Source organism: Periplaneta americana, chromosome 1 (assembly GCF_040183065.1).
Source record: "Periplaneta americana isolate PAMFEO1 chromosome 1, P.americana_PAMFEO1_priV1, whole genome shotgun sequence".
Taxonomy (NCBI): Eukaryota; Metazoa; Arthropoda; class Insecta; order Blattodea; family Blattidae; genus Periplaneta; species Periplaneta americana.
Genome location: NC_091117.1, coordinates 167,763,174 through 168,051,531, shown reverse-complemented (window position 1 = coordinate 168,051,531; position 288,358 = coordinate 167,763,174). Strand labels below are relative to the sequence as shown.

The 288,358-nt window shown below is 34.9% G+C and overlaps 4 protein-coding genes across 15 annotated transcripts; 1 reads left to right on the top strand and 3 right to left on the bottom strand.

Annotated features, from left to right (window-relative positions):
- Positions 1-142,873: 142,873 nt before the first annotated feature.
- Positions 142,874-160,514, bottom strand: LOC138703766 (methyltransferase-like 26). Of its 5 annotated transcripts, XM_069831958.1 has the most exons (6): positions 160,296-160,410; positions 153,876-154,026; positions 151,379-151,442; positions 149,854-150,188; positions 146,681-147,004; positions 142,874-144,596 (listed from the first exon to the last, which is right to left on the bottom strand). In XM_069831958.1, exons 3-5 carry the CDS (start codon positions 151,402-151,404, stop codon positions 146,682-146,684), a joined length of 684 nt encoding a protein of 227 aa, XP_069688059.1. In that variant the 5' UTR covers positions 151,405-151,442; positions 153,876-154,026; positions 160,296-160,410; the 3' UTR covers positions 142,874-144,596; position 146,681. The 5 variants fall into 5 exon arrangements, with proteins under 5 accessions (XP_069688059.1, XP_069688068.1, XP_069688033.1 ...); XM_069831967.1 differs by lacking the exons at positions 153,876-154,026; positions 160,296-160,410 and adding an exon at positions 160,420-160,514; XM_069831932.1 differs by lacking the exon at positions 153,876-154,026 and having other exon boundaries at positions 160,296-160,422.
- On the bottom strand, positions 154,838-160,365 carry LOC138703762 (dnaJ homolog subfamily C member 21). Its single transcript, XM_069831919.1, has one exon. It carries the CDS (start codon positions 160,157-160,159, stop codon positions 158,366-158,368), a length of 1,794 nt encoding a protein of 597 aa, XP_069688020.1. The 5' UTR covers positions 160,160-160,365; the 3' UTR covers positions 154,838-158,365.
- A 5,118-nt stretch (positions 160,515-165,632) lies between the features above and the next one.
- On the bottom strand, positions 165,633-283,547 carry Rbcn-3B (WD repeat-containing protein Rbcn-3B). Of its 8 annotated transcripts, none has more exons than XM_069831838.1 (30): positions 283,118-283,547; positions 275,773-275,879; positions 273,805-273,883; positions 272,829-272,997; positions 270,788-270,978; positions 269,882-270,027; positions 251,762-251,788; positions 245,912-246,002; positions 245,544-245,715; positions 241,764-241,846; positions 240,131-240,290; positions 238,233-238,453; positions 235,878-236,073; positions 234,981-235,150; positions 234,024-234,183; positions 228,259-228,396; positions 224,217-224,285; positions 217,924-218,025; positions 195,652-195,846; positions 193,384-193,675; positions 191,628-191,847; positions 188,906-189,122; positions 188,725-188,817; positions 186,631-186,837; positions 182,161-182,347; positions 178,400-178,517; positions 175,106-175,258; positions 172,270-172,452; positions 170,524-170,649; positions 165,633-168,616 (listed from the first exon to the last, which is right to left on the bottom strand). In XM_069831838.1, exons 1-30 carry the CDS (start codon positions 283,280-283,282, stop codon positions 168,434-168,436), a joined length of 4,620 nt encoding a protein of 1,539 aa, XP_069687939.1. In that variant the 5' UTR covers positions 283,283-283,547; the 3' UTR covers positions 165,633-168,433. The 8 variants fall into 8 exon arrangements, with proteins under 8 accessions (XP_069687939.1, XP_069687953.1, XP_069687944.1 ...); XM_069831852.1 differs by having other exon boundaries at positions 170,524-170,628; XM_069831843.1 differs by having other exon boundaries at positions 245,912-245,999.
- Positions 204,148-213,362, top strand: LOC138703755 (cuticle protein 7-like). Its single transcript, XM_069831908.1, has 3 exons — positions 204,148-204,301; positions 208,354-208,599; positions 212,861-213,362. Exons 1-3 carry the CDS (start codon positions 204,290-204,292, stop codon positions 213,203-213,205), a joined length of 603 nt encoding a protein of 200 aa, XP_069688009.1. The 5' UTR covers positions 204,148-204,289; the 3' UTR covers positions 213,206-213,362.
- Positions 283,548-288,358: the final 4,811 nt, after the last annotated feature.

Here is a 288,358-nt window from a genome sequence, read left to right as displayed (position 1 = left end):
AGGATAAGAGTAGAGAGAACTATAGAAAAAAAAGTAGAGTGAAAATAAAAACATAAAGAAAATAAAAAGAGGAAAAAAAGAAAAGAATAAATTAGAAAGGGTTACAAAAAGAATTCAGAAAGGGGAAAATAAGAAAAGATAAAAGATTGGAAGAAAATGAGAATATAGAAACAAGACAAGAAGAAATAAAACACGAAATAAATAAATATTAAAAAAATAAAAACATATAGAAACGAAAAAGTAACGAGAACATGAAAAAGATGTAGAATATAGAGGTAAGACAAGAGATATAGAAAATGTGAGAAAGAGAAATAAGAGAAGAAAATAAAAAGACGACAATAAGAGGAGATGTGAAAAATAAATTTAAAACAAGAGGGAAGTAGCCTAAAACACACCTACAAAAAAAAGAAAGATAGTGAACAATAAAGAAAAGAAAAATCAACGTTCAGAATGAAACAGAAAGAGAAAATAAATGACGGAAATATGGACAAGAGATAGGAAGATGTATTACAGTAAAAGAGAGAAAATTTAAAAATGGACAACGAGCAAAGAAGGATTAAAAAGAAACATAGACGGAAACACGTATGAGTAGAAGTTGAAACTTAAGCGCCACCGTTACTAGTTTCAAAACAAAGTAGAGATTCACAAGGTGATACAGGCGGAAGAGACACCACTGTAAAGTAGGGTTGGATGCCGCCAAGCTATACTCCATACATACCCACAAATGTTACGGACTGCTTGGAGGCTCTACGTGTCCAAAAGTAGGACTCTGGTTATAAAACTCAAATTTGCAGATTTCAGATGTGTTTTGCATACTTCATTTCAAGTCATCCTTTTTTTCTGTTGTCACAAAAAAAAAAAACTCATTTACACAGGCTACAGTGAGAAAATTTGATCACATATAAACAACAATCAATGACTCTGGAACGAACCAAACGTTTACTATGATGATGGAGTTAGAGGTAGAGATAGAGATAGAGGTATACGCAGGGAAAAATATAGAGCATCCCTCAGCACTTAGCCTAAATAGGCTTTTTCTGCGCCTATAATAGAATAAGTTACGTGCCGATTTGGCGTCGCGAAAACACAAGAGGTAACCTATTTTTCGAGACAGAGATGATAATTAAATGGGAATTGTTGAGAGTGACAATAGTGGTGGTGGTGGTGGTGGTGGTGGTGGTGGTGGTGGTGGTGGTTCACTTTCTAATGATAGTGTAGTGCTGACGGAAATAATGAGAGAGATGTTTAGTGGTGGTGAGACTGAATGTGTTGGTGTTGGTGATTATAGTGGTGATGATGACAGTAATGATAATAATATTGGTAATGGTAGTGTTCGAATAATGATGATGGTGTTGGCAGTGATAGGTCTGTTGTTTATAATGATTATTATATCATGGTGATAGTAATTTTAAATAGAGTCAGTCAATCCAGTATAAGTTCTTTTCTCGTTGGGAAGTTTGTAAATTCAACCTGAAAGTAAGCTAAGTATATGGTATTTTTATATTTTTACCAAAATGTTCGGTGTTTACCAAGAACTATAGGTCATAAAATAATCTGGCGTTCCAATCTACGTACATACATCGAAGAAGCTGTAAGATCAGATTGTGTCCAACAGGAGAAAATAAAATATCGTTCTCTTAGAGATAAAATCATCCTCCTGAAATTAGATTTGTGTATTGCAGAGCGCATTCTCGCTATCGAATATAATAGCTCATTTAAGAACCGTCAAAGAGCTATTACTCAAACCTCCAGTAATGCTTGTTCCGAACACAGGAACATACACGCAATATCGTTCGGCATTTTAAAATTCCTTTACATGACCGAACATACTGTTTGATTTACATTAAGAAGCCATCACTGAGAAACTAATTGCTCTTAACTTCAAAATACTGATTAATTATAGTACTCTAAGGAGCAAGTGTTCAAGAAACAAGATGAATGATGCAATTTGAAAAGCAAATTTTAATTTCTATTCCTTGCATACATTACCAAATAGATACATTTACGAGAATTTGTAAGACAGATACATAGATCACATTCAATTAATTATTCTTTTCCGGGATGTTTTAGATTGGTTAGCAAACTATAGTATTAGCAAAATAAAGTAATTCTAAATTGATTCTCATGTTCATCCTCTTTATGAGAAACCTAATTATGGCTGGGAAACATCTAAACAAAACTTCTAACATAAAAGGCACTGTTATGATAGGGTTGCCATAATGAAGAGACATAATTAAAACTGATTTTAGTATTATAACACTACTTTTTTCGAAATAATATTTTAGAACAGAATTTGTCAGTATGTTATGACAAATTAGTGAAATTGTGTTATGCAACAGAAATTACTAAGACGTTCATTTGTCACCCATACATTGATCACTTGTCACTTTCAGTAAGCGAATAGGTTGAGACGAATTCGACAAGCTCCGAGCTACACGATAGACATCTGATATGTTTCGATTCTCCATCGCAACCTGGGGCTTCCAACCATCGCGTCCTTAGGCAGATTAAGTGGAGGGTGGAGCAAGGCGGATCGCAAGGGGAACCATGAGGCACGAAGTTGATCTTACACTTCTGTCTTCAGGATACTACGAGTGACGTCAGTGTAAATCTTTGTCAACACTTTACAATTTTTCTCTTTTGTATCCCGAACATAAAGGTTTCACTTTAAAATACTATTTGCTGTACAAATACATAATAAATTATTGTATAGCTGTTTTTGTTTAATATAGTACTAAAGGCCCATTCACAATGAAAATTAAACATAACGTAAGCGTTAACTTAAGAATGTAAACGTTACGGTAAAATCGCATCATTCATAATGAGGACATGAACATAACCGCAAAGATACTTGGTAACCATGGAAACATAGCGACGCCATTTCCTCATATTCTGTCGCATACTTCAGCGCTCCACGATTGTGTACTGTTCGCAAATTATGTAAGCATAAGCATGAAAGTTTGGAGTTCGCAAACTTTCGTGTTAACGTCTAACGGCAATGTTAATGTCAGTGTTTATGTGAATCATTGTGAATGATCCCATTTGATAACCTGGCCGCAAACTTCTGTGTTTATGTTACGGTTATGTTTAATTTTCATTGTGAATGGGCCTTAACAATGTCATCACTCACCAGAGTAGCCATAGAGATGCAACTGGCACGGTTATACTTAAATGAGTTTCCAAGAAGACGAAGAAAACTGAAACCAACAATACTACGGACACGTGTTGGTGCATGTCGATCATCAGGATCATAAGGACATGTTTTGGTAGCAGATATTTGAGACAAAGAGAGTTTATCAAATTTAAATTCAATTATTTGAGTTGTGCCCAAACTTTTGAGAAGCAGTGTATACTGTATATCCTATACTACATTATTCTATCGTGTCGTTCTCATCATCATCATCATCATCATCATCATCATCATCATCATCATCGTAGACCTATACATGTTTTGGTAGCAGATATTTGAGACAAAGACAGTTTATCAAATTTAAATTCAATTATTTGAGTTGTGCCCAAACTTTTGAGAAGCAGTGTATACTGTATATCCTATACTACATTATTCTATCGTGTCGTCGTCATCATTGAATTAAATTAGCTCATAAATTAAGTTACTACTTTACCTTATAGATTTATCTAAATTTAAATAAATGTGTAGTGAAGATTATTGCTGGAGAACCTTTTAAGTGTAGTGAAAATATTTGTAATTTAAATTTATGTATTGTATTGATTAAGGCTGGTTGAGTGGAAGAGAAGGCCTTATGGCCTTAACTCTGCCAGCGAAAATAAAACATTATTATTATTATTATTATTATTATTATTATTATACGTCTAGACTTGGCTCCTTAGGAGCGACCGATATTCACTCATTCGAGGATTTTATATCTACTAACAACAAGCACGTAGCAAGAGTCTCTGGCCATATGCTCAACATGACATAAGGCTATCACTGTAGATAACAGAGACTAAACATAAAACGTACTTCATACTCTGTCCTAATGGACTTCCTTCTGGGAAATCGATCCCAGACCCACTGTTTTTGTCACTAGGAAGACCATCTTCTGAGCAGAGGAAGACTATCGCAATATCTGTAAATTGATACTCACAAATTATATTGAGCACACGTACGTGCGTATTCCAGTTTGGTCTTGGCTGTAAGCTACAGAATCTAATAATGTTATTGAATGTAATCAATCACTGAATATAAGGAAAACAATTAGCAACTTGTTTGAAGACTGAACTGTTATTCTACATTATAAACGTGATGAGAATATCTAGCTACTTGACTCCACTTAAAAGTTAAAAAATTTGCTCAGAATCCAAATTAATTTACTTGCTTTAATCTCGCTGCAATCTCAAGAATAATAATGTTTACTTGTTAACATGCCATATCAAAGAATGACAGTTATTTTTGACAAGAATTTATGCAATTACAACATAGGGTTACGTAATAAAACCTAACTAATCGGCATAACAGAAAATATCTATAAAACGAGAGAAATACGACAGCGTCAAAAATAAAAATACTTCGCGGTTGTCATAGCGACCATGTCAGAACAAACATCAAACAACATGGCCGCCAAACTCGTCGTGCTTGCGTTTGCTCAGGATACTCCTCCATCGCATAAAGCTCAAGGGGTAGAAGAAGAAAGAGCGAAGCCACATCTTACCTTAGCTTACCGGCGTAAAAAGTATTTCAAATCAGTGCCGGACTGGCTAATGCTTAGAAAGCAATAGGTGTTTCTTTTTTAATAATTAGCCTATAATAACTTTACAGGTTATCGAGCTTAGAGATACAACTGAATTACAACGTCAAACGTCTTACAAAATGGATTTTTCTTAATACAATAATAAACCACAAGAAATTAAAGAAGCTGTTGAGAGGGTATGTTTGGACTCCTACCACAGAAACCAAAGCAACAGTACCAAACAGTCTATAACAGATTTCTTGAATAGTGCAAGATAAAAAATATAGAAAATTAATGCAGCGAAAATAATTCTGTGGTGCCGGGAAAAAGCAGTATTCCTATAAGCAAAAAAATTTGATAGACTGAGATATGTGTTCCTAGAGATGTAGAAGAGTATATAATATTTGTGGACCTAGAAAAGGAGTCTGACAGAGTGGATAGACACAAACTGATGGGGATCCTGAAGAAAATAGGTACGGATTGGAAAGAGAGGAGGATGTTCAGTAATCTTTATATCAAAAAATGAGCCAAAGTCAGAATAGAAGAAGAACTGTCAGAAGAAAGTAAAATTGGGAGGGGAATACGTTAAGGATGCTCTTTATCACCTACACTGTTCAACATCTACTTGGAGGATTTATTAAAGAACTGTTTTCAGAACATGGTAGGAGTGATAGTGGGAGGAAGAAGAATAAAGTGTGTAAGATTTGCTGATGATATGGCGTTGTTAGCAGAAGAGGAGCCGATACTAAGGGATATGCTACTGGAGCTAAATGATGGCTGTGAGCAGTATGGGATGAAGATAAATGCAAATAAGGCGAAGACCGTGGTTGTCGCAAGAAAAATAAAGGTAAACTTGCGACTTCTAAATGAGGCAGTAAAGCAAGTGGACAGCTTCAAATACTTGGGATGTAGGCTACTTCAAGCAGTAACATGAGCTGCTGCCAAGAAGTCAAAAGGAGGATAGCAATGGCAAAGGAAGCTTTTAATAGTAAAAAAAGCATCTTCTGCGGACTTCTGGAAAAATAACTAAGGAAGAGACTAGTGAAGTGCTTTGTGTAGAGTGTGGCAGAAACATGGAAATTACGACGAAGTGAAGAGAAACGACTAGAAACATTTGAAATTGGGATATAGAGAAGAATGGAATGTGTGAAATGAACACACAGAATAAGAAATGAAGTTATGTTGGAAACAGCGGGTGAAGAAAGAATGTTGCTGAAATTAATCAGGAAGAGAAAAAGAACTTGGTTGGGTCACTGGCTGAGAAGAGACAAAAGGAGGTCTAAATAGTATATTATGAACCAATCATGCAATGATAACTAGTAAGACATGAGTACGAAGTTACAACACGAGACTTGACGAATGTATTAATAGTCATAACTACGGAGATATTTATCGAAATGAAATAAGTACATTTTACAATGACAGTAGAACAAATCTTGATATATATATATATATATATATATATATATATATACATACATCCAACTATTCAATTCTACTTTTAAAATATATTTTTATACACCTGAGTCTATGCAGAGACAATGGATGAGACAGGACAGTTCCACTCTTTGTCCTGGTAGCCTGATAGCCTGAATAGCATTCGTGAATCCGACGCTCACCATCCAGCCTGAGCTTCTCTTAAAGCCACGAGTAGCCTGAAAGGCCGTAGGAGTCCGAAGTTCCAAGCCCTTCCTGAATCAGCACCGTGAATCCGATATCGACAGGTGAATCATCCTGCCTCAACCTCTGATAGAGTCAGGTCTCATCCGCAGGCAAGTAGTCTAATAAGCTCGGAGCCCCAAGTCCTTTCCATATTAACGTCCGAAACCCGTACTAACCTCAAGACTGGACTTTCCCCAGCCTATTTTCACTATTGCAGTTGATAAATTAAGTGAGAGGAGGTGGAGAGAATGATATAGAGAAACGGGAATACCCCGAGAAAACTCCTCTGCAACCAACATCTGCTTTTTCTACCACAATTTCCATCACGACCTTGCCGAGGATCGAACGCGGTCCGCCGGGATGAAAGACTAGAACGTTAGCACTCGAGTCACAGACGCGGCTATTTAAAAAGGAGGACAAGAGCTTAAGTGACGTCAAATGGAGGTGGTCAGCTAGATTACAACTTCATCTTTGTGTAACACTCACGACCAAGTGTCGATATATGTCGACGATCGACGTCAGTTGCGCGCAGTCGCTGGTATTCGAGTACACAGATAGTCTAAACTTAAGTCGTACAATTTATATTAATTGAAGTCAGGTATCTTTCAATACGTCACATGCCGTAGCACCGTGGTCTAAGGCATCATGCCTTTGTCTAGCGGTATGGAATGGGCATTGGTTCGAATCCTCATAGAAGAAGAAAAAAATTTTCTCACGAAATTTCGACCGGTGTATGGGACCGATGTCTATTCAGCATAGTGATTAATTTAGGGAGCTATAGTGTATAGTGAAAACTGGTTTCGTATGCCAGCAATAACGGCTGGGATGGGAGGATCATCGCGCAAACACAAGTTCCTCCACACTGATTGGATGATCGTTCACCTCTGCTGAGGTATGTTGACGTCAGGTCAGCAGTCGGCCGGAGACCTTGGCTCTCGACAGGCTGTCGCACTACGAACTACTACCGCTACTACTACTACTATTACTATTACTACTACTACTACCTTACACTATGCAAAATTTATTATTTAATTTCTGTTTACCTTATAGCCTAAATGATAGTTTTCAAAACTAAATCATTTATTATACTTAACTTTATTTCAATCGGTATTTATGTATGGAATTATAGGATGAGGTAGCTTATTTAAATCCAATTTAAATCCACTTTATTTATTACAGAAGAAAATAATTAAAACATGTCTTCATAAACCTATTGATTTTCCATCTCAAAAATTGTTTTTAGATTTTAACGTTCTTAAAAACAAGAAAAATTTATTATATTGTATTAATAAAATTCATACATAAAAAGCGAAATAATTTTGAGTTGTATTCGCATAGTTATGAAACAAAAGGTATGAATTCTTTAAGAACAAAAATGCAAAATTTATTATTTAATTTCTGTTTACCTTATAGCCTAAATGATAATTTTCAAAACTAAATCATTTATTACACTTAACTTTATTTCAATCTGTAATTATGTATGGAATTAGGTCTATAGGATGAGGTAGCTTATTTAAATCCGATTTTAATCCACTTTATTTATTACAGAAGAAAATAATTAAAATATGTCTTCATAAACCTATTGATTTTCCATCTCAAAAATTGTTTTTAGACTTTAATGTTCTTAAAATAAGACAAATTTATTATATTGTATTAATAAAATTCATACATAAAAATCGAAATAATTTTGAGGTGTATTCGCATAGTTATGAAACAAAAGGTATGAATTCTTTAAGATTGTTTGAACCAAAATCCAACACTGCTACAGTATTTAATCATAGTAGTAATTTAGGCTCAGGAATATATAACAAATTTATATTCAAATATCTTAATCTTGTCAATTCTAATAGTTCTATTATTAAATTTAAAAAGTTATGTATGGATTTTATAAAAATTGTAAATTTAAATTTATATATTCTTATTGCGTAGTAGACATAAGACAAATTGTATTACACACTTCTTAATTTCAATTCAGGAATCCGCCCCCCAGGCACGAGTTCTACTCTTTCAGGGGCGAGCTAAATTTTTTCTGTTTATTTATATTTTACGTTACAATTATTAGCAAATAAAATAAATAAACCTGTGAAATTATAAAGAACTAAATTGTTTCGAAATGCACAAAACATCTAATAAGGAAACGTGTATTACCCTCCTGAAGCCGATTTCTATAATCTGACTAGTTTTATAAATATGCTCGATATGAAAACAGTTAAAATTGACTTGTTGCTTTCTCTTGGAATTAAATTTAACTGCGTTTTTCTCAGTGTACAGGCAAAATTCCTGGAACACAACATCCTGTCGTCACCACAAAACTGCGACTAGTCCGACAGTGGAAGACTTTTTAACATGTTGTGTGAGCTATAAAAAGTAGCCCTAGTATCATGCCGGAAACATGTACGAAATAATGTGAAAGTTCCAACTTGTTACAAATAAATCAGTTAGGCCTACACTTCCTTGGTATTTCGAAAAAAAAAGAAAAGGAATTTATTTATATTTGCAGTAAAGGTAACCAAAATTTCCTATTGTTTTGAACCTCTTTTCAACATACCTTTCTTTGACTGACATAAAAAGCGACAATGGATGGGAGGGGGGGAAGTCATATTAGAAGAGCTCTGTGTTGTTTACATCAGCCAAGAAATGAAAACGTTTTCTCGAAAGGTTCTTTCAGTGGGTGGTCGTCGTAAATCTCTAGTGAGGATAAGCATAACACAGATAAATGACCCTTCCAGGCAGTATTCCAAACGCAGCCTCAATAGGTAAAGAAAATTGACAAAAGTTGGAATGTTGGTTATTAAAACTCGTGTCATTAACAGTTTGACTATAAAGCATGACAGAATTTATGAACTAGTCCTCTTAAATATGCAGCTATGTAATTTATAGATCTCTCCCAATTCCTAGTTGCCTACCTACATCGTACCGAAAGAAATTAATGAAATGCATACGTTTTTGTTCGTTCTTGAAATATCAAAACAATACTGTAATTATTACAAAATTTAACTATTCAAAATATTCACATAGTTTTTTTTCTTTTTTTTAGTTTTTCTCCGCATATCCTCTGTGTATAGCCCTTTCAAAGAAAATTGAGAGCAGTGGTACTGCATTTAACAACACTTTCAACTGCAGAGGTTAATCAGTGTCTAAATTCAAATGTGAACGGGTGCCGACAAATTTTCCTTCGGCCCCTTGATAAGAGACAACGTTATGTTACATATCGTCGTTGTTCCTGGAATAACTCCTATCTGACATATTTATCGATTTTCATATTTTTGCTCTATTAAATAGTTATATAGCAAATAATGAAATCTCCTATATGTAATTATATTTCTTTGTTTCGAAAATGTAAGAATTCACAGTCTCCTACGTACGGCTACCATGGGATGAATAAATATGTTTTTTCTTCCTACTGAAAAATTTTATATTTTGCACATAGCAATTATTGCAGGAACAACGACGATATGTAGGCCTACGTCTACATGGAGCCACAGCTTTACTTCCCACCAGGAAGAAGCTATGCTAAGAATATTATGGTCTTCCTCTACTAGGCGTGAACCCGCTAGCCATCGCACACGTCAAATTATACTAGACATTTTGTCTATATTTAACAATTTTATTATAAACAATTAATTTCGGATTATCATTTTCATAAGTTTTGAAGTTTATTTAAATTAGTAACACGTAATGATTTACTTTTACATTTTGTTTGTATTTTTATTAATGTTACGAACTTATAAATACAGTCTGATCCTTTCTGGAAGACAAAAAATGTATTCGCTATAAACATTATAGGCCATCAGGAGTGATTCGAAAGTCGTTTTTCCAATATGACATTAAAAATGTGGGAGTTTCATAACATTATACCATTTTCTACGACTCTTCTGGCTCCGCTTGCAAGATAGACGTTTAGTACATTCTCTTTGCCTGCTATATCGAATTATACATAATTCCACACCCAACTACCTTGCCTCTCACATCATAATCGTAATACACGTTCACAGCACAATCTGTTGTTATCAATACCACGTCATCAGACATCTCTGTACTCAAAATTCTTTCTCAATAACCATGGCTCGCTCCTGGAATTCTCTGCCGCTGGAAATCAGGGGTATAGTCTTAGTCCTCAGTCGTTTAAAATTAGGTTGTTTAGAAATATTTTAAATGCACAGAATTAGTTTTTTTAGATATAATTTTTATTTATTTATTATTATTATTATTATTATTATTATTATTATTATTATTATTACTACTACTACTACTACTACTACTACTAAAAGAAACCTATTTCACATTCGTTTTGTTCTATTACCTACTCAAACCACCCAGAATATTGTGCAAGCCAAAGTTCACATCCTTGGTGATAAGTATTAGCTGATTACGTTGTGGCTGGACCCTTAAACCGATATTTTCTGAATGGTTTCAAATTGGAAGCAATGATAAAGTTTTCCCTGATCTGTAGATAGAATCCTTAGAATTATAATTTTTCCTGTCTTTTCGAGACAATGCCCGAGATTCTCTTCGACTTACTATCACTAATAACAGTGACTTTGACTTTCAAAATGACATCGCGAAATCAAGGCACGGATGGCATCTTTGCTGGGAACAGATTGGCTTTACAAATCCGTGTTAAAATGGGACTATTGTGTCGCGGTTTACGGGGTTGAGGAAGGGGAGGGGAATAGAGGGCATAGCAGTTGTCGGCACTGTCACAGAGACACAGCAGGGGCTAGCTCAAGTGTCGCATCGCAGCGGGAGTCGAGGGTTACAGCCCCCAAGAAAATAGCGTGTCCCGAGAATGGTTCGTAATTCACCCAACTCTCGACACAGCTATAAAATGTGCATCTTACGTACCTTTACGTTTTCAGCGGACCTGTACGTATAACCCGTGAAAGGGGTTAAGTCTACCGTAGAGATAAAGTGGTAATACACGTGACTACCAAACTAAGCGTTCCGAGTACGAATTTTTCGGCACGAATAATGAAGATGCGTGTCGCGCGCGCCTGTTCGTGTGTGTGTGTGTGTGTGTGTGTGTGTGTGTGTGTGTGTGTGTGTTTTTATAGCCTGTACTCATTGAACTCTATGCTTCAACATAGAGTTCAATGCCTGTTACCGTGTTGTTAATGCTTCCACTGCAGACGTGCTCCTCCTATGGTTACACCACAGTCTACTATATACAGTCACGAAGCTTGAGTTTTGAGGGTGTTAGAAACAATAGACTGTGACGGTACTATTTTGCATTGCCTGTAATGAGGCGGTATTAGCGATCCTAGTGGTGAGCAACTATCCAATGTTTGCATATTTACTACGTATTGAGCTTCGCGACTGTATATACTAGACTGTGGTTACACTGTCTCGCATTTTCTTTTTTAGTTTTTGATGCCGATATAGCAGACCTGTAGAGAGATCTGAAAGGATCCACATTGACAATTTATTTGGTTCTCACTCTTGTAAGTTTCATGAACCAACATCAAATATCACAAGGGTGAATTTTCTGGCCATATTTCTATCCCTTCACACAACACAGGGCCAACACAAAGACAGCTTAGTTCCAATAAATAAAACTGATAAAGATGAATTCTCACTTTTATATCATGAATCAAACTCGGGATTCCTGGAAATGTTATCTAAATATGCTGTCAATAAATCCGTGGCGCGAACAGCCCATCAAGGACCAGCCGGACGCTGGCCTCACTTCCGCATGCCGCAGCAGAGGTGAACGATCATCCTAAAAGAACAGAGGATTTTGCTATCTAGTGTTGCTCCCCAAATTCATTACCATGCTTATTGTGCACTGGCCAAAATTTCATGAGAAATTTACTTCCCTTGATGACTCGATCCATCCGTAACGGGAGTCCTAGGCATGATACCTTCAACCAGCTGTTACCAATCTGTCGTCCGTGGACCCCTGAGCGAGTTAAAAGAGGTCCGAGGTAATAAGGTGTGTCTTCAAACAGTATTGTAACTAAGCTTCACTTTGTCACATTTTCTGATTTTTATCAGTTTACTGGAATATTTTTTTGTTTATTTCAGGCTTTTGACACACAGAGTTTAACGGGAATAAGTTTTCCTGAGGGGACTTTTCTTGGCTTTGCAAGTCTTATTTGATATTTTTAGTTTTATTAAATTCTGATCTTCAGTGTCCAACTTTAATAGTGTTCAAGTTGAGTTATTAATCGAGAATTCGATTCATTTCCCACACTCAGTGACTTTCTAGCATCACATGATGATGAACTCACGTCCGATATCCTATTTTGGAAGCATCAAAAGCCACCTTCATTAATTGACTTTAAAATTAAGGGAATATTATCCTTTCTACAATAAAAAAACTGTGTAAAAATGCCTCCATAGTGACAAATAATAGTATGTCCATCAAAAATAGAAGAGGGGCTGTTAGAAAAGTTAGAATTATCTTCTGATTCGAGTTTAAAAATCGTGTTTCCAACAACGCCCCTGTTGCATGCACTACCCATATATCCTGAATTAGAAAACAACACTTGATGCAATTTGTGTCAGCTTACTTGTGCGAGAGTATATTTTTCTGCACTGATCTTCTTCAAGAACGAAATAGAAGTACGCGCTAAACTTAATGTTGAGGCTGAATTGCTACTTAGAGTATCTACAATTGAGCACCCACGTGCAATAATAGGATAAGTAGATACGAAATACATTCATAGTTACTCCATCATTGCACGTGGATGCTCAATTTAGCCATACTTCGCAAAACAACATAAAGCATTCCACCCATAATCCTATGGAAGCCTAAGTAGCCTAAGTTGAAAAGACTGGTATATTTTTTTAACAGCAGAGACATCAATTACAACTACTGATAAACTTATGGTAAACCTAAAAGTCTGGCTTCATTTTTCACGGCAAAGATATGACATATCGTAAACATTTGTTCAAGCCTATTTTCAGATTGTATTCAGAAGTTGAAACTGAAATATATTATACTGTCAATTTATTATTTAATTCATTACATTAAGCAAATGATTAATGAATAAAACATAACTTCGGTATCCCAACTAAAACTCTATATGCATTTCTGGATTCGCCCATACGTGATACATGCCCTCCCTGCACATCTCAAACGTCTGAATTTAATGTTCCTAATTATGTCAGGTGAAGAATACAATGTGTACAGTTCTGCATTGTGTAACATTCTCCTGCAACTTCATCCCTCCTACTCAAACACCCTCAATAGAACATGATTACTAGCCTAAATTATACGAAAAATTTTGGGAGTCCGTCAAAGTGAAATATGAACTCCAAGGGTTCAAAAGTTTGAGAACTACTGCCTTAGACCACGGCGCTACAGCGAGGGACTTCAATATGTTGTCACTTCACAATAAAGAATACTGCTACTGCTGCTGCTACTACTGCTACTACTAATGCTAGTATTACTATTACCCCAGATCACATATAGATTGCTCATTCCTATGTTAAAATCGGTTGCACTTTGAAGAGAACAACCGCCAGGATCGTCACCCGTCCGCCGTAAACGAACACGAGATGGCAGTACAGTCGCTAATGAAATTCAAATGAGAGTTATGATGTGACTCCTTATGTAACAACTAGATGGCAGCATAGTAAACCTGACAAAAGTTGTTACCATCAAAGCCTATAACGCAGAGCAATCTGGGTACATATGATCTAGGCTACTACCATCACCCACTGTCCCCACTACCACTACCGTCACCATCACCCGACTCCACTACCACTATTATTATTATTATTATTATTATTATTATTATTATTATTATTATTATTATTATTATTGCCATTCCACTCATTTTATTCATAGAAGTAAAACTACACCTTTACTTGCAGAGTTTTTTGATAGAATCAAAAGAAATAGTTTCCATAGAGGACTTTCTTGAGTGTTACTTCCACGACTTCATCTGAAACCATTTTCCCACAGCATTCATACGATATTCCCGGAAGTAATCTAAGTATTATACCAATATGGAATAGAAATCTCGTGAACAAACGCTGCAAATGTTCATAGCAACTAACACATAAGCAACATTAACTCACGTAAATGTCTCAGAATATATCTAACCAATATGGATATAGGAATCTTAATTAAAAGTGAAATAGAGTTTTTAATTCCATTAACGGTGTACCTATTTTATTTTTTTTCCACAAGTACAATAACTACACACAATGAGCGCTTTTCAGAGCAAACAAATGGATTGCAACACAAAAATATGTAGGTGTCGACTTTTCAACTGAGCAGTACAGATATTCAGGCTGTGAACAAAAAAAAACAAAGCAATGGCCTCATTCATAATTTATCGCGTTCTTTCTTTTTTCTTATTTATATCATATTTATTTCCTTCTTGTCCATTTTTTCTTTCTTTCTTTTCTCTTCGTCCTTTCTTCCTCTGATTTTCTCCCTTTACTCCTTTCTTTCTCTCCTTTTCTCTTCCTTTACTTTCCTCTTATTACTTTCTCCTTTATTTACTTATTTTATTTTTCTTTATCGTCTCTCCTCTTTCTCTCCGTTCTCGTCTATTTGATTTATTATTTTATGTCATTTCTTTCCTTTCCATTTTCACACTTATTCTTCCATTCTTCTTTAATTTATTCACTTATTTACTTTTATTGTTTAGACTATATCTATCAGATCCTACTTCGGTTTATTTATTCTTCTTGGTTATTTGTTTATCTTCACAAACAAACACCACATAAAAGTTATATATATTTTTTTTCATAGTGTTCTGCCCAAGGCCAGGTATTTCACTGCAAACTCAGCATTCTCCAGTCTTTCTTATTTTCTGTCTTCCTATTTGTCTCCTCATACGATCCATATATCTTATTTTTAGTAGGTTATTTTACGACGTTGTATCAACATCTTGGGTTATTTAGCGTCTGAATGGGATGAAGGTAATAATGCCGGTGAAATGAATCCGGGATCCAGCATGGATAGTTACCCAGCATTTGCTCATATTGTGTTGAAGGGAAACCCCGGAAAAAACCTCAACCAGATAATTTGCCTGACCGGGATTAGAACCCGGGTCACCTGGTTTCGTGAACAGACGCGCTAACCGTTACTTCACAGGTGTGGACCATATATCTTAGTGTAGTCTATCATCTGATATCTTCTTCTGCTTCAAACTCTTCTCGCACTCACCAGTCGTTCCAGTGCATTCTTCAGAAGGCAGTTTCTTCTCAACCAGTGACTCAGCCAATTCCTTTTCCTCTTTCTGATCAGTTTCAGGATTAGGCTATTCTTTCTTCATCCACTCTTTCGAACACAGTTATGTTTCTTATTCTGTCCCTCCACTTCACACGTTCCATTCTTCTCCATATCCACATTTTAAATGCTTCTACAGTAGTCGCTTCTCGTCACTTCGTCGTAATATCCATGTGTCTGCCCCATACAATGCTACACTCCACACAAAGCACTTCACTAGTCTCCTCTTTAGTTCTTTCTCCAGAGGTCCGCAGAAGATGCTACATTTCTATTAAAAGCTTCCTTTGTCATTGCTATTCTCCTTTTAACTTCTTAGCAACAGCTCATGTTACTGCTTATAGTACACCCCAAGTATATGAAGCTGTCCACTTGCTCTACTGCCTCATTTAGAATTCGCAAGTTTACCTTCTTTACTTTTCTTCCTATTACCATGGTATTCGTCTTGTTGGCATTTATCTTCACTCCATACTGCTCACAGCCATCATTTAGCTCCAGTAGCATACCCCTTAGTACCATCTCCTCTTCTGCTAACAACGCCATATCATCAGCGAATCTTATGCACTTTATTCTTCTTCCTCCTAATATCATTCCTACCATGTTCTGAAAACAGTTCTTCACTAAATCCTCCAAGTAGATGTTGAACACGGTAGGTGATAAAGGGCATCTTTGTCGTACTCCTCTTCCTATTTCACTTTCTTCTGACATTTCTTCTCCTATCCTGACTTTGACTCGTTGTTTCATATAAAGGTTACTCCCTCCAATACACGCCAATTTTCTTTAGAGTCTTCATCAGTTTATTCCAATTCACTCTCTCAAACGCCTTTTCTAGGTCCACAAATACTATATAGCCTACACTCTTTATTCTTCTCGAGGTATCTATCGCCAATTGTTCGTACTGTACTGCCTACATGCAGTATATATGTATTTGTCGTCATCATGAACTTCTTCATTTTAGACTAAGTGAGCTGTAACAATAATCTAACAAAGATGGCCTTGATCCCTCCATCGATGTCTTTGTTTTCTTTGTTCTCTGTGTCCTCTTGGTCTATATACTGAGGCTAATCTTGGAAGTCTCTTCCTTTCCATTCTGTGTATATGGTATATATGCATTTATATACAATATAATTACAGAAATTAAATTTATTTACTTACATATTTATTTATTATTTACGAAACCTATTTACTTAGACTATGAGCATATATTTATTAAATATCATTTATATAACCTATTTTATTTATTTATTTATTTATTTATTTATTTATTTATTTATTTATTTATTTATTTATTTATTTATTTATTTATTTATTTAGTTATTTATTTATTTATTTATTTATTTATTTATTTATTTATTTATTTATTTATTTATTTATTAATTTTTGTTCCACATCATAGACCTTTATAGAACTTACAGAAGTACCCATGTATTGAGTTTGATTATGGAGTTACTAAATAGTAACTCTTCGTTAAAGTTACCTACCTCATTTTAATCTGCCATTATTTTACTTTGATTAGATATTTTACTCTAACATTGTATCCTTACATAAGTCCTCAAATAGTAACCATTATCATTTTAAAATTGTTAAGGATACCAAATTATAAGATATTTTATTGTATAAAACTTGCAGAAAACTCACGAAATTTTCCATTTATTATTAAAAGTAGAATACAAGCAGGACAATTTATCAACCAATTTCCTTCGCAGAAGAAATTTCGTTAAGAAAGCATAGCATAAAACGAATTAAATCAAATTCTTGTTATACCATACATAACAATTCGAGCATAAAATGGATACAAATATATCTTCTTTACAAGGTTATTTCATCCAGAAACTTTCAATCTCTGTAGGTTATGTATAGAAGCCTCTAAAGGTAGCCTACAGGAATTCGAAAACGTTGTTCCGTCATGTTGCAGAATCCCCTGCTTAGGATATATTTCACTTAAAATTGTTTTGGCTGACTTTTCTGGCTAACAATAACGTCAAATAAAGGTAAAATCACCGACACGAACAAGACCAAACTGATTGACTGCAACGTCTTTCATACTCAAATTGATGGACAGCGGTGGAAAGGAAACCAGACAATGTTGGGCCAACTTATGACAAAAGAACGTCCAAAAAGTTAACAAGGGTAAACATAATTCGGTTGCCATAGACACCAAAATCCTTTACAAAGCTAATACTGCGGCTTTGTATAAAAAAAAGTAAAATACGACAAAAAAGGACAACAGGGGAAAGAAAAACTGTTCAGACTTCACACAACACTCAGCAGGTAAACCATAGTTGCTTTAAAGGTTTTGTTAACTTTCCGCCTATTCTGACTGGAGGTAACAAGAGAGGTACATTGCGCGCAAAGAGGAGGAGTTGACTCAACAAATCATTTTGCTTACGTGAAGGAGACTTCTCTTATCTATAGCCCTTTCTGTTCTTTCTTCGGGGTGGGCCACACCAATTTCATAGCGCAATTATTTTTCTCACGAAAACACAATCGTTTAGAAAGCGAATCAAATCTTTGAGGACCAGTACAATGTACAAATCAGAGTTAACTCAACTGGAAGATATATCTTCAGACAATAATAAACTGTTTGTATAATAAAACTGTATGCGATTTGAGCAGTGCTTTCGCATTCTAAAGTTAGAATTAATAATAATAATAATAATAATACTAATAATAATAATAATAATAATAATAATAATATTATTATTATAAATAGTCTATTTTCCAAGATTGAATGGCTAGCTACAGCACAAGATCATCTCGTAAGACAACATAGGACAAGCACAAGAAGGGGAATGTACACAGTCCAATGGGAGGTAAATGTTAAACATATTTGCCGGAAAATGAATCCCGCTTCTCTAAATGTTTACTTAGAAACACTATTGCTTCATCCAGAAGCAATAAATTATTATTATTATTATTATTATTATTATTATTATTATTATTATTATTATTATTAATATTAATATTTCAGTACGTCTTTGGTGATATCAGGTATTAGTTGGCAACACTGAAGAGACACCCAAATTAGCCTTTCAGGAACTACTCTTACGTGATCCTCACTATAGCTAGGCGTAACAAATATAACAGTTTAGAAAATATAACAGTTTAGATTATCAGTCTAGGTCAGCGGTCGTCAGCGCAGAGCACCATGGGGCTAGCGTCTCTTACCAGCGGAAAACACAGTGCACCATGGTGCACTCGTAGCTGCTAGCGGGTATGCTCTTTACCTCTTCCTGCTGCACGACGGAGCACACGGGACGGCTCCGCTTACCCTTTCCACATTTCAGAGAGTGCTGACGACCACTGGTTTAGGTGTTCAGTGATACGATCTTGATGATAAAAACTTTACGTAGTTACGAAACGTCGAGGACTTGAAATCTTTAGACAAGATTGAAAAAAAAAAAAAAAAATTTCATCACTAGGCTTACTCGATCACCATGAAAGCCTGAAATCTCATCAATTGAAAGCACAACATATAGAAGTGAGGTTTTGCAATGTTGTTGTGACTTTTGAAGTTTAATCCTTATCTCATATCCGATAAACTCAACAATGTGAACGAGGGCATTCCTGCACATAGGGAATCCGCATATAGGCTACAGAGTGATTCAGGAGGAAAAATCCATACGAGTGGCGATAATATGGGCGATTCTAAAGGGAAAAAAAAACATTCTACAAACATATTATGTCTTATTTTCAAGGTTTCGGAAAAAAAACAACCGAAATCATGAGGAACCGTGACAGTGCAGGTGATGGTAAATTAAAGAATTGTTACCTGCATGTTGTGTTTAATTATCCATTTCTCTTTACATAACATATTTAAAAATGATACCGGCAATCTAGATTCACTTCGTAACTCGTGAATCCAGATGGCATGTTGCTAATTTGAACTGGTTCGAACATTCCTTAATGTGATCACAAGTATTTTAAATGGGGGAAAGCAAATGTTCCCTTGTTTCCATTTTGCGCTTGTAGACTTCGTTCTTTAGCAAACCCCAAAAACGACACAAATCTAACGTAAGGATGAGTGCCCTCATTGGCCAATAAATTACACCACCGCAACCAATCCGACGCCTAGGATAGATTCCATTGAGATGCTGATTACTGGCAGGCTGGAATGTATACGGGTCCCATCTTGTTAAACGTACAGTTTCCCTGAAAAAGGATGAGACGATTGAATATTCCTAAGTCTCAGATGTGAGACACTGCGCATGATCGGAGACCAGAGCACTGATACACAAGATACCGAATATTGAGTAAATTCAGACTATTTGGTTTGTTACTAGCATCGTTCCAAAATTCACTTCAAAAACTGCAAAAAATATGATAATATTACGTAAATGAAAGATAAATATATACATAAATCGTGTAGTTAAATCGACAATGGACCTTCATGACTAGATCGACACTCCACACAGAAAGGAAAGCTTTCATGTCGTTTCAATAGCTCAGACGGTAAGACTTCTGCGTGTTGTGTAGAAGAGTGCGAGTTCGATTCTTAGTCTATACAACGATTTTTTTTGTCTAAATAACGTTGAAATAGCTAAGTAACGTTGAAATAGAGTTTTACAAAGTCCTGAGATTAAGTGTTAATGATCGCAAACAATACAAAATTACAAGTTATAATATTATAAACGTTAATCTAATGAATGCATTTATACACACACATATACAATGTAAATGCAAATATATTAAAAACTAACAATTAAAATGAAATTATAAAAATATATATAATAATAGATAAACTTTTACAAAGGTTTAGAGTCCTTAGGCTATGTAATTTGTTGAGTAATTATTACAATATTTTATTAATAGCTTTCCCATATGTGTAAGAAATGCACTCGCACAAAACAATTTTTGTTAAAAGTATGGCTTTAGATTATTTCATTCTCACACCTTCAGTTAATTTTAACTATTTTATCTACGTGTTTGCAATAGTGTTTAATTTAGTATGCATTCAATTTTATTCATGTTATGATTGAATGGAAAAGCACTGTTGCAGTTATTGACTAATTACATATATTAATACTAATTATTAAATGCATCTGTTAAGTAACCAATTGCAGTATCTTTTGCAAAATCTTGAATGTTTAAGTTGTCAATAATATTTCTGTACTATATAGCCTACTGTAATACGTTAAAAGAATTTGCAATAGATTTGGGATTCTCTACTTTATAATCATTGGTTTTAGTGAAAAAATATTTTCTTTCTTAGGATATCTACAAGTTTAAATTTAATAATATTCCGAATAGATTTAATTGCATTATCTGAATTTTGTACTTTTCTATTCAAATATATTGTATTTCCCTCTTTCATAATTTTTTATAAATTACACTGTACTCCTTGCAGTATTTAAGAACATGAGGATCATTACATTGCAACTCATTACATATAGATTCTTCTTTTTAATACATGAGATTTTGAAGTCCCTGCGTTATCTACATGTTTTTACTTTTGAATTTTTTCACAAGATTGAGTGGAGAAAATCCACTGAAGTGATTATGAAATTAAGTGAAAAATGCAATACATTAACTCTTAATATCAGTAGTACCAGTATCATATACGTTTTTCCAAGATTCATTTTGTAGACATAAATGTAAATAATCATTAGATACAACATTTACGATCCTTTCTTAGTTTTTAAATTAATATTTTGAAATTGTTCAGTGACATTGGAAACACTTAGGATTTGTTTATCATGTTCAGACAAGCCAGTGATTATAGGTTCTGTCGAAAAGGAATTCAGTCTAATTCTTTGTACAAAACATGCTACTTCAGCTTAGATTTAATTTGATTAGTTTCGCAACAGTTGGACTTCCTGTTATATCCTGTTATTTAGATATTTAATTTAGGGTTGATTTATTAACTCTTACTATGCAAGATGCCTCTTATTTCAATAATTCTATATCACGTTAAATAGTCATTGTCTACACTAAAGTATTATCGTCATCCCTCATTTCTCATCGTAATGGCGTACCCGACGTGACATGAGACAGCGAGTTATAGCTCTAGTTGAGGCTGGATATGGGGCTAGATCTGCTGGCCGTTTGGTCGGTGTTCCTGGAAGTACAGCCGCGAGGTGGGTTATCGTTACCAAAATTTAGGGGAGGTCGAAAATCGCCCTATTCCTGGGCGTCCGCGGATTTCTTCATTGGAAGAGGATGCTCTCTTATTCGAGACAGTTCGACAGGACCCCTTTCTGACTGCTAACGAAATAAGAGCAGTATCTAACTTTCCCGGCTCTTCACAGACTGTGATCAGCAGGTTGAGGAACCGCGGTATTAGGAGTCGGAGGGCTGCGCAAATGGAAATATTGGGGGAAGCACAAGCTGTCGACCGTCTTGCCTTCGCTACCAATCGAGTGGATTTCGATTGGAGAAATGTAATTTTCTCCGACGAAACAACCATATCGAGTGATTACGAAGGTCCTGTCCGTGTCTATCGTGAGGATGGTCTCCGACATGACCAGCGCTATGTGCACCGACGTGAAAGATCGGGGCGCTTTAGCATATCGTGTTGGGGGTGGATGTCTTACGATGGACCTGGCGTTATAGAAGCATCTATAGCCGGTTTAATGCGGGAACTTACGAGCACATTCTGGAAAATATATTCCTTCCCTCCTTCCGAGTACGTTTTCCCGAAGGAACATTGCTCTTCCAGCAGGATAGCCATCCCGTGCACTATGCTGCAAGCATTCAAATATGGTTTCAAAGGAGACCCGAGATCGAAATCATTAATTGGCCTCCGAAGTCACCTGATTTGAATGTCATCGAAAATTTATGGGTGGAATTGAAAAAGAGAAGGATAGTCCCTATGCCCACCGACGCCCTCGAAATCGAGACGAATTGTGGGATCAAGTTGTTGACACCTGGGAAGATCTCGCCGGGGATCAGAACTTATTTCACAATCTCGTGACATCCATGCCGGATCGACTTAGATCTGTAATAGAAGCTGATGGCATGTGGACAAGATTTTAAGTTAACAGGTCTCTTTTTGTTTCTTATGATTTTTGTTTGAGGAAGAATACTTTTAACTTCCAAGTAAGTTTTATTTTTTTTGACGAGGTTCAGCCCACTTGTAAAACCTAGAAATTGGGCATAAATTATTCCATATTTTTCGACAAATTAGACAGTCGAGGAACTCTGAACAAATTAATTACACCTCAATAAAAAAAAGTTTTACCCGGGATCGAACACGAGACGTTTCGGTTATACAGCGGAACCAACACGCTACTATATGAGCTACCGAGACAAGACAGTGACAGCAGCAGTCCAGAATGTAGATCCCTTAGCAGGCATTTGCCATTCGGTACAGTGAAGCAATGATATTTTGTGACTCGAGCTATGTTGTGAAATCCTGGCCTTAAATGGCAGTCTTCTTCGTGATCCTTATTCTGGTCCTTGTCCTTGTTGTGGTCCTTGTAGCAATTCTTGTACTATTTCTCATGTTATGTATCGTTACGTCGATATCGAGTGAACCGCGCTGTAGAACTTTAACTTCCGACGACCAAGAATCGTCTCATTCTTTTTAAGGGTAACTGTACATACCAGCCCATGTTACCAGAGAAACATTCCACAAGTAGCCTATTCTGGCAACAATTTTGCAAAAACTCAAGATATCGTACTCCGTGAAGTCGGTTGTCTAAAATAACTGGACCAATGAGGTGGTCATCAATAGGGCTCGGATTTTTAGGTGAAAAAAGGGGAAAACATTAATTTTTTATCTGCTAAAAATCAAGAAAATATGTGATAAAAAAGAGAAAATATTTAATTATATTTCAATTATTTTATGTAAATATAAACGATATGCAGTACTTATAGTATAAATGATACTGTCTCGCCAACTGCTGAAGCATTACAATATATAATGAGATTCATCCTCAAATTGCCCATCACAAATTACTGACGATTATCGCAAAACACTGCCTTGTAGTGGGAAAAAGAGTGCCCTGGCCATTGAGAAAACATGAACTCCCTAGAGACACGTTTATGATTGGAAACGAAAACAGAGGCAGTTGATGTTTATGAAATTGTAACTGTTTCCTGAATCAGCTTTATCATAACTTTCAAGGCACTCCTAAATGACACATCAATGTTTATGTCTGTTAGTTACAGTACTATTTTAGTGGTGACAGCTCTTATCGCTTGTAGTGAGAGAGCAGACAGCAGTTCCACAAGTCCACAGACAGGCAATTCTGAGAGAGAGCTGCCAGCTGTGACGTCTAAGCAACTGCACTGAACATTCGGGAGATGATTAATCTGAAATGGGAATGTTTGAAAATATCTATTTACATTTAAAAATTCAAAATACAGTATGAGTTTTTATGTGAAATAAAATCTATACTAATAATAAATCTGTAGACGAAATATTTCTGGTAATTTTCTATTTTCCAAAAATAAATGGTCCTAACATATATAATTAACAACCCTGAAACCGAAAATCGCTTTTTTGAAATTTTTGTTTGTATGTCTGTCTGTCTGTCTGTCTGCCTGTATGTTTGTTACCTTTTCACGCGATAATGGCTGAACGGATTTCGATGAAAATTGGAATATAAATTAAGTTCGTTGTAACTTAGATTTTAGGCTATATGGCATTCAAAATACTTTATTTAAAAGAGGGGTTATAAGGGGGCCTGAATTAAATAAATCGAAATATCTCGCTTATTATTGATTTTTGTGACAAATGTTACATAACAAAAGTTCCTTTAAAAATGATTTCCGATAAGGTTTATTCTTTACAAAAGTTTGATAGGACCGATATTTAATGAGATAAATGAGTTTTAAAATTAAAATAACGCCATCTAAGACGGCGCAATGAATTAAGAACAAATGACTTCATCTATAAGGGGCCTTGGACAACAACAATCGAAATAGGGGCCTTGGACATCAACAGTCGAAAGCTATTAAACATAGCCTACAGAGAATGTTTCTGTGTTTGTATGAAGTAGTATCAGAAGCTAAATTAACCGATTTGTATAATTAATTATTATATCACCATTGGAAAGTGTAGTTTCTCTAGATGGACATAATGCTATAATGTTATTACAGTAACGTCTGAGTAAATCGAGGACAGGTAAGATTAAAATAGCTTCTTATGCGCAGAAAATTTGATAGGCTATTTTGTACATTCGTTTTCTGTATTTCTTAAAATAATATTTATGTACACTCATTTTAATCTCAGAGAATTAACGAACAACAAGAGTGTATTGATTTAGTATGCAGTAATAGTACGTTAGCCTAGCAATCCATTATTTTATAATTCAAATTTTAACTATGCTCAATTGAATCGTGTTAAAATACATAAAATATATATGCAATAAATGCAATGCAAAAAAAATTGGGTAATGAGCGAAGCAGATTATCTTGCGCTGTTGCAGAAGTTGTTCCCTGGATCAAACGTCCTATTTTAACTATGTAATTACTTTATATTTATTTCTAACAGGTGCAGCGGAGCGCACGGGTACGGCTAGTTTAAAATATATGCTGAGATGACCTTGTCCGAAACTTAAAATACAATTACGAGTTTCTATTACAGTGCAAATAAAATATTTATTTAAAGAATCCTAGCCTTAAGCATCACACCACACGTTAGCTGCGAAATGATGCTGAAAATTAATAGCATAAGGATTTTCATCTGCCCAAAGGTGATAGTTGCGCATGTTGTTGATTCCATTAGGGTAAATGTTGATTCATCTGTGAACAGAATGTGTGGAATCAATTGGTCATTAGCAATGGTCCATTGACAAAATTCAAGCCGCTTGGCATCATCTACTTCTAAAGGTGTTGCACATGTTGGTGATGATAAGGATGTAGATCTTGCTCATGTATCGTGCACCACACTCATATTTGTGGAATATCAAATTGTGCAGCAATTCTTCTAGAGCTAGTAGATGAGCTGCGTTCAATTATTTGAATAATGTTCTCCACTTCATTTACATCTTGTTGGCTCTGTCGCTGAGATACAACATGGGCAATGGGAAGAATACCACGTGCACGTAATATGTCAAGCACCTTTCTATCAGGTACTCTGGCGTTAGAGAACCGTCTCTGGTATTCTCGAACAGCAACTCTACAATTATCATTGCAAGAACTATAAACATACACTATGTCGACATATTCTGCATGTGTAAAGACTCGCGGCATTGTAACTTCACTACACAGAATTTCCTCGTAGTTAGTAAACTGCTGCAACTATTCTGACACAGACTAGAAGTCGGCGAGCCAGAATAGTAAGACTCATCCCAGATATTTCTCGGAAACCATTGAGATTAAGACATATATTCATAATATAATGTTCTTCCTTTAGAATCGCCCACACTATCACCTTTCAACGTATGTATGTTTCTTTTGTTCTGAAACACTCTGTATACACATACTCCTTTCATTAGGCACACTTAAATATTCCTGAAAACTGTATTTACTTACTACATTCATCCTAATTTCATTACCCTAATTCCTGTATATGAAACAACTAGTCAAAGTCAGGATAGGAGAAGAAAGTCAGAAGAAAATGAAATTGGGAGAGGAGTACGTCAAAGATGCTCTTTATCACCTACACTGTTCAACAACTACTTGGAGGATTTATTAAAGAAGTGTTTTCAGAACATGGGAGGAGTGATAGTGGGAGGAAGAAGAATAAAGTGCGTAAGATTTGCTGATGATATGACATTGTTATAAGAGGAGACGATACTAAAGGTTATGCTACTGGAGCTAAATGACACCTGTGAGCATTATGGGATGAAGATAAATGCAAACAAGACGAAGACCATAGTTGTCGCAAGAAAGATAAGGAAGGTAAACTTGCGAGTTCTAAATTATACAGTAGAGCAAGTGAACAGATTCAAATACTTATGACTATAATCAGCAACATGAGCTGCAGCCAGGAAGTCAAAAGTGAAATAGCAATGGCCAAGGAAATGTTTAATAGAAAAAGGAGCATCTTCTGCGGACCTCTGGAAAAAGAACTATTTCTTTTATTTTAGTAGGTTATTTTACGATGCTTTGTCAACATCTTAGGTTATTTAGCGTCTGAATGAGATGAAGTTGATAATGCCGGTGAAATGAGTCCGGGGTCCAGCACCGATAGTTACCCAGTATTTGCTCATATTGGGTTGAGGGAAAACCGCGGAAAAAACCTCAACCAGGTAACTTTCCCCAACCGGGAATCGAACCCGGACCACCTGATTTCGCGGCCAGACGCGCTAACCGTTACTCCACAGGTGTGGACAAAAAGAACTAAGGAAGAGACTAGTGAAGTGCTTTGTATGGGGTACGGTATTGTATGGGGCAGAAACATGGACATTACGACGAAGTGAACAAAAGCAAATAGAAGCATTTGAAATGTGGATATGGAGAAGAATGGAACTTGTGAAGTGGAAAGACAGAATAAGGAATGAAGCTGTGTTGAAAAGATGAGTGAAGAAAGAATGATGCTGAAACTGATCAGGAAGAGAAAAAGGATTTGGTTGGGTTACTGGCTGAGAAGAAACTGCCTACTGAAGGATGCACTAGAAGGAATGGTGAACGAAAGAAAAGTTTGGAGCAGGAGAAGATATTAGATGTAGACGACATTAAAATATAGGGATCATATGAAAGAGGAAGGCAGAAAATAGGAAAGATTGTAGAAAGCTGGGTTTGTAGTAAAAGACCTGCCCTTGGGCAGAACACTGAATGAAACGAATTAATTCCTGTATAGACGTTACACGCAACCACAAGAATTTTCTCAATTCCCTGTCACTTTTCTCTATAATGAATATTCTACGGGTCTTTCTATCCACTTCGGTATTTGCACAAATCAGTAAACATCAATGCGTAGGTAGGAAGCATTTCCTTGTAACACTAAGTACGGATTTATTATCCTTGCAGTTGTAGCTTCTTGGATTGGTCTCTGGGGGGTCTTCGCACCGAGATTCATGAATGTCATACCTTACAGTTCAAAGTTATTAATGGAGCGGCACACAGGCAAAGTATTTCCTCTCAGAAATAAAAATTGCTTAAGTTGGTCCCAGAACCACGACTTGTGGGTGCGATGCCTTTGTGAGAGCAGCCACAACAAATGGGTACATGCATAAAGCAGCTTACAACTGCAAAGCACGTTTCGCATCTTGCTATAAATAGAAACCACATATATCTTGCTGTGCGTGTATGCACCTAGGACAAAGTGAAAGACTTTTAAGGGAAAGGGCAGGGGGCGGGATGAATGGTGTTATCTGTCAATAGGAAGAAGCACCCCACGTGAGAAAACGCAGAGGACGGTGTTATGCGTAATGTGATTTACACAGAGTGTTTCAGAATAACACATTTACCTCTAGAAATGAGCACATTGTAATCTGCAGCATCAACTTTCCAGGCAAGAGGTCTGAATTAAAACACCGGGACCCCAAGTGAAATTTGTAAGGTGTAGGTGGGGCGTGCGATTTTATACGGGTTACTCTAATTTTTTTCGGCAGGGCATGATTGCGCTCCACGGTCAGGTAAGATGCAGCAGATAAATAAGTGTCCCTGTTTTCTGGCATAGTTGCGCCCCGTTCCCATCAGGTAGAGAAAAGGGGCATGGCATAGTTGCGCCCCGATGAAATGGGTGTAATGGAATTGGTTCCCAAATCTATGAATTGGTTCCCAGTTCGTCCCAGATCTATACTCGAATTGGTTCCAGGTTGATTTCTTCTGTGTACTACAATTGGTTCCCGCATTAGACCAAGTCAGAAAAAAATTTCCCTTCTTACTTTATACAGATTTAGGGCTGTCAACTACTGTCTACTGTAGTAGGTACGGTAAAAGTGTTTTGTGCTTGGCGGACACACTGCGTCGAGTAACTTCATAATTTTATTTAAAGTTGAAGTATCACAAGTGTCGTTATTATGTTCGACTTGCATTTCATTATAATATCTGAATCAGAAAGTTTCACAAAACACTTACGTCCTGTTTTAACACAAGTATAGGCCTACCTTTCCACACCACCAGATAATGTTCTCTGAAAACCTATTTGTGATCGTTGACCACTAAGAGTTTCTTCCCCTTTTCACTGAACGTAGTAGTGAAATCCATGCTGTCCTGTACTTCCACTGCCACTACTCTGCTAATCACTAAAACTTACGATCGATATTTATACTTAACGTAAATGGAGCCACGGTCTGATCGATTATAGGTGGCGTTATAGGCAATAATAACTATCTCATTCTCGTTGTTGATATCTGAACATTGTAACTACTCTGCTACATGATCGATAAACATCCCCTTTCCTTACAGCCTTGGAACCTACTCGCGTTGTTGATATTTGAAATTGGGGAACCTATTCACGTTGTTGATATTTTGTTTGGGAACCAACTGAAGAACAGCGAATGAAATTGGTAGAGAAAAAGACATTACGGGAACTCGAGCCTCGTAATCAACAAATCTTATTGATTTCTTATTCGATTTAATAATCGTTATCGATACCGTTAAAATGAACACCATGAAGTTAGCAGTACTTTATTAGCTGACATATTCAAATGAGTGAGTCGTTGGAAAATGGGGCCTTAGCAATGTCAACATTTTATTAGTGATTTTCACACCGTCTGTGGCGTATAGTGAGATTAATTTAAAATGAATGTTAAGTTTAGTGAAAAGGGTAAAGAGTTATTAATAATTCACAATGGTTCTAAGTTTCGATTTGCGAAACCCTGTACTGTAGGGTTACGATATCGGTATACAAACAAAAAATGCAGTTCATTTATTGTATGTGATCGATAAAAAAGGTGTTATTTTAAATAGCAAAATTAATCATGTGCTACCTGACTTCAGTGCAACTACCACTATAATATTTTTAAGCGGGCTTAATTTATTTATGTTATGACAATCACTTTCGTGTGTACTATGCCCATCGGGGCGCAACTTTGCCATGTCCATTCTGCTACCTGATTTCTTCGGGGCGCAACTATGCCATGCCTAGACCTTCCAATTGACCGCGGGACGCAACTATGCCATACCGCTTTTTCTTTCATAAAGTCGCCATTTTCTCATTGCATTTGTGACTTACCCCTAGGCTCAATGAAACAAGTTCTTCATCATACAATCAATGGGCACATACAGTGACAGTACTACTTTACCCATCTATTTCCTTTACTGAGCAAATGATTTAATAAATACAGAATGATGGCGGAGAGTACGGACATACGCCATCTTTTCTGACTTGAACTCGTCAAGACTCGAACAAGGCTCCTCAGCATGGACAGCCGGCGTTCCAGCAGTTCGACTAATGGCATTATTACTTCTCCATAACAATAATCTTTGACAGAAATTTAAGAATAGCTTTTCACAGAGCGAGTGACCAATGCAGATGGTGCTAACTCACACCACCACTTTGATGGGCCACGCTATGTATGATATATCTGTGAAGAGTTATGTCGTGTACTAGTGTGAGTGTAGGCTATGTGTAAGTATTTGTATAAATGTAGTGTAGGGAATGGGTGAGGATGATGATGAAGGTCTTATACACTTCATTTTTCTTCCTTCTACTATCACCCCTCCAATGTTCTAAAAACAGTTCTTCACTAAATCCTCCAAGTAGACGTTGAACAGGGTAGGGGATAAAAAGCATCCTTGTCGTATTCCTCTTCCCTTGGCATTACTTCTATCCCGACTTTGATTCGTTGTTCCATATAAAGGCTATACTCATTTTATTAACTTTTATTTGTTGCTCTATTTGCAAAATAGTCTTATTAAATATCACACGATGTTTTCATTTCCTTTACATTAACTGAAAGTCTCTCGTAATATTACCTATGATAACTTTGTACAGAGTGTCGATTCCTCCTTGCGCTGATACACCTGATTGGGTTTTTCCGAAGTTTTCCCAAGTTTAAGGCGAATATCAGGTAGTCCCAAGGCGAATCCTCTGTTTCATCTCGCGAAATACCATCTCGGGACCACAAATTTCATCGATGTCAAATAACTTAGTTAGTACAGCATCGTTAAATAATCAAACGTTGTATAGCGCTGGCCTTCTATGCCCAAGGTTGCGGGTTCGATCCCGGGCCAGGTCGGTGGCATTTAAGTGTGCTTAAATGCGACAGGCTTATGTCAGTAGATTTACTGGCATATAAAAGAACTCCTGCAGGACAAAATTCCGGCACATCCGGCGACGCTGATATAACCTCTGCAGTTGCGAGCGTCGTTAAATAATACATAACATTTTAACATTAATAAAAAAAAATAATAATAATAATAATAGCCTAATAATAATAATAATAATAATAATAATAATAATAACAATCATAATAATCAATCTTTATCCAGCACGAATTTCGTGTCGGAGATCGGAATTATTCTTAGTCGAAAACCAGATACCAGTGGACCTTAAATAATACGTTGAGTTATTTGCTAAGAACTTAAGAAATCAATTAATTAAAGAAGAGAATCCATTTTCCTTGACTCTTAGTCCTGACATGAAGCAGTTCAATTCTGAACAATCCGTGAAAGTTTACAGAAGGTTCTTAACAAAAGACAACTTAAATATAAGGAAGAAACTTGTCAAAACAGAGCAAAAAATGAGCAGGATGGTTGGAGGCAAAGCAAAAGGAAAGCAGCAACAAGGTAACCCGTGCGGTTTCACAGACGAATGCAGTAAAAAGGTTGGAGGAGGATAATGAATGTTGTAGGTCGCTTGTCATTTGTTACGTGCGGCGGCGGCGGCTTCGATAAGTGAATGGGAAGACGACAACAAGAGAAGCAGATTGTGGGACGGGGAGATGGATAGTTGCAGTCGAATTAGGTTTGTCCAACCTGCACTCCCGCGGAACTACTGGCTCACTGTGACACCCGCTACGGAGAGGTTTTTTTCCTCGCTCGCTACTGCAGCGATAATCGTATGCACAGTGTCCATTTTTCAGCGACATCAGCCGATACACAAATATTACAGTCAGAAATATATTGCTAGTAGCATTATAGTTTAGTTTCCCCTATTCTCTCCATTCTCCTGTCATTAGCTTTTTTTCGCTCTCATTTATATCATTTTTCCTTCTTCCTTTCTTTTCCATTATCTTTAAAATTCTCCTTTTCATTTTTCGTTCCTTCCTTCAACATATCCATCCATTACCCGAACATTCATCCATTCCACCATCTTTCCGTAGTTTTTTCTCCTTCAGTTTGATCCTTTATGTGCTGCTCTCTCCTCTGTCATTATTTCCTCTATCTTTGCTCATCTTTTCTTTCTTGCTTTTTCTCTCGTTTCTCAAGTTTTTATAGTTCTCTTACCTTCCCTTCTATTTGCCTTCTTTCCTCCCTCCTTCCTTTCTTCACATCTTCTTCGTTCTTTCTCAATTTACATTTTTTCTCTCTTCTATCTTTCATTATCCTTTTCTTCCTTTTATTTCTTTATCTTTAAATCTTTCTTTTCCTTCTTGTCTTTGTTTTTTTCTGTCTCTTTCGTTCTGTCCGTCGCTAAGAATATACTAGCGTCAATTCATATGTTTCAGATCTACAATTTCTTAGAATTTTTACTTAGGTTCTTGAAGTGGTGATGTACTATAGTCGAGTCGCTGTTATTTCCGGCGTGACTCCTCCTATTTGCTTACGCTTTAGGAAGTGAAGTCTTTATAAAGTGTAGGTAGGTAATATCGTTCGTGATTTTTGTTCTTTCGTTGCCGAGTTACCAGATAAGAAATCTATTTGCCGCATCGTTAAACATTATCATGTCGTAACTCCTATGATAATAAATCAAACGCACTGTAATTGAGCAAATAATTGAGCGGCAAATAACGCCCTCGTGTGCTTTCTGCGAACGCCAACGAAAGAGCCAAAATTGCGGGCGATTATATTAAGTATTTATCGAGCCTTAGGAAATGCATAACGTCATCGGCAGCAAATCACAAGACGCACACGTTTAAATGTAGCCGACCTGCAACATGATTGGCTTCCGGAAATAAGAGCGACGGGACTATAGTACTGCATCTTTTGATGCAATATACTGGTGTTTGATGATAGATTTTTTTTCCAAAGCTCTGCGTGCATTATCAACGTCTCACATACTACACCTTCCGGATTGTGTAAGATCTTTATTTCTGTAACTCCATCATTTAAACCCTGGAACCATCACGCTCAATGACGTTTCCTTCATCCCCAACATCACACATTTTTCGAAATGCGGCAGCAGCTCGTTTTCAATAGCGTCTAAGAAGGACTCGAATCCTGAACTTCGTTTCCTCCATTTTCTGTTAAAATTGCTAGTTAACGAGTGCTGTACGCTCAAAATATATTTCAATAAACATAATATCCTCTAAAATTCTATTAGGTTACAAACTTACAAGCGCCAGACACAAGAAGCAGGCAATAATTGAGGCTACATAGGCTAATAATCAAGACCAGACTTCATCACACAGACTGCAATTTTCATATAGGTTGTAGGAAAAAAATGGCGGCGTTCGAAGATGGTTGCTTAAACACGTGGGTTTGTATTCGTTGTTTCTTTACAATGATAAGTTTTGTTTAAGTAGAGATGATACACAATTGTGCATTTGTAGTTTCTGAGTGAATAATTGTTTCTGCATAACTTAGTTAGTAAATATTAACTTAATTTAATCGTAAGCAATAATTTTGGTTGCTGTGAAATGGATCATTCATGTTGTGTTCCTTGTTTTAAGTCGAACCACTGCAAAGCACCACATAGCCTACTACAGTCTTTAAATTTCCTAAAGAGAACACATTAAGGAAAAAGTGGCTCAAGAAAATAAATCATGATAATTTTGAAGTCAATGATAAAATAGTATATTTTCATCATTTTGAACCTACGTTTGAGGTTAGGGAAGATGTTTTACCTGTGTTCAATGGTGCACCTAATCGCGTTCCTCAGACAAATCCAAAACTGACTAATGTTTATGTCATAATTTTTCCTATTCAATTATTATATCTCGTAGTGACACTTAGCAAAAAAAAATCCTGAAGAGCGTGTGCTGCAGATATTACAGAGATGATAATTTTAATGAATGGTGTCAATAAGATATCATAGTAAATTTTGAATATTTCACAAGTAAAATTAAGGGAAAGACGTTAATCCAATTATAGCTGTCATCAAAGAAAATTGCATCCTTTTAATTAAATTAGATACTGATGATATAGTGATGTTGCATCTGTATCAGTGGGTTTTAAAGTGGCGAGTAAGTTAGATGTGAGCGTATTTGACAAAAATCTGTGCTTACCCAGAGGATCAAGATGTTAGGTTTGCTGAAACTAAGACCTCCAAAGTTAAATGAATTTACTCTGAAGGATCTCGCAGTTATATTCAGTCAAAAAAGAGTTGATAAGAAAGATTAAGACAAATCACAGTCTGCACTGGACAAGTGTCTTTTATGTCTCCTCCCTTAGAAACACAGAAAATAATTGTATGCATAGCTAGTTGCACAAGCATGAAGGTTTTGGAAAAGTTAGGGAAGCGTGAGAAATGCACTGATTGTAAGCAAATATTACAATCTGAAGAAGATGTGATCTCCAACTGTGACAGAGAGGCACTTTCTTTCATTGTGTCCGTATTTAGCTTACGGTACTATCTGTGTTTTGTTATTTAAAGAATTTTTAAGTAAGGGAGCAAATAGCCATAGTAGCTGACACTCCCTTTGTAACTCCCATTAGCTAACTCTCTTCATTTCAATGAATTAAACAGAGGTGGATTGAAGTGTCCTTCCTCTTTCTTGATGTCTTTATCCTGTGAAATTTATAAACTCATCCAAGTACTGATTAGCATCAATTATGGGCCTGGATTTTTTCAAGTTTTAAAATCAAAAGGATGCTGTGATAACATTAGGAATTCAAATTATTGGATACTCTTAAGTTATATAGATTGTGAATGCAGTTGTGTGCCTTTGTCAAAAATTGTTTTAAAAACATACATAGGCTTATTAATAACTACACCAAAGTTTTCAATGAAAAAATGTGGTCAAGGAACTCGCAAAAATAAACTAGGAAATCATAATCAAAAAGGAAAGCCACAGATGAACCATAAAAAAGTGAAAAAGCGCAATGAATGTAAACTCAGCTGTAAATAAATATGCCAGGTAATTTGCATTTTCATAATTTTCTGCACTGCAGTAATTTTGTTTAAAATTATTTTTTTCGTGGATCAGCGCTTGATGACAATTGTCTTATTTATTTATTTATTTATTTATTTATTTATTTATTTATTTATTTATTTATTTATTTATTTATTTATTTATTTATTTATTTATTTATTTATTTATTTATTTATTCATTTATTTATTCATTTATTTATTTATTTATTTATTACTTACTCATTCATTCATTCATTCATTCATTCATTCATTTATTCATTCATTCATTTGTTTATTTACTTATTTACTTACTTACTCCTTCACTCACTCGCTTGCTTGCTTACTTACTTACATAATTAATTTAATTTATTTATCTATCTATTTATTTAATCATTCATTTATTTAATCTGGCAGAGTTAAAACCATCTGTCCTTCTCTACCACACCACCAGAATATAAATTGGAATGTACAAAAAACAAATGCAGAGAGAAGCATAAATAAGGAACAGAAATAAAATTACAATTACAAATACAAATACACCGTGTCCCGCTTAAAACACCAATAAAATAAATGGTTATAACTCCAAATATATATCGCACAGAGAAGTATATTTAGTCAGGTTTGGTAGTGCAGATCTTGCAGTTTATGTAACAATATAACAATGGTTGCCATGGAGAAATAAATAAATGACAGCAAACTAATTCTGTAAAACTAGCCATGTGGACTGTTCAACAGAAAGACTCGTATGTTCCTTGGTTAGCAGAAACAAAGTCTATGAAGCATGTTCAACGCCGATTTCGTCGGGAATACAACTTCAAAGACATGATCCCATTCCTGACTATAACAAAATAATGGCCTGGGATGCAAAGTTGAAGCAACTAGGAAGCTTGTTATCGAGCCGTGGTAAGCATGCTAAGAAAAGAGTTTATGAAGAGAACATTGAACTCGTACGAACCTCCTTTACAAGAAGCCGAAGAAAATCAGGAAGTTTCCTAGTAGCCGGTACTCGTTACATAAGCAGTTAAGTCAGCCGTTGTTGTATATTAATAAAATATGTATATTTTCCCTGGACCAAAAATATATTACAAACTGACTAAAATCACATCTAATAACAAACTATTAAAATTATTTTCTGAAAGGAACCACTGTGTAAACACAAAAACGACTTAATGAGTACCGGGTACTAGGAAACTATCGAAAATCAATCCGAAAATCAAGTTTGCATCTCCAGATTTCTCGCAGTACTGCTTATAATGCTCTACACAAAAGACTCCGTCTTTGAGTATACAAAATTCAAATCATGCAGCAGATCAGGCCCGGTGATAAAGATAAGTGGCTAAATTTTGCTGCGAGTGTTTTGGACAAAATTGACGAAAACAACTCGGACTTAGATCATGTGTGTTTCTCTGACGAGTCAACTTTCCACGTATCGGAAATACCCAACAGACACAATTGCAGTATCTGGGGAAATGAGAATCCTTCTGTTGTATTTCAACATGAACGCGATTCACCCAAAGTTAAAGTCTGGAGTGGTTTATTGAAAAATTGTGTGATAGATCCCTTCTTTTTTGCTAAACCTACAGTGACTGGTTCAACCTACCTAGATATTTATGTTGAAGTTGTATACTTTGTATGTTATTTCTATATGTATGGGTAAATTATTTTAGTTTGGGAGTTACGAAGTTTATAATTACGAATTATTGTTTTTTTTTTATATCATTCGTTTATTATTTTCTTGTTCTAAGGCCGTGGACGATTGGAGCACATATTTAGTTACCACCCGGCTGTACATGTTTGTCGTTCTGGTTTACTAACATTGAGAGATGCGCTATTACTTTTCATTCGGTGGAGATATAGTCCAAGCTTACACAACTTAACAGTTTTGGTACCAACTTCCTAGCTCTGGTTATAATATTTTATTACTTACTTACTTACTTAACTTACTGGCTTTTAAGGAACCCAGAGGTTCATTGCCGCCCTCACATAAGCCCGCCATTGGTCCCTATCCTGAGCAAGATTAATCCAGTCTCTATCAGCATATCCCACCTCCCTCAAATCCATTTTAATATCATCTTCCCATCTACGTCTCGGCCTCCCTAAAGGTCTTTTTCCCTCCAGCCTCCCAATTAACACTCTATATGAATTTCTGGATTCGCCCATACGTGCTACATGCCCTGCCCATCTCAAACGTCTGGATTTAATTTTCCTAATTATATCAGGTGAAGAATACAATGCGTTATAATATTTTATTAGCCTATAATAATTCGTAGTTATTTAATCGCTGAATGACTTCTGAAGTTTGTATAATCTGCACCTCCAGAGAAAACAGAACTTCTGCTCATTGATAAAATAAAGTTCCAGCATAACTCCCTATAAAATTCATTTCACAGCAGATGTGTTTTCATTTCACTGTAGCTAGGCCTACTTAACGATATTAACTTTTACTTATTGACGTTCATATACGTTTAATGGCTGATAGGCCATACAAATCGCTAAGTGTATTATCCTACACAAGGGACTCAGTGACATCACATGGGGAATTACGTCCCTCTGTCAAGGAAAATTAAAAATTTGCGTTTATATCGTTCGAATAAATAGGGAGTTAATCACATATCAAACACTTCTTGATTAGACAAACGCATCATTTAAACGGTTTATATTTGAGAATATTTCCTGGAGACCGCCTACGGGTTAAAATAAATCACAACCAAGTTTTAGTATGGCACTTAAATAATGACACCCCTGAGAAGACAGGGTGGTGCTAAACAGGGGGGTTGTGAAGTTAGGGGAGAAAAGCTGTTCTGTGTATTACAAGTTACGTGTAATAGAATTAATGGTACTGAACATCCTCCGAGTTTCGCAAAAGGCAGGCAGGCAGAGAGGGAGAGGTTTTGTGCGCCTCGCCGGCGGTGTGTCGTGTGTATACAATGCATGGGTCCCATATACAGAGCGTCAGGCATGAATTACTAGCTACTAGAATATTGTCAACTGCAAGTCATGCCACCTCTCAGCTCGCTACAACACTTGTGCTTCCCACTCTTAAAAGCCATCTTAAATCATTCCATTTTGTCTCACCATTTTATGTTAAGTCCCGAATCAAAATCCGTTGCACGTTATACAAAGAGCTTGATCAATTATGTCACTTCCTACAGAGTGTTTCAAAGTCAATAGTAATAGTGTCTAGCTACAGTTCGTGAAAAGCTATAATGACCATACCACCAATTATGCAATAGGCATGTTTTCGTTTGTGACCATCGTTTTCTTGGTCCTCCAACTTGTATTACTCCTTTTGATGTCCACTCATCGTCTTTATAACTTCTTACAATATTTTGCTGTAATATAATCTCCATATTAGTCCATATCGATATATATATATATATTTTTTAATCACACAATCTGTTACCATAATTCTTCTCATAAGTCATTTTATCCCATAGCACGACTTTTCGTTCCAAGTAGTTTGTCTCCGGTCGGTTTCATCTCAGAATAAAAATTTCGTCCCAGCCGTTTTTTCTCACAGACTAAGGTAAGCGTTCACTACATCGTATCGCACTCATCGGACGAATCGCACGGATCGGAAAAAGACTATCTTTGCTGTAATTGTTATGTAACCGCGTTCACTACATCTTATCGGACGCATCGCCTCTCGGCAAATCCGTTCACGTTTCTCGGATGGGCAACTTTTCCGATGCATGCGATCATGGTCTTCTTTAATTAAAAAACAATTTTAGTTGGTCAACTGTTAGCCTACTATTATGTTGTGCCATGTTCAGTGTTGCGCCAAAATGGCAGACGGAAAACTTATTTCGCGTGTAAAAAATTGCGAAGAATTATATAGGCCTAATTTGAGGCGTTCCCATTACAGTAATCAAGTCGTTTCTTGCAAATATATTATGTAACAAATATTTCTTTCGTTTCTTCCTCTTCAATTAAGACGCATGAAGCGATTACAAATTCTTATTCGCTAACAGACGTAATTAATAGACCTAATCTCAACTCCTCTATTTTCAGTAATGTCAAACAGCTGTTTTAAACAGCTGATAGGGGAATCCGATGAGGCGATGAGGTGAGCCGTTACGGTGTACGCACTGCACTCAAAATATCCGTTGCGTGCGATTCGTACGAGAAGTGCGATACGATGTAGTGAACACTTACCTTTACTGCTCTTTACGTGAAACGCAGCAGGTTATTTCTCAAAGAAGATCATTTTTTCTGCAATTTTGTACATTTATGTACCCTGTTTTATTCAAACAATATTTATTAGCAACACTATTGTTGTTGTTACCATGGAAATAAATAAACAGCAAATATCTTCAAAATTATCAGCGAATTGACCGCTAAAGACTTACTACTTCCAAAAGAGGAAAGCACGTACTAAGAGCGTACTCCGAATCTCAGAGCTGAGCAATCTGATGGCATCACGGTGTTCCGAATTTCAACGATGACGTCACTGATGCTCCACCGGTGTCGCACCAGTTCCATCAGCTTGCAGAGATGATGGCAGTCTCCATCAGCCGCCATCAGTGAATCTGATTGGTTCTTGTATAGGGCGGGAAATAGCAGACGAATAACATCGTGCACTGTTGTGTCATGGCGGTATGTTTTGCTTTGGTTCTGCTGTATTATTTGTAATGAGCATAACGTAAAAACAATATGGCTTATGAGAGAACATGTCAACGGACCAGTCATTACTACTGGTTCAAGAAATAAATTGTTTATGCTCTCTTTTCTTTGAACGAGATGACAGTACGGAAATTTCGTAAAATATTGCTAGCATAGCACAGACAACAACTTGTACAGCCGCCATGATAGTCATCGAACCTTCCACCAGTTTTGTTCCTATTTCGCTGCAGCGTGATGTCATTGTTGTCCATCGGTCCGGTGAGATTCGGAATACGCTGTAATTTACAAAGGGTCCATGTAGAGTATACATCAAACACAGGGAAGAGATATTAAAACCAAATAGAGATCATATTAGAAGAGAGAGCAGTATTCCAGTCAACTGCACCTGGACATTGGTAATTTGGAGAGATTACGGGAAACAGAACACATAATACATGCCCCAGACTGGGGTAAATGCAAGGCCACCGAAGGCTTAGGAATATCAAGTACCAGTGAAGTAGTTCACACGTCAAAAGAAGTAGAGGATTAATAAATCGAACTGTATCCTCTACATTCAATGAATCTTGATTCCTCCGAAGGTAGGAACCATTCGCCGCATTGTTTAGTCCGGGTCAGCTTACTTCATACCCTAAGGATGAAATCTAACCATTTTTCCTCCATTACTACATATGCTAGTGGATTGTGGTGATTTTCTAGCTTGCAGGTTGAATTTTATTTTGCCAACTTCGTTTCGAATTTCGATACTGACAAATACTACAAATGGTAGTGATTTTGAGAATGGAATACCTGATATATATATATTTTTTTTCGTTTTGATAACAATGATGATAATAATTTTGGTAATAATGATGATAATAATGTTGCTAATGGCGACGATAGTATTGGTATTACTTGTGAAAGTGATTGTATTATTTTTGTGAGGGCGATGGTAACGAAGGCCCTTCTTCCTTAGGACTGGCAGAAGAGCTCTTGGCTGAAGTCGTTCCGACACGAGCTGTGGTCGCAAATCCACCTCTATGCATTGTGAACACTTACAAAGAAACGCAAGTGAAGCTGGCCGCAAGTTTTTATTCAGAAGCGTCTAGTGACGCGAGTCGACGATTTACTGCAGTTTCATCCCTCTAAAAGAGGCAGAGAGGGAGATGGCGTGGATTGGGGTTTGCGTTCGACTTGAAGGTGGTGTAATGTCGCACCTACCACCTGGGCAGAAACATCCCTTAGCTGCACAATACTTCAAACGAATTCCGCCCTTGTCAGTTTCGCTTTGTAACAAGTCCGTTACCGCAAAAGTTGTTTTGGTTTGTGGCTACACAGTATTTTGTAAAGCTTTGTGTGGACCTCCCAACGACAATCCGCGCCTCCCGCGTGCCCGTACACATAGGCCTACACACGTGTGATGAGCCATTCAAATTATGTGACAGGAAGAGTCAAAGGAATTCACCTTGTTTGCAACAAAACTTCTTCCACTAACGCAGTAGGGACTAAGCGGAGAAGTCAAACGGAGCGTACTTATACAGTTCATCTTCTACATAGGTCATCAGAAATGACCTAACAGTTTTAAATGGCCGTATTTGTGCTATTACATTATGTAACATTAATGCTTTCAGAGTTAAACAATTATTATTGGAAGTTGAGAGGTTTTGTTTTTCTTTATAGCAACATACCTATTCAATAAACAGTAAAAAAAGAAAGAAATTGAATATATAATAGTACATTATGCAACAAGCCTATAATGATAGTAATTAAGAAGCGAGTATGGATGTTTATGAAACGAGCGCAAGCGAGTTTCATAATTTTCATACGAGCTTCTTAATTACCATTATAGGCGAGTTTCATACGACTTTTTATGCTCGACCATATTTCTAACTTGAAATTACTCATTTTATTTCTATCTAACTGACCTTGAGCAATACCTCGTAAATTGTGAGATGTGCGCAGACGCGAAAAGTATTGATTTTTTCCGAGGAACAGATGTCCACATTGACCTTGATAGCCTATAAGAACCTACAGGGTAAACTAAATATTAACTTTGGTATAACACTGAAATTAAATTAGACATTGAAAAACGAGATGACAAATTGAATTTATTTGAATATTATTTACAATTAACGCTAATTATTATAGTAACAGAACATAACCTTCTGCGACAGTATTGGATTGCCAGCCTCCGTGACTTTTCGCTAATTCTCTTTCGATTGCATATCCGAGAATAATCGATACTTGCGGTTTTATAACGGTACAAAGCTGACTTATCATTGGCTGAGGTTTTATAACGGTACAAAGCTGACTTGTCATTGGCTGAACACATGTACTTTAATGAGTAGGTGTACTTTAATGACATGCATTAAAGGACTGCTACCAGGTGTATAATTACTACATTTCGGCATGGTCGAGCATAAATATACAATTAATATTTTATGTGAAAAACTTCATTAGACTGCTATACAATGAAAGTTTAGAATTCGATGACTGGATGACAAAAGCTTCTCAACTGAATAATAACAGGCATTTCCCATATTTATTTTGCGTTCAATTTTTATTTTAGTACGTTATTTTACGACGCTTTATCAATATCTTGGGTTATTTAGCGTCTGAATGAGATGAAGGTGATAATGCCGGTGAAATGAGTCCGGGGTCCAACACCGAAAGTTACCCAGCATTTGCTCATATTGCGTTGAGGGAAAACCCCGGAAAAAACCTCAACCAGGTAACTTGCCCCGATCGGGAATCGAACCCGGGCCACCTGGTTTCGTGGCTAGACGCGCTAACTATAACTCCACAGGTGTGGACTTTTGCGTTCAATTTCCTCCCGAGTATCATTTATATTTGTTACTGTTGCTCCAAGATGTTTGCGTTTTTCCACCTTTTCAGAGGACGTTAACACTTTGTTAAAAACATACAATTACTTAGTCACACGTAAAAAAAAAAAAAAAGGTATATACCTTCGACAGACGGCCCGTTTCGACGTGATGTCACGTCTTCATCAGTGTCTCCTGAACTACTGGTGATCTTGAATTCTGCGATGTGCATTTGTCGATTGTAGGGATGGGAGTATGTTGCTCTTATGGTGGGGGCTGGTTGTTTGTGTGTTATGACGTATTATGACGTCGAATAATGTGTGGGTATTGAACTGTAATTGTGTGTTAAGTATATGTTTGTGGTTATGTTATTGTATGTTTATATATTTCGTATTGTTCTAAGATTTTTAACTGTGAACTTTTTGGTGTGATGTGTAAAATTTCCATATCTGTTTCTATGTTATTGTAGTCATGATTATTGTTGATAATGTGGTCTGCATAATTTGATGTGATTTAGTGTTTGGTTATAGCTTTAATATGTTCATTATATCTTGTGTGAAAGGATCTTCCTGTCTGTCCTATGTAAAAATGTGGGCAACTATTGCATTTTAGTTTGTAAACTCCAGTTGAATTATATTTATTTGAATGTTTAATGTGATTATTTAGATATTTCTGTGTTGTGTTATTTGTTTTGTAAGCTATCTTCTATTTTAGTTTTCTGAATGAAGTTGCAATTTTGTGAGTATTGGTATGTGATATGTTAATGTTATGTATTTATTATCACGTGGTGTTTGTGTTGGTTTGTTCCGTTTTTTTTAATTTTAACACTTTTTAACGTGTGACTAAGTAATTTTATGTTTTTAACATATTTCCAGTTTTTGTATTTCCATTTCGTATTATGTTCTGGTTACAGACATAATAATATACTTCATATCGAACCGAACAGGACAGGTGAGACTCGGAAGGAACGAACTTTCTCGGACCTTCCGAATAGAAGCTGGGGTCCCCCAAGGCAGTGTCATATCTCCCACTCTGTATAACATCTATGTGGCAGATATTCCCCTACCTAATAACCCGCTAGTAGGACTGGCACAATATGCAGACGACGTCGCATATTGGGCAACACACCCCCGACTCCCCTCCGCTAGGAAGTTACTAAACGCAACACTCAGGCAGTATCTAAATTGGACCAACACGTGGCGGATCACAGTCAACACAGACAAAACACAGATATGCGTCTTCCGCCCAAAACTCCGGACTCGGGTCCTCCAGAACAACCCAATCACAATAGCCAACACTCAACTTCCACTCCAGCGGAATCTCACATATCTAGGAATACCCCTCACCTCCAAACTCTCCTGGACCGAAGTAGCTAAAGAAACCTGGAGGAAATATAACGCAGCCACCAGAGCAATAAGCTACCTAAGTGGCATCAATCGACCCGGTTGTATAACCGAAACACTCCTCCACCTATACAAAGCATTGGTTAGATCCCTATGCATATATCCCTCCATTTTCCTCGCACAAGCCCCTCCAACGACCCAATTGAAATTTGAAGCACGCGAAAGAAGAATTCTCCGCCAAATCTTCCACCTGCACAGACGCACCAGAAATAACACAGTTTACACTACGACAAAAACAAAGCCACTCTTCACACACCTAAACAACATAAACAGGAAATACACACATTCGGCAGTAAATCGCGTATATACACAACACATCTTCGCAAATCCCCCGAACACAAACAACAGAACAACACTGGAGAAACTCCTCTACAACTACCACCAGCCCCCACCACCAAACTAAAACACACAAACAAAACCACAAACACGTGTTGGAAATTTGAATACTGTCTGAGAGGACACACGACAGCAACAGAGAGGCAGATGAATAAAATAACACCACACCATGAAAGTCTCCATAACGATTCAGACGCTTCTGCCACTGGAAGGGGAAACTCAAAAATGTATGTATGTATGCACAGTGTTCTGCCCAAGAGCAGGTCTTTAACTGCAAACCCAGCATTTCCCTTTCTTGCTTTCCTCTTTATCTCCCCATATAATACTTTAATGCTGTCTATCAACTGATATCTTTTACCCCGAACTCTTGTCCCGTTCACCATTCCTTAAGCATTCCAAATTAACAAATTAGGCCTACACCAAAATAATTAAAACAAAAAAAAAATTAAAAAATAAAATAAAATAAAATAAATAAAAAGCCAATCACCGCACTCACACACCTACTGGCACTTAAGCCAGAAATAGTGTATAAGTATGTAAATATATATTTATTGTTATTTATGTACAATGGCTGGAGAGGGCATCCTGCGCGTATAAGACCCTAAAACGGCCTCTGGCTCAAAGCCAGTAAAGTCAATAAACATCACATCACTTTGTCTTTTTGGGATTTACTTCCAAATCTATCTCTTTACTTGCTTCACGTAAAATTCCCGTGTTTTCCCTAATAGTTTGTGGATGTTCTCCTAACATATTCATGTGATTCGCATAAACAAGCAGCTAATTTAACCCATTCATTTCCAAACTCTCCCTGTGGCATATTCGCTCTCTCTGCTGGTTAATGAACAAGCTCAAGCATTCTACAGGGTGTAAGGGGTATAAGTGCCGCCATTTTCACAGTCGTCGGGGACGGTCTACAGGATCAAAAAATGTTCATACAACACAGGGTCAAAACTTGATAGTTTTCCCAGAAAAAAATTATTTTCTTATTTTATTCGCGTTATACTGCTACTCCCTACAATTGAGGGAGGTGGGATATGATGATAGAGACTGGATTAATCTTGCACAGGATAGGGACCGATGGCGGGCTTATGTAAGGGCGGCAATGAACCTTCGGGTTCCTTAAAAGCCATTTGTAAGTAAGTATACTGCTTATATCGTTAGTAAAATTACGAAAACAATTACATCAGTATCTACTGTATCTAGCAAAGGGTTAATATTAGTTTAAATAAATATTTGTGTGTTCTATTACGTTTTCGTGAAATTAAATAAAAATACATGCTTAAATTTGTTAATATTCTGGCGTGAGAGACGTAGCAACGTGTTCAGCAGGCAGTACTCTGCACAGACCTAAGTACGAGTCAGCTGAGTTCAAGCTCCCTATCCATAGCTCTACTGCCGAGCGGATGACAGTTCGGTACCAGGTATTCGATTAACAACTTACAATGTCGTTCACAGTTTAGGAGTATCATATGTTATTAATTTATGGAGAAAATCGTCATAATTCAAGTGAGGCAAGAAGTAAGTACCGTCAACATTTTCCTCACAAAAGGTTACCTATTCGGAGAAATTTTGTAGCAGTTTCTCAATGATTATTAGAAACTAGAAGTCTCTTACCCCGTTTCGAAAATCACACAACTAGAAATTTGTTTAAAAATGATGCTGCTTTACAGAAGCGGAAGAGATTAAAATGTTGCATTAGAAAAAAAAAGTTCGTGTGATTTTTTGCAGAAAACCATTATTGTTTACTTTTTAGACGTAGAGCACAATTAAAAATGAAGCAATATTGTTACATAGCATGCAAATTTACCATAATGTCCCATTAATGAGATTGAAAGTTTGTATTTGCTGCTCGTTTTATGTAAACAACAGTATTGTCATGGTCCGCTCCTGCATTAGAACAGAGCACCTGTTCTGCACCGGGTCTGTACGCGCTTGAGCAGTACTGTGTACTTCTAAACCCCTTATTCCCCGCTTGAGCTGTACTGTATACTTCTAAACCCCCTCCTCCCCACCCAGCAACGTTGCAAAACGTCTAATATTGTAAACTTTAATAATTAGTTAAATATTGCAATTAGAAAAAAATTGTAAGGACATTTTTTCTTCCTTATGACATGAATAATCATCAGTTGAAATAATGATACTTAAACCCCTGACAACCTGTATAAGTCGACCATTAGCTGAGTGCCTCTGACCTCAAAGGCGCTGGTACTGTGTTTTACATTCTCTGTGTGAATATTGCTGAAGGAAAAGACGTGGGGTAAGATTATTAGATACAGTAAGTTACACAGTACAAACATCTCAACATGTCACTCACTGGCAGACTTTTCTTAGGAATTAGGTTAATATTCCAAGGAGTAATCTGTTTATGAAAACTGCACCTGCTTACGATTGCTTGCCACGAGCACTCAGATAACGGTGGACTTATAATACTCTTTGACTCTATGAACATAATTCATATTGGGACTATTAAATTTATACCCCTTAATTGCAACTTAAAACTTAATCGAATAATAGGTCAATACCTAGAAAAAAGGTTCTACAATAATTACGTCATTTTAAGGGTACATTAAAGTAGGGAATAAAATATTAAAGGGAAACAAATTCTGTCCGAAAATTCCAATTATAATAACCTGTAAACTAATACGAAATCTTATTAAGTAATGAGGTGGTTTGTATTCAAAAGGGAGAAAGATGAATAAGCCTGTACCGTAATGACTAAATGCTATTTATACTACAGGCGTGATCTTTGAAACTGTGTTATATCCACTACAGTCATGTTCAAAATTCTAGGCTAACGTGTTAAATTTTGCAAAATAACTCTTCCTTCAATATTTTCTACATCTAGACCTTCGTTAAGACTTCTCACATGTCTAGATGATCGAATGAGATCGTCATTGTCTGATGTTATTTTCTTCCTCATGTTGTATAGGCTACATCATATCTAGGCAATACTTCTTTACTAATATTTTAATATTTTATTTGAATATGACACCGACCATAATTCATACGTCATAAGTTAATTATGAGAGTGTTGGTAGCAGTAGCGGCCGGTAATCGAAATCCTCGGAGAGGCCAGATGCAACTAGTTTAAGTGCCTCCGATAGAAAATATTTACGCGTATTTATGATATTAATTATTATTGTTATTATATTATTAATATAATTATTACTGTATTATCATTATTATTATTATCATTATTATTATTATTATTATTATTATTATTATTATTATTATTATTATTATTATTATTATTATTATTATTACTAGTAATGAAAAATAATAATTTCACTCACCAAATAAGCTGTTATGCTGCGAGTTTCAGTGATAGTTTCAGTGTGATGAAGCAACCCATATTATGTGTTGAAATTTCCCTTTCTTTCTTTTCTTTTTATTTTTTCCCTTTGACAGCAACAAACAAGGCCAACAGAGAAGTTTATTTTGCACCACATTACCACTTAACCATTTATGTTGCCCATACCAGGATGCAATAGGAACTCGCGTTTTAAGATTATCTGGCAGAAAAATTGTCAGCGATGTCGTAGGTATCTCGATCGGCTCTCTCTTTATTTAAAACTTCCTTTCTTTCAATATTATTTCTTCTCGAAAAAGGACACTCTAACAATGAATTAACTACACCAGCATTATTTCTGGCATTTGTTTCTGTTTATATTTTCCCGAAATACATAACAACATTGGTCCAGATCCACTACACGAAGTATAATAGTACAACACCCTCACTTAAGTCATAAACTAAGACATAAGAGGAGAGAATAGTGTGGGTCTCTGCCTGCCAAAGAGCTGGAATGTTTGTTATGGCGTATTTAGGAAGGCAAGTCACCCTATTCCCACCCCACTCTACCCTTGAGGCCGGCCCATAGTTGGGAGGAGTGAAACCTGACTAGGCCAGACGAATTGTGCCTCAGCTACAACGTTTTAAGCGTAACCTCAAAAGCCCGCGAAGACACACGAAAATGCAAAACCAGACCCGGCACGAGCGATCCTGGCCTCATGAACAAATTTTACTGCAAAACAGGTCTATATACATCACAAAGTTTTCAAATGCTTCTACAGCGATATATGCTTCATTGAAATAACTAATACATTACATAAAATTTGATTTCAGTTAAGCCAAGTGACTGAGGCCCGGCCTCACTTGCCTCAGTCAATCAGCCGCCACTGGTTGGTAGTGATGGAGAGTGTGGAGGAAGTGGAGGTTGTAATAGAATATATTGCTGTTGCTGTAGTTGAGGATTATGATGGCGGCGATAATGAGGATAATGATGGTGATAATGGTAGTGGAGGTGGTTCCTATAACGATGATAGTGGTAGTGTTGGTGGTGGAGGTGTGGTAGTGACGATGATCATAGTGATAATGACGATAGTGATAAAAGTGATGACAATGATGGCGGTGGTGGTGGTAGTGATGAAGGTGAAGAGAGTGATGGCAGTGATGATATTATGCTGTTGATAGTGATGATAATGATTATGGTAGTATTATGATGGTGATAATGATTATGGCAGTATTATGAGGATGATAATGATTATGGTAGTAATATGAGGGTGATCATGAATATGGTAGTATGAGAGTGATAATTTTGGTAGTATTATGAGGATGGTAATGGTTTTGGTATTATTATGAGGGTGATAATGATTTTACTGTAGTAGTATTATGAGAGTGGTAATGGTTTTGGTAGCACTAAGAAGATAATAATGGTTTTGGTAGTATTATGAGGGTGATAATGGTTTTGGTAGGCCTAGTATTATGAAGTTGATAATGGTTTTGGTAGCATTACGTGAGTGATAATGGTTTTTTTAATATTAGCCTACAAAGGTGATAAGGTTTTGATACTATTATGAGAGTGATATTTTTGGTACTGATTATGAGTGATGGTGGTTTTGGTAGTGATTATGAGGGTGGTGGTTTTGGTAGTGATTATGAGGGTGGTGGTTTTGGTAGTGATTATGAGTGATGGTGGTTTTGGTAGTGATTATGAGGGTGGTGGTTTTGGTAGTGATTATGAGGGTGGTGATGATTGTGACTGGAAGTGGTAAAGGTGATGGTAATGATAATGATGATTATTGCAGTTTTTATTTTATTTTTTACGGCGCTTTATGAACTGCTGTGGTTATCTAGTGTCTGAGTGAAATGAAGGTGATAATGCTAGCGAGATGGGTCCTGGATCCAGCGCTGAAAGTTACCCAGCATTTGCTCTTAATGAGTTGATGGAAAACGCCAGAAAAAACCCCTACCAGGTTACTTGTCCCAACCAGGATCTGAACCTGAGCCCGCCAGTTTCACAGTCAGGCGTGCTAACCGTTACTCCACAGTGGTGGGCATTGTTGTGGCAATAGTAGACTAGTACGATAGTAGTGATATTGGTGATTATGATGATAATGGGTAGTGGTAAAGCGGATGATGGTGGTATTAGTAGTGGTAATAATGGCCATAGTGATGATAATTGTAATGATGGTAGTAATGATATGGTGATAATGGTAGTGATGATGAATATAATGACGATGATGAGGATGGGGATACAAAATTTGCGGTGATGCTGATTCTGGTGATTGAAAACGATTTTGTCGACGGTGACTACCTATCAAACGTAAAGTGTGTAGTATGCCTGAAGTACTCTGCTGCGAGAATGAAGTAGGCCTATTTGTGACCCGACAGCCCATGAAGGGCCAAGACCGACCAGCCGAATGCTAGTCTCACGTCCACATGTCTCAGCAGAGGTGACTATCATCCAAGCAGAATGGGAGTAACGTGTGGTCAGCACGATGATCCTCAGCCTTTAGAGTTAGCTTTCTAAACCGGATTTCACTACCTGTCGTAGCTCCTCAAATTCATCACGATGCTGGGTGAACACCGGTCACATACATTGACTGAAATTTCGTGAGAAAATTCCTTCCCTGTGAGGAAAAACACATCGGAAGAAAAAACAATGTAGCCTATTGCAATGTAGTAGGCCTATTTCATTACACGTGAGAAATAATTAAATGTTTTCGTATGCTTCTGAGTAAACAATTAGGCCTACAAGTACAGTGAAATAGTAGGCGAAAGCAAATCTTTACAATAATCTTATAATCTGTGTGGTCCTGAACTTAATCTACGTTTCAATAGTCCAGAATAAAATACGTCTACTAAATGCTACCCTAAACCACAGCAGCGATGTGAAGAATGATGCTCTCCATTTCCCTAGTGAGAACGAATTAATTTGGTATGAATAAGGCAATCACATTATGCAGGGCGGTAAATCCTGCAGCACACCAACCGGGCAGCGTTAATTACGAACGAGATGAATCATAATCACACATAAATTGTAAGAACAATAAAAATGTCACAAGTTCTGCCTTGTTTTCACAGCCCTCTTAGTTTGAATAAGCTTTCAGGTTTCAAAAACTGCATACGCCAATTACGAGTACAAAGCTCGCATTCGTGCAAAAGAGAGTCAAGAGCGCGGTAGCATATCCAGAATAGGCCTATGTAGGACTACACCTTAGAGATTATCATTAGGCATTTAATCATGTTTCGCTGGAAAGAAATTCTTTAAAATGTGTGCAGTAGGCCTACATAAGTTTTAACCTTCGTAGCCTAAATTTTTACAATTCATTTTTGATTTTCAGATAAATCTATTCAAGATAATAAATTTATTCAAATACTCAATCATATGATTTATCAACTTGCAAATTTATTATTTGCTAATATATCTTGAAAAAGATATTCATGAACATTTCCGCCTGTACGGCATCATCAGATATTCAAACGTTTGACGAAATCTGAACATAAGTCCATTAAGATGTACACACTAATATGCATAACAGTGGTTGAATGATTAATCTTGAGTTTTATGTAATGAAAAACTTATAGTGGAAAGGGTTCAATTTTGAATAATTTGTCTAATTTGTTGATTTGTCGAAAAGTGAAATGAAATTTATGATTATAAAATGTGAATATTAAGGGGACACGCTACTGAGATTTCTAATCTCCACAATTTTGATTGTAAGATTTTGAAATTTTAAAATCGAATAGATGTTGATGAGTTACATGTGCACAATTATTTTCAAAATTTTATGTTGAAAAATGTACTCGGAAAAAAATAAAATATAAAAAAGTGTTTATAATTTTAGTAAACAAATATCTGGGTCTCATATAAAGATAACTTGTTTCTTAAACTTTTAGAATGATGCTAAAACTACCTACAATGAAATGGTGCATGGGTTTGTTCCTAGTCAATACAGTTCATCAGTAAAAAAAATTAACTTTTAACATTGACCAAAATTGACGAAAACTCAGTAGCGTGTCACCTTAATACATATAACTCATGTTACATTTTTGTTAGATGTGTTTTGTCGGCGTTTCTGAATTATTGCAGTTATAGGCTACATTCCATTTGCAATCCCTGGCGAATATCTTCATTTCGAACGCAGTCCAATGTATGCTATATCCGGTCAACACGGTAGTTTTAAAACTCTACATAGTCGTATCCCAGCAGCTCCTAATCATTTCTGTTGCTTTCTTTTTGTGCTGATGCATGTTTTGGCTTTTTATAACATAATCGATATTGCCACTGTTTTGTAAAATTTTAAAACTTTTTCAATTCTAGTTTTCTTTAATAGTATATGTTTAATTGTATCAATTAATTTATTAAATTTGTAAATTTAATTTTTAACATCTCTAGGCGAAATGTAAGATAGATACAAACAAAATAATTTTAAAAAATTGTTCATTTTTATAAATGTTTACTATCAAATTCAATTTTTGCCCTGGACTGAAGCGATCAAAATGAGCTGCAACGTTATTCCAGTAAGAACTCTCTCAGGCAAAAGCCTTGGTACTGCCCATTGCAGAAGATGCGATGAGCAAGAAACCTTAGCCCATATACTGGGTTTTTGCCGGAAGGGAGAATTACTGAGAATTGACCGTCATAATAAAATTCGCTCCATGATTGCCAATGAACTTCGCCGTACTGATAAGTATGAGGTGTACGAAGAAATTGGGTTTCTTTCTGCTGACGGTTCAACTCGAAGAGCAGATATCATTATTATAGACAGGAAAAAAATTGTGGACTCATTCTCGATCCCACAGTCCGTTTTGAGAACAGCGAGGAACAACCTAGAGAAGTCTGCAAAGAAAAACGGGCTATTTATCTGCCATGCTGCAGTGATTTGGGGACCAAATATAAAATCAAGACATGGGATGTTATAGGAATTATGATTGGGGCTAGAGGTACAATCCCACGAGAGTCTTAGAAGTCTTCCGAAAATTAAAAGTTCCTGACAACACCCTAGACATGATATCCTCTACTGCACTGAAGTCATCGATTAGCATAATTAATCATCATTTATATTCTTTATAAAATGTAATTTGTCTTGTAGCCTAAATTGTTTGTTACATATCCAATAAATTGTTCAATGATAGCCAATCTAACTAGGGTTTCTATTAAAGAAAAAATTGAATTAAATATAAATATTCATTTAGAATTGATTAGGAGGCCGATTATTAAACCCTGGTTGGGACGGCTATCAAATATCATTAAAGCTAAAATTGTTGTTTTCGTTGATGACATTTTTATAACACCAGTATATTTTTTTACAATATTATTTTATAGTTCAATCAATTTCACGTTTAATTTAGCCTAAGTCTATTTTTAACGCAAATTTTTATTTATTTAAATTTATTTATTTAAATTTAAATATACAGAATAAAGAATTCTAACAAGAAGAATAATCAATAACATATAATTATATAGACCTAATATAACGAAATTAATTTGATTTCAGAATAGTCGTTTATCTTTTAATTTAAAGTTTGAATGCTTTTCGAAATACTTTCATGTAATATTTGTCCTCCTTTTTATTAAATTTGAATGTATTACCGTTGCGGATGCAATGCATAGAGAAGAGAAAGAACACAGACTGTTTAGACATAGCAAGTATTTCCATAGACTTATAAAGAGATTTAACTACTCCTAACAAACACCAGCTTTAAAACTAGGTCCATAACCGTAGTGACCTATATTAGAAAAGAGTAGGTGCAACGCAATAGAGTACTGTAGTAATCAGTGAAGCGTAAACCGGTCCAATTGTGAGATATTTGCTAATTAAATCATAGTCTAAATGGGACAAGTCCACCATCCCACTTTGACAAGCATGACTAAGTTGCAGCCAACGATGAGGCTTCAATTTCCATGCGCGCCTCTGTACTAGGCTACATCTCTCTTCTGTAATAAAGATTCTCCTCCCTGTTGGGCCGAGGAACCATCAACATTCACCATCTGCCGTACTCCATGGCTGCTACAGCGCTGGAGAGAGCTCCGACTCAGTGCATAAGTGATTCAAGTAACAACTCAGAAAGGAAAGATCTGCAAGTACAAAGACGTCATAGACCCTAAAGATGCGGTTCCAGGTTCAATTTTTGGGAGAGCAATTGAAAATCATCTCTCTCTTATGAAGTGACACTACCTGTAGCGTTATGCTAAGTTGTATTGTTTCCCACTGACGTCTACAGTTCTAGGTTACACCACACACAGTTAAGTATGCGATCTGGGAAGTGAAACACATGCACATTTTAAACGCCATGCCAGTATTCAATAGCGTACATTCAAACGTTTCAAACAAATGTAATAGTTCAAAACTGTCGATACCATGATGGAGTAGCATCATTTGTACTTATATATAAAATATGTTTCTCAATATTAACATACAGAGAATGTTTCTGTGTTTGCATGAAGTAATCACAGAAGCTACTTAACCGATTTGTATAATTATTATTTCACCATTGGAAAGTGTAGTTTCTCTAGATGGACATAATGATATAATGTTATTACAGTAACTTCTGAGTGAATCGAAGACAGGTAAGATTAAAATAGATTCTTATGTACTTACAGAAAACTTCATAGGCTATTCTGTATATTCGTTTTCTGAATTTCTTAAAATAATATTTATGTACTGTTGTCACGCCAGGAGAAGGCGGCTGAAGTACTTAGACGGGGCGGAGGGGAAACAGTCGCGCATGCGCACCGCGCTGTTCACTGCAATATTCCTGTTTCACAGACATCTACTGCACGTGTCTATGAGTCTTTGCGACTTTGTAAAAATAATAGTGGGGTTTTTACTGTAGTGTTTTATTAGTTTCAACAAGACAATTGTTTTCAGTATACCACAAATCTTGTATTGCTTTAGTTATCCTTTGTTTTTCGTGTTAATAGTGTTAATAATACGGTTAATAGAATTTATGTTATTGTATACTGTTATTTAGGTTTATAGCAGTTTTTTGTTTATTGTAAATATGTCGACAAAGAGGAAACAAGGATTGACAATCTATAGCGAAGAAAGGAATATTATTAGAAGTGCAAAATAATTCTGTGATGAAGAAAAAGAACAACAGTACCTTTGCATTCCTCTTACGAAACCTATAGCAAAGGTAGAAAAGTACTCTAATCTATCCACAATAACAATACAGCGTATAAGGAATGAAATAAAAGACTGCACAGAAGAAAGTGCGTTGTCGACACCTGAGGGAGAAAAAAAAATGTAAACGTCCAGACTACCGAAACGCAAATGTAGATGACTTCGACGGGAGATTGACAAAAAAGATATAATTGAGAATTTTTATTTGAAAAAGAAAGAGGGCCACCGGCGTAGCTCAGGAGGTGGCGCGTTTGCCTGCTGATCTGCAGTTGTGCTCGGGAGTGAGTTCGATTCCCGTTTGCGCTGACTACCTGGTTGGGTTTTTTCCGAGGTTTTCCCAAGCGGAAGGCGAATGTCAGGTAATCTATGGCAAATCCTTGGTTTCATTTTGCCAAATACCATCTCGCCATCATCAATTCAATCGAGACTGAAGAAGCTAATACATAGTTATTACAGTGTCGTTAAATAACCAACTAAAAAAAAAGTAGTAACAAGCTTTTACCCCTGCTACAAGAGAGAATTGATTTGAAATGAAAGACAACATTAAGACGAATACTGAAGAAAAAGGATTTCAGGTGGAAGAAGTGTGCAGCAAATAAAAATTGAGGAAAACACTGTAAATTGGAATACGTGAAGATATCTACAGCAAATAAGAAAGCTTAGGAAAGTGGAAAAACCGATTTTGTATCTGGATGAAATGCGGATAGATAGGCCTACCAATTTAACGTTTCCTAAGTTCTGGCACGATAAAAATGTTACGGGAGTTTTGACTACCGTAAATGTGTCCAGAACACTCATTGTTGTTCATCAGGATGGGGGCGGTGGGGCTAATGGCTTTGTTGAGAGATTCGAATTAATATACACGGCTGGAACATAAACAGATGATTATCATGGACAGATCATACTCCAGCAATTTTGAAAAATGTGATAATGATAGTCATAGCGACAGCACCGAAGATGCGGAATCTTTTATGTCTGACTCCGTTCCCGTGTAGCCAAGTAAGTGGACGAAGTTTTCAGGTCAGAGTGTAGCGTAAAGTTCCCCCGTCCCGCCTATCTACTCCCCGCGCCAACTCGTAGCGCGAAGACAGTACACACTCATTTTCATCTCATTGTCAGAAAATTAACGAACAACGAGAGTGTATTGATTTAGTATGCAGTAATACAGTAGTACGTTAGCTTAGCATTCCATTATTTTATAATACAAATTTTAACTATGCTCATTTGAATTGTGTTAAAATAGATAAAATGAATAAATACAATGCAAAAAATGGGATAATGAGTCAAGCAGATTATATTGCGCTGTTGTAAAAGTTGTTCCTCCTGAGATACAAGAGCCCCCACAACAAATTAAAAAACTTATTTACCGGAGTACATCCGTTATCAACACACTTTTTAAAATAAAATAATATAATATAATATAATATAATATAACATAATATAATATAACATAATATAATATAATACAACATCTTATTTTCAAGTAGCATCGTTTGATGCAAAAGAAATACATGAAGTCATTTCTACGCCATAATTTAAAGTTCAAGCATAGGCTTATCATTTAATTGGAAATCTTCTTCCAGCTGAGAGTAAGAGCCTTCGGTTCTTACAAGAATATTTCATTTCAGACGCTGACCAATTGTATATTAAGTCTAATATAAGCTTGTCATTTTTTTTTTACTTTTTAGTGGGTTATTTCACGACGCCGTATCAACATTTTAGGTTATTTAGCGCCTGAATGAGATGAAGGTGATAATGCCGGTGAATTGAGTCCGAGATCCAGCATCGACAGTTACTCAGCATTTGCTCATATTGAGTTGAGGGGAAACCCCGGAAAAACCTCAACCAGGTAACGTGCCCCGACCGGAATAGTATCAATCTTAAAAATAGAGTTTAGTGAACAACTGCGGAAAGTATTACATGATAATAACAGTTAAATTCATAGTTTTAAATACAACTTCCAAAATGATTCAGGAGCAAACGACTTACAACATAAAAAAGCTATTATTAATTAAGTAATTACAAAACTGTATTTAGATTTAAGTCAATATTTAATTCTAAGAAGTGCTGCGAAACGCATGGGTATGGCTAGTTATAAAATATACAACTTATGCTAAAATTATAGAGTGAATGCATTCATAATAACTAAACTGAGTTTTCTAAATTTTTAATCGATAACAATGACAAAACAAATTAAAATATTTTACGTCTATAAAAATTATATCAGCAATTAAAATAAGAATAGGATATATTTTAATTGAAACCTTGAAGAATATAAGCGATTATGCATTTATTAACTTAGTGTGTAATACAGAGGAATGTCAGAAAATCGATACTCTACCTGTTTATTCCGGAAAGGAACCTGAGACCAGTCTTGCATGAAGGCGCCTTCCCGAAACATAACCTATACCTATGAAGCATTAACGAGCTGATTATACCGAAAACCCGGAGTCCAATCCAAGAGCACAGGAATCGTGTGAGCTGATTGGTCGGGGGTAACGACGCAACAACCAACTCAATCCCTGCCAGCTGCGTGCATAGCCCCCGGGACCATCATCATCCGCGGTGGGCCTCGCCTGGGCACACTCGATACGCGCTGATTATGTGGAAACATGTCTTCCAGAGGTGGGGCGCAAAAAAAGGCAGCGCTTTGGTTAAGTTATTACTCTCTGTGCGGGACAGTGCGAGTCAATTGTTTGTGAACATTTCATTATTCGTAATTAAGGTGGCTCCATTCCTTACTTGAGTTAATATTTACATTTAACTCTACTACGGCAAGTTTGATTTTTTTAATAGAAGGAAGGCATCTTTGATGATGATGATGATGATGATGATGATGATGATGATGATGATGACTAGTAACACTAGTAGTAGTACTAGATTATAATAATAATAATAATAATAATAATAATAATAATAATAATAATCATCATCATCATCATCATCATCATCCATAAATTTACATGGAGGTCAAGCGGCACAAAATAAATAATTAACGATATCATAGCAAATAAAAAAAATTGGAAAATTGATGAAAAATACATTTATGGAGGGACTGAAGTAAATTCATATCATTTATTATTAATTTATATGCAAAATTGTCATTCCATCAAAATAGAAGGGTAAGAAAAACTATCAGAAACTGTATAACAATTGTAACAAATAATTTTAATAACAATACTAAGATTCAGGAAGATCACAAAATGAGAGTACTTAGGAATGAAAACATAAGATGGCTGTATAAAATAAGGTTGAATTTTCACTTACAAATATGTTGAGGAAACCTTTATAGGTTTGTATTGAAAACGAACAAACATGATGTCAATAACAGTTGCTGAAGAAAGTTTAAGGAAAAGAAAACAGAAGACGAGGAAGAAGATAGTCTTAAAATAATACGGAATAAAGACATTACAACATCTAGCTAGGCCTATAGAAAACAATAAGCATATTGCTTAAAAAAAAGATAATTTACAAAAAGATATTGAAGACAATATACAGCAACGCTTCTCAACTAACGTTGGAAGAGAACCTAGGAAAAAGCAAAGCATGTAATGAGGAAAATTTGTAATAGGTAACTGGAACACATGTTACATAAACCACAACCAGATAGGCCTAATTTTAAAACATTAAAAATTCTATATCAAGAAATTAAAGAACAGGTCTAATTTCCTACCACATATTTGGAAGACAAATTTCTTGAGTTTTAGCCTATATCTATGGGTATGTACATGAATTTATAAAAACTTTCAACTACTTATTTAGCACGATGGCAATTCAATTATAACAATGAATGAATTAGAAAAAATCCTAATTAAAAAAGCGGTAAAAACTCTGGGAGAAAATAACCTAATTTCATGAATATATAAATTCTCTTTAGAAGATTAAAAAATAGAAACAACTTACTTTTCTAACGACATATTATATACAATAATTCCGAAATGTGCCGCAACATTGAAATCACGCAATTGTAATGCCGATATTTAAAAGTGACGGTAGAAGTGATTCACAAAGTTAGAGAGAAATAAGCTCGATAAACACCTTTTAGGTTTACAAAATATAGGCTACACAAAAATATTAAATAGTATAATAAAGTCAAATGCTGAAACGTTTCTAGAAGAATCTTCTGTAACTTACTAATACAACATTCACATTAAACTACTAACTCATAAGTTAATAGTATTTAATTCATTATGAGAAAGTCTTCTGCCAAATTAACAGAGAAAACTTCTCTAAAATCTTACGCAATAGAAATAATGTTCCAGTTCCACTTTTGTCAGACAATAAATAAACTAATTACATGGAAATAATTAAATATAAATTAAATTGTATTCCAAATTTATAAAATCTGTACATATTAATAGAGATTCTAAGATGAGATAGTTCCCATCATCAACACTCTTCAGCGTCTATATTCATACAATTATTATCTCCGGATAGAATAACATTAAGAAAAAGGGAATAAAACTCTCAAAACATCTTAATTTTAAAACACTCCTTTTTGCCCGTGATCAAGTCCAACAATCTTTGACAGTTTTAATTTCTTACATTATTCTTTGTATATCACCTTGAATACATTTAACTACTTTCGGCACCGCAGCCTGAGGCTATTGTGCCTAGACCCACAACTCTACTGAACACACGCACACACTGCAGGATGCCCCCGTGAATACATTAATCAATTCATGAAATACTTTCAGAGTGGAGTTTTATATCACGAAATAGTTATAAATTAATTTACATCGCATATGGGCCTACACAGATCGATATATCCCAAATTAAGAAATAATATTAGTCGAATCAACACTTTAATATCAGATTCAGAATACGCATTAGAACAGTTCATACATTTATAAAAAATCCATAAATGTGACTTAATAATACCTACAGATAAAACTAAAATCATGCGATTTTTACAGAATAAGATCCCGTAGGCCTAAGACATAAGATGATTATAATAGTTATTTATGCAACAAGTGGATAATCTTGATGATTATAGCATGAGTGAATGTTTATCGTTGGTGCGACAATTTTCACGAGTGTCATAATAAGATTATCCACGAGTTAGATACAACACTTTATGGCATCTTAACATTATAAATTGTAGGAAATAAATTATAAATCATCCATAGCTGACAACATCTTCATATGTTGTAGCGATTATTTGCGCCTGGCATTGGCAATGAATAAAGAGAAATGGATGTCTCTGCAGGTATTACAGGTTAGGTATCAAATTTTATGTTACATATGTTCCTTTATTTGTTAATATAGTTTCTCTGAACCACAGAACTATTTTGTGTCCTGCATTTAATTTCTTGTTACACGGCGCATAGAAGCGGTAAGCAAGATAGACGAGTTGCATGCATCCCGACCCAAGCGTTCCGGTATTACGCCATTGCTATTATTGGCACGCTTGCCATAATAAGCCGATTACGAACAACTTGTTTATAATGCTAGGATAGCATAAAAATATGTAAGATAATGTAGGCCTATATGTTGTTCTATAATGAAAGTGTTGTGTTATTTATTTTCAGAAATGTTTTTACGTTTTTCAGAATTTCTTTCGTATGCTACTATTTGTAGATTCTCATCTGTATTACTTAGCCATGAAAATTCTTCGGATTTGATATCAAACATAACAAGTGTTTTATAATAACAAAGTTTATTGTAACAATATTACATTATACTTTCATTTCTGTTTATGTTTGTGCTTACATGTAGGCATGTATGGTCTATATTAATAACTATGTGTTCTAATATTATAATTGTTTATAGCCTACATCAATTTAAATTTATAATTATTTTAAAATTATTTTAATGTTTATACATCTATATAAGTTCATAATTAGGTACTTCAAATAACAAAGGTAATAATTGTCAAAATAATGAAAATGAGATATGTTTTTAAAAAATGTGTTTAGACCTACTAGACAAATTTTCACGGTACATACTCGTACAAAAAATTTAAATAAATTTAATAATGTTTCATTCCATCAGTATATTATTAATGATTACTTATAACAAAATAACAACGCACAAGGTTATGAGATAACATCTTTCTTACAAAATATCTTCTAGAGTTCACATTCGTAATATTCTTGTAGACGCCGTAGAACACAGCACCTTTCATACGTGATGAAACTTGGTATATACCACTAGTCTAGTACAATAACTCGTTATTTCCCACTTTGACACCACCTCCGTTATTTATAGTATCCAATTAACTTTTCAATTCTGCTTACGTTTATTCTTACAGTACAATTAATAACTAGCCTCTGCATTCCATTTTAAATGTTCATGCATCTATATCGGTATATAATTATACTTTCACTCCAATATCATTTATATTTTCAAGATATATAATTTTGTCAATATGACATTTTGGCATCAAGCGAATCCCAAATCCAAAATTTACTAGTTTTTTAACTATTCGACTTAAAAAAACATAACTTCTCTGTATTCAGGACCCTTGTGGTCACCCTCACTGGAGGGCTGATGTTTTAATAAAATCTTCCTCTCATTATCATTATCATTATTATTATTATTATTATTATTATTATTATTATTATTATTATTATTATTATTACGTGCACAAGATTAATAAGTATGCTTTCAATTGTAATTAGACCTATGTTTATACTTTTATATACTTTTACGGTTACTTTTTCAATAGTGTTTATGTCTATACTTTTCATTTAAATTAGTAACATGTTTTAGTTGCTAATTTACTTCTATCATATTTATAATGTGTTTAATATATACATATATTATTAATAATTTGTAGCCTCGTACTTGTATTTATATTTTTGCCCTTGTAATTATCATATGTAGATCTTCATTAGATGTGGGCTCATGAGACAACGTCTTTGTAAAGTTTGAAACCAATATGCTCCAAGGGTTATCAACGCCAAGTCTTTGTGTGACCGAACAGGTAGCGGTAGACGGTAGAGTGAGTGCTTACGACAGTAAGACATCAAAACAGACATGAAATGACATCTACTGCTTGTACGTACAGTCGGCTAAACTCACAGTCACCATGTTATTACTCAACGCGAACAAGGAAGATGAAGTCAGTTGTGAACATAGATTTCCATTCGGACTACTTTATGTCTAGTCATGCAAAAAAATGTAACAGTATACGTATAGGCCTATGTTAATTTCTGAAAGTCAGTAGTGCAAGAAATTTACAATGTATTAATAATATGCTATGAACAAAAATTTATACTATACCATTTACATTTATTCCATATTTAACTCCGGAATAACTTATTTCACTTCTTCTTCTTCTTCTTCTTCTTCTTCTCCTTTCTCTTTCATTCTCCTCCCTTTCACGTCACTCCACGAACTCTCTATTTTATTGTTCTCTTTCTCCTTCCACTACATCTGCTTGCCCTCTTTCTGTTTGTTTTTGTCCCGTCTCATTCATAACTGAATTCACTATATTTCCAATGCTCTGCTATCTAGATTATGTTATGACAAAAACTTATTTTAAAGCTTATATTAACTAGTTGACCTTCGGGTTCTCAGTAAGTATGTCTGTAAAACAAACTTATAAAACCCATGATAAAAATAATTACAAATTCACACATCTACGTACATGCCCCAGAACAATGGAAGGAGTCCTTAATTGTACCTATCTTTAAGAAGGGGAACAAGATTAACTGTAGTAACTTTCGAGGAATATCAATTTTGTAGACGTCGTACAAAATTTTTTCCAATATTCTTTTGAGAAGATTAACTCCATATGTTGATGATATTATTGGGGATCAACAGTGTGGTTTTAGGCGTATTGATCAGATTTTTGTATTCGACAGATATTGGAGAAAAAATGGGAGTATAAGGGCAAAGTACATCAGTTATTCATAGATTTCAAAAAACATATGGCTCTCATTTACTTTGTAGCTTTGCTCTAGAATATGCCATTAGAGAAGTCCAGGATAACAGAGAGGGTTTGGAATTGAACGGGTTACATCAGCTGCTTGTAGATGCGGATGACGTGAATATGTTAGGAAAAAATCCACAAACTAGAGTATTAGGGAAAACACGGGAATTTTACTTGAAGCAAGTAAAGAGATAGGTTTGGAAGTAAATCCCGAAAGGACAAAGTATATGATTATGACTCGTGAGAAGATATTTTACGAAATTAAGCTATAAAAATTGGAAATTTATTCTTTGAAAAGGTGGAAAAATTCACATATCTTGTAACAACAGTAACAAATATAAATGATACTCGGAAAGAAATTAAACGCAGAAAAAATAAGGGGAATACCTGTTGTTATCCGGTTGAGAAGCTTTCATCATCCAGTCTGCTCCAAAAAAGTTGAAAGTTAGAATTTATAAAACACTTATATTACCGGTAGTTCTATATGGTTGTGAAAGTTGAACTCTCAATTTGAGAGAGGAGCAGAGGTTAAAAGTGTTGGAGAATAAGGTGCTTACAAAAATATTTGGGACTAAGAGGGATAAAGTTACAGGAGAATGAAGAAAGTTACACAACGCAGAACTGCACGCATTGTATTGTATTCTGCATCTGACATAATTAGGAACTACGTAGTCTAAATATTAATTTTTAGTCCTACAAAATTTATCTGTTATGGTAACAATTGTTATTAGAGGAGAAAAATTCGTTCCGGCGCCGGGGATCTAAATTTTGGCGTGGCTCAGTGGTTAGAGAGCTTGGTAAGAAGAACCAAGGACCCGGGTTCGATCCTCGGCGCCGGAGCGAAATTTTCTCCTCTTACTTACTTACAAATGGCTTAAAAAGAAACACACAATCAGAAATACACACTGGTGCAAACAAAATACACAAACTTGGTTGTTAGATTTAAGATTTGAAGGTATTGTTGAATAACAACAAAATATATTTAAATGTTAAATATTTAAAGTTTCTGAATATTTAATTGTGTACAAGAAATATATAGTTGCTCTGTACAAATTTAAGATACCTAGTTTATTTTAGAATTTTTGTTCCAGTACACATCTCGACTCTGTCATTAAGAAAGTAAAGTTACCGGTACAGTATATCTGTTTTCCAATCCTGTCTCTTAATTTTCGTTCGCTTGTCTCGGAGGTCAGTAGCTTTACTAGGGCGGCTGTCCGCATGATGTGCGGCACGATATCGTACTCAGCGCCACACCTACCGCTGACAGCTGCACAAAACCAATTTAAACGTAGTTAGTAGCTTGCATTACATTTTGTCTTTATCACTGCTTGACTGCAATGTACGAGTCACCTGTGCAGGGCGTCAAATTATTGTAATTTTACGGTTTCTCTAATTGTTGCTTATTGGAAGATCTTAACGTGTTTACACGCACAATTCCCAACACTCCGAAACATAGGCAACCTTATCTTATACCGTAATTCCTATAGGCCTATGTCAGCGGTGACCAAAACTCGAACGGCAGTGATTACACGCGAGAGACAGTCTAAGAAGTAAGAGACGAGGGAGAGGTACATGGCATGAAAACTACAATCAGTGGTGGTTCGTGCACTAACATTAAGTTCTTCATCAACCCGCTAATAAAAATCGCAAGCTTTGCTGTATCAGTAATGTCACTACTGTCATCAAGAGCCAGTAAAATATATATACGTTTTCTTACTTTTTTTTTCTTTTAATATTCTTAATGAACACAATCAGAAATCTCCTAAATTCTCATCTAATATTTAGTCGAGAAAGCGCAGTTTTTCCAAATTAATAAACAACTTTCATTGGACAAATTATTTCAGCCACCTTGACCATTACGCTTTAAAAAAACTCTCCTTCGTTAAGACTTAAGAGAACAAGCTATTTCGTTCGCCACTAGATAGCTGGCTTGCTTACATTTTATTTATGTCATCTTTGTCTTCACGACGATGTTTTATGGCTGATTTCAGTTCTTGGAGTTAAATATCTCGTTTCATTACTACACTAGCACGTAATATTCAATCAGTTTCTCTATATTATTATTGTTATTATTATTATTATTATTATTATTATTATTATTATTATTATTACTGCTGCTACTGGTAATGCTATTAGTATTGTTATTAGTATTATCAGTATTAATATTATTATTATGTTTATTATTATTGTTATTATTAAATCAATAACTAGTAAGTAACTGATAATAGTCATCAAAAGATTAAAAAAAAAATTAAAATGGAGATATAGCGTAGTCTAGTAATTATTTTATCCTTCAAGGGAAGATGTAGACCTATATATTCAGGCACGTATATAAGAATTGTGGTAACACTTGCTGATAAATAATAATAATAATAATAATAATAATAATAATAATAATAATAATAATAATATAATAATAATACCTGTTATGCCTGTGTATTCAGTGTAATGCCCTGTAATGTCGCTTCCATATACTATTAGTCTACTAATTGAACCGTTGAGCAAAGCAACATATTATATTTTCTCCGACAGGACAGCAAATAAATTCCTCTTCCAATTCTGTACAAAACCTTCTGTTCCTGCTCGTAGAGACAGAGGGTTTGTAGAGCGACAAGGTGCCGACACTGCTTACGTTCAGTACGTGAGCGAGACAGAGAGCAATGTATAGGAAACTCCCTTATCAGTACGAATGTCTGTGATTACACGATGTACTCACGACACCCGCTTTGGTCACCGCTGGCCTATGTGAACATAATTATTATAGCAGGGTATCTCTTTTTGTTTGAGTAACAATATATTTAAGAAAAATAAGAAAGTTGTTTAATGATAATTAAAATTATCATTTTATAGTTATTCTGCGAACTTGCAACCATTCATTTTAGGTAAGACTCTCCTCTGATACTATGAAATTGATAACACGAAATTAATTAAACAGTTTTGAAATAATAAATAATTACAATATTTCCTTCCAGCATGCTTTCCTCCCGTCATTCCTTCTTTTTCTCTCGGTTTTCCTTAATTTGTTTCTTTCTTTTTACATTGTTATTTCCTTCCCTCTTCCATCGTCTATTCTTCTTGTCTACATTCTTATAAACATTACTTTTTTTATTCTCTCCTTTCTTCACATTCATGTCTTATTTTCTTGTTAAACATCATCACCAAGATTTCTATCGATATCACCACCGCTTCTGCTGACGCCTCCTTTAAAGTTATCGCTGCCATTTATCTGTATTATTTTTATACAGTAAGTTATTCACTATTTTCGTTACCACCTCTATCACCACTACCATCATCATCATCATCATCATCATTATCATCATCACCATCACTACCCTACAGTCATCAACAGACTCTCATCCACCGCTGCGCTTTGAAGTAATGGTTAGCACGTCTGACCGTGAAACTAGCGGGCCCGGGATCAAATCCTGGTTGGGACAAGTTACCTGGTTAAGTTTTTTCCGATGTTTTTCCTTAACCCATTAAGAGCAAATGCTGGGTAACTTTCGGCGTTGGACCCTGGACTCGCTAGCACTAACACCTTCATTTCACTCAGACGCTAGATAACCATAGCAGTTGATAAGGCGTAAAAACACAATATTTTTAACCGATTTAGAGTTACATTCTTATTTTCACTGTTAATATATAGGCCTATTTACGTTTTATTCTATTATACTATTTCTATAGTCCATATCTACTGTGGTTAGTTTTCTTCCATGTTTATTTATTCTTATAGTATTTCTATCTTGAAACCCTCTTATGATATTCGATCCTTTGCCTTTGCTAAACTCTCCTGGCAATCGTTTTCAATCAAACAGCTTTAAATGTTTATAAAGACCTCAACGAGTAGAAACCCTTCCTCAACCATATCGTCGTCGTTCTGGCAGAAATCACTGAGTCCAAAATTGTAGTTCTGAGTTACAGCGAATTTAAAGTTTAATCACATTTTAAAAATCTGTTTTGCCATAATTTAACCTATTTTTTTCTTCTGATTACATCTCCTAGCTAATTTTATCGTCACAAATGTGAAGTTGTTTCCATGTAGATACTCATTATTTCTTAAAATATCCAAATTAATGGACTTCGTCAATTCTGGACTTAGCGACTTCTGCCTGAACAACGACGATATTCAGCTCAAGACGAGGAAGAATGTGTTTACCTTTTTAATTGTCAGCAATGAAAAAAGTCTAATCTACACTTCTTCTGTTTGAAGTAGCTCGAGAAAATCACGCTTTAAAGTTTGAGAAATGTTTATGTATTTGAAAAAAGACGAAACAAATCGGACCGTCGAGAATACTATAACTTATAAAGAAGGTGGACAAATGACTACAGTGAACGCACAGTGTGGTTGAAATCATTTACACAGTACCTACTGTAAATCTGATAATATAAAATATATTTATTACTTATATTTGTTGCGTGATATTGATGGTGATGTCACACTTGTGAGCATAGTGACCCCCAAGCGATAGAAAATTTAAGTTTTCATGTGCAAAGATCGTGACAAGCTCTGTAGAAAAGAGCTTTCAATTTGCAAAAATCACGCATCCATCCTCAGGGGTTATACATCACATTTTATTAGTTCAACCTTTTATGCGTGAGACGAATTCTAATCGATACCTGAAATTTGCGTTGCGATAAACGGTCTATAGGCCTGTCTGTAGAGTAGCAGCAACACTTTATAATTTAATACAGACTGCGGCCATTTTGGTCCCGCTCCCACATCAAAATTGGCATTACTATTGGAACGAATGAAATTTTAAGAAGGGCAGGTGGTCACGTAACCCTACGATCAAGAATTCTTCAAATATGTAATCGTTCATTAATTCTCTACATTCGATGGCTTTAGAGGTTAGTAAGCTAAACTGAAAAGTATTCATTTATTCACTCACTCACTTACTTACTTATCTACTTACCTATTTATTTATTTATTTATGTATTTATTTATTCATTTATTCACTCATTGATTGATTCACTCACTCATTTATTTATTTATTTATTTATTTATTTATTTATTTATTTATTTATTTATTTATTTATTTATTTATTTATTTATTTATTTATTTATTTATTTATTTATTTATTTATTTATTTTGTTTATTTATTTATTTATTTATTTATTTATTTATTTATTTATTTATTTATTTATTTATTTATTTATTTTTATTGCTAGTAAGTTTGAAATGAATACAAGTTAATAAATACAATGAAAGATAAACTAGCCCACTCCTGAATGAGTAAGACTCGTGCTCAGGAGGGGCTTCCAATACAGACAAAAATAAAATTAAAATTGAGAGTGAATACAGATTAAATAGTGTTTAATATGTTTAAACCCAAACTATAAATCATCGGTTTTGAAGTTTAGACCTAGCCTATAGCATATTTAGAGATGAGTGATACGGCGATAATGTAATAAAATCCCTGTAAGGATGGCAGGGTCCTTCGAAGTACTCGGATAAATCCTACCCCTCTGTTTCTTTCTCATCATACATTTCACAGAAAGTGATAGAGATCAACGTAAAGCTATTTTTTTGTTAATAGACCTCCCCATTTTGAGTCACAAAGCATATTTAGAGACGATGATATTATGATGTCACGAAACTAAAAATGTTTGGACACTTATTCGTAACAACAAACTTGGGCATAATTTATTTTTGACAAAATAAGTTTTAAAAAAATCGCATAATTTAGGTCATTTTCTTAACGAAAAACTTCGTATCACAATGAACAAGACAGCCATGATAGATGTGTTTCCATTAGAAAACCTGCATAAGATTAAAAAAAAACTTCCTCTATTCTCTGATATCGGTGCAACAAAATTGTGTCCTGCTCACAGAGTGTGGACCTCGCTTGTTAACGCATGCTTATGGGATCTTGTTATGATTATAATCGGTAGATCAAAGTCCCACCTTCGTGACAAAACATAATTCGATAACTTACCGAACACAAAAATTTTTGTTATAACTATTCAAAACGCAAACCCGCCCCGAAAGGAAGTTAATTATTATGATTTCCACGCTATCAGCAATAATTATCGTGACAAAACATAATTTAGCTCGAACGCTTTATAAAATTATTCAGGGCTTGGTGTAAAATCTATATTGGAACGCAAACTTTACAGGAAGTTGGACATTGATTATATTCTGGTCTTCGTGTCAAAAACTTGGGTTGCAGAAATTAATGTTCTTCACATCCGGCCTTAATTTATCCGGCGTCGCTACAGATGGCAGCACAATTCAGGACCGTAGAGAGTCTTTTGTTTTCTTTTTACATCAAAATATAATGTCTTCCCTTAATTTTAGAGTTTCCCTTCACTCTCACTTTTGACATCAATGGTTGGTTCGATAATCGGCTTCTTTAACGGAATCATTTTTGGCATAAAATACTCATACCATGGTGTTTTACCAGGACTGACTGACTTTTTTAATGGTGTGGGTTGTTCCAGCGGGGATAAAACACGCGAAATATTTTTGATTTTCAACAGTTCTGTTTTCTTTACCATATACAATATAATATCACAGAAACAGCAATTTCAGATGACCAGTCCATAACGACAGAGATGATAGGTCTGTAATTAAAATTTTCTAGCGAATTATTAATAACCCACAGAGGGTAAAAAAGAAAACTTAAAAAGGGAAAAGCTGGTATGAATGGAAATAAGTCAGAAGAAAAATGTAGACGACTGGCACTCGGGTGTATGAAGACGCAAATCGTTTTCTTATAAACTGAAAGTAGGCCTATATAGCCTTTTAAGTAGCGACTGAAGTTCATTGTATATGCTTAGAATAAAATATCGTTCCACCTTTATTGTCACACGACATGAAAATTTTACGAAACTAATACATTTCTATGTTTGTTTTATTAGTGTTATTTCTATTTTAAATGAAAACACAAAATTAAATCACTAACAAACTATTGGAAATGTGTTTTCTGAAGTGTATTTCAGGATAAAGAAAGTATGTAACAAAGATATTAGAGAATAATTAAGTAATTTGAATTAAGTAAAAATAAATAATATAGCTACATAAAAAGTGATGAATAGTTGTATCACCTTCTTGGAATAAATACTAAAATGAATTTTATTACTCTAAACTTTCTGGAAATAAAGGTTAAAAATAAGTAGAAACGACTTCCAACGTTAATATACTCGTATGTTTTCTTGCAATTGCAGTCAAAATATTTATATAATCATTTTTCATCCATTCCATCATGACTGTACTTACGTACTTAGGTGTTGAATTACTTACTTTAGACCTTATTTATCTATTTATATACTTATTTTATCTTTATGTATCTATTTATTTCTTGAAGTTATTTACATAATTATCTATGTGTTTATTTAGTTACGCCCATATTATTATTTCCTTATAGGCCTGTGGTTATTAATCAGATACATCATATCGGTTCTTCACATCTTAATTCATATAATTTATGCACACAATAATTATATTTATGTTATTTTTGTCCACATGTCTTTATTAACACATTTTAAGTTCTTTATTTATTTGTTCGTTTATTTGGAAGATCCCAAATTAATTATGGTTTTTAATAGGACTACCATACTCAATTTTATCGGTAAAATATGTCTAATGCACAGACAATAATGATGGTGAAGGTGTTGGTGATTATTGATTATGGCAGCCACCGGCGTAGCTCAGGCGATAGCGCCTTTGCCTACCGATCCGGAGTTGCGCTCGGCCGTGTGTTCGATTCTCGCTTGGGCTGATTACCTGGTTGGATTTTTTCCGAGGTTTTCCCCAATCGTAAGGAAAATGTCAGGTAAGCTATGTAGAATTCTCGGCCTCATCTCGCTAAATACCATCTCGCTGTCACCAAATACATCGACTCTAAATAACCCAGTAGTTGATACATCGTCGTTAAATAACCAAGTAAAAAACTGGCATTACCTATGTATTTTTGTTACACGTACTTTTACTTATAATCTTCAGGCTGAAAATAACACAGCATTTTTATGTGTCAGCCGCGAAAGATCGCGAAAAACATAGATTTTAAAAATTCAATCATTTTAAATTTAGATTATGATCTTCCGTTTAGAAGCATGTATTCAGTTGTTTCAACACATCAGCTTGAGTATTGAACACACTAATTTTGTTTAAATGAAATAAAATTAACAATTATTAATACAAGAGTCAAGGTCAATCTGTGGAATTCTTTATGATGATGATGATCTTAAGAGTCTCGATGAACCAAAGTTCAAATCTAAAAATAGAAATAATTAATTAAATTTGACCAATAACAGTTTTGTAAGCTTGGACTATGTTTATAGGGACGAATTATATTAATAATATTGTTAAAACTAGATAAAAATTAAATTAACAATAAAATAATTCACAAAAGAATTCATTTATTTATTCATTCATTCATAGTTTTCTGTCCAAGGGTTGGTCTTTCACTGCAAACCCAGCATTCTTCAATCTTTCCTATATTCTGCTTTGCTTTCATTCTCCGCATACGGTCCACATAAGCTTGTTATCTTAATGTATTCTATCTGATATCTTCTTCTGCCCCGAATTTATCTCCCGTTCACCATTCCTTCCATTGCATCCTTCAGTAGGCAGTTTCTTCTCAGCCAGTGATTCAGCCAATTCTTTTTCTCTTTCTGATAAGTTTCAGCATTATTATTTCTTCACCCACTCTTTCTAGAACATCATATTCTTAAGCAAATTAATTTCATTTCCGTAAATGATATCCTTAAAACTGTGAAAGAATCTGTTGTTGACTTAGAAAAACTGTTTGGATACACACTCGAAGCAATTGAGTCTTTTAGTCAGTGGCCGAATATTGATTTCATTAAATGGGACAATACTGGGAACATGGTGGAATTTTGTACTGAATAAGGTTATTACAACGATTCTCTAGGTAATAACCTCTTTGAAGAATTGTGATCCCTCGAAATTAATCCCTCGAAATTAAAGTTTCCTCACTCAAATGCAGAAGTCTAAAGAGCTTTCAATCAACAGAATATTGTGAAATCCAAGTTGCGAAACGGGATGAACAATACTCATTGAATGCTAACCTTATTGTGAGACTGATGTCGGATGGTCCATGGCGAGTCCTCGGCCTCACTTCACTTCACCCCCGTTTGGTCTGATTACCTGGTTGGGTTTTTTCCGAGGTTTTCCCCACCTAAAAGGCAAATGCCAGGTAATCTTTTGGCGAATTCTCGGTCTCACCTCTTACTACATCTCGCCAAAAAATTACAGAAAATTGTAAAAAATTGTAGAAAATCGTAAAAAATTGTAGAAATCGTAAAAAAATTGTAAAATTGTAAAAATTAAAAAAAAATGTAAAAATTGTAAAAAAATTTGTAAAATTGTAATTGTAATCTTGTAAAATTTTGACTTGTTCCTCATAAAGCTTCATTGCTAATGTAAGATATATGGAATATAATAAATGAAATGAAAAAAAAAACAGGACATGTAGCACGTATGGGCGAATCCAGAAATGCATATAGAGTGTTAGTTGGGAGGCCGGAGGGAAAAAGACCTTTGGGGAGGCCGAGACGTAGGTGAGAAGATAATATTAAAATGGATTTGAGGGAGGTGGGATATGATGGTAGAGACTGGATTAATCTTGCTCAGGATAGGGACCAATGGCGGGCTTATGTGAGGGCGGCAATGCACCTCCGGGTTCCTTAAAAGCCAGTAAGTAAGTAAGTAAGTAAGTAAGGGCGTAGGCCTACAGGAAAGTACTGTCATTCATATCAACTACCGAAATCAGTGCAGAAGTTGATTGGCGCCACGACTAGTTATACCATGGTATGTATCTTCGGATGCAGGACGCAACCATTCAACATCAACGGTTGAATTGGCAGTGAAGACGAGGACATGGTATAAATGTATGTTTTAACATGTAACATTTTACTATATAGTTATATTCTGATACAGAAATTGCCCTGCAAGTTATAATCTTTAATTAAGTAACTAAAACCAGAATAGAAAAATGAAGAAAACACTGAGTTGATCCGAGTACAGGTTCTATCTGTCTAAAAACTTGTTTTTCATTTAGACCCATATTTAGCAATTTATTTTACTAATAGTACAGCTACAGAAATAGGCTAGTATCTTCTTCTAATATAAATGTTATATAAACAGACGAAAAGAATACTTTCCTGTTCTAACTGTATATATTTTATATACTTTTATATATTTCTTTTAATGTTTACATAGAAACCCTGTTCTGTTTCTCCTTTATTCAGAACGGTCAAGACAAATGCAAGAGGATTATTTTTTCTGTAATATTGAACAGGGAACAGATTCTTACATAATGACGATTACTGCGATAGTCATGGTGCTAATAATCTGTATAATAATAACAATTATCGATAACCATTCATATGTTTGAATAGAAGATTTGTTGGTCCAGTTGCCTATTTTTGGTGTAAAATTACACGGGATCTGATTAAAAAAAGTTATTTACCATAGCACTTATTTCTTCTTACTACAATAACGCAAAATTACAATGAAGAATTTCAACAAATGTAATAAATTATGTAGACTACAGTATGTCACAAGTTTAATAACGAAGTTGATCTACCTACTAGATATTATCGCTTTATAAAGTAATTTAATCTATCAAGTCAGAATATTAAAGCTTATGTTAGTCCATTTGGTGTAAAGTTTCACATGTATAAGATTTCAATAACAATTTACAGTACCTAAATTCATGAAAATTTATTCATAGACAACAAAACTCGTGTATGTGGACGGACGTTGACGTTGATATGAGTCAAGAGTCAAGCCTTCAAGGCCTGTTTAATTCAGTTAAACTGAGATTCTTAGAAGTATCATAGATGAAGTAATGATATTGTGTTGCATACGGATGTTTTAAAGTTTGTTTTTTATAATTTGTAGGTAGTTTAAATATATTAGGTTTTAAGATAAGTTCAGAACTCATCCAGTTTTATACACTATTGCTTGTACTCTATGTTAATAATATCTACGCTCGGGATATTTAAATCACCTTGTCTCGGACATGCTTTCAGTCGAGAGGGAAAAGAAATAAAAAGAATTCACTCATCTTGCTCCACTTGACGCACAAACATAAAAAAGCAATAAAATAGAATTACTTCTGACCAGATATTTAAGTTTGTCTATTTTCAGACTGTTGTATTTCACTTCAATTATATTTTAATAAGTTATTATACGAATATCTGAAATCTTCGTGTACAAGTACCTAAATCTAAAATGAATTGTTACAAAAAATACCAACTTCCCTTTCAAAATTTGTAACTAGTCATTAGTTTTCAGAGCACTTCTTTAAGATGGAGAAGTTATTCCACTTGTCAGCTTTTAGAAATGAACTTCTTAATTGAAACAATGGCGTATAGTGTTGCAATAGCGAACCTAATAACTGAGCATAACATGGCCACTGAGGACGACGTAGTACAACCAGATATTAAATGATTTACGAGATGCCGAGGGAAAAAAAAGGATGAAGAATAACTTAACTGCTACATTGGACCACCAGCCAAAGCATCGTGATCATATAATGCAGGCAAAATGGATATAAGCGTCAAGAACAAGAAGTCCAGGTTTGGACGCACGCTTTGTGACGAATAATGGATAACAAAGTATTGTAAAGACGAGGAAAGAAACACAATTAAAGTTTTATAAAAGTAAGTCAGTACCTGAAAATGCAGAGGACATGTGACTGAAATTTGACTTGTCTATGGACTTACACAACAATATGGATTCCGATGATAATAAAAAGAAAGTAGAGTTGACATGTCTTCGAGGACTTGATGGAAGCATAAACAGGACAGTAAACATACACTGAAAAAGTACGGTTATTTGGAATCGGTGAGCCATAAAACAAATATTTGCAAATTTTGAGAAGTGTAACAACCTTATATAAAAACATACATTTGCATGGAAATTCGGGCTCTAATAATAAGCCTTTGAGAAGCAGTGCATAAATTAAAAAAAATTATAACATGTTTAAATTTTATATGGTGGGATAAACATCTTTGGAAGGATACCAAAAAATATATTGGCAAAATGTTAGTTGAATCTGTATTAAACTATGGAAGTGAAATATGGGTAACGAATGCATATTATAGAAAAAGAATTTTGGCAGTAGAAATGGATTATTTGAGACGAAGTGCTAGAGTCTCCTGCTTGGACCACATTAAAAATGAAGAAATTAGACATAGAATGGGTGCTGAAGAGATAGTGTTAAATAGAATAGAAAATAAGTGTTTGAAGTGGTTTGGTCATCTGATGAGAATGGGCGAAGATAGATGGCCTAAACAAATTTACCAGTGGAAATCTCCTGGAAGAAGAGGAAGAGGTAAACCAAAAAGAACTTGGGACAACGAAGTAATGGAGGTCATGCACAAGAGGGGGTTGAGGACTGAAGACGCACAAGACAGAAGGCTTTGGAGGATTGGCACAGGAAGATGGCAGTAGCTGTAGAATCCTGAATATATATATATATATATATATATATATATATATATATATATATATATATATATATATTATATATATATATATATACAGACATTTTAGTAGGTTATTTTACGACGCTTTATCAACATCTAGGTTATTTAGCGTCTGAATGAGATGAAGGTGATAATGCCGGTGAATTGAGTCCGGGGTCCAACACCGAAAGTTACCCAGCATTTGCTCATATTGGGTTGAGGGAAAACCCCGGAAAAAACCTCTACCAGGTAACTTGCCCCGACCGGGAATGGAACCCGGGCCACCTGGTTTCGCGGCTAGACGTGCTACCCGTTACTCCACAGGTATGGACCTATATATATATATATATATATATATATATATAAGCAGTGCGTCCAGGACGTAGAAATAAGTATTCTTATTAGCAATTAGAAATAGCGAACTCTACTCTGTTCAACATCTACTTGTAGGATTTGGTGAAAAACTGTTTTCTGAACATAGCAGGAGTAAAAGTAGGAGGAAGAAGAAGAAAGTGCATAAGATTTGTTGATGGTATGGCGTTGTTAGCAGAAGAGAAGACGATACTAAAGGATATACTACTGGAGCTAAATGACAGCTCAGATAGTAATAATGTTAACAAATATAGTAGGCCTAATAGTCTGTGTCCACTAATAAGTATATAAAAAAAAATCTGAAATAAATTGTAATATTTCTTTCTTTGTCATGTTTACCTCTTCCCTTTCATACCAACTTACAATTCAATGCGGTGTATGAGAATATAATATAGCCTATCTTCTGACCAACACTTCAGAGGCACACATCGCAGGCCTCCTTCATTGTGAGGTCAGTAAAGCACAGGGATACCGTTGAGACAACACTCGACAGCACATGATAAGAGACGGAATATAAATCTCTTCTCTTTCCTACGTCGAGAATCAAACCACGGACCGCTTGAATGGGAAGGTTTCAAACAAAATAAATTAAGACATAAGAAAAAACAGACCTGTACAGTTTAAAATGAGTGTACTCCATAAAGATGATGGCAAAATATCGCTACGAAAACTTTTATTGTGGTGGTGACGATTGCACCTTGAAGTTCTCTCTTCAGCTTGTAGTTTTCCCTCCACTTTACAAAGGTTTTCGAAATGGTGCCTCTCGCTCCAACGAAAAGACGGTAACTAAAATTGTTTTAATGTTGTACTCGACTGATAAGAACGGAATGTTAGGCTCTTAGATTTTCTTTTTCTCTTCGTTCACTTCAGTGGTTGAGTGGCTGAGTTTTCAAATCTGATTGTAGGATCAATTATTTCGGCTTTTTGTTTATTTCTATTTATAGCTATAATATCTATCCTACGATTGCTCCCACCGTCAGCAATACAATGAACTTCCTCGTGAACGTCTAGATTTTTGGATCGAAGTGCATCTGCGATCATAGAACATATGGTGTTGTGACATTTTATTCTGAGTACTTCTCCCTATGGACAGCTCCAAGCACATGTGGTAAAGTTTCATACTCACTGCAGTGGGTTGTACCTGTAGAGCGAACAGGAGGGAACGTACTCATGTCACCATCGCAATCATTTTTAGCATTTCTCTCCATTCAGAACATGATAATCTTCATGCTTGATGATCCACGAGTTCGTTGTAGGTACTTCTTCAAACAATATAACTCCATTTCCTTTCTGGAGATATGCACATCAGGTTTTAAATTCATTGTGCTGAAGATGTTGCCTTAATTGTTTCACGGATCCTGTAGCCTCATCTCTGCTCACTTGCAATTCTGACAAGTAACGGGTTCTTATAGCTTTACAGTCTCGTACAACATTAACGTGCTGGTCATTTAGGTTTTCTAGCATGGTATTGATGTTGAGCTAGTGCAGATAGGCTTCCCAAGTAGCGCCCATCACTGACAGTTCTTCATATTTTGTTTCTTGTTGAAGAGTCCACTGCAAGAATGATGGATGTCATTTGGAATACATTTTGCAGGAGAAGCTATTGAAAGTTTGAAATGCTTAGCGTTCAAAGCTTGACTGATTTTCCGATCACTACTGGACAATGACTATCAGTGTCGATGGCATGTAACTCTCTATGTACATTCTATATGTCTTAAGCTATGCACTGAGAGTCTTGGTTCATTTTCGACAAGAAAGTGACATCCATCATTCTTGCAGTGGACTCTTCATTATATCATGCTATTTGGAGTGTCACCTGGTAATTGTAATATTTCTTTTACTGAGCTTTTAATCATATTGTCAGCTTTAATGAGGAACATTTTGGGGATCGGATCCACAGACAGTTGGGTCGATGAACTGGTTTAAGACGACTAACTTTTGTTGTGGCTGAAGCAGATGACTTGACGTTAGTTGATTACACTTCACTAAACATGTACAAAAACTAACATTTTAAACTTATTATAATTAGGGGGCGGATGTTAATGATCTAAAAATCTACTTAAAATTATCAATAAATTGCCTTTAAAATAATGAAAGAATGAATTAATTTAAAAGAAAATGACGTTTAAATATTATTCACTATACTCGCACCACAACTTCTTAAAAATTAGTCACCCTGTTTCAATGACTGCCCTGTAAATGTCGGAGAAAGGAGGCAACTTTCTGGAATTTGGCTAAGATAATGGAAAAGAGCATGCAACAAAATTAAAATTTTAAGAGAAAACTGTAGATTTTAATGAGGGTTTACAATGTGTTTCAGTCAGGGGTGGTCCATGTCAATGCCTTCATTCAACGTCTCCTCCTCCTTCCGCTCTTCACTTTTGTTACCAGACTTTCCAGTTGGGGAATGTAAATGACAAAAATAGTGGGCACAGCGTGCATTATTGCAATCTTTATGTTAAAAATATTGCCTACTATAGTACATCCCTTCCGAACCACAACGTCCTATTGTCCAGGAAATGGTGAAAGTTTTCCCCCTTCCAAACATAAATTCTAAAGACACCCTCGTACCAACAGAAGGACAGTAGCGGTCAAAGCCCTCACTTAAACTAAGCTGTTGTCAAGTAGGGCCTACTACTGATCTGTTTGCTTAGAAAAAGATTTAACAGGCTATATATAAAGAAGTAAAATGCACTCAAAATGATCTATAAGTTCTTCAAAATACTAAAAATGAACAAAAAATACCGAAAAGAATGTAAAAATGACCTATTAGTTCAAAAATGTCAAAAAATGCAAAAAATGCATTACAAGAAATTATTTTTTACGTTGATATTAACATAGAAAGGATTTATATATTAATAGGCATCGTCCTAATGTGAAAAACAGGAAGATGACTTTTCATCAACATCCGTCCCCTAATAATAATCAATTAACTGGAAGGACTTTGTTTAAATATTGTAAGTAAAACACCTACACGTATATCCCCAACATAATTTCCCTATGAACACAATATTCTCACGTAAAAACTTTCATGCCGAATATCAAATTAACATATTTCAAATTATAAGTAACATGTTTAGTTTAATATTTCAGTCACAAACTCAATGGTCTGCCCAAATGGCTGTTCGAAAGTGAAGACGAAACTAGGTAACACACGATTTGACACGAACATGGAAACTTCGTCATAACCACAGGTAGGAAGTTCGTACCAAAACAGTAGTTTTCAGTTGATTACAGCGAGGAGTATAGATGTCACCCGCGCCTCGCCCTGCTCCCTCTCGCTGCAGACGATACGCAGTATGTTCACATAAACAACGCATAATGGCATTCTGTGAAGCTGTGTAGAATCGTGAATAGTTTCAAGAATATTGTTAATTTATATTAATATTTTAGGTACTGAACAAAGTGAGATATTCTCTTATTATTGTATTATTTACGTAGGCCTAATGTTAATATTATGCATGATTCCAAAAAGTGAACCCATCTGTTATTAAATAATTATGTAACAGGAGTGTGTAACACGTTTATTTTTTCCCGGATTATTCTTCGTTAAATGTTGACGTCTCGTGCTGCTATGCATTCGGTTAGCGTTACAGTCCAAGTTCAACATCGGAATTACGATACGAATTCCTAGCTGTCATTACAATAAAAATGAAAAATTTTCTTAAAAAATTATGGGTTTAATATTAGGCCTATGTGTCACATACGACATACAGTATCAGGTTCACAAAGTAGTTGTTCACCTGATGATAGTAAGAAATACTGTATCATACGAGTATTTCATATTTGCTCCTGTAACGCCTTGTGAGATAGAACGAATATTTTGGGAGTACAAATAATTTTTTTTCTGTACATAAAAGGAGTATTTCTTTTGATAAAATGAAAATATTCGTTGTTATTTGTTATAATGAGGCTATTGTATAGGCTACTTTTTATATTACTTTTATATGTATGGGTAAACTATTTCAAATTTGGAGTTACGAAGTTTATAATTACAAATTATTGTTTTCTTATATTATTCGCTAATTATTTTCTTTTTCTGAGGCCGTGGACTAGTAGAGCACATATTTGGTTACCACCCGGTTCTACGCGTTTGTCGTTCTGATTCATTGATATTGAGAGTTCGGCCTACATTAATACTTTTCATTCGGTAGATATGTAGTCCAAGCTCACACAATTTAACAGTTTTGGTACCAACTTCCTAGCTCAGATCATAACAATACGGGACTCTAGAGTAACCAATATTACCACGTAATTGTCGTGGCTAACACTGAATAGACATGATTACTAATATGCTTAAGAACTATAAAATAAGCTCTGTATTATATTACCGTATAATATACTAAGTACGCTACATTATTTGTAATGTGATAAATAATAATGTAACTTGATGGTGTTAATAAGTTAACGAAAAGGTGGGTAGACTACCTACGCTGAGAAATAATTCTATAGTCCTCCTCTACTTCGGAACGAAAATCAAAATAGGCCTATATACGTTAGCAATGAAAGCATAACTGTCTATTGTAATTGGGGCTTTGCCCTGTTATAGGCATAAGTAAATAAATAAATAAACAAATAAATAAATAACATTTAGGAACCTCTAACGCACGAGCTTAAACATCTCAGAAAAGCGAACTCAAAGGCTGAAGACAATTAATGTTACTATTTCCCACAAAGTTTTTCTATTGTCTCATGGTTGTCTGTTGCTATTGTTATTCCTCTCGCATGCAATAACATTAAACGGGGGACATGAGAGTTATCCTAATATGAAATATTTCCCACACGGGAAAGTGAGAACTCTTGTAGACCTAATCAAGCGAATTGAGTCTGTTGAGTAACCAACCATTACCAGTGTCGCGTATAATAGGAAGATATATGCACGTCAGAAAGCATTAATTCTATAGATGTCACATTTACAAGACCGAGAAATGAAGTAGGAGGAGATTGATTCCAAAGACGGTCGTTAAATGATTGACTCATTCAAACGATATTTAAACAATTTTTATAACTTTTCGGTTCACACTGTTGTTAACCCTTAAGGGGTTAGGTACAGCTTATAGCAGTAAAATTTTTGGAAATGTTCAACATTTTTTTCCTCTATTACTGTGTTTTGTACAATAATGACAATCGGTATGAGTATAACACTGTCCTTCTGATATATGAAAAAAATATTTTTACGATTTAAAAACAATTATTTATATTTCTTTGTCAAAATTCAGTTCATTATGCAGTGATGAAGCGTTTCCCTCATAACTCATAAACTTGTTAACTTTTTCATGTTCTCTCTCTTTTATTTTATTGCTGAAACTCATGTTTACAATATCATTCTCTTTCAACTACATTTCCTTAATAAATAATATTTTTTTTTATTTTGTGTTAGAAGAAAATACTGATATTTGACCTTTTTTAAATGAATTTATTTTTTATCAGACAATCTATCAAAGATAGAGAAGTGATCTTGAATTATACTGTAGATATGACATGCATAAATACACACAAAAAATTTCATCACAGAATGTTGGATAGTTAATAATAAAATATTATTATTAATAGCACAACAGAAAAAAATTGGTAGGAAAATTATATTTAACCAAAATTCCACAATACTGTAATATTGTACAATATATAAAATATGGACATTGCGATAGTTGTTTTCTTTACAGACCGACACGGTTTAATATACTAGTGTGAGAAATTAAGTTTTGCCAATTTAAGGGTTAAATGAATGGAACTCTATAGTTTTACTTCATGAGTGAAAATTATAACCACATAAAACCTGCCGAAACGGCCATCTCAATTATTCAGCAGTCACCATACTAACGATTTTTTTTCTGGATTCGACTTAATTTCACTGGTTACGTTCAACTACGGTTAATATCCATGCAATTTATATATTTTATAGGCCTACTACAATGGGTGAAGTTTCTTTTGATTTGGAGAGTGTGCAATCTTCCATTTTACACTTTGACATGTTATGGAGAGATTTTCGCTTATATCTCTTGATAACATTGTCCAAAAATTAACCCTGCTTGTTGGAAAATATAGCCTACCCCCTTCTCCGTTTTTATTCGTCAACACTGCACCGCAAATTATTCTCATGCACATACCTTCGATTAAAACTTCCCTGTAAGTTTCTCTAATTAAAATACATCAGTAGTGATTCTTATTATAAAGCGATCATCAGAGAAAATGCAATATTTTATTTTTAATTTTATGCAGATCTACTTCTTAACTTACGACCTGATCAATCAGATAATTTTCACTTAAAGAAAGTCGCTTAATTCGCTTGCAAACTATAGTATTCAATACCACAATTCCTGCAAACCCCACTAAAATTTCACACATTTCGGCTCCCGTTTTCCCCACTTTCAAAAGAAATTTTATTTTCATAAATACAGCTGTAAATACAGCTGAAACTTCATGACGATAAACAACGAAAACGCACACAGAAGTTAGATACTACTGCTGGTAAACGAAGAGCAAGACTGTGATCTTGGAGTAGCAAAATGAGATTTCTACGTTGGTAGTGTTCCTAACTGCACAGCAATTCCAGCATTTCAACGAAAATGCAAGTTTGTGAAAATTGCCAAACCCTCTTCATCTTTTTCTGTCTAATAATTTACTGCGTTCTCCTGCTATTATGAACGACGCTTCTGTCAGCTGAATTACTTTGAACTATATTTTGACCTCATTTTAAAACCACTTATAAGCCTAGGCTCAAACTGAATTTGCAATGGCCATCACTTTATAAAATTTGAGAAAAATTTTTCTGTCAATTTTATTTCTTGATGTCTTACTTCACTCATTAGTGTGCACATTATTTGTCTGTCAATATTATCATCTCCTTCTTCCTTTCCATCTTTAGGCCTGTTGTATTGTTACGGTCTCCCGTCATCTTCCTGATGCTCTTCCAAGTTACTTTCTTCCTGTAGGGATGTAAGGGAGATTTTTTTTAGGTATCCTGCTCCTGTTCATTTTGTCGGTATGACGCAGCCAAATCGTCCTATATTGGTTAATGTACTCTGTTACTAGTATTCCTTGTTATTGCAGATCTTAATATGCAATAAATTTGTCTCAGTTTATTAATTTTAACACATTACATACTTTTTAGGCTATGTGTGTAGCAGAGCTGACAATCAATATAATTAAAAGAATCACTTGTATAATTTTAGTAATCTATATTATTACTTCTGTTCCTGGAGATAAAGGCCATCATAGACTAACACTTTCGTTTTCTTTCTATATAGTACAAATATAACATTCATTAAAATAATTAAACATAGTAGCAAAATGTTAGCCCAGATCACATATAGATTGCTCATTCCTATGTTAAAATCGGTTGCACTTTGAAGAGAACAACCGCCAGGATCGCCACCTGTCCGCCGTAAACGAACACGAGATGGCAGTGCAGTCGCTAATGCAATTATGACGTGACTCCTTATGTAACAACTAGATGGCAGCATAGTAAACCTGACAAAAGTTATTACCATCAAAACCTATAACGTCGAGCAATCTGGGTATATAATATACTATATATGATCTAGGATGTTAGTTTGGTTGCTTGCGATGGAAGATGAAGTATATCAGAAAAGTTTTTAAAATATAAAACTTATGAGCGAACGAATGCTACATACTCGTAAACAAGGCCATATGTAAGAGAAACAAGAATTATATATTTAAAGATTTTATGAAGAAGACTAAGTAGCCTACAAGCAAATAAGTAGAGATGAAAGCAGAAGAAGAAACAATCGTGGAAGAACCAGAATGGAAAATAAAAGGATGAAGAATTAGAAACGAAAAATGAAGAAGTAGCATTATAATAAAATTATTTCTGCTACTTTAAAATAAATGGTCGTAAGTTGTATTGAGCAGATATAGTTTCCAGTAAAATAAATCCACAGTGAATTGATAAATCTTACAGTTACAATCTCTGTTATTCTGAATTATTGTATCATAATCCACTATTACACTCAGCACTGTTTCCTTAAGGTAGTGTTCCAGAGTAGTAAATAACAATCACCAAATGAAGTCTACCTGGAGAGAAGAAATTCTGGCCGGTATAATGTAGAAAAAGCAAGCATGGAAGGAGGGGAGGAGGTAGGGAGGAAAGAAGGGAAGAGAGGATGTTAAAAGTCTCGCCACAGATGAAGAATATAACAGCTTGAAACCAAACGGCCAGCCGATCAAGCTCTTCTCCGACGGAATGGAATAGTCGTTTACCAACACAACTGGAACACGAGCACGATGCTCATCTTGCTGCCCTGTCATTACACCGAGCTATCGTGCGTAAAGGAAATGCTAACATCCTAATTTAGACATGCCAGCATCATATGCTGGGGAGGTTATTACAAGTTACAGAACTTACACAGAGAAGTTGGACGGGGGGGGGGGGGGGGAGATTGACAGTGCGATTCAGTCTTCATTATCTGACAGCCAAGGGATCAGCAAATGATATGTTAACTATTGAGTGGGGACCGAGGAGTAAGAAACAAATGTTTGCCTGTTTTCAGCGTTGCGATTTGTAACGTTGATAGTACAGTAGGTGTAGGGCGTTCGGAGTTTAGAAAATTATCAATGAGTATATAGGAGTCTTCTTAGCGGACATCTACTTTCTTTGTAATATAACTTAAATTTAAGTTATTTACGTATTTTCTAACGTATATAGAATAAAAGAAGTAAATGTATTCCATTTATTCGATTTTTTTAAGTACAAATAAACTATTCTAATACTTTTATGTCTACCTATAAGCAATATAAAGCGTTTATAATATTTGAAGCAATGCTTAGTTGCAGTATTTAGATTTACTTCTGTTATTTTATAAACGTTAGAAAATACGAAAGTAGGCCTAACTTATTTTTTATTTTATTGGGTTATTTTACGACGCTGCATCAACATCTACTGTAGGTTATTTAGCGTCTGAATGATATGAAGGTGATAACGCCGGTGAAATGACTCCGGGGTCCAGCACCGAAAGTTACCCAGCATTTGCTCGTATTGGGTTGAGGGAAAACCGCGGAAAAAACCTCAACCAGGTAACTTGCCCCGACCGGGATTCGAACCCGGGCCACCTGGTTTCGCAGCCAGACGCGCTGACCGTTACTCCACAGGTGTGGACACCTAACTTATTTTAGTTATATTACAAAGAGGAGAGATGTGCTCTAAGAAGACGCCTATTATACCCAATCGTATTTTAGGTCTAGTCTTAAGATTGTCTTCAGTTCAAGACTTAATCAAAGTTCGTATGATTACGCCAACGCATTCCAATGACAAATTTTATAACTTTAATTTTGAATATTTGAATATTTTGAATTTTTTATAAGTTTTGCAGCGAGATAATAAGATGAACGTCCGATTTTTGGATTGCATACCTTCTAAATTTTTTGTTGTTGTTCAGTGAACTGTCCTAAGACAGGTCTGAACCTCACAAGTGATACCAACATGGCACCACTTATGAGGCAACTATGCCAGGAGATAATGGGGTAAGATAGGCAGTTTCTTTTCTCCTCCATTGCATACATCGCCGATTAGCTACATACTGCATTAATCAGATTTCAGATGCATACAAACATATTCTTAATTTATAACTTAAAAATTACATGGTTTACGCAGGTATATGCAATTACTTTTAAACAAACTTACATAAAGTAATTACGTATAGCTCTATTGTAATTATTTATGATATTTTAAAAAATACAGTAACATTTTTTAAAAATTACGAGATTTTAAGTGGACTATATTCATTTCCTGTAAATAACCACTAGTACTGTGAAATGAGACAGACGAAGGGAAAGTAATGATACTTTATGCTTTTGTGGATATTTTCCCGCTAGTCCTTTATTTGCTCATATCGAACTTTTTGATGTCCTACAATTTTTTAAGTAATTTGTGGCAGTATAAGGTTTCTGAGAGTAAATCTGCGCTTACAGAAAGAAAGATACTGCTGTCATGTAGATATTAAAGTTTTTTTTCTATTTTCACTTGAAGGGAAAATAATTAGGCTCATGTAAATAATTCATTTCTCTAACAATTATACCACCTTCAAACTTTCTCTGCAGCTCTCTCCTACAGAAACAAGATTATTATACGTTCCATAAATATATGACACTGACCTTCTAGCTACCTTCCGCAGAAAGCCATGCTAAGGAATTTTTATCGCCTTAAAAATCCATTTCCGTCCATCGGATTTGAACTCGTTCGCCTCTGATCCAATGGAAGGATAACTGCCAGTCCATCTGGGAAGACCAAAACTAAGAAGTAGTCTAAATTTAACATTTTAGATTGTTATGTACTATTTTTCGTACTTCCAATTATATTTTTCCGATATGATATTTTATTTTTTTCTATGCACAAATCATACCTGTGGATTTCAGGAATCGGACTAACGCCGTTGAGACGTACCTACTATGTTTAGTTAAAAAGAGGATACATAAATGAAAACGCATATACTCACACTTACACAGACGCACACACACTCGCACACACGCACATACACGCACACCCATACTTTAAACTTCAGTTTTAAACTGGTGTTTGTGCTAGAGTATGCCTAAATAGTTATACGTATGGTACATTTCAGTTTGTTTGGAACATACATTTCGTTTAAATGTGTGAATTTCTCAATGACTTTATGCGTGAATCTGATGTTGACTGCATGTAGGCTTACAGTTGTACTGTTTTAGATTTAGTTCAGTGTGCTCCAAAAAATATTATGAAACAATACACAGGAGTATTATAAAATTCCTTAACCAAAAAGTCTAGAGACAAAAGAAAGGCTTTAGGTAATTAATTAAAACAATTATGTATATCTAAATCAAGTTACTTAAAACTTATTCTGCAGTTACTTGTACCTTCGAAATATTTTGTACCATTATTCGTAAAATATTCTTCTGTAATAAAAACAAACAGTTAAATCTGCCATTAGAAACTTAAAGAGCTTCTAGGCAACGTGCACAAGCAGTGGCCATGCACTCCAACTCAGGACTTATTTATTTTGTTCCACCGACTTTCTGGAGACACTGGAGCTCCCATTCTTTCCAGCGAAGTCGAGTTCGTATCAGTGGTCTTTTTCCTCATGGATTTCCGAGGAAGGATTGATGTCATAGATCCTCATTTTCTAACGTGTAATCAAAACATTTCAATCTCTGGCTGCGTATGAAATCAAGTACATCCGATTTACTAAGGCTTAAGTTATGTTATTCTGGTATCTTTGATACTACGAATATGTGGCCCTGAAATAATGCTCCTATAATTTCCTTTTAAAATTTTCTTAAGTTATTAAGATCCGAAGGCTTCTTCTATTTAATTTTCAATTGTACTGTCCATAAAAAGTATTAGGCCTAAAGGATAATAGTTTCATAAGCCCTGTATTTTGTATTCCATGGTAACAGTCTTGATTTACTGTAGCTAGTCTATTTTTGTAACAAATATTGAATCGAAACCTATCAATTTTTAACAACAGGGAGGTCTAAAATGTGAAAACCAAATGCCTTTATTCGAAAAACAGATATATTTAATTTTAATTTTCAGTAGAGAGAGATGTAATTGTAGCTCGGCTAAGTTAGCTGACAGGTTTTCACGTAAAAGAACCGAGATTTGATTCTTAACGAGTCCTAAAAATGGATAAAATGCGTGCGAGGAAAGTTTCCTCTAATTACTTCAATCCTTTCTGCCATTATGACTTCACTATTGCTCTATTATTATCGATGAATATTGTCCTCACAAAGATACTGTACTTAAAATGGATGTTACAAAATTTCTAAATACTAATTCAGCAAATATATCACATTTTTCTATCACAGATGATTTTATATATAAGGATGTATCTTCGAAAATCACTGATTAAAGGGCAATTTCTTACATACTTAGACCAAATTTGATATTTCTAACATCTTATCTCAAAATTCACCACGAGGTTCTGTTTATCGGATGCAGATTAACGGCACGATATGAAAGATTTTGCATATTTCTCATGTATATCACAGTTCAATTTTAAACGCATTCTTTAAACTTATCTTGCTTCAAAGGCGTGTTCGAGATCGCTATAGGCTCCAATAAGTATAGATACAACATTCTGTTACTAATTTATTCCAGATTTGTAGCATAATGCATCGTTTATATCTGTAGGAGCAAAACATAAAGAAGCAAAACAACTTGCCTTAAAAATAATGGCATCTCGGGCATGCATTGCCGACAATGAACGCGAGCCGCGCTCTGTTATTTGCGAAAATACAAATTTATAATTTCATAGTGACTAAATTATTATACCAACTATTCATGCACACATGCCATCGGCGATAATACTAGTCATGAGCGGCTCAAGTAAAAATTACTCTTTTAACAGCCACAACGTGCTTTTGAGAAGAAAGGTTAGCCCGTCGGATCTTTATGGGAACAGAATCACCGCTATTTGTTTCCTCGAAGTATAAGACACCACGTCAATAAACCTGGCAGAATAAGATACCAAAGTCTCTTGATAATATCAGGGAAGAAAGGAAGTAAAAAAAAATAAAGAAATCTAAACTTCTCGCATGAAATGCTCGAGGTTATACGAAACAGCATAGGTGTCGCAAACAAATGAATACTGTTCCCAATGTACCAATTACTGGCAAATGAGAAACAGCGACTGTAACAGAGAAACACGTTCTCAATGTTCTTGACATCTTAATCAGTTTATGTTATTTCTGGATTAATTTTAGGAATGTTTTAGACATATCCTTATTTACGTAAGAAGCGAACTAGATATTTAGTGAAGAAATTATGAAAAATGACGTAAATAAAACAATAATGTTCTCCATTGACTGTCAAGCGATAGATGTCAGATTACGAACTCACGTATCTGAGTTCGATTTCCGACAGTAAACAAACTGAATACTCCTATGAATATCAAAAACAGACAAAAGAAAACATCTGTGATATTCGGGTAAAGGGGGATGCCATTTTTTTGTGCAAGTGTAATTTTGTTCCTCAGATGAATACGCAAGTTAAATTATACAAGTGGGTGTGCAAAAATAAAAACAATACTATTATTTGATGTGTTTCATTTTTGTAGAAAATTATTTGCAATACGGTTCTGAAGTTTAATTTCCATTTATCTCCAAACATTTTTTTATTTATCTCCCTTTATCCGAACAATTATCATTGTGCTGTGTCTTTTGTGATTACGAAAGAGGTTAAAAAGAAAAGACTGAAGAGTAAGGATCTAAATCTAGTAATCCAAAGAGCACAGAATCTAAATGTTGTTATAGTCTACTATATGCCACTTTCCACAACAGCAACAAATACCAGACATTTTGAGTACAGCGTCCTCAATATATGGCTACCGTAGCACGGGATCTGGTTCCGGGCGACAGGTCGAGCATTAAGGCTGATCCACAATAAGCCGGGAACGGAAACGACAACGAGAACAAGAACGGACATGCTTTTAAAATAAATGTATTTAAATGTAAGCATTCACAATTAACGAGAAGCTTACCGGAGTCCGGGAATGGGAACGTGAAAATTAATTGTGAATGCTCACATTCAAATACATTTATTTTAACAATATTTCCATTCTCGTTCTCGTTGTCGTTTCCGTTCTCGGTTTATTGTGGACTAGACTTTAGTCGGTAAACCTACCTTATAGATGTTGAACATGTCGTTCTTCCACTTGTACACAAGCTTAATATCGCGAGAATATTTGTACCTCGGAGATAATGTATAATGTCTTTTTTTTAATTGTGAGATTATAGTTCTACTGAATTCCTGAGGGTGAACTCTATCTGAAGGTAACTTATACCCTGTTAAGTCCTGGGACGACTGAATTCGGATTTAATTCATTTTTTCAAAAGAAGATGGAAATGTGTTAGGGATATATTACGCGAAGTCTCACTTAATTCTGCTTATTTCTGTGTGTCTTTATTTTCCATTAGAAATTCATATAGAATGCTAGTTGGGAGGCCGGAGGGAAAAACACTTTCGGGGAGGCCGAGACGTAGATGGAGGATAATATTAAAATGGATTTGAGGGAGGTGGGATATGATGATAGAAACTGGATTAATCTTGCACAGGATAGGAATCGATGGCGGGCTTATGTGAGGGCGGCAATGAACCTCCGGGTTCCTTAAAAGCCATTTGTAAGAAAGTAAGTAAGTATGGTTCAATTATCCACGATACTGAAAATGAAGGGAATAGGTTTGTAACTTTACCAGATATGAAAGAAGAAATACGTGAAATTTGTTTTTTGCCTGTATTCTAAAGTTGATAAAATAGACGTCATACAGTACCTCTGATGTAAGCCTATAGATATCTTGTCACTCGTCTAAGCATATCAACTGAAATTCTTATTTCATGCGTAATATCAACCAGAAGCGCCTCTCATGTGTGCGGATTCGTACGAAGCACTTTGTTTTTCAAACTTCCTTCTGTTGAAGCGAACTGTACAATTTTTCCAATTCTGTCAACTTCTGAAAAAAACGGTGTGTTTGATATCAATCCGTGATAAAATATGGGACTATTAGTCTCCTTGCACTTATCGCACACCACATACCAATTGTCTGGGCATAATAGGAGGTTTTATGAAAAATTACAGGTTTTTCGGAAGACTAATACAGACAATTTTGTGAGTTTACACGCCCATTTAGAAGAAAGCAATATCGTCTGAGGAGAAAAAGAGCTGCGAATCAATTTTACCACTCTGAACTGAATTCAGAAACCAACTGTAATAATGCACTCTACACCGGATCTCCTTCATGCAAAGCATGAACACATATGTTCTATGTTTAGTAATTTTGTTGCATTTCTTGCAGAAGACAGAAACGTTTGTCTGTTTGTTTGATCTTCAGATTTAACCAGTTTGTGTTTTTTATTCATGGTGTAGCGTGAGAGAAACTATTTCGCATCATCCGCACACTCCGGGCTAATATTTAGCATTAAATAGGAAGAATTTCAGTTGATGAGCTTAGACGAGTGAGTGACAACATATTCTCGCGATATCTAACTTGTATACAGGCGGAAAGAAGACACTTTCAACGTCTGTTTCATATTCCATTTCTTCTTCCGCCATTGCAGGTAACATTTTAGGGGCCGATGCTCGACCTGTCGCCCGGGAGCCAGATTCCGTGCTACGGCAGCTATATACATAGACTAAAGTTCCTGTACTGGTTCTAAAAGAGCACAGGAACTGAGGGCATTATCTTAGTGAAATGATGTTTGTAGGATTTCTTTCAGATTACAAAATAATGGCAATGCTGGCGATAATAACGATAGGAATAATAGGCTATACGGCAATAAACTGAGAAAAGCTTATAGCTATAAAAAAAATCACACATGTTTAAGAAAATTAAGTGAAAATCTGAAAATACATGTCTTGGAAAATAAAGTGAAAAAATTCTCGAATCAATAGCAAGTCGCTATACCTTCCATCAACACTTCACCAGAAAGAGTAATTCGCTATACCCTACACGAGACTTAAAATGAACCTATCTCTGGGAACAATAATACGAAAGATCTCTTCTAGCCCGAGAATTCTTTCAGATTTTCATTATTTAATTAATTGATTATATTAATAAACAGACACGAATCTGTTTATTACTTACTTACTGGCTTTTAAGGAACCCGGAGGTTCATTGCCGCCCTCACATAAACCCGCCATTGGTCCCTATCCTGAGCAAGATTAATCCATTCTCTATCATCAAGACGTAGATGGGAAGATAATATTAAAATGGATTTGAGGAAGGTGGGATATGATATATATATATACCTACCGTGTGTGTAAAAAGTTACACCCGATTTTTGAATGTAAGAAGTATTATTTGCTTATTTGTTTCAACACAATGCATAAAAATATAGTAAATACTTTTACTACGAAATCTTAGTACTTAATTACTATGAAACGTATACGCAAAGTTGCTTAGTAAATGCTATTATTCCTAGCACAGTGACGTCACAGAGCTTAGCATTTACTAAGCCGCACAGTAATTTCTAACGATCATATGCATAAACCTTAGTAATTACTTGTTTTCCTAGTCTTTACTAAGGAAAATTGTGGTTTGCTTCGTTCGTGGATTCTCTACATTATTAAAGGTTTGCTGCGAACAGAGATGGTTGCATTCATCCGCGTTCACGGAAAAAAGACTTATAAACCAAGAAGACAATCGTCAAAACGTGATTTCAGAAGATAGTTTGAGTGTCATATAACAAAAAATGTGACGAGGTTAAATGACCATTCCATTGGAATAAATGAGACATGTGGTGGGGCTCTCTATTCAAAGGGAAGAAAATGAGGATTTTTTAAATACTATACCTCAAATCCTGCTTTTTAGCTAGGCGTTGGTGAAGATACTGGTGAGCATCAGAGCATTATTTCAAGAACATGAGAAATAAAATAACGGAAAAGATTCACATTGGGATAAAATTTACAACAAATTATGAAAAAATGAACTGCCAGCGCTAAAACCAAGTGAAAACAGAAATTTGATTTTTCTTCAGCCATAGGCTATTCGATAGCATCCATGTCAGGAGTTCACTGTACCTTTCAAAGGTGAGCTTTCTTTGAATTACTTTATTTTAAACTGAAGTAAACTTTTTTTTTAATGATCCATTATTAAGTAGTACTTGAATAGAATACTGGTGAATCTAATATTGGTGGCATATAGTTTTCATCCTCCCCATAAACAAAATTATTAATTATATGTTATCATTTACGTAAAACGTTGACATTTTCTTACTATTTTCCAAAATATAGATCTAAATAAACAAAATAACAAATTTACAATTCCTTAATCTTTGGAATTTGTTTTTGTTCATTTTGTTCCCTTAATTTTAGTTGTTCGGCTAATACTAAACTTTGCAAACCTCCTACATTCCAACTTCTGGTCTTTGCTGTTTCAACGGTACTTGAATTTTTATTATTATTTTTTTTTAATCTGGATTGGATTAGATGTCTCACTTCTTTCTTGTTGGACCTGCGTGTCTGATGTTAACGTTTCTCGTTTCACGTCTTCATTGTCACTAGCATCAGGAGCTCCAGTACCAAAATTGAGGACAGTTTGTGAGGTGGATTGCGTTGTATTGTATTGTATTGTATTGTATTGTATTTATTAACATTCCATGGTATTCATACATGCTTACAGCTAGAATATGGAACAAGTCAAAAAACTTAATACTATTATAAAATCTTAATTTATAGTCACAGTCTAGATGAAATATATACAGACGAGATTTACAATATAGTCTACTAGTACAACACAAAGTTTTAGTATCAATTTCATAAAGTGTTATTGAATGTCATGAATTCACCTACAGAATAGAAGGCGTGAGAAATTAGGTACTTCTTTAATTTGGCCCTAAATAATTTTATGTTTTGAGTTTCATTTTTATATCGATAGGGAGGCTATTAAAAATGTTTACTGCCATATAACGCACTCCTTTTTGATAGCATGATAGACTTGCCGATGGAGTATGAAAGTCATTTTTTTGACGTGTATTTATGCTATGAATTGTTGAATTAGTTACAAAGTTTTCATGATTACATACGAGGAAGACTATTAATGAAAAGATATACTGATAAGTCATGGGCATTATTTGTAGTTTTTTGAAAATAGTCCTACACGATTCCCTAGATTTGGCACCTACTATTATTCTAATTACTCTTTTTTGTAATAGAAATATATTGTTGCTATCTGTGGAATTTCCCCAGAATATTATTCCAAAACTCATTACCGAGTGGAAGTATGCAAAATATAAACTACAATAATTCTTATAATCAACCAATCAACCACATGTAGGCCTATAACTTGTTATATTGAACTACAACGTTATGAAAACGGACAGGTAAATTAAAAATAAACTATTTTTACAATAATAATAATAATAATAATAATAATAATAATAATAATAATAATAATAATAATAGCAACCTATTCCACAAAAAGAGAGTTTACATAGCTAATTATCTTCAACATTTTCAATGTCGGTGCTTGAGATACCGGTATTAATACTGTTAATGTTTCACTATTTTTTTTTTAAATCTACAATTCACAAACACACGACACACACGAAAATACGACACAGAATACTGTAACAGCTGACTCGATCACATGGGTAAGCCCGGGACCAGGCCGTGCCGTTGCATGCCGCGTAGTAATTGCTTCATATCTTAGTAAAAATTCAAGGTTTATGCATAAGAAAAATAGTAATTGCTTTTACTTTTACTCTTTACTAAAATCATAGCAAAAGTAATTTCTACGTTTTATGGATACCACCCACTGACTACCTGAAACGAACAACAGCCATAATCATAACACACTAATTCTACTTACATTTAATAACAGCTTCACAAAATAATAACAATATTACTAACAATAGGGCTACTAACTTTGTACACGGGATATGCTTGCGTAAATAGAAATCGGACGTAACTTTATACAATAACCGGTATTTGACATATTTCTGTAACTCTGAAGCTGTGACCAATACAGTTTCCAGAGAAGGCTCTTCACCCTCTAAGTTAAGGCTGGTTCACAATAAACCGGGAACGAGAACCAGAATGAAAACGAGAAGCAGAGGACGTGAATATGAAAATTTTTGATTCACAATAAACCGAAAACGTAGACGACTATGCATATCGATATGTATGTCAATAACGATATGTAAAGTTGATATTACGCATTCTGATGTTATTTGTGTATAATTGACCAATGGCGTTCTCTCATGAGTACAAGGCAGCCAACATAAACACAGGTTAACCAACTTCGAAATTTCAACTGAAACATTTCATTAGGTACGGGACTATAAATATGCCCATGCATCTTTATTATCACAACCTATTTTAAGTCTACCATAACGTAAAATAATTGGAGAAGAAACATTTATAATAGAACAAAAATGAACACGACAGTAGTTATTGAATTGAAGCATGAATATGTAGTTGTAATACAACCAATACAGTAATAAAATGATTCGCTTCCGATCGTGTTCAAAGATGCAGCTATTGAAAGCCACGTATTCTCCTTCATTTTCTCATCTTTATACGAGGCGCGCCGCTTATCGTAAACGTGAGGATTTTCCTCAACACTCAATGTTAGAATCTCATAAAATAAAGCTTGCTCCATGATGCACAGCACAGAACAAAATAATGCATAGGTTATGTCACGGTCTTCTTGCTACAAAATATATGACGACAAAATAGCTTTTAGATGGCAATAGAATGAATCTAGTGGGCTGTGATCGGAAACGTGAACGCCAAAGTTGAAACTTGGCCAACTCTCCGTTCCCGATCCCGGGCTCCGGCAAGCTTTTCGTTAATTGTGAATGCTCACATTTAAATGTACACATTTAAACAATTTTACCGTTTTCGTTTTCGTTCCGATTCTCGTTTCCGGTTTATTGTGAACCAGCCTTTACTCCGTTACTCCATTGCTGTTACAGTCCGCGACGAGCATTGATCTACGTCCAGATCTGAACTTTAATTTCTCCGATTAATACCGATGAACTAACACACTTTGTTAGCGGGAGTCGGCACACCGCAAGGCAAGACAGACCATAACACTGGCAGAGTGGACAAACATTCACGTTCAACTATGAATTATTTCAACCACGATTCTAAACTGTACAAGTCGCCAAAGCTGCACATTAGCTATTCAGTACACCATAATCTGGATATCCAACTTCCAGTACACATAAACTATTAAGATAAAAATCTGAATCAAACTTATCACACAAAATCTCAATAAAAATTGAACAACATTAGCAAATTTTTCGTCACTAGGATATACTTACACGAAGTAGGTAACGTCTAGAGCTTCAAATTATACTGTTCAAGTAGGTACATAACAAAATCATGAAACACTATCTGATCATTCGATGACATCAAGCACACCTACAATTGATAATATTACACACTTATGATAAAAAAACTGATTGGTTCGCCTACTTAGTTTTCATTTTTAGAACCAATAAAAGAGATAATTGTGAAGATTAAGAAAAAAGTATAATGAAGCCCATAACAAAGAGATAACCACGAAGATGTCTGACGCAAAACAGCCTGTGTTCTTGGGTGAGAAGAATTCGTAGTTAATAATTTAGACCGAAAAATTCTTCTTTTGGTGCAGTAGGAGTGGCTGGCATGTAATTTTCCACAGGGCGGTTAAAACTATGTATGTATTTGAGGTACCGGGCCCTAAGGGCTGTTCTTAAATACCGGGAAGGTGGAACCACGCAACTTCTTGAGGTTTACGGAGGGTAAGAGGGGAGAGAGGGACTCCTGATAGAGATGGCGTCCTAGCCTGACTTGTACGTTGCTGGAAGATTATTATCCCGGCATTGAGATTTCTATTATGGATAGGATAATTGGTGTTATGATATCCCGAGGCAGTCTAAAAAATGAGAGACAAAAAGTGTATTTTGATTTATAATAAAAGGCCAAAAGGAGAAGTTTTATCATCACGTTTCAGGGGATTCCAATTGTCAGAAATGGCCTGTCTATTGGCAACGATCAGACATACGCCTATATAGTATAGATTACTAGTAAATATATGTAAACAAGGGAAAGTTTCAAATTTAATTATATTCGTTTAAAATAAGTATAATCTGAATATTTTGTTAATTGTAATTTTAATACTTCTTTATGTGCTTTTTCAACTACAAAAGCAAGGAGAATGTGTGAAAATGATTAATTATACCATGATTATGGAGCAATGCAATGCTGGGATAGAAATTGCGAATGAATAAGCTATTTTGTCCAGTAAAAATCTAAATGGATATATTCGGGATCTAACTCTACTTTCTTTGGTAAGCAACGAAAACTAACTCGCATACAGCTAGACTTATTACATCCCTATTCATGTACTTTCTTTCTTTTTCTCATACTTACTTACTTAGGCCTACTTACTTACTGCCGTTCAAGGAAACCGCAGGTTCATTGCCGCCCTCACATAAGCCCGCCATCGGTCCCTATCCTGAGCAAGATTAATCCATTCTCTATCATAATATCCCACCTCCCTCAAATCCATTTTAATATTATCTTCCCATCTACGTCTCGGCCTCCTCAAAGGTCTCTTTCCCTCCGGCCTCCCAACTAACACTTTATATGCATTTCTGGATTCACCCATACGTGCTACATGCCCTGCCCATCTCAAACGTCTGGATTTTATGTTCCTAATTATGTCAGGTGAAGAATACAATGCGTGCAGTTCTGTGTTGTCTAACTTTCTCCATTCTCCTGTAACTTCATCCCTCTTAGCCCCAAATATTTTCCTGAGAACTTTATTCTCAAACAACCTTAACCTATGTTCCTCTCTCAAAATGAGAGTCCAAGTTTCACAACCATAAAGAACAACCGGTAATATAACTGTTTTATAAATTCTAATTTTCTTTTTCTCATATAATTTAAATTAACACTTTGGCTTATAAATGTGTTTAATCATGATTAATATACTGGCAACTAATAATAATTTGTGTGCGATTTAGTCAATAATAATAATATTAAAGCTGTAACAGAGAATTCCATATTGATGTGGAAAACTGAATCAAACAATAGGCCTAGTTGCCTGCAATGCAAAGTGGTCAGAATCGCGAATATAGCGGGACAAAATAATTTTGGTCACTCTCGAAGAGGGAAGTAAACATGGTTCAGTATTACTCTAAATATATCGCCCTTTCATGATTCAGTCTTTACATAAGAGTTATCTAAAATAACACTGCGTAGCAGAGCCTCAAAATTGAATGTTTAGATGCTGACTTCGCTCCTACCGTCAGGTTTTTATTGTCATTGCGAGATTAGTTAGTGGCGGGAAGGAAATGTGAATAAGAGGAAGCTCTAACTTTACTGGATTTAAAGATAAAGATATTTGTAACTTTTAGGTATAATAATTATACTGAAAACGCTTCCAGATTGAAATGTCCAAAGTATAATGTCCAATTTTGAAAATGTTCACTTGAAAAAATGTCCACAACAGAATGTCCAAAAGGAAAATGTCCATGCACTACAAAGTCCACAAAATGCTCACATTAAAATGTCCAGTATGAGAAAATGTCCAATGTGAGAAAATAGAACAACAAATAGAATAGAATAACAAATAGAATAACAAAAAAGTCAGCTTTCAATTAAGTATTATAAAAATAATAATGCTGCTTTGGTTACTAAGCAACAACAAAATTCCAGTAAACTTTAAACAAAATTGCAGTAAATTTATGTCCCTGCTCATTTATTCTCAAAAATGAGAAACAGTTATTAGCCAACGATGGATTTATTTATCAATTTCATTCTGGAAATAGGGATGGTAGGAAAATCTACTGGAGGTGTTCAGAAAGAAACAGGTGCAGGGCACGTTGCCAAACCAATGCAGATCTGGATAACATTCAAATTATTGTCCAGAGTGAAGAACCCAACCACACACATGAAGATGATATTGCGGAAATAGAGGTAAAAAAATTAATGGAAGGCTATATTCAAGGGCTCATTAATAAGCGATAGGCAACAAACCAACGCAGGATTGAAGGAATAGTACGGAAATATAAAGAATATAAAGAATATAAAGACAGTAGCACTATTAGACAATACCTACGTGCTATTTCCTACAATTTGAAACTAAACGTCCATCAGCTATTGACAGATGTAGAAGAAAATTAATGACTTCGGACATTTTTTCAGTAAAATTTGTGGACATTTAATGTAAAGGAAAATGAATGACTTCGGACATTTTTCAGTAAAATTTGTGGACATTAAATGTAAAAGAAAATTTATAACTTTGGACATTTTTCAATAAAATTTGTAGACATAAAATGCAGTAACCATTTTATTGTAGTGGACCTTTTTATTTGTGTGGACATTCATGTAATGTGGACATTTTAGCATAGCGAGAACATACATTCAGATCGGAATATATTGATAAAAATTTAATATATGTCAGAGAAATTTATGGGCTATAAAACACTTCAAACTGCAACATGAACATCCTGTGCTTTTTTTTTTTTTTTTTAGATATCTGTCTTTCCTTCCAAGCGATCAACAAGAAAAAAAATCCTGAAATCAAGATTGCTTTAATCGAAGGGAAAAAAAGTCGGATCAGTATCGTAACAAATCGACAAGAACGGACCAAAATTCTAATCAAAAAGTAACAAGGTTGCCAATTCAAAGAGATTTTTTCAGGACTCGAAACTGGCGTTAAACAAAATTTAATTCACAGATTTGGAACCATTCTCACAACTCTTTCTTCTGACTTTTCTGTAAATCCAAAAGCATTTGATCTTCATGCGCGGGAAACATAAAAATCGATTCTTACAACTTTATTAATAGTTTTATATACCTGTCACTGTGCATAAGATGGTAATACATAGAGCTCAGATCATTTAAAAAGCAATGAGCCTACTACTGATTGCCATGATTTCCTAGGAAGCCCAAGAGGATAGGAATAAGTAAGCATACAAAAAATTCAGAGAAAGCCAGATGCAAAATCTTAATGAAAAGATACGATGCAAGAAGTTCTTAATCTAATTCTATCAGTCCAGATCCTTTTATCTCAAGCATACGTCCTCTACCCCAAAATAAAAAATCTACTTTACTCTTGGAAGTCCTGCAGCTCCTTAAAAACCATAGGCTACTTAGAGGGAAAAATACAGTACCTGTACACCTAATAGGTCTATACCATTATTATTATTATTATTATTATTATTATTATTATTATTATTATTATTATTATTATTCAGCAGAGTTCGTATAGTTCAGTTTCTGTCAGATGCGTTTCCCATTCACTGTGGGCTAAAGCAAGGAGATGCACTATCACCTTTACTTTTTAACTTTGCTCTAGAGTATGCCATTAGGAAAGTCCAAGATAACAGAGGGGGTTTAGAATTGAACGGGTTACATCAGCTGCTTGTCTATGCGGATGACGTGAATATGTTAGGAGAAAACCCAGAAACGATTAGGGAAAACACGGGAATTTTACTTGAAGCAAGTAAAGAGATGGGTTTGGAAGTAAATCCCGAAAAGACAAAGTACATGGTATTGTTTTTTATACGTTCGATCGAATGTCCAGTACATTTTTACTTGCACAAGTCACATTATTTAGGCCTATCACTATAACCTTATGAACTTCTAATTGTATAATTTTTTTAGTCGTCTTCATTTTGTACCACTCATTTTTCAGAATTAGGTATAAATAGTGTAACATAATAATATTATTCTCGCTAATTAAAATTTGATACTTGTTCTACTGCAGTTCTAGTAATGTTTCACATATTTACATAGTGTATATTATGTTACCTTTCCTCTTGAAATATTTTTTCACATAAAATTTGTTACTTTTCAAATTTATTTACTGATCTTTATACATAGACCAGCGGTTCTTAAACTTTTAGAGTTCGAGGATCCCTTTCAAATGCTGTACATTTTACCGGACCCCTGAACACAGTGGTCGTCAGCACTCGCTGATATGAGTAAAAGGTAAGCAGTGCAACGTAATTTGCCCCGTCGTGCAGCAGGAAGAGGGATAGAACATACCCGCCAGCAACCACGGAAGCACCATAGTGCAGTCTCTTATCCGCGGGTAAGAGACGCTAGCCCGAGAGTGCACTGTGCTGATGACCGCTGCCTTAACACATTAACTTTATACTTTTAATTCGTACAAGATAAGAAAATCTTTCCATGCATAACCTATAAGCTATTTCTTTTTCAATTTACAAATCATTACAAACTTAAGTTTAGTTTACAAACTTTGCAAAAATTCCTTTGTAAATTTTAAAATTTACAATTTCAACGTTTTTATGAAAATTAAAATACATTGTTTATTAGTGGAATTGCATGGTATGTTTATTATATCTTTCACAATGAAAGAACAAACCAAAATTTAGTTTGAAAATTCACTTGCGGATACTTGATTATTGTACCTACTGTACTTGGACTCCTAGGGTCCGCGTACCACAGTTTAAGAGTTACTGCAATAGACCGCCTTCATTTTTAAATAGTTCATATTTGCTACCGCGTAACACAAATGGAGAGAGATTCTCTTATCCCGTCGGTGATAACTCTTCTGTACAATTTATATAACAAGAAAGCCGTTCTTCCCAATATTTTAATTGGTTATTTTACAACGCTTTATCAACTGCTATGGTTATCTAGCGTCTTAATGAGATGAAGGTGATAATGCCAGCGAAATGAATCCAGAGTGCAGTCCCAAAAATTACCCAGCATTAGCTCTGTCTTAATGGATCGAGTGAAAACCCCGGAAAAACCTCAATAAGATAAGTTGTCCCAACCAGATTTAAACCTGGGCCCGCTCGTTTCACAGTCAGGCATGCTAACCGTTACTCCACAGCGTTGAACTTCTTCCCAATATTACGAAAGACGCTTGTATTTCGACATTTCGGTCACATAATTCCAAGGTTAAGTTTGCCATTTTATAATAGTTTCTATTATCTTATAAACATGATTCTAAAATGACCGATGAACTAAGTCGTTCCTTTATTTCCTTTTTATTTGCTCTACTTTTCCCTTTCTCATAATCTTATGGAAGATCTACATGTGCAGTGATGTACAACAAAGTTTTATGACTTTGATGAAAATGCACCGAATTCCTGATACCGAGCATCTTTTTGAAAATAATTGTAGCTATCCTTTCTATTATTGTGAGCATTCTCAACTAATCCGAAACAAATTAACAACATCGATTCTTTTATCTAAATGGATGTAAATATTGTGCCAATTGGTTCATAAACATGTAGAAATAAGAATTTATAAAACACTGCCCAGACCCACCCTTACCTATGTCAGTGGGATCATGAATTATACGCAAAAGGACCAAATCCGATTGATAAGTTCCGAAAAAAATATTCATAAAACTAATTTTGAGCTATAATCTTTTTTATCATAAGTGAACAAATGAACTGACGATTAGACCTATAATGAAAAGGTAATAATAAACAACTCAAATTGTAACTTTCTTAATCCCTTATCAGCAAAATTGAAAAAAAATTTAATAATATCCCTCACAAGAAGAAAAGATTCTATGATGTATAATAATCAGTAACTGGTATCTTTCCTCCTTGGCTATTTAATGACGCTGTATCAATGCTAGGTTATTTAGTGTCGATGGGATTAGTGAGAGCGGAGATAGTATTTGGCGACATGAGGCCGAGGATTCGCAACAGATTACCTGACATTCCCCTTGTGGTTGAGGAAACCTCGGAAAAAACCCAACCAGGTAATCAGTCCAAGCGGGGAACGAACCCGCGGCTGAGCGCAACTCCGGTCAGCAGATAAGCGCCTCAGCCGACTTAGCTACGTCGATGGCTCGTAACTGGTATTAATAGGTCCAACGCTTGCAAGATGATGATGATGATGATGATGATGATGATGATGATGGTTCATTTACATTATTATTGATACATAAATGTAGGCCTATACGTTTATATTTAATTTGAGAGGTCAAAGTTCTGTACTCTTTTGTTAGAAGTCACCTGCTAATTGATCAGCTGCTGAATCCTCCTTCATCCAAAAGTACAGAGTGGACAGCTCGAACGTATCTAATTTCAATTGTATGTGACTGGTGAACGGTTGAAGATAGAAGCTTATGGTAACGTTTATATGAAAGGAAAACTCAACAAGTTTCGAATCCTGTCAGTAGATGGTACGCAGACACGGTTTCTTTTCGTAGATTGTATCGATTGCCAAAATGGCGACACCGCAGATGAAAGCGCAAACTGTGTTGTGGTATGCGGAGTTTAAATCAATTGTTAGAGTTCAAAGGGAATATCGAATATCAGCGAATGTTTAACCATGATGCTTCAACTGCTAAAAGCATTAAAAAGTGGCACGCTACATTTTTATCTACAGGATTGGTGTTGAAGAAGCATGGTGGTGGTCGTAGAACATCCGACGAAATAGTTGCAAATATTCAAGCCGCGTATGAGCGAAGCCCGCGGAAGTCATTAAGAAGAACTTCGCGGGAACTTCAAGAACCAAAATCAACATTGGAACGAATTGTCCACAAACGTCTCAAACTGTACACGTACAAAGTGCAGTTAATGCAACGTCTGGAGCTCGAAGACAAACCCAAACGAGTGGAATTCGCCAATACGATGCTAGACCGTCTTGGCGCTGATCCTTATTCTATGTCCAAGATTTTCTTCTCGGACGAAGCTACGTTCCATTTGTCAGGTAAAGTAAACCGGCATAATGTGCGGATCTGGGGATCGCAGAATCGTCACGCTATACAAGAGCACGTTCGTGATAGTCCCAAGTTAAATGTGTGGTGCGGTTTGTCACAGCAGCAGGTCATTGCACCGTTTTTCTTCGCCGAGAAAACTGTGTGTGGTACCACATATCTTGACATCCTGGAGCAGTTCTTCTTTCCACAAATTGAGACCTGCAGCCTAACATCCTTTTACAGCAAGATAGCGCTCCTCCACACTGGTTCAATGACGTTCGTACGACTTTAAACGTGTTCCCTGCCCGTTGGATTGGTCGCTTAGCCCCCGAGATCTCCGGATTTAACACTGCTCGATTTCTTCCTCTGGAGCTACGTCAAAGATAAAGTGTACGTTACCCCAGTCAGAGACCTTCGTGATCTTCGGGAGCGCATCATAGAGGCTATTGAGAGCATTCCAGAAGACGTGCTCCAACGTGCTTGGCAAGAAATCATTCATCGCCTCGATTACCTGTCGTCTCGCTTCACTTACCTTTCTTCCCACCACAATCTGAACACACGCTCTCGCCATGAAACAATACTAACAATACCATCCCATCGCACCTCCTCATACTCATCCTCTTTCACAATAGCTCTGCCAAGACTCTGGAATTCGTTACCTGCTAGCATCAGGGACTGTCGAAATAAAATTGAATTCAAACGCAAACTTACTAGACAGTTGGTCAGTAATTGAGACTCGTTCAGACATGGTTTCTTGTAAATAGTTCTCTTAATCTACCACAAAATATTTCAATATCCGGTAATTTCATCACTATAGATTTTTGTTATTGTAGGTTTAATTTGTAATTCAGTAAATACAAAAATATTCTTTGTTCTTAACTTCTATGATAAATGTCTAGCTTTCATTAATCAGGTAATCTTGTCGTACTTTAATTTTTATTGTAATTGTAATTATAAATTTAATATTAATTGTAATTTTATTGTTCATATTATAGTTGTAATCCCCTGGTAGAGGGGCAGAGAAGGCCTGACGGCCGTATCTCTACCAGGTTAAATAAATAAATAAATACTACTAAATAAATACTAAATGACTGCTGGAGCTCACATAGAGATATGGTGATGTGCATATCGAAACTTGTTGAGGTTTCCTTTCATATAAACGTTACTGTAGGTTTCTATCTTCAACCATTTACCAGTCACATACAATTGAAATTAGGTACATTCGAGCGGATCCCCCTGTATTATATATTTCTACAGGCTATTTAGGGTGGCATAAATGGCACGAGAATAACGGAGTGGACGAGATATCAGAATAACATTGAAAATAGAAGCACAAACATATTCCAAAGTTGCTTTGCCCAATATGGGTCTTACCAAAATCTGTCTAGGATTGACCTCGGTCTGTCTTAGTAAAACCGTCAAATACTTCTGTTGAACCAGTCAGTAAATATTTATGGTATTAAATGTTTATAAAATTGAGACACCGGTATAAGTGGCATGATCCGAAAGCACATTTGTCTCGACGTTCCCTATGAATGATAAACATAGCGAAATGAGAGGGTTAAAGAGTAGCAGCTGTTAGTTCCCAATCATACCTTGATTTACCGAAAAGGTGTGCACCACTGTGCAAATAGAAATCAATCTTATATCTTCACACGCGTCTAAATATTCCGCCCTTTCCCCACACCAAAGACAAACAGTCCGGCGCCTCTCTGTCTCAAACACCGATATAAAATTAAAATTATGACTAAATTTGAGGCTGATCCCGTGATTAACTCGGGTTCCTAAGTGAGCTCCCCAGCCGTCGGCGGTCTGGCCAATTGGCGTAGTAACGGTTGCTGTGAGGGTAATTATCGCTTGAAATATGCAATATCAATTTTCCCATCGGAATACACACGTAGAATAATTATCTGTCCATCAAAGTGAAGCAAAACGAAAGTACGAGCAGATCTCATAAAAGTTTATGTGGGAACCTACTGGAAGCGATAGGACTGTCCAAAATAGTTGTTTGCATATGGCTGCAATTACGCTCTGGGAAAATTACTGTCCGCTCATTTGTAAAAAAAATATAGGCCTATACTTCCTATTCATTTTCTTATTTACATTATTTTATCTACTTATATACATTAAGTTAATATCATTTACATTTACTATTATAGAATATGAAGAGTTCGCGGGAAAAACGATGAATGTTACAGTTTTCTTAAGGTTGATGCCATTATCTAATTCAATGGATCACTACGAAATTTAATGTTGTTCTTATGAAAATTGGTAAAAAGGAGAATTATCACCACGAATTCAGTAATCCTTTCCTTTATTTCCTATAGAAACAGTACTACATCTTGCAGTTATAGACTCAATTAAATCATTATCTAATCCTTAACAGAAATGTGACATTCATCGTTTTTCCCGCGAACTCTTCATGTATTAATTTATGTTGTGAAGTTTTCGGATATTGCAACGTCTCTTAGATGTAGAGACGTTAGGGAATACAAGTCGGCTCCATCATCAGGAGTAGGAAAATGGGTAACCTCTCTGTTGGATCCGTTACCAATTCTGTTGGATCCGTTACCAAGAGTCCAGTCCAGGAGAATAACGGGTATTACAACGTATCTTATGTAGATGTAGAGACATCCAACGTTTAGGGACGACAGGTCGGTTCCATCATCAGGAGAAGTAGGGAAATAGATAACCTCTCTGTTGGATCCGTTACCAGAGTCCAGTCCAGGAGAATAACGGGCATTGCAACGTATCTTATGTAGATGTAGAGACATCCAACGTTTAGGGACTACAGGTCGGCTCTATCATCAGGAGAAGTAGGGAATTAAAGCAGGGAATTACATAACCTCTCTGTTGGATCCGTTACCAAGAGTCCAACCCAGGAGAATAACGTGTATTGCAACGTCACGTAGATATAGAGACATCCAACATTTAGGAGCTACATGTCATCTCCATCATCAGGAAAAGTAGAGAATTAGGTAACCTCTCTGTTGGATCCGTTACCAAGAGTCCAGCCCAGGAGAATAACGTGTATTGCAACGTCACTTAAGTAGATGTAGAGACTTCCAACGTTTAGGAGGTACATGTCGTCTCCATCATCAGGAAAAATAGGGAATTAGGTAACCTCTCTGTTGGATCCTTTACCAAAAATCCAGTTCAGGAGAATGATTATTTTATGTGTCTCCGCCACAGTCTGGAGCACTGCCAGTCGACATGCTGCTGTTTGATGTGTCCTGGCGAGTACTAATGTTATGTCTTGTTGTCTTGTTTTATAAATTATATTTCATACCCAAAGAGAAATTATGTTTTAAATGTTTTATTTTGAATGCGTGCAATTATTGTTCTCAACTCCGCCTATTGTTACAGTTAATTGTTCTGTCGTTGAAAAAATCTGTGATCTCTGCTATAGGACTATAACCTGAAAGCATAGCATTATATACCTCATGCTTTAGTTGAGCTGGACAGCGATGCCAATACAGGAAAACGAAATTTCACTAATGAAACTCAACTTCGTCCCGTATCACCTCCGTTCAATATACAATGCACGGAGTTGTGAATGTTGGACGGAGGTGACATAAAACAAGTATTTGTTTTCTGAGTTAAATATTGTTTTTATCAAATAAAATGAAGTACTAATCACTATTAATATAGCCTATTGTAGATTAACGTGCCTTTGTATCAAGCATGTCAATGATTCGATAAACGGTATTATTTACACAGATTTTGTATTAACACAGACTTTTTATTTTTCTTCTATTTAGCTCTTTGTTTCAATAATTTTGTACGTTGATGATTTTTCCTTCAGTATTTAATGTTGTATTTTCCTAAACTATCGTTAATAGTTTCTGTCACTGAAGGTCACTCTGATCTAGCTAAGGATATAGAGTTGATTGTACCTGTCAAATATGGAAAAATAACAACATGAAAAGTATTTGACTTGTAGCTCGTATGATAGTTTTTACAGCTTTGTAAACCAGTATCCTTCAACATAAAACAAAATTTAAGTAAGAAAATACTATTTGTTTTTCTTAAATCAGTTACACTCAAAAGAATCAATCTATTTGACCATCCATGAGCAACGGATCCAACAAAGTTCAGTCCTGGAGAATAACTCTTAGTAACGGAATCCACAGAGTCCAGTCCTAGAGAATAACTTTCGGTAACGGGTCGAAGAGTGTCTAGTCCTGGAGAATAACTTTTGGTAACGGATCCAACAAAGTCCAGTCCTAGAGAATAACTTTTGGTAACGGATCGAACAGTGTCTAGTCCTAGAGAATAACTTTTGGTAACGGATCCAACAGAGTTCGGTCCTAGGGAATAACTCTTGGTAACGAATCGAACAGTGTCCAGTCCTGGAGAATAACTTTTGGTAACAGATCCACAGAGTCCAGGCCCAGAGAATAACTCTTTGTAATGAATCGAACAGTACCCAGTCCTGGAGAAAACCTTTGGTAACGAATCCAACAGAGTTCAGTCCTAGAGGATAATACCTGGTAATAGAATCGACAGAGTTCAGTCCTGAAGAATAGCTTAGTAATGATTCAACATAGTCCAGTTCTGGAGAATAGTTTTTGGTAACCGATTCAACAGAGTCAAGTCCTAGAGAATAACTCTTGGTCAAATCCTGGAAAAAAGTTCTTGTTAACGGGTACAATTGAGTCCACTCCTGGAGAATAATTCTTAATAACAGATCTAACAGATTCCAATCCTAAAGAATAACTCTTGGTAATAGACCGAACAGAGTCCAGATTTTGAGAATAATTCTTGATAAGGATCGAACCGACACCAGTCCTACAGAAATTCTTGATAACGGCTCTAACAGAGTTCAGTCCTGAAAAATAGTTCTTGGTAACGGATCCAACAAAGTCCAGTTCTGGAAAATAGCTCTCGGTAACGGATTCAACAGAGTTCAGCCCTGGAAAATATATATTGATAGCCTAACGGATCCAGAGTCCAGTCCCAGAGAATATCATTATTGGTAACGGATCCAACTGAGTCTACACCTGGAGAATAACTCTCGGTAACGGATCCGACAGAGTTCAGTTCTGGAGAACAGCTCCAGGAATCCAACAGATAGGATTTCTAGTTTCCTTTTCGCTACGTTCTCTGGTTATTAATTATACAATTTTGTATTGCTAAAATACTCTTAAAATACATTTTAAAATAATGATGAATATACTTTCCAAATGTTGTGTTAAATTTTAGAAGTAAGAAGAATAACTATTAAACTAAACTGTTAGGTAAGTGTGTAAAAATAAGTTTGTATGTTATTTTTTTAACTTATACAGCACTATAAGTGGCAACATGTCAATTCAAACATCTCTTAAAAGCTAATAAGGGACTGGTACCGTTGTCGCAAATAGTACAATGTCTGCGATGTCATTCGAAAGTACGCAAGAAAGAATGCAGAATCACAAAGTTTTAGGTGCAATGGACGGGAAATAAAAATTAAAAAAATTTAAATAGAAAATTATGCATACACATTGCACCTGTTTAGACAAGACAAAAAAAATATGCAGTTCTGCAAGTAAACAATGATCCAAACACAAGTAGCTCTCATATTGAGCACATTTCATGAATGTGAGTTCCTCGCAATCGTCTCTACAACATTCCTGAAGGGAACTTTATTCAAAGCATTATTGGAAAGGTGTTTGGAAGTACCTATCCAGGATGAGCAGTCACATAACCACATCGAAAGTATGCAAACCGAATGAGGTTGTGACTTCGAGGTGCTGAAAACTGGTAATGAACAAATTATTGTATCTGTGCAAAAGTTATCATCACCACAGTGTCCGTTATGAATTTCACCATATTTTAAAAGAGCGGAAAAACTATACATCTGCCGGCTGCACAAGTCCAGTACATTTTGCCGTTATCAACATCTTCCAGAAGTCGACACCGTCAAGAACAGATCATCCCCGTTAGCTGTCCAGGATACCACTAATAGTGTCACGTGCTTCCTTCCTGTAAGATCTGGCCATAACACGTCTTTCAAAAAGACCTGTAGATCTTGTTTGGACATGTTTCCCGACTTGGCAGGATAGGCTTTGATGTTTGGCTGGTTAAGAGTTATGTTTACAGAAAATTTTCCCGTTCCTTCAGACACGAAAACATACATGTGTGCGGTGGAAGAGTTCTAGCCATTGTGGTCACTGGCATTATCATACAGGAATATGATGTTGTAGAAATAGCACCTGTTGACCCAAAGATCCACTTCATTCCTTTGACAGCAAGGGTTCGCCCTGAATGGAGTTCCTTCTCGAAGCGCGACTGGTCGGCGTTAAGCACATCCTCATCGCGTATCTGGTGCGTTATTATAAACGTTCGCACATTACGAAGTCTTTCGCCTTCGCCTCCAACATTATGGATTCCTGGCAAAGTATTTTGCCAACTTTGTGAGTTGTCGCGAAACAATCTTGTTAAGATTCCTGAACTTTCTGATCCAGGAATCGGACGCCTTAAACTGCAGTTGATTGGACTTCTATGCGCTTCTTTATTTTTTTATTTTTTTTTAACTTAAAACAATTGTTTGTTCGTTTATTTATTTATTTATTTATTTATTTATTTATTTATTTATTTATTTATTTATTTATTTATTTATTTAGTCATTTATTCATTCATTCATTCATTCATTCATTCATTTATTTATTTATTTAACTAGCTAGCTACGTAGTGAGTACAAATTAAATTTATAAAACAAAAAAAGTTTCTAGCCACTATCATAAGAGCCAGGCTCGTGTACGGATGGTCTTAGCCAATAATATAACATAAAATTTACAAGGACAGTTTACTAAATACAGTAAGTAACTTAATTCAAACTAATAACACACGAGCAAAAAAAAAAAGAAGAAGAAAGAGAAAAAGAGAGAAAAAGCACATTTAATATAAACTGACAATCAGACAGAAGCCAGTGACATTCAATAAAAACACGAATATAGTCGACAGAAATTAAAGGTTTTTTATTTTATGACGCTGTATCAACATCTAGGTTATTTAGCGTCTGAATGATATGAAGGTGAAATGAGTCCGGGGTCCAGCACCGAAAATTACCCAGCATTTGCTCGTATTGGGTTCAGGAAAAACCCCGGAAAAAACCTCAACCAGGTAACTTGCCCCGACCGGGATTCGAACCCGGGCCACCTGGTTTCGCGGCCAGACGCGCTGACCGTTACTCCACAGGTGTGGACAAATTAAAGTTAAAAAAAATACATCTCTTAATACTATATATAGTGAATAATTCTATAAATTTCTTTTTTAAAAACTTCAATTTTAAAATTTACATTGCCCAGACCTTAATTATCCGGTCATGGATACTAGCCTACTATGCAAGCATTTCCATAAAATAATAATCAAACATTTCCCTGTTTAACTGTAGCATCAGATATGTTTTAGTCACAGCGGCGGGCGTCTTCAGACCTTGTTCAAACTTTTGAAGGACTGTTTTGTTCGTTAACACTCATAGCATATATACAAGGAATATCATAGTGCTCATGAATATGACTGTAGTGTCTCTACCTGTTGACTAAAGCACCTTAAATTTCGTATATCAGTAGCTCTTAAACCTTCTCTGTAACACACATGTATTGGTTCTTCAACCAGCGCAGCGACAACGATATCTAGTAGCTATACTAAGATACCGTTCCCTTGTGAGATAGGCTATTATGAAATATCCCACAAAAGGTAATATAATTATTATTTTAAGTTAGAAAATAAATTTCGTCAATTTCTTTCATATTAAACATAATATCATAATAGCCCTTCTAGCGTATTATAATAACCCTAAAAGTGTATCATAATAGCTCTAAAAAGTGTATCATAATAGCCCTCAAAAGTGTATCATAATAACTCTGAAAAGTGTATCATAATAGCCCTGAAATGTTTACCATAATAGCCCTAAATAGTGTACCATAATAGCCCTAAAACGTGTACCATAATAGCCCTGAATAGTGTACCATAATAGCCCTGAATAGTGTACCATAATAGCCCTGAAAAGTGTATCATAATAGCCCTGAAAAGTGTATCATAATAGTCCGGAAAAGCGTATCATAGTAGCCCTGAAAAGTGTATCATAATAGCCCTGAAAAGTGTATCATAATAGTCCGGAAAAGCGTATCATAGTAGCCCTGAAAAGTGTATCATAATAGCTCTGAAAAGTGTATCATAATAGCCCTAAAATGTGTATCATAATAGCCCTGAAAAGTATATCATAATAGCCCTTCTCATTCACACACTAATTATTGCTAGAATGATCAACATCCATAGATTTTCATTACAGAAAAATGAAGCTGACATTATGCTGAGTGAAAGGAAAACTTAAAAATTATTCATCTTTATTTATTCAAGAGCAATAACAAAAGTAACCGAGCATCACGTCAAAGTTACCATTTTTAAATGTATTTATGAGGTTAAGAATGATTTTTTAACTTAGTTCAATATTGCTCCTTAAAAAGCAAAACACGTGTTTCTATAATCAGTTTAAAAAAATTTAAAACTTAGATTTTGATACATTTTAAAGTCTGTATCAGATGAGCCCGACATTTTTACTTATAACATTAGCCCTACTTGACTCTACCTAAAATCACTTTTTCGGTAACAGGAAGATTGAAAGGGACATTTCAGTGAAAATATTAACATACATTTTTTTGCAGCATCTTAATATTTCTCTTCATACTTGTATAATAAGGAAAAAAGGAATGCAAATAATCTTAAATAAATAAGCCAAATAATGTTATTTACGATTATTTACAATTATGTAATTATTACATTTCACATCTGGCATTTTTTTTTTGTGTGTGCCCAGTTCTCAGGACGGCTGTTTTCTCCAGTTCTAGAATTATGTCAAAGGGAAATAATCAGAAATGGTCAGATAATTTTGAAGTTAATATATATTTCCAATAGAATCGATAGTGAATCATATGAATTTTGCTTCGGTGTTCTACATGCTTGCACTATCAGTCATCAGATTTTTATATTTCAAGATGAAGAAACTCCGTTTCTTATAACTTTTCTCAATTAAAACTGTATTATCAAGGAGGCTCTATCTTTTCATATTACTACGTAAATTTTATTGAATAATATGACTATCTAAATCAATAAGTTGATTCTCAAGTATTGTTCATTCGACTTCTTAACTGTTTCCATAAGCCTATATTCGAATAGACTTGCATATGTTTTCTGAGCTATCGCACTGTTCATGCTTCAAGTTTCGGACTGTGATATTATAGCTTTATGTGGGATGCAGCACTAATATTGCCATTTGTAATCAATACGAGTATATTGTATATGAATTATATTGGCTTCATTCAATTATTTCAGTTCTTTCGCTAGAATTTATCTGACCCCAGTCATTAAGCATTACATGTTCAAAGAATTACAGTAATAAACATTATTTTTATAAGTTAATACATTTCACTTTCTCCCTCGTGTCTTCTAAGGTGACTCTGTTTAATCTAATATCATCTTTGTTATTAATTATATAATGCTGCAAGATCTTTCCTGCCGATGACAAAGTTTACTTACAAAATTAATAAACGTTTAAATACCAGTTTTCTGCTGCTGCTGAGCTATTACTATTATTATTATTATTATTATTATTATTATTATTATTATTATTATTATTATTATTATTATTACATCATTACCAATACCACTTTCTCAAACTATTTTTCGCCTCTGACCAGGTATTCAACTTAAACTAACAATAAGTACCAAACACAGGAAAGGTAAACACTTCCTCATTAAGAGGTGATAATACTTATTGGCTTTTAAGGAACCCGGAGGTTCATTGTCGCCCTCACATAAGCCCGCCATTGGTCCCTATTCTGAGCAAGATTAATCCAGTTCCTATCATCATATCCCACCTCGCTCAAATCCATTTTAATATTATCTTCCCATCTACGTCTCGGCCTCCCCAAAGGTCTTTTTCCCTCCGGCCTCCCAACTAACACTCTATATGCATTTCTGGATTCGCTCATACTTGCTACATGCCCTGCCCATCTCAGACGTCTGGATTTAATATTCCTAATTATGTCAGGTGAAGAATACAATGCGTGCAGTTCTGTGTTGTGTAACTTTCTCCATTCTCCTGTAACTTCATCCCTCTTGGCCCCAAATATTTTCCTAAGCACTTTATTCTCAAACACCCTTAACTTATGTTCCTCTCTCAAAGTGAGAGTCCAATTTTCACAACCATAAAGAACAACCGATAATATAACTGTTTTATAAATTCAAACTTTCAGATTTTTTGACAGCAGAAGAGGTGATAATAGATAAAAAAAACCGTACTTTGATGCAATCAAATGAGTGTCCCGGGAGAAGTCTTTCCAGTAGCCTACTGTTGTCACCCAGCCGAAATTACATTTGGACTCGCCGAAATTTGAACTCAAATTTCCAACGTAGGAAGCCAAAATCTGACAGTTTTGTTACAGACAAAAATACATTATTATTATTATTATTATTATTATTATTATTATTATTATTATTATTACTGCTGCTGCTACTGTCACTACTACCACTACCATTGCTATACTTCGTTCTATAACGTCTGACAGGAGATATAAACATTGCCGAGAGAGGACAGAAGTATAATTATTATTGAACCAATGGCAGAGGTATCATTCTACTCTTATCTTGAAGTTGGCCAAGTATAGAACGCTACTGAACGCCCAACTTCAAGTCAAGTCAATGAGACCTCTGTCTTTGGTTGAATAGCAATTATTACTTCTCTTCTCCTCTCTCGCCAATGTTTACATCTCCCGTCAGACATTATGGAACAAAGTATAGATATAGAGACAGCCAGGTAAGCTCAGTTGATAGAGCAACTGGCTACGGATTGGGAGGTCGTTGTCTAAACTTCGGGATCGGCCCCGAAATTCACTCAGCTTCCTGTCAAATTGAGTAATAAAAAGGCGGTCAGAGCGTGGTGCCGAATACACAATCTTATCTAGTACCGAGGTCATGAAAGCATGGAGATATTCCCTATGCGCCCTCATACCATGTAAAGAGGATGCTTGTATCGTCCACCCTTTTACTACTAGCCTATAGGCTAGACATTAGTACTAGAAGCTCTACTGAAAAGGTTTTTAGTGACACGTATTTAATTTTTATGCGAAATATACAAAAAATGTATAGCGTTAACTTCAGAAATATGTGAAGGCCAGCACGCAATACGAAATTGTTCCGTTTTTTATTCTAAAATATCTCAGATTACCCTTCTGAAATATCCACACTTCATCAATCATACGGAATGACGTCTCGTGAAATGCCGACTTACGATTTTGCAAGCAAGCGAAGTAAATTGATTTAATCAATCCTGCAGGCATGAGAAAATACCTTCGTGAATGAATAATTATCACATCACAATTATTTTTATAAATATCTGACTCTCATATACCTCCCCATGCATTAGAACATATTCCTTCGCAATGACTTGTACAGTAGGTCTATATCACCTAGGCCTACTTCTTTATTACTTCAGTATAATCTTGAAAGTTACCACAATAATAAGAACTCCAATAAAAAAGTCTCATTTTAGAAGCCATGTATGTATGTATGTATGTATGTATGTATGTATGTATGTATGTAGGCGTATGTATGTATGTATGTGTGTGTGTGTGCGTGTGTTTTTTCTGTGAATCGGACACACAAATCGAGAGTGATTTGTATCACGCTCCTACAGGTTGGATATAAGAAACATAATGCCCGGTACTCATTGGTACTATTTGTTACTCGCAAATCAACTATCTTACCTGACTGACGACACATAGACACAAATGTTAATAAACAGTTATTCAACAAGGATTTTGCACATCGATAGTAAATCGGGAAACAAAACAATGACAGTGATCTCCATACTCTGAAAACGCTGCAATGGCAATAAAATTACAGGTTGGTGCTGCACTCTTCAGGCAAATTGTCAAAGAATATGGTGAAGGTGCGGTGGATCGGTAGATAATCCTATCGCATGTCATAATATTGCATTCAATATCGTACTAGTGGCTTGTAGCAGCAATTGCTGCTTGATAAGCCTAGAGGTTGAAAACAACAATAAAATGCTGCTACATTGATGATGATGATGATGATGATGATGATGATGATGATGATGATGATGATGATGATGATGATGATGATGATGATGATGATATGTACTTTGAATACGAAGTTGCAACAGTCTTTAGCTTCTCCGAGTTATTCTTAGGATCCTTCTTCGTCTTATTTGGTATTACAGCCCAGGTGGGCCTTAACCTCCTCTATGGCTCTCTTCCATCCTTCTCTATCCATCGCCAACTCCCTCCAATTCCTTATTCCTAATCTATTTACATCCACTCGTACACAGTTCCACCATCTTGTTCTCGGTCTTCCTCTTAATCTGGTTCCATCTGGGTTGTTATTGAAGACAATCTTCACTTTCCTTGTTGTTTCCATCCTTGTGACGTGTCCCAACCATCTCAGTCTTTGACATCTTATGTGCGCCTCCAAATCCGATTCCTTGTACAGTTCGTATATCTCATTATTATATCTGGCTCTCCATCCATCCACTGTTTCAATTGCTCCGAATATCCTTCTTAAGATTTTCCTCTCAAATACTGCTAGTTGTTTGCATGTATTTTTATTCAGAACCCATGTTTCTGTACCATATGTTATAATGGGTCTTATTAGGGTTTTGTAAATCTTGATTTTGATTTCTCTAGATATTATTTTATTTTTAACAATTGGTAAAAGTGAATAATATGCCCTGTTAGCCAGATATTCTTAGGATCCTACTGGAAGATAATTCTTGCTGCAATATATCTCCGGCTGTTTTATAAGATATTGTATATGGGTTGGTACTTAAAATGTTAGAAAGTTAGTGTTTGTAACGTTTCTAATTTTAGAGAATAATTTCTAGAATGTTCATCTCTAATGCGATTAGCTAGATCTGAATCTATAATGTAAAGTTGACCATATGATGGTAAGTAATTTTCATGAGGCAATAAATGGTATATTTATTTTATTTTAGTAGGTTATTTTACGACACTTTATCAACATCTTAGGTTATTTAGCGTCTCAATGAGATGAAGGTGATAACGCCGGTGAAATGAGTCCGAAAGTTACCCAGCATTTGCTCATATTGGGTTGAGGGAAAACCCCGGAAAAAACCTCAACCAGGTAACTTGCCCCGACCGGGAATCGAACCCGGGCCACCTGGTTTCGCGGCCAGACGCGCTAACCGTTATTCCACACGTGTGAACTAAATCGGATATGTATTTATAGATTTGCCCTTGGATTTTAAAACAGTAGGATCCTAGTCCTGGAATTTGGATTTTACTTGCAGAAAATGATGTAAATGCCAATGCATTGTTGTATTCTCTAAAGTTGTTAATGAAATTTTTATCATTTGACATGAGTTCTTTGAGTTCATTATTTATAGTCGGCTCAGGAAAAAAATTAGACCATTATGGCAGCATGAACTATAATGTCCAGTAATGATCTCTGATAAACAAGTGTAGCCTATGTAGTATTTGTGGGCTTAGAAAAGTATTTTGATAGAGTGGATTGGAATAAACTGATTGGGATCGTAAAGAAAATTGGTGTGGATAGGAAATAGAGAAGACTGTTCAGTAATCTTTATATGAAAACGAATCAAAGTCAGGATAGGAGAAGAAATGTCAGAAGGAAGTGAAATTGGGAGAGGAGTACGTCAAGGATGTACTTTATCAGCTACCATGTTCAACATCTACTCGGAGGATTTAGTAAAGAACAGTTTTCAGAACATGGGAGGAGTGATAGTAGGAGCAAGAAGAATAAAGTGCATAAGATTTGCTGATGATATGACGTTGTTAGCAGAAGAGGAAATGATACTAAAGGATATGCAACTGGAGCTAAATCACAGTTGTGAGCAGTATGGGACGAAGATAAATTCAAATAAAACGAAGACCATGGTTATCGGAAGAAAAGTACAGACGATAAACTTCCGAATTCTAAATGAGGCAGTAGAACAAGTGAACAACTTCAAATACTTGGATGTACTATAAACAGTAACATGAGCTGCTGCCAGGAAGTCAGAAAGAGGATAGCAATGGACAAGGAAGTTTTTAATAGAAAAAAGATCATCTTCTGTGGACCTCTGGAAAAAGAACTAAGGAAGAGACTAGTGACGTGCTTTGTATGGAGTGTGACATTGTATGGGGGCAGAAACATGGACATTACGACGAAGTGAAGAGAAGCGAGTAGAAGCATTTGAAATGTGGATATGGAGAAGAATGGAGTGTGTGAAGTGGACAGGCAGAATAAGAAATAAAGCTGTGTTGGAAAGAGTGGGTGAAGAAAGAATGATGCTGAACCCAAACTGATCAGGAGAGGAAAAGAAATTGGTTGGGTCACTGGCTGAGAAGAAACTGCCTACTGAGGGATGTAATGGAAGGAATGGTGAAGGGGAGAAGAGTTCGGGGTAGAAGAAGATATCAGATGATAGACGACATTAAGATATATGTATAATATGAGGAAACAAAGAGGAAGGCAGAAAATAGGAAAGATTGGAGAATGCTGGGTTAGCAGTGAAAGACCTGCCCTTGGGCAGAACATTAAATGAAAATGAATTATTTCTCTCTTAAAATGAAAGGCTTGACAAATACTACATTTTTCGTTCATTGGACCAACATCGTAATATGTAATCAGACCACACCTGTGGAGTAACGGCTAGCACGTCTGGCCGCGAAACCAGGTAGCCCGGGTTCGATTCCCAGTCGGGGTTGAGGTTTTTTCCGGGTTTTTCCCTCAACCCAATATGAGCAAATGCTGGGTAACTTTCGGTGCTGGACCCCGGACTCATTTCACCGTCATTATCACCTTCATATCATTCAGACGCTAAATAACCTGAGATGTTGATACAGCGTCGTAAAATAACCTACATAAAAAAAAATATATATATATGTAATCACAGTCTAGTATACACAGTCACGAAGCTCAATACGTAGTAAATATGCATCCATAGATAGTTGCTAACCGCTAGGATCGCTACTATCGCCTCATTACAGACAATGCGAAATAGTACCTGCACAGTCTATTGTTCCTAGTACCCTCATAACTCAAGTTTCGTGACTGTGTATACTAGACTGTGATGTAATACTGTCGTCATGCATAATTTAATTTCTTGAAACGTTGTTACAAACAACATTATTCTTACATAGTCGTTTATGAGTTCTTGACGCAGTTACATTTCTAAAAGTTCTACCATGTTTACATGGTCGACCAGCTACATTCATAATAATGAACACTAATAAAGAAGAACTAAATTCACACTATTACTTTTTAAGTAACACCAGATAAAAAAACACGTAGGCCTACATTGAAATATGAAAAAATTACGTGACAGTTGAAAGATGAAAAAACCATTATTATCGAAGTCTCGGTCGACCTGGTTGGCGAGTTGGTATAGCGCTGGTATTCTATGCCCAAGGTTGCCGGTTCGATCCCGGGCCAAGTCGATGGCATTTAAGTGTGCTTAAATGCGACAGGCTCATGTCAGTAGATTTACTGGCATGTAAAAGAACTCCTTCGGGACAAAATTCCGGCACATCCAGCGACGCTGATATAACCTCTGCAGTTGCGAGCGTCGTTAAATAAAACGTAACATTTTAACATTTCGAGGTCTCGAAAAGCATGATATCGTGTCGTCAACATCTCGCATGTACAGAGGGCTTCGATAACTACATTTCTGATCGTTTTAAGGAAATTCGATGTTTTATTGTTTGAAATTTCATTATTTGAACTGTAACCTTTCCTATATACAAAGCCCCACATTACTGACATCATTCATGACCTTCAAAAAACCTAACACAGCTGTTAACTCAAATGAAGATAAAGTATATTTAAAGCCAATACGTGAACCACGGCCCTCTGCACAACACCACGAAAACGAAATGAACTGCAAGATGTCCTACGGTATACGGTTTGCTGCGACGGACGTACATATTTTTATTTTTTAAATTAAAGCCTTTTATGAACATCGCTACAAGCCATTTAGATTTTCCCGCAATATTAATATTATTAGCTTCCGATTGAGATATCACACAACCTCATAGGACGTATAGTTTTCATAAAATTTTCCGCCACAGTTCAAATTAAATATAGGCTATAGATTCTTGTTAATTTTACTGATTATTCTTAGACATAAAGGGGTACATTATAGATATTTAGAAATTATGTCCTGTCTTACCATGTCGAGGCAAGATAGTGACTTGTAACATTCAACTACTTTGGAGAGCACACGTGTAAATTAAGTAGTATTTTGAAAAGCACTTTTATGATGTGTCTTCCCTTCCTCTCACCCTTGAACTTTCTTTAGAGGACTCCCCATTTCAAGCCTTTGTAGATATTCAGTCGAAGTGAGAAGCATTTTTGTAATGATGTCTCTTGCCCTCAATCGTGTAACAGTTTCGCACTCCAAGCAGGATATTTATTGTTCAGAGCAATTTTAAAGGTCTTGTTCTAAGTAATTTTGGTATTACACCTAAAGGGACATCATTTTATTTTTACTAACATTTTTAATATTAACCTGTCTATACCTTTAGAGAACCAGAAAACACCGATTGCTCTCCCCTCCAAGACTGGAGTTCGATGATACTGGCGTAAAACACAAATCACTCTACTAGGTATAGGAAGGAAGAAAATTAGTTCATCCATTTACGTAAACTAGGAAATATCGCGATTTTCAGTTTGATAATTTTCATTAGGTTTTTCTTTAATCAAAGTACAGTACTGTATTAAGAATAAGTGTTTTTACTCACGAAGTGAGTTATCCATGCGCACGTATTCATTATGCAGTGTACATTATACTGTCTACAGCACATTAGCGTACAATATAGAGAAAGAAGATAAATTGAAAAATAATCATAATATGAATATTTAAACACAATTTTGAAAATGGTGGCCGTTCATTTCGATACAGGCTTCAGTTCTTTTGTGCATATTATCGCACTATAGACTATTGCATCTAATTCCAATTGCCAGTTTCGTCCTTCGTACTAGTAACTCATGTTGAAATAATTCTGTACCTACTCTACGTACTGTAAATTCAATCTTCACTTCTGCCCGACCCGAAAATATAAAATTACTCAGACATGCTATCTACTGTCCGTCCAAGTGGTTATGCCGCAGGATTGTAGAAAGGGAGGAAATCACGTGACAGTTAATTACTTAACGAGGCCCTTTTATTTAAGTTAAATTAAACAGCTGTATAATAGTACGTAAACTTCCAATTCCTAAGAGAAATTAATGTTTTCAGAAAAGAGCTAAGACAGCCCAGCTATTACAGAGGGGCGAGCAGAAGCAAGTGGGGGAAATCGGGATGCGATGTAGGCAAACGGACAGTACCTGTGCGAAAATATGATTCAATACTGAAAGCTCTTTCGTCACTGGAAAACGCGAACATATTTCTGGAACGTACTATACTCAGTAACTCAGTACTGCTTACTATCTGCGGTCTTGGTTCTGTGTGGAGTTGGAACTTCCTTAGTAGAAGGGGTGGGAGTGAAGTACATTCAAAAACTCAGGTGCAATAAAAATTGAAGTAAAAATAAAATGATGTCCCTGTATAAGAGATGAAACAACCGGAAATGCTGTAGGCTAATTTCTTTCTAGGATTGGTATTATCCGGGCTAGAGGGCCATGGTCTGTTGGTACTGCAACCAAACGTTTCGTCCACTACTCCGGTGGACATCTTCAGCGGCGACTGGTACACACAGCAGATCTCTCCGCTCCCGTGTACCACGCCACTGAAGATGTCCACCGAAGTAATGGATGAAAGGTTTGGTTGCATTACCAACAGACCACGGTCCTCTAGCCCGGATAATACCAATCTAATGACGCCAGCCGTGAAAGCATACATTGTAATAATTTCTTTCTCTTTGAAAATATTAAAAATTTCATTTTTTAAAGTTATTTATAATTTTAATTTTGTTATCTTCTGTTTTTATGTTAGCAGTTGAAGAAACTATTATTATTATTATTATTATATTATTATTATTATTATTATTATTATTATTATTATTATTATTATTATTATTATTAGTCTATTAGTTGGGAAACCGGAGAGAAAAAGACTTTTGGGGAGGCCGAGACGTAGATGGGAGAGGGAGGTGGGATATGCTGATAGAGAGTGGATTAATCTTGAACAGGATAGGGACCGATGGCCGATTTGTGTGAGGGCGGCAATGAACCTTCCGGTTCCTTAAAAGCCATTTGTAAGTAATTATTATTATTATTATTATTATTATTTTAAAAAATTTAAAATAGAGAACTAAGGTAGTTATTAAGGTATTCCGATAGTTATATTAATTAGTAAAAGTTCAGAAGAAAATTTGACTTTATAAATATATTTTAATTTCAATAAGAATGCAATTATAATAAATTTATTAGATCATAATAGAAATCATAATAGAAATGAATCGATAATGAGTACATGCGACATAATGATGAAACTAAATTGAGGTTGATTATGTAAGCAATTTGTCAAGCTTGTTTTTAAGCAGGCATGCGGTAGTCTTCGTAGAAGTTACGCAAACGTTTCTGCTGACATGAAAATATTGTAAGAAAGAAAGATTAACCTACATATGGAATGTACCGATTCAGCTATTTCAGGTTCATGACTTACAGTATGTCGACATCTGATCATCTAATTGGAATAATAAATTATTATGTAAAATAAGACCTAAATATTACAATTAGATTTTTGAAAAGGAGCAAATAATTAAGGTTTAAAGTCTTAAGGGTTATCACGATTGGTTTAAACATGCACTAAAACAAGACGTAAGTGCAAGTTTGAACCAATAAATTATTGAGATTTGCGATAGATTAATTAGTTTAGGAAATTGTATATTTATTATGTAGAACTACATTTGTATATAGATCTTTTGTTAAATTATTAAGTTTTGTACTTTTGTGAACAATATCAATAAAGCTATCTATTATTATTATTATTATTATTATTATTATTATTATTATTATTATTAATGCGAGAAAAATTAAGGTGATCTGAATGAGAAATGTTGAGTAATGTCTATGGAAATAGGCGAATTCATATTGTATCGGACATGACGAATTTTATCTTACCTTCTGCCATATAAGCCTATTTCTAAAATAGACGGGCGTCTTTCAACATGAATGAAAATCTTCATTTCTAACCATGACTTAAATAGAAATTAAGATAGGCCCTAAACATTTTCCTGCTTTACATAATATGCAATGAAAGTAGCATTTGGGTATCTTGGCACTTATCCAATGATACCACTGAACATTAAAATAAGCAGTTTCTAAATCCCCTTGATTTATATAATTTTGAAGATAAATATTAAAATATTACTATTACTCTACGAAAAGAACTCCGTTATTGGAAGTGACATTACAAAATGAATTCGAAAATAGTTCTGGTAAATATAAATTCAAACGTTAATTGCAAATAATAATATTTTATAACTATAAAATTTAATTGATACTTTCTTTTAGCTTCCACCCATTCACTTCAGCGTTTAAAATGCACAAATGAAATGGGAATTTGAGTAGATCTGAAGTTTTATTTCAATTTTAACGAGCAGCAAACAATGGGATTGTACAAAGTGCGGTTTATCATCGCACAGTAGCAAGTTTATCTTCATTAAAACGCGGCACACATGTCCCCATAAACAAACACTTGATATTCTGACAAGTGCACCACACATGTTTTCGATACAAATACAACACACCCATGTTAAGTCCAAATAACGCCTTTCGCTATAGATTTATAAAAGACGAGAAACAGATAGACCAAGAAAGAGACCACCGTTATAGGTAAACCTATTAACCTATTCCTGGAAAAGGAAGTATGCCGAATCATTAACAAATTTATCTTCAAAATGAGTTGCACTGTGTGAAGTGCTGTATTATGATAAGATTGTATTGCAGCCTCTCTTTCCTTTTCAAACAAATTATTAGCGTTTTTCCAAACAGGTAGACCTAGTGTAATAATAATGGACAGAGAGAATGCTTCTGATTTAATATTTTGTGTTTCGTACTATATATATATATATATATATATATATATATATATATATATATATATATTGTGGTAGGCCTACACGGCACTTACTTACTTACAAATGGCTTTTAAGAACTCGCAGGTTCATTGTCGCCCTCACATAAGACGGCCATCGGTCCCTATCTTTTGCAAGATTAATCCAGTCTCTATCATCATATCCCACCTCCCTCAAATCCATTTTAATATTAGCCTCCCATTTACGTCTCGGCCTTCCCAAAGATCTTTTTCCTTCCGGCCTCTCAACTAACACTCTACATACATTTCTGGATTCGAGGCTTTTGGTATGGTTTCGTAACAAGCTATTTTTACGGTGATGGGTTGTAAGCCCTTCGCCCAACCCCCAAGCTGGAGGACCATCCCTCATCGGCTGTCCACGACTGTTTATTCAATATATTCGCAGCTACCCTCCATATCTGGAGGCCCACACGGCACTAGAACATGTTAAACTTGTATAAAATAATTTAAAGTATTTTCGCTGTCAATACATAACAAAGGTATTTATGTTAATAATGTATGAAGGATGAATTAAAAAATGAAAAAGCGTAAATGTTAAGAAGTTTAGTTGACACTCATACGATGTGTATAACTTAATCCATTAAACCAACGGAATGACTTTAGAAGTGACAAACAGCCATTGCTCGCTCGAGGATCCTGATCCAGGTCCCACCCCAAATTAAGTCAAAATCACTGCCTATAATGTATTTATACTCTCGTTCCTTCTCTCATCCTACTTAAGCTGACGGAGCTGAACTCGGTCTCTGGCGACCCAGAATACAGTACCGAAAACGAACTGAGAAGCGGTAAGCATCCGAGTCTCAAGATCAGGACCATTCCCAGCTCATCTTTAGCCACAAACAAGTACACTTCTGAGCTGTGAGCAGTATGGGATGAAGATAAATGCAAACAAGACGAAGATCAAGGTTATCGGAAGAAAACTAAAGAAAGTAAATTTGCAACTTCTAAATGAGGCAATGTAACAAGTGGACAACTTCAGACACTTGGAGTGTGCTATAAGTACTAACATAAGCTGCTGCCAGGAAGTCAAAAGGAGGATAACAATGACAAAGGAAGCTTTTAACAGAAAAAGGAGCATCTTGTGCGGACCTCTGGAAAAATAACTAAGGGAGAGCGTAGTGAAGTGCTTTGTGTGGAGTGTGACATTGTATAGGACAGAAACATGGTCATTACAAAGAAGTGGATAGAAAAAACTAGAAGCATTTGAAATGTGTAGGTATATAGAGAAGACTGGAGCGTGTGAAATGGACAGACAGAATAAGAAATGGAGTTGTGCTAGAAAGAGTGGGTGAAGAAAGAATACTAAAACTGATCAGGATGAGAAAAAGAAATTTGCTGGGCCACTGGTTAAGAAGAAACTGCCTACTGAAGGATGCACTGGAAGGAATGCTGAATGGAAGAAAAGTCCGGAACATAAGAAGATACCAGATGATAGACAACATTAAGATACATGGATCTATGCGGACATTAAGAGGAAGGTAGAAAATAGGAAATATTGGAGAATGCTGCATTTGCAGTAAAATATCTGTCCTTAGGTAGAACACTGAGAATGGATAAATAAACTTCTTATAAAAATGAATTATCTTTCTTATGTTTTAGGCGACTTATTTCCATCTACATATTTATAGATACCTATTAGCCTATTGGAAAAAAATTCGTTCTGGTGTCGGAACTAATTTTTCTTGAACAATAAGTATCTACATTGACTATACATATATACGTAGTCTTGAGTATTCAATGACGATGGCGAGGCCTCATATATGAATATATACGTACTTTTTGTTTATAATATAATTTATATTATTATTCGTATTATTAATTATTTCATTTCTCATTAATTGCAAATGAATATGACACGTACAACACGAATACACTTCTTCACCAAGTATTCATATGACGTGTAATTTTAATTTTTACACTACGCAACAGCTTACGTGTACGCTGCGTACACAGATATAGGCCTATAGTGACCGCATAGTTGTTGAGACCTTGGCTTCCCTGCATCCGGAAGAACTGTAAAGGCTGATCCACAATAAACCGGGAACGGAGATGACAACGAGAACAGAAATATTGTTAAAATAAATGCATTTAAATGTGAGCATTCACAATTAATTTGGCAGACCCAAGATAACATGGAAACGAACTGTTCTCACAGAAGCAAAAACGATGGGGAAGACATGGAGTGAGATTAAGGCGTTGGCCAGGAATAGAGTCAGATGGAGAAGCTTTCTGAGAGCCCTATGTTCCACGCAGGAATGATGGGAATATTGATTGATTGATTCACAATTAATATTCACGTTCCCGTTCCCGAGCTCCAGTAAGCTTTTCGCTAATTGTGAACGCTCGCATTTAAATACATTTATTTTAACAATATTTTCGTTCTCGTTCTCGTTGTTTCCGTTCCCGGTTTATTGTGGACCAGCCCTAATAAAGCTTTCGATAATAAAACATAAATGAACTATACTTCGTACAAGTTTCTGTCATCACAGCTTTTGTATGTTGACGTAAAATTCTCAATTTAACCCTAGTTTTCCCAGAGATTTTGTGAAGTATTATACTCTAGTAATTTCCCCCAGACCATCTTTACTGTAAATGCAATGACTCTTAAACCACAAAGAGCTAATTCCACTAGTCAACTGGAAATATTTATCGTTGTTGAAATATTTCTTCTGAAGTTTGCTCCTCAAGATGTCAACCGAGTATGCAGTTATTTTTTGATCGGTTATTTAACGACGCTGTATCAAATTCGATGTCATCTAGCGTCGGTGAAATTGACGACAGTGAGATTATGTTATGAAGATGGTATTCGCCAAGATATTACCTGACATTCACTTTCATATGGGACAAACTTGGGGAAAAACCGAAAAGCTAATCAGTCTAAGCAGTATTCGAACCCACGCCCGACAGCATGCTCTAATGAGCGTGCAGTTCATTAAGCCTTATTTATGCGTGTGGCTGTACTTCTTAATTTTTCGTTTTGCTCATTATTATTATTATTATTATTATTATTATTATTATTATTATTATTATTATTATTATTATTATTATTATTATCGGATATTATTATCATTATTATTATTCCACTCCACTGAGGCTCTTTCCTGCTGAACATGTTTTCTTTAGATTCTTAACAAGTAACGAACAGCAGTAGAACTTCTGGTTATGTGACAAACATGACTTCAGGCCACCACATAGGCGGAGATATGGGAGACATGAAGGACAACGTCCCTCCCCAGATGAAAGTGATATAGGCTACACTACCTCTCTAGCATTAGGTATGAAGAGAGCATAATTCTGAGAAGTTATAGGCCTAATAGGTTTATTTGTAAATTAATATAGGCCTACAAACCAACGGTGAGGACTAGGCCTACATAAATGTTAGAGTAGAACCCCGATTATCCGTCACCCTATTAACCGATCGGTGGATTATCCGTCTTTCTCTCGCCTTTTTTCTACAGAAATATATGAAGTATCCTACTGTACATTGTATTGGCATATTATTTTTTTCTAGAGCCTTTTTATTACAAGCCTTTTTCTTTACACAGTATGGTCTACGGATCGAATTGTCGTACTGTATAACTTCTATATAAAATGTCTTCTACTGGTGTCAAAAGAAACCTTGCTGTGCTAATTATCAACAGTAATCTTGCTAGATGTTTTGATTTATCTAGAGAAAATCAAAACTCGAGTGGGATTTAATTGACTATTACACGATTAGAAGAACGTATATAAAGATTAGAAGTAACGAAGTACTCCATTACAATAAAATATTAATTGATTTACGAAAATACAACTGTCTTCAAATGTATTATTGTACCATCTCAACATTACAAATATTACGCTAGATGCATGCTAGATAGCAGTAGTGAGCAATGCCTTCTCGTAGAGATGTTCTCGATCTATTATACACGAAGGCAATGTTACTAGTCAAGAAGGCTTTGTTGATTCAGTTTCTTTTTTATTAAAATGCAACATTCCACTTCAATTATCCGAATCCCAGTAATCAACGTCACTTGACAGATGATTTTCAATAAATCTTAATATTAAACAATCTCTGATACGTGACTATCCATAATATCATATAGCAGAAGCTATAACATAACCTAACTAATATACACAAGTGTTAGAAAAGTTTTAATTAACGACGATGACATAAAAAATAAACATGAATAATTTTAAAAGGAATAATTATTGAATGCACAATTTTCAAATTTGAATGTGGTTGGTGGTTCAATTGATGTTATATTGGACGTGTGCGTAATAGAAGTGGAACTCGTTGATTTAGGCGTACATGGTGTATTCAACTTATTCAGAATTTCCGAATGAATAATTTTAAAATGAATAATTATTGAATGTACAATTTTCAAATTTGAATGTGGTTGGTGGTTCAATTGATGTTATATTGGACATGTGCGTAATAGAAGTGGAACTCGTTGATTTAGGCGTACATGGTGTATTCAACTTATTCAGAATTTCCGAATGAATAATTTTAAAATGAATAATTATTGAATGTACAATTTTCAAATTTGAATGTGGTTGGTGGTTCAATTGATGTTATATTGGACGTGTGCGTAATAGAAGTGGAACTCGTTGATTTAGGCCTACATGGTGTATTCAACTTATTCAGGATTTCCTAATTGTGCTCGTCATTTATTTGTAAATCGTATTTCAGAAGATGCATAGGTATGATCAGTGATTTTTATTAATTCTTGTTCTTGAATGCCAATGCGAGTCATATTTGAAACTGCTGTGCATCGACTGGAGTGGTTTTTAATTTTATATACATACATATATATATATATATTTTTTTTTTTGACGTCCAGACTAGCGCAGTTTCAAATGTTGGCAAACAAAGAAACAAATGCTAGGGACGCGATAAAATTAAACAAATGCTAGGGACGCGATAAAATTAAACAAATGCTAGGGACGCGATAAAATTGTGCGATAAGCAGCCATGACTGGCTGAAATACGTCCTTTCGTACCGTTTTATTGGTCAAAAGTAGTATGACGTAGTAAGAGTGTAATAGTCAGAAAAAAGTGTAAATAATCGACTGGTTTGGGGAAAGAGAAACTATGGGTCATCTCGCAACAGTCTGTAGTGTATAAAATATGTAAATCTACAACACGAGACGTCTACTATTCATATCTTTCAACAGACAGCCATTACAAGAAGTTTCCTTGCCTCTTAAAAACCCATCGTTGACAATGAGATTTAAATTAGTGAACTTGTCAGCCACTACCCAGAGTGTTAAATACAAAGGCCACAGAGGAAATTACCAAAGTGTGTTATTCACTAAATTTACGAAAAAATTTTATGGTACGGATTATCCGATTTTTTCGATTAACCGTTCAGCCTGTCCCATTCTTTACCACGGATAATAGAGGTTCTACTGTATGTGTCTAAATACGGGCATTCATTATTAGATTTATTTTTCTATAGTAACTTACTGATAAGAAAGAATTTGGACAAACCTGGAACATTTTCTAGAGAATCGTTCAGTTCACGTCATGTGACGAGTTCGCGAAATATTCGTTCCTTTTTTTTAAATATAGAACAAAGTAGAAGTAAACGTAGCCTATTAGTAATAATGAAGAACCTGCTAATACTGTGGATAATAGTGTCAGTTTGGTGCATCTGCTATTATTGCGAGTGATGACTTTCAATCTAGGCCTACAACTAGTGACCATACAAATGATAACAAATGTTGAAGTGGACAGATATGAAGCATCCTACAAAATCATTGATGACACAGCTCTCTTGTTCACACAAGGATCTTAGAATCTTGTTAACAAAAATCATCAATATTTATTTAATGTTACTGGCATTTTGCTATCTGATTTCAAACGATATAATAAATGTACTTTTCATTGTGCAGACAATGTAGTCTATGTGTATTTGTCTTTTGTATGCTTGTAGGCGCATTCGTATGCTCTTGATAAGAGTATCTAATTGTGAATAAGGTTATTTTATTATCCTGTTGTCTTTCCCCCAAGGAAATCGTTCCATCTCCGCCAATGTGCCTGCCACCTCTCAAATAACACAAGGCATGGCTGCAACTTCCAACACCACAAACCATATAGGATTTTCCCGGAGTTTAAATCCTGTTCTTTTGGATGATAAACCATGAGCTGATTGCGTTAAGACTGGATCAAAATACAGAAGGATTCATGACAGACGATGAACACGACGTGTAGACTTCCTTGCTGTGTAGCAGCCTAGTCGGCGTGACGCGTAGGATCGTGCTACTTCTTTTACCTGAAGAAGACTGTCTTAATAAATAGAGGCAGGGAAGTTTGGCGCAGCATTCAATATCACAGCACAGATGGTTTTAAGCTTCGAAATAATGTGATGATTTGGTACAAAAGTTTTTTTATTCCCCACCACGTGGCAGCTATGTGGTTGTGTTATTGGATGTCTGAGGGTGCTCGTAACGACAACGCCGTCCAATAACCGGGAGACAGATGTGGCGGATGGGCTCCGGGCAAACCAATAAGCGGTCAAAACTTCTTGCTCTGAGCCACACACGCGGGCCCCCTCGAATATCAGAACGCGCCTCGATGCAACAAGGTTCCAAGGCGCCTGCACGGGTCACCTGCTCGTCGGTGTGCGAGCTTCCTGCTTTAATTCAATTAGAACTCTCTCATTAGCCATATGGCAGCCGACTCAATTCCCTGAAGGGTCCTGTAACTGGATAACAGGGACTTCTGAACAATGCAAGGAATTCTTGTCCTTTCCCTTCGTGTTTTGTGCATTTATAAAAAAAACTGAGAGTATTTGATAAAAATAGGAAAGACTATAGAATAATGTTTCACGTTAAAACGTAGAGGATCTGGGTTCCATTACAGAAGAAAGTGGATATTATCTTCCTTACTCAGTGACTGAATATCACTATCTGATCATGTGATCAAGGATAGGCCTAATAATTGCTAATTGCGAATGTCTAGCGCTGGTACAAAATTGTCACAAAAGGATGAAACGGACACAAAGGTTCACCCTTTGATGGCGACGGTGGTGGTGGTGGTGGTGGTGGTGGTGGTGGTGGTGGTGGTGGTAAATATCTTTTCAAGAATTTTGTAACACAATAGAACTTTCGGTGCTGGACTCCGGACTCATTTCACCGGCATTATCACCTTCATCTCATTCAGACGCTAAATAACCTAAGATGTTGATAAAGCGTCGTAAAATAATATACTTAAAAACCAATAGAATTATTAAGAAATGTTAGTATTTTTTTAAATTCTTCATTTTGCTGATGTTTCAATATAGAGAATTGTGCGTTACTATTTTTAAAGTGTTGACAATAGTGTGCGATTGGAGTTCAAAATTATTCAATGTTTATACATTCCTGAAGAGGAAACTTCCGCAAATTAATGTATGTTACATAAATATAGATTTTAATTTAGGCAGTATCTACCATTATTTGAGGGATGTGGGATACGATGCTAGGGACTGGATTAATCTTGCTCAGGATAGGGACCTATGGCGGCCGTATGTGAGGGCGGCAATGAACCTCCGGGTTCCTTAAAAGTCATTTGTAAGTGAGTATGTATCTGCCATTAAATAAACTTCCGGGTCCTTAAAAGCCATTTGTAAATAAGTAAGCCTAAGTATCTGCCATTAAATGCTTCTCACTCTTAAATAATCAGCATTTTCTGTGAATCTACAAGTTGTATCTTTAGACTTACGAGTTTTTCTTGTTTTACTCTGAGAAGTGACACTCGATTTTATAATTATTGTTAACATCAGCTACATCAGGATAGGAGAAAAATGCCTGAAGGAAGTGAAATAGGGAGAGGAGTACAAGGATGCTCTTATCATCTACACTTTCAACATCTACTTGGAGAATTTGGTGAAGAACTGTTTTCAGAACATGGGAGGGGTAAAAGTAGGAGGAAGAAGAATAAAGTGCATAAGACTTGCTGATGATATTATGGCATTGTTAGCAGAAGAGGATATGATGCTAAAAGATATGCTACTGGAGCTAAATGACAGCTGTGAGCAGTACGGAATGAAGATAAATGCAAACACGATGAAGGCCATGGTTGTCGCAAGAAAAATGAAGAAGGAAAACTTGCGAATTCTAAATGAGGCAGTAGAGCAAGTGAACAGCTTCAAATACTTAAGATGTACTATAAGCAGTAACATGAGTTGCAGCCAGAAAGTCAAAAGGAGGATAGCAATGGCAAAGGAAGCTTTTAATATAAAAAGGAGCATTTTCTGCGGACCTCTGGAAAAGGAACTGAGGTAGAGACTAGTGAAGTGCTTTGTGTGGAGTGTGGTATTGTATGGGGCAGAAAAATGAACATTACGACGAAGTGAAGAGAAATGAATAGAAGCATTTGAAATGTGGATATGGAGAAGAATGGACTGTGTGAAGTGGACAGACAGAATAAGAAATAAAGTTGTATTGGAAAAAGTGGGTGAAGAAAGAATGATGCTGCAACCGATCAGAAAGAGAAAAAGTCACTGGCTGAGAAGAAAGTGCGTACTCAAGGATGCACTGGAAGGAATGGTGAACGGGAGAAGAGTTCGGGGCAGAAGAAGATATCAGATGATAGACGACATTAAGATATGTGGATCATATGCGTAGAGTAAGAGGAAGGCAAAAAATAGGAACGATTGGAGAGTGCTGGATTTGCAATGAAAGACCTGCTCATGAGCAGAACGTATGTATGTATGTATGTATGTATGTATGTATGTATGTATGTATGTATGTATGTATGTATGTGTGTATGTGTGTATGTGTGTGTATGTATGTATGTATGTATGTATGTATGTATGTATGTATGTATGTATGTATGTATGTAGCCTACGTTCGTCTCAGCCTCCAAAAAGTCTTCCTCTCGAAGTTCTCCCAACTAACATTCTATACACATATCTGGATTCACCCATACGTGATACTTGCCCTGCCCATCTCAAACCACCAGAGACTGGAGAGGAACGTTTAGTGTGGAGTATGGTGGAGCTAACTTAGCCAGGTAGCACAGTCGACACGCAATCATCCCAACACGATTGCAAAAAAGCCTATTTGGATTCAAGTGCTTAGGCATGCTCCATGTCCCGTCCGATAAACACTTCTTTACCTCTATACTGTTCACAGAACAATAGGTTGATCAGTTACCGCTTCGAGAACAAAGTTCTATTTTAGAAATAATTCCGGATCATATGTGTGAATATTCTGTGGCACGAAAGGTAACATCAGCTTTCCAATTGTAATGCAGCTTTAAATGATGCAGCGACTGGGACTATATCAGTCTAAAAGCTTAACCCGAATTAAATAATAATCTTATATCTACTTTTGCAGGGCAAACGAGTTCAATTGTCTGAAGAAACTTTTTCCTAGGATCCTTTGAAAATGCTTTAAGAAACTTTTTAAGCCTTTTCAAAGGATCCTAGGAAAAAGTTGAAATGATTATCTCGATGTCCTTACATTTATTCCCATGATTCAGCTAATTGTCTTTTGTATTGCCTTTCATAAATTATTTTTTATCAGTTGCCATGAAAATAAAAAATGTATTGGTGCTCTTTTCTCCTGTAGCTATTTTTTTTATTATTTTCTTGCATGTTAAAGAAGTTGTTACAACTAATTTCGCGTTAGATTTGCCGTGCTCATCTTCGGAATATATTAGTATTAGTTTCGTTTCTTTTGTGTAAAATAAATTCATACTTTTACAAAACCTTAAGGAGTTTGTAAATCCAAATTCGTGGGTACGAATCTACAGTGACTGTCCAAGAATTCACGCATGCCGTACTGTTAACGTTATTTTTTATACTGAACGTTACAAATCAAAAAATCAAACATATAGAATTGTTTAATGTCACTGTCATGTAGGTAACCAAACTAGCTTCAAAATACTAAAATTGAAAACTATAATAAATTTCTATCTACTTCTGTAAGACCTAAATTGCCCACACCTGTGGAGTAACGGTCAGCGCGTCTGGCTGCGAAAGCAGGTGGCCCGGGTTCGAATCCCGGTCGGGGCAAGTTACCTGGTTGAGGTTTTTTCCGGGGTTTTCCCTCAACCCAATACGAGCAAATGCTGGGTAACTTTCGGTGCTGGACCCCGGACTCATTTCACCGGCATTATCACCTTCATATCTTTCAGACGCTAAATAACCTAGATGTTGATACAGCGTCGTAAAATAACCCAATAAAATAAATAAATAAATAAAAAGACCTAAATTATAAATAATAAACATTACATTAGTAAAAAAGTTTAATTTTCTCCAACTCGAGAATAAAAACTTAGGGCAAAACGAAACTATTGAAGAATAACACACATACATAAGTAGTAGGTTACAATGCTAAATGTTTGGTTTTGGTCAATCACGCCAGTCATCTGAACAAAATCTTAAAACATATGTAGATCTACTAACTAATATCTGCTCTTACTGTCTATGCACATATTTTTGTACAGTACATTTTTAAACTCGTAAGAAAAAGTACAGGTGATATACTGTTTAATTTTTGTGTTTAAATTATGTTAAAAAACGGAGAATGAACAATGCTCATTTCACGTTAAACAAAATTTTGGAAAAATTAAAAGAAAAACTTACAACCTAATTTTAATTAATTGTTAAGAGAACATAGACAATAAGATAAGTTTATTTCAAACTAAATTGAAAAGATTAAGAAATATTTCTACACTCCCTTTTCAATTGAATATTCTAGAGATCGAAAACAATAATTAAGCTTAATTTAAGTTATAAAAACAAAATTTTAAAACATCTAAAACTCTAAAGGAAAAAATAAAAACAATATATGCTTATTTTACGTTAAAGTAAAGAACAAAATTAAAAACTTTATTTTGAAACTCTTCGATCTTATTTTAATTAAATATTCGATGAACACAGAACTAAGAAACGCTTATTTTACATTATGCAAATCGAATTTAAATTAAAAAGATCTGCGTTTGTTGTACTAAGAGCATTTTCTTCAGCCAAATAGAAATAGTTACCTTCCACTTTAATTTTTGAAGTGGTAACTGGTAAACAAACATACAAAAAATCAAATTTCCCGAGCTATCTTTAAAAGCAATTGTGTTATGTTTACGTTTCTCGCATACACGCGAACTGCATCACTCCAGGCAATAACCTTTATAGCGTTGTCACAGTGCATCACGTTTCAAAATTTCTTTGCAGAACGAAAACGTACATTTGTTCGGATCAAATTTCTATAGCCTACATTTAAATGACAAAATTAAAATTCTTTCAATCATTTATTATCATAATACACTGCTCTCTTAAATTACTGAGCATATTCGAAATTAATAACTTTCTCAAAATACGTTATGAATATTTCATTTAAAATATTTTTTTTCTCGAAAAGGAGACAAAAACTGCTAAATTGTATTAAGCTTTTTTGTTTGAAATATCTCAAAGAATAACCCCTTGAAATTAATGGCATTACTTACGATTCACATTGACGAAGCTAAAACACAACTTAAGAAGAGCAATTTTTAACAAGAACTAACCGTTTTGGTATATTAATAAGCAAAATTTTGTTTCTAGTCGTAAAACAAACGTGAAGTTTATGTGCAAAAACTTGGAATTCGTTTACGCAATTGGTACATTTTAGGCACGTTTAAAGTTGTTTTATTAATTTATACGTGTATTCTACATCAGGCGATATACTGAATCACATTTTGCCTTCTACCTTCAAATTCCGAATCGTGCCATGAGGTTCGCCAGCTGATTAATCTCCAGCAAGGCTGTCGGTGACGAAACTGTATTTTCTCCGCGAGGCAGCTCGTGGGTAATTGACAGTGAAGACGAAACGACCTTTATGTTGGAAAACTCTGATTTCACTTCTTTATGTCGTTTTTTCTCTGATAATACGGACACATTCCGAGGTCTGGGAAATGGGAGCCAATAACAGAGAGTTTTGTTATGATGACTGCTGTCTGCCGCCGTCTGCCTCAGATGTGGCGAACTGCATGGCGGCGAGGGCAGCCCAACTGGAGGCGACACATTCTCAAATGCTACGTAATTGTCTTTTGTTTTTTCATGCAAAAGTGACTCAATTTTTCTTATAATATATTTTATCGCTCAAACTACCATTCTAATTGTTCTCTGCTACATAAAAAAGTTTCCATATGTGGATCTCGAGCATTTACAGATCTGTAAGTCGTGCCTAAAGAATTCATAAGATTATTCTATAATCATAATTTTTTGTCTTTTATAATTGTAACATCAATGGTTTTTTTAATTCGGTGTTTTTGTATTTCTGCATTTAATACACACAATAAAATAAGTTCTTGAGGTAGCCTTTCCGGCTATAGACTAAATCTTGAGAACGATCAATCAATCAATCAATCTTCTTAATGTATCCAGATGTTTGCTGACAACGTAAAGTCCATTATAGTCCACTGTAGCCTATTCAGTTGTTTTTCACGAGAAATGAGGGGTATTTTGATCGGTGTTCATTATAGATGCCTGTTGCTAGTAGCCAGAGTTGATGTGTAGTCAATATATACTGCAGGGCTGTGTCTTCTGCAGCTGGTACTGATGATTTTAATCTACTTCTTTTGTGGTTTATGGATGGAGATTATAGAAGAATGTGTTCCAGATTTTCATCATGATTATTACACCACAGACAAGTAGGATTATCAGTAATGTGAAAGTAACGGTTAGCATGTCTTATCGTGAAAGAGCGGGTCCGGGTTCAAACCCTGGTTGGGACAAGTTACCTGGTTGAGGTCTTTCCCGGGATTTTCCATCAGCCCATTAAGAGCAAATGCTGACTAACTTTCGGTGCTGGCCCCTGAACTCATTTCGCTGGCATTACCACCTTCATCTCACTCAGACGTTACTTAACGATTATAAAACGTTGTAAAATAAACCAAATAATAAATAGATATTACTTAAGGGTTTTATCGCTAGAGACCTGAAAGAATTAGCTAGTCTATTCCATCCAGTTGTTTTTTTTTTTTAAGAAACCAAGCTTCACATGACCAGCACAATAGACAAGCGATACTACTCTGAGGGATGAATCTTTGTTTCGAAACATTCTTTTTTTTTTTTCACAACCTAGTCACCATGAAATCCTAACTATTATATCTGCAGTGCTTGGGAAAAGTGGCATAAGTCAGTTTCCACAACCATTTTTTTTTTATAATTTATTCACAATTTACGGAACATCTGCTCGCTTGGGAAAAGAGATACATATAAGTATTTCTCCCATTACAGTAATTCATACAGAAGAAAATCAAATCGACATAAACCAGCGTGAAGACAGCTTTTTTTCCTCCTCCTGTAAAATTAACATTTTTGACTTTTGCCACTTTTTCCGAGCACTACAGATATCAGCGACTAGAAGTAGGCCTACTAGCAGCAGTAGTAGTTTTTATTTGGTTATTTAACGACACTATATCAACTAGCCCTATTAGGTTATTTAGCGTCGATGAGATTGGTGTTAGTGAGATGGTATTTGGCGAGATGAGACCGAGAATTCGCCATAGATTACCTTACGGTTGGGAAAACCCTCGGAAAAAACCCAACCAGGTAATCAGCCTAAGCGAGATTCGAACCCACGCCCGAGAGCAACTTTGGATCGACAGGCAAGCATCTCAGCCGACCGAGCTACGTCAGTAGCAGTAGCAGTAGCAGTAGCAGTAGTAGTAGTAGCAACAGTAACAGCCCATTGGTATAGCTCTGGCTTTAGCGAGCTTGCCTCGTGCTCAGGGGCTGTGTTCGCATAAACTTTTATTTTAAAAATGACTTCTGTTACTTCGTCACTTTCATTTATTTTTATTTTTTAATTCGTTATTTTACGACGCTTTATCATCTCCTATAATTACCTAGCATCTGAATGGGATGAAGGTGATGATGCCAGCGAAATGAATCCGGAGTCCTGCGCCGAAAGTTAACATTTTCTCAATCAGATAACTCGTCCCAGCCAAGATTTGAACTCTGGCCTGCTCCGGTCACGGTTAGACGTGCACTGGACTCATTTAATGTTAAATAGAGCAATGTCAACTAGGTACTAACGGTTGCTATTTTTGGGTTTGTAATGATACTCAACGTCTTTCAGAGAGGTTTAATCTAAAAGCAACAATTTACTAGTTTTGCAGGCTTCATCTCTTTTATTAATTGATTTTGACTTTAATTACTGCTGGTAATTATGGCGAAATATTCTAAACTGAATTAATTTAAAGTTTAGTTTCTTGTTGAACAGAAAGAATCACCCAAAAAGATAATTCACCTAATGAGAGAATAACAGTAGTCCAACACACAATGAAGCCATTTGCCCATTTGTGATTTAGGATTAGCATATTCCTACCCTAAATTCGAAATAGTCAACAATTTTCGATACCAGTTCTGCAAAAAGTGAAATTTACAACATCCTACCATGCAATGTGGGAAGTGGTAGGCTACTTTATTGCCGAATTTGTAGATTTTTCAAAATGGACATAATGACTGTTAGACGCAATGTTGTTGTTTAGTCAACTGTCCGAAGACAGATTTGAATCTCAAAAGTAACACCAATAAGACATCACTCATGAGGAAACTAAGCCAGGAGAGAATGGGATAGTGTGGCCAGTCCCTTTCTTTCTCGCTAACTAATAACATATTACATTAATCAGACTTCAGATGTATACAAACAATAAATTCTTCTTCTTCTTCTGCAATATAGACCATCGTCAAGTGAGACGTACTGCCTGATAATAGATGTATATCAGCCAAAACTTAAATCAGAGGTAGACGCAATGTTAAACTCAATAAATGTTCGCAAAGTTGCTTTACTTCCTCCCAAAGTTCAAGGTAATTTCGACTGGTTTAGAGGTGAGAAAATCGAATACATATAACTAGTAAGTTGTAGCCCATTGTATAATTAATTAATTATGGTTTATTTAACGATGCTTGCAACTGCCGAGGTTATATCAGCGTCGCCGGTGTGCCGGAAATTTGTCCCGCAGGAATTCTTTTACATGTCAGTAATCTACTGGCATAAGCTTGTCGCATTTAAGCACACTTAAATGCCATCGGCCTGGGCTGGGATCGAATCCGCAACCTCGAGCACAGAAGGCCAGCGCTATACTGACTACGCTACCCAGGCCGACTCTCATTGTATATACTCCTACTTCAAATGGTAAGGGCTCCATCTGTTGGGAATAAGCTCAAACGGTTGGTAGGAGAGGGCGAAGAGAGATGGCGGGAACAACCTAGCGTAAGCGAAAACGGTGAATGCTTCGATTTATTGTCAGAACAAATATAATATGGACTGCAAATCTAGTACGAGTGGTGAGCGTTCTAAATCATATGTAAACTGTTCGGTGTTTGGTTGTAATTAGACCTACAAAAACAGCCCATCGGGCGAAATTCTTTCGTTTTCTATTTGCAGCATCCCACAGCACCAGAAAATAAGCGTGGATTAAAACGTTGAAACTTCGACAATTTATGGGAAACCACAAGTAATTCCCGAAATTCCAGATGATAATTTGTGTCAAACTCAAGAAAAATATATTAAAATAAGTTAGTGAACTGCTATAAAGAAGTCCGGTAATTTGCTAGGAGACGTCGTTGCATATAGACCACTTTTACACTAAACCTAAAATTTGTTTTTGCAAGATACACTAAAACCCTAACCTAACCTAACCTTTTCCTTAATCTGTGACGGGTTACGTTAGGTTAGTGTTTTAGTGTTTTGAAGAAGTGGAGAAGTTCAAATATCTTGGAGCAACAGTAACAAATACAAATGATACTCGAGAGGAAATTAAACACAGAATAAATATGGGAAATGCCTGTTATTATTCGGTTGACAAGCTTTATTATCCAGTCTGCTGTCAAAAAATGTGAAAGTTAGAATTTATAAAACAGTTATATTACCGGTTGTTCTTTATGGTTGTGAAACTTGGACTCTCACTTTGAGAGAGGAACATAGGTTAAGGGTGTTTGAGAATAAGGTACTTAGGAAAATATTTGGGGCTACGAGGGATGAAGTTACAGGAGAATGGAGAAAGTTACACAACACAGAACTGCACACATTGTATCCTTCACCTGACATACAGTAACTAGGAACATCAAATCCAGAGTCGACATGGTTGGCGAGTTGGTATAGCGCTGGCCTTCTATGCCCAAGGTTGCGGGTTCGATCCCGGGCCAGGTCGATGGCATTTAAGTGTGCTTAAATGCGACAGGCTCATGTCAGTAGATTTACTGGCATGTAAAAGAACTCCTGCGGGACAAAATTCCGGCACATCCGGCGACGCTGATATAACCTCTGCAGTTGCGAGCGTCGTTAAATAAAACATAACATTTAACATTCAAATCCAGACGTTTGAGATGGGCAGGGCATGTAGCACGTATGGGCGAATCCAGAAATTCATATAGAGCGTTAGTTGGGAGGCTGGAGGGAAGAAGACCTTTAGGGAGACCGAGACGTAGATGGGAAGATAATATTAAAATGGATTTGAGGGAGGTGGGATATGATGATAGAGACTGGATTAATCTTGCTCAGGATAGGGACCAATGGCGGGCTTACGTGAGGGCGGCAATGAACCTCCGGGTTCCTTAAAAGCCAGTAAGTAAGTAAGTGTTTTAGTATATATTGTAGGTTTAGTGTAAAATTGGTCTATATGCAACGACGTCTCATAGCAAATTACCCCTTTTCCTTAATCTGTGACAGGTTACGTTAGGTTAGTGTTTTAGTACCGGTATACGTTGTATATACTAAGGTTAGGTTTAGTGTAAAAGTGGTTTATATGCATCGACGTCTCCTAGCAAATTACCATAGAAGTCATTGCCAATAATTAGTTAACCATAAAGTAGGCGAAAATATTTCTCAGCAGCTGGTTTCCTCACACACTCGTAAACAGTAAACAGACTCAGGTTTAAACCATGGCTGAAACGTAAACACACGCCGAATCGTAGCCATTGAAGCTCTATACTAAAATGTTTATAATGTTGAGATCACTGATCGTAGCTACAAGCCGGTAACTGCAGTCTTCCATCACATAACAGCAGCTTATTCCGCTAGGGGCGCTCAGGTCGGATATCAGTTCGTTCTCATCGTCTCTATACTGTATGTGAATGATAGAGATGAGCAAAATGCTTAGAGGAATATAAAAATGTCCCACCTCCAAAACACGAATTACCTCTGGCATTACACAACAGATTCAAATTTTCGGAGAACGCAAAAATAACTGAATTATGAAAACAATATTGTTCATCTTCAAATAGGATTGAATTCTGTCCAACAACTAATTGAGAAATGGCTTGATCTCGACTTCTAGGAATCTCCGGAAAAAGTTTAAAACTTTATACATAGATGTATTAAATTTATGTACTAAATTACTAGTTAGCCTACCTTTTTATTGTTTCCTGAATGCTTAAGCCTGTCAATTTGTGGGGTTGCAAATGTAAGTTCTCCCCTGCTTTCTTGAAACAGTCATTACAACTTCCAAAGAAGTTTCTTCTTTCGCCATGGGCTGTTGATTATGTTACACACACACTAATCACTTTTGACTACGTAGCAACAGTATAGATCACTGCCTTACGGCATTGAAAAACTTCACTTGTACAGCTTTAGACACAAAAATGACCGGCTGCCATATGCTAAATCCCCTTCAGAAGACTTCGGCTGATTCCGTGAACGTTTAGGTTTACACGTATAGAGAATTGGCACTTTGTATCCGGTGCCCTGTTTACAAGTAATCACCATGTTTTTATTTTAATACACATATTCGTAGCTTTCTAAGGTCATTTCATTTTTCAATGCGTGCAAAAATTAATGGTTTGAAGCATAAATTTCCATCGTATATGACGTTGACACAAAGTATTTCTTCAGATTACTCATATTATTACATAGCCAAAAACATAAAAGAAAACGACGAAAAGGTTTCGAACCCGAATTTCATGCACTGACTACACTCGCGTCCAACGCACTACTGCCTGAGCCAAGCCAACGCACCATTTATTTTTGCAGCAATAATTACGCTACAATCATTTGACTAGTAATTTTCCAGTTTTTTCTCTTGAACCCAGACCTATATGGAAAAAAAGCCGAGATACGTGTCTTATCCAAAATTTTCCCGATCCGAATCTTGACATCAAAGTGGAGCGGTCTCCTTGTCAGTTCTTTTACGCAGTTAAACTGAGCATGTACGGGGCCCTTTACGCACGACTCCGCTGTTTTTCCTTTGTTTCGTTGAGTTTTCTGTCTGTTTATAGGTTATGAATAATCTATAACGAAAATATATTCAAGTACGCGTAGTAAATTAGGTGTAAAATAAACATCCTTTTCCTAGTCGTGTAAACCAGGCGCTGCCCAAAGTGGACTTACCCAAAATACAGCGTTACAGAAGAGCGGTCATTTCTTGTGTCTAAGGCTGTACATTTTCAAGCTCGACACATTTTACTATAACTTTTTCAAGTTTTCACACACAATGCACATGTGACTTGTTTTGCAGTTAAAACGTGGTCTGTGGTCTATAGTCTATCTATATGAACATCCATCGTGGCAGCGTCTTGCGATATGTAGGCCTATTTGTTACACTTCTTCTTCTCCCTCTTCATGGTTTATTTAATGACGCCGTATCCATTGAACTTCCAAGGATTTTAACGTCGATGATAGCTATTTACTTACTTACTTACAAATGGCTTTTAAGGAACCCGCAGATTCATTGCCGCCCTCACATAAGCCCGCCATCGGTCCTTGTCCTATGCAAGATTAATCCAATCTCTAATCATCATATCCCACCTCTCTTAAATCCATTTTAATATGATCCTCCCATCTACGTCTCGGCCTCCCAACTAACACTCTATATGCACTTCTGGATTCGCCCATACGTGCTACATGTCCTGCCCACTAGCTACACTATGTACACATTAATAATGATAACTATAAAATGATATTATTGGAAATACTGTATAAAGTAAAATTGTCTACATAAGACTCATTTCACAGAGCGAGATGGCGTTTGGGACTCGCATTCTGGAGGTCTTGGATTCAAACCCCATGGCCGGCCAATTTGACTGGAGAAATGAGCAAAGTTTAAACACAAAACACTATCCAAAAGTAGTACCAATATGAAAGAGACCTCAGGTACGGTAACAAAAGAAAGCACGAGGCGTAAAATCGTGGAGGGAAAAATTACGCGATGAACAGAAAATATATTCCATGCCCTTCATTAATTACTTATCTTATCACAGACCCATACTCTTCACTTATAAACTGAAACAAAAAGGAAAATATTCAAACCAACACAACTGTAGGCTAGTTTCATTCCAGAAACTGGATGACGTATTTCATTTGCTGGTTTAACCCTGATAACCCTAGTCTCCTTTTTTCGAAATGTGAAATCTTCACGAAAGATGCCCTTGAGTGGGAAAGAAGTGTCCAATTTTGTTTAATGTAAGAGGAGGAAATAATGCAAGGAAATTAAAATTCTGAAAAACATGTCCCAAAATCTTGAGGGGGGATTACTGGAGAGTGGAACATTACGCGAATAAATACGATATCTGATTAAAATGTAATAGTATTAGTAGTAACAGCCGTAATGTAAATTTTATTCTCCCGCCGTTAGGGAAAGTATAGCCTTCATAATTTCTTCTCATTGCAATGAGAAATTTATGTGCAGTTATCATAACGTTTCGGACAGATTTACTCCCAGCAAATAATAGCTGTAAGTCTCCTTGATTTATAGGAGGATGATGAGTTTCATAGCAGGTCTGAAAGTCCAAGTATTGACACCTGTAGTTTTAATGAGTCAGATACAAAGGCAATCTTGTTCAGTGAGTTTCTATGAATGCAAAATCACATGGTCGTGTCAACCAACTTCAACAGCTGCTAAATAATAACAAAACATCGTTGGTTGTATTGAGTTTGATTATTGATAACCTTGTTACGGATTCGATATCAGTAACTGTAATGCGTGATGCAGCAGATGGTGGCGCCGGCTTAGGCGGGCAGCACAATCGGCATGCAATTCATTCCATTACCGGTGCACAAAAATGCCAATTTGGGCGTAAGTGCTTAGGGATGCTCCGTATTATACCCCGCATAGGTTGGATGATCGTTCACCTCTACTGAGCCACGTGAATGTGGCGCCGGTAGTCAGATAGTCGACGTTAGTACTCCATTGTCATTGGCTATCGTGTCACGAAAGTTGGACATTCAAGTTCGAGTTATTTTTAATGTTTAATGACATTATTCACGCGTCATTAGGATGGAATGGATAGATTTTCTCTAACACTGACGCAACTCCATCTTTGGATGCTAATAACTTACGATAATACAAAAAATTTACAACTTCTATTATTTCAGTTCGAATTTCCAGGATTCTTAACTTGTTATTCACCCAGACTCTAAGAGCAGCTCATAGATATCACTAGTGCAGAGACTATCCAGAGTGAACCACAGGTGGTGAGTCCACATTACACTCGTAATAATGATGATGATGATAATTGAGAAAATTGTAGTACTTTTAACGTTTATACCAGGCCTAGGTGCTAATAACTCGATTGAATCATGGAGATCATCCCTTAACTCCTCACTCCACTTTCCCCGGCCGAGACAGTTGTTTTTTGGTGCGGTATGGGAGGACAGGAAGGTCAGAGACGGATTGTATCAGGCTTTTACGAACTTTCACCTCTCGCTGGTCACCTAAAATCCACCACAGATGCACACAGTCTTAATCTTAATCTGCGTTTCTTTAATACTTGCATATAATACTGTTGCAATCACATATTTTTTTTTCATAATGTATTAATAACTAATAGGAGAATACAACTTTCTCTTCATATTCACTTGTCCGTTTCACTTTCTCTTCTTTTTCAGTGATTCTTAAGTCATGCCTGCCCCAACAAAACTAGCCTATTATACAATTGGTGCTACAGAATGCCTATAAAATAATACTATAAGGCTGATATTTTATATATCAATAATATATTTGACGAAAATGAAATTACAGAGTAAATTTACTCTTAACAATCCTGGCTACAAAGAAGTTTCTTTAATACTTGCATATAATACTGTTGCAATCACATAATCTTATTTATAATATTCTAATAACTAATAAGAGAATACAACTTTCTCTTCATATTCACTTGTCCCTTTCACTTCCTCTTCTTTTTCAGTGATTCATATGTCATGTGTATTAAATTATAATAAGCGCATGTCTTCCTGTTAATATTTTTAGTAGATATAATAACTGCCACTGATTTTATTTTGACAATAAAGTTTTAAAGACAACTCGGATATACAGAGAGTTCCTATGCAGGCTGGTCCCAGGTAGTAATGTTCCATTGGTTTAATGACCATAGCGTGGAGCACCTATTCCAAGGAAGCTAAAGGGTACGGGGTGGAGTATAATCAGTCTGTGTAGGAAAGCGTGTACAGACTTGTCCCTATGTCAGTATACTACCACACATCGTCTGCCAACAGATTTTGTTGGAGTGGGACCAGTCTGCATAGAAACTCTCTGTATATGTTTCAAATTTATGACACTTTAAAAGTACAATTAGTAGTATATAATTTAAATGTCACAAAACAAATGTAGCACAAAAGTACCATATTTAAGACAACAGTAAATTAACCAATAATTTAAATGTCACAATACAAATGTAGCACAGAAGTACCATATTTAAGACAACAGTAAATTAACCAATAATTTAAATGTCACAAAACAAATGTAGCGCAAAAGTACCATATTTAAGACACCAGTAAATTAACCAACAAGACTATTAAATTCATAATATAAATACTAGTATCTAAAAAATATCTTACCTTATTCATTACTTCTTACCTACTTACAGTATTAATGACCTCATCTTATTAGGGCCTATACATAAGACCATAATGTTGAAAACTTGAGATTCTCACTCACAAAAAGTGTTAGATCAATGTATTGAGCCTCAGAAACAAACATGTTAAAAACAATTAAGAAAAGAAAATGCACTGTTTCTCGACAAATCTGTAAAGTAAACAGCCACACATACAGAGATCTTAAGGTAGGAAGTTCACACATGTGTACACATTTTTCTGCTATCATTATCCACTCAATGGGTTATTTTTAGTTGGTTATTTTACGATGCTTTATCAATTGCTATGGTTATCTAGCGTCTCTAGCATCTTAGTGAGATGAAAAGCAAGATGAATCCAGGGTCCAACGCTGAAAGTTACCCATCATTTGCTCTTAATGGGTTGAGGGAAAACCCCGGAAAAACCTCAAAACAGATAACTTGTCCCAACCAGGATTTGAACCCAGGCCAGCTCGTTTCACGGTAAGACGTGCTAACTGTTACTCCACAGAGGTGGACCCAGTCAATGGTACATCACATTTGCCTGGAAATTCATTGAAAAAGAAAAATATAACACAAAATTTGAAGTGAATAAGGTTTTCTGAAATCTTTAAATGAAAGGAAATTGTAGTTGTGTGTTTTGCACTCTTCTTAATCGACAGTATCAATTCATAATAATTAAAACAATACATAAAGTGTCGTACTTATTGTAAATAAAAAGCAAAAACAGAATAATAATAATAACAACAATGTCATGAATTTTCTTGATGTAGCAATTGCATATGAATAAAGCATGCATTACAATGTTGTATAATGTTGATAACAATCAGAAGCATCACGCAGTTAGTGTACCTGAAAGTTAAACAGAAGACAATTTAGAAAATTACCGTAATTTTGGTTGTAAAATTTAATACAGCAATGCTTGATGTCAACAACTCACTGACAATATTAACACTATTTACACTAATGCTTTTTTTTTGCACTGAACAGTGGGATCGCAGAGCCAATGCATCAAAAGAACATCTATAGTTTTATTAGCAATTAATGAATCAAAAGAACTTACTCTAAAGGCAATGGAGCACTGAAATGCTTTTGCACATTTGTGAGTTCCAGAGATTTTAGATTTTCAACATTACTGAACCTTGAAGTTAATTGTTCAAGAATTCTGTCAATAACTTCAAAAAATAGTTTATGATAGCATGTTTCCAAATCACTGACGTGATCAACACGAATCCTCTTACCCTGTGACTTTGAAAGGTCAGAAATATTTTTTTATGTGATTCCAAATATTCAGAACTCTGTCCCTTTTGCAATGTCTACAGTTTCAGATGTTCAACAAGGATTATCATTTAAAATGACACTAAGTACAGAAATAAACATATTTTGTCAGCCGAACTGAAAAGTTTTAAGTACATGCTTTTTTAATTTCCCAATTTCGAATGCCAAAAAAAAAGCTTAACTTAAATATTAATTATCTGTAAAAAGCTAATCCACCAGTGGCGGTTCCTCAGTGAGAGGGAAGGGAGAAACGTCTTCCTCACATTTTTCTTCTTTTGAAAGTAAATACCAAATAAAATATGTGCTTTGAAATTCAAGGAAGATTCGATAATTTTTAAGTTCACAACTATTAGAAAAACTCAGTTGATCGAGTTTTAAATGACGCGTGCTCATGTGTTGTGTGAAAACTCTGTGAAGGAAGTGAGATTGTTTGTGAGAAGGAAAGTCAATCCTTTCCTCTTTTACTGCAGTTAACACACAAAGACAACAGCACACTAGCGGCCAGAGAAAGAAGCAGAGTTTTAAAGAGTTTTAAAGCAAGTAAATGAACGGACGGGGAGGAGATCCTCCTTTGATTCAGTGCATGGGCGGGAAATAGTGTAGCAGACAGAAACCGACTGGACGTGCAGCAAGCTCACTACTGTTGCCATCTAGTGATGTTGCATTCAACCAGACTATATAACATATCATAAAGACAGTTTTAACGCAGAGCTATTAAAGACACCATGTAAACTTTTAAAAATTATAAATCAAATATTATTCATTGCACTTTGTATAGACTATTATTCATGGTTTGAAACTTTTGAAAGTTAAAGTCGGGTTTATATAAAACAAAGAGGAAGTAGTTCTATGTTAGTATCACAGATCTTTTGGGTCCTGAAATCCGCTTCCATTCATTGTCTACTAAACAGGGCGACAGCCATCTTGTCAGTTTTGTACAAATATATTTGAAATTGAAAGTACTCCAAACTACATTATTTTTAACATAAAGAAAAATTAATCGGCCACCGGCAGCTTACTTGAACCTTAAATGCTCAAACTATATTTGAACAATAATGGTAGTATGATTTTACAAGAACTGACATTCTTCAAAAACCATGTTAAATTGAACTTGTAAAATGTACATGTGGCAACACAGACCACGTGGGTGGGTGCAGTGTTCTCGCTTTCCTAACAGACTATTTCCCAATCCCACATCCGTGAAACGGTTCCGGTTAAGTGTAGCTAGTCTCTTCCAACATGGTGTGATACTGTAGTATGCGCGAAAAATGCTGCGAAGTTGTGAATTTCCTTATAATTGTTAATTTGTGCAATTATTCAACAATGAATGGAAGTGAAAACATATTAAATTTTTGACAATTTAGGAAACTCAGTTTTCAAGAACAGATCATTGCTATACAAAAGGGAAGGCCAACCCCAACACTACCTGGTCTTACATGTATGCATGTAGGCTAATTTATAGCATGTTTCATTCAAGAAGGTGTCATTTAGTGCTGTTAATTTCTTTCCTCCTCTTAAAAAATATGCAGGAGCCGCCACTGTAATCCACTCAGTTTATCCTGTTTTCCCTTTAATGATTGTAATATAGATTCTGCATTCAGTAAACTACCTCTCTTCCAGTGTTAATGAAAGTATAGTGACTAATTTTCTAATCCTACCTTAGCATTTCCTCCATATAAGGCAATGATTATTTGCTGGTAATGCAACTATTTCAACCAACTGCAAGCCACCAGATGTTGCAAGAGTTGTCAATTGATCGATATCCCGTAAACCCCATTCAGGGTTCTGGGTACGCAACATTAAATTAAAACGGATATTTGATTCTGGTGAAATCTTTCCATGAAATGCATATGGCCCATATGTAAACAACAAGCCATTTGGTTTGAGAACTTGACTAGCATTGTGGAAGAGGCCTTCTGTACACTTAAATGGAGATATGTGAATCAAATTCATGTTTATTATGAAGTCCATTGACTGCCTTCCTGAAATATATAACACATAAGAATATAAAATTAGTTAATGTTAGTAATGCCTTTATAGGCATAGAAAAACATACCACCAAAATAATGAAGATGACATTGAATAGTGATAATAATGATAATAACAGAAGCTGCTGCTGCTGCTGTTACTACTACCATCATGACTGCCACCACCACTGCCATCACCACTACTCCCACCACAACAATCACTACAAATTAAGATGTAAAAGCTCAAATAAAAAATGAAGAAAATCGTAACAAGTGACAACAGCATTTAGATAGAGTGTCAGACTGTAGAATTACAGACAGTTCATCTCAAAAACTCAGAAACACAACATGATCAGATGATTTCTAACATAATATTACCCAGCATTATTATTACGGTATGTTTTGATATATAAATCGCGTCAGGATGAATACAATTGATAAGAAAGTCTTATAACACAGTAACTAATAATATTTTTTTTCAAATTTCGTTTGCTACAAAAGACAGAGAAACTCCTCAACATGGTTGCAACACTGTATATTCCATTCATTGTTGCTGACGTTTCCACATCGATATGTCTGCCGACCCAGAAGAGGTGCCCTTGTGAATAGTAGCAGATTTAACATTTTTGCACCACCAGCACGTGTCCACTCTTCAAACAAATATTTAATACCTAACCAGGAATACGCTATAAGCTGTTAATAAAATGGAAAAAAAAAAAAGACATACATATTTCAACTTGAAAACTTCAAAACAAAGATGAAAGAAAAAAACAACTCGCCCTGTGAAGTTCCCGTCCCTAGACCCATGCCTAGTGGACCTACAGGTAAATTCGCTTCTGAAGAAGTAGATTTAAACATTTTCTTTACAATGGATGAGTGAATAATAGAAGAGAAAGGCATCGATAGTGATGCCAATTTAAATAAGAATGAAGAAAATTATTTAAATAGTAATACATAAAATGCAGCCATATCAACATCTATAGAAAATATTTGTTCATTATGACCATGTCTGGCCAGCCCTAGTTCTACTGTCAGTGCAAAGACAGTTAGTTATGTAGTTATTATCTCCAGTGTCACATTGTTACAGTGATAGCTTACATTGGACGTGATTTACAAAAATAATGACAATGTCCTATATCCCAAAGTACACTCTCACGAAGTGTATTCTAGTTATGTATCATAGCCCTGGACTGAAGAACAAAAATCAACAGAATTTTCTGTATTTCTTAAAGCTAATCCAACATAAGTAAATGAACACAACTCCTATCAGTTTACCTTTTCCCCCCACAGTGGTGGATACTTGACTTCACGTCATTCATCCAAGCATCCCCAGCTACAGCTTGTCCAAGTCAAGTCTGCGAGTGGGGATATCGGGATGGAATGTAGAGGCAAAACACAGTTGCCACCTAGGTCACTTGATGCTCAGATTTCAACGTGTGCACATCGTTTAAAATACACTACGGAGCGCACGCATTTTTTTGTCCTTGTCTTCAGATAAAGGCAACAGTACGCTGACTCCCAGCTTCCCCCCTCGTGCAACTTTCTCTCCTACACCCACGCTTGCCAATCAGAGCGCCAAACCTCACTGTCAAGCAGAAGTAGAAGTACAGTCTATTTCAAAGCATCTTAAATTGTTACCGCTCTATGAACTGAAGCGCAGTAGGAAAACTTTGCTGTCATATGAGACTGTACTGGTCTCCTCTCGTTACTGCCTCCTTTCACTACAGAACTGCCTCCAACTTCCCCTCTCGGCTCGCAGACTTAACTTGGTCGAGCTGTAGGAATGACGTGCCAAAGCTGTAGCCATAGGCATTGCCTCAGTGCACTATGGGAGATGAACTACTAGCACAACAAAATAATGACTAGTGCAGCAATGGTAGAATACTGATAGAAAAAATGGGAATACTCCGTTAGAACCTACCAAAAAGCACTACTTATGTCCATCACAAATTCCACTCGGACCTGACGGGATTCAAGTCTGGGTTACAATCGTGGACAGCTGACACTCTAGCCACTTGGCTAACAGTACATTACATGTCTCAAAAGTGAATATGAATAGTAAATTTGACACATAACCGTGGACATGTACAGCTGTCAAAAGAAAAAGTGGCTGCTCTATAGAAACAAAGTTCCCTTCAGGTATCTCCGCTACAATTCAGAAACAGGCGATGTTACTTGTTGTTGGGCCACGTTGCCTGATATCTACAGTTATAATTAAAGTATTCTCCATCTTAGGCTCGTATCACACTAGGATGCCACAAAACATATAAACTATTGGTGCATCTCACACTTGGCATTACTGCCAGTCCGAATGCCGAAACAACTTGAGTACTGGCAGTGCTGCCATCAAAACACATGAAATTAGATAAGGGGTCTCGCATTCCGATGCCAGCAGAGCTGCCAATCATTGCAACAATTGCCTCGCTAATGCCTTGTTCCATTATTGTGGGTATCTTTTTGCAAAAGACAATTTTGATAAGGAAAAGTTCATTATAGAGATACAAAACAGATCAGTGATATGGGATTCATCATCTGATAATTATAGCAATCGCAAGTTGAAGAAGAAATGCTGGGAAGAAATAGTGGATATTTTTGGAGGGAAGAACTTCACGAGTGCAGAGAAAAACGAATTTATTTTATTCTACAATACTGAGGGTTTTAAAACATTTATGTTATTATAGAAACCGAATTTCTAAGTTTTCATCGATAATGACATATTTTTTTGTAAATCACGTCCAATAATGATATTATTATTATTATTTATTATCAACAACATTGTTGTTGTTTCTGTCGACAAGGTTGAATAAAATAGACCAAAGAAAACATACATTTTTCAACTATAGTTTATCTTTTTAATAACCTACCTATTACGCCTCCTCCACCCCATTTTGTATAATCTTCAGACACATCAATAAATATAGGTTGCTGAATATTCGATACTCCTGAATCTTGTATGTAGGCAGAGATGCTACCAAATGATGACACATCCACCTCAGATGGCTGCCACATAACTGATTTAAAATGGGGTGCAAAGTGTGTTATATGCTGCCCAGAGCCTGATGATATTTCAAGACAGTGATATCCGCCATCTTGATGACCTGTCTTTTCAATATAAGGGGTGATGAACTTCTTCAGAACTTGCAAGATGGGCTCCTTGTTACGTTCTGCAGCTGAGTTTACATGCTTGTGGGATATGAACCTAAGAAATACAAATAAACTGACAATTAAAAAAAGATTACTTGTCATGTAATTATCATGATTGGAAAACGTAAAATATAATAAGAATAACATACGATAACAGAATATATGTTGCCACAACATTTTATTATACTGTAAGGCAGAAGTTACAACAAAATGAATAATATTATTATTATTATTATTACTTACTTACAAATGGCTTTTAGAGAACCCGGAGGTTCACTGCCGCCCTTACATAAGCCCGCCATCAGTTCCTATCCTGAGCAAGATTAATCCAGTCCCTACCATCATATTCCACCTCCTTCAAATCCATTTTAATATTATCCTCCCATCTGCGTCTGGATTTAATGTTCCTAATTATGTCAGGTAAAGAATACAATGAGTGGAGTTCTGCGTTGTGTATTATTATTATTATTATTATTATTATTATTATTATCATCATCATCATCATCAGTATTATTATTACTGCTGCTGTGAGACACCATGCACTTTGATATGAAATCAATCACTACTGGTCTGTCACCTCTCGCCACAGTTCAGCTGTTGTGTGACTCCTGGCGCACATGACGTCATCCAAGTTTGTTTCCAGAAATCGGAAACAACCCTCTGTGTGTCTTTATATATTGGTACGATCGATAAAGACGTATATTTTAGCTCATCATGACACCCCAACGGATCAGACTGGGAACGAGGGAATTCCATATTTATCATCAGCTATCTTTGAAGGTCAAGTGAAAGTATACATGGACATGAAATTACATGAAATGTATGTCAACACAGCTTCAAATCAATATAGAACATTGAATCAATGCTGAGCGGGCATACAGGGTTGGAGTGGTATATTTCCCAAGAGGTGTGTTTTTGTTTTGCTAAACTTCAAGACAATGCTAATTAAAAACAAAAACAACTGAACATAAGCCACATCATGAAATGTTTTCTTTCCGGTGCCTGATCTTCAGCTGTTTTAAATTGACTTAACTCTGGCAGGCATTTTGGCTAAAAAGGTAATTAAATCATGTAAGATTTATTCTTACAGATGAGGAAAACTTAGTAAAGACAATTCGTTGAGAACGAGTTGCCGAGGTCCCCAAAAAGTCTAACAATCAGTTTAATTAAAAATAGGAGCAAAAAGGAAAACCTGGGCAATGGTGGGTGCTTTAAGCTAGTAAGATATAATCAAAATCGAAATACCTTTGTGAAGAAGCCTTGTGATGCATTTTTATGAAAGATATGGCTCCTTGCAGCAATGACACTCCTGAAAATGTAGAAAGTAACACATTTTTAACATGGAGAGTAGAATTAAACTTTATTCATTAAAATGGCACATATTTCTATACCGCACGTAACTACTGCATACTTTTTTTGGCGTGTGTTAGGTTAGGTTATGTGTATAACAAACCCACATTAATTATTTTAGTGCAAGCTGTTTCTGTTTTATCAGTTCAAGTTTCTATGCTGTATTGATATAGAGAATCAATTTGCATTTACAACTTGTATCAAATGTGAAGAAAATATTACAGCTTCTACTAGAAAATTTCAATAAATAAAATTCAATAAAACGACCTAACACAAGATATATTACAAATAATACTTTGAGACCTATAAATTCCGTACATTAGTCTATAACAAAAAATCTTGTTATATGATTTGTAAATGTATAATAGAATACAAGGCAAAAACCTGATAGGCCATGTTTTACTGTTTTTACAGAAGAGCAAGTTAAACGTTTCAAGACCTGCTATATTCTATTGCGTTTGCGTTATCGTCTTCAAATTTCTTTGGACTAATGAGGCTGTTATTCTGTACAGTGAAACTACACAAATCTACACTATCTGAGCTCTTACATGTCATTTAAAACAGACAATCGATAATTTTGGACTTATCAAGTTTTTCCCCTGTGTTCTTCATATATATATCTGCAGTGTTATCAAATAAATTGGATCACTAATTGAATTTAAAATTACTGATAAAATTCTTGTATATTAGGTATATTAATATTTCTACAGAAATTACATTTGAATGGATCCCTTCTCATGTCGGAATTAAAGGAAAAGAGGAAGGTGATTACTTAGGAAAGAAGAGTACAAAAATACTAAATTCAGGGATTACACATCTATCCTTTCATTCAGAAACACTCATAATGAAATCCAGTATCAAGTCGCAAACAACTGATATCCTATACGAAATATGTCATGAAAAATCATGGACTGTTTTTAATGACAAAGAATATTGTTTTAGAATGACCAAGAAGAGATGTTATAAGATTTCGCGTAATAACATCACAAATTATTGTCTGGCTGAGCAACTACATTGCTTCAACATCGTTGCATTGCCAAACTGCATGCTGTGTAACAAGAATGCTGTTAAGAATTGGGACCACTTCAAGGATTGTCAGGCATTTCAAAATTACAGGAATGTAATGAACGGTCAAATTTATTTAGAAGTCAAAAGACTAATAACATTTGTTTCAAATGCCTGAGCATTTGATTAAGTAAAATAAAACATTAATATTTCTTATATAATTAGGTCCAAGATTCGTATGCAAATGTATATTTTTACTGACCAGTTGAAGTTGAAGCAAAAACATTTTTATATATTATGTTTTGAAGGCCTGTGAAGACGTATACGCAAAGTTAATCCATATTTTTGCATATTTCAGGCATTCCTGAATATAATAAATTATTGTGCATATATATTGTAGCATACTGTAGTTTCACGATTTTGTTCATAAAACCCCAAATCTGCACATTTTGTAAAAAAAAATTAAGATTCTGACCATACTCAATGGCTGGAAATTCCTTGCATTTGAAGAGTAAGTGTAGAAAAACCAAAACTACTACTCCATGCTTCTGTCTCACTGAACTATTGCACAACAATAAGCATTCCCAAACATCCCTGCCCACCTGACTCAAACACCTCTACTCACTTTTTCTGTTTCACTTATTCTCAATTGACACATGAGCAGACTGATTGTCATGTGCGTGATTTTTTCTTTGTATCTGAGTGCGTCTGTTCGCGATACCTAATGCAAAATTACTGATAGTAGAATTCATAACAAACGTATTTTTCATGCACAAAGATCCACTAGTGAGGTTGTCAAGATAAAACTAAATATGGTGCTACCAAAAAACGTCTGGTTACAGCACTGTGTTCAAAGTAAGGAAGGTCTTGAGCCAAGAAAGCATGGCTAACTTTGAACCTGGATCTTAAAATTTATACACTAAAGTTTTGTCCAGTAACCGCATGTAATGCTGAATAATCAATTTCAGCATTACAAAATATTCTTGTAAATAACTAAGTATGACAATAAAGAACATTGAGAAGTTGTTAGTTGTGATTTGCAACCAGAAAAAGTAAGGTCTACAAAGAAATAAAGTGTATGTATAGACCCTTAACGTCAAACAAAAAAAGCATAGGCTACATATATACCTACCTGACCTCTGATTGAGGTTCTGGCTGATATGTACATCTATTATTAGGCAGTATATCTCACTTGATGATTTGTGTAAGAGGAAGAACAATTTTATTGTTTGTATGCATCTGAAGCAGTGGTGATATTCAAACACATTAATAACCAGTTCTCTCAAGAGTATTAGAAATAGTGAATAAAAATCTATTGGAAGGAAGGTAGTGACAAAAATAATGTTTATATTGTGATTTATGATTTGAATTGACAAGAGGTACGTACTTGAAAACACCTAGGCTAAAAGAAGACTCCAAATTCTTTTCTAGTTTTCTGAGGCTAGTTCCTAGTTCCTCTTCTTTTTTATCTTCAGATCATCTGCACTATGTTTCCCTTTCCTCAGCCACAACTTCACATACTTTTTTGGATTCCATTCCTTGAGAGGCAGACCCAGGAGCAATCTTGGTTAGTTCACTTTGATTTTTTGTCGATGTATGGTAATATATGTAGATCTTGTCTAAGAAAATTTTGAAGTGATTTACTTGAAAAAAAGATTTTATCGCATCATGCAAGGCAAGCTGAAGCCTGTGACTCAAGCAGTGCCATACAATTAGATCAGGATATTTTTCTAACAGCTTGCTTAACACTCCAATTTTGTTGTAGATATTCATGAGTACATCCATGAGATTTCAGTGTATCGAGAAGTACACTGAATATGTTAGTTGATGTAATAGATTCCAGCTCCACCAGGTCAATAAAAACAAATATTGGTTCTTCTACTGTGTTTATTTCACATTTTGAAAATAACACCAGAACACTTTTCTTACATACCTTTGAACCATGATCTATGATTTTAGAAAAAAAATCTCTGTCCTCAATTCAGAAGATATGTGATTAACGATTTTGAAGTCTCAATTTTATAAGAACAGTGACCAGTATTCTTCACTAATTAGTCCTAGTTACATATCAAGTAGCTGATCTGTATTTAAGTTGGATTTTGATTGAGTACTTAACACCATCCTGCAGCAGTATTAATTTTTTTTTTAATTTGGCGCTTAGCCCTTTTGTAAAGTTAAGTACTCAATCAAAATCCAATTTAAATACAGATCAGCTACTTGATATGTAACTAGGACTAATTAGTGAAGAATATTGGTCACTGTTATAAAAGTAAAATCATGCTCTTCTTAAGAAACCACGAAAAACTGGAAGGAAGTAACATTTCTAGAGGTTTAGTGAATCAACAGCCCAACAGTCGAATTGTTTCTTTTTTAATAAATCATCAACATTATTTCATCATAGTGCACATTTTTATAGCAAAATCAGAGCTAGGATCATACAAAAACAAAAATTTTTAAGTTAAGAATAACTGTAATGACATCACAATATTACATTCATAATTTTGTGTGTATTTTTATATCATTAGCACCCATATATAAAACAAAAATTTCAGAAAGTTGTATTGGTATGTAATTCACGACTATCTATCTGTATTGGCCTCTTTCATAATATGCATCTTCAAAGCCTCGATTAAATGTGTCTGATAAAAGATTTTCAAATATGAACTTTTTAACATTTCATCAGTGGCTATTCATTAATTAATCCATCTATGACTATAAACTTTCCCACATATTGCCTTTTATAGTCACATATTTTAACACTAAAAAATAAATAACTATCCTAGCTGTTAATAAGTGAAGAAATTAAGTATAGATAACAATGAAAACATAATTTTTCAAATAAAATTTCAGATTCTCATAGCTTTTACAACAGTGATTCCTAATAGATGGCCTACAGGCCACATAGCATATACAACAGTAATCCCCAATGTATGTCTGCAGGCCACATTTGGCATGCCAAAGGTAGTTCTGATCTACAGAGAAAACATTAGTGAACAAAAAAGAAGCCCAATCACATGATGTAGTTTGCAAAATAAGAATGATTCGAAAAATAGGAAGTAGGTGGAATTCTTAAGATATTTTTTAAAATACATACTGTTACAAGTGACTTGGCAAATATTTTAATACCCTCATAGATAAATAATATTTCTGAAGTAGTAAAATTAATATTACTGAGATAAACCAAGAAAGTTTATAACTTGAAATAAATTAATTCATGGCTCAAAAGAACTTAAAAGTAATTTAATAATATTACTGTTTTTGTCCTATTTGAATAATCTACCAAATTCCAAGAAACTTTCATTGCACATTCAAATATTTGCATCAACCTACATGTATGACTCAAGCTTCTCTGACATGAGTAGTATACAAAACTGTTACAAAAACAGATTCTCAGTCACTTCCATATGCTTTAAGATTATCTTTACAACCCAACCCAACTCAGATAAAATCTTGAGTGAATATCATTATCATTCTTCACTAAAAAATGTTTTTGAGTCAAATATAAAACAGATTTTTTAATGTTTAGGCCTACTAAAGAAGTTGCTGTACAATACACGTTATTGTTAACACATACATTATGGAAAACATTTTCAGTACTGTAATTTTATCAACATAAAATACAAACAATTTCTCCAAGCATTTGAGTATAAAATATTATTTCTGTAACTTGGCCTGCATCTGAACTCTAAAATTTCTACGGTAACCCTTGAAGAGGAGTATACAACATAGCATAGTCTCTCAATACTCTGCCAACTTTAACATAACTTTTTTTTTTAATTTATTATCTGTGAAAGAAAGTGAAACAACAAAAGTAAGTCTAAAATCTGTATTAGATTATGGTGTTGCAGAGTATTAATATTAAAGTTTAGAGATTGACGGTTATCAAGACATATTTGGGTATGTTTAATAATGAAGCCCATCTGATCCTGCCTATCAAAATAGTAGTATTTGCTCAAAATATTACAACCAATTTTTATATATATATATATATATATATAAAGATTGTGAAAGATTATGTGAGATCACACAACATAACTGGTGGCATTTCCCTTGAACGACTTAGAAAACTTCTGGAGAAAGAAATTGGAACTGTAACAAGAGAAGATTGGGTTAGATTCTGTCGTGAAGATAAAAAAATATAACAATCTTATTGGAGAACAGTAGCTACTGTCTTATGGGAGAGTCATTAGACACTTTTAACATTAATTTAGGAGAAGATGGAAGCAATGAAAAATACAGTGACTTGAAGATACTATGGAAGCCTTCACATCTTCATTTGCCCCCTTGTAAGCTAAGTCAAGTAATGTTTTCAGTATTCAGTATAGTATAAATCTCGCCCTCCCTGCCTATTCACTAACTGTGACTTCTCCTGGTACACCAATAGTAAATATGAAACTAGTGGCATGAATAAAAACTAAATAAACAAATTTCAGCAAGAGAATTGTTTTGCAATTCATACCAGCACAATGTGAACTGCATAAAAATGAGACAGCAAACACAATGGCGAAGAAAAAAGTAAAATTACACAGCCAGAAACAGAAATGACATATACGCCAATAAAATATCTATTTAGGCTACTTAAATTTAAGAAAAAGTTCATAATAAAAACTGACGAAAATGTAACAAATTCGAAATAGGCAACTTTCTACATAATTTAAATTTAATTTCGGATTAGTATTCCAAATCAGCTTTTGAAAAAGTTTGATTAGCAATTGAATTTAGTTATCTTATAGCTTATAGGATATATTTAGGCCTATATACCATGGTAATTTCATTCGCAACTTGTGTGTTGTGTAGGACTAACGAACTAGAAGAAATAAGTTCTAGCAACCAGTAAATATATCATATGAGCATATTGAAAAATAATTAAATACAATCTGCAATATAGTACCATAGCATTTGATTAACTAGAGTTGATGGCAGCTGGGAAGGCAGTTGTCTGCTAATATGCCGTAACATTTCTGGCATGTGACATACAAGGTTGTACTGTAGAACCAATCAGAATCAGACAGTAACAAATGCTTCCTGTGTTCGTTTGTTCATATGTGAGTGTTTTAATACACTATTGAATAAGTCTATATAGCCTAATTACTGTGTGTGTGTTTGTGTAAGATAAATAAACGGAAGGAGAAACTGTAAAAAGGCAAGTACTGCACAGACAAGTGTGGAAAATAGAGTTTAAGGTGTGAAATTATTTTAAAAACGTTGATGGAGCAGAATGCTACCAGCCATCATGGTAGCCTACTGGCTGCAACATTGCCAACGCAGAAGAAATGGCTGCAGAAGCATGTGATGTGGGTTTGCAAACAATGCGAAGAATTGTTAGTGAAGGAAGCAGTGTTTGTTTGATGTCATGCTTACACTAATCAATGGCTACGGTCATTATTGCCTTTTGAGAATTTAAATTCTCTCCTGCAATATTTGTAATGCATGCGCGTGTGAAGTACAATGTTGCAATGTCGTACGCTTTCTTCCTCTCTCTGTCTCGCTCAGTCCAAACGCTAGTAGACGACAGTCTTCCCAGTTGCTGTCCACTGTAATTCACAAAACTAACCACTCCAACAACTATGTTTTGACCAGTTCAACACCTTGTTTTCTAATGCACACACGACAAGATAGGATTCAATTATTAAACATTCCCATAAACATAATCCACATAAAACATCATATGAAAGAGCTGACAATATTTTATTCGATTGCAGAATTTAGATAGGCCTAGGCCGAATATGCTTCCTTACTTATACTACCAGCAAGTATCATATTCTACCATCCAGGAACTTTTCAGTGCTGACGGTTACAACTGAAGATTATATAAAACTACAGATGCACAATAGATAAATTTTATTAGGAGAATTATTGCTCACACTATAGTCAATTTCATTTACACTTCTTCATTTTTCCTCTTCCCCTCTCATCCAGTCTATCTTTTGTAGGTGCAGTCGTTGAACGAGGGATGTAAACTGAATGTCCGGTTTTCTTAAGATGATCAAATAATTTATTCTTAGATGGAAATTCTGAATGACACGTGACACAGCAATGATTAGAGTCCTGAACACCAGCAACACCATCGCCTACATCTCTCTTGGCCTTCTTTCTCACGGTCTTTGCCTTTTTATTCTTTAAATAGCTGCCATCAACAGTATTAGGCTTACTGGTTTCCGTCAGATTTTCTGCAACTGCTTGTTCATCTGCAACGTCTTTCGGTGTTTCTGTTTTCACATCTTTTTTAGTCTTTTTTCTATTACTTTTTTTAACAGAATCATCATCTACATTTTCGATTTGAATTCCATTAACATCATTGTAAGATTCACTATCAGCATCTTCAGTTTTTTCATCAGTTACTGTAACTGGCTGCATTTGCAGTTTCTGCCGCTGTTTTTTACGTTGCTTTTTGGACTGCGAAAAGAACATATCAAACTCTACATCAGAGCCTTCAGCATTACTAATATTACATGTATTTGATGTTTTCTTCTTAATTTTTCTATTTTTAGTTTTCAATTCTTTCTCTTTCGGCTCTAATTCTTCTATATCATCTAAACTGGTAGTTGAATCTGATGAAATTTCATTCGAAGAATTAATCTGTGAACATTCATTGTCAGAGTCACCACCATTCCTTTGTTCTGCTCCAGTTCCTATTATTTCTTCTTCGTTCAAGACTGATGATTTAAGAACTTCAACATTTTCCTTGTGTTTTTTAGAATTCTCATGATTTGAAAAGGCTTTTTCCGTCTTGAAAACTTTGTTACATGCAACACAGTATAACGAACTTACGGCAGCTTCTATTTCTTCCTTATCACTTTCAGATTCCCCACATGAAGACGCATCACTTTCTCCAAACTCTGCAGCAAGGCTGGCTTCAATTGTCTCCAGTTCTTTTTCAATATTTGAAAACTTCGTCCATTCTGATTCCTTATAATTTTTTATTTCTTCCTGCCTTTCTTTTATGTGTTTCTTTCTTCGTTCTTCTGCTTTCCTGGCATTTTCTGCTGCACGTGCCTCCAACTGCTTCACATACTCCTGAACTCGCTTGTCCCTTTTACGAACAAATGCAACCAAGTTACGCACTTCCTCATTCCGTTGCTTACGAGCTTTTTCACGAATCTTTTTGTTTTCTTTTTCTGCAGCACGAACCACGCGTCTATTTGGAGCATCTCTAATGTCATACGGATCTAACCATGCATATGATTTCTTTGTAGAATAACTTTGCCAATAAGCATAAAATGGATGAACTACATCTTCATACGAACTATTCGAATCTCCAAAGCTTGGTATCTCGAAATCACTGTCTTCGTCTGACAAATATTCTGAATCTTCTGCTGCTAACTTATTAAATACTTCTCTGTACACTGCATAGAACCCTTTCTCGTCGTCACCATAACCTTTAAAACATGAGGGTGTGAAATACTGAAATACGTCGAGGCTATTATCCTTATAATCACTGCCAGCACCCTTAAGAATGGATTCTCTATGCGAGTCATACCACGATCGTTCTTGAGGATCACTTAAGACTTCGTAAGCTTGCTGCACAAGTTGAAACTGTTCCTTAGCTTCTGCCGCATTGTCAAGATTCTTATCTGGATGCCATCTTAATGCAAGTTTTCTGTAAGATTTTTTTAATTCTTCAGCGTCCACATTCCTCGGAACTCCTAAGATATCATAATAGCACTTCATGGTATTGTGAAACAAAATCAAATGCTACTGACGTTACTGTATTACATCCAACAACGTGGTCGAAAGCTCAATCTGTCAACGGTATACGATGCAACTACGTGAAATAACCTCACATTGCTCAATACATGCAATTTACCTTTCGCTCTCAGAGCCGACATGCCAAAAGTTAAAATTAAACATACTAAATATATGTAACATTTGAAAGTACATAATACAATGTTATATCCAAATAAAGTAAATTATCAAGACAAAACGCTTACCGTTCCTTCTTTTATTTATAATACGTTAATCAATCACATCACGAGAAACGGTGAGTCGGTGACCTATAGAAAAATTAATACCTATCTCTTCTGAATTTATGCCTTTTATTTATTGTAACCAAAGTACAATATTTACATTATCTTTATTTTACTTCTCTACGCTTCTTTATTCATGTGAGAAAACTTGAAACATAACTCAAACCGGAAGTTGCATACACATTTACAAAAGGCGGGATAAATCGTTCTTTTCAAAGTGATGGCATCACGAGGTATTGTGCAATACTGCAATGTGAATTTGAATAGAAACCACATTGTATGTATCTTATGTATGTATGTATGTATGTATGTATGTATGTATGTATGTATCCAATGCCTACCCACTTCACTTTACGTGATTCGGGTTCTGCATTTTGCGGATAGATGGCAGGACTATGATCCAATTTTCTAGTTGCACACCACTTTGCTGCGCCACACTGTACATGATGTGTATCTGTGGAGAGTTATATCGTGTACTAGGGTGAGTTTATGTGTAAGTGTTCTTGTAAGTGTAGTGTCTGGAATGAGTGATGATGATGAGGAAAGGAGAAGGGAAAACCCAGTAGCCTACTCCCGTCGAATAATACCAAGGGGGCAGCCAGGCTTAATGTCCCCGTCTGATGGATGAATCATTATAAACAGTGACATATGCCTTCTCTTCATATGCACTGTGGAGAGATTTGTCATGTAACTTTAATAATCTCGTCTGATGTCTATTGTTAAAACCGGACTAATAAATGAAAATAATTGATGAATATATATTGCCAGGTTTTGTTTATTCTTTGCAATGCGCTTCACTCTACCAGTTTCCTGAAAATTAAAAAATATATATATAGGCCTATATATTGATAAAATTATCAGCAGTGGAATGAAGGAAATAATGTCCCTTCCAAATGACACTCTGAATGCCATGCTATATATACTGAAGAATGTAAGAGATCTTGGAATTTTGAAAGTTGAATGGGAAGCCAGTATTCAACTCTATAACATCTCTAGACGATTGGCACAGGTGAATTTAATTTTAATTCTATCGGGTTATTTTATGACGCTGTATATAGTGTCTGAATGATATGAAGGTGATAATGCCGGTGAAATGAGTCCGGGGTCCAGCACCGAAAGTTACCCAGCATTTGCTCGTATTTGGTTGAGGGAAAACCCCCGGAAAAAACCTCAACCAAGTAACTTTCCCCAACCGGGATTCGAACCTGGGCCACCTGGTTTCACGGCCAGACGCGCTGACCGTTACTCCACAGGTGTGGACTGCACAGGTGAATGATGCACACCTACACCACATGAGAAATCTAGAAGGGGAGAAGAAAACAACTCTCAAACGCCTGAAGATTGCTCCGTACAGCAATCACACATACATTTAATTAATACAAGTATTAATAACTAAGTATGGCATAATCTTAAAACTTAAAAAGTATTAGTACCAGTACACTATGAAAATAGTGTGACACGTTGACAAATAATTTTATGAATTATCGATCACTGGATCAATAAAATTTTTCAGCATGTTTAGTTTCCTCAAGCAAACATCATTCATTTATGCAAATCTTCATTAACATACTATTCCTTTCTGACCACCAAAACTTATTATGCACTATAACTGATCATAAAATTCAGCTGAGTAAACAGAGAAGCAGCAGAAAGATGTGAACATGTTGGCAAAACACTTACTACACACATACACGCTAATTTTTTTTAAATGCAATGTATATAATTTTATGTATAAAAATGTATGAATCTCTCAATTCTAAACATTAGTTTTTCGCCAATCAAATATGGACTTTCACATTTCACTATCTTTAATGATATTAAATAGTACGTCGTCAGAAGTGAAGTATCAGTGATTAAAATTTGGGAAATAATTTTATTTTCTATTTTAAGTGTATCTCTTTTACACACGAAAAATTCTATGTGTTTATTGACTAGATCGGATAATGCTTTGTGTTGGGATGTCGAGAAAGTTGCAATGGCTTCATTTCCCAGAACAGCAGTACAAATGTCATATTGAGATCGTGGCATCGTATGAAACCAAATATTAAGTAGTTGTCCATGTACTTACAAGTGAACGCAGACATATTCTTCTGTGTGCTGGTAGTTTTCTCCTCCTTTTACTTATCCTGGAGATCGCTCTGTGAACTTCAGTCAGATACATTACTAATTGTAGCATTACAAACCCTTCAGTACAGAATTTCTTAATACAAAAATTTAGCAGAGTCTTTTTTTTTCTTTTAAATTGGGGACTTCAATTGAAGTGAATTTATAATGACAGGCTGAGTAATTATCTCATGCCCCCATGTTTTTTGTTGCTACCAGTGCACTTCATTAGAACCAGGTACCCAGCTTCGAATCTGTTAGCCCTGTGAACTTACAGTGTATTTATTTTCCCCTATTATCATATTACAGGATTATCTAAGAAATTAGCAAGTTCTTTGTGATAGTAGGAGAGAAGAGTGGGGGAAGGGAAGAGGTCTGTGGCCCATTTCTTTTAGGGCTCATCCCGACATTTGTCTTATTACTCAAGGGAAACCACAGAAAAACCTTGAGCAGGATGAGGTGTCGTACTGACGACAAGCCAATTGGCTTCATTGGGATAGCCTATGTATATATTCAGGAGGAAGGTTGGCTTTTAATCATAATTAGAAATACAAATACATAATAATAAATAAAACATTTACAATACATATACCTATGCAACCAATAATGTGATGGCCCTGAAACAGAGAAATAACATTATTAGTGCAGTGGTATACTTATGTTTGTCTGCAAAGTTATCTTGTTGTTTAATGTTCAATTTGGTTTGTGTCTTGTACGTTGCCATTCCAAGCTAGAATGTGGGTATGCTTTTAGGTCGTTTGTGTTTATCTAAACCAGAATTGTAGTTACCTAGTGAAGAAATTAGTGGGTTGGTACTGCTGTACGACTTGGTGTACGTGCAGAATGCGTGATTAGAAATATATTCTTGAATTCTCCAAATTTCGAGTTCTTTATGAATCAATCTAACAGGTGTTACTCTGGGAAGTCCTGTAATCAATCTTAAAAGTTTGTTTTGGAAAACCTGTAATTCTTTATCAGCAAAGCCTCTTGAACTTTATTCATATTTATTTAAATCTCTTTACCTATTATTTTTAAAAAATCACGACACTCAGGTTTTGAAACAAGCACTTACACATAGCAATGCGAATTTGCGAAGATACAGTATTCACAATGAATTCAGTATTTAGAAATGGGTGCTTTAAACAACGAGTTAGATACTATAGAGAGGCTGAAGACCTCTTATAAGCGCTCCCTGCGGAGGCCAACAGTACTATGGATCGTTCCCTAAAAAACATGGCGGTCTATAGTACTGCCAGCCTCAGCAAGGAGTGCTTATCAAAGGTACACTGCAACGAGTTGGTACATGTATTATATTTTTCAGATACATCAATATTTAATTTAAACATTTCGCTATAGGTTTTGTAAAAAGCTGATTTATAAATGAAAAAGTAATAATTAAGATTTTAAAATTTCCAAAAATGTCTAATTCCCTCGGATTTAAATGAAATGTACCATAAATCATAATATTCATTGCTGGATAATTAAACCCTCTCAATACAGGTACCATTGCTGCAGAGAATTATAAGATAAGACGGACTGAGCATAAGCGAAATATCTGTATTAATAAGTTTGTACCATCAAGAGTTTAGTATTTATTGTGTTTATAGGGCCTACTCCAATTTTCTTTTTATTAATGCGTAGGGCTCTTTTTGTTAACAAAGAGGAAAGTTAGCACTTGCATCACACACAATTTGTCATTATTGTTCAAAATAATGTAAGAACAGTTTTATTCTGCAAAAGCCTCTGCCTAGTTGCAAGACACGTGTGAGATCAATGTTTGTTTCAAATTATATTAGACTACACGATGTCTCCATCACGCGACAATATTTGTTTCAAATTATATTACACTACACAATGTCTCCATCACGCGAAAAGAAGTGTACCTAGCTGTGGCTCCTGTTGTTTCTGATAACAATGTTAATCGTAAGTATCTTATCGTTTCAATAAATGTGGTGAGTTATGATCATGAGTAACTTTCTATTAGTGTCATTCTTTAATTATTATGTTGCATGCTAAGAGGTTATTTGTAGTTTTAATAATTGCAGTTTTCAAAAGTTCTCTGTGTTAATTCCAATTTCAAATGAATTTTTCTCAATAACTTAATTACTGGATTTTTTTTTTTAATTTTCGCCACTACCTTTCCTATATTTTAATCCTATTAGTTACATACGTCGTCTCTCTTGAAATCACCTGGTGAGCACTGAATTACATAATTTCATATTAGGTTAGATTAGCTGTAAGGCCATTAAATTTGTGACGAAGTCAAAAAATTATTTATTTTTCTTCTGCCGATTAAATTCATCTGTCTTGCTTTGGTTGCATCGAGTATAGCTTGTCATTTAATATCTGGGCTATATTTAGTGAAACTAATAAAACATAAGCCTACAGCTGTTATAAAACATAAAGTTTTGTGTGTATTTTACTTTTTACTTATTAACATAATCTTAATATGTAACTCAATTCACAATAATACTACATCACAGTCATTTCGTACAACATCCGAGCCACGCCCCTTTGTTTTGACTAACCGAAACATGGCGGACCAATGTGCAATTGTCTTCAACTTTCTGAGGTCTTTGGCCTCTCTATAGTATCTAACTCGTTGGCTTTAAATCTTAAATTTAAGAGACAAAAATTGTTTATTCTTCCCAACTAATTGGTCACTGATATCTGCAACACAGATGTTATTTCATTCAGTTTTGAGAACAGAAGGTTAGACGCCCATTGTTGTAATCGGCTTGCAGACAATTTTTATGACCGATCATAAGCAGAGGTTCTCCCTCTCCCAAATAATGGAACATTTCCAAGTCTGAAAAATTCCCGATCACTAAAAATAAGTGGTTTGGTCACTAACATTATTGCTACACAAATGTTATCTAGTTAGATTTTAGAATTTAGAGTTTAGGATTTGCGCTTTTCGACACAATCACGAAAATTATTCTCCTAAGAATATTTCCACTATAAAACATTATTTAAATTGGAAGTGCAAAATTAACGGAAACAAGACATTGTTTATTATTATTATTATTATTATTGTTTCAACATTTTGAGGTGAAAGAATGTAGACTATGGAATGTCGTCCTAGTTTCTATATTTGAACATTTATTTACATAATAAATAAAATCTATGTTAATTCATTGCAAGACAGAAGATATTCATTCAGCAAATCATTCACTACTGTCATCATATACTGTATATAAATTGTGTGAACAAATTCAAATATTCAAACATATTTATTATTTAACAATAAACAGCTATTACACATTTTGTATGGAAAGATTACAGACTGACTTCATAATGCGTAAATTCTTTTAAATAGGAACAATGAATCAAGGTACCAATTTCATAATTGTGTAAGTTTTCTTACGATTTTCTATTGTCAGTTCTCTCTTGGGGAATATGCGATTAAAGATGAGTACTCCTGTCCAAGATGATTACACAATATTATGTTACGAAGAGTTCATATTGTAATGAGCAGACATCGGATGATTAGGCACTAAAAGTTAAGAATGCCATGGAGTATACTAAATTGAGTGAACTGTCTGTTGGGAAGGTCTGATTCCGAAATATAACAATAGCGAACTAAGTCACATGAACTGTAAACATGCATCTAGTAAACTATGCATTGACATGTAAGTGAAAGTTAAGATCATTAACAAAAAGCTGTTACTACGTAATTTGTTTTCATACAGTTAATCGTCTTATCTGTCACATGCCAGCTCGCAGTTTACAATATGCATGCTCCAGTCCACGTGATTCAGTTCTCTACTGTTAGACTTCAGAATATTCTGAACCATGTCTAAAAACCTTTCCAAGAGACATCACATACATGGTGCTATTCTCAATTTTTAGTGCCTAGTAGTAGTTTCCAGTTTTGGACATCTGGCCGACATCTACAGCTGACCACTAGGATCCAGAATACAAAAGCACAATTTCTTTTGCAGAGAGAACAACAAGACAAAGATGAACTTAAAAATAAAGTACGGTACAATGTGATTTGCTATGTCCAGTAATCAGTAAACTCAATTTTCATTTGAAACCAGTGCTTTGTGTGCTTAAAAAATGCTTTCATTATATTTAAATACTCATCATCATAAAAAATTCTCAATTCTAGATGAATGGCATATTTCCTAAATATAAATGAAAATTAAAATAATAGAGCAAAAACAGAAGATGGTTTAGTAGGAGTTTCACAAAGTAAATGGAATGGTTAAAAGTAATAACCTAATAAGTAATAAGAGGATGTTTCAATAGAATAATCATCCCAATGTATCTCATTTCATTTTTTTTTCCAGACTCACGAAAAGAGAACATATGAAGAGATAAGGATCAACAACAAAACTGCCTTTCAGATCAGTACAAATGCCATCTTTGTCAGAACTCCTTAATTATTACACCTCAGCCATTTACCTATACACCAGCTGTTGGCTAATATATCCTGGGATTTACTTTTTCGTCTCTATACTCAAATAGTGTGACCTTAATACTGTATTATGTTCTCCCTTCTCTCTTTTTCAGTATGCCATTTATCTAGCCTATATTTGACCTATTTCTACTCCTATACTTTAGATATCACACTGCTTAAATAACTTCATTGAATTTGGTATACAAAATTCATACTCAAGGAAACTGTTCCCTGAAAAGACAGAACTTTACTTTAATTTACTGTAAATGGCAACTCGAACTATTATATTGCTTAAATAAAAAGGGCACTTTGGAGTATGTGTGGAATGTTATCATATTTGAAAACAATGCTGGAAACAACATATTATCAAGAGTTATTAAGTGGTCATGAACGACTTGTTCAATACTTAACTCAAGTTGCCTTATTGTGGTGTTATTAATTTAAATTAACAGGCATTTTACATTTATTAATGAAGAGAAATTACAGAACCATGTATACACAACTTTGCGCACATTCTTGAAATTTCTCGCTATTTGACATTGTATCTTGAAATGCACAATTCCATTGTATTTTTCTATATTTTGTTTTTGTTTCGATTTGCTTAAATGCATATCAATATTCGCACTATATTTTACATTAAATACAATCATAACATACGTTCTTGAAAACACAAGAAAGGTCATAACTCGTGGTGCTTTCAAAATATCCAGGAGAATTTTATATTAAATTACTTATAGTTCAATTCTGAGAAACTAACAATATCTTAATTTGATCATATTATCACCCTTCATCTGTAAACATACGATTTCTCTTAAGTTTTGTATATAAAATATTCCTTGATATAATGTAAGTACCGGTACCCAAAGTTCAGCCTCATTCCTATATTTGTTTTCAGTCTTTGAAACGACTACACTGGAAGTGATGGCCAACAAAGGCTCTCTTGTCACATAGTGCTACAAAGTGGTGCAAGATTCGACATCTGTTGCAGCATATTTTAAGCTCGAGTATTGCGGGAGATTTGGATAATAATTTAATTATAGTGATAGTAAATTAACAACACACGAACTGCTTAGTCATTCACAAAGCAACATAAATATAACTCACGTGGACTGGCAGGGTAACTTTGTTGCCAATATATTGCTAACAGATAAGATTTTGCACCAGAAATTCTGATAAATTGTTTTGTTCTCTATATGCCAATGCTGTAGTCATTACCCTTGTCACCCATAAAACTACTTCCTGTTTCACAGATTCAGAAACTGAAAACCAATATAGAACAATTCTTCCAAGTTTCTTTGTGAAAAAATTAACATATGAATAGCTGCACTACATATTTCAGTTTAAAAGACGAAGTGACAATACTTAATTTCTGCATACACTAAGAGTCTTCTTTCATTGTACAAAGGGGATTAATAAACATGTACATACACCACAGTATATTTCAATCTGGTATCAAGAAAAAGAAACAATCTATACATTGAATCGAGTCTCGGAGCCATCAGCGAGCATCAGTGATACAGTTCGATTGTTAATCCAAATCAGACGAGCCAGTCGCATGGGATTTAGGCGTGACACATCAGCTATAGGAGTTGTTGAGTATGATTTCACACAACGAGTCTGTGAATTTCCCAATCCAAACATTCCGGTTGAGGTCTGAAACAGAAATTTGGAACATATCGTTGTACATTATACAACATTTCAATATAGATGATGATTATTTAATTTTCGTTGAATTGTTTTCAGAGGATCAGAACTGGAGAGATGTGACTTGTTTTTCTTTGAAATACTTATATTTACTATTACATGATGTGCCATTAATTTCCAAACACACGTACTTTAAAGTAAACTCATAATTCACATATATGCACTATACCGAGTGCAATATTTCATGGCAAATGGACAGCCAATGCCTGTGCAAAGCGATGTTGCCAAATCTAGTAAGTGTACTGCTAGGAAATCTGCACATCAGAACACAATGAAAATTATGCACAAATTAAAATCTTACTTTGTTCGTGTTAATTACTAGTGTATTTAAAGCAGTGGTTCCCAAACTTTTTCATGGTGTGACCCTCTTTTGAGCAAGACATTTGTTTGCGACCACCCCCTCTCCCACTGATATTGAGTTGTGTGTTGAGAATTTCATTTGGACACAATTTCAGAACACACACACTCTTTGACTCCACACTACACTATACAAACACATCCTCACAGGAAACAAAATAAAAGGTGCCAAGACCAGCAACAACCAGTTCTGAAGAAGGCCAACAACAGACCGAAACATGTTAACCAGATATGATAGAATTTAACACGAGAAAGACATATAATACATATTCCGAAATGATATAGTGTTAAAAGTTGTGTAATCAAGATATATAAAACATATCTTGTAAATTATACCCATCGAACCACAAAAAAATGAATAACAGTTAGTGTTGCAATATTTATAATCATATTAATCATTAAGTTTTCATTCTATTGTACAATTCAATTTTAGGATAGAGGTGTAGGCCTAAATCCTTTACAAAGAAATACTCTTGGTAGAAAAATGAAATTTTGACGAAATAATATACAAAATCCTCTGACAGATTCTGGCTGATATGCACATCTATTATCAGGCAGTACATCTCACTTGACGATGTGTGTCAGAGGAAGAACAATTGTTTGTATGGATCTGAAGTCTGACTAGTGTTACATGTAGCTGGTCGGTAATGTACGCAATGGAGGAGGAAAGGAACTAGCCACCCTACCCCATTATCTTCTGGCCTAGTTACCTTATAAGTGGTGCCTGTCTTTGGACAGTTGACTAAACAACAACAAAAATATACTTTTCCAACTTCTTCTCAATCCTAATTAAACTTCCATCATCACTTCTCATATATCATCATAATCTACTGCAATAGGCCTGCCAACTCTCTGTGGAAACACCACCTCTGGTAAAATGTACCCTGTACCATGATCACTGAATTGTGGAGAAATCCACGCATGTGCACTAGCAAAGAAGGGCAGCACTGCTATTTACAGACCTGTTACTAAATCTACATATTACTCTGTGAAAAGATTTATTAAATCTACATACTTAGGCTTCAACAAACAAAATTTGATAACACAATCTCAAGGGAAAAAATGGAACTCTCTGCATCATAATCCACAGTTAATTCCCGATTTACCACGAAAATCGTCTGTAGCTTCATTTAGATTGGCAACAGGCCATGATTGTTTGGCCAAACACCTGCATAGAATTAGAATATATCAGTCCCCTAACTGCCATTGTGCAACTCAAACCAAGAAATGGATTTGGAACACCTCAAAATCTGTGCTTCAGTGGCTGACCATGATAATATCTTTGAAAAATATTGGAGTGCAAGAGGTCAAATGACTTTATTGTCAAACGCCTGGCATTAGAAAACAACAACAACATCATTGCTTCAGCATTTATGTGTAAATTTCGTAATCTTTTAATCTTCTTACAAACTACAATTATTAGCTTGATTCCGCAGTCAGTACTTAAGATTTAATGATTATCTTATTATAAAAATGAAGAGTCTTTTGAATCACTTTACCTGCCAAAAGGAAAGTCGATTCTCATGACAGCTGTATGAGGCAAGATATTTCCCATCTGGTGAGAATGTATTGGCTGTGATGGCTGCCCCATGGGCGGCAATCATCTGCAAGTATTTGAGGGAAACCTTTCAAACATTACAAAAGGGAGTTTAATGAGTGCAATGGTTAAAATAAATGGACACATAATGATAAAAACCAGTACTGGTAAGTAATAAATAATATAAGTTAGTATACAAATAAGGTTAATGAATTTAAAAGTTAACTTAAAACTGAATTGCATAAATTTATCCCCTTAACGCTTGCCTCCATTTTGTATACCAATAAAATAACCATGTATTTAGGCATTTGTTCTGCAGTGTTTCCGATTTTCTGATGCCATCTGCAGAGCTAGTCTTCTACCAGCTCAAACCTAGGAATAATTTTAAAACATATGAACAAATGTCCTGCTTCACTTTTAACAGTATAGTAAGTATCAAAGTTAAGCTAACTCAGTCTCAAATATTAAAGTACAAGTTTCGTACTGCTGTGAATATGTGAATAGCTAATGACATGAGGTTAAATGATGAATGAAGTAACGTATTTACTTGCATATTGCAATATTTAAAACAGAAAATAAAAAGGTATTTCTCTAAAATTACGGTTGTAAGAATTAAGAAATATAAACAAAGAAAAGTTAACAGGAATAATTGTAAGTATTAATAAAAGACAATCAACAGATGTAAGATATTATTTAATATGAAAACCAGAAATTATAGTGAATGGGATGGAAAAATCGAATAATATTTTATTCTCATATTCTGCATCTTATAGCTCACGAAAATCAATGTAACATCTCTCTTAATGAGGACCCAAATTGATAAATATACAGATTTACTGTAGACTGAAGTCAAGCTAGATGATTTCCAATGCCTCCAGATATGGTCACCCAACATCTGTCTGAAAGAGCTGAAATCCATTTCTGTAATGCGGAAGTCATTATCATACCTAACATTACAGTATGACAGACGATGATAAAAGTAATTTTACATTACTTATATTTTGATATACCACAAAACACTATCAAGGATTAGCCAGCTGCACTTTATACAAGGAACTGTAAATGGATGACAAAAAAAGTAGTTTAAGGAATTTTGATTATGGCATTAAATTATGTAATGTCACAAGCAGGAAACAGATTTATACATACCAAAAATGGATAAAACATTTAAACAAAATATATTTTGTTATTTTTATCTTAATATGTTATTGGGGGGGCAAAGGCTAATTGGGACAGAACTGATATTTAACCCTTGTGGCGAATTTCTGGTAGATTCTGAGAGGTTCACGTTAGAAGAATGTGTTCAGAGACAGATTTCTCCAAGTACCTCAGCTTCTCAACCACTCTCATCTTTGTATTATTATCTTCATATCTGACAATCTCTGAAGTTTCAAAGAGAAATTACATAAAGAATATCAACTATACAGATTTCAATATTTCAGTTACAATCTATTTACAAAGAAATTAATATGATAAATCTTACTGTTTTATGCTGACTTAGGACAGTCAATATTATGATAGACTACCGCCATTAGATTAAAACAGTATCTTCTTACATATTTGTAAAGTCTCCATTGAAAACTGGACATTCTGTTGCCTTTTAAAAAGACAGAAATACCAAAGTTCGTGAAGACATGAGAACAAGATGTAAGGAACTGATGTTCAAAGAATAATTTCTTGTGAACACTCTCTTATAAGCAAAAACTACCTGGCATTTCTGTGATCGTAATTCGTAGAGAGCAACCTGGCCATTCTTTGCACCAACAGCTATGCGACGTGTGCTTGGACAATGGCTCACTTGGTTAAATCTACAAACTGCAGGAAAAACCTCTGCAAGGCCTCTTGTTTTGAGGTGTCCTGGATCTAAACAATGTAACACAATATCCACAACCTGAAAAAACGGAAAACAAATTTTAAGTATACTATAGTTATAGTACAGTATAAGTATGGTATGGGTTAATCCAAAAATGTGTATAGAATGTTAGTTGGGAAACCTGAGGGGAAAAAGACCTTTGGGGAGGCCAAGACGTAGATCGGAGGATAATATTGAAATGAATTTGAGGGAGGTGGGATATGATACTAGGGACTGAATTAATCTTGCTCAGGATAGGGATCGATGGCAGGCTTATGTGAACCTCTGGGTTCTCTAAAAGCCATTTGTAAGTAAAGTATAGTTATTAGTTTGAAAAATATAATGATTAAGCAAGTAGGTGTGTAAGCATGTGCACAAAAATATTTCACAGAATTTTACTATTAACTGAATGCATATATGTGTACCATGATGTATATATGCAAACATATATTATGTTATCAATAGATATTAATGAGCAATCACACAAAAGTAACAAATACAATTAATTGGAGTTTCAGGCGACTGCCTATTGAGCTTATTTTATTGTTTTTGGGTGAAATCTTAATGCTTATTATGACTTTATTATATTTGAGGCTATAAAATCTTTTGTTTTAAACTAGGATTAGATACCCTACTATTTTAGATATAAATTATTAAATTATTTTTAACCTAGGTAGTATTAGTTAAGGTCTTGAAACTTAAAGAATTTGGCGGTATTTTAGTCTTTTTAGAGGAATCGATAGTCCGTGTTGAACCTCACCAAGATTTATTGCATGTATACCGCCGTTATAATGAAGATCTTTTTAGGGTTTAAAAATTTTCATAATTCAATTTTGATCAATTATTTCAAGTCAAGGTGCAGTTTATGTTTTGGTGGAGATGGGTTACATTTATATTTATTATTGGATCACTTACTAGATTAGTGCGACATTTTGCTGTATTTTGTTCAAGAATCTGAATATGTTATAAAATCGAATGGAGAGTTGATTCTACACACATCAGGACCTCTGAAGAGTGAAATAATAATAAAATTGATACATACAAAATGAAGAGAAGCGTATATGAACAGCAAAACCACGTAGTATGTTAAATGGCATTTGTTAATAAATTGTTTTCCTCGACTTCTGTTAAAGTTATTTTACTTTTATTTGCTTACTTACTTACAAATTGCTTTTAAAGAACCCGGAGGTTCATTGCTGCTCTCACATAAGCCTGCCATCTGTCCCTATCCTGAGAAAGATTAATCCAGTCTCTACCATCATATCCCACCTCCCTCAAATCCATTTTAATAATATCCTCCCATCTACATCTCGGCCTCATCAAAAGTCTTTTTCCCTCACGCTTCTAACTAACACTCTATATGCATTTCTAGAATCACCCATCATCATTTCCTGTATATCTAAAACATCTTGATTTAATGTTCCTAATTACGTTAGGTTAAGAATACGATGTGTGCAGTTCTGCGTTCTGTAATTTTCTTCATTCTGTAACTTCATCTCTCTTTGTTCCAAATATTTTCCTATATACCTTATTTTCAAACACCCTTAACCTCTATTCCTTTCTCAAAGTGAGAGTCCAAGTTTCACAACAATACAGAACAACCAGTAATATAACTGTGTTATAAATTCTAATTGTCAGTTTCTTTGAAAGCAGACTGGATGACAAACACTTCTCAACCAAATAATAGCAAGTATTTCCCATATTTATTCTATGTTTAATTTCCTCTCGAGTATCATTTGTATTTGTTACTGTTGCTCCAAGATATTTGAATTTTTCCAACTTTTCAAAGGATGAATTTACAATTTTTATATTTCCACTTCGTACTATGTTCTGGTCACGAGACATAATCATATACTTTGTTTTTTTTTTCGGAATTTATTTCCAAATCATCTCATTACTTGCTTCCAGTTTGTGGATTTTCTCCTAACATATTCACATCATCTGTATGAATATGCAGCTGATGTAACCCGTTCAATTACAAACCCTCTCTGTTTTCCTGGACTTCCCTAATGGCATATTCTAAAGCAAAGTTAAAAAATAAAGGTGATAGTGCATCTCCTTGCTTGAGCCCCAAGTGAATTGGAAAAGTGTCAGACAGAAACTGGCCTATACAGACTCTGCTACATGTTTCACTGAGACATATTTTAAATAATGGAATTAGTTTCTTGGAAATACCAAATTCAATAAGAATATTACATAAAACTTCTCTCTTAACCGAATCATATGCTTTTTTGAAATCTATAACTGATGTATAGTGCCCTTATTCTCCAATGTCTGTCAAATATAAAAAATTTGATCAATAGTCGATCTATTACGCCTTAAACCACACTGATGATCTCCAATAATTTCATCTACATATGATCTTCTCAAAAGAATATTGGACAAAATTCTGTATGACATCGATAAAAGTGTTACACCTCGAAAATTACAACATTAGTCTTTTCCCCCTTCTTAAAGATAGGTACAATAATGCTCTCCTTCTATTGTTCTGGTACAATTTCCTTTTCCCAGTTAACAAGTACAAGCTTATGAATTTCACTAGATAATGAGTTTCTACCCTCTCGTATTAATTCTGCTGGAATTTGATCGATACCTGGAGACTTGTACTAGGGAAATTATTCTGAAAATATATTCTTTACACAAGTACTACAAAACAACATTTTATATGATGAAATGAACACATTCAAATTACCTCAACAAGCAAGTCAGCCATTTCATTCTGCATCTTATCAATGAGGAGCTCAACACCTCGCAGGATTTCAGGCTTGGCTCTGTGGAGAACAGAGTTGCTCAGGTTCACATTCAAAGCCTGTGCATTTTGCTGCAGAGTGTTGTACCTCGCAACCTGCAATTGTATTGAAATTCCACTGTCAACTTCATAAACTTCTGAGTATCAACTGAACTTATAAAATTGTTGCTTCAGACAATGAGCCAAATCAAAGCAATCAAATGAATTTAATAAATAGGGGGAAAAAATAAATAGATAGAATAAATTTATACTTGATACTTTTTTGGCTTATTTCACAATGCTGTATCGATTGCGAGGTTATTGACCATATATGGAAATAGTGATAACAAATGATAATTGGTGTAATGAGTGATGAGGATTTGTTATGGAATTACACTTTGTGGCAAAAAGAATGGGCCGACTCTTGGTTGTTATAAATTTATTTTTTTATTTTATTGGGTTATTTTACGACACTGTATCAACATCTAGGTTATTTAGCGTCTGAATGAAATGAAGGTGATAATGCCAGTGAAGTGAGTCTGAGGTCCAGCACCGAAAGTTACCCAGCATTTGCTTGTATTGGGTTGAGGGAAAACTCCGGAAAAACCCCCAACCAGGTAACTTGCCCCGACTGGGAATCGAACCCGAGCCACCTGGTTTCAGTCAGATGCGCTGACCGTTACTTCACAGATGTGGACGGTTGTTATAAATGCGAAGTTCTACTGCACAGTTCACACATATAAATGAACTGTACATGAAAGCATTGCTGTGTTGTTTGTTCATTAAAAGGCATCCGAATACAATGAAGTCAACCTTATGTGGTGGTGATAGACTGTAACTCTATTAAGGAGAAATTTTCTCTTTTACTAGGCCTTGTTTTTATATTGTGTGGTATAGGGGTAAAATGTCTGTTCTGGGAGTTACAAATTGTTGGTGCTCCATTCTTTTACCGCGAAGTATACCTAACATTCACTTTATAGCTGGAGAAAATGTCTGAAAAATCCAACAAAGTAATTTGTCTAAGCAGGATTTGAATCCTTTCTCCTTAATGTATTTAAAAACGTAGCTATATAATAAAGTAACCAATCCGTGGCCCTAACAGCCCAGGAAGGGCCAAGGCCGACCAGCCAGACTCACGTCCACATGCCTCAGCAGGATTCAACGTTCATCCAATCAGAATGAAGAGTATCATGTGCTCAGCACAATATCCCCAACCATTATAGCTGGTTTCTAAAACTGATTTCACTACCTATTGTAGCTCTCCAAATTTATCACAATGCTTAGTAGGTACTGGTCCCATACAATGGCAGGAATTTTATGAGAAAATTTCTTCCCCATGAGGACTCAAAACCAGTGCATATTCCATAACATGAGTCTTAGGCATTATGCTTTAGACCACAATGCTACGGCTTGGGAGTTATAATAAAGTATAGTCAGGAACAATAATGTAAGAAGTAAGTACCGGTACAGCAGTTTGTTATTTTGAAGTTCATTAATAAAACATTTTACAACAGATACTAAAGTACGGAACTGAATAACTTTATGATATCTTTATTGTGTTAACTTTTACTATTTACCTGGCTGACTAGTTTCGGAGTGGTATCCTTCATTGTCCGAGTAGACTTCAGACAATGAAGAATACCACTTCGAAACTAGTCAGCAAGGTAAATTAAAAAAATTAACAGAGTAAAGATACCAAAAAGTTATTCAGTGATTATAAATGTTAAAAGAGTGTATCGAACAATGAATACTAAATTAAGTTATGTTTTAGTAATGTTTTAGCATTATACCTCATGGTCCAAAGTATGAACAAAAAGTAAAGACTGCCTCCTTGGTGTAGTGGTTAGCTTGTCTATGAACCAAATGTCCCAAGTTAAATTCCCCACATATTCCCAAAAAATATTTCGAAGGTGTAAGATCTATAAGAGGGTCCGTCTCATGATCAGAAAATTGGAGAACCATGAGAGATGGAGAATTTCGATCGAAGAAAAGCTGATTAATAACACCTGAGGGGACTCACAGCACTGATTATGCAGTGCCCTATCTCATCAAGTAGTAGTACTGGACAGCAGGTGCTTGGCTCAGTCCTGTCCCTTGTGTGGCTCTAGCCCAATAAGGAAAAAAAAAAAAAATGTTTGATCTCTTCATAATGTTATCTTCATCATCATCATCATCATCATCATCATCATCATCATCATCATCATCATCATCATCATCATCATCATAGTCGTTGTCATCATCGTTATGATCTTTGGGCGGACATCCTCACAATCTCTTTTTTTTTTCTTAGTGGGTTATTTCACGACGCTTTATCAACATCTGTGGTTATCTAGTGTCTGAATGATATGTAGGTGATAACGCTGGCAAAATGAGTCCAGGGTCCAGTATCAAAAGTTACCCAGCATTGGACTGAGGGAAAATCCCAGAGGAAATCTCAACCAGGCAACTTGTCCCAACCAGGATTTGAACCCAGGCCCGCTCGTTTCACGGTCAGGCATGCTGACCATTACTCCACAGCAGTGGACTGCAATCTTTCTCTCTCTCTCTCTCTCTCTCTCTCTCTCTCTGTGTGCGCGCGCATGTGTATAACAGAGGTTACACATTTTAGAATTGTTTCCTTGTGTATAATAAATCCTTAAAATCATCATCATCATTATTTTGCAGATCAAATATTAGATAGTAGTGAATCTGTTACAGTCTCCTGCCAACGCTATAATCTCTCTTCTAATTTTTTTTTAGTTGGTTATTTATATCACTGTATCAACTGCTCAGTTATTTAGCATCGATGGGATTGGTGATAGCAAGATGGTATTTGGCGAGATGAGGCCGAGTATTCGCCATAGATTATCTGATATTCGCCTTACAGTTGGCGAAAACCTCGGAAAAAAAACCCGACCACGTAATCAGCCCTAGCGGGAATGGAACTCACACCCGAGTGCAACTCCAGATCGGCAGGCAAGCATCTCAGCCATCTGAGCTACGCCGGTGGCTATTATTATTAATATTTATAAAACAATAACTAAAATAATATATTATTTAAGTTATTTAAAACTGAGAGACAAAAAACGTTAAATTGTAACTTTTAATACAATGGAAAGCTGGTATGGGATGTTAGCATTATAAATGAAACTAATTCATGGTGAAACAAACTTTCAACTCAGAATAATTAATAAGAATACTTCTCAAATCCTAACACTGAATCATTTATGATAACTATCACTACTGGCATTTTGCTCTCAAAATACTCAATCAACTCACCTCTCTAGCCATGGTGGTAATGAAAGCAGCTGGACGGGCAGTGGCAATAAGAGTGAGGGCATGACGAGCTGTGCGGCAAGAATCAGCTGCTGGGGTTAATGGCAATCCATATGTCATGCTGTAAGCAATTCAACTTGATCACAATGGAAATGGAGATAAGAATATTAAAGAAAAATTAAAAAATACAATTCAACTGTAGTACTTTTTTATGAAAAAATAGTGATCAATCATTATATAGTTTTCTCTTTTAAGGTTCTTCATTACCAAAGTTATTATTGATGTTAAAATTTACCATATCATATTTACTCAAATAACTCGCCCTTACATGTATCTCACATCCTTAATTTTACTTAACAAAAATAGTTAATGAAAAAGTTTCACATATATCTTGCATATGAAAAAAAAAAAAAAAGCTTAAAACTGTAAGAAACAAATAACATTGATCAACAAAATATTTTTCTTTACTGCTTTTCATTAACTCACCTGGAATGTGAATTAACGTCGTGCATTACAAGCATTATATTCGGTTCAAGAAGGAGGCCTGTTACAACTTGTTATAAAAATTTTCACTGTCCTCCACTCCCATCCCTTCATGATTTAACTGCTTAAGGATTTTGGCACAGATCTTGCGATTACTTTTTCATATGAAATAAGACGATGTTTGTAATGTCTTGGTTGCCTCTCACATGTTCGAACCTTGCAGGACACTAATATGAATGCTCTAAATTCAAATCTGGATCAAATTTTACTCTACGAGCTAGGTTTTTTAACGCAATCATAACACAGATAATAATGAACGTAAATTTTAATTAAATATTATAGCTATTAAACACACTCCATAATTAAGCTCAGGTAAAACTGTTCCTACACGTGTTTAATTTTGGCTTAAACATGAAACAAAAATGTTGAAATATAGCAGCTGTTTTCAAACCATTATGAATTTTAAAGCTTTATAACAATACTGGAAAGAAAACTATAAACTATTTTCTTTAAACTGTGCTGTCACAATACTGGAAAGAAAACTATAAACTATTTTCTTTAAACTGTGCTGTCACAATACTGGAAAGAAAACTATAAACTATTTTCTTTAAGCTGTGCTGTCTTTTCAAACATCAAGAGTAATCCATATTAAACCAATATCCTTATAATCAGATATTCACTACTTTAGTGTCTTGATGAAATCATTCAACCTGTTCCTCACTTACTGCACCAAGTTTTGCAGGGAAGTAATCAATATGGAAAAATGTTTACACTTGTTTTGCACTCTAGTGTTTTTGATGATTCGTAGTAGCGTAGTACTGGTGAGAGAACAGCCTTATAGATATAGACTATGCTCATTACGTTTTCTGGTTCAGAGAAGAAAGATTTATTACACAAGTTCGAAGTACGTTTCATAATCAGTATGACAAGAAACCTCTCAGTAGGCGTATAATTTACTCATGACATAACAATTCTGCTGAGGTTGCATGTTCTGTAAACCATGTGAAATCATCTGGTCATTCACATGTTCTTGATGCTACCAAAGAGTCCACATATATCTCAAAATATTTTGTGCGAGATCGTGCATATTTGCTTGGTTTCTGCACAAAACCAATTCGCAGTAAGTCTAAAATTCCACATTCAGTATTCCCAACCTAACACACATAACAATTTCCCTCTTCTTACAGCTTATGTGACATATTGATTTTACTGCTTTAGGCTTCTAACATATTATTTTTTGAGACGTTCAATATAGTAATAATTATAAATTGGAAACTTACCACTGCAATTTCACCTAAATTGCACTGTTAATTATTGTTTTTAAATATTTGCAAAAATTAAGTAAACTCTACAACTCCACTAAAGTTACTGCATTCGTGATGCAAGTAACATTAAGGAAGCCATGAAAAAATCAACAAGAATTCAGATGCCGATGTTATTACTGCAATATGTTATATAAATAATATTGTTAAAATATTAAAATGAAAAATAAATCATTACATAACCTACCATTTGTTTTAAGTTCGCATTTATGGACTGGGGGAAAAAAAAGACAGACGTATATCACGGCTTGCTGGAGTATAGTAAACACAGGAAACATTTTAAAGCAACAATGTTGAAGATAGATATTTTTGTTTTACAAATTTGCCATCACTGAACAGAAACCAAGATGGAGATTTCATTGCAACTAATTAGAAATTCCTCTTTCAGGTATGTAATAAACGATCTTCGCACAAAATAATGTACGATACACGAGCGGTATGTTTTCTTTCAAATCTCGGAAATTAAAAAGCTCAACTACGTTTCGCTTTTTCAAACTTTTCCTCAAACATGAAAACTTTAACATACCGCTCTTGTAATGCATATTACTATTAAGAAACAATAACAGTAACAGATATATATGATCTGTTTTTACGGATTCAGAACAAGTTTTTTGGAGGAAATATCAATTCTAGACTTCAGATTTAAATCAACACAACAAGAAAAAATTGGAGAAGATTTTCTTTGTGCCTTTGAAATAGTTCTATCATACTCGAAAAAATGGAACGACTTTTCAGAAAATAATTACAACAGTAAAGTACTTAATCTTTGCAAGGTGTTTCCATTTGAAGATCTCTGTTCAGCCCTTAAAATGTTGATAATAATGAAGATGAGTTGTATGAAGAATTTTTTGTTTTACGAACAATATTACCTTTCTTGTTGGGAAAAAAGTTCAAAGCTGTACCAAAATTATATATTTTTTTTTATCTTCAATATAGCTAAAGATAGTGAAGATATTCAACTTAATCTTAAATGTGTAGCTTCATTCATCGCAAGTTTTCCTGCTTTCAATCCTTACACAGAAAAAATATTTTCAAAATGAAACAAGCATGGACAGATGTAAGAAAGAGATTGGAAGTTGATTCAAGTAAATGTCAGTTCCAAATTCTGAATAAATATGGTGTAAAACACTGTACAGACATTTTTTAAGTGTATTTGAAGGACAAACCTCTCTCTCTTTCTATTGAAGGCTGCTACTATACAGTAGTAAAAAGTACCAAACCTAGTGAAGTGCTGATTACACCTACTTAGATACTGAATTTAGACAGCTTCATAATTCATTAGTGAGTATATTGTTTCATATTGATTTAATGCCAGTATATTGAAATGTTGTTAGTCTTAATGACTTTTTAACTTATTCTGATTTAATATAAATATTTTGTCAGTACTGTTTATCTTTATATCTCGTCAGGAAATATCTTGATACCGAATGAGTTCAAGTGTCCTCTATTTTTTAAAAGACAAAATCTGGTCACCCTACCACAAATGCAAAAGTAACATCAGAGATTCCACACTGAGTGTGGGAAGAAACTGACTAAAGACAGGATATCTATTACATTTACAATGGAAGTCACAATAAATCATAACTATACAAGGTAAAACTTGAAGTTTTATGTTACATTCTGACATTTCGAAATGTTGTGTACGTCCTCTGAATAAAAATTTATACTCTTCCACTTATGTACAGTCATTTTAGATACAACTAATATACTGAGAGTTCCTATGCAGACTGGTCCTACTCCAACCTCTATCCAACATAATCTGTTGTTGGGAGGCAAGAGGTTGTATGCCGACATATGGACAAATCCATGCATGCTATTCTACGCAGACTGGTTCCACTCCACCTTGGTTTCCTCGAGACAGGCACTCCGCACTACCATCATTAAGCTGATGGAACATTACTACCTGGGACTTTCTATACACTAACTAGAACAATCAGATATGACATAGCAGTCATGAACCTTGGTACAAGTTTGTCAGCTTCACAGCACAGTTCCAGAAGTCCAAGAAGAACCTTTGACACATCAAGATAAGGCTCCCATACTGTGAACCCTCGACCAATCAGATCTATGGCAGCTCTACGAAGAGGTGTGTGGGCAGGTAACCGTGGAGTAGGTGGTGCTAATAATAAGTGGGTGAGAGCCAGACCTGTAAAGATAATGTAAAATTTTATTAATCTAGACATGAAAATTATTCTGTGAATATTTCAATTTGAATGTTTAGGTTTGAAAGTGACGAGAAAATATTCACATTTATTTCACCAGGAAAAAACTATGAGATTCCATGATGAAACATATTCCACTGACTTGGGAATTCCTCGAATTAATGTCATTGGTTGAAATCAGATATGAAATAGTAGTAGTGTTAGTTGTCGTATTATGTTGGTGTTGGTCGTGGTGGCATTAGTGGTCATGGTAGCAAAGATGCCAACCTTCCCAGTGGGTTATTAGTACTGCTACCATTCTGGCAAAGTCAGATGTAAAACACATTATATACAGGCCCTAAGTACACGTTATTTGTCACTTCTGCAAGGGGAAAAATGCTCTGTGGTATGTTTTGTATCCAACAGCTGCTTATATACACATTTATTCTTGAAGCAGGCATCAAAATCCACAGTTAATTCCCGATTTACCACGAAAATCGTCTGTAGCTGCATTTAGATTGGCAACAGGCCATGATTGTTTGGCCAAACACCTGCATAGAATTGGAATATATCAGTCCCCCAACTGTCCATTGTGCAACTCAAACCAAGAAATGGATTCAGAACACCTCAAAATCTGTGCTACAGTGGCTGGTCATGATAATATCTTTGAAAAATATTGGAGTGCAAGAGGTCAAATGACTTTATTGTCAAACGCCTGGCATTAGAAAACAACAACAACATTCTTGAAGCATACTTTCCCTTGTAATCTCATCTTGATCTTATAGCTCAGAATGATTCCAGTGTTGATATGTTTAATATACAGAGTCCACCAAAAAAATGTATACACTCTTTGTCACACTGTATCGGGATATTGATATTGTCAATTGATTTGAATTACGAGTATGTTGTAGTGTGGTCTTTCGCTCAAGAGATGTCAGTACTTCCATCACAATAGTGAGAAAATAAAATGGCTTGAACATGCTTGACGTTCAAGCAGCAAAAATGCATTCTGAAGTGGTTTATGAGGTTTGATAATGCTGCTGAAGTGCAGCGTCAGTGGAGGCGGGAGTACAAAACAGAATCCACAACCCACCTAACACATTATTGACAAGTTTGAGGCACATGGAACCATTTGTGATATTCACAATGTTAGATCAGGAAGACCACATACAGCTACAAGTTCTGCTTCATTGGTTCTCGTGTTGGAAAGGTTTGTTACTTCTTCACAGAAGTCTGCTAGGGTAAACATTTTGAACATCTAAAGTAACCATGTTTAGCATGCCTCCTATTCAATATTGCATTGGAAAGTGTCGTTAGGAAGTCTGAAGTCCAAACACGGAGCAACATTTTTTATAAATCCACACAAATATTGGCATTTGCGGACGACATTGTCATTATTGGCAGATCCATGAAATATGTAAAGGAAGTGTTCCTTTCCTTGGAACAGGCTTGGAGAGGAAAACAAAATATATGTTGGCAGATAATGGAAAGATAGTTGACAAGATGGACAGCCTGCAGATATCAGATTATAATTTTGAGAAAGTTGGCAACTTTACATATTTAGGATCAGTGGTCACTAGCGATAATAACATGTCCAAAGAAATCTGTAATAGATTAATGAAAGCAAACAGAGCATATTTTGGCCTGAAATATCATTTTAGTTCGCATGCTCTATCCAGGAAAGTAAAAATGATTCTTTACAAAACATTAGTGAGACCAGTTTTGACATATGCAGCAGAAACGTGGTCAATCTCCAAAAACGATGAAAAAAGACTGGCGATTTTCGAAAGAAAGATTCTGCAAAGGATCTATGGCCCAACATTTGAGGAAAGTCTCTGGAGAAGGCGATGCAACTATGAATTATATAGACTTCTAGGAGTGCCAAATATAATCAATACAGTTAAAACAAGCAGATTGAGGTGGGCAGGACATGTAATATGCATGGACCTAAGTGAACCTTGTAAAAAAATTGTAATAACAAATCCAGGAGGTCAGAGAAGACAAGGTCGACCGCACTTGCGGTGGATTGATGGAGTGGAAGAGGATGCCAGAAAGTTGGGGTGCAAGAATTGGAAGGCTGCTAAACAAGATAGAGACGGATGGCGACAATTACTAAGGGAGGCCAAGGCCCACCAAGGGCTGTAGCGCCAATAATGATGATGATGAAAGTAACCATGTGCTTAACTGAAGACAGCACTACATGTGTGATCGTATTTAAATGTAAAATAAAAACACATAATAAATAATGAATTTAAATACTATTATAGTCACAATCATGCCATGGTATGAAAGAAAAATTACACAACCTCATTAATATGTCACATCAAAGGACGTATATACATCACAAAACATTGTAAAGATGAAGATTACATAATAAATAGTTTTCGTTCCTTAAAGAGTGAATACATTTTTTGGCGGACTCTGTAGACCTGAATCTATTTTTTCTCACAATACTGAAGACTCTTTCTGCAAGAGAATCACTATGAGAAACACTTAATACTACAAATACAACTTTATTTAATGTTTTATACTAACTTTCATTTCTGAGATCTGCAATTTTGGCTCTCTGCATCCATTCTAGATCTATTTATAATGTATTAAGAAAAGGTATCGAATTGGTAAGCTGTAAATTTCTCAAGTCTGTCATGTTCACTTTCATTAATCAAATTTGGAAATCTTGGAATAAAGTACTCAAGATAGGAATATTAAAATTTTTCTGTGTGAAATACTATCTACAACTTTGGCATGGTTAAGAAATTCATTCTCAATTGAAAATTTCTTTACACATTTTTTTTCTCATTTTCGGAAGACATATACTTTTTCCGTGATAATTTTCCCTTTGACCACTTTGCCATAATATTGAGGAGAAGCCGTAATAAGTAAGATAATAGTTGGCACCTTGGCAGCAGCAGTAGTAGTAGTAGAATATTATTCAGATTATGAATATTTTATATACTATCATATAATTATAAAAGAACAAAACAATTCAATATAATTAACAAATTTATTATTAACTACAGGGTGGGGAGTGAGGATTTGAAGGTTTTCATATAGTTGGTGCAACTGAATGATGCAGAAATAGACTCATAGATGTATGCAGTTTAATCATCATGCAAAACTGATTGGATGTTTGCTGTGTGGAAATATTTTGAAACAGAGTCAGTTGTTCAGACACAGACATATGAGTTGCTGTATTGAGGCATGGTAGAGTTCCTTCTAGCAAATGTCAATTTAAAATGGGTTCAGGATTTTAATGAACAAGGAAATGCGGCAAATAGTCCGTCTCCTGTTTGCACATATGTAAACACTACCAAAATGAGTGCCGCAGTACAAAGGAGTCTAATATATTCAGCCAGATGACATACCAGTACATTACAAACGTCATCCAGAACTATATGAAAAATTTTACATGAGAACCTCCATTTCTATCGCTATAAGATCCAAGTGAACTTAAGGAACAAGATAAAGTGTCTTGTGTTAATTTCTGCAGGGAATTCCTGGAAGGCTTGAGGAATAACGCAGCAATACTGGAGGTGTCAATGATGTCAAACGAGATACATTTTCACATATCTGAATTTGTAAACAAACAAAATTTCCGGTAATGGAATGACACAAATTCAATGCAGTTGCACAAACTCTCTCTTCATAGCGAGAGAATACCAGTGTGGTGCGGTGTCTCTGCATTTGGTGTAATCAGTTCTTATTTCAAGGAGAACAAGCTGTCGCTATGGATTCTGCTCACTGTTGCATCATGCCTGATACTATCCTCCATCCAGAATTCCAAAGATTGATGCCTGATGCCAACACATTTGGTTTCAACAGGACGGTGCTACACCATACACTGCAGGGATAAGCAGAAATGTTCTATAAACTATGTGTCCAAGCAGTTTGCTTTCACGGTTCGGAGGCGTTAAATGGCCAGCTCGATTTCTTAACTTAACAGCACCAGACTTATTTCTCTGGGGTTACATCGCGTCAACCAATCTACTGTATCCAGGAACTTAAAAATAACTTTATTTATGAGACTGGACAAATTGATGTAGCTATGTTGCAGCACATTACGTGGAACTGCCATGCACGACTGCAACATTGCATTAATTGTAATGGAAACATCTTACTAATGTGATTTTTAAGAAATGAATATGTCCCAATAAATTGTAGTAAAACCTCTTCGTATTTCTAACAGTGATCTTGTTTATTTATAATCCATAACACTGCAATGAAAATCGTCAAAGCCTCATGATCCAAACTTTATAAACGCAGTTTTGTAATGAGCAGGGTTACATACTTGTTAACCTAGCAAGATTGTTGTTTCCTATGCCGAAGCCTTCAACAACAGAGCTCTTCCGTCTTTGATCTTCACTAGCCCTTCGTCTCGTGCTGCCTTCAGTCACATCTTGTCCAAATTCTGCTCCAATGACACCGAGAAGCACCACTGCAGTTGTTTGTTTACGTTTCAACTCAGCTACACTCCAAGGTTTGCGCACATAGTACTCTATGAATCACAGATAAAAGACAAGGTTGTTATTGTTAGACCTGAAACTACAAGATTACTATGTACTCCAAGAACATTAATTTATCCTACTCTGCGTAAAATATTTAACTATGCCTGATACAAAAAATGGCTACAAACTTTCGAGCACTGCAATTTTACCCAGTCACACGTAGGTATTCTTTTCTGATCAATAAGAATTGTAATGCTATTAACAAGAGAATTTTATTATGGTAGAAAATGAGTAAACTAACTACATACAAGTAGTTAAACAGCACTCTTAAAACGCATTACAAGAAAAATGAAAAAAGATAACTACGAGCTGCATATATTTTGTTATTTGAATAACTAATAAATAACATCAATATATTGTACTAGATCAGTCAAGAAATGAGAGACAAATGTATGTTACATCTTCATTATCATTAAATAGCCAATTGTCTCTCTAGTTACTGTCTCTTTAATTACTGAATGCCTCGTGTACAATTACATAATTCGAAAAAGGGGGGAAAAAATCAAATATATAACCCAGGACGGAGGATCAAAATGATGCAATACATTGTTGTTAATATAAATACAGTTTGACGAAAAATGCATGGTCTAGACCAGTGGTTCCCAAAGTGGAGGTCGTGACCCCCCGTGAGTTCGTGTTAAGAGCTGAGGAGGGTCGCAAGATGATTTACAAAATAAAACAAGAAACGTCTTATTAACATATATTTATGTTGCATTTAGAAACATAAACAATGTTACACATAAAAACAAAAAACAAGTTTCAACACCTGTAATACTAGGAAAGGTGTTTTGTGAAACAGTGCATCACTGGCAGTTGTGTGGAATTTTGCTGAGAGAGAACTGTGATGAATTATATCGTCAGCTTAGAGTGTAAACCTGCTAACCGCCAAAGAGAAAATTTTACAAGGGAAGCAAAAAAGTAAGTTTAAATTAATTCTGAAACTTTAGGACGAAATCCAAAATACAGGTGACATTTGTACCTGTACTTCGGATTTGGTCCTAAAGTTTCAGAGTTAATTTAAACTCAGTTTTTTGCTTCCCTTGTAAAATTTTATTTTTGACGGTTAGCAGATTTACACTCTAATCTGACGATATGTTATTATGTGCAGGGGATTTCATTCAGCATATTGGTTCGAATCTAATAAATGTTTTTTTTTATGTATCGAAGCTTTATAATCACCCTGTATGATAAAAGAAGTTAATTATTGTGAATTTAAAATATGTATCATCTTCATGGAACAGATTTTTATGATAATTTTATCTTTTAAGGTGACAGAAATAATTTTAAAATTGTTTTCATTGAATGTGATCAATGAAAATAGATAACTGAAACTAAACTGTGTGTATTGTACATAGTTAATAAAGAATTGCGTATTCAGCTTGTACATCTCTACTCGTTTATGACTGCTAAATTCGCAAAATTGACTGATTTCACATAATTATAAAGTCGCACAGTAAAATTATACAATTTAACTAAACTTAGGTTACTTTACTTTCATAAAATTATACAATTGATTGATTATTGGACGAAAATCTTAAGATTAATAAGTAAGTAATTTTTTCTTTATCTTGTTTAACCTCCTTTCTGGGTCTTACAAGCCAGTGCCCATAGGGGAGGGATAGTTCTTTTGGATCATACACGAGACGAGATGGGAGATGAACTTCCCTGGTGAGGGATCAGCTCGATGCAGGGATCACCTCCTAAAGACATTATTAACACATAAGTAGACAATGAACAGAACATTCGGGGTAATGGAAAGTAAATTCCAATACGGCATTTGTATTTGTGAGTGGAGAAAACATAAGCAAATTATAAGGTAATGAAATCGAAAAATCCGTAAATATTATTAGGTAAGTGACTGTTACATCTCTAATTACCCTCAGTTCCCTCCTCCTCTTCATCATCCTCGTCTTCATGCTGTAGCTGCTCTGGTTGTTGACCAGGGGCTGCACCACTGTTAGTCTGCATTCCTACAAACATACGAGTATGAAATTCAAACTATAAATCACTGTGAGTGTAACTGCAGGCTCACATAACTTGCTACGTCCCCTGACTGACCTGGTGACGGTGTTTGCTGAGGGGTATTTCCTTGCTGCACTGATGGGACAGTCAAAGTTTGTGATGACGTCTGTGGTGTACCAGGAGTGAATCCCAAGGTGTCTGTAGAACTGTAGGATGGCAGGAACTGAGCCCAGCTGTCAACTAGAGCTTTACGACCCTTAGGACCCAAGCGACCAAGTTCTGCTAGTAATAGTGCCTGTGCTGCTTCACGAACCTAATGATAATGCATAAGTCTTACAGCCCACTGAAGTTTGATACAAACGAACCTAGGGATACAATTAAGTTTGATATTCAAGCAGCAGTTCATAATTTGACCACAAGGAATTGTACTTCTAGATATAAAATAATAAATAATAAACAGAGTCAGGTTTTAGTATAAACTAAAAGTTAATATTTCCCGGGTGCTCATGTAAAGGGGGTTAAGTCAAATTGCAAGGTATGTAAACTTCTCTCCTTTGGTACTGAACAAAACCCCTTTGTCACAAATTATGGAGCACTGTAACTGCATCATAGATGGAAGAATGACTTAACCCATTTAACACAATCGAAAAGTAATTGTGGATAGTTCAAATCTATACTTATTCCAGTTTAGCCAAATCAACCTAACACCCTTTACACGAGCACCCGCGATTTTTACTCGGTATAGTTTATAAACATACAAACTATGACCCTACCCCTTCCTGATGTCATTCTTGTCACTCAATATTTCACTTTGATACCATTAGCGGTCGTAACATTCTTAACAGCCATTTAGAAGTCAACACATGGTTTACAAAATACATTCTCCAGTCCTTGTGACTCAGCACTCTATTGTTAGATTTTGAAGTCTTGTAAATCAGACATAAAAATCCACAGTTACTCTAGTATAGTTGATGAAGTTAAATGTATGGCATATAAATTCAGGCTCCAATAATCGATGGATTCGCTAGATCTTTGTATGAAAGAAGGTTAGTCTTCTGTCACAATATTACATTGCGCTCAATAGGAATTGTAATGCTATTAACATGAGAATTTTATTATGGTAGACAATGAGTAAACTAACTACATACAAGTAGTTAAACAATGGTCTTAAAACTGAATACAAGAAAAAAAAAAAGATAACTATGAGCTGCATATATTTTGTTATTTGAAGAACTAATAAATACAGTAAAACCTCGATAAGACACGCCCACTTATTACACTATCCCGTGTAATATGCTTTTTTTGTCCGGACCCTGAACATTTCATATATAACACTTTTATAAAATACCCCATTTGTTGCACTCAAGTCCTGCATAACATGCTGTTTTTTGTGGAATATTTTCGATGTAATTTTCAGCAATGTACTGTAACAGCAATGAAACATTTTGGCCATTGAACTTACTGGTGCCATTAACCTGAAAAGTATTGGTATTCGACCCTTTACCTGTGCATTTAAACCTTCATACTATACAGTACCCCACCCTCTTGTTACGCTCTCTTATTAGACCCTTTACCTGCGCACTTAAAGCTTACATACAGTTCTCTGAAAGTGCTGCATTGCTGAGTTTAGTTTAATAAAAAATGCATGCGTGTGTGTGAGTTACATATTAATTTTTCGTAAAATGGCTCATACTGAGAGAACATTGAGTCATTATTTGTAGAATTAAAAGAGGAATCGTTTTCAAGTTGGACATATGAAATAGAATGTGCTTACAAAGGTAGGAGATTGACACCACATTTACATATTAAAATAGCGGATGGAGGAAGAGAAAATAGAAATTTTCAATTTTCACTGTATAAGAAATAAGAGAAATAAGTTATATTGTTTTACCTATATTCTGTTTGGGAATAAAAATGGTCACATCTTCTTGTGGGGTCTGTGTCACAAAAAATTTTGATAGAAAAGCTGATAAACATCTGTTCTATAAAAAGACACAAGGTAAGCAGATTTTTTCAGCCTACCCAGTATTTACACCTTAGCTTCGCCACTGTGTAATTTTAACCTTCCATATTGTGTTATTTTATGCATAAAATTCGGGATACTTTTTATTGCTATTTTTCTGAAATTTTTTTAAATGTTGTGAAATCATATTATTGTTATTGCAAGATAGAATTTTTAAAGCAAAAATTGATATAAATGCATGTTATCAATAGGGTGACCAGACGTATAGATTTAACCCAGACATTTCTTTTTATTAGCTTTGTCCAGGTGCCCGGATGCCCTTTTGTAAGAATTTCAAAGAAATTTCACTTTAATGCAGAATGTGCTTGCAAAAATGATTAGGCCTATTTGCGTCTATGTGGTGAACATCGTAATAGTTTGGGATTTTTCTTTCGTGCATGTTGGATACTCTGTTAAATGCCTCTAGTGTACAGTGTTGCCTACTGTGCTGGAATTACACTTCACATAGCCATATTTTGAACGAAGTCTTGTCCTTAGTTATATTTCTTCTTGATAGCAATGCAATTTAACTAGCATTGCTAGTTATTAGAATAAATTTTAATTAATGTTAATCCAGTTCCGCCATTCAAAGAGTGCCCCCTTGGCGTTATTCTCATGTTGTTTACGGTTTAAATTTTTCTCGTTTTTCCTGTCCCTGTGTTATTTTAGTGAACTTCAGCATTACTCTTTTTATCAATCTCTCTTTATTTTTATGTGATATTAGTATTCAAAATATGTATAAATGCTTACTCTGTATAACAGTCGATAATACACTAAAAATATGAATTTCTTCCCATCACAATGAATGTCACTTACCTCCAAGCATTGATGCTGCCATCTACGAGCCATCATCTCAACCTGAGGTCTCTTGAAGTTCTTGGAGCCAGCCTGTACCACTTTATCTGGCAAAAGCACGCAATGTAGAGTGGCCAACAGGCTCCATCCTTGTTTGATTTGAGCTTGCTGAGCAGTGAAAAGATCTTCATTTTCTTCCTCAGCTTTCGTCCCCCAGTTCAAAACTGTACGCGTACTCTGCCTAAAGAAATAAAAATTCTTTAGTAACTATTGAATTTGATTACTGTTAATATGAACATTTCATACAATGTCTACATCAAACTCTCCAGTTTTTATCTCTCATAATATATTTATAAGGATTAAAAAGAAACAACTTTAGAATTATTACTCAAATCAATTAATAACCTACTTATACAGAGTGAATCAAACCTAAGTTACTGACATTCTTTGCTTTGGCTTTTGGTTTTCGAAGGACCAGACCACAGATAGGCCCTCTGCACTTAGACTTGCACTGATTCTTTGTGCGTCCTATATATGCAATGACCATCCAAATCCAACAGGTCGCCAAGGTGGCATCCTTGAATCCGATGCTGATAAGTGCGCCATTCTGCCTCAGCTTTGCCAGAGCTAGGTTTCATCCCCAGCTGAGCTCTTAATAAGGAGCAAGACTTGGGCCCCAAAAGCCCTTCATATATCAGCATTGGACACCCGTATTACCCCAAGACTTCACCTCAACCTATTTTTAACTATTGCAGATTACAGATGAAATAAAGGGGAGGTGAAGAGTTGGTAAAATAAAAGAGGGAACAGGAGTACAGGAGTACACATCTGTCTAGCTAAATGAATTTTAATTATATTGTTATATGTTTTTAATACTGTTGGATTTTAACATAATATACACTTTAATGATTCAAAATAAAAACACTCTTACTTTTTATGACTAATGAATACAAATATATGTTTACTATAGTACTTGTGTCATTCCAAAATAAAACATAAGTTGATGGTACATATTTTTAGCGTTTTTTTCATTCATTGTGCATATTTAGTCATTTGACAGTGCATGAACGCATGCATATTTTATGATCTAATAATGCATGAAAATCCTGTCTCTATTTTTATTTTTTTATTTTAGTAGGTTTTTTGCGACGCTTTATAAACATCTTAAGTTATTTAGCGTCTGAATGAGATGAAGGTGATAATGTCGGTGAAATGAGTCCAGGGTCCAGCACCAATAGTTACCCAGCATTTGCTCGTAATGGGTTGAGGGAAAACCCCAGGAAAAATCTCAACCAGGTAACTTGCCCCAACCGGGAATCGAATCCGGGCCACCTGGTTTCGTGGCCAGACACGCTAAAGTGGTCAGAGCTTCTGGCTATAGTTCATGAGGTCCCGGGTTCGATTCCCGGATAGAGCACAGGAATTTTTCCTTAAAGGGGATTATTCCTGTGTTCGTCCATGGTCTGGAATTTAGGTTAAGTTTAGATTTAAGACCTCTCCTGGCACCACATTATCATAATCATCCTATCATATCATCGGGGTAATGTAACTCCACCTTCCAGGCGCCCCAACCTCAGAAGTGGGTTACAATTAAGCCACGGCCAGGAGAGAAGACCAGAAATGTCGAAAAGACAACCTGGTGGCATTGGATAAAAAAAAAAAAAAATTGACACATACAGCAATAACATTATAATGAAATTATAAGGTCTGTAATGCTCGTATGAAAATAATTGAAGTTTTCTCGAATAAGGTCGGGAAGTAAGAATAATGTTCATACCTATGAAGTTTACGGTTTCGCTCCTGTTCAGGAACAAATGTTGCATTGTTCATGGACATGAGGGTATTTGCCATTGCAATGATTGCCAGCAAATGATTGCTGGTCAGAGTGGTGCTGAGCTCCCAATGAGTCCGAGCAGTGAACAGTCTTGTGAGTCGCTCCAAGCGCACCAGTTCCACAGGCAGATCTGCTTCTAGCGAGTTGGCATTTCCAGAAGAGGCAACTGGCTTATCAGCATCCAATTCGTCAGCACTTTTTGCTTGCCAGGTTGGCAGTAACAAACTCATGTAACCTTAACGAAGTTAAACAATTATTAATTATTATAGATATATTAATTTGTCCTACAGAATGTATCTATAATATTGACACTTTAATATTTTAGGAGAAAAATTCGCTCCGGCACCGGTGATCGAACCCGGGTCCTTGGTTCTACGTACCAAGCCCTCTGACCACTGAGCTATGCTGAATTCAATCCACAGCACCGGATCGAACTTTCCTCCTTCAATGTTTCCTTTGTGGCCTGACTCCAAGTTAGGCATATATATGTTGACGTGTATCCAATGTTGTTGTTGTTGTTGTCTAGTGCCTTGCATCTGGCAATGAAGCCATTAGCAGTCGTGCTTTCCAATACTTTTGAACTGTACGTGTATCCAATGTCAACTGCCATTATACTAGGAGCACACTCAGCTGAGTGACTTGTTGGCCGGGAATCCGCAGTTATTATGCACTGCTAGCTGAGAGAATATTATAATTGGAATAAACAAATGAAGAAACATTAATATCAATATAAACTTAAAACAAATTATGAATGCATACTTTACAAGTCTCTACATATTACGATGAATGACTGTAAACATTTTAAGTATATCCAATGAAAAATTTCTTCTTCTTTCTGATAACATACATGTTTTTCTTTCCTAATGATGTGCTGGCTACCAAATTCTTCTATTAGAGCACTGATCTCTAAGCACCCAGCTTTGTTTTGTTTTCGCATGTTCACTGAACAGCAGACCTGAACTGTCTAATAGGATCAGGTGCCACTCCATATATATCTACACTGTTACGGGTCACTTGGAGGCTTTAGGTAACCAAACGCAGGACTCTACTCATATGTAACAATGTTTCTCCAACAAAGTGGTCATCCTCTTAACAATCTTAATAAGGAGCTCTTCTTCGCCAGCTTATTGCTGGGGTGGTAGAATTTTGACGAAATTCGCAATGACATTTAGAAATAATTCTGTAATACTTAATTTCATCTTTAAGAGAGTTTTCCCATTGATACCAACTTCGGCTCTTTTGTCAGATTATTCTACGGTGTGAGAGAAAAAAGAAAAAAAAAAAGAAGAAGAAAAGAAAAAACCGGTCTGCCAGTTCTGCAGTGAATCACCATTGTGAGTTTTTGATTTCAAATAAAGACTTTAAAATTTTTTTTTACCAACATTTGCATAATTTCTGGTGGAAAAACTGACTTGTAGATTTTGAATATGAACAAACTAAGTTCCTAAATTTAGAATAAATTGCTGCCAGAGAAGAGAAACTGACAACTGGGATGTTCAAAATCATTTTTCAGTGTCAGGGATGTGAAAATCTGTAAATCGAATTTTTTGTACCATCACAATATTTTCTCTTCAAAGTTCGTATAATGACGAAGTAAAAATGTTTCAAAGGTTCAACATACTTTCGTCATAAAGTAAAGAGGAAACTACTCTGTTAATTAGCTACTATGTGAAAATAAGAATCTCCGTTAATAAAGGTTACATTTTCATTTCATAATGCAAACAAATCAAACTTTTATGTTATGTACTTCGGAGATACACAGAGAGGTTTCTTCTTTTATTAACAAAGACCTATGATGAAGCAAAATCAGAACCTTTGGGTAATCAAAAGAAAATAACAATAATGGTCCAAATAAAATCCCTTTCTAATACAGTAATAGGTTAACATTATTTTTCTCCTTTATAATGCCATTTCCTTTCACAAATGAGGTGCAAATAACAACGAATTATGTTTCAATTCTAAAATATTACTTACCAATAGTACTGTATTGCCTCGTCAACTAATTCTTTAGCATGCTACACAAATTCATTGTTATGATGCATATTTTAATAACAGTAATAATAATAATAATAATAATAATAATAATAATAATAATAATAATAATAATAATAATAATAATAATAATAATAATAATAATAACAACAACAACAACAATAATACTATTTTAATGTTTCTGCAGAAATGTATAAAAGTTAAATTGTAATTACTTACCTCCTTTGGATAGAACGCCAAATGACACTGGTACCATTGGACGAAGTAAACCTAATTTACCCTCACAGACTCTATCTAAATCAGGATCCATGCCCCATGCATGAAGGAGTGATAATAGAAGTTGAGCAATCTCCATTGTCACATTCGTCTCCAATCCACGCACCTTCCGTCCACCTTGATCACCTGATTCATTTCCTACAAAAGACAAGATTCCATTACTATAGTTTACATGCAGTGTTGCCGATTTAATTTGTTATTTGATAATTTAGGGACAGACAGAAATATTCGCGGGTCGGAAGAAGTGTAGTGTTGCTAGCTGAGTAAACACCACAGAGCTGGTTTCTGGTGCAGCTCTGTGTTGTTATACTCTGTAAATCCGCGAATATTTTTGTCCCTTTATAAATTATTGAGTGACTAGTTAAACCAGTAGCATTGTAAATGAAGTACGAGCATATGAATGAAATAAAAAAATATATATTTGAACATTACAATGTATAATTACACTGTAGTGTTTTATAAATAAAAATAAAAATGTCTGCATATTTTATCCACTAGTGCAAACAATTAAACGAGAAAGAGTGAGATTATTGTTTTGTATTTTATTGTACTTGGGAAGGGGCACTACAACTCAGCATTGCGACCTAGATCTATTATGCTTATTGTCGAGCAAGGTGTATTCCCAACCTACACTAGCTGATGCAGTACACTAATGTTCACTGTGTACTCAGGTTTCGAGCAGGAACCCTAGACCAGCCCCATTCTGTGCATCTCGAGCTAGCATTTCGGGAATGCTATAGAATGGAGATCGAATGAAATGATGTTGATGCCTAATATGGAAAAATGGGAGAACTTTGAGAAACAACCCCGACTAGTATAACAATGTCTACCACAACCAGTAATGACAAGGACTCGAACTCGGAACACTTACATGACAGGCCAAATGTCTGACTACTCTGCCACCACTGGGGGTAGGAGTGAGATTATAATTAGCTTAATTGAAAATTAAGAACATTCACTGTGAGATATTCTATAAAGCAACATAAATGTAGAAACTACCGAAGAAAAGACTGTTTGGAAACAGACTGTAATCAAGATGAAGAATCAAGATGAGACTATAACTTTGTTCGTGTTACATCTTGAGTATATCATATGGAAATATTACTACTTAATTTTAAAAACGTACTGAAAATCGCAAGAAAAAATCTAGTTCATTATGAATACTTCAATAGTCACTGTCCACTAAATTAAGCATAAACAATTTATTTATTTTTAATAATTTCTAAGAAGTAAAGATCATTCAAATTTTGAGGGGTATTATATTTTAAATATAAGCAAAATAATTTTTAAAATCTGTTTGTTGATTAATGTGCTGCATTTGACACTGAAGCCATTAGCAATTTTGTTCTCCAGTATATGTTGAAAATCTTAAGTATTGTTAACATTCAGTCATATAATGACTAACTGGACTGAACTGATTGGGCACAAGAAATTTGCTTGATAAAATGTTCAAACTGATTCCTAATGCAGTAATATTTATTGTATTGTATTGTATTGTATTGTATTTATTAACATTCCATGGTATTCATACATGCTTACAGCTAGAATATGGAACAAGTCAAAAAACTTAAAACTATTATAAAATCTTAATTTATAGTCACAGTCTAGATAAAATATATATAGACGAGATTTACAATACAGTCTACTAGTACAACACAAAGTTTTAGTATAAATTTCATGAAGTGTTATTGAATGTCATGAATTCACCTATAGAATAGAAGGCGTTGAGAAATTAGGTCCTTCTTTAATTTGGCCCTAAATAATTTTATGTTTTGAGTTTCATTTTTTATATCGATAGGGAGGCTATTAAAAATTTTTACTGCCATATAACGCACTCCTTTTTGACAGCACGATAGACTTGCCAATGGAGTATGAAAGTCATTTTTTTGACGTGTATTTATGCTATGAACTGTTGAATTAGTTACAAAGTTTTCACAATTACATACGAGGAAGATTATTAATGAAAAGATATACTGACAAGCCATGGGCATTATTTGTAGTTTTTTTAAAATAGCCATACACGATTCCCTAGATTTGGCAGCTACTATTATTCTAATTACTCTTTTTTGTAACAGAAATATATTGTTACTATCTGTGGAATTTCCCCAGAATATTATTCCAAAACTCATTACCGAGTGGAAGTATGCAAAGTATATTGTTTTCAAGGTATTGATATTTACTATCTTTTGCATAGATCTAATAGCAAAAGAAGCTGAATTTAGTTTGGGGGTAATTTCTTTAATATGATTTTTCCAATTTAACACATTATCGATTTTTAAGCCAAGAAATTTGGTTGTTGTTGTTTCTAATAGGGATCTATTATTAATTATTGCGCTAGAAATTTGCGAGGTTGAATTTGGACAGGATTTAAATTGAATTATGTTAGTTTTGTTACAATTTAATACTAATTTATTGACTGAGAACCAGTCACATATTTTGAAGAGAATTTCCTCTGTTGAAGATTGGAATGTGTTGGAGTTATTGGCTGTAATTACTATACTTGAGAGAATATGGAAATGGATAGAGAAGTCATAAATGAAATCCAGAAATGATAGTTAGTTTGGTATGGGTCTGATGTAAGGATGGACAAATCAAGATAACCACCAGCCCAGACACAGTTGGAGAGACGATGTATTCAAGAATAAAACTGCTTGGACAGAGTGAAATGGGCATTGGGGACGGAGAAGCAATGACAGTTGTAGAAATCCTAAATGTAACATAAAGTTCATTAGTATCTTCATGAATGACAAAGTATAAATAATGAAGTTGTAGGTACATTTCTTAAATAAGAAACAATAAAAAAGAATTATATAGCAGTAACATAAATCTTTGGTATTCTAATCATAGCAAAAGTTTATTTATGTGCCTCACATACATCAAGAGCTGTCTACACTATTAATGCACTCGTCATTGTGGAATAACCTGTTCTATATTTTAAAACTGAATGACCTGGAATAAAATTACACATACAGAAAATTAATAATCAACAGTATAGTGTAATCTCTACATTAAAGAAAGGATACACGACTTGGCTCACTGTTGCTCCATATGCGACAGAGAAAAAAAAAACTTGTTCTGTTTACTATGTGTAATTCTAGACGGACAAAAAAGATAAACAGGATCGAATGTAACGGTAGAAAGGTCTTGTTTTCTTTCTATTTCTGATCAAAAATAAACGTAACTGCAAACATAAAAAAGTGATCTCGAATAAATTATTCTTCAAGACTGCCAACAGTTACCGGTATACATACAAATTGTCATATTAATAAAAAAAGCTACTTGTAACAACAGTAACTGAAAACAGTCTGAGAGTATTTTCAGAACAGACACCCTTCAAAATGCCGTGGTGTTTTTTACAATGCTTATGATTTATTTTCATTGTGAAATAATGAGAAGAATATTACGTACATTATCTAACCAGAAGATGAATAGTTTTTCTAATGAAATGTAATACATTCAAACTCCAAAAGAAGAAAATATAATAAAGAGATGAAGAAAAATGTAAAGCAGACAAAAAAGAGAGAGAAAAGAATGAAGGAAGAAAGTAAAAATAAAAAAGTATGGTGCCCTTACAAAAATTATTCAGGTATGTAACAACAGGAAAAGTCAATTTTTAAGGCGAAGAAAAATGGAAGGCAGAAAAAAAAAAAAAAGAGAGAGACGGAAAAGAATGAAGGAAGAAAGTAAAGACGAAAAAAAAAAAATCTTTATAGAAATTAATCAGGTATATAACAATAGAAAAGGCAATTTCTTTAAGGCGAAGAAAATAAAGCAACATTTAATTTCACAATTCAGTAATATTAATAGTTTCTTTTTGCGTGGAACTAAATATACATATATGGTACAACCCTATTTTATTGTGTGACAGAGTTTAAATAAAACATAAAAATAAAAACAAATGTATTTAAAATTAATAAGCAATGTAACAATATAATGCATGCCAAACATAAAATTCGAATATCTGAAACATAAACAAAACCCTGGACTTATGCTTGGTAAAGAAAGAGAAAGAATAGACATTAAAATTCATCGTTAATACACCAAAATGGGTTATCTATTTATCACATAAAAGAAGAATGTGCCTGAGCTTGCATTCCAGAACAAAGGTCACAAACACTGAGGGGATATTTCTACAACCTGTCACATGAAGATACATTGTCCTATCTTATGTAATAACAGAGTTGTGTGTGATATCCCGCTTGAAACTTGTACCGGTGACCACAGCCTTCCCCGAGGGCAAGGCTGGGCTGTACAACTAGAACATCACTCCCTCCCTACTTTCCCACTTCGCCTTGCCCTTGAATGGTCAGTCCAGATCTTGAACTTGTCTACCCAAGGTTAAATCCAAGACAATGTCAAAGTCACCAGTGGTGGGGATGCTCTCTCATATCATCACTCTTAGATTAACCACTTGCATATGCTAAACACGTATTTTGGTTACCAAGGCCATTTGCAGATATTACAGTCAAATGTCAGGTGGAATGTTACCTGAAACGTTAGACAAATTGGGCATCAAGCCAAAAAAGAATGAGAGAAAGAAACTAAAATCCTTCAGTCATATTTAACGGCACTCTCTTCCAAAATTAAAGAGAGTGCTTAAAATGTTTACTAAAAAGTCAACTTACTAAAATTAGTGGAAGAATTATAAAATCAGGAATTATGCTATGCTATAAAAACTCAATGAGTGCACTCACACATATACATTACATGACATACATGTTATACAGGTTGAACCGTAAGTAATGTTATTAAATTCAGGAGGTTATTCTTTGAGATATTTCATACAAAAAAGTTCAATACAAGTTTGCTCGTTTTTGCTTCCTTTTCGATAAAAACATTGTTTTATATTAAACATTTCATGGAATGTTTTGGGAAAACCATTGATTTAATTTTCAATATGCTCAGTCAATTTAAGAGAGCAGTGTACTATGACAATAAATGATTGAAAGAATTTTAATTTTATCCTTCAAATGTGCAGAAATTGTAAAATTCAATAATCTGAAAATTACAGTAACACTAAGAAACACGATTTTTACCTCTGGAAAACTAATATTGTAGCTGTTTTTTTTTTTGTCAATTTTTATATGTAGAAATGGAATATGTTCTTTAAATAAACGTATCAGGTCTCAGTTTTTATTTATATTCAGTTCCTGACTATATTAAAATTAATATCAAGTACAATATATAATAAGCCTTTATTATTATATTCTGCAGAATGAACATTACATCTTTATACGCAGTCTAAACATAATTCTTACACTTTATAATGCTTGAACTTGGTGAACTGTCTAACAATGAGGGAGCAGCCCTGGGTTCAAATTCTGGTTGGAACAAGTTACCTAGCTGAGGTTTTTTTCCGGGGGTTTCCCTCAACCCATTAAAATCAAATGTTGGGTAACTTTCGGCACTGGACCTTGGACTCATTCAGATGCTAGATAATCACAGCAGTTGATAAAGCGATGTAAAATAACCAATAATAAATAACTCGGTGAAAGTTTATTACCGGATGTCTCTTGTGTAGGATGGGAGTGCCAGAGCAGAAGAACTAAATTGTTTAGCATTGAAAATGAGTGTTATCTTAAAATATAAATATAGCCTATTAATAATCATGTTATTGCTTCCTTTAAAATTGTTCAGGATGGAACTTTCGTTTCGAGATTTGGTTTGATGAATTAGTCTAGTGCTGTTGTTCTTTGAAGCAAAATAGTAGTGTCTTATTGTTAGTCGGTGCCAGCAGTGATTTTATTTGTGCTCAATATGAATAAAAGTAACAGAAATCAGTATTATAATCATCCAGATAATTTTTGTTATATCCGTGGAAAGTTCACATCAAAATCCCAAAGGAAAAGATTTCATAAAATTACTGAAACAGCTTACTTTCACTACTTTATTTGAAGATAAAAAGTGGGCTCCGAAACACATAACATTAAACACTGGGAAACTATACAGGAATTCAATTCTAGTCAATGCAATGTGAATCATAACTCACTTGTGAAACCCCACAAACGTTCTCCTGTCCCCTCTGCATATAAAATTGGGATTAAAGAAAGTAGTTTGTCAAAATATTGAATAGAGATGACAGTGGTTTCTGTTACCTGCAAGAATTATTTCCCAGTTTATTATGAAAAGTTTAAGGAGCATATTTCCGTTGGCCCAAAGATAAGGGAGCTCTTAAACAACAAAGTTTTTTAAAGTAAGTTAACAAATATGATACTGGAAAGCTTTTAAGGCAGTGGTGGAAGAGTTTCTCGACAATAAGAAGGATGAACAATATGAATCCTTAGTGAACACATTACTACAATGTTATAAAGAAAAGAGCTGTCGGATGTCGCTAAAAGTGCATTTCTTTCATTCGCACTTAAACTTTTTCCTGAAAATTTGGGACCTGTTAGTGATGAACAGGGAGAGCATTTTAATCAGGACATAGCCACAATGGAAAAACGTTATCAAAGTCGTTTGGATCATGCAATGTTGGGGGATTATTTCTGGTCTCTGCAGAGGAACAGTATTTCTGACTACGAGAGAAAGCCACCAAGTAATAAGCATTTTTAGGAACTATGCAGGATGAGTTATAAATTATTTTTATAGCTAATATTTTAAGCAGTTATATAAATTAATTTTATTACTATTTTTGTAACCCGTACTTTTCACTGTCCTTAAAAATACCAAAATATCAATTGGCATTTAAATTGACAAAAATTGCATAGTTTTATTTTTATTTCATTTTTCTTGCATATCTCGTGAACAATGCCCTATAAGAAAAACCCAAAGGTATTTTCGGAATTAGAGCATGGATTTACATAAGAATCAGCTGTTTTCATTCAGGAGATATGACAAAAATTTTCTTTTGTTCCCTAGTGTAATTATATTTTCTTTGTACTGTATACTGGTAATACTTGTTTCAACGAAATTTTAATACAAAGCGTTAATTTCTCTTTAAGTATGAGTAGTACTACCATCTCACTACTGTACTTCAGAAAGCGAGAAGGAATGTGTGCACATGCATATGTGTCTGTACGTGTGCATGAGTGGGTGCATATATATTTCCTCCAATGGTTTCAATTCAATCCACAAATATTAGTTTCTATAATTCTCTTTTAGTATGTTCTTCATATGACCATTCAGATTGGTAAATATCTTAAAAATACTGAAATATTGTGTTTCCTTATGATCCCACACAACAGAAAAATCTCTGAAACCGTATTATCACAATTAGAGCAATATGAATCCATGGAAAGACTTATGGTTTGGCTACTGATCCTAAAAAATTACAAAAACACAAGTATAAGAAAAAAACAAGATGAAAAAGCTGAAGGTTGGAATTTACAGACTGTGATATTATGTCTGTTCTTGAGGTTGAAGGCCCACAAGACCTACAACTTAATATAATAGAATGTTAAGAGACTGATTAACGAGCAAACTGACTCAACTGCCCTGTACTGAATTTGATTGACGTAACACAGGTGGAATATATATTAAACAAATAACTAGTTTATGTATGGAAACGTTTTTGTGTACGAGTAGGACTATTATGAAACTGTAATAATATTCTTCTGTTGTTATAATCCCTGTACTTTATTCAAATAAGAACAGAGCACAACATGAAACGAATTGAATATGGATAATGTGTTGTAAGACAGAAAACTAACTAAAAAGTTCATCTTCAACTGAAATTTATGGTATTTAGAATTAAAGAATTGTCATTAATTTTTAACAGAGATGTTATTAACATTATATTATTTATAAAGTTTTAAGCAGTTCCCTAGCATAATTTTTTTTTCCCATTGTTGGTAACTCTATAGCATCTATTAGATGATTTATAGTTGTGCTAACAGATGGAGTTATTTGTCAACAATGTGACGCTGCAACGTGTGTTCAGGTTACTGCCCAGCGACAGTCCTGATGTATTTTTATACATGTGATGATTGGTTAATTAATATTAACCCGGCACACTCACAATCACACTCACATTCATACAAATTTCCAGACTCTAGACACCCAGGGAATTCTTCTTTTTCAAGAAAAATTCACCGAGAGCCCAGCCCGGGAATCGAACCCGGGACCTCCCGATCTGGAAGCCAGCATGCTGACCAACAGACCACGGAGGCAGTCAAAGCATAAAATTTATGATAAGAAAGTGTGTGCAGTTTATTTATTATAGTTTTTTAGGCAAACAATGAATCTGTAGTTACTTTTAGATAGGTCATGATTGCTTCTCTATTAAGTAAACAGTAAGTAATTTCAATGCTGTTCTCAAGCACTCATACAAATGAATCTATGACAAAGATTTGTCAGATGAGTTACATTATTCTGGATGAGACAGTGGACAGAACTACTGACCTTTCAGAGCTCACAAAGAATCATGTTTGTGATGTGTATATGTGATGCTATGCCTCGAGACTTCCAAGATGACCTTGGTTATTGGGTGTGGACTTGAGATATGAAGGTACCCGCCCGTAAAACTTGACTCTTGGAGGAGGGCAGGGTACCCTTAAGGGGGGTGGAACACACGTATATAAAACAAGGGAGGTAAACTGTAAGGGCACTTCTGAGACACAGCTCGTAAGAAAGTATCACCAGCATGAAGTTCTTGGTAAGTTCACAAATTATCTTAAAACTTAGCTATTCTGAATATTTAGATTTCCAGTGTCACATTACTACTCGTCGTTGACAAATACTGAGCTACTAAGAGATCATTCATTCATTCATTCTTTCTTTCAATCATTCATTCATTCATTCATTCATTCATTCATTCATTCATTCATTCATTCATTCAGTGTTCTGCCCAAGGGCAGGTCTTTCAATGCAAACCCAGCTTTCTCCAATATTTCCCATTTTCTGCCTTCCTCTTTGTATTCTCATATGATCCATATATATCTTAATGTCGTCTATCACCTGATATCTCCTTCTGCCCCGAACTCTTCTCCTATTCACCATTCCTTCCAGTGCATCCTTCAGAAGCAGTTCCTTCTCAGCAAGTGACCCAACCAATTCCTTCTCCTCTTCCTGATCAGTTTCAGCATCATTCTTTCTTCACCCACTCCTTCCAACACAACTTCATTTCTTATTCTGTCTGTCCACTTCACACACTCCGTTCTTCTCCATATCCACATTTCAAATATTTCTATTAGCTTCTCTTCACTTCGTCGTAATGTCCATGTTTCTGCCCATACAATGCTGCACTTCATACAAAATACTTCACTAGTCTCTTCTTAGTACTTTTTCCAGAGGTCCAGAGAAGATGCTCCTTTTTCTATTAAAAGCTTTCTTGGCCATTGCTATCCTCCTTTTGATTTTCTGGTAGCAGCTCATGTTACTGCTTATAGCATGCCCCAAGTATTTGAAGCTGTTCACTTGCTCTACTGCCTCATTTAGAATTCGCAAGTTTATCTTCTTTATTTTTCTTCTGACAACCATGGTCTTATTCTTGTTTGCATTTATCGTCATCCCATACTGCTCATAGCTGTCATTTAGCTCCATTAGCATATCCCTTAATATCATCTCTTCTGCTAACAATGCCATATCATCAACAATTTTATGCACTTTATTCTTCTTCCTCCTACTATCACTACTCTCATGTTCTGAAAACAGTTCTTTACTAAATCCTCCAAGTAGATGTTGAACAGGGTAGATGAAAAAGGGCATTCTTGACATACTCCTCTCCCAATCCTTCTGATATTTCTTCTCCTATCCTGACTGACTCGTTTCATATAAAGATTACTGAAGAGCTTTCTCTCTTTCCAATCTACACCTATTTTCTTTAGGATATTTTTGATCAGATCTAAATTTGCGTAATAGGCTTTATTTCCTGATATTATTCTTGCTTTGATTTCTTCCTCAATAGAGTTATTACCATTCTCTATTTCGTCTAGATATCGTCAGTTTACAAGTAAAACACATTAAGTCAAAAATATTACTTCTGAGAAAAATAATGTGCATAATGTATGTGTACAAACTTAGAATTGGAAAATTAAATACACATAAAGAGAAACAACCAACTATTTTGAGGATTCGGTTTTGTCAAGAGCTTTGAAAATGCCTTTTTCTCAGAGGTAATATTTTTCACTTAATGTGTTTTGCTTGTAAGCTGACAATATTTAAAAGAATTGATTTGTTCAATCTGTTCGTTATTAATCAGTAAATTGTCTAGGTTATTTTTATTTCTCATACATTTTAGATACTTTGTTTTTTGTACATTTATTACTAGGCCATATTGTAGGGATTCATTCTTTAGTTGTTCATAAATTTCAAATAAAGATTTTTTAGTTCTGGCCATTAACATTATGTCGTCCACAGAGACTAATCAATGTTTTAGCTTTGTAGAGATATTACTTCTTAAATTCAGTTGTTTTAGCATACTATCTATTAAAATACTAAATACAATAGCAGACAGGGGGTCTCCTTGTTTAACTCCTGATTCAATTTGAATTCTTCACTGAGGTCATTATGTATTTTCACTCTTACTTCGTTGCCACTTAACAATAATGCAATTAGCCTTATTAGTTTAGATGGTATTTCATTGAACTTTAAAAAAAATCTATTATTTTATTTCTATATACCGAGTCAAATGCATGAGAAAAGTCTATAAATACATGTAATCTAATGTTATATTTGTAGCATTTCTCAAAAATTTGTTTCAATATAAAAATATTATCTATTGTTTATCTACATGGTCTAAATACTGTTTGTAGTTCACTTAATTTATCCTCGATTATCATAGATAATCTATTATTTAGCAGACTTGCATATATTTTATATGCTATATTTAATAACGTGATAGGTCTGTAGTTATCACAGTAAAGTCTATCTCCTTTTTTAACAGATCATTCCATGATTCCATTGTACTGGTAATTCCTCATCATTTCAAATTCTTAAGATTAGTTTGTAAAGTTTCTGTTTTAATATTCATCATTCATATTTAATTCATTACACAGGTATATTATCTGAATCTGCAGCTTTGTTACTTTTTAAATTTTCTATTATATAGCATATTACATTAAATCCAGGCGTTTGAGATGGGCAGGGCATGTAGCACATATGGGTGAATCCAGAAATGCGTATAGAATGTTAGTTGGAAGACCTTAAGGGAAAAGACCTTTGGTGAACGAAGACGTAGATAGGAAAATAATATTAAAATGGATTTGAGGGAGGTGGGATATGATGATAGGGACTGGATTAATCTTGTTCAGGATAGGGACCGATGGCGGGCTTATGTGAGGGTGGCAATGAACCTCCAGGTTCCTTAAAAGCGATTTGTAAGTAAGTATTATATAGCATATTTCATTCCAGAATGGTGGTTGCACTTCTGGTTGATTATTCGTATTATGCTTATCATTCCAAATTCTATAAGTATCTAAGTGATGACTACATAAAGTCATTGACATTCAATAGAAGATGGCGAGATCCTCTATTCGTATTATGACTTTCTGATACAGAAATATTTAATACACTATTGTTATTAAAAATACTACTAAAATATTCCTTCCCTCTTGTCAAGACCTGGATCTTTTGAACTAAAATATTCAGCATTTTATATAGTCTTGGTGATGTACCTCGTTTTTACATAAAATCCCGTACTTCTTTAAAAAGAAATTGTTTAATTTTTTTTAAATTTTGTTCTATTAAATTTACTTTTTCATCTAATCATTTCTTCTTTTTATCTCTGCATATTTTATTGGCCTCAATTCTTTTTCATTTATACATTTCTTGATTAGCCCTAGTATTCACATGTAGAGCTCTCTGACTTGCCTCATTTTTTTCTTGTATCACTTTCTTGCAATCTTCATCCCACCATCCACTGATTGGAATTATCTCCTATCTCTTAATTGTATCATTCGTGGCTTCATTTATTACTTACTTACAAATGGCTTTTAAAGAACCCGTAGGTTCATTGTCGCCCTCACATAAGCTCGCCATCGGTTCCTATTCTGAGCAAGATTAATCCACGCTCTATCATCATATCCCACCTCCCTCAAATCCTTTTCTATATTATCCTCCCATCTACAACTCGGCCTCCCCAAAGGTCTTTTCCCCTCCAGCCTCCCAACTAACACTCTATATACATTTCTGGATTCGCCCATACATGCTACATGCCCTGCCCATCTCAAACATCTGGATTTAATATTCTTAATTATGTCAGGTTTTGTCAATATTTTGTGTCTTCCTGTCCCTAGAAAATATCTAAAAATCGGACTGGGCCCCTTGGCGCCTGGATTCCCCCACTCGAGTGGTGTCCATAGTTTGTACTTTTCCTATGGGTGATCCTACTTATAATGATGATGATAATAATAATAATAATAATAATAATAATAATAATAATAATAATAATAATAATAATAATAAAGCTTCAATCAGATGAATTCATGTCGTCATTACATGGGACAACCTAACACAATGCCGACAATGAGTCACCAACCCAACAGGGCATATCTTGAAATATTTTGAGAAGAGCAAGTAAGACAGAAACAAAGCATCTATAGACCTGTGTTTTTGTTCAAAATCTAATTTACTCCTACCATCCTACATACCCTAGAAGTCAGTGATAGGTATTCATTTAGATCCTGTATAATCTATGAATAATAAACCATGTGGAAATTAATGTCTGGTATTTCAGGAGAATGCAGAAGTATGATATATGTATTGCAGGTCGTTGTTGTTGCCGCTCTGGCCTGCGCTTTAGCCGAGCCTGACTACGTTGTTTCGCCATATGGCTTCAGTTACTCGTCAGCTGTGAACCACTATGCTTCTCCTTACGCCTACTCTGTGTATGCTGCTCCTCACCTAGCCTATGGTGCCCCTGTATCAGTTGCCACTGCCTACCATGCTCAAGATGCTATTGGTCAGGCCAGCTATGGACATGTACAACCTCACCAGGCACATCACGCAGTTCAGGTATACAAATTCATCTCCAAGAACATTGTCAATTATTATTTTACACTTAGCTGCAGTGAAAAAGAGTATTCTGGTACTATTTTATGGTATGCGGCAAAACAAATGACACTGAAATTATTGCTCATCTGCTGTACATGTTTCCCTAGCAACGAAGTATTTATTTGCTGTATATAATAGTTTGACATATTGTGAATTCAATGTTTTATTGATTTCTGCAATTATGGTTCTCACACCAGAGAAAAGGTGCTTATTGTGTAACATTATTTTCTGGGTCCCATGCTGTAGCATCGTGGTCTAAGGCATCCTGCCTAGGACTCGCATTACGGAATGCGTGCTGGTTCGAGTCCTCATGGGGGAAGAAATTTTCTCATGAAATTTTGGCTAGTGTATGGGACCGGTGCCCACCCAACATCGTGATGCACTTGGGGAGCTACGATAGGTAGCGAAATCCGGTTGCAAATGCCAGCTATAACGGCTGGGGAGATCATCATGCTAACCACACGATACCTCCATTCTGGTTGGATGATCGTTCACCTCTGCTTCGGTATGTGGGCGTGAGGCCAGCAGCCGGCTGGTCGGTCTAAGCCCTTCATGGGCTGTAGCGCCACGGATGATTATTATTATTATTATTATTATTATTATTATTATTATTATTATTATTATTATTTTCTGGTCATACGAAGTAAATGTCAGAATGACCCAAGTTTGCTTCACATTAAAGAACAGTATGAGGAGCGATTTAACAAGGAGGCACTAAATAACATAACAATGTTAGCTATTGTTGACAAATTCCATCATACAAGATCAGTCTCATGTCAACGAAAAGGGACAACAGGGCACCCAAGAACCGTCACCACAAATAAGAATCATGGATGACTTCTCCAATAGGTGTTACAGTCCCCAAAGTATAGTCACTTGCTCTTCTGCAACGACACTTTGGAGATTGCTTAATTTCTCGTGGAACTCTATTCCCTGGATCTCACGGCCCTATGCCTACATATAGGGCATGTTGAAAGAATCAGTTTTCAAGACAGATAACCCACCTACAAATATTCCCGAATTACGTGGGAAGATAACGTCATTTTGTGTCCTTACAGCAACCTTTGTTAATCAACATGTTCAATAATCTTCAGAAACATTATGAACAATGTGTGGTACATGATGGTATACATTTTGAACACATACTGTACCAAAGCAATTAAATAACATTTCAGTGTCATTTGTTTTGCCACATATTGCATTAACATATATAGAAACATAAAAGAAGTTCATTGTGTCCTGCAATAATTATCAATAAAATTAGTTCACTTTCTGTGTGATTTTCTCTTTTAAATAAATTTCAGTTAATGCAGGTGTATATTTATCAAAATGAATTAGTACTATTTAAAATTGATTTGTGCCACACTAATTGCACAGAACTCCTTAATCCAATAAAAGTTCTCGATTCAGGGGAACATTTACTTGAAACCAGGAATTTCTGGTAACATACTATCTACACAGTTAACAAATTCAACATCATTTCCTACACAACAACATTTTATACAGTATATATTGAGTGAATTGCCATTTGGTGTTAATTCTTGCACGTCAAATAAGTATTATTATTATCATCAAAAAAATATAATAAAACTGTATATCCATATTTTTCTCAGCAATGAAAATTTTAAACATAAAAATAATATTTTTTTAAGAAAAGTCTGTACACAAAAAAAAGTGGCATATTTTAATAAACGATGCGCCACTGGCATGACCCAGTTGGTAGTGCATTTGGATGCTGATTCAGGACTGTGCTTGAGTGTGGATTCGATTCCCGCTTGGTCTGACTATCTGGTTGGATTTTTTCCCCCAACTATAAGGTGAATGTCAAATAATCACACGGAAAATCCTCGGCCTAATTATCACTGAATACCATTTCACTATCACCACTTCCATCGACCTAAATAATCTAGTAATTGAAACAGACTGTTGAATAATCTACTAAATAGTAAATGGTGCAATATGGATTAAACGTATTTTATCATTATATCAGGCGTTTAGAGCTAAAGTGAATCGAGTCACAAATTTTTTCATAAATTGAATTTAGTTAATTTTCTGATTATTTGGCTTTTCAGTATCATCTTGATACTCTTCAAGTTAGCCATGGTAGGGTTTACTGATGCATTTCAAAACATGAAGTCCACAGTGTTTTAGATTACTGGGAGGGAAAAAACTCCCAACAATAAAATTGATGACTGGGACATACAAAATCTTTTTCGGCCTTTCAGAGCCTTTACAGCAGGAAAAAGAATGCTGACAGAATGAACCTCAACCCAAATTTAAATATCAGTAAAATGTACTGTACAAAATGCAAGAGTGAAGGTAAAAATCCTCTGAAGCAGAAGTTTCATTACCATGTTTTTTCACTCAAATTTAACTTGCATTTTAAACCTCCTATTAAAGATACATACAGTCTATGTAACTAAATGCAATTCAATATGCAAGCCGATAGTGATACTGATGTGTGTAAAAAGTAAGAAGATAAGAAAAATTTGCACCTGCTCAAAGCTAAGCAAACTAGAGATACTCTTAAAACTGATGAAGCTGCAGCATCAGAAACATACATTGCCACATTTGATCTACAGAAAGGGCTCTCGTACCCAAAACTGACGACATCCTTAGCATATTACAAGTGGAATATACATACATAAGTGTTCTGCCCATGGGCGAGTCTTTCACTGCAAACCCAGTGGAATATGTATATATAAAATTTTGGTAACCACTCATTCAACAATCAGAATGGTTACATGTACGTGTAGGATGAAACCGAAGGTGGCAGAGGATCCCAAGAGATAAAGACTGCCCTCGTGAAACATATCAAACAAGATGCCAAAAACCACTCATGTTATTCTCTACTCGGACTCATGTACAGGACAAAAAGAAACATAAAGGTGACTGCTACTTCATGAGCCTGGTGCAAGATCCTCAGACGAATAATAGAAACAAATGACCACAAATTCCTCATATCGGGTAACTCATTTTTGCCTAATGATCGAGATTTTGGTGTTAGAGAGTCAAGCTCAAGAAAATGGTCTCACATTTTTGCACCTCAAGACTGGATTGAAGGATAAAGAATGCGAAGGTTAAGAATTCCTTCAATGCAATCAAAGTAACAACACCAGAGATTTTATCCACCAAAAAACTTGAGAAAATGATAGTCAACAGAAAGAAGATAGATGATGGTCAACCAGTTAGTTGAGTGGTTGGAAATGAGGTGGATGAGGTACGAGCAAAAAGAACTTTGGACTCTGCAGTTTAAACTACGTTGAATACACAGATGAATTTCTCGAATGTGTCCCATGTCTAAGCCAGAGTCTAAATTTTTGAGTCAGCAAGACCCCCCCTCTACACAGCACCAAGGGCAGTCACCATAGAGGAGAAAACAGATATGATGTCTCTATTACGATTCATCTCACCTATGGCGTTTAACCACTTCAGAAACTTACGGACAGAAACAGTCACAAGGTTGATGGTCTACCAAAATTACATAATTTCAATGAATGATGAGTTGAGTTGTGAAAGAAGACTCATTGTTTTTCTTGCAAAGAAACACTAAAAACTCCATTATTTACATATTTTGCCTAATTTATTCACCTTCATGATAAAAAATATTCAAAGCTAAAATTAATTAATCTACTCTTTTTTTTTTCCTCAAAATGTGATTCAGAGTTAACTAACAACTTGCAGCTGAAATGTCACTCCCTATATTTAAGTTGATCTCTTTAAAGCAATGTTGAGCAATAAAATTACTGCTAGCCAAATCAGATAATTCACTAGAGAAAATTAATTTTTGGTCAAATTATCTCAAAACTATGTCTCATGGACTTGATTGACTTTAGAATTAAGCAACTCATATATTTTACGTAGTAACCACCACACACACAGTTTCATGGACAATTATGTCAAACTAATACATTAAAATCTAGTGTACAGCCGTCTTGAAAATAATTTTGAATAATACACAGTTACTGAAATAAGCATATGATATTTTAACAATTTATTGTGCTAATATAAAACTCTTTCATATAACATGACAATAAAATGAGATAATTGTACTTTTACTTACACTATGTAAATTCAAACACAGATATAACAACAGTCTCAATATCCAATGTTCTATTAAAATTATATAGCTGATATATTGCCCATATAAAATAAAATCGAAAATTTTCACGAATACACACAAATCACAGTTAATGATCACATAATTTAATAATCTCTACAGGATGCAGCTGGCAACAAGGTTGGAAGTTACAGTTTTGTCACTCCTGAGGGGAAGGTGGTGAAGACAAACTACATTGCCGATGCTAATGGCTACCACGTCACCAGCAATGCTGTTCCTGTTGGCCCTTCTGTTGTGCCTGTTCCTGTCGTCGATACCCCTGAGGTGGCTGCTGCTAAGGCTGCCCACCTCCTTGAAGTCGAGAAGGTTAAGGCCCGTGTGCGCCGTGCTGTTGTACCAGCCAGCACTGCTAAGGTCGGCAATATTGCCTACTCTCCCCCTGTGGTGTACAGCCATCCTGTGGCCTACTCTTCCCCCTACGTCCACCCCTACCATGTCGTGTACTAATAAGTTAAATGCTTGCAACACTACCTTCTGCTAGCCTAAAACCTGTAACTAAGTAGGACTTCTTTCTGTAATTGTGTTTGTGTGCTTACTGAATGCTGTGGAACAGTGTATAACTGGGTACAAAATAGATGTATGAAAAATAAAAAAATGCAGTGTCTTCAATGTCTAATTCTTTTCCAACATTTATGACATGTCATTAACAAAGAGGAAAGAATCATTTTAAACCAACTTAGAATTCCTAGAATAGGCCACAGTGCAAACAAAAAGGAAAAAAAAAAAAGTATCACGAAAATGACACCCATTTTCTCAATACAGTTATATGCATTTTGCAACAACTGAGTTTCTTTCACACGTAAATTAAATCACTTACCATGCACCTAAATATAAGATGATAAACTTTCCTTTTATGGATTGCACACAAAAGGCATTCTTTATAATCCCAAAGGAAGGATAATTAACTTCATTTATAAATTGTATGACATATGATCATTAATTTTGAACAAATTTACACAAAATAACTACTCATATACTCAGTGTCTGGGATGAACCGTACCGATAAGAAAGTTTCGTAACTCAGCAACTAATAAATTTATCTAAATGATGTTTGCAGAGAGTCAGAGAAACTCACCATGTTTTATGGTGGCAACACCACAATTCCATTCCTCGTGATTTTTACTAGATGTTCAATTATTGTTAAGTTTTTTGTTAGCAACACTGTTATTCCATTCACTATTGCTGTCATTTTCGACTTCATGAAGTCTGCTGAGCCAAAAGAGGTGCAAATGTGGAAATTTACTGGTCACCATAGAAACTTGACGAGTTCCCTCGTCTCGTCTTTTGCAGCAAATGGTATTTGTGTAGATTTGTTGGTTGTTGAGTTATTTCTTATAGTATTCGTCCCAGACATTCTGCATTGTAATCATTTATAATATTATATTTATTACTTACAAATGGCTTTTAAGGAACCCACAGATTCATTGCCGCCCTCACATAAACATATTATTTTTATTTACGAAAAACGCATTTAATTATGATTCAATGTCAAAGATGTTAGTGGTTTATAATGAGGTTCTAAGCACATTTTTTTATTCGGAAATATTGTCATTCCAACTTTCATAATCTGTTTCTCTTGAAATTCACCCACACATAAACAAGAAAGGTTTACACACGATGAAGAATAAGCCTTTAAAAAAGAGGGCTCCTTCTATATTTATGTAGTCATCTGGCAGGAGGGAGCAACAACTACAATTGAAATTACAACGAAAAGTAAAATAATTTCTGTATGCAATAATGAATTTCTTTAGGAAAAGCTCTTTCCTAGATATGAACTGTCCAATTCCATTTGAAAAAAGTCACGAATAAAATAGTTAACTTATTTGGGGTGATTCATAAAATTTTATCACCACTAATGGAGCATTTTCCTGAAGTGGTTTGGAAAATATTTTCCTAATAAAATTTTTTCCTATCTCACATAATTCAGGAATAATAATTAATTTTCTAAACGTGTTGGTGTGAATAGAGCACTCAAATGTCAGTTAGGTCTCCAGATTTGACACACCTTGATTATTGCTTATGGGGGTGTATGAAGGATCTTGTGTACCAGATTAAGGTAAACACACGTGAAGAATTAATTGTGTGCATTATGGACACCATAGCAATCATCAGGAACAGCCCTAATAAGTTAAGGAATGTGACACATGCAATTCATATGCGTGTGGAGACAAGTTTGAAAATCTCTTGTAAAACTAAGAGTTGATGAGCAGAATGAAGTTTACAACAATTACGGTAAGCAGTTACAAGGGTAGGAACTCTATCCATTTTTGACTTTTCTGTGGTGATATTAAATTTTGCCACTAATTTCAAATTTTCAGTAACCTGTAACGACTTAACTATAAGTCGAATCCTATTCTTTTATTTTTTTTATTTTTATTTTTTTTATTTTTTTATTTTTTTTTGCGAGTGAATGGCCACCCTCTGCCCAGTCGATTTCTGCAACTTCCTCCTGAAGGTAGCTGAGAAAAGCAAAGAGAATTGAATGAGCTTTTACTATCAGGATGTTCAGCCAGCGATGCCAGGCCTCACACATGTTTGTTGTCCTTGGAAGACCTTGTAGAGATCAATCATAACAGTTCCACGTTGCAGGAGGAAAAAGCTGCACCCCTCGACTGTGACCACACCTCCTGCATAAGTGTCTCCAATGTGGTTGAATATGGGCGCAAGGGAATCGTGGGCATTATCGGCAAGGCTGTCGAAAATCTCCAAGACATCCTCTTCCGGTATGAACGCGACGGCAATCAGGCTGTGAAAGTCATCTAGAATGTCTTCATTTCCTTCCTGCAAATATTCTTCCCTCAAGTTTCCTGCCTGTAACCTTCGCCAGAAAGCTTGTTCAAAGTGGAAAAGACAGCCTGAAATTATGCTATTTGGAAATGCTTCTTTTACAGCAGAGATAGCTTCTGTTTCGTAATTAGTGCATATTCGGTTAGGAGCAAGTGGTCGTTCAAACTGCCGTCGCACTTCCGACTTCAGTACTTCAAAGAGTTCGCTGCTATTCTGCGTCCAAGTAATGCAATAACTAGCGGCAGCCATTTCCCATGCACACTTGTATGTATTGAGTAAATTTGGCAAACTACATTCGGTGCACTTTTGAAAGTGCCATCCAACACACAAAATTCTCCATGCACTAACAGCTTTACATATGTGTTGCTGCTGAATATCATCATCTTTTCTTCGTCTTCTGAATCATAATAAAGAACCCACTTCTCACACCTAAGTGTAGTCTTGAATTTTTCCGGCAAATTGTGGAAAAATGCAATGAACACTGGTTTTAAATTTCCCCCTCAATATCTAAATTGACTTGTTTATCTACAACATTCAACATTGCTTCTTCGAAGACATTGTTGCTATGTATCCTGTACAAATATGAAGCCTGGACCAAATAGAATTTGTTAAGTTACCGAATAATCCGGTCACGAATTTGTTATGGAACCAAATTGTCCAGGAACAAATGTTTTGGGACTGAGTTACTTGTGGGATGGATTTTCGGGGACGAATTGTCCGGATCCCTTTTAATGAGTTAGAATTTCTCTTGAGGAGTTAGCATAAACTTGAGATTGAATATTATGATCTCTATAGTTTTGGGAGAATTTATATTGTATCCCTGGCAAGATTGACATCCATTGTTGATATTGGCTATTACTGCAGCATATATGTAGTGATAAGCTTTCTGCAATATTGCAAAAATGCAGAAATCACTTTGACAGCGTGTTTTTGTGCTGAAAATATAACTGGATTACAAATTCTCTAGTTAAAATGCAACAGGGATTTAGTACAGAAATTGGTGTGTGCAATGTTCCAATCAAGCCAACAATTTGTCAATAGTGAGAAAACTGCAAACAATTAGCTTGCTTCTTAGCGAGAGTGGAAATCATAAGACCTGTAATGCCACAAGCTTGTGTGGATGATGTTCAAGGAAGTTCACTGACCTCACAAAAGAAATTGTTGCTTCAAATACTTGGGGTATACTATAAGTAGTAACATGAACTACTTCCAGGAAGTTAAAAGGAGGATAACAATGACAAGAAAAGCTTTTAATATAAATAAAAGCATTTTTGTGAACCTCTGGAAAAAGAACTAGGGAAGGGACTAGTGAAGTACTTTGTGTGGAGTATGGCATTGCATGGGGCAGAAACATGAACATTACAACGAATTGAAGAGAAATGACTAGAAGCATTTGTAATGTAGACATGAGAAGAATGAATCGTGAGAAATGGATAGACAAAATAAAAGCTGTACTAGAAAGAGTGGGTGAAAAAAAGAATAATGTTGAAACTGACCAGAAAGAGAAAAAGGAATTGGCTGGGTCATTGGCTAAGAAGAAACTGTCTATTGAAGGATACACTGGAATGGTGAATGGGAAAGAAGTTCGGGGCAGAAGAAAATATAAGATGATAGATAAGATTAAGATACACACAGATATATATATATATATATATATATATATATATATATATATATATGGATCGGATGCAGAGATGAAGACAATGGCAGAAAAGAGAGAAAACTGGAGAATGCTAGAATTGCAGTGAAGGACCTACCCTTGGCCAGAAAACTATAAATTAACTATGAATGAATGTTATGATTTGGATCCCTTCAACATATTCTAATACTGTACATATGAGTTGTACATGTATATGACTGATAACCTTACACACTCATACTGGCAACAATTACCAAATTAAATAAAAATATATTATGGAAAGTGCATGATCATGTTTAGCCTAGAACAGAAAACCTTAATAAATTCAACCTACATTATTTCAGTCAAGGGTATTCACTGGCTTTGAAAGAAAACAGAAACATAACTTATTTTTCTTGAGCTCCAGATAAAACTGTAAGATTTCCTTTATCCTTCATTTTCATGCTTTTAAATCCTATTTTCAGTTTCAGGATGTCTTCTCTCATAATTCTGCACAATTTATGGAAAAACTATTTTTGAGTTCTTCAGTGTTTTCCTAGTCACTGTGAGTACTTTCATATATGTTGTTCTTAATGTAAATTTTGGTTCAGAATGAATGAATGAATGAATGAATGAATGAATGAACAGATCGTACAGTGAAGTGCACCAAGTAAATCAGGATATATTAAATTCTATGCAAAAAATATTACTGTCGCACTAAAAGTATGAACAATAATGAACAAAACATAGAATATCTTACCTTTGCCATCAACTTGAATGGGTTTAAAACCAACAATTTCAGCACGAGCTTGCAATTTCGTCTGAACATTCTCGGCACCTTCCTTCATTTTGGCCAGGATTCCTAAATAACACAAAAAAATTTGTATGCAACAAAATCCATACCTCATGAAATAACATTTCCCTGTAATCACAAAATGTAATAAATCCTTAAATATTAATACAATTAAATCTCTTCGGTATAAAATACAACTCTTTACAACATTGTAATGAGATATTAAATTATATTATAATGAACAAATTTAGCTATTCAGAGCCATCATTTTACATGGGCTTGCTTCCAGTGGCACTGTGGCTCCAGACACACACCACTCGCCTGCCAACTCTCCAGTCGCCATGTGGCTGGCAGTCAATGGACCAACACAACGCACACACTTTCTTATACATCAGGATAAATCAGATGAACAGACAAGGCTAACTTAGTGCCATTATTTTGTAAAAATTGTGAACAAGTCTAATATTGTTTACATTTTCAAAGAAGCTTTGAAATTGTTATCTTCGTGCTTCAAGACAGATGTTATAATGTTGTAACAAATTTTCATTCACACATTGCAATTCTGCTCGTGAAATGTTTGCTATTTCTTCTCATATGTTATTTTGTCGTTTTGTATGGACGAATTTCAGTAATTTTGTTGCTTAGTGTTCTTCCTCAGCTGACTCTGATTGCTGGGCTAACTTAGAGATTTTTATGGTGCACATTCCAATCGAGCACTGATAACACTGAACTTCTCCTCTGTGAGAAACATGATATCTTCGATTTTTTTTATTCAATACCATTTTTGTAGTTTTGAATTTGTTGACTATTTTATGAACTGTAGATCTGTCAGGCAGATAAACCCCAGAAAAGCATTCCTGAAATGCTCTATGATACTGAGCAAGTGATTCTTTTTTTATAAAGTTACAACAAATGAAAACTCTTTGTTCTGTACAAAATGTCTGCACCATGACTCAAGAACTTACAACTCAAACTGCCTTGCCTTGTTTGTAGCTGATCTTGCATACCATATTTATTGCTAACTATTCATGGGCAGGCACACTCATTCACTACATGAACAATGTGGAAAGTAAAGAAATAGGGAAAGATTAGCAGGTACGCAACAGAAACATCTCAACGTGACTGACTGGCAGGGTTAGCTTAGTAGCAGATAACTATCGATCCTAAAGAATTTATTTTGTTTGTGCTGTCTGTACCTGTCTACCAAAGAATTTTATTGTGTCACAAGAGGAACTCACTTGTCAGCTATGTGAACTCAGATAATAGACAACTTGTAGTTCTTTGATATTCTTTACACTGCTCAATATTTAACAAATTTTTTATGTTCAGTCATCAAGTAAAATGCAGGGGATTTCATACTCTAACAAACAAAATAATGGACTAAATAAGTGATTTTTCTTTTAAAACGTATAGAAACTCTCCAAGTTTATTTTCCACCTTAGCAAGCTTCAATGTGAGCTTGATTCACAGCTCTTCAGACAATGCAATAGTCAATTTCCCTCTAAGTAGGTTGAATTGTGTCAAGTTTGATGGTTGCTAACATGTTAACGTTTCTTTCTTTCAAGTGATAAAGTTACAGATGTTCTTCAAGTACTTTTCATTTTTTAACATATCTCTACATGACCTCGTTGAGTAGAAGAGAAAGCTTCAAGGCCTTGACTCTGCCGGGTAAAATAAACTAAATCATTATCATCATTATCATTATTATTATTATTATTATTATTATTATTATTATGAAGAAGAAGAAGAAGAAGAAGAAATTCATGAATATTAGATCAGAGCTTCTTGAAAGGCAGAGGAGGGATACAATTTTACACATACTAAATTCAATTCAATTTGCAACCAAGACCTCTTCAAGTGATATCGCTATCCAATGCTTTTGCTTCAGTAATAATAATAATCCGTGGCACTACAGCCCGTGAAGGGCCTAGACCGACCAGCCGGCTGCTGGCCTCACGCCCACATGCCGAAGCAGAGGTGGACGATCATCCAACCAGAATGGAGGTATCATGTGGTTAGCACGATGATCCCCTAGCCGTTATAGCTGGCATTCGCAACCGGATTTCGCTACCTATCGTAGCTCCCCAAGTGCATCACGATGCTGGGTGGGCACCGGTCCCATACACTGGCTGAAATTTCATGAGAAAATTTCTTCCCCCATGAGGACTGGAACCAGTGCGCATTCCGTAACGCGAGTCCTAGGCAAGATGCCTTAGACCGCGACGCCACGGCGCGGGACTTTGCTTCAGTAAAATCTCATTTTAGAAACCTATGGATCAACAATTGGCTCTCTTCTGACAAAGGAAAAATTTTACAGTCCGTACAAAAGAAACCAAATGACCTGGAAATGTACAAAAAATTTCCCAGACATGTTCAAACATTTTTAACAAGAGCCAGAACAGGTCACATTGTCACACAATTGTACCTACACCGATTTCACCTTTCTGGTAATCCTACTTGTCTGTGGTGTAATAATTATGATGAAGATCTGGAACACATTATTCTATACTGTCCATCCATAAACCACGAAAGAAGTAAATTAAAATCATCAGTACCAGTTGCAGAAGCCACAGCCCTGCAGTATATATTGACTACACCCCAACTCTGGCTACTAGCAACAGCCATTTATGATGAACACCGATCAAAATACCCCTCATTTCTCATGAAAAACAAAAACTGAATAGTCTACAGTGGACTTTAGTGGACTTTATGTTGTCAGCAAACAGCTGGATACATTAAGAAGATTGATTGATTAAATTCAATTGAAACATGAAATAAAAGATGAAGATTGACAAACTTATTGAATTTGTGAACCAAATGGTAAATAAATTTATAAAAATTAAAACTATTTAAAATATTTTTCACAGATAAAGCTACGTTATACGTATATCACTGGCAGCATTAGTCACTACAAATGCAAAACTTGAGGTTCACAGCAACGAGATTCATGAGAACCTATATTCGTGATACCAGCTGATGGTTTCACTGTTAAGATAGCTGAGGATTGGATAACAACAACATTCGTGATACTCTGAAAGTAAATGTGTGATGTGAGTTGATGCATAATTGTATGTTATGGCTACAGACTCATGAATTTCTTCAAATTAGGATATGTAAAACTTCGTAACCTGCATCACCTGTAAGAGAGGATCACCAAAACGACAGCAACAATCAAGCATTACATAATTTCAGCATTCTTAGAAAGAAATTTAACATTGCCTTAATGTCTGCAGAGACACTAATGGCACTCTCACACTAAGTTTACCGAGGTAAGTTACAAAACTTTGAGAGTTTTTATGCAATTTGAAAAATAAATCACTTATTTTACTCCATTATTTTGAACATTAGTACGAAATACCAGACAACTTATTCAATGACTCTGTATTTTGATTAACTATGTTTGTTGACTTTATTAATCACAACAGCAAATGAATAATGTCATGAAGATGACACATAAAAAAAAATCTATGCATTCCATAAAAATTTAGTTTCTCATGTCATAAGTCACATTTCTGTCTATGTTACATAACCACAATTTTACATTACATTTTATAGCCAATCTCTGTTACTTTGTTCATCAGGGATGTGTGCACGCACATGCATACATACAGATACACCAGGGCTATTTGGAAAGTTCATAGCTTGACATAGAAATAATATCAGAATTATTTTGAAACAATCTTATTTTTCAACATAATACTCCCTGAGACTAATACACTTGGTCCAATGGTGTTACAATGCTTTTATACCCTTCTTATAAACAGGTTCTTTGATGTTTACAAAAGCCTTCGCTGCTGTGATATGCTCTGTACACAGTTAACCTGTTTCCACTGAGTCGGAGACAAAACACTTGACTTTACTCACGACAAGGAGCTATCTGAATAGCTCCTCGTTTACTTTCAATTTCGTTCCATAAATAACATGCTCCATTTTGATTGCCTAAATTGCTCACTTTCTCAGGCAAAATACATGTTCACATGGTATTTCACGAGTGTTTAAAACAGCCGCTAAATCAAAATTAACCTCTTACCGCATTCTGGGACAGATATGGCACATACCAGTTTTATATTCATATAATTTATAATATAAGCATATAATATTTCAAACTGCATACTAGGACAGATATAGCACAAGGTCAAGAATTGGATTTGCCATATGTGACATCAGTTGAGAAAGAAAGAACTACTTAAGTTATTAGAATATTAAACCGGTGTATGCAAGATTGTCCCATGCAGTAAGGGTTAAAGTCCAGAATATTTACATCATCTTTTGCTTCCAATTTGGTCTGTGAGACCATTTCTGCTTTCTCTTTATTTCTATCATGTTCCACTTTTTCAATCTGTTTTTCTTCTCCTACGTCATTAGGCCTGGCTGCTTGCAATAGCTTCCATCACAACAACATCTATAAGTTGTTCTGCAGAATCAATGATTCACGAATGTTAAATGCTTCTTCCTTCTATTGGTTTTAATGTAAACTGATTGTAATGCCAAATTAACGAATGTGATACATTCGGGGTTCTCTATTTTACTTATGTGAACTTACTGCAAAGCCAAAATCGCGAATGTGCCACATTCATTGTTTTGGCACAACAAATAAAGCAAATGTTACAGCTTCATGAGGAATGAAATTGCTATAACTTGCTAGGAAATGAAGATACAATATTCGTGCTTATCACAGAACTAGACCATCTTAAATAAATGCCAGTTTTGCACATATCTCAAAATCTCAATTATGGATAAGGGGGATGACATGCAATGTTACGGAGCTTCATATAAAGAGAGTTTGCAGGAATATCATTTCTCTGGTATGAATTGATTAATATAAATACAAAGAAATTATCATTAGCTGCACACTTAGGAATAAGAAAAGTAAATCAGTTACAGTATCTACTCAATGTTTTAGAGGAAAAATAAAAGTATAAAGAAAGAATGTATTAACACTAAATATAATGCACAGAAGGAAAACTTATCATTCTCAAATATTATAAATAATTCAAACTTTTTGGAATAAATTAATACAAGCAACTTATGGCTGACATTAAAAATGGCATCTGAGGTGCTATTAAACTCATACCAGAGTTATGAGAGATAGAAAAATATGAAAACATTTTCCCACACATTCATGCTACAAAATAAAGGCACATACTATTAAAAGGATATATAGTTTTTGATATGACCACTTAGGTTAAATCCCTCTTAACCACTACAATAAAAATAAAGTATTAAAGCAAGAAAGATAAAAATATCTCAATGTGACATTTATGGAACGAACAACAATACAAGAAATTTAAATATTTTGATTCTGTTTTTTCAGAAAAGCAGCAAAGCGTCACAAAGTCCTATTCGAACTTCAAATGAAATTGAAATCTTAGCACAAAACTACATGTGACAACTAACACAACTGATGGTGTAATGCCACAGTGATCTCTACTCATGTGTAATCAACAGCATCAAAATACTGTATAGTTAATACTGATAACATGTAGCCACTTTTAAAAACCAATGCTACAAAAATGGATTATATTCTACAGGATATGTACCGTAAAACGAGGTGACTTGATACGTTTTGTTGGTTAATGTTTCGAAATGAAACATCAACCTAGAAAACATATGAAGTCTCCCAGCATATAAAACGGGGAGACTAGACATGCTGGGGGGACTTTATACATTTTGTAGGTTGATGTTTCGGTTCCAAAACATGAACTTAAGAAACGTATCAAGTCACCCTGTTTTACGGTACTGCAGCTTTCAGTATTTCTTTTGGTTATTTTCTCCCTTGCATTTTTACAGTTAATTTTCTCCTAATAAAAGTGAAATGTCCTAGTTTTCACACGATATGAAAACACTGTTGATTTCACTCAAGGATTACTAAAAATATGTAATGGCATGGCATCTTTATATAATATATTCAGTCCACATTTAAATCTTACATGCTTTACATGTTAATTATTACACAATTACTAGTGTATCCTGTTACTGGCACTTGGACTTTCATTTTATCTCCAAAATCGTCCATTATTCAATATAAATAAAATGTTTCTTAATTATATGCAAGACATCAAAATTCTTTACTAAACAAAATGGTTTTAACATGTGAGAATTCTCTTCTTTTGTCTCTAAAATGTCAAGTTACATTGGTAGTTTTGTAAACTGAGACATCAATTCCATCACAGCAAAAGAAATAAAAAGAATTATATTTCATCCAAAATCTAAAAAAACAGTGAAACAAATTAGTGGAGTAAACCAAAGGAAGTTAGTACCATGCCTGTCCTTTTCCTTGAGAGTCCGTTCCAAATCACCAGCTTTGTCCTTCACTCGACCAAAGAAGTCTGCCACATGATGTTAATAAGCATTAAGAAGAGGAAAAAATGTTAGCTTAAAATGCAACAAGCTCAACAACACAATAGCTCAAACCCAACATTACAATAAATATATCTTGCAAAAGACATAAAAACATGGAACGATGTTATACGGGCCTAAGGGCCGTGGTCTGTTGGCACTGTTGCTATCATACATTTCGTCTGCTGCTCCGGCAGACATTATCAGTGGTGTGGCACATGGGAGTGCAAAGATCTCCTTAGCGTGCCGGTAACGACACCATTACCGGCACGCTAAGGAGATCTTTGCACTCCCATGTGCCACACCACTGATGATGTCTGCCGGAGCAGCAGATGAAACGTATGATAGCAACAGCGCCAACAGACCATGGCCCTTTAGCCCGGATAACATTGTTCCATATAATGCTGGCCATGAAAGCCTACATTCCAAGACATAAAAACAATCATTTGAAGATCTTGTTCAAGGAAAATGTATTTTTGCTAAATGTAGTTTAGTTACATTACATTAAAATATAAAGAGATATCTTACTATTAACTTCAGTAACATGCGCACGCACGCACGCGCGCACACACACACACACACAACACACACACACACACACACACACACACACACACACACACACACACACCCACCCACCCACCCATGACAGAACAGAAATAGGACTGTAATGCTAAAAGATTTTAAAAGCCTGCACATTGATGGGGCTGCTGCAGACCTCACAAGAGGAAGTTCCGCGCCCTTTCAATGTGCGACTGACACTTAAGTAAACTCGCCTCAAGTAATGAAGGTAATATGCGAAAAATAAGGCTTCTATTTCAAAGGCTTTAATTGAGAAAAATCCAGAACATGATTGCAAGAAATTTCAAACGTGCTGTGTAATGATATTACATTAAAAGCAGAACCTTGAATACACTTACAGAATTTATAAAATTCTTGTAAGTTATACTTCCAATTATTTCAAAATATAGAATGAAATTTAGTTTCATACTATTTTAGAAAAGAGAATGTACAATTTATTAAGTTTTTATTATTTTTTGCCAACAAATGAACTACGAAGTCCCTCAAAGAATTACTTGAAATTTAAAAACTACAAAATGAATTAAAAACATTTTCTTTCCAAAGTGAAGAGAAATAAGTTATTTTGTTTCTGTGAAATCATGTCTGAATATAGAAACCAAAGTCAATGGAATACACATTTAGACAGAAGTCACACTACGAGCTCCAGTCACACCACAAGTTTTATTATAATATAATTATATGTAAGATAAAAAAAGTTCTGAGATTACGGTGCATTATATTCAACTACTTTTTTGTGAAGTACTGGTACATGAAATTAAAATGCTCATTAAAAGCAAAAAACCTGTAACATGTAATTTGTAACTTCAAAACAAAATTACAGAACAAGTTATACACTTTTAACTATTTTGGTGTAATGATTATAAGTATTAGACTTCTAAACAGGGGATTAAAGCAACAAGAATATAAGTTTTTTTTTAAACTAATGATTATTAAAAAATAAATATTTAAGAAGTGAAACCAGAGCAAGAATACATAAAACTACAATAAAATTGAAACATTATCGTATTAATATACAATAGAAACAAGAGCTGATACTGTAAATTTAAAACAAAATCTCGAAACTGTTGAAATAAATATTTTTTGAGAAAAATAGTTAACAAAGACGAGACTGTGAGAAAATAAGTGAACTTCTGAGAATTGTGTGAAATATAAAAAAATAGGCGATTGGGTATCTAGAAGGCAGAGTGGAACAAAGGTGTGTCAAGGATGTCGGAAAAGAATAACAAAAGTTGTAAGTATACCTTTGGAGAAGAGAAATCCAGGGAGACGGAGGAAAAAGTGGAGGTATTTCTATCTTGGTATAAACAGGCTGTAAAATCTAACATAGAGAGTGAAATACATTACAATTAATTTTAATTCATAGCAGCAGATTGCAAGCTCCATACTAAGCATTCATATCATTCCAGCTTAAAAAATTATGAAGGGCAGAAATTGATAACAAACTGTGCATACAATATAGTAACTGATGAGCCAATAATGTGTGTTATTAAACAGAGCTTTCAACTGAACAGGGTTCCTCCTAGCCTTTGTTTCTAAAAGTAATTACTAAGTATAAAAAAACTCAAGTTCTATAAGCACTTAAACCCATGTTATAAATTATATAAAGGACATTTTTCTTCCTTTGTGGGGAAGAATAAGGTATTCATCAAGTCTTCCAGGACAGTTATTAGTATTAATCTATAGACTCCTTGATTCCCTGACCTGACCCCTTGATTTTTATCTTTGGGATGTACAGGACAAATCCACATGCCTTAGAAAATCTTATGCATATTAACTATCAGAAGATTACCTCTATTTCTCGAAGTAACTCGAGCAAGTGATTGGAAACATATGAAGCAGGTGCCAAAAACCCACAGGAAAGGACAGTGGGCAGTTCTAGCATGTTCTTGGTTAAAGTGGTGAGTAAAATATTACAGAGTCAACTCAGCATGCTACATGGCAGACAGGTGTACTGTTGCTATGCATATGAAAGATGATGTGTGGGAAGATCACATTAAACTGAGATACACATAGTAAAGACAGAAAAAAGCACTACAAAGAATATAAAATACACATTTATCCTTGACATTAAAAAAACGCGTACTTCTGCAAATCACAAAATTCCAGTACTAAAAGCATGTTAAATTAAAGCAAACGATGAAAAGTTAATAATAGCAACAGATATTAGTGACCATAATGCATTTATTATAATGACATATTTTAATTAATAAGAACATAAAACACTTCTGAAATTTATTGCATGTAACATTCATTTATTACAGACTTTACAGTAGAGCCTCGATTATCCAGTCTAAATGAGACCAAAAATAAGCTGGATGATGAAAATTTCTAGATAATCAAGAGCCAAATTTGAAATGTTCATTGTCTTATCTTTTCCTTCCATTGACACACCATGACCATTTTTCATTTTTGTTCAGTGTCTATGCATGATGTGTACTTCATCAGAGTTCAACAAACAAAAAAGCAAATTAAAATAAAAACTCTATTGTAAACAGATAAAACGTGTCGCAAAAATAAGCAAAATACTGTAGCGTATAACATAGTCCGTAATTTTTCGAATTTATTTTGTCACCAAATTTGTGCAACACTCGAAAAAAGAACCAATCCAGGACGAACCTAATAATTTAGACCACCATATAATCAAGACCCCAATATATTTCGTTTATTAAGTTTGCAGAAAGCTACTGAATTCAGTAATTTTCTGTTTCTGGAAGCATATGTACAGTAGTAGCAAAAAAAACCGGACCGACCCTTGTAGCTGATTTCAGAGCCCTGTTCACTCCAGAGCACGATAGATTGGTAACTAAGACTTTCGTGGTTCGAATCCTGCCTGGAAAGGAAACTTTTTTTTGTTCCTTATTCAAATTTATTCCCAATACTTTTCGATTGCTGGTAAAATTCATATTCTGGGAATCATAAGTTAATTAAGTAGTAAATTATCGCTGCAATCGAAAAGTATTGGGAATAAATTTGAATAAGGAACAAAAAAAAAAGTTTTCTTCCCAGGCAGGATTCGAATCACGAAAGTCTTAGTTACCAGTCTATCGTGCTCTGGAGTGAACAAGGCTCTGAAATCAGCTACAAGAGTCGATCTGGTTTTTTTTGCCACTACTGTACACTTAAATATTTGTATGTTTCTTTACCAGGATTACGTCTTCTTTGTGTAAATAAATTGCAGTGCAACTGTAATAGCGATCATTACTTCATTCTACAGGGTTTAAAGTATAATGCAGTGCTACCAAAGCATTAAAATGAAATACCGGTACAAGCAAAGTTACAAGACTAAATTTATGGTAGATTTGGAAGCACAATGATTCACAAACAAAAACAATCAGAACGAAAACACATAAAATAATCCAAATAGAAATGGAAGACTTTCACCTGCAATTTTTTTATGAGCATCAGGAGAGGCTGATTGCGTTAATGCTGCAACTTTCTGGTATTCTGCTTGGTTGATGAGTCCCTGAGCTTCCAAAGTACCAGGTGACATAGTACTATATTCCTCAGTTAGAAGTTGAACTATAAAAACAAATTGCAGACATGTATCCTAACCATGTTCCCTTGCCATGTTACATTTTGAAACATACCCGACAAAATGGTTATCTCGAAAATATGACTCTACGTGGAAATTAATGCACACATCGACACAGGATTAAATCAGAAACAAAATTAATAAATATGAAACGGTTAACCCTGGGAGTTTCAATAAAAATCAAGGACATCTGATGTTTGAGTGGTATTCAATATCATTTCTGCCAAATATACTGCATTAGTTACAAAGAAAATATTAATAACGAAAAATACAACTATGTGTATAAATTACATTAAAGGAATCCTGTTGATTTTCATTATGTTCGTAAGTTTGGTCTCATCTTTATATTTATTCAAAATAAATTAAACTAAGTTAGTTTCATATTGTGGACTACTTCACTAATTCTAATGACGAATTTTTATAATTTCGTAACAAAATGTAACTTAAGTTTTTAGGATGATGTTAGAGCCTATCAAGTAACATAAGAAAATTTTCTTCTAAGTTCATTTCTAAAATATTACTGAGTCAATTCTCTTACATTACTTCTTTTTTCATTGGCTACAAGCACTCCGCAAGAAATATTAGCCACAATATGACAGAAAAAGTAAGACATTTTGTAACATAACTGTCGTAACAGTTCGTACAAAGCTTCCTCTAATGACAAATGTGATTCTGGCATCCATAATTAAGACACGCTGCAAAGTTTTACGTAAGATAATAACCAGCATACTACAACACACTAAAAAGAACTCCACCACAGCCTTTAGTTTTCCAGAAAAGGAAAGTATTTCACATCCTAAAATCCTTACATTTTATAAGATTATTAGGCCTACTCATGACTATGACTGACAGAAATGCAAAGATAAATCAAAACAAATGGTGTTATGAATATGACACATTTTTCTATACATTTTACGAATGTTGTAAACATTTAATTTTATATTAACAAAATATATTTTTCACTGTATTTTATCACACAAAAGACATAATATATGTATATAAGAAGATAAAACTTTTTTCAGATTGCATATAAAAGTAACTTTTTATTATCATAAAAAAAATAAAACATTTAACTTCAGTTATAAATAGTATAGTTTATGTACGTGTTTATATTTCATTTTGCACAAATTCACAAGAAACAGCATCATATATTGTAATGCTTTAACATTATCTTACTATAATTACGAAAATTGTTATTTCAGCCCAATAAATATTAAAAGGCAGTGGTAATTCTGATTAAAGAAAAGCTGGGGGCTTGCAGCACTGATCATAGGACTCCGAAGATCTGGCTGCTGAATCGTTTGAGTTATGTTAGTTATTTTATACTGGAGTATACAGTTTGTGGAAGAAGTTTCATTTTCATACATACTGCTACTGAGGGAGTAGTAAAGGACAGTATAAGCAAAGAAGATAGTATGTACAAAGCATTAAGTTTATAAAGGCTACATTATACCATTTACATTATTTTCTCATAAATACTTACACATATTTTCATATTTGTACATATTTACACATATTACATACTTGTACTAGAGCCATACATTCAGTGGCGTCAACTCTTTGAAAACATTGGGTAGGCTCAAACACTTGAGGTAGAAGTTAAAACAAATAAATCTCATAAATAATAATGATAATAATAATAACACGACAAATTATTGGGTGGGCTCAGGCCCCATGGATCCATATAAGTTGGCGCCACTGCCTGCATCTATTAATTTCACTTGAGCATGAGAAAGTGATCCTGTAGTTTGCTATTAAACTACTGGATGCTGCAAATATACGAGACTTTATCACACGCTACTAAACTTAGAGTAAGTGATGCTCAAAATGAGCAAAACACATTCATGACAGTTGTCATAGTAAACATGAATGGGAAACTAGACAGGCTGTGTCAAAAGTGACGAATATAAATCCTTACTAATAAAATTCGTTGTAATTTGTGTCCAGTTTGTTCTGTTCCTGGAAGAGCATTTAACATGACCTGTTGCCGCCAGCCCAGATACAAAGAGACTGAAACCTTACAACAAGTGTTACGGTTCTACAGAAAGAGTGAACTGCTGGTTCAATTATGTCACCACAGGGTCAGAACTATACTCGCCGATGTTCTAAAACAGGGGTGGGAAGTATATGAGAAATTACTGTATCTCTCAGGATTATTCCACCAGGAGGGCTGACATCACCACTATACACAGGAAAAAGAATCAAGGAATGGTATTAGATCCAACCATAATATATAATATCAATGCTGGAGCTGGAGTACATTCATCCTTCTTTTCACATTATATAGCTGTAGGTGAAAACAAATCTAATTTTGATGCAGAAACAGAAGCAATACTATTTGCTTTAGACCCAATATGTTTAATAATGCTGTCTTATTAGTAGATTCAAAAGCAGCAATACAAGCCATAGCATCAAACAAAAGAACTGTTACAAGAAAAATCAGTGAGATAAGAAAATTAATAAAAATTCTTGAAAATGTACAGACTAAAATATGTTTTCAATGGATATTAACACAAGCTGGCATAAATGGTAATCACACTGCTGATAAACTAGCAAAAAAAAAAAAAAAAGGCACAAAATTACATAGACAAAATAAAACTATGAGTGCTCACACATTACATATCAAAATTAAAACTAAATTAGAAGCAGAAATATTCCATAAATATAATCAGCAATCACGAGGGAAAAAATGGGCAGAAATAAATAAACTTTGAAAGACATATAGCCTAAAGATTAGTCCAAATGAACTGATGAGAAGTGGAGGACGTTAGTGTGAAGATTTTTTGATTCACAATAAACCGAGAATGGAAACAGCTATGCATATCGATTTGCATGTCAATAACGATATGTAAAGTTGATATTACGCATTCTGATGTTATTTGTGTATAATTGACCAATAGCGTTCTCTCATGAGAGCTACAACTAAATACAGGAACGCATTTCACTAGGTATGCATGCACTGGAATGACGTCGCAAGCAGACAATACAGTTGAACAAAAAAAGTGCTGGACACAAGCGTGCCACACCACTAGTAGCAGTTACGTAGGCAGGGTGGATCACCAAGCTGAAGCCACCCACCATTTTTCAAGAAATATTTTAAAATGACATTAGATTTGTCCACCATTGGCATTGCGAGTGCAATACTTAAGAAAAATATTGTTTGACTGTTTGTACGAAAATGACTAATATTTAAATTAATAAATCCTTTATATTTCTGCTGACAAACTGTTTGAATTGACCAATGATTTTCAAATAAATTATGAAACTACCGTTCTCAAACAATACCGACAACTAGATAAGTACCGGTAATTTATTTAGGGTCGGCGTTTGTTGATTCACTCTGCAAGGAGAGAGACTTCAGTTTGCTTTGTAACAACTTCTGGGGAGTCTAAATTGATTTTAAATTTCATAGTATTAAACAATTATTATTATTTTCTTTTAAATATGTTGCATGTAAGTTATGGGTAAATTTGTCATGTGATATTCCCAAAACTTAGCATCTCCCATCTTAACCTCCTGGCTATGCCACTGATAACAGGCCTGTTGATTTGCAGTCAGTGTCATTGTAACTATTATTAAACTCTTATAAATTATGTTACAGTGTAGGCCTACATTTACTCGCACATTAAGTCACACTTTGTCTACTATTCTTCATAGTTCTAACACATTCAATTTTACTCAACAATTAATGGCAATAGATCCTTCACCAATTGAAGTCAGATCCGTGATCATACAAACTTTTTTTTCAAAACAGTTTCAAGAACTATATCCTAAAGTTATGACCTTCCTTATCCTGTACATTGCTAGTAGAGTCATTGCACAGCTGACTACTCGTACATACTTAATACTCACACCGCTCACCAACACCACACTCTTGTTTAAGTCTGGAAGCATAATGTAAACAGTATTTACAGAGATCTATTTCAAATTAGATATTGCACCCCCACTACAGTAAGAAACTTCAATAGCTGTGTTAATTAACTCCATTATTATCAATAGTATAAAATAACACCTCACCAGGAAAGGTTATACATCACTTAGTCACACTTTGACATTTCTTATTACAGGTAAATTCCTGCATTAAACCTGTTAACTTCTTAATAAAATTACACGTGAAACATATGAACCTCCCTCAAAGTGTTGAATAGTCAATGTCTAGCAGAGTGCCACTCAAGTTTTTACTTTGATATCTATTTTTATTTCACTATTTTCAATAATAATAAATATGGGAAATGCCTGTTATTATTCGGTTGAGAAGCTTTTGTCATCTAGTCTTCTGTCAAAAAATCTGAAAGTTAGAATTTATAAAACAGTTATATTATTGGCTGTTCTGTATGGTTGTGAAACTTGGACTCTCACTTTGAGAGAGGAACAGAGATTAAGGGTGTTTGAGAATAAGGTTCTTAGGAAAATATTTGGGGCTAAGAGGGATGAAGTTACAGGAGAATGGAGAAAGTTACACAACAGAGAGCTTCACGCATTGTATTCTTCACCTGACATAATTAGGAACATAAAATCCAGACGTTTGAGATGGGCAGGACATGTAGCACGTATGGGCGAATCAAGAAATGCATATAGAGTGTTAGTTGGGAGGCCGGAGGGAAAAAGACCTTTGGGGAGGCCAAGACGTAGGTGGGAAGATAATATTAAAATGGATTTGAGGGAGGTGGGATATGATGGTAGAGACTGAGTTAATCTTGCTCAGGATAGGGACCAATGGCGGGCTTATGTGAGGGTGGCAATGAACCTCCAGGTTCCTTAAAAGCCAGTAAGTAAGTATTTTTAATAACAGTAATTGAGACATGTATTTACAATAATGATTTTTTTTCAAAGGTTAAGGGATAAAGGTTTTCTTTCTCTTTATATGAAGGAAGATGGAATTCTATGCATCCATGACTTCGGCACTAAAATGAAGTGATATGATTTTTTTTCCATGAGAATGAAAAAAAAAAAAAAAAAAAAAAAAAAAAAAAAAAAAAAAAAAAAACTGTGGTTTTGAAACTAACCTCAAATTCCAGACTCATAATGGAACAAAACTTTCGTGGTATCATAAAAAGTCTAATGTGTTCTGTGTTTTAAGACACATGTCAAAATTGACCAAAATTCAAATTGTTCAGTTTTGAAAATACATGCTTAATTTATGAACTTTCTAGGTGGAAAATGCCAGTAGATTTAATACACAATGAGTTAATGACATTAGAGAAGTCAAAGAAAGAATAGCTAAAAGTCTGTATATAATATTACATACTTACGGGAAGATGTCAACGACTAACAAAAAGTGTTCTTATAGTTGAACATCACTATATGGCAGCATCAAACAATTCTTTCCATCCTATCTTTACAATTTTTCGTAGATATCTGTCAAGCAATGGATTAAAAACTCCTATGACACTGCAGTTATACTACTGGTTTGGACAACTTCCTTCTGAAGTCGATAACTGGACATTAAGAAGACATTAATTACTTCTTAATTTGTGTCTATTTTAGGCACCTTTCCGGTACTGGAGATCCTCCATTAGAATGTTACTTACATTCTTCTTTCAAAAGGTTAACATTGGCAGAGCACAGTTCTTAGTACATAATGACAATGTATGACAGTTAAAGTGAAACTCACCTATGAGTGCTTCTATGTCAAACACAAGAATGTGAGACTCTGGATCTTTGGGATTTGTACGCAGACCTTGTATCATGAGAGGTAATGCCTGACTCTTCTGCTGGTCACTGCCATCTTGATTCGTGGCATGATGAAGTTGCTGCAATTGATGTAATCCTCTCTGAAAGAAGACATTTGTGTTAAAACCTTTTGTATAACGAAAGAAAGACCATTTATGAAGTATAATGAAGCAGAAATTTGACTTCGACATAATATGTGTTTCGTTCAAATGTTCCAAATTGAATCAATTATTTCGAAAAAATATGTGAGAAATTACGAATTTCCATTAATTCTAGAAGAAAGAAAATTAAATTTCACTTGGTCATGATATTTTTACATTATGTTGTTCAATTCTATTGTAAATAAGCAATAATGATGAACCCAAGTTATTGTGTGATATGTGAAAACAAAATCAGCGATTTCAGTGCACCAAGAAATTACTGATGAATCTTCAGATAAGACCCACCTGATGGGCAAACAATGAAGGTATGGCCAGACAAATTTCTATCGGCCGAAAGTATTGTAAACAATATGAGGAAGCACAAGAAAGAGTTTCTGAAGACAAAGTGGAAGAAATATGAGTGAGGTTTCAGAGATGCTCAGACAAATCAACTCACCAAGCAACAATCCAATTGAACACATTATCAACAACAAGAAAAAGCGTTTGGAATAAAACTCATTAAGAGGGAAGCTTTTTAAAAGAGATATTTCAATGAGTTATTATTACATTGCTTTCAATGTTACATCTTCCGTGGAGTATGTTCTTTTTATTATGGAAGCAAATAACTTTCAAAATGTGTGGCATTCTTTCTGGAAAATAAATCTAAAAAATCTTTATTTGAACTTCTTACGAACTTAGTTTGCAGATTTTGCTACACAAGCCACTAGTTTTCATACATTTTCATTTAATTAATGTACCTGTGTTGCATGCCTAATTGCAGATAGGTTGCGATGACGCAGGCCTCTGAAGAAATGAACAGCAGGGTTCGCAAGTCCAACATCACCAGTGCTGGCTGCTGCAGGGTTCTCGTCGCATGCATAGAGAACCTCTTCAGCACTGATACCATGCAGCACTCGATCCAGGTGACCTTCACACAAAACATTAATATAAGAACTTATTCTTACAATAAATTACACATAAGAAGATTTTGGGCTGCATCACAAAATGTAGGCTGAATATTTGTAACTAACTATTAAACCTAGGATAATCAAATTTAGTGATCATTATTTCTGTTCAGCAAGTAGTCCACAGACAATCGTAGCATTACTTTCTCATTATATAAGGTAATATGAAGAAAATTTATTGACACTACAAAAACCTAATTTCGAGATTTTCGCGAAAATAAGTTTTCCAGCACCCTTGATATCGAAGAAGTGATTATTGGCATGCTGTATGTCTTTCTGTTCATCCATTTGTGTTCAGAGGTTTCTTCTAATCTATTACATGAATTTTGTTTATATTCAGTACCCAGAGACAATTCATTCTGTAACAATGCACATGAAATACTGGGTTGGGTACAAATAACGGCCCGCCTCATCTTACCAGACATTCACACTCACTCATCTGGTCTGAAACTATTTTTTCTCTTATACTGAAATTTCCAACCACCACACATATTCAACACTGGTGTAATAATTGTAAAATTGGATATCAGGTGTCAAGTGGGATAAAAACGGAAAATCATTTGGAGGTAATAGCATAATATTTTTCTGATAAATTTGAGAATCCTCAATATGAAAGGTCAAAGGCCTGGGGACTCAGACAATTTTAAATCTTATACCTCTGAAAGTGCTAAGCTAAAATAATTAACACACCTGTTTCCATTTGCCACACATAAACTGTTCCATCACTGCAGCCAACAATCATGAAGTCATCCAATGGACGCCATTTAATTGTTACAACTGGAAACAGATGTCGGGAAGCCAATACAACACACTTTCTTTCTGTTAGTCCGAGAAGTGTAACTGAATGGTCACTTGCAACACTGCACACACATTTCTGGATACGAGGCTGAAATAGATAATGAGAAATTTAAGAACTATTACTCCAGAACGAACATGAATATTAAAATAAGAACTTTTGTTGTTCATAAAAACAGAGTCCATGAGCATGATGGAGAGAAAAAAATAACCCTTTCAAAATGATCACTGTTACAATAAGCTTCCTGCTAACGAGACAAATTTTTTGGACCACAAAAATCAGTCATTTAACTTCCAAAATATATTTTCCTCTAAAATGATAGCAGTGACATTTTTCACTATTTAATTGAATTAAATTTCACTCAATTCCATCGTGAAATGTCTTGCATAATCATACCTTTACCAATTTAGTTTCAAATTTGTGAACTACATAGTTCTGCCAAATGTCAGAGCAATATTCATGGGCCTTAATAAATAGTATAAAGCTATTAGAATTGTTCATATAGAGAAGCTTAATATTTCTGCGAGACAAAATTAAATAGGCCTACATATGCACCCTTAATTTTTCATTATACGAAGAATAAAGAGAAAGAACTGTCATACTTCAAAAGTGGCAATACACATTTTCAGCTGTCTGTCTGCTTGTGTACAGACATTTCTTGTAACTGTTGTTCACATTCAGTACCTACAACTCAAGTTATCCAGGAATGATGCACGTGAAATATAATTTTAGGTCCTTATTTGAAATTAAAATCGCAACTACCTAGGAACTCGAAATATATTCAAACTATTTTCTCTTATTTTTTTTCTTGTAAAAACTGAGGACAGAAATAGGGGGGAGAGGGGGAAGTATGAGGAGCGGGAGGGCAGAGGGAGAGAGGGAAAGAGAGTGGCAGGGGAGAGGGGGGAAGTATGAGGAGGGGGAGGGCAGAGGGATAGGGAGGGGGAGAGGGAGGGAGGGAGAGAGAGAGAGAGGAGAGATGGGAGATGGGAGAGGAGAGGAGAGGAGAGGAGAGGAGAGGAGAGGAGAGGAGAGGAGAGGAGAGGAGAGGAGAGGAGAGAGGAGAGGAGAGGAGAGGAGAGGAGAGGAGAGGAGAGGAGAGGAGAGAAGAGAAGAGAAGAGAAGAGAAGAGAAGAGAAGAGAAGAGAAGAGAAGAGAAGAGAAGAGAAGAGAAGAGAAGAGAAGAGAAGAGAAGAGAAGAGAAGAGAAGAGTGTGTGTAGCAGCAGCATGACCACTTTTTATAAATTCATTTGTTACACGTGAGTAATCTTAAGCAAATTCTATGTAGTTTTATCATTCACATCACTTTTAAATGCTGATTTCCATAAGTAGAAAATAATATTAGAAATGTCTGGAATATACATGTTGCTATTTTATGTAAAATTAGTGAAAAATGTAATTCATGTATAGCAACAGCAGCAGCAGCAGCAGTAGCAGAAGTAGTAGTATTGAGTGGCTAGGGGTGGATTAGGTACGATCCTATAGAACTCGGCTTGACAGTGGCCTATTGTGCGCCCCAAATTATATATATAAATAAATAAATAAATAAAAATTTTGGGAAGAATGAGAGTGAGGTGTACCAGCCCACCATCCACATGAGATCCCTCACCCGCCCATCCAATGAGCTCCCTACACCCCACCGCCTCAAGTTCAAACCGCCAAGGTGACCAAGCAGCACAGGATCCATTCTGACAGCCCTTCTAAGGTGTCGAAGCGCCCTCAGAAATGTTCTTAAAGAATGAATCCTGGCAGAGATATTGCGAAAGGCTTGGAGCCCAGAGACGGTTTCGGAGAGGACAAAGACATGCATCATGACTTGAATATGCCTATGGAATGAGATAATGAAGATGAATGATATAATGAGAAATATAAATTCTTTTTCTACAGGGAAGAGGAAGAGAAATGGATCAAGGCAATGAAAATTCCAACCCGGTATTTGCCTAAGTAACTGTGTTAAGCCAAAGAAAAATCAGTCAGGCTGGTCGGTGCGGGGAATTGAACCGCGGACCTCTCGAATGCGAGTCCCATGTGGAACACACCTCGCTTGGTTGACAGTTGACTAATCAACAATTACACCCATTAAGTATTTACATGTACTTAAGAAATATCCTGTATAGTTTTTATCACTATACTTAAAATAGGTCATGTCTTCAACATTCCAATAAAAATGATTTAACACGCAGAAACAATAAAATTATAGCCATTTAACATACTTCTTAAAGAGTGAAATGTAAATCCACAAACTTACACTACATGAGTTTGGCGGTACCAAAAGTTGTGTGATTTCACCAGCATGAACACAGAACCTATGGAGAAGAGTGCCAGAATACAAGTCCCAAAGGCAGACAGCAAAGTCAACTCCACCAGAAACAAGATGAGATTTTTCATATCGTTGATGAAGATGGTGGGGATACAGCAAGCAGTTCACTCGTCCTGCATGACCCAACAGCAATTGGTGTGGTGGCCAATCTGCAACACAATAACACAGTTTGCTCCTCAATCATAATACAGTAGAACCCATTTAATCAAAGTAAAGGGAGAGGAGCTGTTTCAGATAACAAGATTTTTCGGATAATCTTGGATAGTCTACTGTTTTCGATAGTGCACAACTGCTTAACATCTACAGCATCATAGAAGTGAATACACGTGGAATCAGTTGTCACCTCTCATTTAGCCATAACTGGTTCGACAATTCTTGTGGTAGGAGATCAGTGGAACAAAAGGTAGCTAAACAAAGAATAACTTTCACTTGATGAGATCAACGTACACATGCTATCACTACTGATTGATCACAAAACAAGTGAAATGAGCTGGTGGAAAGCAGATTTCTCTACTTACGGCATTCCTTAAAGGGCATTCATCCTTATTTATGGACTTGCTGTAGGGTGAGAACAAGACAGCAGCGATCTCATTGACATGCACTGACAGAACTTTGGAAAATAAGATGCAGTTATATTTTAGATATTAAAAAAAATGCATATTAAGGTCCAAAACAAAGTTGTGTATTTTTATCCCACCACTTCGGTTAAAATGGGCTTCAGTTAAGTGAAGTTCAGTTAGCCGGGGTTTTACTCTATATATGTCAGTATATACCAATCAACATATGAAAAGAGAAACTGTGGCTATGAAATTGATCATAAAACAAATTTTGGTAAAAATCATTCAGAAAATGTAACTGTGTTTACTCACTAGCATACAAATTTAATTACCCATGTGTATATATATATATATATATATATATATATGTGTGTGTGTGTGTGTTATTTTAAGAGTACTTTTTTAAGTGTTGTTTCATAAATATTATTATTTCGAGATTGATTTAATTATTTTTTCTGTAGTTACGTCTAACACATTATTTCATACTATTATCAATACTGTTAGTTCAATGCTCAATTTCTTCTATAAGTCAATAGGGAAAACAGCTTCACCAACCTTGAAACAAATTATAATACAAGTTTTTATATACAATTCAGATAACAGTGTAATCAGCAAATTATCAATTTTCATTATTTTTATATATTATACAGTACAGGCCGGCACTTCAGAATTCATTATATGTCACTGAGTTATGAATTTTACCTATAATAATAATAAATCTGTAAACTAAATTTTTCTTGTAATTTTCGTTTTTTTTTTGTTTTTTTTTAATAATTGGTGTTAACATGTATAATTAACTATCCTGAGACCGAAAATAGCATTTTTGACATTTTTGTTTTTCTCTCTGTCTGTATGTTTGTTACCTTTACATGCAATAATGGCTGAACCGATTTCTATGAAAATTGGAATATAAATTAAGTTTGGTCTCACTTAGAATTTAGGCTATATGGTATTCAAAATACTTTCTTTAAAAGGAGGGGGGAGTTATAAGGGGACTGATTTAAATAAATCGAAATAGCTCGCTTATTATTGAATTTTAGGAGAATGTTACATAACAAAAGTTGCTTTAAAAACAGTTTCCGACAAGTTTTATTCTGTGTAAAATTTTGATAGGACTTAAATATATTATATATTATATAAGCTATTATTCACTAAATAATTACAAAGCTGTATTTGAAGATATAATAAATTTAAATGAATAATATTTTTTTTCCAAGAAGTGCAGTGAAGTGCACGAGTATGGCTAGTAGTAAAATAAATTCACTGTACCATCATACTGCTGATGTTTTCCATGCAGCAGCTGTAACATCACTGACTGTGTAGCAGGAACTATGATGATGGAACCATCTTCTCGGCCCACTACCAATCGACTTTGTTGAGGAAGATAGATGCTTGCAGTGAGCCGCACACCAGGGTGATCATTTGTGTCCTATAATGGTGTTTGAACAATTCTTCAAAAGCCAAATACTTAGCTACAAGTGCTTTGAATTTGTAACAGACTGTGTAAGAATATGCAGAGTCTGGCGCAAAAGGCAATTTACACATTTGAAAATAAATTTAAGTGTAGTAACAACATTAAAACAGCATACTGGCACCAGTAATTTACTAGTGACATTTAAGTTTGGTATCATACATAATCGAAGTTCTGGTAGTTGATAATGGCACAAAAGACAAACTTTTAGGTTAGTATCATAGATATAATCGAAGCTTTGAAGTTTAGTATCGAAATAAAAGACAGAGAAAAGACTGTCAACGAGCATAAGCAGATAGTTGGCATATGGTTACTGTTACTGTTTGTTTACATGTGGTACATTCCAAGTCATGATATATATGGACAAGTTTGATGAACTGTACTTCCAGCGCAATGGAGCTCCTACCCATTATGCTAGAGATGGTCGTGTGTACTTGGATCAAGTTTTTAACCATAAGAGTGGTAGAATGGTATGCAGCCATTGAAATTCTGCCATGTTTGCCCAATCTCACCTCAATGGACTTCTTTCTACTTGTGGGATGTGGTGAAGGACTTAGCGTATTGGAAAAAACCAGAAACTCTTGAACAATTGAAGGGTTACCAGTACATTGAGGATATCTTCGAGTTTTTGAACAGGGATACTGAGCTGTGTCTTGGTGTGTGTCAAGTGTTCCACACAGATTCCAACTGTGTTAATGCAGAAGGAAAACAATTTGAACACAAAAAGAAGTGAAATCATTTAAGTAACTATCACAGAAAATAAATGTTATGTAAAGTCAAAAGTGATTTTTGCGCCATTTAGCATTTATGGCCATAATTTAAAATGGATGACAACCCAGATAATTTGTGTTATGAGTTACATAAGGAAAGGAACTCAAGAATTTTTTAGAAAATAATTTGGGGCTTCACTGTTTTGCCATACATTTGTGAATCAGCCAAAAAAAAAAAAATGCACATATGCTATCTCTAGTAAGTGACCACTAATAGAAGCCATTTCAATTTATGAAGGAAAATACTAAGGTTAATAATAAATGTCCGGCAATTACATTGGCTGCTAATCGTACTGCTAATGTTCCAGGTCGAATTATGTTTCTGATTGTTTCAATGCATACTATAAATGGTATTAGGATTGGGGGAGTTCCTGTGGTACAAGATGTGCAAATATATGTTGGGTATTATTGATTCAACCAAACAATATAAAACTGACTGTACTGAAACTAACGATAATTTTGTTCACCCAGTTAATCTCTAATCAGAATAAAACTTATAAATTATATAGCACATGTATTGTTTATTATCTTAATTGATAAAGTGGTTACCAATGTTGTTACATGGTACAAAATAAGCTTGTTAACTAAGAGTAAAATCAATAGCTAATTAGGAAAAATTGGATATTATTATAATGTAGAGTTATCAAATGAAAAAACTTACCAATTGATCCAATATACCAACAGGAGGAGGTTTCATCTCAGCCCATGCTTTAACAAGACTAGTGGATACAGTTGGTGGCATTGCTAGAAAAGTAAAAATATTCATCACCATATTTCTAAACAAGTGCTTGTATGAACACAAAGTCAATACATATACTATTTACACCAACATCACAATATCAATAATGAAGAGTACAGATTCAAGGACAAGAATATAATAGCTATATATTAAGCAAGGAAAAAAGTTTTATATGTAATTAGACCTGTAGAAATGTCCAGAAACAATCATTCTTCTTATGTCGACTGTAGGGTAAGTTAGAAATTAATGTAAGGTTAAGCTTTCAACACTATGGTCAATGTAGCCTACTCCTTACTTCTTCGACTTCAAGTATGGTAGTCTAGTTATCATTCATCATCATTTAGTGTTCTGCCCAAGGGCAGATCTTTCACTGCAAACCCAGCTTTCTCCTATCTTTCCTATTTTCTGCCTTTCTCTTTGTTTCCTCATATGATCCATATATCTTAATGTCGTCTATCATCTGATATCTTCTTCTATCCTGAACTCTTCTCCCGTTCACCATTTCTTCTAAGATAGTGCATCCTTCAGTAGGCAATTTCTTCTCAGCCAGTGAGCCAACCAGTAGTCTAGTTAATTATTACTAAATTATTAGTCTTTATTTCACGAAACTGGACTCCAGTATTTACAATATGAAGTAACAATCGAATTAACTGTTCCCATAAGCAGTCCTAAGGCATGTTTTTAAGTCACTTCTGCTAATCTTCTTTACAGAGGCGTAGGCTACAACACACAGAAGAATTAATACATCAGTTCTCTATACTCAGAATTAAGTGACAATTGAGGGATTTGCATGACAAACTAACATATGAGCCTTTTTTTTTTTTTTCGGAAAATCTCTCAATTATTACATGTAGATGTGTATTTATTATCTGGAGACAGACAAGATACAAAATCTAAATCGTGATTCATCCTGTGCTGCTAATGATATGCAAGCAGTCTCTTTCAGTTTCCGTTAATGAGAACAACTATAAGTTACTATGGGAAAAAATATATATAAATAAATCTTTCGTGAAGTAATATTGTGGAGATATCAATATGTCTAGAAAATATCGGAATTGATCAAAATCAAATAAATTTATAAATTACAAGTTAGTGGCAAAATGTTTTCTTAGATGACGTGAAATCAGTTTGATATGCAACCTGCATTGTTTCGCGAGGAGACTGTTAAATTCTGAAAGATATGTTAATAATGCACAACATGTCTGGACAAGTTTTTGTACATTTCCAGGTCATTTGGTTTCTTTTGTACAGACTATAAAAAAAGTTTCCTTTGTCAGAAGAGAGCCAATTGTTGATCCATAGGGTTATAAAATGAGACTTTACTGAAGCAAAAGAACTGGATAGAAATATCACTTGAAGAGGTCTTGGTTGCAAATATGTTGCCTGCTTTGCAATATTATCGACTTTCTCGTTTCCAAGAGCCAGAACAGGTCACATTGTCACTCAATTGTACCTACACCAATTTCACATTTCTGATAATCCTACTTGTCTGTGGTGTAATAATCATGATGAAGATCTAGAACACATTCTTCTATACTGTCCATCCAAAACCACAAAAGAAGTAAATTAAAATCATCAGTACCAGTTGCAGAAGAGACAGCCCTGCAGTATATATAGACTACACGCCAACTCTGGCTACTAGCAACAGGCATCTATAATAACCACTTATTAAAATATCCTTCATTTCCCGTGAAAAACAAAAACTGAATAGACTATAGTAGACTTTATGTTATCAGCAAATAGCTGGATACATTAAGAAGATTGAATTGAATTGAATTAATAATACACACTGTTCTAGAAGCATATGACGTATTTCATTCATTAATAACTTAAAAATTGTTGAATATAAGAACATACGGTTATTTTGCAACGTAACTTTTTAACTAATGACGTGTACTTGACTGTTTGTCATTCACCCATATGAAGTCAATTGAAGAGGTTCCTCGAATAATGTAATAAAGCACCATTTAGCAAACTGTTTGGAAATCGAGAAGAACTGTCACATCATCATATTAAAAAAATGAAATAAAAATTCTTGGTCATCATAACCACAATGGATTTTAGAACACACACACATTATAATGTCTCCAAAATAAACATAATATAATGAAATAAATAGATTTTCAACATGAATTTAATGGAATAATGTTGTATATCCATGCACACATATCATTACACTGGAATACAAGTTGTAAATGGACTTGAATAATGACATTATTACTTAGAAACACGCATAATATTAATATACCCTAACATTAACTGATTGTCATTCATAGAATATGAATAATTGCTGTTGAAATAAAAAATTACTTCCATTGGGAATATAGATAGCCCTATAAGAAATTAGCAGCAGCCTGTAGATTACTGTAGAATGACAAGTAACATTCTAGTATGAACCTCAACAAAGATTTTAAATCAGCAAGTTCAGCTGATGATATTCGTCAATTCTTGATAGCAGAGATCAGGTGACCTACACTCACAACCTTACCATGGCATTTCAAGAACACTTCTTGCCATTCGTCAGAGAGATTATGGGTATAGGTTATAAAATAACTACCAGGAGTGCCTTCATGGATTATACATCTTGCAGCCTTTTGTTCTTCACCTTTTATTCTTCAGTGTTTACACTGGCTATATTTCAGCCACAGAAGCAAATCCAATTTCTATCATACATAGGCTTAACATTAGACTTCCATGTCAGAAGTAGTGTTTATGTGCTTGAGGTAGAAGAATTGCTATTTTCACCAGGTGACCATAATTCATCACCTTTGTTTTCATCTGTAAACAACGTGTATTGTAGAATAATTATTCTTCAAATAATTTGGTATTATTATCGAAATACTGCAATATAAGGAATAAAAGTAACCACACATACCTTTCATAGTATTTTTATCTAATGCGACCAGCAAGTTTCTTACAACACATCTGCTTTCTTTTGCTATTTTTGCCATGTTGCTACAGTATGTAGTTACGGTTTTCTTGCATAACCTCCTTGATATGGTGCAAGAAAAACATATCTATTCTACCATCTCTTGAGGGAATATGGTACTTCCACACTCAACATGTATGTTCAGGCCAATAGGTGATGTCACCTGCTATCATATAAACTTACTAAGTCAATTTTTCGAATATTGTTGGTAACGGGGTTCTTGCACTAAACCACAGAATTCTGAAATGCTAAATGAATTAAAAGATTCATGTCGGAATTTCCATCAACGTCATGAGATAAGAATTTGGATGTAGTCCTGAGAACATTTTTACAAGGTGTGAGGTGTGCATCCAGTAGTTTGCTGAGTAATAGAGCACTCACTACATTATGGCATCAAGGCAATTTCGCAATTCGGAGGTATAATCAATATAACACACACACACACACACACATTATTATAAAGTATAGCAGTTAATGCATAACAATGCTGTTAAATTTACAACTCAGAAAACTCTTAGCATAAATATGTTTTCACATTGCAAGTTCTTGGCATAACATTTAGGCTGTACAGCAGTTAGAGCAGCATTTTGCACTGTCAAATAATATGGAGTAATGATCATATCTCATCAAAAATCGTAAAAACTCCTGTACTTTAATTTAAAGCCAACATATAAAGAATTTTGGTTAATGATGTTACAATTTTTGCACATTCAATGTAAATGAAGTGTTGTAAGTAGACCATGAACATTAACAGAATGACAATAAAAAATTACCTGGAGGTTTCACAAAGTCTTCTTGTTTTATTTGAGCTAGCTGACTATTTGTGACATCAGGAATAGTCCAGACCAATACACAGCCCTCAGAATCTCCTCGTACTAAATACTTATACATTTTACCCTGGCGCGATACTACATGATATCTCATTGCTGGTGGACATGACAGAGGCTGTGAACAAGCATTCAAAAATATATTTACATCACTGAATTGATGCCGAAGCATTATAATTAATTCAGTGACAGGACTATTTTCTTTTCTTTTTTAACATCTATAGTACTTTCTGCCTATAATCTTTATATAAATTCCTCACTGTTATTTTTATATAAATAATAAATTTCATTAGGACATTGTATCATGGCAGTACCTTATCAGCTGGAACAGCAAGCAGACAGTAGAGAAATGGATTATCATTATCCACTGACTTGCTGTGGAAGTCTTTATTGTCAGCAATGCTACTGTAAAAAAGGGCAATGTCATATAACAAAGCACAACAACTGTGAAATCCACCATTAAAATAAATTCAAATACAAACAAACTAACAAATTATACATCTTAATAAATTTTTATTTTATACACAATATAAGCCTATATGTGTATATATACCTTAACTTAAAAAAAAGTTTAAATTTCTGTTGAGCAATACAAAATTTGGAAAATACTTTAGAAATAATGTAAGCTTAATAGTTACTTGTAAATATTTTCGGGATATTAAAATACTTTTTCCAGAAATAAAAAAAAATAAATAAAAAGAGGTCAGCTTGATATTCCAAGAGAGACAGAATGGAGTAAATTTAATACAATAGTTGTGCCGATCATAATATTTGAATATTTAAAAATTTATTAAACCTTACACTGGTGTAGCTAATTGCGTTGTCATAGCTGAAACCAATAGTAAAGAGTTACACTACACAACAATTGGCTAAATGACTGGAAATGTGTTACGTTGTTTTCTCAAGATACAAGGAATACAAACATGTTTTCGAATACTACATTTAGACACATGCTAGACTCCTGAATATACGAAATTTTGAAAAGCTGCCATGAGAGTTATAACTGTTGTGATGTGTAAATGTTAATATAAAAGTACACAGTCTTGCCAATACAAATGTTTTAAGAGTTTGAATGAAGCAAATAGTAGTACCAATCTACTCTTATGTTTTCACATAAGGTCAAGTAGGGCTATTATAATACAAAAAATAAATCTTTTACTGTAATTTTTTCTGTCAAAGCATATACAAATTTGAGAAAATTAAGTCAGGTGCTTCATTAGACACAAATGAAGGATTTGGAGTTAAATTTATTTTTTTATCTGTAATAATGGATAAAATTAAAAAAAAAAAAACTAGTATACCATAATAGCCTTTTGTGTTGGCTATTGTGATTGTGATACACCTAGAGGGATATTCTGATACAGTGCTATAAATATGGCCATGTTATACAGAGCAATGAACTAAGGCTATTGTTATACACACAGATGTTTAATGTGTTACTTGTAAAAGTTCGGTTGAAATCACATTAAAATTGACTACGATTTAGCAGCTTCTGTAACGACCTCTTTTTCCCATAAAAATTTTAACAATTTACTGAAATTTTAACACTTACTGCCAATTCTACAAAACTGTTGTATGTCCAAATAATTCTTTTGTGTGTAAGGAAATAGACTGAGAAATTATAATAGTTTGTATTGCTAAAATAAATTAAAATATGTTTTTAAATAATAATGAATGTATTTTCCAAAGTTGTGTTAAATTTTAGCAGTAAGAAAAATGACTATTAGGCTAAAATTGTCAGGTAAATAAGTAGAAATATTATGTGTATTTTTCTAACTTATTCTGTATTGTAAGTGCCATGCCAACATGTCAATTCAAACACCTCTGAAGAGTTGAGAAATTATGAAATACCCTTCAAGAGGTAATAAATTACTTAATTTTAGAAAAATTATCAGCTTGATCAATTTCTTTTATTGTAAACATAATATCATAATAGCTCTTCTAGCATATCACAATAGCCCCACAATGTATATCACAACAGACCTCCTTAATAACACATTAATTACTGCTAGACTGTTCAACATTCACAGCTTTTCTTTAGCTAAAAATGAAGCCGACACTATTCTAAGTAAAAGGAAAATTGAAAAATTATTCTATCTTTACTCATTCAAGAGCAACAACAGAAGTAACTGAGTATCATATCAAAGTTTTTCCAAGAAACAAAACTGCATTTTCTTTTAATACATTTATGAGGCTCATAATGATTTTTTTTAACTTTGTTCAATATTGCTTCTCAGAGAGCATAAAATGTACTTCTATAATCGCAATTTTAAACATTTTCAAACTGAGCCTCTGGTATATTTTAAAGTCTGTATCAAATTAGCCCGACTTATTTTACTAGCTCTACTTGACCCTACAGTTAATTACTAAAAAAACTATGGCTACTATGCCCACGACGTTGTTTGCTTTTGTATTCATTTGTAATAATAGGCTCCTTTAATTCGGTTTTATAATACATTAACATTTTAATTTAATCTCATAAACATATAAATTTTATTATCATGCTGTAGATATAGGAGACCAGATTAAAAATTAGTGCCCCATACTCGTAATTAAAACAAAATATTCGATATTTCAAGTCAATATCCACTTTCAAGAAGTGGAGTTTTGAAGAACACTACAAGCTAATACATATAAAAAAATAAAGCAATTAGTTTATTCCAAGTATATTTCGTTGCTCTGAAACACTCACCGTCCTTTACTCCCAAGAGGTCTACATGCATAATTATGCACTGAAGGAAGATTTTTTAAAGTATTTATAGCTAAATGCTCATTTGAAGATAAGTAGCATTAAAACAACATACCGTATTTACTCGAAACTAATGCATCATCGAATCTAATGTGCACTTCAATTTTCAAAGAATGTTTACTGGTGAATGTAATGCGCAGCAGCACAGCTGATGCGAAATTTAATTTAATTTTATCCATCTACATATCTACAATGGGCTGTAGCCATCTGATTAGCTTTACCGTACTTATAATTGTGTCACTAGTTACAAGGAGCCCATTTTTCCTCCATTCCTGTGTGAATTTCAAAACCTCTACTTCAGGATGCCTTTCTTTTCGTGGGTCAGTGAACTACTTCCTCGTCGCTTTAGAAGAAAATATCACTATTCTGTATTGGTGCCATAAGCGAATGTTGTTCTCTGATACACCGAATTCTCTTGCAGCCTCCCTAATTCCAAGGTTTTCCTCCCGAGTGTCATTTATATTACTGTTGCTCCAAGATATTTTAATTTTTCCACCTCTTTAGAGGATAAATTTCCCATTTTTATATTTCTATTTCATAAAACGTTCTGTCATGAGACATAATCATATACTTTGTCTTTTCGGGATTTACTTCCAAACCTATCTCTTTACTTGCTTCAAGTAAAATTCCGTGTTTTCTCTAATAGTTTGTGGATTTTCTCCTAACATATTCACATCATCTGCACAGACAAGCAGCTGAAGTAACCTGTTCAATTCCAAACCCTCTCTATTATCCTGAACTTTCCTAATGGCATATTCTACAAAGTGATAGTACATCTCCTTGCTTTAGCCCACAGTGAATTGGAAAAGCATCTGATAGAAATTGGCCTATACAGACTCTGCTGTATGTTTCACTGAGACACATTTTAATTAATCGAACTAGTTTCTTGGGAATATCAAATTCAGTAAAAGTATTATATAAAACTTCTCTCTTAACTGAGTCATATGCCTTTTTGAAATCTATGAATAACTGAGGTACTGTACTCTTATACTCTCATTTTTTCAACAATATCTGTCAGATACAAAAAATCTGATCAATAGTCGATCTATTACACCTAAAACCCCAATAATTTCATCTACATATGAAATTAATCTTCTCAAAAGGATATTAGACAAAATTTTGTAATGACGTCAACAAATGCCTACAAAAATACAGAAGCATGTGAAGTGAGGAACATTGAAGAATGATGAGCAATGGGGTAACTCAAACACAGCTGAAGTACACGCAGAACCTAAACAGAAGGATAAAGAGAATTTTCGAGTCTGCATATGAATCTAGTGTGCCCAATTCTAATGCACACACTGATTCTGGAGACTAAATTTGGCTGAAAAAGTGCGCATTAGATTCAAGTAAATACGGTAGTAGTTATTTCAGATGCATTTTATAAAATCAAACAAAGATATGCCAAGCATGCCTCAGTGACAAAAAAAAGGGCCATGCAAAAACTGAAGAAAATATGTACATCTTGCATTTCTCAAGATCAGTAGTTTACCAAGCAAAGTGTGAAGAATTTATCTCGCATATTCTTTAATTTAGTTCATTTAACATTGTAGCATTTTCAGTACAGTATATCTTACGAAAGACTTGCCAAACCTTTCTACTTGCTTACATTAAGCATCATAAATTCAGTCACTTAATAAAAGGCAGTGAAAATAATCATGACTCTATCATTCATATCATTCATTAATTTTTTAGAAAAAGTGTCACCAAAATATGTTCATAATTATTATGATGCTGAATTCAGTCAAACTGTATAAGGAATGTTAAATCTTGAATTAAATTGATATACCGTAACATTCATTTTGTACTAATAACAAAACACAAATACATATTGGAAAGTTGGCAAGTCCTTAATACTGAAAACAAAAAATATGGAACAATGAATCTCTTAATACTCTGCAGTATCGAACATAGCTAGCTAAAACATACTTATTACTCTGTTGCTTTTCTTAAATAACTATCCTAACTTTATTTTTGTGCACACTATTACAAGGATTTTCTAGTATATTATTTTCTATTAAACTGGACACAAGTATCAAATATTAATTTTATAACTTGCACAAAGTATAAGAAACTTACAATATATAATCTTCAAAAAACAAAGTACCATACTGAACTGTGCGATTATAGGGTACATATAAGACAAAATTAGTTAATATGTAATAAGCATATTTATGAAGCAACAAATTTTAAGGTAAAAAATATGAGAGACAATGGACTGAAATACGTAAAGAAGGTTTAAAAATGTAGCGTACTTCAATTTGTCACTACTTTCTTGAATGACTCAATTTAACCAAGTGTTAAATGTTAAAAATTTGTGAAAAAAAAAATTTAAAAAAAAAATAAAAATTATCTCTGTCAATCAGTTAGCAAAAAATTGTAAAATAGTAATGCACTGGCACCATTAACAGTGTGAACAATTTATATATTTACTCCGAAAAATGTGTTTATTTTTGTATGTGTGCATAAGGAATGTTATTTATTATAGGTCTCTCTGAAAAAGGAGAAAAATAATTATTGCACTTACAAAGCCATAAGCAAATTTACAGACTCATATTATTATCTGTTATGTGCACAAATAAATTGCTGTAGATGTTAAGAGTACTGTAAACATTTAATAGCAAACTATGACCCAGGCATCCTGCCCAGTATTGCCAAGAAGATAAATTAGTGACAGAAAACATATATGTGTATGGCTATATCTGTCAATTATAGTATCAAGACATAATCTTTGAATTTATTAAAGGCTTGTGATGAAATTATGTTTACAAAGAAGGAATTTCAGGAGTAATTTTTTATAAGAACGGATTTAAATTTAATGAAATTTTAAGCTCAATGCAAGAAGAGGAAAAGTGATAAACTGTATATTCACTGTATATTTACTAATTAGGAATTTTTACATTAGGAAATAAATGACAAAAATCAGTATTATCTCTAGATCGTAAATCCTTTCCATTATTAAAATTATAGCATAACATGTTGTTTGCAGTATTTTCATTTTATTAATAGTTAAAAATTGCAATCATAAACGTAAATTATTAAAATAACATACCGGTATTTTACAAAGAGCAAAATCCCAGGACTACTATATGCATACTTAATTTTAATGTAAAATTTATGAAAGGTAATATTACAAATTACTCCTTACTAAATGTTTACAATTTGAAAACATAAAGCCTAAGTAAATTAATATGTGACATATAATGGCGTTTTATTCAAATGTGAATTGCATAATACATTATAGAAATTCGTGTATTACGACAGACAAATAAAGCTCGTCTAAATGTATAATTATTCACTTACTAGTGAAAAACGAAAAAAAAAAAAAGTCCTGAAACATAATTGACAAGCAGCCATGACTACTGAAAGATGCTGAGGTGCATAAAATAAATACAAACATTATGTTCCTACCAACCTAGAGACCATCTTTCCTTTCAGCTTGCTAGTGCAGGTACGAGGATGGTTTCACCATTGCATGGATGTAGGAAATTGGATGATGGTGCAAGGAAAAAAACAAACAGCAAATAAAATTAGTTACATGTCTGTGCTATGAACCTACACACTAATCAATAAAAGCTGAAAAGAAAACTCTAAGTGTTCAGATGTTTGTATGGATATTGTAATTACAGTTGAATAACAAAAATTTATATATCTGATTACTTTTTGAATTTATGAAGGGAAAGTTATTCCAAAATAATTGAAAGTACTAAAAATAATTACAATTTGGCACCTTATTCTGGGTACCTTGAAACGGGGTAACATCGGACATGCGGGGTGACTTCGTACACTGTGTATTCTTGAAATTAGTTTTATGTTGATGGATAATTATCTGTTTGTTTTCCTTATGTCGTAATCTCAAAGGATTTTAACTTTCGTTTGTGTGATATTTTTATTAACACTCTCAACAGTGTGTTTTTTTTTTTTTTTTTTTTTTTTTTTTTTTTTTTTTTTTTTTTTTTATGTCTGAAACATCAGATTCATTTAAATTCATTTTAATAACAGGCAGTATCTGGCTCTGTAATTATTTTTAATATATTCTAATGCAATTCCAACCTGAACAGTTCAGTATAACAGCAGCAGAGCACAGTGTGACTTCAGACAATAGATGGGAGATACAGAAGGCTTCTTGGAGTGCCAATTAGGCAAAACTCAGATCCAAAACTTGACTAGAACTGTGAAAGAGGCTAAGTCTGGTCCTTTGTCATACAGAAAAGCTGCCAAAAAAATTCGGGGTCCCGAAATTCTGCCTTGTTGAAAAACTGAAAAACAGTCATTCCAAGATAATTGGTAGTCGGTTGGTATTGGAAAGAGAAAGGGAAGAGGTTCTTGCAGAGGACATTCTGAAAGCTGCTCACTTGGTTTCCCTCTAATATCTGTGGATGTCTGATACATAGTCAAATGTTACCTTGAGAGATCTGGCAGGAAAGGCAAATGTTTCAGAAATAATCTACCCAGTGTGGAATGGGCTACATTATTTCTAAGACATTCCAAGATTCTTAGCATTCGTCTCAGCAAGAGCTAGAGCTGAGGTACCAAAAAACTCTACAATATCAAAAGATCAAAATGCTAAATTGTTAAGATCTTCAAAAGAAGAGAAAGGGGAATTTTTCTTTAATGAATATGTTTTCTAAGAGGTGATTTTGATGTAAGTCGGTGTATTTTGTGTAATAACGAATTTCTTTTTCAGTGAAAGTGACTTTTTATAATTTTAAAACCTTTAAAACTGTATAAAATGAATATATATGATGTAATACATTGTATAATATAGAAAAATAACGAGTGTTCGAAGTCACCTCGATGTGCGGGATGACATCGGACAGTATATTCACTAAAAGTAATTATTGATTATATGTGCAAAAAGATAAAGAAGATAAAAATTATGCAGTAACAAAAAAAATTGAAATATATAATCAACAAAGAAAGTTATAAAGCAATAACTCTAGTAATGTCCGATATCACCACTCCCCCTTTATTTTTGTGAGTAATAACCATATTAATAACCTACAAAATATTGAGACAGATTCTAAATTTGTGACTAAACCAAACACGCAACATATATCTGCTAGAATACTAGTGACATTTTTTCTCAGAGACTAGGTACTGTATATGAATAAACCACAGTATTTTCTTACCAATGTAAAACTGTACAAAACCGAGGGTCCAGAGATTAAATCAGTAAGCTTTGAATACTGAATGAGGTCCTCAAAAATCATTAAAGAAAGGAAACACGTTCATATACAAGTAATCTACATAAATTGAACATAAAATTACAATTGTTTAGTATATGAATTCGTCACTTAAAACACTATTAAAATCAACTAGGACCATAGTAATGAAAAAAAAAAACTGATAGTTTCAATATATCACGTAATCCAAAAGAACATTTTTAAACATCTCTATGACCATAATTTGTTGTACATGTTATTTCAAACTGAATTTCAGAATCCTTTAAAAGAAATATTAAAATCACTGCTCACATAAAATACGTCTAGCAGAAAATCATAATCTTAGTAACCTAAAAACCTTCCACAATATGATTTACATGAGCATTTATAATTTTTATCATAATCTAAATGTGTAGAAGTATGTCATCTCACAGTCAGATATATGTAGCTAATCTAAAGCATAACGAGAAAGCTGAAAAATTAGAATGTATAAAATAAACAAATATGCGTGTGTGTGTCTGCTAAAAAGAAACAAAGTGAGCAATACTTAGCTACACTGCTCTGCCGATTTAGTAGAATGTGTTTGAGTCTAAAGTAAGCAGCAAAACAATACAACGTGATCTGTTGTGACGAGAATCCAAGCCTCCGCATACCGGTAAGGCATCATGTCACAAACATGTTCCCATCTTAGTCTGACAAAGCAAAACATTATTCAATGCCTGGGCTTTCTCCGAGTATTATACAGGGTGCTCTAAAATTCCCCTTACAAACTTCTAGGACTTGTTAAGGGGACTGAGTAGATAATATTTTGAATTGGAACCCATGTCCGGAAATGTACCATTTCCGTGCTACAGCCGTTTGAAAGCAAGCACTGCCTGAACGTACGTCACATGTCTCAATAAGTAACAGCTTCGCGATTTGTCCGCCTGCAGCGTTACATGATGAGGGGTGCTTACGTCAGATCATGTGATATCAATTGACGTTTATTCTACCTCTCAGAGCTAGTTCGAGCCTCATTCACGTGTCTTTCAGTGTTAGAGCAACATGGTTCAGTACACTTTTGCAGAATACACTGACATGATCCTTCTGTATGGCGAAGCTCGAGGTAATGGAAGAGCTGCTTGTCGTCCTTATCGAGATCGATATCCACAACATCCGACTCCATCACATACCCTTTTCACCATAATTACGCAACAGCTTCGAGAAAGGGGTACCTTCACCACCAGCAGGAATGACTGTGGTGCTCCAAGGAAATGCTGCATTCCCGAATCGGAAGAGGCCATACTGCATCAACTTGAAGGGAACCCATCAACAAGTACACGAGCAATTGCACATGTAATGGATGTAGCTCCCAGCACCGTCTGGAATGTTCTGCAAGTGATGTACTGGGTCACGCCTCATAATAAAATAAATTACTTGTAGCAGTGGTCGCATTAAAAACATGTTTTCAAACGACTGTAGCACGGAAACAGTATGTTTCCGGACATGGGTTCCAATTCAAAATATTAACTACTCAGTCCCCTTAACAAGTCCTAGAAGTTTGTAAGGGGAATTTTAGAGCACCCTGTATCTAGGTACAAAGGTAAACAGCGCACAGAGCAAGGATATTGCTGGAGAATTTAAGGTAATATTTATTTATTTATTTATTTATTTATCTATTTATTTGATTTGTTTTTTATTATTTTTTTGCTTATTTATTTTTTTACTTATTTATTTTTTACCTATTTATTTATTTGTTTACTTATTTATTTTCTTATTTACTTACTTATTTCCTTTCTTATTTATTTATTTATCTATTATTGTATTTTATAAATAGCTGTTCGGTAATATAGAAAATAAAATTTATTTGTATTAACGCTGTATCAGATTCACTTCTTATAATGAACTGACAACTCTTAAATACCCATCCCATATGATTGTTTTTTTACTGTCTGTAATATTCCTTAACTTTCGTGCTCCACCTAAACATGATGCTTGCCGATTCCAGGGGACTTGCTCCGAGTATTATATCTAAGTACAAAGGTAAACATTGGCTTTCTCCTATATCGACGAGCAGTGTATAAGAACAGAAGTCTTCTTTCCTCATCAACCAATACAAACAATACACTTTTGCTCCAGCTTTATTCCAAATTCACTTTGTAAAAAGTGCAAATCATTAAAAATAACAATTCTGTTACAGAACAAATTCTACATCAGCAACTTATCTACAACAATGTTATACTCAAATATTTAAGTGTCGACGTATTCAGTGTTGATAAAAGAAACAGGAACATCAAGTGAGCCTGAAATTTTGAACTTATTACTCCTGTTCATTAATAGTTTTCTCAAGATGGCTCTTCTGATGATAATTTATAGAATTACAGTTACACAAAATATGAATATGACAAATAAAGAAACAAACAGATTTTTAATATCAAAACTGACCCAGAAAAATATATCAATTCTTTGAAGTATTTCATTCTTAAATTACAATAAAAAATAATCCAAGCTTAGGACGTCACTTATAGAAAATGATAACAATAAAGGTAAAAGGGGGGAGTGTAAGATGGAGTACAAAAAGACATTATGAAAGAAGTTGCATGAAGGATAAAAGCACAGATAAAAAAAACTACTACACGCCCAAGTTAAATCTGCATCCGGAAAGAATGTGAATCATTGTTCCTTCTCCCTCTGATCTTTGTGACCTATGAATAAATACTGAGCTGATAAAGAGGTGTTTACTGTTCGTGTCAGCGAGTTGTATGAGATAGTGGTGAATACACGTGTATAGGAGGTGCTGAAAGTATTGTACCCATATAAATACTCTGAAAGTGTTAATATTATGTACTCTATTTCTTATACACATTATATATATTACCTGACTCATTGCGTTACCTCTTGTAACATGAACTCACTCACACACGACACAGTAGATTGTATACTAATAACTAGAGCAATTAGAGCTACTAGGCTCGTCTCTTGCATTCATGGGATGCAAATTTAACTTGGAGGCGTAATACTTTATATTCATTACAGTTTTCCTGAGCACTCAACAAATCATTCTGTCTTTCTATTAGAAAAGATTACGAAAAAAATACGTAATGGAATACCCTGTTATAAACTTGTTTAGTAGTGGAATTACAATTATGAATTAGATTACACATTACAGATTATTTTGAATTAATGATATACTTATTAATAATAAATAGGAATTCATTTTAAGACAAAAAGAGAATACAATATCCTTTTTTCTTTATACAGCTAACATAGGGTTCCTAAAACGCACATTTTGATTATCTCTACTATAATTTGAGCAGAAAACAATAAATATATCATATCTGAACATAATTTCATGATAAATAAGTTATGAAAGCTTACTAAAAACATGGAAAAGAGACGGTGACCTATGTAGCATGATCAATATAATCTAACTACAAATCACAACATATTATAATATCAATTGCTACTCTTCGGAGTTTACAAAATAAATAACTAAATAGACGAATGAATGAATGAATGAACGAATGAATGATTAAACAAACACATACATACATACACTGTGTCCCAAAAGTCATGGTGAGATTTCAGAAGATTTTATTTTTTGAATGAATAGAAGCAGAAATATAATATTGGTGCCAGATGAAAATAAAACTCTCAAAATTTTTCGTCTGTAAGTTTGAGGCACTGAAAGAAACAAAAGATGGTAACAATCGAACAAATGCAATAATTTTCATTGTTACAGATGGAGTGTTGCTGCTGTAGACAATTTTCAGCAGGACACCAAAATGTGTATGACGAAGAGCGCAGTGGGAGGCCAACCATCGGCGCTATGCCCTGTGCATTCAAAAACTTTATTACTGACCGCACTTCACAGGCGGTGGGAGCTGGAATAGGAATGTCCATTTTCAACCAATGCAACGAAACTACTGAGAGCACTCAGGAAGTTCCGCTAGTGCATGCGCCATGCCAGGACATTACTTTATCACGTACACGCAGTCACGTTGCACAACATACAGTTTGCTAGGTGTGAGACGAGTGGGAAAGTTACTTTATGGACGCGCCTCGTACTTTCGGTAATTCAGTGTTACATGACAGTTATGTCACGCTATAGGTCTACAGAGTGTGCAAATAGCCTACTTGTTTAAGCCCATCTAAGAAACGATTCAAACGAACATCTCAGAAAAACGTATGATATTAAATACGTATAAAGCAGAAAAGAGTTTAAATCTCCTTGCACTGATGTCGGACATCACAAATAAAACTGCATATTCCATGAAAGTATGTAAAGCTTCTATTTACCGAGTGATTTGTGAGTACAGGATAATTCACTGCATAAAAGCATCACAAAATAAAAAGCCACCTGCAAAGACAGTGGATACGGTTGACGAGTTTGACAAAAATGCTATCACAACAAAAGTTCACGCGTTTTTCTTTCGAAATGAACTGTCTATAATAGACAAAGGGTTTGCTTCGGTTAATGAAGATCCTGATATGCTGGATATTCGAAGAACATTTTCTGAGTTATTAAAGGAATTTAATTTCAAGTATGTTTGTCACAGACATGAAACTATGCTGATAGACAAAGATAATGTTATTCTGTGGAGAAATTTTTTATGACGAACTATAAAATCAATGAGGCAAGAAGATAGGAAAATATATTACACAGATGAAACATGGTTCAATGAAGAAATAAAGTTTGGGTAGATTCATTTGTTTCGTCTTTGCAGCAAGCCTTTTTGTCGGGATTATCTTGTGGTGATAAGTCCTCCTCAGGAAAAGGAAAATGTTTGATTATTATTCATACTGGAAGTGAATCGGGCTTTGTGGATGGCTGTTTGTGGGTATTTGATTCGAAAAAGCACTGACCATTTCAAAGGTGAAACTTAAAACTTAGATGCAAATCACAATAACTATAAACGTTTTAACTATCGACAGCCTGTAACCCTTTCTGCATTCCATTTCACACACGAGACCTGACTTTGGTTATCCCTGTTTGCTACTTGAAGGCTGCAAGAACTTCATCTGTGTTTTACTTTTCAGTGACTAGACTCAGCAAATGGACAGTACAGCGCATCTCTATGCAGACCACCTTGCTCTCAGCTAGATATCAGGGCAGCGGGTAGACTCTTAAGTGCGCAAGAAGGCAATGGGATGACGACCTATGGGATAGACAGTTAAAAGAGACTGGAAGTCTACTGCAGAAAAAGCGTACTGGAAGACCATCGACAAATGATGAAATGGTAGAAGCCTTCCGAAGAGCATTTGTTCAGAGTACAAAGAAATCAATTCGTAAATGTGCTCGATAATCCAGACTTCTGAAAACAACAGTTCATAGAGCTTTAAAGAAAAGTCTTCATCTGACTCCTTATAAAGTTCAATTGTTACATGCACTTCGTGCAGATGAATACCACTAACGGTATGAGTTTGCTGTGAATATGCTTAATGAAAATGACAACAATGGTCAGTCACAGATTCAAATTTTGCTAGCCACAAAACATATTGCACTTTTCTTTGGACATCTATCATGTATAATTAACTGTAACAATGAAAATTATTGCATTTGTTCATTTGTTATCATCTTTTGTTTCCTTCGTGCCTCAAACATACAGACAAAAAACTTTGAGTGTTTTATTTTCAACTGGCACCAATATTACATTTCTACCTCCATTCATTCAAAAAATATATTTCTCTGAAACCCCACCATGACTTTTGAGACACAGTGTATATATCTTTAAAAAAAAAAAAAAACTTTAAAATTATTTAATTCTGACATTCAAGAGATAGCTTGTACATTTCCATACTACAAATGAACATTTGACCTTTCTTCTTAAGAGATTTATAATTTGAATAAGAAACTAAAAATACTGCAGATATAATATTTACATTGGTCTATTAAAAATTGTGCTGTACAATATAAACAGTGCCGACATTTTATTATATTACTGTACTAATATTCATGCATGTTACAACCAACACTCAATGAAAAAAGGCAACAAGGGAACATACTTCTCTAACTACAACATTGCAATACTATAATAAATATCAAACATCAAGCGGCATTATAAGATAATGAGTGAAAATAAACTGGTACCTGAAAGTGAATGAGAACAGTGAAGTTTTCATGAATTCTAATTTTAGTTTAAACAATTTAAAAAAAAACTAAATTTAATTTGGGAGGTAACAGGTCTTAAGTGCATTTCATTAATATTAACAACTTCTGCAGTTCTGGTTAACATGGAAAAACAAAAGTAATTAATTTTGTTTTTACAATCGACAATACAAAAATTAAATTACTTCCTACAAATTTTTTTTTTTTTTTTAATTCTGTCTTTGCTCATATCATTCATACAAAATTCACTGCTACAGTAACGGACATATGAATTTTATTTGATTTGATTATTTATAATAATTATAGGTGTAAAATCATAGTATTAATTTTTTGTATTTATAGCAACACTGGTTTTAAAAATAGCACTTTTTGTTTTAAAAATAGTGTTTATTTCCTAAAATATGTTTTGCCATTTTTCATGTATTTGAGAGGAATAAATGAAAATAAAATTAAATGGTAAATGGATTGACATACCTGATCAATGTTACAATGTTCAGTTACATAATTATAGTTTCAATTATGTGGCCACAAGACAAAAACAGACAGATAAAAACCATGACACTGAAAAAAAAATGTGCACAGATATATTTGAGGACGACCCATTTTGTTAAACATTAAATGAACGTTCATGTTTAAATCCAAGGACAACAAGCAATTATTGTAATTTAAAAATCAATGATCGAAATATTACAAACAGCTGATGCCTCCCTTCATTCCTGCCTGGGAACGATAACCATGTTCATATCAGATATATCTCTGGTCCATGTGCTCTGTAGCAGACGAAAGCAAAGATCAATATTTTGCATGCACAGTTCACAGTATGCCAGAATCCACAAAAACGAAGTTCCCACCCATATCCAGAAGAACAAAACAAAATCTGAAAAGTTTATTCAAATTGAAATTAAAAATGATTACAATTCTTCTAAATCTCTCGTATTTTTCTGAAAATATGATTTATTGCGCTAATATCTATTTTAATTTGCATTAATGAAACTGGCTTCAAAGAGTTGCAATTGTGATGGAAAAAAAAAAAAAAAAAAAAAAGTGCAAAAAGCATGTTTATTTTTATTGCGAATATTTCATACCTCCAATTATAATGGACAAACTACCAAACCTCCTAATGCTAATGGTAGACACTTAAGTTAAAGTTAAAATTAAAATGCAAAGAAAGAATTTAAAGTTTTTAGAGAAATTTAATATTCCTGTTTTATAACGAAATTTCCCGAAAACATGAATATTTTTTTCTGTCTAGCAAGATGCAATCATAAAAGAGATTTGCTGACTTGACAATCAAATTAAATTCACATCCTACAAAAATAATTCATAGGGCCAACCAATATTAATGGATGTTAAAGTTATAAAATCATATAATGACATAATTCAAAGAAGTATTATGCCACTCTCTTGGGGAGGACTCGGTAACCAAGACAACTGGCCTAAATGATTAACTCATTTCTTTGTATGGATAACACAAAATGTTGTCTTGAATTATACCTATGAGAACACCAAAATATATATATTAAGAATTAAATATGCATTACCATAACAAATCTAAAAAAAAAAATCAAGACTTTTAATAATGAAGCACTAAAGAGAGGAGAAGATAATATCTTGCATTACACATTATCATCCTAATCATGCTGAAAAAAATTTTACTCCTGATACTTACCCATATTATTCAAATATTCGCAAAGTGAACCACGTATAATTTACTATTAACGCATAACTTTGATATTCATTCAAATGCAACCTATAATTTTACTCTTCTTTTGCAAAACTGAATGTTTGGATGATCAACTAACTGCTATCCCAGTATAGGAAACAACGAATTTTAACTAATTTTTATAGATATATTTCCTATTATTCATCTATACATAAAATGTTAATACTGCCTTAATATTTATGTATGTTAGGTGGGTTAGTGAAGAATTTCTAGAAGAGTGTGCATGTTCATTGTACAAGGGCAATTCGTGAAGTAGAGAACATTTAGCCATAAAAACAATTATTGTTATAATCTTATTATACAAGTCTTGTCTAATACCTTAACTTACTTCTCTACATAGTCATCTTACACATTAGGTACTTATTGTACCTCAAGACCAGTTTAATTACCATTCAGTCATTCAGATGATCTATCAACTGATCGATTGGTCAGTTGGTATTCTGTCAATCAGTTGTTCAGCATCAGTTTGTCACATGTTCAGTTTTAATACCTCATTTGATAATTTAGTAAGTAATGAGCCTCTTAAATTTGTTTGTATATTGTTGTATGGTTGGTTTATTTTATTGTTTTATTCTCCCACTAATCACCAAGATCCAGCTAATTGGCTAACTGGGTAATGAGTGGCATAAATTAGTTCGTGTATTGTTGTATGGTTGGTGTGTTTTATTGTTTTACTCTCCTACTAATCACCGAGATCTGGCTAACTAACTAACTGACTAATGAGTGGCGTAAATTTGTTAGTGTATTGTTGTATGGTTGGTGTGTTTTATTGTTTTACTCTCCCACTAACCACCGAGATCTGGCTAACTAACTAACTGACTAATGAGTGGCGTAAATTTGTTAGTGTATTGTTGTATGGTTGGTGTGTTTTATTGTTTTACTCTCCTACTAATCACCGAGATCTGGCTAACTAACTGACTGACTAATGAGTGGAGTAAATTTGTTAGTGTATTGTTGTATGGTTGGTGTGTTTTACTGTTTTACTCTCCTACTAATCGCCGAGATCTGGCTAACTAACTGACTAATGAGTGGCGTAAATTTGTTAGTGTATTGTTGTATGGTTGGTGTGTTTTATTGTTTTACTCTCCTACTAATCACCAAGATCTGGCTAACTAACTAACTGACTAATGAGTGGCGTAAATTTGTTAATGTATTGTTATATGGCTGGTTTGTTTTATTGTTTTACTCTCCTGCTAATCACCGAGATCTGGCTAACTGGCTAACCGGTTAACGAGCAGCATAAATTTGTTTGTGTATTGTTGTATGGTTGGTTTGTTTTATTGTTTTACTCTCCTGTTAATCACCGAGATCTGGCTAACTGGCTAACCAGTTAACGAGCAGCATAAATTTGTTTGTGTATTGTTGTATGGTTGGTTTGTTTTATTGTTTTACCCTCCTGCTAATCCGGCTACGAGCGGCTCACTCGCCCATAGGCAAAAACTGTGGTGGAAAGTAAAACTGATCGCACTGTAGTATTAAACTATATTCACAATGATTACAAATTTCTGTAATCAATTTCTTTGGAATGAGCAGAAAAAAAGGTTGATTATCTTATCGCCTATTCCTAGGAATAGGACACGAAATAAATTTCTTAACAACCATTAATTTCATCTTAAGAGCCGAAATTTGTATCTTAACAGTCACTTGGTAACAGAAGCTATGAAGATTATTTGGGAACTTCACATGTCTGAAGATGATTTGTTGATTGCTAAAGTAATTCTCAAACAGTTAAGATAAAATGTACTCGTAGCTTTCTCATTGTAAATTAAAACCCGTTTATGCTGTTTTGCCAGGCTGTACGTTTGGAATTTGCCTTTGCATTAGGTAGAAAACCGCATTTTAAAAAAAGTGGCACTTAAGATGTTCTGCCTATCACCAAACAATATGCAGAAATTCTTAATGGAAAAAGAAGGAAGAGGAAGGAAATCTAGAAGTAAAAACAGAAGTAAGAACGAGATGAAATAAGGGAGAAGAAGGAGAAGAAGAAGAAAAAGAAGAAGAAGAAGAAGAAGAAGAACCATCTTGAACACGCAGCAAAACTGTACACTGTACTTTCGATTTATATTAAAAAACAAATGCACACACATTGTAATTTATGTCCTACGACAGATTTAGAATGTGAGATATTTGCATCCAATCCCACTCATCCACCCCACATAAAGAGAAAGTCATAATCCTGGCACCACTTGTTTCTTCTAAGAATTCAACTATATCTGTCTATATCTGTGCGTGTGCGTGCGTGCGTGTGTGTGTGCACACGCGCAGATTGCAGAAATGCCTCTAAAACACCTTTCACATAATATTCGCATTAAAAAGCCTACATTCTTGAAATAGTTTCTAGCAATTCGTAGTAAGTAAACAAGTGCTCACTAGCATTTTCCGATATTGGCAAATAAGAGCTTCTACACTTTTAATAGTCTGGCAGTGTCAAGAATACTATTTGAGAACCAGTGGGCAAATATAAAGCAAGAATTATGTCTATCAGAGTTTCATTCTGACGCAGACAATAGATGGTAAAATATTCCTTGAGGTCCCACATTCAAGGATATAGTTCCTTTATATACCATAATTTTATCGGACAGACTCTTCGCTTTCTCCATAAAGTCATGTTATGACCTCATGAACTTTTCCCATCACATCAAACATGATATACACTCAACTGGTAAGGATATTAAATACAAAAATACAAATTTACAATAAAAGTTATATTTTATAATTATAGCCATAACCATTCTCTTAAAGTAATAGTGAATGCACTTAAAGAATAATCCTGAATTCTATAAATACCAGACAATGTTGTAGTTTAAATTGGAGTCTAGGCATAATTCAAGTCATTTTAAGTCCTTATGTACAACAAAGTGAATACGAGGAACATCCTTTGTATCTAAAATGTAATGCAGAAAAACCACTTAAAAATGGTTACTAAGAAACAATTATAATGAATATTTCAGTAAAATAATATAATTAGCCGAAAAATTGCCAAAAATTCAAATGTCGAGCGTTTCTTGAGATACACCCATTTCTTTTGTCATAACACAGAATCCCTATTACCAGTGCAGAAAGCATTGTATCACCTTCTCATGAAGCTAATTTTAAACCAAGTTGATGGCCGAAGAAGTGAACTATCATTACCACCACCACCATTATTATTATTATTATTATTATTATTATTATTATTATTGCATGAAAGTAAATTGTCCTAAATGTTACAAGACATACTGCATTATTTGTAATCAGGGCCAATTCTGCAGACTTTTTGTCAAAAACTTCAATCATGAAGTCGTAGAATGACATGTTTTGTTTCTCTTGTTTCAGAATCTTCAGCAGCCTCTTTGCAATGAGCACCATAAAAAGCTCAAAGTCTGATCTGTGACTGTGTACTCCGGAGATAGGTTTTGATTTCCTTCAATGTAGAGAATGACCTACCCGGATGCAGGAATTATTAAGTTCGTAACTTTTGGTGCTTCTAATAATGCTTTGTTCAGTCCACTGAAGGTTTGATACTGGATTAGATTAAATACTAGTTGGTTCCTGAATTCATCAGAATTGTATGTCACAAAGAGTTTTGTCTTAATCATGGAAACTGAAAATGTCTGCCATAAGATTTCTTCAGAGAATTAAAAGCAGAATCGGAAAAGTCTGTACAATACATATACTTCAAATAATTCGGGAGAGAAAGGTACTCTAGATGATTAAACTCCGCATATGTCACTTAATTGGCATGAAAAGTGTTAACAACTTTACAAAACAAAGCACGATATGACTATTTTCTGTCACTCACAGCATTCTGTTGCTTTTTTTTTTTCAATTATTATTATTATTATTATTATTATTATTATTATTATTATTATTATTATTATTATTATTTTATATATATATAAAGGTCACACTTACTTTTCTTCTGGCTCAGTTTTGGACCAAAAATCATCAAAATTACCACGCAGTTCCTTTTAGCTCACTCTGAAATTCGAGAATTTTTTTCAAACATTTTAGTTTGTAGTATTTTGAAGTGCTGCAGAATTTGGAAATATACTTTAAAAAATATTAAGCAGAAAATTAAAATTAAATTCTACAAGTGTGAAGTAAAATTCTTTCGCACATCTTGAGTCTCACAGTCCAACTGACTGACACTGTCTTCTATAGATCTGCAAAATCCTTCAAGTTTGACACAAACCTGGTAAATCTGCTGTTATATAAACATACGATGTGGGATGCTGAAGAAAAATGTCATTTGAAGAAATTGTCCAAAGCGTGCTCTCTTAGAAGATTTGAAGGAAAAAAGGAGAAAAAAAAAACAGTCAAAACTGGACTCTGTTTGGAATGCACTGTACTTCACTTTCATGCATAATATACATATATTATATTCCACAGATTGCTTCAGTACAAAGTTTAATTTGTGAGAATAACAATTTACGAAGAGAGCTGAAGGGCATTTATCTCTCACAGGTTTCTGCAAACCATTATATTTGTCCAACCATAACGGCACAACCATTGTGTGTCTGAGCTACGGGCTTATTTTCACAATTAAGTACATTCATGTCCACTGCTGAGGAGTATTGGTTAGCATGTCTAAACATGAACAAAGTGGGCCCAGGTTCAAATCCCGATTGAATTTTTTTCAGAGGTTTTCTCCCTCATCCAACTGAAGCAGAATTGCTGGGTAACTTTTAGTGTTGGATCTCGGACTCATTTCACTTCATTAAATTCAACTTCATCTGACTTCTTTCAAAAGTGTTAGGTCGACTGAGGCTGCATACAGATGGCATCAATCTGAAGAGGCTACAGAACTCTCAAGGGACAGATGAGAGTTCATTACGGACTCCAGTGTAGAGGGAGGGGTATGACAGTGTTTTGCCATCACAGCTCCGAACTACGACAGCTTCAGAAAAATCACTGTAACAGATAATAGCGATTTTGTCACAGTGTGCTTTTCCCATTTTGATGATTCCTTGTAATTGTGAATGTTTCTCATCATGAGACAACAGATGTTTATGTTTATCACTCTTCTGCAAATTGATGGCCTCTTATTATAAAGTATACTAATAAACACGGTGAGTATAAATATATTCTCTCTGCACTACATTATTACGATGTGTGCGAGCATATATTCGCCCAAGAATGTTTACGAATGATTGGGTGAAACATTCATCAAAAAATATAGCGAGTGCATTGTAGTTCGAGTATCAGAGTTCCTGACATTAACCTTTGAGTGGGATGAAAATTAATTAGATCCCAGTTATGTTGTCCTTCAAGTTAATCTTCTGATTTGCAGCTGCCTGGACTCTGGAGCCTTGCATATACATACATCAGTCGCCATCGGTGTAAGTCACTTATAGGCCAGAGATGGCGATTTTTCAGAGCTGTAATTTTGGAACTAAAGTCACAGTGACAACTTGTCACAGCGACAAAATCACAGATCTTCAAATCACACCTCACCACTACTCCGATGTTGCGTAGCTGAATTGATAGATGACGCCAAATACTGAATCACGGAGTCAGGTCAACATAGGATGCAGCAGTAACGTGATTTGCATACAGATGACATAGATCTGAGCAGGCTACAGAACTCTCAATGGGCAGAAAGGCATTAATCGCTGACTCAGTCTGACTGGGTGTTATGTGGTTGAATTGATTGATGGCACCAAACAATGAATCACAATACTTACAGGAATGTGGTCCTATGGACTTCAAACAATCATCCCTATCTAAGAAGGTCACCACAATAAGCCTCATGCTGCAATGCAAGCCTTCAGGCTCTCCTTCATAACACAGAGAGAAAAAAAAAGTACATCCATGCAGAAAAACAGATGTTCTGCCAAATTAGCAGCAGTGCAATCACCACTAACATCAAGTCGCACAAATCTTTCAACATTAGCTGAAACATATTGCAAAACAGTCTAGAGTTGAGATTTAATAGAAATGCCAACCATCTCATCCATAATAACTGCAACAAATGGTATCTTCTCCACTTCTTTTACAATTTTTGCATGCATAACTTTAGCAAAGGAATGAATGAGATTACTTTAAATGTCACTTGAAACATATTGAAGAATTGATGCTGTTTCCAAATAATTTGATAAACATTCATCCTTTTGTGCCAATAAACATAATGGTTCTATACATTTATTGGCATCACTATCCTGAGTTTCACTGTGTGCTCTGAATGTTTTTGCACACTTAATCACAAAGTACATTAATCAAGCAAAAATATATTGTAGTATTGCCACATTTAATTGCAGATGTAATGTGATCCTTTGAATTTTCATATCGTTCTTCATATTCATGAAAGTGTTCATATCACACTCCATTCTTGGTCCATAAACATTGAAAGAAAATCACGCAGAAAACAGTTTTTTTAACACTTACAGTCGCATAATCATTTAAAAGAAGAGTACCAACATTCCTACAAATGGCTAACATAATTCTTGGTTTTTATGCTCGGATTAAGAAGTGGCTTGGTGCATCCATACTTTATTAAATCACATTTCTTGTCATATTTAAGACCACCAAATGGTTGCTTCCACATACTTTTAAAAATACAGTTACAGTCCGAGAAATTAAGACCATTTGAATAGCCCTTTATTTCCTCCATATTGGCCCAGTAATTCAGTAAGTAAAATAACTTCTATATACTATGTTTGATAAAATATTGCTTTCAACAATGTAACTGGAAGCAAATACAAACTATAAGGTCAGCATTCAGCTAGAATAATCGCAGACAACATATGCTTCTATATGACTGTCATTGTTAAAGATAAGCGTTCACTACATTGTATCGCACTGCCCGTACGAATCGCATGCAACGGACATTTTAAGTGCAGTGCGTTCACTGTAACGGCTTCACCTCATCGCCTCATCGGATTCCCCTATCAGCTGTTTAAAACATGACATCGTACGATATTGACATTACTGAAAGCAAAGGAGTTGAGGTTAGGTCTATTAATTACGTCTGTTAGCGAATAAGAATTTCTAATTGCTTCATGCGTCTTAATTGAAGAGGAAGAAACGAAAGAAATATTGGTTACATAATATATTTGCAAGAAATGACTTGATTACTGTAATGGGAATGCCTCAAATTATATAATTCTTCGCAATTTTCTACACGCGAAATAAGTTTTCCGTCTGCCATTTTGGCGCGATACTGAACACGGCACAACATAATAGTAACAGTTGACCAATTAAAGTTGATTTATTAAAGAAGGCCATGATCGCACGCATCTGAAAAATTGCCCATCCGAGAATTTGCCGACAGGTGATGTGTCCGATACGATGTAGTGAACGCGGTTACATAACAATTACAGCAAAGACAGTCCTTTTCCGATCCGTGCAATTCGTCCGATGCGTGCGATACGATGTAGTGAACGCTTACCTTAATTGCTTTCTGCCAGCAGCATTCATTGGCCAAGCAAAGTAGAGAATACTAAGGGTGTCCACACACTCATAATTTTATTGATAGCTCAAACACGTTAGAACTGCAAAGTGTAGGAATAGTTTCACTACAAGAATGAAACTATGATACTGCGAGGTGAATGAAGATTCTACAGTTACTTAATTACAAATTGCTTTTAGAGAACCCGGAGGTTCATTGCCACCCTCACATAAGCCAGCCATCAATCCCTATCATCAGCAAGATTAATTCAGTCCCTAGAATCATTTTCCATCTCCCTCAAATCCATTTTAATATTATCTTCCCATCTACATCTCGGACTCTCCAAATGTCTCTTTCCCTGAGGTCACCCAACTAATACTCTATATGCATTTCTGGACTCACTCTTATGTGCTACATCCCCTGCTCATCTCAAACGTCTGGATTTAATTTTCCTAATTATGTTAGGTGAAGAATACAATGCGTGAAGATACTGCACTAAGACTTTTAATTGTAACAAATAAAAAAACATTTTCTTGTTATTTGAAAGTGTAAGTAGAACTTACAGCAGTTACATGCACACCTCGCCACTGTGGTATTAATGATTACTGTGACGAAATGTTTATCAATCATATAACTAAAATATACCAACAGGCACCTGAGTCATCAGGTGAAATTAAATATCTATACAACACACTGAACCTAATGTATGATGATATAATTAAATTGTACTGTACTCTTTAAATAATGAGGTTTATCAAATGTTCTCATTGGATTATATTAAAACCTTACGAAGAAATTGGATTATGTGAATTCATCTAAGTTATAATTCTTATTCTCAATTATAATACTGTGGTTCCAAGGCAAAACGTGACATATCAATTTTTGACGAAAATGAGATTTTGTGATATGGTATCTTCATTGTGATAAAATATAACATGTACATTTCTATTATTTTTCTTTCCAACCATTGTTATGAAACATAATATGATTTTATACAGTTGTTCAAGCTTTAAATCTTTGCTCCTGAAAACTGCAAAAAAATGACATATTTTGTCTTGAAGCCACAGAATACTATGTATTTTAACACAATGCAACTAGATTGCTATTCCACTACTAGTATAGCAAACTGAAAAGCATTTCAACTTACTGTTGCTCTATACCATCAATAGTATGAGCCAAATCTGACTTACTTTGCTGGTAATTTATACATGTAGCCTCGCCCTTCATCACTCCAAACAACAATTCGATCTGCTGCCAGGAAATCTCCACCTAACCATCGCTCACCTCGTGGTGATATAACAGAACACAATACTGAGAAATCGCCAGCATCATATATCTGAAAGTTTAATCATAATGTCAAAAAAAGAAAACAATAATTTACGTCGATAAATTTAAGATATAATTTATTGCATCACATATAGACCCATTTTCATTCCACATTCAGTTCCATTAAATTAAGTGTTCCTCAAAGGAATAGATATTGCGAGTTTTTTTGTATTATCGCCGCGCTCTCATGGTTAACATTCGCAGCCTTGTGCATAACATTCGGCAGGTCTTTGAAATTTAATTGTACTATTGTTTTCAATTTCTTGTGTCGTTGCTATAATCACTCGCCTCAATTTCAATATTGCAACCAATAAGCTGCTTCCACTATTAAATGACACCTACTTGTCTAATCCACGTGGACTAAAACCGAGGTTGCAATGTCTTGTGCTGAGGACAAACATTAAGGTATGTGATTAAAAATTATTATTAAAGAGTTATTATTAAGAGTTAAGAATGTCAACGTACTCGTATATGAAATAATAATAATAACAGCCATTTAACAATATAACAAACTAGTGCTTAATCTTATCGAGGAAGTAGACGTGACGTGACAACGTGACGCTTAGAGTGAAACCTACAGAGCAACAAATGGTCGGCAAAATTATATTTTAAAAACAAACCGCACATTATTGTATGATGCCGACATGTTAAGCATGAGGCCGCAGCGATAATACATATACTCAATTTCAGCAATGCAACTGATACACAAATTATGCAGCCTACACTATACTGGACAAACATGTAACTTACTGCATATTAGTTATACATACCTGCCAATACTTTGAACATACAATGAGCACAGTACGCTGGTTATATGCACAACAAGTCATACTAAGAGCATTAAGACAACGAATTTGTTTGCTCTCGTTTTCATAATAGGGTTCAGAGTTCTTGAACTCTTGCCCAAATAAAGTCCACACCTTCACAGTTCCAGTAGTTGTGAGGGCTAAAACAACATCATCTGTAATTTTATTGAAAAAAATATATTACCTTAATATATTATTACCTATTATACTACTTTTTGATTTTACAGCCTATTTTACAAACTTTCTAAAATTTATGTTTATGGGTTAGGTTTGTTAAATTTAAGCCCAACCCTAAACCCATAAGGTCAGATAACTTTCAATCAGGATTAGTTTCCTTTAGCCTTTAAAGAGCCAACTCTATAAATATAATGCCATAATTAGGGTCTGGAAATTCATGCATTTACATACTTTTTCCTCAAGGATATAACTACTGTATATGCTCACACATTATCTATACAAATTATCAATTTCTGAGTTCATTAAGCATGGTTTTATGTTGCATATAAGTGCATATATTCGTAACTTTTACAAAGGCGTAAGATTTTCAAAACTTTGTGACCTAGGCCTATATGGTACATTTATAAGATTTACACATTTTTTTCCCTCGTTAACACAAAAGCAGGGAGCTGTATAAGAAACAGAATGTATGAATCAGCCTGATGAAATATGAACACTAAATATTACTTGCTAGGTCGTTGATTTGCAAGCCTCCATGAAGAATATTTTTTGTTAAATGCCCATCAAAGAGTTCAGTTATTCAGATCAATAGCACCTAATATTCCACTACCATTTGTACTAGTATTAACCCGATGAGGAATGTGGCTTGATGTGGCTTTATATTATGCTCAGCATCTACAAGCAGTTAAAGAGATGGTTAATTCGTTGGACTCCAGAAATGCTGTGTCCATTGAGACAGCTCGAAATATACTGGCAAACAATGAATGGGAATGAAATCTTGTATTAATATCTGCTCAGTTTTCTGGTTTACCAAAAGCAATCTTAAGAGTAAGGCATAATGTATGTTTATGGATACAATACAGGGTCTTTAACATGTAACTGATCACTCGAAAAATTGACTAATTTTTTCGACTTTGGCTGTATTGTACATCTCTGCCAGTAAGAACCTTTTCTAGTGCCATACACTGGAATTGGTTACATGTTTGCCCACCAGAAGTCGATCTAGTCACAATGTGTGTATCAGAAAGTGCCATTTCTATTCCATGTGTGTTTGCATTGGTATAACAAATTAGCGGCATGCTTGACGATGTTTCCTAACAGGTGGATCGGTCATGCAGGTCCAATTGCTTGGCTGACACGATCTCCAGACTTAGCTCCCCTGGATTTCTTTTTATGGGGATTTGTTAAGGATCGTGTTTTTGCAGATAAACCTCGCACCATCCCAGAATTGATGGAAAGGGTTGTGCAGATGGTTACTACTCAAATGCTCTCAAGAGTGCACGAGGAGATGATCCGTCGCTTGCATTTGTGCATTCTTTGGGATGGCAGACATGTTGAGAACTGTGAGGCATAATTAGTCTAAGTGTAAATTCATTGCAATATATCCTAATTTGTGGTTTTTTGACACTTACCCTAAGTTTTCAATTTCAGAGCGATAATTTCATTCACCTCTACATAGAAAAGTGGAGACTTCCGGCAGGCAAATGCATAATCGAGTGTACAGCACCAGGAAAGGCTTTTACTAGCAGAAATGTACAACACAGTCACAAATCGTAAAAAGTTGTCAATTTTTCATTATATTAATTGTATTCATTGTATTAACAACAACATTAAGTATTTCAAATATTTAATTTTGTTTAAGTAGGCATATCTAGCAGCACCAGTATCAGCAAAAAACAACAGCAGCATTAATAATAATAATAATAATAATAATAATAATAATAATAATAATAATAATAATAATAATAAAGTTTAGTATAACATTCAATAATATAACAATAAGTGATTATGGTGTATAATGTAATTACAGTGTGTTGTTCATACTGACCTTTCCTCTTTGCCGGACGAAGCACATGCAAAGCACTGATCCAGTCAGGATTAACTCTTGATGATAATGTAAACACAATTTCCAAGCTGAATGGATCCATCACAAGCACTTCAGCATAGTACCCATTGCAAAACAGACGCACATCATCACATCCACACATGTGGTATGCCTTCAAAAAATAAAGAGAAATACTAATAACAAGACCTGTTTTTATGAAACTGGTCACAAACTTTTAAACATACAATCCTACAAAAAAATACTATGTAGGTTAAGGTTATGACGTTTTTACTTTTTGCAAAATAATTGATTTCCTGTATCATAAATCGAACTTTTGCTAAAAAGTAATGAAAAAGGTTTTAATTAATAATAATAATAATAATAATAATAATAATAATAATAATAATAATAATAATAACAATAATAATAATAATAATAATAATAATAATAATGGTTTATTTAACCTGGCAGAGTTAAGGCCATACGGCCTTCTCTAATGCTCAACCAGGAGTAAAACTGCGTTACAAATAACACTACAAATTATTTAGATGTTATTAAATTACTACTACCACCACTATCAACCCCCCCCCCACACACACCCTCCCTCTCCCCCCTCTCTCTCTCCCCCTCCCCTCTCTCTCATACTGAAATCTTCGGCTTTCTTTGCAGATCATGACTGCAATGATTGCAATGGTCTCTGACTTTAGATTCAGGGAAATAAAAATGAAATTGACTACTGGTAGGTTCTATAAAACTCGCAAAAAGGAAGGAAATTGGGTTATGAGCATTAGAAATCCGGTGATAATGAGACAGACATATGTCTACCGATGCTGAAGTGAATCTGATTCTAGGTTTAATATACTAACTTTCTTCAATCCATACACAGAACTAAAATAACTATAAATAATTATATTGCAATATTCCTTTCAGAGAAACTGAGAGGAAAGGTAAAATATAATAATTCAGACATGGATACTACCTGGATACTTGTATGTACATAAGGCAGCTTTACTACTTCCCGACACTTTCCATCCACCAAATCCCATGTACACATTTCACTGTAAAAGAAATATGAAGTAGTATTTTCTCTTAGACTAACTTAGTTACTGTAATTTGCATTGAGACAAATGTAAAAAAAAAAAAAAAAAAAAAGAAAATACTCTGATATAATCAGTAAAACAATAAGTACATATACATGGCAACATAAAAAAAGCTTATAGAGTAGGCAAGAGAATATTTCGGTCAATTTTAGTGAAATTTCAAAATTTAAGGACGAAAGAGATGATTATGAACAGAGTGAAAAATGTGAGTGGAACAAAATTTCTCTTTGAAAATTATCTTAGTTACGAAGTAAGAAGAAGAAAAAAACTACAGTTACCATATCTGAAAACAACTAGAAGCAAAAGATATTTGTGATAAAATTTACCATCTCTAATACTGTGAAAAGAATGTCACACCAGAGTTTTGGACTGAAATTGAGCAAAGTCAGGTGAATCATCAAGGAAAGCAGGAAAAGTGCAATGAACATGAAAATATGCGTAGGTCAGTGGAGGGAAGACAGCATGTTAGGAAGAAAGAAATGCAGACACTAAATTTCAACAACGGTAAGATTAGAGAAGATGTACAATGTTGGTACCTGAAACCGGCTGCAAGAACGAAACGACCAGAATAAACCAAGGAGAAAAACAAAATGTGAGTCAGATAGCAGATACTGATGACGAAGGATTATGGAAACAGCTGGAAATGTCTGAGGTCAGGAGCATAGACAAGATAAACGGAAAAAATGAAAGAGAAGACATGATAAGAATGAGCAAAGGAACAAAACAACTACCAGATATTAGTGATTGTGAGGACAAAATAGATAGGACTTTTGACAAGTTATTGAGTAATAAAATAGAAGAAAGATTAGTAAGGGCAGTGGAATTAGTGAGGAAGAAGAGTACTAAAAAGTGAGTATAAGACACACACCTTCATCTCAAACAGCAGAAATAACTAAAATGCTCTCTCAATTAATATCACTCAATAAAATAATTTTATTCTAATTGATACCATCCCATTGTGGAATCTTGGGAAATGAGAATGCGGATGCTTTAGCAAAGAAGGGCAGCACTGCTACTTACAGACCTGTTACAAATCTATGTATTACTCTGTGAAAAGATTTATTAAATCTACATACTTAGACTTCAACAAACAAAATTTGATAACACAATCTCAAGGGAAAAAATGGAGCTCTCTGCATCATAATCCACAGTTGATTCCCGATTTACCACGCAAATCGTCTGTAGCTGCATTTAGATTGGCAACAGGCCATGACTGTTTGGCCAAGCACCTGCATAGAATTGGAATATATCAGTCCCCTAACTGTCCATTGTGCAACTCAAATCAAGAAATGGATTCAAAACACCTCAAAATCTGTGCTTCAGTGGCTGACCATGACAATATCTTTGAAAAATATTGGAGTGCAAGAGGTCAAATGACTTTATTGTCAAACGCCTGGCATTAGAAAACAACAACAATATATTTAGCAGACAGTTGACTAAACAACAAACAGCAGGGATCATATCCCAAGCCTGTGAGAAAGTTAGTCCATGTTTAAGACCTTACCGCATTCTGGGACAGATATGGCACATATAGGTTTTATATTCATATAATTTATAATATAAGCATAAAACATTTCAAACTGCATACTGGGACAGATATGACACACTGTCAAGAATTGGATTTGACCATATGTGATATCAGTTGAGATAGAAAGAACTACTTAAGTTATTTGAATATTAAACCGGTGTGTGTGTGTAAGACTGTCCGATGTGGTAAGGGGTTAAGTATAGAGCTATCAGAGGGGTTATATTAATGCCAACTATAAAATATAAATTTTTATATAATTTGCAGATCTCTAAAGAAATACAAGTGAGAGAACTAACAATTTGGACTTCTTTACACTTACCCACTTTCTGATGAGCTAACAATAAAATTATTGTCCAACACAATGCTTGCTTTGGAAAGGCATAAAATTGGAGCAGTGTGGCCAACAAGAAGACATCGTGGTGTCATCTGCAAACAAATACAGAATACGAATTATACAAGGGCCATAAATTGTCTGTAAAATATTAGTTTCATAGAATATAACCCTCAAAAAAAATTTCTTTCAGTTATTACCATAATATGACAAATATTAATATAAATCTCCATTTAACACATTATATTTCTCTGAACACCATCCTATAATATTTGCATTATCATATACTATTTGCAGATGACACAAGTATCATAATTACAGATAAGAACTTTGCCACATTCAGATATAAAACAGAAATAATTCTTCTTAAAATTTATGACTGGTTTACAACCAATAAACTAGCATTAAACATTAATAAAACTAACATAATTCAATTTAAAGCCACTTCAAATTTAACCTCTGAAACACTGGACACAACTATCAACAATATACCTCTACTAGAAACATCAACAACCATATTTCTTGGTTTGCATATTAATAATACAATAAATTGGAAAAATCATATCAAAGAAATAACCCCCAAACTTAGCTCAGCATGCTTCGCAATTAGGTCGTTACCATACAACAATTTCTAAACAGCAGTATCTTAAAGACAATATATTTCGCATATTTTCATTCCATTATGTCCTACGGAATAATATTTTGGGGGAAATTCTGCAGATAGTAAAAATATATTATTACAAAAAGAGCCACTAGAATAATAGTTGGAGCAAAGGCTAGAGAATCATGTAGATTATTTTTAAAAAAATCAGAGATTCTAACCTTAACAAATCAATACAAATACTCTACAATAAATTTCCTCTTATGTAATAAAGAAAATTTTCCAACTAACTCAGCCATACATAGTATAAATACCCGCAGAAGGAATGATTTTCATACGCCATCATCAAATTTATCATGCTTTCAAAGGGGAGTACGTTACATGGCGATAAAATTGTTCAATAGTCTTCCTGAAGACATTAAGAATCATAGCCAAAACCCTGCATTATTTAAGACAAAACTAAAAAATTACTTAATATCTCACACTTTATATTCTGTAGATGAATTCTTGACATTTCACAGTACTGTGTAAATATTATAATACTATTAAATGGTAAACATATTACATTGTATAAAATATTATTGTTATTAAGGTATTAATTCTGTACATATTTCATATTTGCATTTTATATGTATTGCATTTTATTGTTAAACGTAAGAATTGGACATGTTCTTTATTATATGCTATAAAGCAATTGTAAGAATATTATGGAATGAATAAATCTATCTATCTATCTATCTATCTTGCACCAATTGACCTTGAGTCCTCCTTGCATGGTAGGTCTACCATTTATATGTTTTTCATAAACATTTGTGGTTAAGTAAATTATGTGAAATTAAATGGAACAATCACCAATCACAGGCTTAAACTCTTCCTAAGACAAATTAATCTAATGCAATTATTTTTACTTTAAAATTTATAAAGAACATGTAAGACTACTTTTCTTCTAACAAGTTTAAGAAGTAGGTTTCAATTTATTCAGCATTGAACTATTACAATCGAGCTTGAGATAGACAATGTGGAATATGCAATAGCTGAGAAAAGTTATGGAAAAGATTTCATAAGATGCTACAATTTTCCCCCATAATTTCGAAACTTACAACTCTTGATCAGGAAAGTGCCAAAATCTCATAACATCAAAAATTGAAACACGATCTCTTTGCTGAACTCCATCAGCTAACTAACTGAAGTACATCTGAATCTGGACACAAGGCTCCAATTAACAGGGAGAATGCGGGGAAATTCTCTCTCATCAAAAAGTTTCTTCAGCTCATCAAAAACACATTCCTTCCCTCCCAAGGAACTATTTTTCCATAAATATCAGTGTGTAAACACAAGTTTTAAAATTTCAATGTAATTGCTGCAAACATGCACTTACAATGAATCATTTCAAGGGAAAAATTATTCCAGTGCTGAGTACTGAACCTGAGACCTTTAGTTGAGCGCGCTAATGCTCTACCGACTGAGCTACCCAGGAACTCTATAAGCCCCAGGCTCAATTATTTAAGTGTGTTGACGTCAGAGACCCAGTACTGAGTGCATACCAAGCTCTGTGTGATTTAAATTTGTGGTTTCCTGTTAAAGAACAGTGATGTGTATTATACAAATCTGGCTTTCAGGTATAGCTCCCTGTGAAGCTGACTTGAATAATTTTATTTCAAGGGAAAAATTGTTCCGGAGCTGGGTATCGAACCCAGGACCTTTTGTTGAGTGTGCCAATGCTCTGACTGAGCTATCCGGAACTCTACCAGGCTCAAGCTCAATTATTCTCTTTAGGCTATATCCACATACCTCAAGTGGGTTGACAAGATGTCAGAGACCCAACACTGAGTGCACACCAGGCTCTGTGTGACTTAAATTTGTGATTTCCTGTTAACTAACAGTGACGTGTATTATATAAATCTGGCTAGTCCAAAGACTACTTGTCAGGTAGGATGCCATGAAAACATATTACTGATAGCTTTCTTTTTTTTTCCTCAGTAAACAAATAACTTGGAAAATACCAGATTGTACGAAGCAACATTCATAAAAGACACCATAATGCAAGTTAACATAATATTCGCACCAAATCCAGAAAAAAATACAAAATAGCTTATGCAACATAAAAGCTTAAATAGGCTATGTGCTATTAAATCTAAAATTTCAGAACACACACACTCTTTGACTCCACATTACACTACACAAACACACCCCCACAGGAAACAAAACAAAAGGCGCCAAGACCAGCAACAACCAGTTCTGAAGAAGGCCTATAACAGACCAAAACATGTTAACCAGGTACGATAGAATTTAACACGAGAAAGACATATAATACATATTCTGAAGTGATAGAGTGTTAAAAGTTGTGTAATCAAGATGTATAAATCTAAAATCTTCAAAATACGCATTATGTATGAATTTACTCCAAAAAAAGGCCAAAACATGCAAACATGCACGGAAAAAGTACGGTTATTTGAAATCAATGTCATAAAACGAATATTTGCGAAGTTTGAGAAGTGTAACAAGCTTAGCCTATAAAAAAACACGCATTTTCATGGAAATCCGGGCTCTTGTGATCATTAATAGACCATGTCTAAAAGATTGTTCTGCCAAAGGGTTTTCAGCAGAGTTAATAAGGGCCGGACATCAATCGGCAACAAACACTCCACACAGGAAAGAGTCTACAAGAATTTCGTCACATCAAAGCACTCAAACTGTTCCTGTAAATTCGATGAGTGTATTCTTCAATTATTTAGAATATTTACATTAATTCAAAACGTTTTTCTAGTACTACACAGTCGAAGAGCATATGTACCTTGACAGATACCTTTGTTAAAAGAGAAACTGATCTAAAAATTTCAGGTTTTTACAATACAACTTACATCCTTATGTCAAGAAAAACGCAATGGGATGGCCGAGAGAAAGATAACCTGTCTGCTGAAACCACATATGGTACCCTTCAAAATATTATGTTTGGAAGAAAACATAACAGTAGTAAGAATGAATATTCGCATATCATTAGCTCAATTTGGAACATAGTGTATTGGACATTACAGATATTATCACCCACAGTATTAGTAAGGTAGACAGCAAAGAGTGAATACCACTTGCAGGTGACCTCAGCGGCAAAACACACAAACCTGACAGGAAAACAGAGCAAGTCGTAGGTTTCATGACTGAAGCACAAAAACAGCTTTAATAAAAAAACATATTCCCATACAGACAATCAAAAGACATATGAGGGGGTAAGAAGCAAAGGAGTACAAGTGCACTTAAGTTATTTGTGAGAAAATGTGGTTGAAAGTACTTAAGATTTCATAAATTCCGTGAAATTTTTTATTTCAATTTTAGTGTGTGGTGTGGTTAAAAAGATGTATCCCTTTGCCACTAAAATTTTAAATGCTTTTTAACTTGCCCTGGATGCACTTAACTCATGTTCTTAGAAATGTCAATTGTACCCCTTCGCTTCTGACCCCCTCATATAAGGAAACACGTTCATCATGGCCACGATGCAAACAGAATTGGTAGACAACTGACTGAAGGAAATGGAAGGCAGCCATGCAGATCCTCACAAAACTATACAGGAGGATCACCTCTCAGAAGTTACAGAATGCATAGGCCTACAAGAAATGGTTAAAGACAGTGCAATTCCCAGGCACAAAAATATTCACAATAAAGTGGTTCAACAGAGAATGTCACCAGGAGATGCAACATACACTCCAATTACTTCAAAAAGCAAAGAACACAATGTCAGAACAAGATAAGAAGAATGCACAAAAGTGAGGTAAAAATACAAGAAACTATTAATTACAAAGAAAATGGAATATGAAGAAAAGGAGAATATCTGCCTAATCCAAGAAACAGAAAAAGACCTATTTTACACAATGAGACATAGACAACCACACTTCCCTGCAGATATGCAAATAGAGATTTGGGTATAACATTTAAACTAGGCCTATTATGCCACTAAGAAAATAGACCCACACCTACCGGATGTTTCAGACCACCCTATCAGCCTTTTTTTTCGAAAACTATATGATACTGGTTATTCATAAAAAAATTTTGATAACCAAAACCTATGTAAAGAACCGATTGGTGGCAGTACCATTTCCCGTAACAAACTGGACCTGTGGTCAACTTCGAAATTTCAAATGAGAACATGGGTCACTGAAAGTGCCATTGGAAACTACTTTTAAAAAGAAACAACTTTTACTGAAACTTTTTTTTTCTAACTTTTATTGTTTACTCACAAAGCAACAAAAATGGTATTTTCTGAGAAATGTTGTGTTTTGTTTATGTACGTACACTTTTCATAGTAAGTGTTCAAAATGTACGCCACCCTGTGTTAAACAATGTTCTGATCTCCTCCTAACATCCGTGATCAATTGTTTAATCCAAAGCCTCCTCAAATTGATGTACTGGAGCATTAAAATTTCTCTTTGTTCAGTACACATACATTGTCATCAAAAGAGGTAATTTTTACAAAACAATAATTTATAAATGGCAAAAAAAAAAAAAAAAACACGATTTTGTACATACTGAGACCTGAAGAATCCAAAAATGGGGGAAATAACTACATGGTGACATTAAAAAAAAAAAAAAAAACTCATTCGCATACCCTTTATAAATGAAAAGCATATTATTTGAAAACATGTTCAAAATATTCCTTCTTTAATACCCTACAAATTTTGTATAAATATACTCACCAGCAAAAAAACCAGGCCACCTACATCTTCTTAAAAATTTTTTTAAATTGCAAGATTTTTTTTAAATAATTGTAGGCGTGCTGAGGTTCATTTAGTCATTCATTTATTTTGTGATACGTAACAATGTAATACTGAATACACAATAGCCAACAATGATCTGAAAAGAAGATTCGTTCTTCTTGCAATATTGTGTCTAAACGTCTCGGACTCATTTCAAGCCAAACTGAAGAAGTCTACAGACTGGTAAGCTTTTTTGAGGCAGTATTGGAGTACTTCATTGCATACAAATGTCGCTAAGTCCTACCGATTCAGAAAAAGTTGCACTGATAGAAGATGGGAATAGTCAGCATCATGTGGCTGCAGTTCTTGGGATTCCTCGATCAACCATACAACAGGTGTACCATCGCTTTAGAGAGACAGGAGGTTATTCCAGGAGACCCAGTTTAGGGAGAAAACGAGTAACTTGACTCGTGACAACCATTTTATTGTCCTAAACACATAGAGATTGCCATTCCATTGCTGTTGAGACCAGAAGAGCTCTCCAGGAAATAAGACAAGTTAACGTGAGTGAGAGAACTGTAAGAATATGTCTGGATAAATCTGGGCTGAAATCCAGAAGACCAGCTAAAGGCCCAGAATTGCTCCAACAACAATGTGTTGAACGATTACATTTTGCTCACAATCATGCTAATTGGAATCTGGGGGAGTGGCGACAAGTACTCTTCACAGATGAATCGAGATTTAGTTTACGGTCTCCGGATGGAGGTGAAAGAGTGTGGAGAAGAGAAGTTTTTCTCCATGTACCTTCAGTTCATGTGTCAGTTTTCAAGGTGGATCTGTAATGGTATGGGATTGCATTTCGTATGAAGCTCGCACAGAACTTGTTTTCATTAATGGAGGTACTTTGACTGCTCCAAGATATATCGAAGAGGTTTTAATTCAACATGTGGTACCATATGCTCCACTTATTGGTGAAGAGTTCCTGTTAATGCATGACAATGCCCACCATCATGCTGGAAGAAATGTGGATGAGTTCCTTCACGATTGTGGATTGAATAGGATGACATGGCCAGCAAGAAGTCCTGATATAAACCCTATTGAAACGTGTGGAACATGCTAGGGAAGTGAGTTAGAAGTCGTATACTTCCTCACAGCAACTTACAGCAGCTCCGAAATGTTCTAAGTGGAGAATGGAATAGCATCAATTAGACTGTCATCCAGAATCTGATTGGAGGGTTGAATCGGCGAATGGTAGCAGTCATACAGTCACAGTTAGGCAATGCCCACTATTAGCAACATCTGGGTGGCCACAAAACCAGTTGAACATTTGGAAGAAAATTGATACAATTTTTTAGTTTTTACACCTTTTAATTATACCTAATGTTTGGCATTGAAAATAATAACACAAGTCACATTGAAAAAAGAATTTGTTTCCTGGGAAGCAATGTTTTCTTCATTTCATAATGGGTTTTCTGATTCTCACCTCATAAAACAAAAAAAAAATTGAGAAACTTTAGGTGGCCCGGTTTTTTGCCAGTGAGTGTAGTTTCTTCATAAAATTAAAAATAAGAGAGTTACAAGCATTGTACCTACTTTTTACTCTTCTGTTTATGTCTACTTATATGCAGAAAGGGCTTCAGTCCCGGACTGAGGCCCTTTCTGCACATATTACTTAAAACTAGCAACCTGGCTTCCAGGTTTAGCTTCCTGTAAGGCTGACCTGAATAGGCTAATTTTCAAGGAAAAATTGTTCCGGGACCAGGTATCGAACCTGGACCCTTTGACTAAGCGTGCCAATGTTCTGCCACTGAGTTATCCAGGAACTGTACCAGACCCCATGACAATTCTTCCCTTTTTATCCACATAACTTAAGTGGCTTGACAGAAGGCATGAACCCAACATTGAGTGCACACTAAGTTAAAGGCCTACTTTAAAAGTGGTTTCATGTTATCGAGGGACATATATTATGCAAATCTGGCTTCCAGGTTTAGCTTCCTGTAAAGCTGACTTGAATAATGTTCAAGGAAAAACTGACAGGATGACATACCTTTAATGTGTCTGGATCGACCTGCCAAAGACAAATTTGTCCATCATAGCATCCTGTCACCAATGTTCGTTGATCACGGGAAAGGAAAACACAAGATATACAATGAGTAGGAGCAGTTTTGCCCCATAACACAACGGGGACGACTAGATTCGTTCCAGCAGACATTATTTTAAAAATTGCATTCAGGTTTCAGATAATATACTTCGGAACATCCATTTGCACTTATGTACACATTATTTTCTAATGATGCCATAGGACTTATAAACTTAACAAAATGAAAATGCTCATGGACACAATCAATAACTTTCTTCTTGTCCTTCCTCAAAACATATGTTCCAAAAACTCAATCCTGACATCTAGTGTTAAAATAAAACCATTAACTCAAGTCCACTGTCAAATGGAACGAAAAAACTGTGCCCGTTGGATCGCATCCTATGTCTGCGTAAACCAACGAGTTATAGAAGAGAGATTATAGAGTGGCCATTGCGCCGTCATGTTTGAAGAAAATGGAAAGAGCGACCGCCATTGACGTAAGGCGCTTATGTGGACAAAGTGCAAGCCTTGGACAAAGTGGACTTGACGATAAGTGAGTTTGGAGTCAAGAAGCAGTCAAAATTTCGGCAACATAAATCAGTTAAACTGAAGTGGAAAAACCTAGTGTTTCGTCAAAAGTTTGACTTACGTGCTAGCTAGTAACTTAATATAAAATAAAGAACTTATGTGCACTAAATTTAAAACACTTGAGCTAATCCTAGAAGGAAAGCTTAAAATAATAACATAACGGAGCAAAATTGCCATGTACATACGACAAGAATTCCAGCAAATATATGGAAGGAAATATTAATATATTTTTTTTTTAATGCGACCTAAGACTGTAACATAACGAGTACGATTCGGATGATTTTATTAATTTTTTTTTCAGTCTCTACACGATGCAAAACTATTTATTATACCATAAGATATAGAATGAAAGTAGGCCCTAAGTAGTAATCAATTTTTACCGCTAAACTTGTAACTTAATTAAAACATTTTTTTTTTGTTACAGTATAGTGTATAAATCGGAATGTGAACGTGAGACCAGCAGCTGATGGTCTGTCTGGGCCTTCAAGGACTGTGGCGCCACGGATTACTATTATTATCATTATTATTATTATTATTATTATTATTATTATTATTACTATTATTATTGTATATTCTTTCATGTTCCTCCAGTCAAAATACTAACGGCGTACCCGAGAGTTTTCCAGAATTTTGGATGCCAGTGCACAGTATAAAGAAGATATCTTCTTTACACTGTGGAAATGTCGAAATACAGTTTTAATATTTTATTGTTATTAGGTCTTAGCTGGGTTTGAATCGGAATTGTAGTGGTTTATCCGTATTCAGTTTAAGTCCAATAAACCTACTAGTGAACCATTTATTTGGTTTATCGTTTGCCTTCGATATAGACTACATTTTATAAGCTACAGCTAATCATCCTCTTCTATAAGCATTAAGGGCACAAGGAGAAGAAGTAAAGGATGTCAATGTAGAAATTTTAATATTTTATTGCTATTAGGTTTTAACTGATTTGAAATGGAATTGTAGTAGTTTTATCCGTATTTAGTTTAAGTCCATTACTACAGTAGTGAACCATTTATTTAATCATTTTTATTGATAACTTAATGAATGGCTGCACAAACAAATTTCTGGAATTACTTTTACATTTTAAAAACTTAGGTTACCGTTTACTGTGCAACTATTATATTACTAAATAATAAATACCATTCAAAACGAAGTAGCTGAAGATGACAACATACTTCCGAAAATATAAACTCACATCCTTAAACCTGCCACACCAAATCACACGCTGGCACTCCAGCTTCATATTCAACCGAACAGGAGAGGTGAGACTCAGAAGGAACTAATTTTCTCGGGCCTTCCGAATAGAAGCTGGAGTCTCCCAAGACAGCGTCATATCCCCCACTTTATATAACATCTATGTGGCAGATATTCCCCTCTCTAATAATCCGCTGCACAATATGCAGACGACGTCGCATATTGGGCCACTCACCCCGACTCCCTTCCGCTAGAATGTTACTAAACACAACACTCAGGCAGTATCTAAATTGGACCAATATGTGGCGGATCACAGCTAACACAGACAAAACACAGATTTGCGTCTTCCGCCCAGAACTTCGAACTCGGGTCCTCCAGAGCAACCCAATCATAACGGCAAACACTCAACTTCCACTCCAACGAAATCTCATATATCTAAGAATACCCCTCACCTCCAAACTTTCCTAGATCAAAGTAGCTAAAGAAACCTGGAGGAAATATAACCATACCAATAAGCTACATAAGTGATATCAATCAACCTGGCTGTATAACCTAAACACTCCTCCACCTATACAAAATATTGGTTCGATCCCTATGCATACATCCCTCCATTTTCCTCACACAAGCTCCTCCAATGACTCAATCAGAATTCGAAGTCCGCGGAAGAAGAATTCTCCGCCAAATATTCCACCTGTCCCCCATACGCACCAGAAACAATACAGTTTAGACTACAGATCTCGGATTTTATCTCTGCCTCTGTGCAACGTCACATTTGCGGTGGTGAAGTGAGAGGATGGGAGGAAAGTTGTAATGCTTTGCAATTCTCTGACGCCCACTTTGTAAGACAAGCCATTTGAAATTTAACGGCCACTGACCGGCAGAGATATAATCCGAGATCTGTACGACAAAAACAAAGCCACTCTTCACAAATCTAAACAACATAAACAGGAAATACACACATTCGGTAATAAATCACGTATATACACAATACATCTTCGCAAATCCACCGAACACAAATAACAGAACAACACTCGAAAACTCCTCTACAACTATCACCAGCCCCAACCACCAAACTAAAACACACAAACAAAACCACAAACATGTGTTCAAAATTTGAATACTGCCTGAGAGAACACACGACAACAACAGAGAGTCAGATCAATAAAACAACTTTACCCCATGAAAGTCTCCATAACCATTCAGATGCTTCTGCCAGCGGAAAGGGAAACTTTAAAATCTTAACAAAGATTATGTACGTGTATATGTGTGTCCATATTTTAATTATATTATGCATGCATAGTGTTCTGCCAAACGGCAGGTCTTTAATTGCAAAACCCAGCTTTCTTCATTCTTTCCTATTTTATGCTTTTCTCTTTATCTCCCCATACGATCAATATACCTTATGTTGTCTATCATCTGATATCTTTCGCCCCGAACTCTCCTCCCTTTCACAATTCCTTTATGTATGTACAGTGTGGCAAAGTAAACCGGACCGACCCTTGTAGCTGATTTCAGAGCTTTGTTCACTCCAGAGCACGATAGACTGGTAACTAAGACTTTCGTGGTTCGAATCCTGCCTGGGAAGGAAACTTTTTTTTCCTTATTCCCAATACTTTTCGATTGATGGCAAAATTCATGTTCTGGGAATAATAAGTTAATTAAGTAGTAAAATATCGCTGCAATCGAGCTAACTTGACGTTTATTTATTTATGTATGTGTTTTATGGATAACAGTTTTCCAATTTTCTCTAGAAATACGTGCTTAGCGGTTCTGTGTTACGAAACAAAAAATAAACTGTGATTTCTTCAGGAAATTAGGGACGTCTGGGATTCCTATATCCAAAGAAGTTTTAATTATATATCTCTATATCACCACAGTTTAGTGGAGTGAGAAAGAAACACTTGCTCACATTCTGGGAGCCTGTCCTCATGGAGAACTACTGAGGAATAGTCGTCACCACAAGATTCGATCCCTCCTAGCATCGGCCCTGCGAGGAAAAGACTACCAAATAGAGGAGGAGGTCCATGGTTTGTCCACAAATGGATCTACAAGGCACATTGACATAATCGCTATCCCGACAAGATCAACAAGCGGATTCATAATTGATCCAACTGTAAGGATGGAAACATATGAAAATCAACGTGCTGAGATACATCAGGAAAAATGCGACATATATGACCCCACTATACCATATTATAAGGAAAAATATCATCTAACGTCGATCGAAGTTATTGGATTACTGATTGGGGCTAGAGGAACCATCACAAAAATATTCGCGCATTTTTGTAAGCAGTTTGATCTAGGACAAACTCTTGTCACTGAAGTCTGCAGTGAAGGGATCTATAAAAATCCTAATAAATCATCTCTACAGTTATATAGATTGATCTCTTTGCTATGGCGATCAGTGATCACGTGTGGAACTTTATTGCTAGTGTGTATAAAAGGAGTGTAGATTTCGAAAATAGTATATGCACAATGCGTAAATATGCTAGCACACTGAATAAACAGCAGTAGCGATATAAATCGCGTTTATATTTAGGAAGTAAACTTTGAACTCTGTGCTAGTAGAATTCTATCGCTATCCATCTTATGGGAATCTAGTATTCGGTGGACCGAAAGAAAACTGTATATATGCAACGGTGCGGAGGTGTGAGTGAAACCGTATTAGTGTTAGTGGCTGTTGAGATACTGTGTACGTGTTGGTGACGAACTATATACCTGTCGAAAAAAAAGAGATACCTCATGACTGTGTAACAAAGTTTATTAATTCCTGATTACTAATCACTACATATGTAATGTACAACAATACAACTGTTACACAGATGCGTCATAGTTTCGTCATTACTTTATTACGAAAGGTAATAGAATAAGTGAAATTCTGTATTTCATCCGATAGTGTGCGCTAGTATGCCGCGCTAAGTATCGATAATGAAACTGGACCTGATCAATTACCACGCTGTATTTTGTTCAAAGAGTACAGCTACAGCAATATTATTCTGTGCTCTTTGTTTCGTTCTTTTGTTGTTACAAGGCAATCATCATCATAAAATATACTTCTAAAAGTATACGAACGCTAAACGCTAGACTAAAGCAAAATATCCTTTATGTGTGTGTTTGTTTGTACGGGGTGGGGCAAACGAAGACGAAATCCGCGTGTAGACTTACAGACAGCTTAATTAAGCGTAAAATTCCCAGAAGTTGGGGATGGAATGAATGAGTGAGCGTAAGGGTGGCTTTCTCAGCTCCGGAGATACTATACAGACGGAACCAGGCAAGTCTCTTAACGGTCACCAGAAAACACAGACCGCTCCCCCAAACAATAGCGGTACTCCACCCAGACAGCCCTCAAAATACATCATCATCCCACTGATATTACACTAGAAAGGACAAAGCGAAGTATTTCGAAGAAACCTGCTCCTGTTC

Bases quoted from the DNA above. Each gene is read 5' to 3' on its own strand.
- Rbcn-3B (XM_069831838.1), bottom strand. From the start codon at position 283,282: ATGTCTGCTGGAACGAATCTAGTCGTCCCCGTTGTGTTATGGGGCAAA. The intron at 272,998-273,804 runs GTAGTATCCATG...TATTTTTTGAAG, and splicing joins ATGTACATACAAGTATCCAG to GCATACCACATGTGTGGATG. The intron at 193,676-195,651 runs GTAAGTAATTAC...AACTTCGTTAAG, and splicing joins TGGCGTTCTATCCAAAGGAG to GTTACATGAGTTTGTTACTG.
- LOC138703755 (XM_069831908.1), top strand. The intron at 208,600-212,860 runs GTATACAAATTC...TAATCTCTACAG, and splicing joins AGGCACATCACGCAGTTCAG to GATGCAGCTGGCAACAAGGT.
- LOC138703766 (XM_069831932.1), bottom strand. From the start codon at position 160,317: ATGTCGGCTCTGAGAGCGAAAG. The intron at 150,189-151,378 runs GTATTTCGATTT...TGTATTTCTTAG, and splicing joins CACAAGGCTTCTTCACAAAG to GTTCATATCCCACAAGCATG. The intron at 147,005-149,853 runs GTAGGTTATTAA...TATATATTTCAG, and splicing joins GGGTGGAGGAGGCGTAATAG to GAAGGCAGTCAATGGACTTC.
- LOC138703762 (XM_069831919.1), bottom strand. From the start codon at position 160,159: ATGAAGTGCTATTATGATATCTTAGGAGTTCCGAGGAATGTGGACGCT.